The sequence below is a fragment of the Phyllobates terribilis genome, unplaced genomic scaffold (genome assembly GCF_046119375.1).
Source record: "Phyllobates terribilis strain yellow unplaced genomic scaffold, ASM4611937v1 Scaffold_13__5_contigs__length_258822181, whole genome shotgun sequence".
Lineage (NCBI taxonomy): Eukaryota > Metazoa > Chordata > Amphibia > Anura > Dendrobatidae > Phyllobates > Phyllobates terribilis.
In genome coordinates this window covers 91,193,779-91,482,136 of record NW_027362773.1, presented here as the reverse complement: position 1 = coordinate 91,482,136, position 288,358 = coordinate 91,193,779, and the positions used below count along the sequence as shown (strand labels likewise).

Sequence of the window (288,358 nt, the reverse complement as noted above, 5' to 3'; positions counted from 1 at the left end):
TAAAGATTGTTGAAGAATAAAAAGATTTTAAGAAAAATGCCGAAAAAAGGGTTCCTCCGCTGGACTTTATTTGTTTTGGTTCCAAGCGATTGCAGGAGGGTGTGCCTCCCTCATCTCCGTGCGGACCCCTGGCAGATGATCGGACCAAGGAGATACTACGATCTGAGTAAGCAGGCTACTATTGACTTTTTGCATATATAAAGTTGTATACTAGCACATTTTTACACAAATATAGCTAAAAAATTACTTAAGATTTTATTTTTAATCAGATACTTTTTATTAAAAGACTTTTTAAACATTACACATAAACAACATTGAGGCATCACCCAACTGGTAATGCCCTTCAAAACCCACCCTTTCCCCCTCCCCCCTGCCCATTACACCCCCAAAAACCATATGGCAAAGACAAATTTAATTACAGACCGCATATTATCATATAGCTTATCTAACTGTTAAAGCATTGATAATTTGATCCGTGGATACAGAGCATAATATCTAATAGTCATTGATTAGTTAAGTAGAACCTGAGAGACCTCAACATTTCAGACTCAATTGATATTTAAAATGGACATAATATGATAACCATGAAACGTGCTCCATCTACCCCAGATTTTATCAAATTTACGTATAGCCTTCCGCTTTTTGTACACTCCCTCTTCTAATCTTAATAAAAGACGCATTCTATCCAAGAATTCCTGGAACCTGAGAGGGGAGGGATCCAACCAATGTGCAGCTATAAGCTTTCTGATCTGATATAGAGTCCTCTTAACGGCTGTTATTTCATCCTCTTCACATCCTATTATTTCTACATGGCCCAGCACACACACTTTAGGATATAAGGGTAGATTACACTCAAACACATTATTAATGTACTGCACACACTCATTCCAGAATACCGCGACCCTCCTACACGTCCACATCATATGCATAAGATCTGCTCCTTCCTCTCCACATTTTGGACACACACTGTCATTCCTTGCTCCAATGCACTGTAGAAATTTGGGAGTTCTATATGCCCTATGCAATAAGTACAACTGTGAGAGTCTATGTGCCTCACATGTAGACAGTATCGGAACGCTCCCCACCACATCTTCCCATTCTTCCCAGGTTATAGTACCAATGTCACGCTCCCACCTCTCCTTAACATTTAAGGGTCTGTCCCACTGAAATTGCTGCATAAGTATCCAATAGATTCAGGAAATCAATCCCTTCCCACCTCTATGGCATAATAATGTGTTAAACAGTAGATGATGTTGGATTTTACTCAGCATATATCACGGCTGTACAAACCATGCATGCCTTATTTGGAGATAAAAGTAAAAACTAGTTTGTGGAATACAGTATTCTTCTTTCAGCTGATGGAACGATTTAAATATCTCCCCCTCTAATATTTGCGCCACATTAGTTATTCCCATTTTTACCATATTCCGAATCCTTTCAATTTATGGATCTCTGGAAGGCCTGCATTATGCCACAATGGGGTAAACAGGGTAAAACCCTCTATTCGCAACAAAAGTTTGATTTTCTGCTGCATTTTCACCGGAAAATTACTTATATTTAGTTGTAATTCAAAAATCAAATGATTAAAATTCCAATGAAGCGATTAAAAAATTGTAAATACAATCCCAGTATTGACGGGTAGAAGAAAATGGAGAGTACCAAAGACTGGCTTGCTACATGTGCGGCTAGATCCCAAACTGATTCATGGATAATACTGAGGAAATCATCCATGTCCATATATATCTACCAAGGACCTTGTCACCATAATGAGAATAGAATAGCAAATGTGCTCTGAATATTTGTTTCAACCATACCTAAAGAACAAGTCTATGATATCTTTTTTTGGTTTCTATTATCATATATTACTAAACTGTAGGTAAACTAGCACAATCTATTTTTTTATTATTCATTAAAATTAAATAAAATCAATAAAAAATGTGTGTGGTCTTCTGAACTATGTCTTTCTGATGGTATTACTGCCTGAGAAGCAGGCTACGCCTAGGGGCAGGTCACACTGACACATCAGCTGTATCCGAGATAAGAGAAAACCCAGCGCTTGAATACAGAGAACGAGGTGAAGTAACAGCACGGGGATCATTCAGCCAACCTGCAGTCCAGTGGAGAGAGGAGGGAGAACGCACTGTGTCTGGACCGTGGGGAGAACAAGGGTTCAAGATCGCTTCAGGAGCTGGAATACATATCAATTGTCATGTCACAAAGGAGTTTTGACCCAACAGGGGGCGAGACAGGAATCAGATAAGTGATGACACAGTGATTGTTCTTGAAATGAAAAAAAGGTACCCGGCCACGCGATTTTGTGGCTCAGTCTGGTTAAATGGAAAAGAAAGAAAAGAGAAAGTGCACGTTTCTAAAATATTTAATTTCACAATGCTTGTGGGTATACAATATTTTTTGTTGTTCCATTGTCTGTGTAGATATAGAGATTGTCTGGTTTGCCGACTCTAGAACACACAACATATAATTATCCATGTGAGAAGCAATCCATGTCTAGATTTAGACAGCACAATTCTAAAGATTGGCCCTGAGATTTGTTGATGGTGATTGCAAACGCCAATGGAATTACGAATTGTAATCTCTTAAATTGAAATGGCATATCCGTTGGAATATATAAACCGCCGCGACGTATCTCTTAAAATATAAACTTTAATAAATCTCTAAAAGGAGAGTATATAATAAATACCTCCAAAATCTGATACCAGTCCTTAATTATATCTTATTTATATCCAAATTGACAAATATTACCTCTAAAAATATACCAGACAAGAGGCAGAAGATGCCAATAAATAGCCAAAATTAATCTAAAACATATAATATCTGAACAGCCCTATTAGAATGCAAACATATGACCTACAAAAGGCCAATAATTTCCAACCAATCTTGGTCAGTTAATGAAAAAAACACAGTGTTATCAAATATTAGTGACATGTGTGGATCTCACCCATTTTTTTGCATGTGGGCATCGCTTGGGTTTCTTCATCCCCTTCAGTCCATTGGTTCCTCAGAAGAAAATCTACCCTGTCGTGCCCCTGGTGTTAGCTCCCGCCCTAACAAGGGCAGTACCCAAATATGTCCTAACACTGTCACCCGCAAAAAGATCCCTCCCGACGCGTTTCTTCCTCTTTATCAGGGATTCATCAGGTGAGTGTATTTGGTATTCTTTGGGGAGCACAGGCCATACAAAAGAGCAAAAAAGTGACTCTGTGCCATAAAGTGTAAAGTGGCTTAAAATTAAATTTTAGAAGGTGTGCAACTTGATAAAGATGTGTGGATAGCAAGTATTGACGTGGAGGCCTTATACTCATCGATACCACACGATAAAGGTATTGAGGCTGTAAAATTCTTCCTATGGTCCCGAGGGAATCAATTTCAAGCACATCAATTTACTCCCCCATTTTTCTGACATTACCTTGTCTGAAAAATAAAATAAAAAGTACAAAACATAACCAAAAATTCATATACTTGTATACCTATCAATATATTTCTATCTATATACCTTTCAACACAGAAAGGAAAAAAATTTTTTTGCATTTGTACTTTTTGTTTCTGAATTTTTGAGTAAGGGGGTCTAATTTATATCAAAAATCTCTTTTTCAGCACTTTATTATTAGGGAATGAGTGCAATAAAAATGGAGTAGAGTATCTTGACACGATTTATTAAAGGATACAGTCTACTATAATAATACAAGCTTGTAATTGAGATTTGACTTTATGATTTTTGAAAGTACCTGTTTTTAATATATATATATATATATATATATAAAATCTTTTTAACAAATTATTGAAATAAAAATGATTTAATTTTAATAATAATTGTATTCATATCTTCCTTGAAACTGGACTCATTCAGCTTGAGTTTGTTTGTTGATGTGTGACGCCCCTGAGGGTTCAGTCGCCACAGAGATACTACATCTGGTGGTGCCTCACTCTCTGGTAAGGAAAGGGTACAGCCCGGGACCCCAACACTTGCATCCAACACTACACTGCTCCAGGCTGGCTAGAAGGGCAAGATGCACTGTGTTCTGCTGAGCCCTGTCCCTGGCTGGAGTGGGGGGAACCAGAGTGAGGGGGAACCAAGTAGTGGGTGTGGGTGGAGGAAGGAGTTTAGGGGAGCATTTGTTAGGAGTATAAAAAGGGAAGCCATTCTTGGGAAAGAGGGGAGTTCAGTGTTCGGAGACTAGCGAGAGGAGCAGGGGCTCTGCAGGAGCTCGGCTCCAGAGTGGGCCTAGTAAATGAGGCCCAGCAGAGGAGAGAAGAAGAGGGGAGCAGAGGAGGAAGGCTCCGGTTACTGAAGGGTTCCCAGGGGTACGGAAGGAGCAGGAAACCACCCGTACACCCTAATCAGTCAAGTGTGGGAGGGATCAGGCCGCAAGAAGGGAACCGGTCCCTGGGCTAGTCGTGCTACTTCAAGTCTCGGCTAGGAAACCGGAGGCTTCTGACCTTTATGGTGCAGTTGCCATACTTGCATTCGAGTAGCCAAGAAAGGTAGAAGTGTAGGATCAAGGAATTCCAGGTTACCCTGAAGGATCCGAGGCGCCATCTTGGGACTCAGTTTGTGAGGCGCAGGGAAGGAAGGAGAGACCCAGCGCGAGAAGTCGGCTTAGGAAAGGGACATATAGAAGGGGGGTCCCGATAAGTACTCTCGAATTGCCAGAGGGACTTCTGAATCCCTGCTTGGTGAACGCAGCGCGACGTGGGTAACGGTAACCTGTGCAGTGTAACCTGAGGAACTTGTCAACTGTGAGTAAAATCAGAGGACTGCACTTCACTGTCTCTGTCGGTTATTGCCGCTGGCCCTTCATCCCTCCTACACTACAACGCCCTGCATCCCTTCCATCAACCCTGCCCCGGTGGCCATCTCCGCTTGTGGGGAGCAGAAACATCCCAGCTGCCATCCCATCACCCCCGGAGGTCTGTAGCAGCGCTGGTACCCATTACCAGAAGCCACAGGTGGCATCACGAGACAAACTGTTAACAAAAACACCCTTTTAAAGAGTGACCCCAGAGTACGGGCCCGGGAGCCGACTGCTGTGACATCCTACAAAGAAGGTAAAGGCCTGGGTACCGAGTTTCCCCCCATATCAACCCTGGGCGAGTCAGCTCTTCCTGGCGTCACATACAGGATTTCGTGCCCATTGCCACTGGGTACTGTGTGCCGTAATTGAACTGTGTTTAATACTGAATGCGGTGCCCGCCCCAGAAGAACCGGCGCCATTATGGGCGTGATCAAGGACAACAATACAGAGCCTCCCATCGTGGGCCGGGTCCCAGAGTGGCGCCAAAAGCGCAACTCGCCCCCTGCAACTGTGGCCATACACCTTGATGTGTCCATCAAGGTGGGGAAGACGCCCCCAGGTGTGACCGACAGCAAGCAGACATGAGACCACCCCAGAAGGGGGAGAGGAGAGAAGCAAACTGGAAGACAGGGTGTGGTCTCCACCAGTCTAGACCTAACACACCCGGCAGGCAACATGGAGGGAAGTGCACCAGGAGTCCCTGCCAGCGGCCTGCTGCGACATGAGGCATCCCTCACCCTGGAGGAGATGGTCTCCCAGCTGTGGCAGGAGGATTCGGAGTTCCTCTACGCCGGGATGGAGGACCTGAGCAGGAGGATGGAGAGGGTCCAACAAGACGTCATCGCCGGCTGGAAGAAGTAGATGATGGAGAGGTGGTCAGGTGGCAGCCCGCGCTGCAAGGTTCAGGCAGCGCCCAAGCCTTGGCGGAGCAGTACCAGCGCCAGGAGGCAGGAAGCAGCACAGGAGCAGCTGCGGGAGCAGTCTCCCTGTCTTGGGCGCTGAAGGCGCGAACCTACTCCTGGGCCCCCTGGCAGAACCATCAACCCTGGATGCTACTGACGCAGGCCCGCTCCTGGCATCCCTGCAAGGCCTTCCTCCCCCGGGCATGGAAGACCTGTACCCGTTCCGGGCCCTCCTTCTCAGTTACCCATCCCCGGGCGCGCACGCCCTAGATGCACTCCAGAGTCCCGAACCGTCAGCTCCGGGTGCCAGTAGCACTGGCCCGCTTCTGGGCCACTTGAAGGAGCCGCTTCCCCCGACACCCGAGTGGGTGTACGGTCGCCGACCATGGGATTGGTCCGCAGAGGTATAGGACCAAAGGCCCCCACTATTACCCGCTCCCGAACTCTCCGCCGTCTCATGAAGCGATGAAGACCAGATTGTGTGGGAAAACCCTGGGGGAGACCTCATGGGGTTCTCCCAGGAGACGAGAGCAGAAGCTGCACGCAGAGTGGAACACTGCAGTAGAGAGTTGGCACAGCCAGAGAAGGAGCGACACATCCGGCGGGTGCGCTGGGAGCGGCTAGAGGTTCGGAACATGGAGGAGAAAGCCTGGGCCCGCAAGGACAGGTGTGAGAGCTGATTGTAAGGATATTGAGAGGAAGAAGGCTGAGGCCAATGAGAATATAAAATGTGAATAAAAAGCAAAAATGTGAAGAAAATCAATTATCTCATGGCACACATTATATATCCTATATAGCTTGTGGAATATTTCCTTGAATCATTTATTTGAGACTTCTTTTTGAGTCCATTAGAGGCATACATTACAAATATTTCTCGATATACCCTATCTCTGAAGGATGCCACCGGGTAGAGAGCTTTCCCAACTTATACTTCAAGCAGCCACTGCAAAACAGAACACGTTAAAAGATGGCTGCCAAAATAGGAGCTGTTCTTTTGGTGTATTCAGACACTGGAGCAAATTGACTAGTTTGCTGTAAAATGTTAAAGTTTTGCAAATATTGGTGTTTTTATGATACCTCTACCCACTTTTCAAAAAGTTTACCAGGAGGGAGCATTGTTGAGCCCTGCCCCACAAATTCAGCATGATTTACTCCACAAAAGTGGTGAATGCTACAAAAAAATATGACAGAATGGACATTTTTACCTTTTAAAAAATAACATAAAAATTATCAAAAATGTATGTGTGTGTGTGTGTGTGTGTGTGCGTGTGTATATATACATATATATATATATAGGAAAAAAAGCAGCACAAGCAAACAAAATGTGAATGACTGGGTGCCTGTCCTCCAGGTAGATACCAAACCTTCTTACATATGGAAAATATAGTAGAGACAGCACTCCAAAAATAGATGATTTATTAGCTCAACAAGAGCTGTGGCAACGTTTCGGCTAGATATAGCCTTTTTCAAGCAAAGTACAGAGTATACAGGTGAGGTATATATCAGATCATCCATTTGTAGGACAATTATATTATAAAGTGTAAAAAGTGCAACGTGCAAATGTGGCACCCTGCTACAACCGGTACCACAGGACCCAAAAGGGTGCATGGATGGACTTCTCCACAAGAGGCCCTCATTACAAACAAACACCTCCACCCTTCCACCTCATACCACCAGAGGAAGCCGTTAGGGATATATATATGGAGGGTGGAGCCAGGCAGTTCAGTTTAGTCTGAGGAGAGCAGCCTGACGCTGAGAGCAGCGAAGACGCAGCACGTCTGCTGCTGAATTGAGGGCCCCGACTATGGCCGGAGGCAAAGAGGAGAGGAGAGAGAAGTTGAGGGGGCAGAGGAGCATCATAGGCTCACCCCAAGACACAAACCGGACACCGGGTCCTTTATACCCAGTAGGGATCACAGGCATACCAAGAGGACTACAAGTCCCAGGTCGACCTGAAGCTAAACCCTTGACAGGACTAGGAACCACGAAGGCCCCGGTGTCCAGGGATAGTGGTTGCCAAAGAAAGGTCCTACTACCAAGCGACAGGTAAAGGAACAACACAACACAGAAGCTAGACCCAGTTGGAGGCTGGCCAGGAGCTTAGAGAGAGGGAGACACAGACCAAGAGGCCCTATACCCGCTCACTGGGGAGAAGTCCTGAAGTGCATCCTTCCTACCGAGTACCCTGGACCGTGCCTGACATCCGCACCGGTAAAGGTATTGAAGGGAATCCCCTGTCTCTGTCAGTTACTCCTGCTGTCTCATCCTGACTGCACTACAAGCCCCAGCATCACCACCCACCATCAAACTCTACAATGCCCTGAGGCCCGCTCCACCTGTGGGGAGCTGTTCCATCCTAGCTGCCCTATCAACTGCCTCAGAGGTCTGCAGCAGTGCTGGTACAAATTACCAGAAACCACAGGTGGCATCACGATCAAACTATAAATCCCATATAAATTATCCCCTTTTTGTTGACCGACCTGGGCCACGGACCGGGCCAACCACTGTGACATATTCCCCCCCAGCATCCATAAGCCCGGACACCGAGTATATCACTGCCCTGGGGGCGCGTCACAAAGTGCATATAAACATACAATACATATATAGATCATAATGTATAAAGGTTTCTGTGATTGATAAAAATGCATACACATCATTTGTTTTCATAATATAACTCAATTCATAATAAATTACATAATAGATACAGGTGTCCAGAATCAAAGAGATCAAGATTGACCCACAGCATCAGCATGTGAACAACGCCGAAAAACGGCGTTCCCAGTGACAAACTGCATGTTAGGCGTCAGGCGTTTGCTGGATCTGAAATGGGTTCAGAATCATCAGCGAATTCTGTGGTCTCCCATTCCTGTCCAGCCAGGGCAGATGCTGCTCAGAATCACCATCGGTCCCAACGCCTAGCTGGTGCTCGAGATGTACAGTTTGTCTCTCGGGTCTTTGTTCCTAACAACACGAAGCATAGGTTGCAGAGGGAAACAGGGCTGCTACAGCCTAAGTCTAGGATGCACTGCACTGAGAATGCCCGTGATTGGTGGTTTGGGAGTCAGCTGATCTGGTGACCTGGCACCGTCTGATTGGCCGCGGGTGACGTCATCAATAATGCGACGGTGGGCAGGGTTTAATCTTTAAATAGCCCGCCCACAAACATGGCGGCGCGCTCTGATCATTGAGCTGACATGGTGTTACTTTGTGGACACTTGGTTGTTTGGCTCCACGTGTGCTCTTGCTGATATAGCTTCGGACAGGCAGGTTTAGCGGAGGGAGGCAGGTAGCTTCGTCTGACAGTCTGGCTCCGACAAGGGGGTCGCTATACACCCCGAGCAGACTGTGGACTCTGTATTCCCGGCATCGCCTGTTAGCCACGTGGAGAGATATTCCGCAGTCCGGTAGCACGCCGGCTGGGAGCACGTATACGCCGGCGTGAATCACACATGCATCCTAGCGCCTGCTGCGTAGTCCCTGTGCAGTTGACAGGGCTACGGCTACATTATTTGTCGCACATCTCTCGTGCAGTTAACGGAGATAGTGCGAATCCCTATTCCCGTTCCGGTGTGCTGTAACACGGAAGGGATTGATATCAGTTGGTTGTTTTACCTTCTCACCCGGAAGGTGTTCGGCCGCAGTCTTCCAGGCTGCATCGCGGACCCCAGGTTTGGTTGCTTTCCATTATTACTAAAGCTGTTTGCAACCGTCCCCTTAATACGCTTGGATCTTTTTTGGTATCTTACCCTCTCAGGTATAGCCTTTTGGCTCACCTTTGGCTTGGGCATATACTGCCCGGTCTCTATATTAAGGTTCCACTTCTTTAGCATTTTGGTCATTTTTGTCTAGGCATTTATGCCTTTGGTTTATTCCTTTGTGTCAGCAGCATATATTCTTTCATACAATCTATTACAGCTTATTTATGCTACCTCAATTTCCCTTAATTATTGATGATATTTTTAGGGTATTGCTGTCACAATTGATCTCTTAATTGTTTTCTTGACCTACAGTACAGACCAAAAGTTTGGACACACCTTCTCATTTAAAGATTTTTCAGTATTTTCATGACTATGAAAATTATATATTCACACTGAAGGCATCAAAATTATGAATTAACACATTTGGAATTATATACTTAACAAAAAAGTGTGAAACAACTGAAAATATGTCTTATATTCTAGGTTCTTCAAAGTAGCCACCTTTTGCTCTGATGACTGCTTTGCACACTCTTGGCATTGTCTTGATGAGCTTCAAGAGGTAGTCACCGGAAATGGTTTTCACTTCACAGGTGTGCCCTGTCAGGTTTAATAAGTGGGATTTCTTGCCTTATAAATGGTGTTGGGACTATCAGTTGTGCTGTGCAGAAGTCAGATGGATACACAGTTGATAGTCCTACTGAATAGACTGTTAGAATTTGTATTATGGAAGAAAAAAGCAGCTAAGTAAAGAAAAACAAGTGGCCATCATTACTTTAAGAAATGAAGGTCAGTCAGTCCAAAAAATTGGGCAAACTTTGAAAGTGTCCCCAAGTGCAGTTGCAAAAACCTTCAAGCGCTACAAAGAAACTGGCTTACATGAGGACCGCCCCAGGAAAGGAAGACCAAGAGTCACCTCTGCTTCTGAGGATAAGTTTATCCGAGTCACCAGCCTCAGAAATCGCAGGTTAACAGCAGCTCAGATTAGAGACCAGGTCAAAGCCACACAGAGTTCTAGCAGCAGACACATCTCTTTAACAACTGTTAAGAGGAGACTTTGTGCAGCAGGCCTTCATGGTAAAATAGCTGCTAGGAAACCACAGCTAAGGACAGGCAACAAGCAGAAGAGACTTGTTTGGGCTAAAGAAAACAAGGAATGGACATTAGACCAGTGGAAATCTGTGCTTTGGTCTGATGAGTCCAAATTTGAGATCTTTGGTTACAACCACCGTGTCTTTGTGCGATGCAGAAAAGGTGAATGGATGAACTCTACATGCCTGGTTCCTACCGTGAAGCATGGAGGAGGAGGTGTGATGGTGTGGGTGTGCTTTGTTGGTGACACTGTTGGGGATTTATTCACCTCCAGGCTGTGTAAGGGCTATTTGACCAAGATGGAGAGTGATGGGGTGCTACGCCAGATGACCTGGCCTCCACAGTCACCAGACCTGAACCCAATCGAGATGGTTTGGGGTGAGCTGGACCGGAGAGTGAAGTCAAAAGGGCCAACAAGTGCTAAGCATCTCTGGGATCTCCTTCAAGATTGTTGGAAGACCATTTCCGGTGACTACCTCTTGAAGCTCATCAAGAGAATGGCAACAATGTGCAAAGCAGTCATCAAAGCAAAAGGTAGCTACTTTGAAGAACCTAGAATATAAGACATATTTTCAATTGTTTTACACTTTTTTGTTAAGTATATAATTCCACATGTGTTAATTCATAATTTTGATGCCTTCAGTGTGAATGTACAGTTTTCATAGTCATGAAAATACAGAAAAATCTTTAAATGAGAACGTGTGTCCAAACTTTTGGCCTGTACTGTATATGCATGAGGGTAGACCATATTATAATCTGCTATGGTACTAATTTGTAAACATCTCTGTTTTAAAGGTTTTTAACTTATCTGTTGGTTTGTGTATGTGTCTTTTTGCCTAATAAATACTTGATTTTTATTGATCCCTACCTATGCATACAGTCTTTTTTCTCTTTCTGTGCAATTATCAAATTACTGTATGTGGTAGGTTGATCCTTATTGATATAGTGGTGCCCTCCTTTTGTGCAATATTATCTCATTTGACTGGTGGGTTGTCCCCCGTTTTTTCTGGAGTGAGGCACACTTATTAAATTTTGGGACATTGTATCCTGTATTCATAATGAACTTGGAGGCTAGGGAGAAGGTGTGGAGCCAAAAGGCTTCGGATGATTTTTGTAAGGGTGCTTTGGGTTTGGAGGAGGCATCCTCAAGTAATGATGATTTTTCCAAAATATCCATGGAAATAATCAGATTACATAAATCCCTCACCAAGACCTGGTGGAATATCAAAAGTCTGGAAGAATATAAAAAAACGGGCATTGTGCCAAGGGGTTTAAGAATACAAATCTTTCTAGTCTGGGAGGTTAATCAGAGCTTTAGATCTACATGGGAGACAGGATTGCTGAAGTGCTCTGGCATTATTTTGGATATGTTGATTGCCCATGACCGGGACTTATTGGAGCGTTTAAAAATGGACATTAGAGCCAAGGAGGTGACATTGAACACCTTTGATTTGGCTAAGGAGGTGGAACCTTTCTCTCAGAAACTTATGGGCATTATAGATCGGTTTGAGGAGGAAATTATCAAGAGAAAAAAATCCAAATTTTTGAGGGACCGGACAGACTTTGAAAATAATCGTGCATATAGATGGTCACATCATGGCAACATAAGGACCAGTGGAGCTGGTCGATCGAACAAGATACCGAAGGCAACAGCTGCTGTGGAGCTTTCGTCGAGTGATTTTTTTATCCTCCGAGCTCAGCGACGCCGATGGCGCAATCGGAGGGGTAGACGTTGAGCCACTAAATCTACGCAAAAGGAACAGGAAATTCGAGGAGTGGTCCCCCACGTACAAAAGGAACACGAGATTGGACAGGAACAAGAGGAGATAGCTGACACCAACAATGAATGTATTTTACAGGTCATAAATCTCTCCTCATATATACTTACTGAAGAGGAAGAGTCTTTGTTATCCAGGGGACTTTCATTTTCACCTACATGTCATTTGGATAAATTTACATTAATCAAGGATCTGTATTTGTTTTGTAGACAGCTCACATTCAAGCTTCTTTACTAACAACCAACGATTATTGATACCTTACCCGAGGATGAGAGAGGGGTATTCCAGGATTTAATAGATTTACTCACCGAAAATGAGAAACATTTGGGTGAAAGAACCCCTTTCCCTGGTAGGTTACTCTCACAAGCCACGCCTTCTTTTTCTCTTTTTCCGGCCATTCAAAACTTTTTTGATACATCTTTGAGGGATATACAGCGCCTCAAATTAGACACTTGTACACAGGGTAATTTATCGAAATCAGAACAGAGGGCACTCGCAAACCTGAAAAGCAATAATTCTTTCATCATTAAAGAGGCGGATAAAGGAGGGAATGTGGTGTTGTGGCCGGTAGATCAATATCTCAGAGAGGCAAGGAGGCAACTAACCAACATCTTTTATTATCAGAGCCTTCCTGAAGACCCGACTTTGGCCTTTAAAAAGAAATTGGATAAATTGTTTGCTACGGCTTTTCAACATGACATCATCACCAAAAAGGAACGGGACTTCTTGACTTGCCATCACCCAGTAGTCCCCACCTTCTACATGTTACCGAAGGTGCATAAGTCCCTCCATGAACCACCAGGTAGGCCAATTGTATCTGGAATAGGGGGTCTCTTTGAACGACCATGTATCTATCTTGATAATTACCTTCAATCTTTGGTCCTTTCTTTGGGCTCTTATGTCAGAGACTCTTCACATCTGCTTCAGATTCTACATGGAATTAATTTACCAACTAACGTTATAATGCTAACTTTAGATGTGGAGTCTTTATACTCTAACATCAGACATGACCTTGGGCAGATGGCTGCAGCTTATTTTTTGGACTTACGTACTTCTGGAACCAGGTAACATGATTCTTTTCTTCTTGATCTATTGTCTATGGTTTTGCGGAATAATTATTTCGTTTTTGACTGTACATATTACCGACAGGTATCTGGGACTGCAATGGGGGCTAGATGTGCTCCGGCTTATGCCAATCTTTTTTTGGGGTGGTGGGAGGAGACCAGGGTACGTGGGATGGACCTTTTTCGCAAATTTGTTATTGGGTAGTATCGTTATATTGGCGATATTCTAGTTTTTTGGTCGAGCTCCATGGACGAGTGTCGTCAATTTGTGACAATTCTAAACGACAATCCGTGGAACATAGCCTAAACAGCAAATTTCTCTTGTTCCTCTGTAGAGTTTTTGGACCTTAAAATATCTTCACATGGATCCTCAGTGACAACTACACTCTTTAGAAAACCAACAGCAACAAATAGTTTGCTACATTTCTCAAGTTTTCACCCGCCGCACGTGAGAAAAGGCATTCCCAAAGGTCAGTTCTTGCGGCTCAGAAGGAACTGCAGTACTAATGAAGATTTTAAAAAAAGAGGCCTTTGATCTAACTGATAGACTTGTCTCTAGGGGATACCCATGTAAAATTGTGTCTGATGCCTTCCAATTCTCCAAACGGATTAGTCGGGAACAGGCCTTTGTACCCAAGAAACGTGAGAATCCACGTACCATAAACTTAATTACCTCTTTCCATAATCAATGGGGAGACATGTATCGCATCTTAAACAAGAATTGGGATATTCTTTTAAGTGAGGCAAGACTACAAAAGTTCATCTCCCCACAAGCCAAGGGTGACAGCAAGAAGGGCACGCAACCTTAAAGACCAATTGGTTGTGAGTCACTTTAAAGGCCTACACAACGTCTTGGTAGGGGCTTTAGATTAAAGGGTACATACCGTTGTGGTACTTGCACAGTGTGCCCTCTGATGCTATCGGATAATAATATTGATTTCCCCCTCTGTCCCAAACAGACCCTTCTGCGTGACTATTGCAACTGCAAAACTAAAAACCTTGTTTATGCCCTAATCTGTGGGGGTCCCAAAATTTCCGTGGGACAAACTACGCAGGAGCTTAGACACAAGATTCAAAAGCACCTCTCTAGCATTAATACCGCCAGAAGGGACAAAGAAAAAGGTAAGACCCTCACCCCAGTAGCTAAGCACTTTTTGGACATACACAACAGTGATTGTACGGGGATATGCATAATAGGTCTGGAAAGGATCAAGGCAGACATTCGAAATAGGGATGTGGTTTCGGAACTCCTACGTCGGGAGTCTAGATGGATTTTTGTACTTGACAGCTGTTCACCTAGGGGTTTGAATGAGGATCTTCTTTTCACTGGTTTTTACAAAACCATCTAATTTTCTTTACTCATTTTTTATCATTGTTTCTGTCTATACAGGTCTGTATTTTTGGATATATTCCCCACAATTGCCCTTGGAAAGTCTGCAATCCGAGCTACATGTGGAGTGTCTGTTTCACATGGTCTGATCCACTGTGCTAACACATTGATGAGAAGAGTGCTCTTTTCCTGCTCCCCCTTCCCCTTCCTTGGTTTTTTCTTCCCCTATCCTTTCTTTATGCTGCTGACACAGTTGTCCTTCTTCGATTTCTTGTTACCAACAGGATTAGCATTCCTTTAATCCTTCACAACAATACCATCTTGTTTCTCATGTATATGAGAAATTCTTTATAACTTTGTCAAATGTATGTGAAATGAAGTTATCTCTTTATACACATTCCTTTCTGGATATACATGCTCTATGGGATTCAAGGATTTTCCACTTACCTGTATAGTGTGAACTAATCAATCATGTAATAAATAACGACAATAATCTATTCATTTACCTACAGGGCGCAGTATATTGTATATCTAATGTATTTTACGCGAAATGTATATTTATGGACTAATAAAGTATCTCTGTAATAATCTAGACTATAAATCTATGGTGTCTATCTGATTGTGCGCATGGAGCTTGACTGATGTGGCCGCATCAGTATGTGTGTTGGTATGTAATTTTTGGATGGGCCTACACACAGGGGAGAATACAGTTCTGATTGGGGAGGACGCATGGGGGGGAAGGGGTTAGCAGGAAGGATTCTTTATTATAAATTGATTTTTCATATTGCATCATCCCTTTATCTATTACAATTCTTTCATTCCTTCACACATAATGTGGTGCCACATTTTTTATAATCTCTAACTGATGCTGGATGCACCCTGAATCCAGGGTTGTATCCTCCATCTGTGGAGTTTTTGCAGCTGCATGTGCGCCTGCGCACTGTTTCCTGCTATACGTCCCATGGTGGAACGCATGTTGTCATTTTCAGCTAAGGGCGCTTTATTGTGCCGTGCGCATTGGTAATTATCTTAGTGCCACATGTGCGCTTGTGTACTGCTACTTCCGTGCGCTCCAGGTTGGAAAGCGAGAGGTTGTTTCTAACAGGATGTTCTCTCTGCGCGTGCGCACTGGGGATGATTTGATCGGCCATGCGCGCGCCTGCGCATCACTACTTTTGTGCGTTCCAGGGTGGAACGCACACGCTGTAGTGCACCACTTCCGCTTCAGGTGTAAGTTATTAAAATGAGTTTTCCTTTGGAACATTCACTCTGGATACATTTCCGGATTGCCGGCCCGTCACTTTCACACCAGGTAAATGAATATACGCCTCCCACAGCTGATAATGCTTAAGACCAATTTAGGATGTATAAAAGACCAGTTAGCAAACCATACCATAGTTACCTTCCCTGATGAAGCTGCTCATATAGTGGCGATACGCGTGGGTCTTTTTTGGTATCTTACCCTCTCAGGTATAGCCTTTTGGCTCACCTTTGGCTTGGGCATATACTGCCCAGGCTCTATATTAAGGTTCCACTTCTTTAACATTTTGGTCATTTTTCTCTTGGCATTTATGCCTTTGGTTTATTCCTTTGTGTCAGCAGCATATATTCTTTCATACAATCTATTACAGCTTATTTATGCTACCTCAATTTCCCTTGTTTATTGATGATATTTTTAGGGTATTGCTGTCTCAATTGATCTCTTAATTGTTGTTTTCTTGACCTATATGCATGAGGGTAGACCATATTATAATCTGCTATGGTACTGATTTGTAAACATCTCTGTTTTCTAATGTTTTTAACTTATCTGTTGGTTTGTGTATATGTGTCTTTTTGCCTAATAAATACTTGAGTTTTAGTGATTCCTACCTATGCATACAGTCTTTTTTCTCTTTCTGGGCAATTATCAAATTACTGTATGTGGTAGGTTGATCCTTATTGATATAGTGGTGCTCTCATTTTGTGCAATATCGTCCCCTTAACACTGCACATGTCAGAGTTGCTGTTGAGTATGTATATGTATAGTATGTTTATATGCACTATTTTTGGAGTGCTGTCTCTATTTTTTATATATGTATTTATATACATATATATATATATATATATACACACATATTTATGTATATAAATTTAGTGGGGAAAATAAGTATTTGATACACTGCCGAAACAGAATCTAAAAAAAATGCCAGAAAATCACATTGTATGATTTTTACATAATTAAGTTGCATTTTATTACATGAAATAAGTATTTGATCAACTACCAACCAGCAAGAATTCTGGCTCTCACAGACCTGATAGTTTTTCTTTAAGGAGCCCTCCTACTCTGCACTCATTACCTGTATTAATGGCCCCTGTTTGAACTCATTAACTGTATAAAAGACACCTGTGCACACACTCAATCAATGTGATTTTCTGGATTTTTTTAGATTCTGTCTCTCACAGTTGAAGTGTACCTACAATAAAAATTACAGACCTCTCCATTCTTTATAGGTGGGGAAACTTGCAAAATAGTCAGTGTATCAAATACTTATTTCCCCCACTGTATACCCAAAATAATACCAATAAAACTACAGCTCATCACATAAGAAAAGCTCTTATAAAGCTCTAATTTTTTGAAGAGTGACTTTCTTGTGCAAAAGTAGTTAAAAAAGTTATAAATTAAGCAACACTGTAATCCACACTATAAAACAGTATTTTTATTTATACAGTCATGTCACACGACTTGGGAATCATACAGTATTGTATTGTTGCTGTTACACTGCTATGCAATCAGGTTTGCTTTTGAAACCAATATATGGATTTTCTTTAATAGACAATGGAGATAGAGGAGCGCTACTCTGAGAGTAGTAAAAAATATAAAACAAATTGTAGAAAATGTTCTCACACAGCAAAAGTTGTGCTGTAGACACAACTTCATATGCACTAAAGTGGATTCCAGTGGGTGCAGCCAACCTGGTATGAAGTGGGAAAATCCTACATGGAGAGTTCCAGCAGAGCCAGATAAAATGGGAAAAAAAACACAACTAGAGGAAGCTTCCAAAGTGAGGAAAATATATATATAAGAATATATATAATGGTCTTTGAGAGATACAAATTGCCGCATTTTATGAATCGAAAAAGACTTCTCTTGAAAACCAAGACTCTGTCCTTCATATACAGTACAGACCAAAAGTTTGGACACACCTTCTCATTTAAAGATTTTTCTGTATTTTCATGATTTTGAAAATTGTACATTCACACTGAAGGCATCAAAACTATGAATTAACACATTTGGAATTATATACTTAACAAAAAAGTGTGAAACAACTGAAAATATGTCTTATATTCTAGGTTCTTCAAAGTAGCCACCTTTTGCTTTGATGACTGCTTTGCACACTCTTGGCATTCTCTTGATGAGCTTCAAGAGGTAGTCACCGGAGATGGTTTTCACTTCACAAGTGTGCTCTGTCAGGTTTAATAAGTGGGATTTCTTGCCTTATAAATGGGGTTGGGACCATCAGTTGTGTTGTGCAGAAGTCAGGTGGATACACGGCTGATAGTCCTACTGAATAGACTGTTAGAATTTGTATTATGGCAAGAAAAAAGCAGCTAAGTAAAGAAAAACGAGTGGCCATCATTACTTTAAGAAATGATGGTCAGGGGGGGGCGTGTCTAGCTTCAGAAGGAGACGGTCGCATCTCAGGGAGCTCCTGTGCCAGAATATAAATCTACCTCAATCCCCTTATTCCTCGGGGTGCTTTCTTCCTCCCTGACCCACTTATAACCTCTAGAAGTACCTGCTAACCCATCTGGCCCAGAAAAAAGACTTTAATCCGGCCAACTCTTGCACAGAGGATTGAGGCCTACTGGAAGGCCGGGACCGCGGCCCTCCCCACGTGCGCACGGCGGAACTGAGGAGCTTGCCTTGAAGCAGCAGGTTGGGGCGCTGCCTGACTCCCTCCCTGGTGCCCAGACGAGAGCCGGTGGTGATTCGCTGCTGCGGAGAGACCCGACTTCCACGTGTAGCCGAAAGCGCGGTGAGCGCAGCCGGGAGAGATGGCCCGGCACGTGTCTCGCGGCGGCCTGCAGCTTTCTCTGGACTGCGGCGGAGGCCGTATCGCTGGTTCCGGCGGTGACAAAGAAACCCTGGAGAAAACCGCGGCTCCGGTTTAAGGTACTGCAACCCCCGTTAGCGGCACCCATCGACATCCATAGAACGGAAAGGGAGGGCTTGCGGTACAGCCCTAGACTTTGCTGCTGGAAAGTCCCCCATCACGTTGCTGTAGCTGGTGCGGTGTCCCCCCTGGGATCTGGGACACATCGCTCCCTTGCCCCTGAGTCTGAGAGCACCTCGTGTGTGCCCCACCGTCACCGACCTAACTGAGTGGGTATTCCCCGCCGTGGCCACCGCCATCTTGCCTACGCTGCGCACTAACAACGAAATGACAGGCCCTGGAAATGAAGCTGGAGTCTAACACAGACACCCCCTCCTCCTTCTCTAAAACGTTGCAGAGCAGGATGATAAGAGAGTAAAGGATACCCTGCTATAGAACACAGACTCCCTTTTAACCAAAATCCGATTGCTGCTCAATCATATAATCTGCATAGCTTTAAATATATATATATAGCTACCTGCTCCTCATTGGACTGGACACAGCATCTCTTGTGAATTGACCAGGATTTTGCCTTTTTTTTTTTTTTCCCCTTTCTTCTCTCTCTCTCAAAAAAAAAAAAAGAGAGAGAAGAGCACTCTTTGCCAACTAGTAGATGAACAATAGCAGCATCTAGTTGCTGAAAATTAAAACAGCAACCACATTTCTACAATCATTTCTCAGCTGTAGATTGCACTCCAAAGGTTTTAGGATTGAAGCACCAAAACCGCCCACTCATTTAATTATTACATCCTCAGCAAATAATTTGTAAACTTTACAAGTAACTCAACACTGAACTCTAAATTTAAATCTATACCTAAGGAACTTTTGAAAAATGGTCAAAATAGGAGGCGGTCCTTCTAAAAATATAAGCTCACATCCAAAAAATCTGAAAGGGGAAATGGAGAAATTTATCAATAAAAATAACAACCCCCCTTCTCTTTCTATTCCTTCGAATAAAACATCACCGTCCTCAAAGGCCTCTAACCCTACCTCAAATACCCGCTTAAATGAAGAGCAAAACAGTGATACAGAAGATACTCTACAGGACACAAGACCGGTGTCTCGCTCATTCATCCATAAAGCGCTACAATCGGCACTTGACCCGCTTATTAAAGAATTAAAAGACTTAAAACAAGAAATTACACAAGTTGGATCTAGGGTTGACTCACTAGAAACAACACAAGAGTCACTATGCAAATTTTCTGTGGATACATCAGATAGCCTTAGGAAATGCCAACACTACCTAAACTCAGCTTTGGAGGCTCTCGAAGACCAAGAAAACCGCGGTCGCCGCAATAACCTTGGTATTAGAGGCCTGCCTGAAACTGTCCTACCGGAATCCATTCCCTCTACGATTAAAACCCTCTTTATCCAGATTTTGGGGGGAAAGTACCAGGATGAGATTACCATAGAAAGAGCTCATAGAGCCCTTAGGAAAAAACCTAGACCCTCTGAACCACCCAGAGATGTAATTTGTTGCCTTCTGAATTACAAAGTTAAAGAAGACATCCTTAAAAACTCCAGAAGCTCAGACGGTGTCTTTTTCGAAGAAATGCGTATCTTAATTTTTCAAGATATTTCGCCACAAACTCTTCAAAAGAGAAGGATACTGAAACCGCTCACAGACGCTCTAAGGCAAAAGAAAATTCTATACTCCTGGTTATTCCCTTTTGGTATAGCATTCTCCATCGAGGGAAAAAGACTGACCATTCACAACAGAACAGAACTAAATGAAGCTCTAATACTACTGGAACTCCCGGATATCCACATTGAGGACTGGAGTTTTGTACAAGACTTATCGACAATACAAGCTGTACCTCCTCCACCTTCATGGGAAGTAGCCCCGAACGTACGCCCAGGCAAACAAAGAAAGCGACAAGAAAAGTCAGCACCTAAACGCCTAATCACTGACTGACTCAACATGGGACCCACTTAGAACCTTTTAAACTTTATCCCAGTTTCTAGACAGTTTGACTAGAAATTCTCTTCGTGTGCAAACCACCCGGAGTCCCTGACACTACTCTCCTTTTTAGAGATAAAACTAGTGTCTAAACTCTAATGAGCCTTTTTTTTGGTTTCTCCCTTCAACCTCCTTGTCTAATTTGCAATAATCTCCTTTAACATAAATACTATTAGATTGAGTTCTAGTGTTGACAATGTTCTCATTGTATTCTTTCAAATGTTGTACAAAGTATTTTTGTGTGCATCTAACAACATAAAAATATGGTTTATTTGTTCTCTAGACATAACTGATGTTCCTGTTGAACATCTTAATGTTTCTCTTCCCCCCAACTATCAATCCTCCTATCTTCTTCTCTTCTTTCCCCCCCTTCCTCTTATTCCCCAAACAGAGCAGCCTGTCTACACAATCAGACTCCCAGGGCTTCCTCCAAGGACAGCGATCTCTCAAACAACCAGAATCTTCGCCATCTCTTGTTCTCCTCCGTCCTCTCCACCGTCGCCTAAAGTGTATATCCAGCTGATTAAAAAACCTACTGATCTATATATCTGTGAGTATGACTCGCGTTAAGATTTTGTCATATAATATTAGGGGAATTAACTCCCCTTCAAAAAGAGGTCAAGTCATCAAATTTCTCAAAAAGAGTAAGGTTGATTTCTGCCTGATACAAGAAACACATTTCAGGGACGGACATATACCCTCCTTCCCCAACTCACCCTTTTCTAAATGGTTACACAGCCCCTCTGACTCCGGAAAATCGAAAGGAGTTAGCATCGGTATAAGCAACCAAGTCCCAGTCACCCTCTCTGACCAATTGAGAGACAAAGAAGGCAGATATATCTTTTTAAAGGGCAAAATTGGCTCGACTCCCCTTACTATCGCTAATATATATGCACCAAACACCGACCAGATTAGTTGGCTAATTGAAACCATTGAAATCTTACAAGATTTTACAGCTGGGATCCTCGTTCTAGGAGGAGATCTAAACATCGCATTAGAACCAAACATAGACACCTCTTCAGGGAGATCCGCTTTCTTCCAGAGAGCACTAGCTAAACTTAAACACAAACTACAAAACTCACACTTAATAGACCTCTGGAGACTAGCCAACCCCACTGTGAAAGACTACACCCACTTCTCAGCCCCCCATAGCTCTTACCAAAGGTTGGATTACTTCCTAGTCCAATCACAATACCTAAACCAATTCATTAATCCAAAAACAGGATCTCACATATTCTCAGATCACTCCCCAATAGAAGTTAGTCTGAATATCCCTCACCTACCAAAGAAATAATTCAGCTGGAGGCTCAATGATCATATTCTCAGAGAAACAGATAATAGTAAAAAAAATTACCCAAAAACTTCACGAATTCTTTGAGATTAATGGTAATGGGGAAGTCCCGACACAAACAATATGGGAAGCCCACAAAGCATTCATCAGGGGAGAATTCATCTCATTAGCAGCCCATATTAAAAAAACAAAAAGAGAGAGAACAGCAAGATCTGCTAAATAAAATCAAACACATAGAAAAACAACATAAACAATCCGTGCTCCTTCCCCAACTCTCCCAACTTAATGAACTTAGATCCAAATTGAGCAACCTCCTAAACCTACAGTCTGCCAAGAATTATTTATTCTCCAAGTTTAAATACTACGCCCACGGTGACAAACCGACGAGATTTATGATGGCACAGATTAAACAGAGGAAAGCAAAATCATTTATATCACGACTGAAGTCAGATTCCGGATCTATTATCTATAAAATAGAAGAAATAGCATCTGAGTTCAGGAAATATTATGAGAAATTATACAATCTAGAAACCCCCACCCAGGATTCGTCAGAGGAAAAAAGAACTAAAATTCAAAAATTTCTTAAATAAATTTCACTCCCACAGATCTCTGAGTCCCACATAAATAACCTCTGCGCCCCAATCACAGAAAAAGAAGTCACAGACATAATAACCACAGCTCCAAAGAACAAATCCCCTGGACCAGATGGCCTTTCTTCCTACTATTATAATGAATTTGGCCAAATTCTTCGCCCTTATTTAATAAAACTATTCAATGAAGCCCTCAACGGTATCCCTTTCCATCCTCAAACGCTATCTGCTAAAATTTCTATAATCCCTAAAGATGGTAAAGATAGTACTTTGTGTAGTAGTTATAGGCCCATATCCCTATTAAACACAGATCTAAAACTATTCGCAAAAATCCTTGCCAATAGGCTAAGGGCCCTGCTCCCAGATATTATCAATATAGATCAAGTCGGCTTCGTTCCCGGCAGAGAGGGTAAGGATAACATTCACCGTGTAATCCAAATAATACATCTCTCCCAATCTACATTCTCACCGTTAATTCTACTGGGGACAGATGCAGAAAAAGCATTTGATCGTGTAGATTGGTTGTTTATGCGGGAAACGCTGGCAGCATTCAATATCCCCAATCAGTTTATCGAAGCAATCTTCTCGATGTACAGCAAGCCAAAAGCGAAGGTACTAGTCAACGATATTATGTCTACATCTTTTAATATTTCTAACGGTACCAGGCAGGGATGCCCGCTTTCCCCACTCCTTTTTATTCTCACACTAGAACCTTTGTTGCAAAAACTCAGAGAGGAGCGGAGGATCGTTGGCATCAAATCAGCAGGTACTGAACATAAAGTCGCAGCATACGCAGACGATCTACTTATCATGACCTCTAACCCGAGAATATCTGTCTCAGTTATCCTGACATTGCTCAATGAATACGGTGCTCTATCTAATTTTAAAGTGAATCTTAGCAAATCTCAAGTCTTAAATATTAATATCCCAGAATTACAGAAAACACAAATGGCAATTGAGTCCCCCTTTAATTGGTCCTCCCCATCAATACGTTTTCTGGGAGTTGAGATCTCCCCAAACCTACAAGAACTATATAAGCTAAACTTCCCTCCGCTACTGCAGAAAATCCAGAAACTTACCCCAAATTGGAACATCTCATACATCTCCTGGTTGGGTAGGAAAAATCTACTTAAATGTATGATATGGCCTAAAATAACTTATCTAGTACAAGCCCTACCAATCCATCTACCTAATACTTTTTTTACTGACATACGGAGACTCCTCAGTCGTTTTCTGTGGCACAACCAAAAACCTAGACTTCCATTACAAATATTATCCCTCCCACACTCTGAAGGAGGTATAGATCTGCCAGATCTAAAGATACTTCAACAAGCCACTCACCTCCAAAGAGTCGTGGATTGGATTAGGCTCCCACCACAGAAGCAATGGATTAAAGTAGAAGAAACAAACATTAAATTCCCCCTTAGACAACTCATCCTCTCGCCCCCAAATAGTATTAATTATACATTAATTAAAAACCCTTTCACCGCCACTACCTTTAAAATCTGGTCCAATCCCCATATAAGACAAATATGCTCCCCGTTTCCCTCCCCTCTTCTACAAGTTACAGACCTAGTTATTTCCAGCTCTCCAGCCCATAATGCCACAATACATAACTCAATTCGTAACCTGACAACACCACTCCAAAAAATTATAGACAATGAGATCATACCCTCCATGGCCGAACTCAATCAAATGCTAGATACAACCTTATTTCATTCCTTTATGTACCAGAAATTTATGTCCAACTTAAAATTAGTCTTTAAAACTCCAAATTATAATAGGGAAATGACTGATTTTGAAAAACTTATAGCAGCAAAAAAAAAAAAAGAACGTTATCTGTCCTACAAAAACAATTATGCTCAGCCAGAACCCCTAAGAAACTGCCATATGTAACGAAATGGGAACAGGATCTGAATAGATCCTTCACCTCTTCTGAAATTAAAAGAATACTACTAGCACCTAAGGCTTCCTCTAGATGTGTTAGAATACAAGAGAATGGCTATAAGGTTCTCTCCCGATGGTATATGACCCCATCAAAACTTCAGAAATTTTACAAAGGACTTGATCCTAACTGCTGGAGATGCTCTTCTGAAGTGGGCACAATGCTCCACATGTGGTGGAACTGATCAAGCCCTTCTGGACAAAAATAATTCAAACTATTAATAAAATTTTAAACTTACATCTCTCGACCTCACCGGAAATCTGCCTTCTGTTTCCAGATAACATCCCTAAATTAAAACTAACTCTTCTTAGACAGCTCCTAGCCTCGGCTAAGATTCTGGTGACATCTTTATGGAAATCTGTAAAGACTCCAAATATTTCACTCTGGGAAATTAAGGTAGAACAAATATACAGGCTAGAAGAACTAGCTAGTTGGGATGAAAAAAGGCATAAACAATTCTCAGTGATATGGCGTCCTTGGCTCAGATATATTACAGATCGTACAATACTAACCTAGAATACTTAGATCGCTAGCCCATCCATACCCAGCTCTCCTCCCATTCCCCCCCCCTTTTCTACTTTATCTTTGTAACCCCCCCACCATTCTTTTCCCCGCTTCTTACACCTCCCTCTCAATCTTTCCCCTCCTTCATGTTTTTGTCTCCTAAAGTTTATTCCTTGGTTATCACATTAAACTTTCTTGTAAATGTAAACATAATATGCAACCACAGTTTTGGACTTTGGCAGGTTCAAAAGAACCTAATCTTTCTTTCTTTTATATATTTTTCTTTCATGAAACTTGTCACGGATTGGCTGAAACTTGTGAAGTCCGTTTAATTATTTCTTATAATCTATGTGATAACCTTTTATTGAATTGTTTTATAAACAATGTGACAATTCTATATTCAATTGTAAACCTTCTTTATAAAATCCTAATAAAAAGATGTTTAAAAGAAAAATGCCGAAAAAAGGGTTCCTCCGCTGGACTTAATTTGTTTTGGTTCCAAGTGATTGCAGGAGGGTGTGCATCCCTCATCTCCGTGCGGACCCCTGACAGATGATCGGACCAAGGAGAAACTACGATCTGAGTAAGCTGGCTACTATTGACTTTTTGCATATATAAAGTTGTATACTAGCACATTTTTACACAACTATAGCTAAAAAATTACTTATATTTTTTTTTAAATCAGATACTTTTTATTAAAATACTTTTTTAACATTACGCATAAACAACATTGAGGCAACACCCAACTGGCAATGCCCTTCAAAACCCACCCGTTCCCCCTCCCCCCTGCCCATTACACCCCCAAAAACCATATGGCAAAGACAAATTTAATTACAGACCGCATATTATTATATAGCTTATCTAACTGTTAAAGCATTGATAATTTGATCCGTGGATACAGAGCATAATATCTAATAGTCAGTGATTAGTTAAGTAGAACCTGAGAGACCACAACATTTCAGACTCAATTGATATTTAAAATGGACATAATATGATAACCATGAAACGTGCTCCATCTACCCCAGATTTTATCAAATTTACGTATAGCCTTCCGCTTTTTGTACACTCCCTCTTCTAATCTTAATAAAAGACGCATTCTATCCAAGAATTCCTGGAACCTGAGAGGGGAGGGATCCAACCAATGTGCAGCTATAAGCTTTCTGATCTGATATAGAGTCCTCTTAACGGCTGTTATTTCATCCTCTTCACATCCTATTATTTCTACATGGCCCAGCACACACACTTTAGGATATAAGGGTAGATTACACTCAAACACATTATTAATGTACTGCACACACTCATTCCAGAATACCGCAACCCTCCTACACGTCCACATCATATGCATAAGATCTGCTCCTTCCTCTCCACATTTTGGACACACACTGTCATTCCTTGCTCCAATGCGCTGTAGAAATTTGGGAGTTCTATATACCCTATGCAATAAGTACAACTGTGAGAGTCTATGTGCCTCACATGTAGATAGTATCGGAACGCTCCCCACCACATCTTCCCATTCTTCCGAGGTTATAGTACCAATGTCACGCTCCCACCTCTCCTTAACATTTAAGGGTCTGTCCCACTGAAATTGCTGCATAAGTATCCCGCAGATTCTGGAAATCAATCCCTTCCCACCTCTATGGCATAATAATGTGTTAAACAGTAGATGATGTTGGATTTTACTCTGCATATATCACGGCTGTACAAACCATGCATGCCTTATTTGGAGATAAAAGTAAAAACTAGTTTGTGGAATACAGTATTCTTCTTTCAGCTGATGGAACGATTTAAATATCTCCCCCTCTAATATTTGCGCCACATTAGTTATTCCCATTTTTACCATATTCCGAATCCGTTCAATTTATGGATCTCTGGAAGGCCTGCATTATGCCACAACGGTGTAAACAGGGTAAAACCCTCTATTCCCAACAACAGTTTGATTTTCTGCCGCGTTTTCCCCGGAAAATTACTTATATTTAGTTGTAATTCAAAAATAAAATGATTAAAATTCCAATGAAGTGATTAACAAATTGTAAATACAATCCCAGTATTGACGGGAAGAAGAAAATGGAGAGTACCAAAGACTGGCTTGCTACATGTGCGGCTAGATCCCAAACTGATTCATGGATAATACTGAGGAAATCATCCATGTCCATATATATCTACCAAGGACCTTGTCACCATAATGAGAATAGAATAGCAAATGTGCTCTGAATATTTGTTTCAACCATACCCAAAGAACAAGTCTATGATATCTTTTTTTGGTTTCTATTATCATATATAACTAAACTGTAGGTAAACTAGCACAATCTATTTTTTTTTTATTATTCATTAAAATTAAATAAAATCAGTAAAAAATGTGTGTGGTCTTCTGAACTATGTCTTTCTGATGGTATTACTGCCTGAGAAGCGGGCTACGCATAGGGGCAGGTCACACTGACACATCAGCTGTATCCGAGATAAGAGAAAACCCAGGGCTTGAATACAGAGAACGAGGTGAACTAACAGCACGGGGATCATTCAGCCAACCTGCAGTCCAGTGGAGAGAGGAGGGAGAACGCACTGTGTCTGGACCGTGGGGAGAACAAAGGGTTCAAGATCGCTTCAGGAGCTGGAATACATATCAATTGTCATGTCACAGAGGAGTTTTGACCCAACAGGGGCGAGACAGGAATCAGATAAGTGATGACACAGTGATTGTTCTTGAAATGAAAAAAAGGTACCCGGCCACGCGTTTTTGTGGCTCAGTCTGGTTAAATGGAAAAGAAAGAAAAGAGAAAGTGCACGTTTCTAAAATATTTAATTTCACAATGCTTGTGGGTATACAATATTTTTTGTTGTTCCATTGTCTGTGTAGATATAGAGATTGTCTGGTTTGCCGACTCTAGAACACACAACATATAATTATCCATGTGAGAAGCAATCCATGTCTAGATTTAAACAGCACAATTCTAAAGATTGGCCCTGAGATTTGTTGATGGTGATTGCAAACGCCAATCGAATTAAGAATTGCAATCTCTTAAATTGAAATGGCATATCCGTTGGAATATATAAACAGCCACGAGGTATCTCTTAAAATATAACCTTTAATAAATCTCTAAAAGGAGAGTATATAATAAATACCTCCAAAATCTGATACCAGTCCTTAATTATATCTTATTTATATCCAAATTGACAAATATTACCTCTAAAAATATACCAGACAAGAGGCAGAAGATGCCAATAAATAGCCAAAATTAATCTAAAACATATAATAACTGAACAGCCCTATTAGAATGCAAACATATGACCTACAAAAGGCCAATAATTTCCAACCAATCTTGGTCAGTTAATGAAAAAAACATACAGTGTTATCAAATATTAGTGACGTGTGGATCGCACCCATTTTTTTGCATGTGGGCATCGTTCGGGTTTCTTCATCCCCTTCAGTCCATTGGTTTCTCAGAAGAAAATGTACCCTGTCGTGCCCCTGGTGTTAGCTTCCGCCCTAACAAGGGCAGTACCCAAATATGTCCTAACAATCCTAACACTGTCACCCACAAAAAAGATCCCTCCCGACGCGTTTCTTCCTCCTTATCGGGGATTCATCAGGTGAGTGTATTTGGTATTCTTTGGGGAGCACAGGCCATACAAAAGAGCAAAAAAGTGACTCTGTGCCATAAAGTGTAAAGTGGCTTAAAATTAAATTTTAGAAGGTGTGCAACTTGATAAAGATGTGTGGATAGCAAGTATTGACGTGGAGGCCTTATACTCATCGATACCACACGATAAAGGTATTGAGGCTGTAAAATTCTTCCTATGGTCCTGAGGGAATCAATTTCAAGCACATAAATTTACTCCCCCATTTTTCTGACATCTGGCGTTGCACCCCATCACTCTCCTACTTGGTCAAATAGCACTTACACAGCCTGGAGGTGTGTTTGGGGTCATTGTCCTGTTGAAAAATAAATGATGGTCCAACTAAACGCAAACCGGATGGAATAGCATGCCGCTGCAAGATGCTGTGGTAGCCATGCTGGTTCAGTATGCCTTCAATTTTGAATAAATCCACAACAGTGTCACCAGCAAAGCCCCCCCACACCATCACACCTCCTCCTCCATGCTTCACCGTGGGAACCAGGCATGTAGAGTCCATCTGTTCACCTTTTCTGCGTCGCACAAAGACACGGTGGTTGGAACCAAAGATCTCAAATTTGGACTCATCAGACCAAAGCACAGATTTCCATTGGTCTAATGTCCATTCCTTGTGTTTTTTAACCCAAACAAGTTTCTTCTGCTTGTTGCCTGCCCTTAGCAGTGGTTTCCTAGCAGCTATTTTACCATGAAGGCCTGCTGCACAAAGTCTCCTCTTAACAGTTGTTGTAGAGATGTTTCTGCGGCTAGAACTCTGTGTGGCATTGACCTGGTCTCTAATCTGTGCTGCTGTTAACCTGTGATTTCTGAGGCTGGTGACTTGGATAAACTTATCCTCAAAAGCAGAGGTGACTCTTGGTCTTCCTTTCCTGGGGCGGTCCTCATGTGAGCCAGTTTCTTTGTAGCGCTTGATGGTTTTTGCAACTGCACTTGGGGACACTTTCAAAGTCTGCCCAATTTTTAGGACTGACTGACCTTCATTTCTTAAAGTAATGATGGCCACTCGTTTTTCTTTACTTAGCTGCTTTTTTTCTTGCCATAATAGAAATTCTAACAGTCTATTCAGTAGGACTATCAGCTGTGTATCCACCAGACTTCTGCACAACACAACTGATGGTCCCAACCCCATTTATAAGGCAAGAAATCCCACTTATTAAACCTGACAGGGCACACTTGTGAAGTGAAAACCATTTCCGGTAACTACCTCTTGAAGCTCATCAAGAGAATGCCAAGAGAGTGCAAAGCAGTCATCAAAGCAAAAGGTGGCTACTTTGAAGAACCTAGAATATGACATATTTTCAGTTGTTTCACACTTTTTTGTTAAGTATATAATTCCACATGTGTTAATTCATAGTTCTGATGCCTGCAGTGTGAATGTACAATTTTCAAAGTCATGAAAATACAGAAAAATCTTTAAATGAGAAGGTGTGTCTAAACTTTTGGTCTGTACTGTAGGTAGAAGCAGTGGGTGCATGTAAATAAAATATAACTTTTAATATTGCTCATTAAAAGGCAAAAAAAATCACAAAACTTACAAGACCAACACATCGGTCGTAGACTACAAAAATCCAAACAACTAACTCTTATTACAAGAATAGCATGAGGACCAAAGAGTACAAACGTGTATTATAGCCAATGGAAGTAGTCCCTAAGTGTCAGGATGCCATGCCCAATATGGTACTTCACGGTCATATAGACAGCATATAGGACTGTAAGGTCCCTCTAGAAGTAGACACAAGACATAGAGTACATTTAATATGTGGCTCAACCACCATACATGTAGATAACTTAAGGCAAGCGGTTTGGTGCATACAAACACAGAGCCCAAGATTCAGCATATATACTAGTGCATAGATGTCGCATACACCCAATGCCCAGTCAATTAGTCTTAAATCTGTGGATACACAAACATGCAGCATGCACATCAATCAACATATAGCAATCTTAATGTGGACAGTTCGGTATATGCATAATCTAGAGACCCCTGTTAGGCCCAGGTAACAATGTATCAATGCCAACAAGGCTCACATATAAATGCAAAACCAATTAGAATTTAAACCAAAAGTAGGAAAACGGTCAAAACCTGCAGATTCACTCTTATGTGCAGGTATCTGACTGTAGTACACAAATTGGAACAGTCTCACCAGATCCTGGCGAAGTCTCACATCAATTCATATAGGTGTGGTATCCAGTTTGTGTGGTCCATCGCCTAATATCCAAACATAGTAGAGGTATAATGCTCCCTACGCGTTTCCTCCCATTAAAGATTCATCAGGGGAGACTTTGAAAGGCTGGGGAGGCTTTCCAGTACATCCAGACTCGACCTCATATTGCTGGTCACATCATCTGACCCAAGATGCTATGTCACCCCCTGCTCTATTGCTTCTATTTAAACTCTGCCACACTAAAGTCACGCCATTGCGTCAATTTCGGTCGCGTCTATGGCACCTCTGGCAAATGGAACGCATATGCCTGAAGATGGAACGCATTCGCCGCTACGTCACATCCAGTGATGTCACTACCCCTTCTGGTCGCTGGAACGCATGTGTGCGTCTCTGGAGCGAAGGTCACTTCATCTGTTCGCGCTATTACAGAGATCGTCATCCCCCACACTTCTCTAGGAGTATACTGGGGGAGGGCAACATAGCGAGGGCAGTACACAGACAAGCCCTTAAACACAGAAACTGCCCACAAAGCTTGCTGTAAATCAGCAATCATCAAGATCCTGCTCCCATGTCACGACTAGACTATTGGTGTCGTCATGAGGCATCTGGGTAACATAAAGACGGGGCTGACAGATACTGTCCTCATTCTTATGCGCCGTCTTAACCCCTTACGAACATGTCTATTTCCTGACCTCAGTCCAACCACATACACAGAGGGGCAACACTAAAGAAAATAGTCCGATCACACATTTTTTATATATAGCCACAAAACACAGATTGTACAGGGGGACCCATAGTCCTTAAAATATAGATAAAAAGGAGTCACTAAGACTGGCAAAAAATTGTGGAGATGGGACAAGATGAATATACACTGTGTTCCAAATTATTATGCAAATAATATTTTCTCAGATTTTCCCAAATTACCTATATGAATTGCAGTCATTGTAATTTTCCAGTCAAATAACTATTAGAGTACAATTGAAAGGTTTTTGTACAAACTGCCTATGATAACAGTATATTTTTAAAAAAATAAAAAACTCAAACTGCACTCAAAATGCATGTTCCAAATTATTATGCACAGCAGAGTTTTCAATCTTTTCATTTTAATAAAGAACAAAAAAATGGTCATTTGTGAAATTATAAGCATTAGCAGGTTATTACAAACTGAAATCAAACAGTTTTCAACTCAAAACTTTATTCTAGGTGATGTTACATTTGCACATAGGCCCCTTGTTCGAAAGGAGCTTCTGAACTCTCTCGTCCATTGAATTTGTCAGGTTTTGGATGGTTTCTGCTTTAATTGTTTTGCATGAGGACAGAATACCCTCCCAGAGCTGTTGCTTAGATGTGAACTGCCTCCCGCCATCATAGACACTCCTTTTGATGATGCTCCAGAGGTTCTCAATGGGGTTGAGGTCAGGGGAGCATGGGGGTCACACTATAAGTTTGTCCCCTTTTATGCCCATAGCAGCCAGAGATGCAGATGTGTTATGTGCAGCATGAGAAGGGGCATTATCATGCATGAAATGATCTCGATGGTCCAGATGGATGGAGTGGAGGATGGCTGGTTGATGGACACCCCATGCAAACACAGCTACGGCGCTAGCAAGGAGGAGGTGGAGTAATGTTTTGGGCTGGAATCATGGGGAGAGAGATTGTCGGCCCTTTTAGGATCCCTGAAGGGGTAAAGATGAACTCCAAAATGTATGCTGAGTTTCTCAAACAGCACTTCCTTCCATGGTTCAAGAAGAAGAACTGTGCATTCCACAGCAAGATCATTTTCATGCACATAACACATCTGCATCTCTGGCTGCTATGGGCATAAAAGGCGACAAACTTATGGTGTGGCACCCATGCTCCCCTGACCTCAACCCCATTGAGAACCTCTGGAGCATCATCAAAAGGAGTGTCTATGATGGCGGGAGGCAGTTCACATCTAAGCAACAGCTCTGGGAGGGTATTCTGTCCTCATGCAAAACAATTGAAGCAGAAACCATCCAAAACCTGACAAATTCAATGGACGAGAGAGTTCAGAAGCTCCTTTCGAACAAGCGGTCCTATGTGCAAATGTAACATCACCTAGAATAAAGTTTTGAGTTGAAAACTGTTTGATTTCAGTTTGTAATAACCTGCTAATGCTTAAAATTTCAAAAATGACCATTTTTTTGTTCTTTATTAAAATGAAAAGGTTGAAAACTCTGCTGTGCATAATAATTTGGAACATGCATTTTGAGTGCAGTTTGAGTTTTTTATTTTTTTAAATATACTGTTATCATAGGCAGTTTGTACAAAAACCTTTCAATTGTACTCTAATAGTTATTTGACTGAAAAATTACAATGACTGCAATTCATATAGGTAATTTGGGAAAATCTGGGAAAATATTATTTGCATAATAATTTGGAACACAGTGTATGTGTATGGACAGGAAAGTAGTGCAGGTTATTCTTTTTTCTATTACTATCGATAATTCTTACCCTGACAGTGGAGGTTGGCACCCTAATACCTGCGCAGTTGCCCCCCCACTCGGCGGTGGCTAGCCCTACACTCCTGTCCCTATGCTGACCCTCATACTAAAGAAAACATTTGAATGATAATTGTTCATTGAGTCCATAAGGTTTTGTAGTACGTAGATCATGGATCCATCTTGCCTCTATCCTCAGAATGTTTTTATCCCATTATCCACCCCTCATCCACGATTGGATGATTGCTGATTTACAGCAAGCTTTGTGGGCAGCTTCTGTGTTTAAGGGCTTGTCTGTGTACTGCCCTCGCTATGTTGCCCTGCCCCCAGTATACTCCTAGAGAAGTGTGGGGGGTGACGATCTCTGTAGTAGCACGAACAAATGAAGTGACCTGCGCTCCAGAGACGCACACATGCGTTCCAGCAAAAGGAAGGGGTAGTGACATAACTGGATGTGACGTAGCGGCGAATGCATTCTATCTTCAGGCATATGCGTTCCATTTGTTGGCGGTACCATAAACGCGACCGGAAGTGACACAATGGCGTGACTTCAATGCAGCAGTTTAAATAGAAGCAACAGAGCAGGGGGTGACATAGCGTCTCAAGTCAGATGATGTGACCAGTAATATGAGGTCGAGGCTGGATGTACCGAAAAGCTCCCCCAGCCTTTCAAAGTCTCCCCTGATGAATCTTTAATGGAAGGAAACGCGTAGGGAGCATTATACCTCTACTATGTTTGGATATTAGGTGATGGTTTTGCATTTATATGTGAGCCTTGATGGCATTGATACATTGTTACCTGGGCCTAACAGGGGTCTCTGATTATGCTTATACCGAACTGCCCACATTAAGATTGCTATATGTTGATTGATGTGCATGCTGCATGTTGGTGTATCCACAGATTTAAGACTAATTGGGCATTGGGTGTATGCGACATCTATGCACTAGTATATATGCTGAATCTTGGGCTCTGTGTTTGTATGCACCAAACCACTTACCTTAAGTTATCTACATGTATGGTGGTTGATCCACATATTAAATGTACTCTATGTCTTGTGTCTACTTCTAGAGGGACCTTACAGTCCTATATGCTGTCTATATGACCGTGAAGTACCATATTGGGCATGGCATCCTGAAACACAGGGACTACTTCCATCGGCTATAATACACATGTGTACTTTTTGGTCCTCGTGCTATTCTTGTAATAAGATTTAACTTTTAGGATTTTTTCAGTCTATGACCAGCGTATTAGTCTTTTAAATTTTGTGATTTTTTTTTGCCTTTCAATTAGCAATATTAAAAGTTATATTTTATTTACATGCACCCACTGCTTCTATATATCTAATAATAAGTAATTGATCTCCCCGATTGCTTATAAATAATGATGAGGCCTGTATACAATAGAATATATGCTTCAAAAATTTCAAACTGAGATGCTGCCTGCTGTATCGCGGTAGTAAAAACAGAATTTTTTGTTACTGTTGATGAGGCCTGTATAAAATAGAATATATGCTCAAAAAATGTCAACCTGAGATCTGGCCTGCTGTATCACGTTAGTAAGAGAAGAAATTATTTTTTTTTACTATGGATGAAGCCTGTATACAAGAGTATATATGCTCCAAAATATTTCAAACTGAGATGTTGCCTGCTCTATCACGTTACTAACAGAAGAACTTGTTTTTTTTTCAATATGGATGAGGCCTGAATTCAAGAGAATATATGTTCCAAAAAAATTCAAATGGAGATGTTGCCTGCTCTATCACATTAGTAACAGAAGAAATTAGATTTACTTCTGTGGGTGAGGCCTGAATACAATTAGAATATATACTCCAAAAATTTCAAACTGAGATGCTGCCTGCTGTATTCACGTTAGTAACAGAAGAAATTATTTTTTTTACTGTGGATGAGACCTGTATAAAATAGAATATATCCTCCGAAAAATTTCAAGCTGAGATCTGGCCTACTGTATCATGTTAGTAACAGAAGAAATTTGATTTTATGTGGATGAGGCCTGTATAAAATAGAATGCTCCAAAAAATTTCAAGCTGAGATCTGCCTGCTGTATTCACATTAGTAACAGAAGAAATTTTTTTTTTTATTGTGGATGAGGCCTGTATAAAATAGAATATATGCTCCAAAAAAATTCAAGCTGAGATCTGCCTGCAGTATTCACATTAGTAACAGAAGAAATTATTTTTTTCTGTGGATGAGGACTGTGTAAAATAGAATATATGCTAAAAAAAATTCAATGTGAGATCTGCACTGCTGTATCACATTAGTAACAGAAGAAATTATTTTTTTTTACTGTGGATGAGGCCTGTATTCAAGAGAATATATGCTACAAAAAAATTCAAACTGAGAAGTTGCCTTCTGTATTGCGCTAGTAACAGGAAAAAAATTATCTTTTTTTACTGTGAACGAGCTCTGCATACGGCTGAATTTCACCCGCCAGAAAATTACAAGCTGTGATGTGGCGTGCTGTATCACGTTAGTAACAGAAAAAAAAATAGATTTTTTTTTACTGTAAACGAGCTCTGCATACAGTAGCATATATGCTCCAAAAAATGTCAAGCTGAGATGTGACCTGCTGTATGTATCACAGTAATAACAGCAAAAATTAGATTTTTAAAGGTGTACTCGTGCATGGAGCACAATAGAAGCAGTGCACAACAGACTTTTAAGCTGAAATGTGCCCTGCTGTGTTTGTCTGGATTTTGCTGATATATTACCATCTGCACCACCTTGGGAGCTCGGATCTGGGGATCTGTTTGGTGTCTAATCATATAGGACTGTTGTATTTTTTCCCTAATGATCATGTTTTAATTGTCCTGGTCACCGATCCATGTTTATTTAGTATATTATTTTTTTTTATACATTCCCTCACTTTATTGGGCTTCTTATAGCTGTCCACATGGAGGAGACACAGCTAGACGAGGCTGCCTCTATATTTTAAGTCGCCCCTTTTCCTTTTTGGTTATGGCTGTCACGTGAGGTTTATTGTTCACGTTCTAGTGTTCTTGCTTATAGGTTAATACAAGCTTAGATGTGACCTGCAGTATTTATCACAGTAGTAGCAGCAAAAATTAGATTTTTAAAGGTGTACTCGTGCATGGAGCACAACAGACTTCTATGACATTGGGCCCTGCTGTCTTTGTCTGGATCTCACTAATACAAAAAAAAAAAAACATTTCTGCTGGAAGGTCGATGTTACGGCCACACAGGACGCTATCTATCTAAACTATCTGACTGAGAAGCAACCGCCTATCTATCTAGCTAAAACCTCTCAGTATTCAGGAGCAGCGTGAGGAGCAGCCTCTCTGACCTGTGATCATCACAAAATGGTGCTCAGACAACATGGCTGGTATTTATATAGAGAGGACATGTGATTTCCGCAGCCAATGGCACAAGCCCTTGCGTCTGGACAGTGTGGATGGCTCCTGAGCCCTGATTGGCTAGTCAGATAATGGACACATAAAGTTTTGAAAAAAAAAAAAAGATTACAAGCCGTGTGTTGGGGGCCGTGAATTTTGTAGAATTTCTTGGCCATATTGTAAGCTGTGAAAAACATAAAAGTGTAAAAAAATAAACCTTTTACAATTTTTGATATTTGTATTAAAAACTTGAGCAATTCCCCATAAAAAACGCATTAAAAGCCCCCAGTAGTCAGTGCAGGCAGCGCATTGTAGTCCGTCCACCAGTGAGCGTGTAGAGTGGAGCTGCTGGAGGAGCCTCACAGGAGCCTCCAGTCTAGACACAGCCTCACCCGTTATACAGCAGCCTGCAGCCAGGCTCACTGCTCTCCCCTCCCCTGTAGGCCGCAGCGCCGCGGTTGCCTGGTAACCGGCAACACCGGAAGTGAGCGCGCAGGGACTTCCGGACACGTTTTGTTGATAGTTGCATCAGAATCTGAGGATCTGAGATCGGGATGGCGGCGGCAGTCGGGGATCAGGGTGAGTGTGTGGGGCGCTGTCACCCCGGAATATGGAGGCTGCGGGAGTGCACTGCTGTGTATAATGGCGTATATACATGTATACTGTATGTGACAGCTCAGCTGCAGTCACTGAGCGCCCGTACACTGCACTGTGCCGGCTGTAGGAGGCGCCACCAGCACACACAGGCTGTATATAGTATAGTGCTACACTGCTCTACTTTATACATACCCCATAATGGCACTTCACCATACTTTACCTACCATCTGCTCTCACTGTCACCATTATATCTGCAGGGACAGCAGCCATAATGCTAATGTATTAGTGCCTTATTGTCTGTTATTAGGGGGACTGCACCCAAATATCAGGGGTATGTTATCATCTGCCACAAGCTGCTGATTGATGGGGGTCCGGATGCCTAGAACCAGGCGCAGATCCAGGTTTAAAGGGAATTTGTCACCACCTAGCACTTATCAGACCTCTAATATGGGCATACAGGTGATAGAAATGTGAATCCTTACTTACCTGTATGGTCCATATTGGAAGTGCCAGGGGATGACAGATTCCCTGTAAGGTGGGCAACAGATTCCCAGTGGGCCGCTTTTGTTGTTTTTTTATTCTTTCCCCCTCCCAGTGGTCTATAATCCCTGGGGAACCATAACTCCCAGCAGGGCAGGGTATGTTACATGCTGTCAGGCAGCAATGTGAGCAGCGGTTACTTTCATTTTCCTTTTTAGTATTTAAGATCGTTCAAAGATTGTAGCTTCCTGGGCAAAGTCTGTGCCAGACGGCGACACCAGCGCAGATCTGTCTCCTGTCCTGATAGTCTGCTACAGTCTGTCAGAGCAGGGAAGACGTAGGGACACCCCACAGTCCGGGCTGATTATTCCCACAGAGCTATATAGGGGATGAGTACAATATATCAGTGCAGGGATACCCCACAGTCCGGGCTGATTATTCCCACAGAGCTATATAGGGGATGAGTACTATATATCAGTGCAGGGATACACCACAGTCCGGGCTGATTATCACACAGAGCTATATAGGGGATGAGTACAATATATCAGTGCAGGGACACCCCACAGTCCGGGCTGATTATCACACAGATCGATTGTAGGGGATGAGTACAATATATCAGTGCAGGGATACCCCACAGTCCGGGCTGATTATCACACAGAGCTATATAGGGGATGAGTACAATATATCAGTGCAGGGACACCCCACAGTCCGGGCTGATTATCACACAGATCGATTGTAGGGGATGAGTACAATATATCAGTGCAGGGATACCCCACAGTCCGGGCTGATTATCACACAGATCGATTGTAGGGGATGAGTACTATATATCAGTGCAGGGATACCCCACAGTCCGGGCTGATTATTCACACAGAGCTATATAGGGGATGAGTACTATATATCAGTGCAGGGATACCCCACAGTCCGGGCTGATTATTCACACAGAGCTATATAGGGGATGAGTACTATATATCAGTGCAGGGATACCCCACAGTCCGGGCTGATTATCACACAGAGCTATATAGGGGATGAGTACTATATATCAGTGCAGGGATACCCCACAGTCTGGGCTGATTATTCACACAGAGCTATATAGGGGATGAGTACTATATATCAGTGCAGGGACACCCCACAGTCCGGGCTGATTATCACACAGAGCTATATAGGGGATGAGTACTATATATCAGTGCAGGGATACCCCACAGTCCGGGCTGATTATCACACAGAGCTATATAGGGGATGAGTACTATATATCAGTGCAGGGACACCCCACAGTCCGGGCTGATTATTCCCACAGAGCTATATAGGGGATGAGTACAATATATCAGTGCAGGGACACCCCACAGTCCGGGCTGATTATCACACAGATCGATTGTAGGGGATGAGTACTATATATCAGTGCAGGGATACCCCACAGTCCGGGCTGATTATCACACAGATCGATTGTAGGGGATGAGTACTATATATCAGTGCAGGGATACCCCACAGTCCGGGCTGATTATTCCCACAGAGCTATATAGGGGATGAGTACTATATATCAGTGCAGGGATACCCCACAGTCCGGGCTGATTATTCCCACAGAGCTATATAGGGGATGAGTACTATATATCTGTGCAGGGATACCCCACAGTCCTGGCTGATTATCCCACAGAGCTATATAGGGGATGAGTACTATATATCAGTGCAGGGACACCCCACAGTCCGGGCTGATTATTCCCACAGAGCTATATAGGGGATGAGTACAATATATCTGTGCAGGGATACCCCACAGTCCTGGCTGATTATCCCACAGAGCTATATAGGGGATGAGTACTATATATCAGTGCAGGGACACCCCACAGTCCGGGCTGATTATCACACAGATCGATTGTAGGGGATGAATACAATGTAACAAGATCTGAGCCGTTCACTATTAGGCTATGTGCCCACGATGCAGAAACACTCCGGATTTTTTCTGAGCGTTTCTGCGTCTTCCTGTCAGAAAAAATGCAGGCGGATTTTACATGCGTTTTTTCTGCCAAGTAGAAGCGTTTGTGAAGCGTTTTTAACATGCTATTTCGCATGCGGGTTGTCAAGCGCTCTTCCAAGCGATTTTAGCATCAATTGGAAAAGTGCTTGACAACTTGGTCACATTATATAAATCCATGCAACCGGCATGTATTTATGTTGTGTGACCAAGTTACTATGCTGCAAATGCAGCATTAATAGTAAAAAAAAAAAAAAAAACATACTCACCTTCCGATGGCCCCCAGTCTCCTCTACGGTGCGTCCGGTGTCTTCGGCTGCTCGCGGTGCTCTAAAAAGGACCTTCCATGACTTCATTTAGTCATGTGACAGGTCACGCAACCGCCGACGTCAGCGGTCGCATGACCTGTCTCATGACTAAGTGACGTCATGAAAGGTCCTTTTACACCACAGCGAGCAGCCGAAGAGCCAGCATCGCCGCCGGAAGCTGACAGGGGGCCATCAGAAGGTGAGTATAATGTGTTTTTTTTTTTTTTTTTTTTTTTCATTTTAATTCTTTTTTAACTTTTTTAATTCTACAACTCCAGACCTGGGTACCATCCATGCGCGCATTGAATCGCATAGTATCCGCATGTGTACATATAGTCATGCGGATGTTATGCGGTCCAATGCAAGTCAATGGCGGCGATTTTGCCGCGATTCCGCATAATTAATGGTAGTGCTGTGGATTTTTACGCATTGATAATCCGCAGCGGAAATTTCCGCATCATGTGCACAGCACATGCAGATTATCATTGGGAAACATGGCAGACAACTTAACAAGCTTTTTTAATGCGCTTCTGTGGCTGAAATGCATTAAATCCGCATTGTGGGCACATAGCTTAAGGGGATGTTTACGAGTCATATCTGCTATATGCGCATTCAATATCTAAAAGGGTCCACAGCAGATTTTCAGTCCTGACTCTCTGATTTCTGCTGCTTGTTTTCCTGAACGTGGGAATGAGCCCATAAGTGCATATTCATTTTAGCCCGTCTATATTATTGTTTCCATTTACTGACGGCGAGCAGAGATGTAGAAAAAGATTAGGACCTGTAAAGATGTTATAAAATACCAGAAGGTTGTAGATCGTACATTACAAGTGCTTGACTATTAAAAAAATAAAATGGCCTCTGCAGATGTGCAGTTTTGAGCGTCTTTTAACCGCTTCACGTCTCCAAAGATGCCAAGCAGTGAAAGGAAATGAACGGTCCATTCTTCAGGCGTTTTCTGCTCTGAAAACACTTTATGCTTTATAATAGTAGTTGAAAGGCTAAAAAGACACCCAGGGGTCTAAATGAACCTTTTGTCACTGTTTTTGCTTGGAAAAAAAAAACAACTGGCGTTTTGTTAATTGTTGAATTTAATTTAAAAAATAAAGAAATATCCGGAAAATGGCAGTAAAAAAGCTGCAAAAAAAAAACGCTGGAAAAATGCTCAAAAAGACGCTTGCGAAATGGCCAAAGTACTAAACCCCAGAATTCACTGGGCATCAATGGCCGCTGGCAGCTTCTCTCAGTGTAGAGATATCAGAGGTAATAGGTGGTTGGCACAGAGCGGCATCGCTGCCAGCTGGTAATGTATAGGTCGCTTTATGGCGCGGCTTCTATGACGGCCTCCTCCATGGACTCCGGGCGTTCTTTCCTTGCACTGTAACCCCTTCAGCATATTGCACCATCCCCGTGCCTTGTCTGTTATCTTACAGTGATAATAATATGGGTGGAGGTTACGGCGCGCAGAAAATATTCTTGTAAAATTGAAACGTGTGTTACCGTCTAAGAGAAAGAATCAGGAAAGACAGATCTGATCCCCCTACTACATCAGTACGGCAGATGCAATGTGACATGCCCCCTCCGCACCATGAAATAGGGAGGATGACTGTAAAATTAGCTTCTCTTATTAGGCTATGTGCCCACGATGCAGAAATGCTCAGGATTTTTTCCTGAGCATTTCTGCATCTCCCTGGCAGAAAAAACACGCATGCGGATTGTACATGTGTTTTTCCTGCCAGTGACATGCGGATGTGAAGCGTTCTTCACATGCATTTCCGCATGTGGATTGTACATGTGGATTGTGCATGCAGATTGTGCATGCGGATTGTACATGTGTTTTTCCTGCCAGGGACATGCGGATGTGAAGCGTTCTTCACATGCATTTCCGCATGCGGGTTGTCAAGTTCTTTCCAAGCGATTTTAGCATCACTTGGAAAGTGCTTTACAACTCGGTCACACTATATAAATCCATGCAAACGATGGATTTATATAGTGTGACCCGAGAGAATGTCAAAAAATAAATATATACTTACCCTCCGATGGCCCGCGCTGTTTTGCTTTGCTCAGTCCCGGCTGCCGGCAGCGGTAGAGTGAAGGACCTGCCGACGTCAGCGTCGCGTGACCCGTCACATGACTCTGACGTCATCGCAGGTCCTTCATTCCATCGCGAAGTGCCGGGAAGCAAGGAGGAGCGCATCGGGGGCCGTCAGAAGGTAAGTATACATTTATTTTTTATTTTATTCTATTTTTACAGCTGTTTTAATGGTACCTGGGTGTGGATGAGACTCTCCTCTACACCCGGGTACCATCCGCACATTAGAACGCACCAATTACACAAGTACAGATGCAGTCTTGCGGAATTGGCTGCGTTCTAATGCAAGTCAATCGCGGCGAAAACGCAGCACTTGCGGATTATCATTGGGGAACATGGCAGGCCTTCTACCATGCGTTTTTTAAGCATTTCTGCATCGTTTTTGCCGCTGCCGAAACTATTAAAAAACGCATCGTGGGCACACAGCCTTAAAGTGCTGCTGATTGTCCCTTTAAAGTGACATTAGTTCCTCTACCTATATGGCACGGATGGTGTATACGTGGGGCACTAATAACCTTGCTGTGCTGCAATGTCCTCGGCACCGATAAGGCAGGGATTTTTGCAGGACTTTATGGCTCTCGGTTGGTTAGGCTTGTGATAGGCTTCTTAGGAAGGAGCATTGGTGTGGGAGGCAGTGAATTATCTGCCATGGATACGGCCCCGGGAGCCACACTATTAATTGCTGTTTACAGATGGTGCGGAGTCCTACAGATGATAGGAATTCCCTAGAAGAACATATTCCGTCAGAGCAATTCTCGGTGCAGCTTTGGATGTGACTGGAGTGCAATAGATCATCATCATCAGAAAATGACCCATTGTTTAAATCATGTTTTTTTTTTATTATTATTATTATTATTTGGCAATATTTTTTTTATTTCATATCACGATCTTTATTAAAGTAAGCAAGTAATCTTTAACTTTTCACAACGGCGACTCAGACTTTTTTTTTTTTTTTAGACTCCTACTTCATGTCTGTTTAGGAAGAGTTTTCAGCAGTTTCCATATCATCAGAGGCAGGATTACAATGACAGGTAAAACCTCTATGCACAGCTGATCACACAGGAACCAAAAAATAGGCGATGTCTCAGCTACCCCTGCTCCCCTTCAGGTCCAGCGTCTGTTCATTAGTCTGTGGCTTAATACACGTGTGAATTTCCTGAAACAACAGAAATTTATCTAAAAAAAAAAAAAAAAAAAAACCTTAAGTGGCCGGTGACAAAATTGCAAGATTTCTATTTTTTTATTTTTAATACAAATTGTAATATGAAAAGGGAAAAAAATGACCAGATTTAAAAAAATAAATAAATACATTTAGCACAAAAAATTGGTTTAAACAATAGGTCATTTTCTGATTTCCTTTAAGATAAAATAAATATTCTGCAGAGTTCTTCATGTGTTTGGGATCCGTAAACTGATTATTTTTGGCTTGTCCCTTGGTGTATCTGACACTAGTCTGACCCCGTTGGTGGATTCTGATCTTACTCTCCCTGTATCCCACTGTTGCATGCTGCCCTTTGCATGCCCGCGCGGCTCCTCGCGCCCGTCTGAACCCTGTGTATGATCCTCTCTTGCAGCGGTGAGCTACCAGTCTGTCCTGAGCGTTAGTGATGAGAAGGCCCGGCTGTCCGCCTTACATGACTTCCTCAGCTCTCGGAGTTACATCCAGGGTTATGCTTTTTCTCAGGCCGATATAGAGGTGTACAGGCAGCTGGCGGCGCCCCCTCCTGATCAATACTTCCATGTGGTGCGGTGGTACCGGCACATAACGGCAATATCATGAGACCCTGCAATGCAAAGCGACTCACATACCGCCCAGCCATGTGAGAAGTCGTCCTGTGAGCATACTTGGAAATGATGTGTTTTTTGCATGAAATGCATCTATTGTTTAATGCACAAGTGACATCATCCACATTACAGCTTGTATTATACCCCAGAGCTGCATTCACAATTCAGGCAGGCTTCAGAGCTGAAATCTCCCTGCTTTCCCTGCTTGTTCATCACCTGTACAACATTTTCTCTGGGAATTCGTATTGAGAAGTGAAGTCTTTACTCCACTTGTTGTAGCGTATGGCCCAACAAAGGTTACTGTGCCTTTACATTGCCGTGGGTGCTTTATTCATCTGGGCGTAGTAACATTATATTTGGGCTTTTTCATTTAACATCCGTGAAGTCCTGAATGGGGTCCTACCAATAACAGAGGAAACTCTGATCAGCAAAGATATTACTAGCCAGTGAGACCCCCGCAGATCTCTGGGGGTCCTGCTTTACTGTACAGTAGAGATGAATGAATCGATTCACAGGACGTGGTTTGTGGACACCGCACGTGAGCCCTACGAATTGCCTCTTATACAGTGTTGTGAAAAAGTGTTTGTCCCCTTCCTGATTTCTTATTCTTTTGCTTGTTTGTCACACTTAAATGTTTCAGGTCACAAAACAAATTAAAATATTAGACAAAGATAACACAAGTAATCACAAAATGCAGTTTTTAAATTACAGTCTTTATTATTAGGGGAAGAAGAAGAAATCCAAACCTACAGGGCCCTGTGTGAAAAAGTGATTGCCCCCACCCTTAAAGCGTAAATTAACTGTGGTGTTAAATTTCCCTAGTCACACACAGGCCTGATTACTGGCACACCTGTTCTCAATCAAGAAATCACTTAAATAGGACCTGTCTGACAAAGTGAAGTAGACCAAAAGATCCTCAAAAGCTAAACATCATGCTGCGATCCTAAGAAATTCTGGAACAAATGAGAGAGTAATTGAGATCTTTCTATCAGTCTGGAAAAGGTTATAAAGCCATTTCTAAAGCTTTGGGGCTACAGCAAACCACAGTGAGAGCCATTATCCACAAATGTCGAAAACATGGAACAGTGGTGAATAGTGATGAGCGAGCGTGTATTGTTCACCCTTTCAGTGAGCACACTCAGGTGCTCGCCGAGTATTTACGGCGTGATCGGCATCTATGTTAGTGCCGCTATGGCTGCATGTGTCACTGCTGTTAGACAGCTGTGACACATGCAAGGGATTGCCTGTTTGTTAAGCAATTCCTACATGTGTCACAGCTGTCTAACAGCCAGGACACATGTAGTGGCAATAACATAGAAGCCGAGCACGCCACAAATACACGGCAAGCACCCGAGCGTGCTGACCAAAAGGGTTAACAATACACGCTCCCTCATCAATAGTCGTGAACCTTCTCAGGAGTGTCCAGCTGATCAAATTTACCCCAAGAGCGAAGCGACGACTCATCCAGGAGGTCACAAAAGACCCCACAACAACAATAAAAGAACTGCAGGCCTCGCATGCCTCAGTTAAGGTCGGTGTTCATGACTCCACCTTAAGGCCACAGCCCCACTATCAGTATTTGGTCAGTATTTTTTCTCAGGAGTGGGAGACAAAACCAGGAGTGGGTGATAAATGCAGAATTAGTGACTTGTTTCTATTATACTTTTTCTCTGATTTGTTCCTCACCTGGTTTTGGCTCCCACTCCTGAGAAAAAATACTGACCAAATACTGATAGTGGGGCCGTAGCCTAAGAAAGAGTCTTGGCAAAAATGGCATGCATGGCAGAGTTCCAAGACGAAAACCATTGCTGAGCAAAAAGAACATAAAGACTCATCTCAGTTTTGCCAGAAAACATCCTGATGATCGCCAAGACTTTTATGAGAATACTCTTATGGACTGACGAAACAAAAGTTGAACTTTTTGGACGGTGTCTGTCCCATTATATCTGGCGTAGAAGTAACACAGAATTTCAGAAAAGGAACATCATACCAACAGTAAAATATGGTGGTGGTAGTGTGATGGTCTGGGGCTGTTTTGCTGCTTCAGGACCTGGAATACTTGTGGTAAATGGAACCATGAATTCTGCTGTCTGCCAAAAAATCCTGAAGGAGAATGTTCGGTTATCTGTTCGTGACTTCAAGCTGAAGCGCATTTTGGTTATGCAGCAGGACAATGATCCAAAACACACCAGCAAGTCCATCTCTGAATGGCTTAAGAAAAAGAAATTAAGACTTTGGAGTGGCCTAGTCAAAGTCCTGACCTTAATCCGATTCAGATGCCGTGACATGACCTTAAAAAGGCGGTTCGTGCTCGGAAACCCTCCAATGTGGCTGAATTACAACAATTTTGCCAAGATGAGTGGCCAAAATTCCTCCAGAGCGTTGTAAAGACTCATTGCCAGTTATCGCAAACGCTTGATTGCAGTTGTTGCTGCTAAGGGCCCAACCAGTTATTAGGTTTAGGGCAGGGCTCGACAAACCCAGGCGCCTGGTCGCCAGTGGCGCCTAGAAAATGTTGTCTGGCGCCTAGAAAATGTTGCCTGGTGCTTGAGGAGTTGAGAAGAAAAAAAAATACTCTCAATCCAATCCCACCTCCTGCACGGAGTCATCCAATCGGAGGACTCAGGGACAGTATCGCTCAGGCCGCCTTCTCCACTTTGCTCCGCCCCCCTTATGCTCCGGGACTGGACAGGGAGAGTTGGGTTACGGGGGAAGGATCGCTGTGGCCGGGGGCCCGTTCTCATCTCCCGCTACCTGTGTAAGGCTATGTGCCCACGTTGCGGACCTGAAGCATATTTTTTACGCTTCTCCCTGGCGGGAAAATCGCATGCGGATATTACATGCGGTTTTCCCGCCAGGTAGAAGCGTTTGTGAGGCGTCTTTGCATGCATTTCCGCATGCGTGTTATCAAGCACTTCTCCAAGCATCACTTGGAAAAGTGCTTGACAACTTGTTCAGAATGGTAAAAAATAAAAAAATAAACTTTATACTCACCTTCTGATGCATTCTCTGCCCCGTCCGGAGGCTTGAGCGGCTCACGCTGTTGTGTGCAGGACCTGCGGTGACGTCATTGAGTCATGTGGTGGGTCACATGACTCAATGACGTGGCAGGTCCTTCAGACAACAGCGCGACGGAGGGAAAACATCAGAAGATAAGTATAAACTTTATTTTATTCTTTTTTTTACAGGTTCTTTGGTACCCAGGTCTGGATGAGAGTCTCCTCTCATCCAGACTTGGGTACCATCCGTACATTGATTCCGCTGCGCTTCCGCAAAATTAATGAACATGCTGCGGATTTTTGACCGCAGCATATACGCTGCGGAAAAATCCGCAGCATCGGCATTGACATTGCGGAATGCCATTGGGGACCATGGGGTGCGGATATACATGCGTTTTTCAAGCGTTTACGCTGCGGAAATTCCGCAGCATATACGCTTGAAAAACGCTACGTGGGCACACAGCCTCAGTACATACAAAGGCCGTGCTCCCCGGGGAGACGCCGTGTGTGAGGGGGTCTATATGTAGACAAGTTTGCTTAAAAAAAAATTCTGGCTCCTAAATTTTTTGGCTGGCTCCTAGATTCTGAACAACTTTGTCGACCCCTGGTTTAGGGGGCAATCACTTTTTCACACAGGGCCCTGTAAGTTTGGATTTCTTTTTCCCTTAATAATAAAGACCTTCATTTAAAAACTGCATCTTGTGTTATCTTTGTCTAATATTTAAATTAGTTTTGTGATCTGAAACATTTCAGTGCGACAAACATGCAAAAGAATAAGAAATCAGGCAGGGGGCAAACACTCTTTCACACCACTGAATGTTGGCGTTTCTTCTGATTTTGTAGACCCGGAACGAGATCATGAGTGCGTTACACCTCAATGAAGACGTCGCACCAGGCCTACAAATCAGAAGAGACCCCAGAAACTTCGACAGGAAGGTGTCGATTCACAGGGCTCTCGTCCGGCAGCCACAGACGAGGGTCCTGTGAATCAGTTCGCTCATCTCTAGTGCATGTTCATTTTTAAGTCGAATTCTCACTGATCATAAAGTAATGGCATTTCCCATCACTTTACAACTTGGGAATAACCCTTTAAAGGGGTTGTCGGCTTTCAGGCCATAGAATGGATGATGTTTTAAAATAGCTAAATAAGCTTTATTTACCTGTCGAAATCCACGGCTGAACCAACGCCTCTCCTCCGCGCCTGTGTTTATTTAAAGGGCTGCGGCGGGGACATAAAATCTACAACATGTGATCGCTATGGCCGGACACTGACCTTGGTGGTCTTCTGCCGTCTATCTTGGCATAACCACTCAGGCCAGGGGACGGTCACATAATTGGACGTGCCTCTGTGAAGGTCGTTCTGCTGATAGTGAGGAGTCTGGAATCGGACCCCCCAGCGGTCGCACATGGTTAGACCTTCAATTAAAACTAGAAAACCTGTTTAAAAAGTCTTAATCTATAGGGCAAAAGGTTCCCGTTAAATAAAGTGCATGTTACTTATGTAAATTATGTAATTTCCCGACCTTCTAACAACCTGCTTTGTTGTTACCAGGTAAGGGGAGACCCCCCCCAGAAGCAACAGAACAACCCCAACTGCGGCTGTACAACAGTCTGACACGCAACAAGGTGACGGCAAAAGAAACGTCGTAACGAAGCAAATTCCCCCGTCCCCCCTGATTCTGTTCTCTTATCGTTTCCTCTCTCACCCTTCATCTTTCCTGGATGTAATGTGCAATCTCAGCTCTCTCCATTTGTCCTATACAGAATGAATGCTCGACTGCCACTCCATTCACAGAACTGATTGATGGGGTCTCCGTGTTCGGACCCCCCCTAAACTAGTAGTTAGTTTCCCCTTTTATATCGGAGAGGTGAAAATCTGCTGCACTTCCACAATGTAACGAGCATGGGATAGCCTTAAAAATATATAGCACGCTTGTCTTTCACCCCTTCATGCCATGGCCATTTTCCTTTTTTTTGTTTTCCTACCCTGTTTCCAAGAGCAATAACTTTTTTTATTTTTCCGTCAATATGGCCGTATGAGGGCTTCTTTTTTGCAGGATGAGTTATACTTTTGAACGGCACCATTGATTTTATCATATAGTGAACTGGAAAACGGGAAAAAATAGTGCGGTGAAATTGCAAAAAAGGTGCAATTCCACGATTGTTTTTTTTACTTACCATGTCCATTATATGGTAAAAACTAACCTGGAAATATGATTCCCCAGGTCAATACGAGTACGCAGATACCAGATGTATCGGTTGGTTTTTTTTTTGGTTTTTTTAAGCGGTGAAAGAAAATTCCAAAATGTGTTTAGAGAAAGCTTTTGCATTTGTCGCCAATTTCCGAGACCAGTAACGTTTCCATTTTTCGGGATCTGGTGACGGGTGAGGGCTTTTTGTGCCCTGAGCTGACATTTTTATTAATACCATTTTGGGGTTGATAAAATGTTTTGATCGCCTGTTACTGCATTTTATTGCAAAGTTGCTTCGGCCAAAAAAATATAATTCGAACATTTAGATGGATTTTTTTTTTTTTTTCTCGTTACGCCATTTACCGATCGGATTAATTTATTTTATATTTTGATAGAGCGAACATTTCTGAACGCAGCGATACCAAATATGTGTTTGTTTTTTAACCGGTTCCCGACCGCCCACTGTAGATAAACGTCGGCGCTTGCTGGGCTCTGTGCAGCGCCGACGTTTAAAAACGGTGGGTGGTCTCGCAGTGCTCAGGACCCCCAGGGTCCTGCAAGCACTGCGATTCCGGTGCAGAGCGTTAGCTCTGACAGGGAACATCATCGGGACCTGATTAGATCAGGTCTCAGTGATGTTAACCCTTTGCTGTCTTCTATATGCTGCGTTCTATAGTGATCGCGGCATATAGGAGACAGCAGGAAGAGAGGGGGTCGTCTTACTTACCTCCGAAGACCTCCGTTTCGTTTGAGGACCTTAGGTTGCTATGGTAGCTGGAGGTCACATGACCGCCTCCAGCTCTGCCATATATGGTGTCCTTCCTGTCTGGCTTCAGCCTGTATGTAGCTGATGCCAGAGAGGAGACTGACTGAAACAGTCAGTGAAGATCTCATGTAATATAATATATGTCTATTACATTACATGAGATCAGTGATCAGAAAAATAAAAATTAATGTCCCATACAGGGACTAAGTAAAAATGTAAAAAAAAGTTTTTAAACTATTAAAAAAAAAAATCACAAAATAAATAAAAATAAATAAATAAAATATTAAACCAATAAATCCGTATATTATTACAAAACCAAAAAAAGTACACATATTTGGTATCGCCGCGTCCGAAACAACCCGAGCTATAAAACTGTCACACTAATTAACTCCTTCTGTGCACACCGTAATAAAAATAAATAAAAAACGGAGCAAAAAAATATGCTTTTTCATCATATCGCCAAACAAAAAGTGGAAAAAAATGCGATCAAAAAGCAGAATAGAAATAAAAATGGTACCACTGAAAACTTCATCTTGTTCCACAAAAAAAAGCCGCCATACAGCTCCATCAGCCGAAAAATAAAAGTTATAGCGCTCAGAATAAAGCAATGCAAAAAAAATATTTTTTTTTCTATAAAATTGTTTTATTGTGTAAAAGCGCCAAAACATAAAAAAATACAGTAAGTGTAGTATCACTGTAAACGTACTGACCCGAAGAATAACTCTGCCTGATCACTTTTACCACACGCAGAACGGCATAAAAAAAAACTCAAAACAATTCCTGAAGTGTTTGTTTTTGTTAACTTTACCTCCCAAAAAACGGAATAGAAAGCGATCAAAAAATGTCACGTACCCAAAAATGGTTCCAATAAAAATGTCAACTCGTCCCGCAAAAGACAAGCCATCACATGACTCTATCGGCCGAAATATGGAAAAATTATAGCTCTCAAAATATGGTGATGCAAAAACTAGATTTTGCAAAAAAAGCGTATTTTAGTGTGTGACAGCTGTCAGTCATAAAAACCCGATATAAATCTGGTATCTCTGTAATCGCACCGACCCGAAGAATAAAGTAATCTAATCAGTTATATCACACTAGGAACGGCATAAAAAATAAATAAAACAAATATTTTTCACCTGCTACTGATTTGTTTATTATGTCTCCCAAAGATCCCAGTAAGGCTCTGCTCACATTTATCCTGTGCTCTGCGCTGAGCACTTACACCAGAGTTTCCGTGTAAATCTCTGAAATACGTGATTCAGCCAGAACCCATGATGGAAGATTCCCTGTAATGAGGCAGATATAGGCCACTGTGGATGCCGTCTGGCCTGTGATCCCACGGTGTCATTTGTTTTAGGCGTGCATAAAAGTGCGGTTGGCCACAGTTTTGTGCACTTCTGAAAAAAAGGACACCACTAAACAGAGGCCAGACGGAGTCCAGAGTAACTCTGCTGCCTCATTATAGTGAATGGATCCCGCAGGGGTTTAATCTGAATTACATCACTTGGAAATTTAGATGGAAACCCCGATGTAAGTGCTCAGCCTAGAGCGCCGGATAAATGTTACGTAAAATGTTCCCAATAAAAGCTTCAACTCAGTCCTCAAAAAAAGCTAGTCCCCACTCAGGTCTGTCATCTGTTAAAAATATAAGGGACTTCCAAGTTACTGGTAGCAGAAAGGCTCTGGAAAAGCAAAATGGTCCTTGCCCCCCAAAAGAAATTCAGAAAATTTTGTGCTCCCAAATCCAAATGCCTATTCTACAATAATTTGTTCTCCAATTGTCAAATAGCACTCCTTCCCCCTCAAATCTCACCGTATGGCTAAGTGGTACGATACAGCCACATATGGGGTATTGCCACTTTTAGAAGAAATTGTGTGACACATTTCGGCACCATTTTTACCCATTGCCCTGTGTGAAAATGTAAAATCTGAGGGTAAAACATTTTTTTGTGGTAAAAATATAATTATGCTTTTTTCACTGCCCAATGGTATAAATTTAAAAATTAAAAAATACTCACTACTTCCCTAGATGAATTCCTTGAGAGGTGTAGTTTACAAAATGGGGTCACTTGTGGGGGTTTCTGCTGTTTCGGCATGTCAGCGACTCTTCAAATGTGACATGGTGTCTGCAACCTATCCCAGCCAACATAGCGCTCCTTTCTCTTCCGAACCCTGCCGTACACCAAAGCAGTGGTTTTCCCCCACATATGGGGTATCGGCGTGTTCAGGAGAAATTGTACAACACATTTCATGGTGCAATTTATCCTGTTACCCTTATGATAATGCAAAATTAAGGGATGAAAAACGGTTTTGTGGGAAAAATGTGAAAATTTTATTTTTACAGCTCAATATTATAAACTTCTGTGAAGCACCTTGGGGATCAAGGTGCTCACCACACATCTAGATAAGGTCCCTAAGGGGTCTAGTTTCCAAAATGGTGTCACTTGTGGGGGGTTTCCACTGTTTAGGCACATCAGGAGCTCTCCAAACGCAACATGGCGTCCGCTAATTATTCAGACAAATTTTACATTCAAAAAGTCTAATGGCGCTCCTTCCCTTCCGAACCCTGCCGTGCGCCCAAACAGTGGTTTTCCCTCACATATGGGGTATCAGCACGCTCAAGAGAAATTGCACAAAAAAATTTGGGGTCCATTTTTTCATGTTACCCCTGTGAAAATAAAAAAAATTGGGTCTAAAGTAACATTTTTGTGAATAAAGTTAAATGTTAATTTTTTTCTTCCACATTCCAAAAATTCCTGTGAAGCACCTGAAGGGTTAATAAAGTTCTTGAATGTGGTTTTGAGCACCTTGAGGGGTGCAGTTTTTAGAATGGTGTCACTTTTGGGTATTTTCTGTCATAAAGACCCCTCAAAGTGACTTCAAATATGATGTGGTCCCTAAAAAAATGTTTTTGTAAATTTTGTTGGAAAAATGAGAAATCGCTGGTCAACTTTTAACCCTTATAGCTCCCTAACAAAAAAAAAATTTGGTTCCAAAATTGTGCTGATGTAAAGTAGACATGTGGGAAATGTTATTTATTAACTATTTTGTGTGACATATCTCTCTGATTTAAGGGCATGAAAATTCAAAGTTTGAAAATTGCAAAATTTTCAAAATTTTCGCCAAATTTCCGATTTTTTCACAAATAAACGCAAGTGATATCGAAGAAATTTTACCACTATCATGAAGTACAATATGTCACGAAAAAACAATCTCAGAATCAGGGGAATACGTTGAAGCGTTCCAGAGTAATTACTTCATAAACTGGTAGTGGTCAGAATTGAAAAAATTGGCCTGGTCACGAAGGCAAAAACAGACTCTGGCGCGAAGTGGTTAATTGTTTCATTTTTAATAGGGCAAAAGGGTGATTTGAACTTTTGTGCTTTTTATTTTCATATTTTTAAAAACTTTCTTTTTTACTTTATTTAATAGTCCCTTGAGGAGACTTGTAACTGCAATTGTCCGATCACCTGTGCTGTACACAGCAGTAATCACGATCTATGAATTTCATCCACGAGCCGACGTTAACAGGAGTATCGTAATGACAAGCACGGAGGTCTTCTGCGGACCCCCTGCTGTGATGACAACCCATCGGCGGTCCCCTGATCACGTGACACAGGTGCCATTCAGCGGGATTTGTGATGCGCTTCCAGCTGGAACATGTTAAATACCGCTGTCAAAGATTGACGGTGGAATTTAACTGGTTAATAGCCATGGATGGAGCTCCAATCCATCCCCGGCTGTCAAAGGCACATGAAAACTGACTAAATCAGCTGTCATGTGCGGGGAAAGATGCAGGCTCAGCATCAGAGAGCGCACCAAAGTCGGGGAAACGAGATGTGACGTACATATACTTCATATGTCATGAATGGTTTAATGTACTGGTTCCATTCAGTCACAGCAAGCAGAGCACTTAGAAGGGTTTGGGTTTCTAAATCAATGTATGGTACAAAGTTTCTGAACTTTTCAGCAATTATCATCTCGTAATCTGACCGGGCAAGACTTTTCATTTGTCCACTTAAAAATTAACTTTTTTTTTTCTTTTGCCGTCTCGTTTTTTTTAGGAAGTGTTTGTACCGCAGAATGGTAAGAAAGTGACGTGGTATTGCTGTGGACCAACTGTGTACGATGCATCACACATGGGACATGCCAGGTGAGTATGGGGCAGGGGGTCAGCACATACGGTGCATTTTTCGCAAGGCTCAACAAAAAAATTTTTTCCCATGTCCGTGTTGCAGGTCTCACTTTACCCTTTCCTTTATGTTTCTTTTCAGATCCTATATATCCTTTGATATCCTCAGACGAGTCTTAAAGGACTATTTTAATTATGAGGTGTTTTACTGCATGAACATCACAGACATTGATGACAAGGTGCGCGGCCGCTGCTGTTCTGTATTTTGTGTTCCTGCAGCAGATAAATCAGTGTTGTTTCCTTATCATTTCTCCAGATCATAAAGCGGGCCAGACAGAACTACTTGTTTCACCAATACAAAGAGAGGCGACCTGCGGCCACGGCGGTGCTCGGCGATGTGAAGACGGCACTAACGGTATGTCCAGCACCGGCGACTGGGTGTTACATGGGTGTAGACAGACTTATTAGGAGGATAACTAAGTATATAAGCCAGTGTTATGGTTATCATTAATCCAACACATCTACAGGAAATGTAAACCTCATTACCTCAGATCACTTATCATGTAATAGCCCTGAGTTACATCCTGTATTATACTCCAGAGCTGCACTCACTATTCTGCTGGTGCAGTCACTGTGTACATACAATCCTGTGTTACATCCTGTATTATACTCCAGAGCTGGACTCACTATTCTGCTGGTGCAGTCACTGTGTACATACATTACATTACTGATCCTGAGTTACCTCCTGTATTATACTCCAGAGCTGCACTCACTATTCTGCTGGTGCAGTCACTGTGTACATACATTACATTACTGATCCTGAGTTACATCCTGTATTATACTCCAGAGCTGCACTCACTATTCTGCTGGTGCAGTCACTGTGTACATACATTACATTACTGATCCTGAGTTACATCCTGTATTATACTCCAGAGCTGCACTCACTATTCTTCTGGTGTAGTCACTGTGTACATACAATCCTGTTTTACATCCTGTATTATACTCCAGAGCTGGACTCACTATTCTGCTGGTGCAGTCACTGTGTACATACATTACATTACTGATCCTGAGTTACATTCTGTATTATACTCCAGAGCTGCACTCACTATTCTGCTGGTGCAGTCACTGTGTATATACATTACATTACTGATCCTGTGTTACATCCTGTATTATACTCCAGAGCTGCACTCACTATTCTGCTGGTGCAGTCACTGTGTACATACATTACATTACTGATCCTGAGTTACATCCTGTATTATACTCCAGAGCTGCACTCACTATTCTGCTGGTGCAGTCACTGTGTACATACATTACATTACTGATCCTGAGTTACATCCTGTATTATACTCCAGAGCTGCACTCACTATTCTTCTGGTGTAGTCACTGTGTACATACAATCCTGTTTTACATCCTGTATTATACTCCAGAGCTGGACTCACTATTCTGCTGGTGCAGTCACTGTGTACATACATTACATTACTGATCCTGAGTTACATTCTGTATTATACTCCAGAGCTGCACTCACTATTCTGCTGGTGCAGTCACTGTGTACATACAATCCTGTGTTACATCCTGTATTATACTCCAGAGCTGGACTCCCTATTCTGCTGGTGCAGTCACTGTGTACATACATTACATTACTGATCCTGAGTTAGCTCCTGTATTATACTCCAGAGCTGCGCTCTCTATTCAGCTGGTGCAGTCACTGTGTACATACATTACTTATCCTGTACTGATCCTCAGTTACATCCTATATTATACTCCAGAGCTGCACTCACTATTCTGCTGGTGGAGTCACTGTGTACATACATTACATTACTGATCCTCAGTTACATCCTATGTTATACTCCAGAGCTGCACTCACTATTCTGCTGGTGCAGTCACTGTGTACATACATTACATTACTGATCCTGAGTTACCTCCTGTATTATACTCCAGAGCTGCACTCACTATTCTGCTGGTGCAGTCACTGTGTACATACATTACATTACTGATCCTGAGTTACATCCTGTATTATACTCCAGAGCTGCACTCACTATTCTGCTGGTGCAGTCACTGTGTACATACAATCCTGTTTTACATCCTGTATTATACTCCAGAGCTGGACTCACTATTCTGCTGGTGCAGTCACTGTGTACATACATTACTGATCCTGAGTTACATTCTGTATTATACTCCAGAGCTGCACTCACTATTCTGCTGGTGCAGTCACTGTGTACATACAATCCTGTGTTACATCCTGTATTATACTCCAGAGCTGGACTCACTATTCTGCTGGTGCAGTCACTGTGTACATACATTACATTACTGATCCTGAGTTACCTCCTGTATTATACTCCAGAGCTGCGCTCTCTATTCAGCTGGTGCAGTCACTGTGTACATACATTACATTACTGATCCTCAGTTACATCCTATATTATACTCCAGAGCTGCACTCACTATTCTGCTGGTGGAGTCACTGTGTACATACATTACATTACTGATCCTCAGTTACATCCTATATTATACTCCAGAGCTTCACTCACTATTCTGCTGGTGCAGTCACTGTGTACATACATTACATTACTGATCTTGAGTTACATGCTGTATTATACTCCAGAGCTGCACTCAATATTCTGCTGGTGCAGTCACTGTGTACATACATTACATTACTGATCCCGAGTTACATCCTGTATTATACTCCAGAGCTGCACTCACTATTCTGCTGGTGCAGTCACTGTGTACATACATTACATTACTGATCTGTACTGATCCTGAGTTACATCCTGTATTATACCCCAGAGCTGCACTCTCTATTCTGCTGGTGCAGTCACTGTGTATATACATTACATTACTGAACCTGTACTGATCCTGGGTTACATCCTGTATTATACTCCAGAGCTGCACTCACTGTTCTACTGGTGCAGTCACTGTGTACATACATTACTGATCCTGAGTTACATCCTGCATTATACTCCAGAGCTGCACTCACTATTCTGCTGGTGCAATCACTGTGTACATACATTACATTACTGATCCTGAGTTATATCCTGTATTATACTCCAGAGCTGCACTCACTATTCTGCTGGTGCAGTCACTGTGTACATACATTACATTACTGATCCTGTACTGATCCTGGGTTACATCCTGTATTATACCCCAGAGCTGCACTCACTATTCTGCTGATGCAGTAACTGTGTATATACATTACTGATCCTGAATTACATCCTGTATTATACTCCAGAGCTGCACTCTCTATTCTGCTGGTGCAGTCACTATGAACATACATTACATTACTGATCCTGAGTTACATCCTGTATTATACTCCAGAGCTGCACTCACTATTCTGCTAGTGCAGTCACTGTGTACATGCATTACATTACTGATCCTGAGTTATATCCTGTATTATACTCCAGAGCTGCACTCACTATTCTGCTGGTGCAGTCACTGTGTACATACATTACATTACTGATCCTGAGTTACATTCTGTATTAGACTCCAGAGCTGCACTCACTTTTCTGCTGGTGCAGTCACTGTGTACATACATTACATTACTGATCCTGAGTTACATCCTGTATTATACTCCAGAGCTGCACTCACTATTCTGCTGGTGGAGTCACGGTGTACATACATTACATTACTAATCCTGTGTTACCAGACGGCGCTTGCTGCTGACGGACGGCACTTGCTGACGGACAAACCGCTCTTGTTGCTGACGGATGGCGCTTGCTGCTGACGGATGGCGCTTGCTGTTTACGGACAAACCGCTCTCGTTGCTGACGGATGGCGCTTGCTGTTTACGGACAAACCGCGCTCGCTGCTGACGGATGGCACTGACTGCTGATGGACAAACCGCGCTCACTGCTGATGGACAAACCGCGCTCGCTGCTGACGGACAAACCTCCTCGCTGCTGACGGACAAACCTCCTCGCTGCTGACGGACAAACCGCCTCGCTGCTGACGGACAAACCGCCCTCGCTGCTGACGGACAAACCGCCCTCGCTGCTGACGGACAAACCGCCCTCGCTGCTGACGGACAAATCGCTCTCGCTGCTGACGGACAAATCGCTCTCGCTGCTGACGGACAAATCGCTCTCGCTGCTGACGGACAAATCGCTCTCGCTGCTGACGGACAAATCGCTCTCGCTGCTGACGGACAAATCGCTCTCGCTGCTGACGGACAAACCGCCCTCGCTGCTGACGGACAAACCGCCCTCGCTGCTGACGGACAAACCGCCCTCGCTGCTGACGGACAAACCGCCCTCGCTGCTGACGGACAAACCGCCCTCGCTGCTGACGGACAAACCGCCCTCGCTGCTGACGGACAAACCGCCCTCGCTGCTGACGGACAAACCGCCCTCGCTGCTGACGGACAAACCGCCCTCGCTGCTGACGGACAAACCGCCCTCGCTGCTGACGGACAAACCGCCCTCGCTGCTGACGGACAAACCGCCCTCGCTGCTGACGGACAAACCGCCCTCGCTGCTGACGGATAGTGCTCGCTGCTGACGTATGGCGCTCGCTGCTGACAGACGAACCGCGCTCGCTGCTGACGGTAGCTATAGATGATGAAGTAGTGGTGGTGAAGGATGATGACTGTTGTTTCCTCTTCTTTTCCTTCTTCCAGGATTGATCCATCTGGTTCCGGATTCTACAACTTTGGCGAAGATCCAGCACCGGTCCGGGCTCCTCGGGCCCCTGAAGGACTCGTCCATGAGGAAGTTGTTCCAGAACAACCAAACGGTACGGCCCCCACATCCCGCCACTCTCTAGTGACCCTGACAACAGCCCCCAACTCCGCCATGAAGGAGAGATCAGAACTGATACACGGGGGCCCCACACTGCAGGGTGTTGGGGGCGCAGCTGGCCGGCTGCTAATGAGCATTGCCAGTAGGTAGAAGTAATAGTTTGGTAGTTGGGAAAACTCTGCACAGTGGGCGACAGATGGCTGGAATCAAATCGTGGGCACAGTCAGTGATGGATGGGCAGTGTCTGTATGTTATTAGGTGGGCACAGTCTGTATGTGGGAGTCTTGGTCTGAGCAGTCTGTAGTGGGTACAGCCAATAGTTGGGTACATCCAGCGGGTCAGTACAGCCGGTATTAGGTACATTCGGCAGGCGGCTACAGCCAGTAGTTGGATACATTCAGCATGCGGGTACAGCCGATAGTTGGGTACATCCAGCAGGTGGGTACAGCCGATAGTTGGGTACATCCAGCAGGCGGGTACATCCGATAGTTGGGTACATCCAGCAGGCGGGTACAGCCGATAGGTGGGTACATCCAGCAGGCGGGTACAGCCGATAGGTGGGTACATCCGGCAGGTGGGTACAGCCAATAGTTGGGTACATCCAGCAGGTGGGTACAGCCGATAGTTGGGTACATCCGTCAGGTGGGTACATTCAGCAGGCGGGTACAGCCGATAGTTGGGTACATCCGGCAGGTGGGTACATTCAGCAGGCGGGTACAGCCGATAGTTGGGTATATCCGGCAGGCGGGTACAGCCGGTAGTTGGGTGCATGCGGCAGGTGGGTACAAACGATAGTTGGGTACATCCAGCAGGTGGGTACAGCCGATAGTTGGGTAAATCATGCAGGAGGGTACAGCCGAAAAGCGGGTACAGCAGATAGTTGGGTACATCTGGCAGGCGGGTACAGCAGATAGTTGGGTACATCCAGGAGGAGGGTACAGCCGATAGTTGAGTACATCTGGCAGGTGGGTACAGCTGACAGGTGGGTACAGCCAATGGTTGGTTGCATTCGACAGGTGAGTACAGCCGTTGTCAGGGTAAGAAAGAATATATATTTTCTCCACTTTTATACGCTTTGCTTGTGTACTAACCACCATTTTGTGTCTTATAACAATAAGCTTTCCTTGCTACGTGTTACTTAGATCGAAATTTATGCTAAGATGGCGCCGGTATCAGCTAGCACCTGTTTCAGAGAAATGAAACCAAAACATCAACTGACGGTTCTCTGCCCAGAGACTGAGTTAAGGAGACGTGGACCAATCAGGAGTGGCCGGATACTAGACATTTATGGCTTACCCCGCCCCGAACACTCCCTTTCCCCTCCCCATTATGTACTGTATTTAAGTTTGTGCATGTGGAAATAAAGAAAGAACATTGCTGAGATCGTGGCTTGCCAGTAGCCTTCTGTGCATGCTCTGAGTTTGAACCAGCTTGTTGTCTGACTCATTCTTTGAATGGTTGACCCATGCTCATAGCCTTAATTTGGAGTGACTGGAGGACGAGTGGAATGTCGCTACGACCCCGACACCGTTAGTCGGGTACAGCCGATACTTGGGTACATCCAGTAGTCGGGTACATCCGGCAGGTGGGTACTGCCAGTAGTTGGGTACATCTGGCAGTTGGGTACAGCCGGCAGTTGGGTACACCCAGCAGATGGGTACAGCCGGTAGTTGGGTACAGCCGGTAGTTGGGTACACCTGGCAGATGGGTACAGCCGGTAGTTGGGTACACCCAGCAGATGGGTACAGCCGGTAGTTGGCAACATCTGGCAGGAGGGTACAGCCGATAGCTGGGTACATCCAGCAGGCGGTTACAGCCGATAGTTGGGTACATCCAGCAGGAGGGTACAGCCGACAAATGGGTACATCCGATAGGTGGGTACAGCAGATAGTTGAGTACATCTGGCAGGTGGGTACAGCCGATAGTTGGGTACATCCGGCAGGAGGGTACAGACGGTAGTTGGGTACAGCCGGTAGTTGTGTACATCTGGCAGGTGGGTACAGCCGACTGGTGGGTACAGCCAATGGTTGGTTGCATCCGACTGGTGGGTACAGCCGATAGTTGGGTACAGCCGGCAGGTGGGTACAGCCGGTAGGCGGGTACAGCCAGTAGTTGGGTGCATTCGGCTGGTGGGTACAACCAACAGTACATCTGGTAGGTTGGTAGAGCCGGCAGGTGGGTACAGCCGGCAGGTGGGTACAGCCGATACTTGGGTACATCCAGTAGTCGGGTACATCCGGCAGATGGGTACTGCCAGTAGTTGGGTACATCTGGCTGGTGGGTACAGCCGGTACTTGGGTACACGCAGCAGATGGGTACAGCCGGTAGTTGGGTACACCCGGCAGATGGGTACAGCTGGTAGTTGGGTACACCCGGCAGATAGGTACAGCCGATAGTTGGTAACATCTGGCAGGAGGGTACAGCCGATAGCTGGGTACATCCAGCAGGAGGGTACAGCCGACAAATGGGTACATCCGACAGGTGGGTACAGCAGATAGTTGGGTACATCCGGCAGGAGGGTACAGACGGTAGTTGGGTACATTCAGCAGGAGGGTACAGACGGTAGTTGGGTACACCCGGCAGGAGGGTACATCCGGCAGGAGGGTACAGCCGGTAGTTGGGTACATCTGGCAGGTGGGTAAACCCGGCAGATGGGTACAGCCGGTAGTTGGGTACACCCGGCAGACGGGTACAGCCGATAGTTGGGTAAATCCAGCAGGAGGGTACAGCCGATAGTTGGGTACATCCGGCAGGCGGGTACCGCCGATAGTTGGGTATATCCGGCAGGCGGGTACAGCCGATAGTTGGGTACATCCAGCAGGAGGGTACCTCAGATAGTTGGGTGCATCCGACAGGCGGGTACAGCAGATAGTTGGGTACATCTGGCAGGTGGGTACAGCCAATAGTTGGGTGCATTTGGCAGGTGGGTACAGCCGGTAGTTGGGTACATCTGGCAGGTTGGTACAGCCGGTAGTTGGGTACACCCGGCAGACGGGTACAGCCGATAGTTGGGTAAATCCTGCAGGAGGATACAGCCAATAGTTGGGTAAATCCGGCAGGCGGGTACAGCCGATAGTTTGGTACATCCAGGAAGAGGGTACAGCCCATAGTTGGGTACATCCGGCAGGCAGGTACAGCCGATAGTTGGGTACATCCGACAAGCGGGTACAGCTGATAGTTGGGTACATCTGGCAGGCGGGTACAGCAGATAGTTGAGTACATCCAGGAGGAGGGTACAGCCAATAGTTGGGTACATCTGGCAGGTGGGTACAGCCAATAGTTGAGTGCATTCGGCAGGTGGGTACAACCGACTGTTGGGTACATCTGGTAGGTTGGTACAGCCAATAGTTGGGTACAGCCGACTGGTGGGTACAGCCAGTAGTTGGGTGCATTCGACAGGTGGGTACAACCAACAGTTGGGTACATCTGGTAGGTTGGTATAGCCGATAGTTGGGTACAGCCAGCAGGCGAGTACAGCCGACTGGTGGGTACAGCCAGTAGTTGGGTGCATTCGGCAGGTGGGTACAACCAACAGTTGGTTACATCTTGTAGGTTGGTACAGCCGATACTTGGGTACATCCAGTAGTCGGGTACATCCGGCAGGTGGGTACAGCAAGTAGTTGGGTACAGCCGGTAGTTGGGTACACCCGGCAGATGGGTACAGCCGGTAGTTGGGTAAATCCTGCAGGAGGGTACAGCCGATAGTTGGGTACATCCGGCAGGCGGGTACAGCCGATAGTTTGGTACATCCAGGAAGAGCGTACAGCCGATAGATGGGTACATCCGGCAGGCAGGTACAGCCGATAGTTGGGTACATCCGACAAGCGGGTACAGCCGATAGTTGGGTACATCTGGCAGGCGGGTACAGCAGATAGTTGATTACATCCAGGAGGAGGGTACAGCCGATAGTTGGGTACATCTGGCAGGTGGGTACAGCCAATAGTTGGGTGCATTCGGCAGGTGGGTACAACCAACTGTTGGGTACATCTGGTAGGTTGGTACAGCCGATAGTTGGGTACAGCCAGCAGGCGGGTACAGCTGACTGGTGGGTACAGCCAGTAGTTGGGTGCATTCGGCAGGTGGGTACAACCAACAGATGGGTACATCTGGTAGGTTGGTAGAGCCGAAAATTGAGTACAGCCGATAGTCGGGTACAGACGATACTTGGGTACTTCCAGTAGTCGGGTACATCCGGCAGGTGGATACAGCCAGTAGTTGGGTACATCTGGCTGGTGGGTACAGCCGGTAGTTGGGTACACGCAGCAGATGGGTACAGTCGATAGTTGGGTACACGCAGCAGATGGGTACAGTCGATAGTTGGGTACACCCAGCAGATGGGTACAGCCGGTAGTTGGGTACACCCGGCAGATAGGTACAGCCGATAGTTGGTAACATCTGGCAGGTGGGTACAGCCGATAGCTGGGTACATCCAGCAGGCGGTTACAGCCCATAGTTGGGTACATCCAACAGGAGGGTACAGCCGACAAATGGGTACATCTGGCAGGTGGGTACAGCAGATAGTTGAGTACATCTGGCAGGCGGGTACAGCCGATAGTTTGGTACATCCATGAGGAGGGTACAGCCGATAGTTGGGTGCAACCGGTAGGTTGGTACAGCCAATAGTTGGGTACAGCTGGCAGGTGGGTACAGCCGGCAGGTGAGTACAGCCGATAGTCGGGTACAGCCGATACTTGGGTACATCCAGTAGTCGGGTACACCCGGCAGATGGGTACAGCCGTAGTTGGATACACCCGGCAGATGGGTACAGCTGTAGTTGGGTACACCCGGTGGATGGGTACAGCCGATAGTTGGGAACAGCTGATACTTGGGTACATCTGGTCGGTAGGTACAGCCGGTAGTTGGGTCAGCTGGTAGTTGGGTGCAGGTGAGTACAGCCGATAGTTGGGTACAGCCGGTAGTCAGGTACATCTGGCATGTGGGTACAGCTGGTAGTTGGGTACAGCCGGTAGTTGGGTACATATGGCTGGTGGTTACGGCCAATACTTGGGATCAGCCATTAGTTGGGTACATCCAGCAGGTGGGTACAGCCGATAGTTGGGCACATCTGGCAGGTGGGGACAGCCAATAGTTGGGTGCATTCGGCAGGTGGGTACAACCAACAGTTGGGTATATCTGGTAGGTTGGTGGAGCCAAAAGTTGGGTACAGCCGGCAGGTGGGTACAGCCGGCAGGTGAGTACAGCCAATACTTGGGTACATGCAGTAGTCGTGTTCATCCGGCAGGTGGGTACAGCCGGTAGTTGGGTACACCCGGCAGATGGGTACAGCCGGTAGTTGGGTGCAGACGGGTACAGCCGATAGTTGGTAACATCTGGCAGGTGGGTACAGCTGATAGTTCGGTACAGTCGGTACTTGGGTACAGCCTGTAGTTGGGTACATCTGGCAGGTAGGTACAACCGGTAGTTGGGTCAGCTGGTATTTGGGTACATCCGGCAGTTGGGTACAGCCAGCAGGTGAGTACAGCCTATAGTTGGGTACATCTGGGATGTGAGTACAGCTGGTAGTTGGGTACATCTGGCAGGTGGGTACGGCCAATACTTGGGTACAGCCATTAGTTGGGTACATCCAGCAGGTGGGTACAGCTGGTAGTCGAGTACACCCAGCAGGTGGGTACAGCCGATGGGTACATCTGGCAGTTGGGTACAGCAGATACTTGGGTACAGCTGATAGTTCGGTACAGCAGATACTTGTCTACAGCCGATAGTTGGGTACAGCCAGTAGTCAGGTACCATCAGTAGTTGGGTACAGCCGGTAGTTAGGTCAGCTGGTAGTTGGATACAGCCGATAGTTGGGTACAGCCAATAGTTGGGTACACACTCTCAGGCGGGTACAGCCGGTAGTTGGGTACAGACGATAGCTGGGTACAGACGCTAGTTGGGTACATCTGGCAGGCGGGTACAGCCGGTAGTTGGGTACAGCGGATAGTTGGGTACAGCTGGTAGTGGGTACAGCCGGTAGTGGGTACACCCAGCAGGCATGACAGCAAGTTCCCGTGTTTTGCACATGCTCAGTCTGGTTAGGCTCTGTGTCTTGCTCCTCAGGCTTCTGACAACTTCCTGTGCTCCTGCGCCGGTTGGTGCGTTGTCACGTTCCTCCTTGGGGTCTGTGACCGGCACAATGACAACATCATGCTCACCAGCTCCGGCCACATGTTTCACATCGATTTTGCGAAGTTTTTGGGCCACGCTCAGATGTTTGGAAAAATTAAAAGGTGAGAAGTGGAGTAACGAACAGGCGGAGCAGGACTGAGAAGCTCCGAGACCACCGACTGATCTACCCCTAGAAGTCAGTGGCTCCAGGGTGTGAAGGCAGTCTGCTGTACAGGGGACAATACAAGTCTGTGCAGCATGCAGAGGCAGTCTGCTGTACAGGGGACAATACAAGTCTGTGCAGCATGGAGAGGCAGTCTGCTGTACAGGGGCAATACACGTCTGTGCAGCATGGAGAGGCAGTCTACTGTACAGAGGGCAATACAGGTCTGTGCAGCATGGAGAGGCAGTCTACTGTACAGGGGACAATACAAGTCTGTGCAGCATGGAGAGGCAGTCTACTATACAGCAGGTAATACAAGTCTGTGCAGCATGGAGAGGCAGTCTGCTGTACAGGGGACAATACACGTCTGTGCAGCATGGAGAGGCAGTCTACTGTACAGAGGGCAATACAAGTCTGTGCAGCATGGAGAGGCAGTCTACTGTACAGAGGGCAATACAAGTCTGTGCAGCATGGAGAGGCAGTCTACTGTACAGGGGACAATACAAGTCTGTGCAGCATGGAGAGGCAGTCTACTGTACAGCAGATAATACAATAATGTGCAGCATGAAGAGGCTGTCTACTGTACAGAGGACAATACAAGTCTGTGCAGCATGGAGAGGCAGTCTACTGTACAGCAGATAATACAATAATGTGCAGCCTTGAGAGACAGTCTACTGTACAGGGGACAATACAAGTCTGTGCAGCATGGAGAGGCAGTCTACTGTACAGCAGATAATACAAGTCTGTGCAGCATGGAGAGGCAGTCTACTGTACAGTAGATAATACAAGTCTGCAGCATGGAGAGGCAGTGTACTGTACAGCAGATAATACAAGTCTGTGCAGCATGGAGAGGCAGTGTACTGTACAGCAGATAATACAAGTCTGTGCAGCATCGAGAGGCAGTCTACTGTACAGCAGATCATACATTACTATGGGGAGAGGGTGGAGTGTGCCATCCTGTAATGTGCACACACAGTTCTTCCCCTGCAGAGGCAGGTCTGCTTATTCCTCTGTGCTGCTGTGCTGGTTTATTTCTCTCACTTATTGAGCGATTCTCATTACCCACAATTCCCGGCGGCCTCCAGGGATCAGGCCCCGTTCATATTCACCACAGAGATGGAGTCGTTCATCACGCAGGAGGGCCAGTGCCCGCAGCGTGCCCAGGACTTTGTGGAGCTCTGCTGCTGCGCCTACAACATGATCCGCTGGCACAGCCGCCTGATCCTCGCCCTCCTGGAGCTGGTGAGCTACATGTGACCCGCCTCTGACTACATCTCTGACCCGCCTCTGACTACCCTGCCATCTCTGACTACATCTCTGACTACCCTACCATCTCTGACCCGCCTCTGACTACCCTGCCATCTCTGAGCCGCCTCTGACTACATCTCTGACCCGCCTCTGACTACCCTGCCATCTCTGACCCGCCTCTGACTACCCTGCCATCTCTAACCCGCCTCTGACTACCCTGCCATCTCTGACCCGCCTGACTACCCTGCCATCTCTGACCCGCCTCTGACTACCCTGCCATCTCTGACCCGCCTCTGACTACATCTCTGACCAGCCTCTGACTACCCTGCCATCTCTGACCCGCCTCTGACTACATCTCTGACCCGCCTTTGACTACCCTGCCATCTCTGACCCGCCTCTGACTACATCTCTGACCCGCCTCTGACTACCCTGCCATCTCTGACCCGCCTCTGACTACATCTCTGACCCGCCTCTGACTACCCTGCCATCTCTGACCCGCCTCTGACTACATCTCTGACCCGCCTCTGACTACTCTGCCATCTCTGACCTGCCTCTGACTACATCTCTGACCCGCCTCTGACTACATCTCTGACCAGCCTCTTACTACCCTGCCATCTCTGACCCGCCTCTGACTACATCTCTGACCCGCCTCTGACTACCCTGCCATCTCTGACCCGCCTCTGACTACATCTCTGACCCGCCTCTGACTGCCCTGCCTTGTCTGACCTGCCTCTGACTACCCTGCCATCTCTGACCCGCCTCTGACTACCCTGCCATCTCTGACCCGCTTCTGACTACCCTGCCATCTCTGACGCACCACTGACTACCATGCCATCTCTGACCCGCCTCTGACTACATCTCTGACCCGCCTCTGACTGCCCTGCCATCTCTGACCCGCCTCTGACTACATCTCTGACCCGCCTCTGACTACTCTGCCATCTCTGACCCGCCTCTGACTACCCTGCCATCTCTGACAGCCGCATTTGACTACCCTGCCATCTCTGACTACATCTCTGACCCACCTCTGACTACCCTGCCATCTCTGACCCGCCTCTGACTACATCTCTGACCCGCCTCTGACTACTCTGCCATCTCTGAATCGCCTCTGACTGCCCTACCATCTCTGACCCGCCTCTCATTGCCCTGCCATCTCTGACCCGACTCTGACTACCCTGCCATCTCTGACCCGCCTCTGACTGCCCTGCCATCTCTGACCCGCCTCTGACTGCCCTGCCATCTCTGACCCGCCTCTGACTGCCCTGCCATCTCTGACCCACCTCTGACTACCCTGCCATCTCTGACCCACCTCTGACTACCCTGCCATCTCTGACCAGCCTCTGACTACCCGGCCATCTCTGACCCGCCTCTGACTACATCTCTGGCCCACCTGACTACCCTGCCATCTCTGACCTGCCTCTGACTACATCTCTGACCCGCCTCTGACTACTCTGCCATCTCTGAATCGCCTCTGACTGCCCTGCCATCTCTGACTCGCCTCTGACTGCCCTGCCATCTCTGACCCGCCTCTGACTGCCCTGCCATCTCTGACCCGCTTCTGACTGCCCTGCCATCTCTGACCCGCCTCTGACTGCCCTGCCATCTCTGACTACCCTGCCATCTCTGACCGGCCTCTGACTACCCTGCCATCTCTGACCGGCCTCTGACTGCCCTGCCATCTCTGACCTGCCTCTGACTACCCTGCCATCTCTGACCCACCTCTGACTACCCTGCCATTTCTGACCCGCCTCTGACTACCCTGCCATCTCTGACCCGCCTCTGACTACCCAGCCATCTCTGACCAGCCTCTGACTGCCCTGCCATCTCTGACCCGCCTCTGACTGCCCTGCCATTTCTGACCCGCCTCTGACTACTCTGCCATCTCTGACCCGCCTCTGACTACCCTGCCATCTCTGACCCGCCTCTGACTGCCCTGCCATCTCTGACCCGCCTCTGACTGCCCTGCCATCTCTGACCCGCCTCTGACTACCCTGCCATCTTTGACCCGCCTCTGACTACATCTCTGACCCACCTCTGACTACCCTGCCATCTCTGACCCGCCTCTGACTACATCTCTGACCCGCCTCTGACTACTCTGCCATCTCTGAATCGCCTCTGACTGCCCTACCATCTCTGACCCGCCTCTGACTGCTCTGCCATCTCTGACCCGCCTCTGACTGCCCTGCCATCTCTGACCCGCCTCTGACTGCCCTGCCATCTCTGACCCGCCTCTGACTGGCCTGCCATCTCTGACCCGCCTCTGACTACCCTGCCATCTCTGACCAGCCTCTGACTACATCTCTGACCCACCTCTGACTACCCTGCCATCTCTGACCCGCCTATGACTACCCTGCCATCTCTGACCCGCCTCTGACTACATCTCTGACCCGCCTCTGACTACCCTGCCATCTCTGACCCGCCTCTGACTACATCTCTGACCCGCCTCTGCCTACTCTGCCATCTCTGAATTGCCTCTGACTGCCCTGCCATCTCTGACCCGCCTCTGACTGCCCTGCCATCTCTGACCCGCCTCTGACTGCCCTGCCATCTCTGACCCGCCTCTGACTACCCTGCCATCTCTGACCAGCCTCTGACTGCCCTGCCATCTCTGACCCGCCTCTGACTACCCTGCCATCTCTGACCTGCCTCTGACTGCCCTGCCATCTGACCCACCTCTGACTGTCCTGCCATCTCTGACTGCCCTGCCATCTCTGACCCGCCTCTGACTGCCCTGCCATCTCTGACCCGCCTCTGACTGCCCTGCCATCTCTGACCCTCCTCTGACTGCCCTGCCATCTGACCCGCCTCTGACTGCCCTGCCATCTCTGACCCGCCTCTGACTGCCCTGCCATCTGACCCGCCTCTGACTGCCCTGCCATCTGACTACCCTGCCATCTCTGACCCGCCTCTGACTGCCCTGCCATCTCTGACTACCCTGCCATCTCTGACCCGCCTCTGACTGCCCTGCCATCTCTGACCCGCCTCTGACTGCCCTGCCATCTCTGACCCGCCTCTGACTGCCCTGCCATCTCTGACCCGCCTCTGACTGCCCTGCCATCTCTGACCAGCCTCTAATTACATCTCTGACTACCCTGCCATCTCTGACCCGCCTCTGACTACATCTCTGACCCACCTCTGACTACCCTGCCATCTCTGACCCGCCTCTGACTACATCTCTGATTCGCCTCTGACTGCCCTGCCATCTCTGACTACCCTACCATCTCTGACCCGCCTCTGACTACCCTGCCATCTCTGACTACCATGCCATCTCTGACCAGCCTCTGACTGCCCTGCCATCTCTGACCCGCCTCTGACTACATCTCTGACCCGCCTCTGACTACTCTGCCATCTCTGACCTGCCTCTGACTGCCCTGCCATCTCTGACCCGCCTCTGACTTCCCTGCCATCTCTGACCGGCCTCTGACTGCCTTGCCATCTCTGACTACCCTGCCATCTCTGACCAGACTCTGACTACCCTGCCATCTCTGACCGGCCTCTGACTACCCTGCCATCTCTGACCAGCCTCTGACTGCCCTGCCATCTCTGACCTGCCACTGACTGCCCTGCCATCTCTGACCCGCCTCTGACTACCCTGCCATCTCTGACCCGCCTCTGATTGCCCTGCCATCTCTGACCCGCCTCTGACTGCCCTGCCATCTCTGACCCGCCTCTGACTGCCCTGCCATCTCTGACCCGCCTCTGACTGTCCTGCCATCTCTGACTGCCCTGCCATCTCTGACCCGCCTCTGACTGCCCTGCCATCTCTGACCCGCCTCTGACTGCCCTGCCATCTCTGACCCGCCTCTGACTGCCCTGCCATCTGACCCGCCTCTGACTGCCCTGCCATCTGACTACCCTGCCATCTCTGACCCGCCTCTGACTGCCCTGCCATCTCTGACCCGCCTCTGACTGCCCTGCCATCTCTGACCCGCCTCTGACTGCCCTGCCATCTCTGACCCGCCTCTGACTGTCCTGCCATCTCTGACTGCCCTGCCATCTCTGACCCGCCTCTGACTGCCCTGCCATCTCTGACCCGCCTCTGACTGCCCTGCCATCTCTGACCCGCCTCTGACTACCCTGCCATCTCTGACCCGCCTCTGACTACCCTGCCATCTCTGACCCGCCTCTGACTACATCTCTGACCCGCCTCTGACTACCCTGCCATCTCTGACCCGCCTCTGACTACATCTCTGACCCGCCTCTGACTACTCTGCCATCTCTGACCTGCCTCTGACTACATCTCTGACACGCCTCTGACTACATCTCTGACCAGCCTCTTACTACCCTGCCATCTCTGACCCGCCTCTGACTACATCTCTGACCCGCCTCTGACTACCCTGCCATCTCTGACCCGCCTGAGTGCCCTGCCATCTCTGACCTGCCTCTGACTGCCCTGCCATCTCTGACCCGCCTCTGACTGCCCTGCCATCTCTGACCCGCCTCTGACTACCCTGCCATCTCTGACCCGCCTCTGATTGCCCTGCCATCTCTGACCCGCCTCTGACTGCCCTGCCATCTCTGACCCGCCTCTGACTGCCCTGCCATCTCTGACCCGCCTCTGACTGTCCTGCCATCTCTGACTGCCCTGCCATCTCTGACTCGCCTCTGACTGCCCTGCCATCTCTGACCCGCCTCTGACTGCCCTGCCATCTCTGACTGCCCTGCCATCTGACCCGCCTCTGACTGCCCTGCCATCTGACTACCCTGTCATCTCTGACCCACCTCTGACTGCCCTGCCATCTCTGACCCGCCTCTGACTGCCCTGCCATCTCTGACCCGCCTCTGACTGCCCTGCCATCTCTGACCCGCCTCTGACTGCCCTGCCATCTCTGACTGCCCTGCCATCTCTGACCCGCCTCTGACTGCCCTGCCATCTCTGACCCGCCTCTGACTGCCCTGCCATCTCTGACCCGCCTCTGACTACCCTGCCATCTCTGACCCGCCTCTGACTACCCTGCCATCTCTGACCCGCCTCTGACTACATCTCTGACCCACCTCTCACTACCCTGCCATCTCTGACCCGCCTCTGACTACATCTCTGACCCGCCTCTGACTTCCCTGCCATCTCTGACCCGCCTCTGACTGCCCTGCCATCTCTGACCTGCCTCTGACTGCCCTGCCATCTCTGACCCGCCTCTGACTGCCCTGCCATCTCTGACCCGCCTCTGACTACCCTGCCATCTCTGACCCGCCTCTGATTACCCTGCCATCTCTGACCCGCCTCTGACTACCCTGCCATCTCTGACCCGCCTCTGACTGCCCTGCCATCTCTGACCCGCCTCTGACTGTCCTGCCATCTCTGACTGCCCTGCCATCTCTGACCCGCCTCTGACTGCCCTGCCATCTCTGACCCGCCTCTGACTGCCCTGCCATCTCTGACCTGCCTCTGACTGCCCTGCCATCTGACCCGCCTCTGACTGCCCTGCCATCTGACTACCCTGCCATCTCTGACCCGCCTCTGACTGCCCTGCCATCTCTGACCCGCCTCTGACTTCCCTGCCATCTCTGACCGGCCTCTGACTGCCTTGCCATCTCTGACTACCCTGCCATCTCTGACCAGACTCTGACTACCCTGCCATCTCTGACCGGCCTCTGACTACCCTGCCATCTCTGACCAGCCTCTGACTGCCCTGCCATCTCTGACCTGCCTCTGACTACCCTGCCATCTCTGACCCGCCTCTGATTGCCCTGCCATCTCTGACCCGCCTCTGACTTCCCTGCCATCTCTGACCGGCCTCTGACTGCCTTGCCATCTCTGACTACCCTGCCATCTCTGACCAGACTCTGACTACCCTGCCATCTCTGACCGGCCTCTGACTACCCTGCCATCTCTGACCCGCCTCTGACTGCCCTGCCATCTCTGACCCGCCTCTGACTACCCTGCCATCTCTGACCCGCCTCTGATTGCCCTGCCATCTCTGACCCGCCTCTGACTGCCCTGCCATCTCTGACCCGCCTCTGACTGCCCTGCCATCTCTGACCCGCCTCTGACTGTCCTGCCATCTCTGACTGCCCTGCCATCTCTGACCCGCCTCTGACTGCCCTGCCATCTCTGACCCTCCTCTGACTGCCCTGCCATCTCTGACTGCCCTGCCATCTGACCCGCCTCTGACTGCCCTGCCATCTGACTACCCTGCCATCTCTGACCCGCCTCTGACTGCCCTGCCATCTCTGACCCGCCTCTGACTGCCCTGCCATCTCTGACCCGCCTTTGACTGCCCTGCCATCTCTGACCCGCCTCTGACTGCCCTGCCATCTCTGACTGCCCTGCCATCTCTGACCCGCCTCTGACTGCCCTGCCATCTCTGACCCGCCTCTGACTACCCTGCCATCTCTGACCCGCCTCTGACTACCCTGCCATCTCTGACCAGCCTCTGACTACATCTTTGACCCGCCTCTGACTACCCTGCCATCTCTGACCCGCCTCTGACTACATCTCTGACCCGCCTCTGACTTTCCTGCCATCTCTGACCCGCCTCTGACTGCCCTGTCATCTCTGACCTGCCTCTGACTGCCCTGCCATCTCTGACCCGCCTCTGACTGCCCTGCCATCTCTGACCCGCCTCTGACTACCCTGCCATCTCTGACCCGCCTCTGATTGCCCTGCCATCTCTGACCCGCCTCTGACTACCCTGCCATCTCTGACCCGCCTCTGACTGCCCTGCCATCTCTGACCCGCCTCTGACTGTCCTGCCATCTCTGACTGCCCTGCCATCTCTGACCCGCCTCTGACTGCCCTGCCATCTCTGACCCGCCTCTGACTGCCCTGCCATCTCTGACCTGCCTCTGACTGCCCTGCCATCTGACCCGCCTCTGACTGCCCTGCCATCTGACTACCCTGCCATCTCTGACCCGCCTCTGACTGCCCTGCCATCTCTGACCCGCCTCTGACTGCCCTGCCATCTCTGACCCGCCTCTGACTGCCCTGCCATCTCTGACCCGCCTCTGACTGCCCTGCCATCTCTGACTGCCCTGCCATCTCTGACCCGCCTCTGACTGCCCTGCCATCTCTTACCCGCCTCTGACTGCCCTGCCATCTCTGACCCGCCTCTGACTACCCTGCCATCTCTGACCCGCCTCTGACTACCCTGCCATCTCTGACCCGCCTCTGACTGCCCTGCCATCTCTGACCCGCCTCTGACTGCCCTGCCATCTCTGACTGCCCTGCCATCTCTGACCCGCCTCTGACTGCCCTGCCATCTCTGACCCGCCTCTGACTGCCCTGCCATCTCTGACCGGCCTCTGACTGCCTTGCCATCTCTGACCCGCCTCTGACTACCCTGCCATCTCTGACCCGCCTCTGATTGCCCTGCCATCTCTTACCCGCCTCTGACTGCCCTGCCATCTCTGACCCGCCTCTGACTACCCTGCCATCTCTGACCCGCCTCTGATTGCCCTGCCATCTCTTACCCGCCTCTGACTGCCCTGCCATCTCTGACCCGCCTCTGACTGCCCTGCCATCTCTGACCCGCCTCTGACTGCCCTGCCATCTCTGACCCGCCTCTGACTGCCCTGCCATCTCTGACTGCCCTGCCATCTCTGACCCGCCTCTGACTGCCCTGCCATCTCTGACCCGCCTCTGACTGCCCTGCCATCTCTGACCCGCCTCTGACTACCCTGCCATCTCTGACCCGCCTCTGACTACCCTGCCATCTCTGACCCGCCTCTGACTACATCTCTGACCCACCTCTGACTACCCTGCCATCTCTGACCCGCCTCTGACTACATCTCTGACCCGCCTCTGACTTCCCTGCCATCTCTGACCCGCCTCTGACTGCCCTGCCATCTCTGACCCGCCTCTGACTGCCCTGCCATCTCTGACCCGCCTCTGACTGCCCTGCCATCTCTGACCCGCCTCTGACTACCCTGCCATCTCTGACCCGCCTCTGATTGCCCTGCCATCTCTGACCCGCCTCTGACTACCCTGCCATCTCTGACCCGCCTCTGACTGCCCTGCCATCTCTGACCCGCCTCTGACTGTCCTGCCATCTCTGACTGCCCTGCCATCTCTGACCCGCCTCTGACTGCCCTGCCATCTCTGACCCGCCTCTGACTGCCCTGCCATCTCTGACCTGCCTCTGACTGCCCTGCCATCTGACCCGCCTCTGACTGCCCTGCCATCTGACTACCCTGCCATCTCTGACCCGCCTCTGACTGCCCTGCCATCTCTGACACGCCTCTGACTGCCCTGCCATCTCTGACCCGCCTCTGACTGCCCTGCCATCTCTGACCCGCCTCTGACTGCCCTGCCATCTGACTGCCCTGCCATCTCTGACCCGCCTCTGACTGCCCTGCCATCTCTGACCCGCCTCTGACTGCCCTGCCATCTCTGACCCGCCTCTGACTGCCCTGCCATCTCTGACCCGCCTCTGACTACCCTGCCATCTCTGACCCGCCTCTCACTACCCTGCCATCTCTGACCCGCCTCTGACTACATCTCTGACCCACCTCTGACTACCCTGCCATCTCTGACCCGCCTCTGACTACATCTCTGACCCGCCTCTGACTACTCTGCCATCTCTGACCCGACTCTGACTGCCCTGCCATCTCTGACCCGCCTCTGACGACCCTGCCATCTCTGACCCGCCTCTGACTGCCCTGCCATCTCTAACTCGCCTCTGACAACCCTGCCATCTCTGACTACCCTGCCATCTCTGACCAGCCTCTGACTACATCTCTGACCCGCCTCTGACTACTCTGCCATCTCTGACCCGCCTCTGACTGCCCTGCCATCTCTGACCCGCCTCTGACTACCCTGCCATCTCTGACCGGCCTCTGACTGCCTTGCCATCTCTGACTACCCTGCCTTCTCTGACCAGACTCTGACTACCCTGCCATCTCTGACCGGCCTCTGACTACCCTGCCATCTCTGACCGGCCTCTGACTGCCCTGCCATCTCTGACCAGCCTCTGACTGCCCTGCCATCTCTGACCCGCCTCTGACTACCCTGCCATCTCTGACCCGCCTCTGACTACCCTGCCATCTCTGACCCGCCTCTGACTGCCCTGCCATCTCTGACCCGCCTCTGACTGCCCTGCCATCTCTGTCCCGCCTCTGACTGCCCTGCCATCTCTGACCCGCCTCTGACTACCCGGCCATCTCTGACACCCGCCTCTGACTGCCCTGCCATCTCTGACACCCGCCTCTGACTACCCTGCCATCTGACACCCGCCTCTGACTACCCTGCCATCTCTGACACCCGCCTCTGACTACCCTGCCATCTCTGACCCGCCTCTGACTGCCCTGCCATCTCTGACCCACTTCTGACTGCCCTGCCATCTCTGACCCACTTCTGACTACCCCACCATCTCTGACCCGCCTCTGACTACCCCGCCATCTCTGACACCCGCCTCTGACTGCCCTGCCATCTCTGACCCGCCTCTGACTACCCTGCCATCTCTGACACCCATCTCTGACTACCCTGCCATCTCTGACCCGCCTCTGACTGCCCTGCCATCTCTGACCCGCCTCTGACTGCCCTGCCATCTCTGACTACCCTGCTATCTCTGACCCTCCTCTGACTGCCCTGCCATCTCTGACTACCCTGCCATCTCTGACCAGCCTCTGACTGCCCTGCCATCTCTGACCCGCCTCTGACTGCCCTGCCATCTCTGACCCGCCTCTGACTGCCCTGCCATCTCTGACCCGCCTCTGACTGCCCTGCCATCTCTGACCCGCCTCTGACTGCCCTGCCATCTCTGACTGCCCTGCCATCTGACCCGCCACTGACTGCCCTGCCATCTGACTACCCTGCCATCTCTGACCCACCTCTGACTGCCCTGCCATCTCTGACCCGCCTCTGACTGCCCTGCCATCTCTGACCCGCCTCTGACTGCCCTGCCATCTCTGACCCGCCTCTGACTGCCCTGCCATCTCTGACTGCCCTGCCATCTCTGACCCGCCTCTGACTGCCCTGCCATCTCTGACCCGCCTCTGACTGCCCTGCCATCTCTGACCCGCCTCTGACTACCCTGCCATCTCTGACCCGCCTCTGACTACCCTGCCATCTCTGACCCGCCTCTGACTACATCTCTGACCCACCTCTCACTACCCTGCCATCTCTGACCCGCCTCTGACTACATCTCTGACCCGCCTCTGACTTCCCTGCCATCTCTGACCCGCCTCTGACTGCCCTGCCATCTCTGACCTGCCTCTGACTGCCCTGCCATCTCTGACCCGCCTCTGACTGCCCTGCCATCTCTGACCCGCCTCTGACTACCCTGCCATCTCTGACCCGCCTCTGATTACCCTGCCATCTCTGACCCGCCTCTGACTACCCTGCCATCTCTGACCCGCCTCTGACTGCCCTGCCATCTCTGACCCGCCTCTGACTGTCCTGCCATCTCTGACTGCCCTGCCATCTCTGACCCGCCTCTGACTGCCCTGCCATCTCTGACCCGCCTCTGACTGCCCTGCCATCTCTGACCTGCCTCTGACTGCCCTGCCATCTGACCCGCCTCTGACTGCCCTGCCATCTGACTACCCTGCCATCTCTGACCCGCCTCTGACTGCCCTGCCATCTCTGACCCGCCTCTGACTTCCCTGCCATCTCTGACCGGCCTCTGACTGCCTTGCCATCTCTGACTACCCTGCCATCTCTGACCAGACTCTGACTACCCTGCCATCTCTGACCGGCCTCTGACTACCCTGCCATCTCTGACCAGCCTCTGACTGCCCTGCCATCTCTGACCTGCCTCTGACTGCCCTGCCATCTCTGACCCGCCTCTGACTGCCCTGCCATCTCTGACCCGCCTCTGACTACCCTGCCATCTCTGACCCGCCTCTGATTGCCCTGCCATCTCTGACCCGCCTCTGACTGCCCTGCCATCTCTGACCCGCCTCTGACTGCCCTGCCATCTCTGACCCGCCTCTGACTGTCCTGCCATCTCTGACTGCCCTGCCATCTCTGACCCGCCTCTGACTGCCCTGCCATCTCTGACCCGCCTCTGACTGCCCTGCCATCTCTGACTGCCCTGCCATCTGACCCGCCTCTGACTGCCCTGCCATCTGACTACCCTGCCATCTCTGACCCGCCTCTGACTGCCCTGCCATCTCTGACCCGCCTCTGACTGCCCTGCCATCTCTGACCCGCCTCTGACTGCCCTGCCATCTCTGACCCGCCTCTGACTGCCCTGCCATCTCTGACTGCCCTGCCATCTCTGACCCGCCTCTGACTGCCCTGCCATCTCTGACCCGCCTCTGACTACCCTGCCATCTCTGACCCGCCTCTGACTACCCTGCCATCTCTGACCAGCCTCTGACTACATCTTTGACCCACCTCTGACTACCCTGCCATCTCTGACCCGCCTCTGACTACATCTCTGACCCGCCTCTGACTTCCCTGCCATCTCTGACCCGCCTCTGACTGCCCTGTCATCTCTGACCTGCCTCTGACTGCCCTGCCATCTCTGACCCGCCTCTGACTGCCCTGCCATCTCTGACCCGCCTCTGACTACCCTGCCATCTCTGACCCGCCTCTGATTGCCCTGCCATCTCTGACCCGCCTCTGACTACCCTGCCATCTCTGACCCGCCTCTGACTGCCCTGCCATCTCTGACCCGCCTCTGACTGTCCTGCCATCTCTGACTGCCCTGCCATCTCTGACCCGCCTCTGACTGCCCTGCCATCTCTGACCCGCCTCTGACTGCCCTGCCATCTCTGACCCGCCTCTGACTGCCCTGCCATCTCTGACCCGCCTCTGACTGCCCTGCCATCTCTGACTGCCCTGCCATCTCTGACCCGCCTCTGACTGCCCTGCCATCTCTGACCCGCCTCTGACTGCCCTGCCATCTCTGACCCGCCTCTGACTACCCTGCCATCTCTGACCCGCCTCTGACTACCCTGCCATCTCTGACCCGCCTCTGACTGCCCTGCCATCTCTGACCCGCCTCTGACTGCCCTGCCATCTCTGACTGCCCTGCCATCTCTGACCCGCCTCTGACTGCCCTGCCATCTCTGACCCGCCTCTGACTGCCCTGCCATCTCTGACCGGCCTCTGACTGCCTTGCCATCTCTGACCCGCCTCTGACTACCCTGCCATCTCTGACCCGCCTCTGATTGCCCTGCCATCTCTTACCCGCCTCTGACTGCCCTGCCATCTCTGACCCGCCTCTGACTGCCCTGCCATCTCTGACCCGCCTCTGACTACCCTGCCATCTCTGACCCGCCTCTGATTGCCCTGCCATCTCTTACCCGCCTCTGACTGCCCTGCCATCTCTTACCCGCCTCTGACTGCCCTGCCATCTCTGACCCGCCTCTGACTGCCCTGCCATCTCTGACCCGCCTCTGACTGCCCTGCCATCTCTGACTGCCCTGCCATCTCTGACCCGCCTCTGACTGCCCTGCCATCTCTGACCCGCCTCTGACTGCCCTGCCATCTCTGACCCGCCTCTGACTACCCTGCCATCTCTGACCCGCCTCTGACTACCCTGCCATCTCTGACCCGCCTCTGACTACATCTCTGACCCACCTCTGACTACCCTGCCATCTCTGACCCGCCTCTGACTACATCTCTGACCCGCCTCTGACTTCCCTGCCATCTCTGACCCGCCTCTGACTGCCCTGCCATCTCTGACCCGCCTCTGACTGCCCTGCCATCTCTGACCCGCCTCTGACTGCCCTGCCATCTCTGACCCGCCTCTGACTACCCTGCCATCTCTGACCCGCCTCTGATTGCCCTGCCATCTCTGACCCGCCTCTGACTACCCTGCCATCTCTGACCCGCCTCTGACTGCCCTGCCATCTCTGACCCGCCTCTGACTGTCCTGCCATCTCTGACTGCCCTGCCATCTCTGACCCGCCTCTGACTACCCTGCCATCTCTGACCAGCCTCTGACTGCCCTGCCATCTCTGACCCGCCTCTGACTACATCTCTGACCCGCCTCTGACTGCCCTGCCATCTCTGACCCGCCTCTGACTGCCCTGCCATCTCTGACCCGCCTCTGACTACCCTGCCATCTCTGACCCGCCTCTGACTACCCTGCCATCTCTGACCCGCCTCTGACTACCCTGCCATCTCTGACCCGCCTCTGACTACCCTGCCATCTCTGACCAGCCTCTGACTGCCCTGCTATCTCTGACCCGCCTCTGACTACATCTCTGACCCGCCTCTGACTGCCCTGCCATCTCTGACCCGCCTCTGACTACCCTGCTATCTCTGACCCGCCTCTGACTACCCTGCCATCTCTGACCGGCCTCTGACTGCCTTGCCATCTCTGACCGGCCTCTGACTACCCTGCCATCTCTGACCAGCCTCTGACTCCCCTGCCATCTCTGACCTGCCTCTGACTACCCTGCCATCTCTGACCCGCCTCTGACTGCCCTGCCATCTCTGACCCGCCTCTGACTGCCCTGCCATCTCTGACCCGCCTCTGACTGCCCTGCCATCTCTGACCCGCCTCTGACTACCCTACCATCTCTGACACCCGCCTCTGACTACCCTGCCATCTCTGACACCCGCCTCTGACTACCCTACCATCTCTGACACCCGCCTCTGACTACCCTGCCATCTCTGACACCCGCCTCTGACTACCCTGCCATCTCTGACCCGCCTCTGACTACCCCGCCATCTCTGACTTCCACCTCTGACTGCCTTGCCATCTCTGACCCGCCTCTGACTACCCTGCCATCTCTGACCCGCCTCTGACTACCCTGCCATCTCTGACCAGCTTCTGACTACCCTGCCATCTCTGACACCCGCCTCTGACTACCCTGCCATCTCTGACCCGCCTCTGACTGCCCTGCCATCTCTGACCCGCCTCTGACTACCCCGCCATCTCTGACACCCACCTCTGACTGCCCTGCCATCTCTGACCCGCCTCTGACTACCCTGCCATCTCTGACACCCGCCTCTGACTACCCTGCCATCTCTGACACCCGCCTCTGACCGCCCTGCCATCTGACACCCGCCTCTGACTGCCCTGCCATCTCTGACCCGCCTCTGACTACCCTGCCATCTCTGACTACCCTGCCATCTCTGACCCGCCTCTGACTACTCTGCCATCTCTGACCCGCCTCTGACTACCCTGCCATCTCTGACCCGCCTCTGACTACTCTGCCATCTCTGACCCGCCTCTGACTGCCCTGCCATCGCTGTGCTCGTGTGGTTGTCAGGACCTCTGTTTCCCGCAGATGCTGCAGGCCGGGCTCCCGGAGCTCTGCACGGTGGAGGATGTGAAATACGTCCACGAGAAGCTGTGCCCGTCTGACTCCGACCTGGACGCCGCCCATTACTTCACCAGGTACGGGCTAGCAGTATGGCGGCTGGCAGCCTGCGCCGCACCGTGCCGCGAGTGACCTGACCTGACCTTAAGTGTTTCCTTCTGCAGCAAAATCAAGGAAAGTCTGGAGAGTCCGTCCGAAAAGCTGAACTTCCTGATCCACGCCTTCGCCAACATGACGCCGTCCGACCTGAGCGGAAAGAGCGAAGCCGTCACCCCGTCCCTCACCAAATTCATCCGGAGAGCGACGGCAAAGAGCGTGCAGAAAGTACAGAGGGACTGCGACTGCTGTGAGGGCTGCTAAGGACCTGGTGGCGGCTCAAGGACTCGGTTACTGCGCCATGCCTTCATTAGTGGTGGAGCGGGGTGACCAGTCATTAGTCGTGGAGCGAGGTGACCAGTCATTAGTGGCGGAGCGAGGTGACCAGTCATTAGTCGTGGAGCGAGGTGACCAGTCATTAGTCGTGGAGCGAGGTGACCAGTCATTAGTCGTGGAGCGAGGTGACCAGTCATTAGTCGTGGAGCGAGGTGACCAGTCATTAGTGGCGAAGCGGGATGACAATTCCTCGGTGGTGGAGCGAGGTGACCAGTCATTAGTGGCGGAACGAGGTGACCAGTCATTAGTGGTGGAGCGAGGTGACCAGTCATTAGTGGTGGAGCGAGGTGACCCGTCATTAGTGGCGGAGCGAGGTGACCCGTCATTAGTGGCGGAGCGAGGTGACCAGTCATTAGCGGCGGAGCGAGGTGACCAGACATTAGCGGCGAAGCGAGGTGACCAGTCATTAGCGGCGAAGCGGGATGACAAGTCCTCAGTGGTGGAGCGAGGTGACCAGTCATTAGTGGCGAAGCGAGGTGACCAGTCATTAGTGGTGGAGCGGGATGACAAGTCCTCGGTGGTGGAGCGAGGTGACCAGTCATTAGTGGCGGAGCGAGGTGACCAGTCAGTGGCGGAGCGAGGTGACCAGTCATTAGTCGTGGAGCGAGGTGACCAGTCATTAGTCGTGGAGCGAGGTGACCAGTCATTAGTGACGGAGCGAGGTGACCAGTCATTAGTGACGGAGCGAGGTGACCAGTCATTAGTCGTGGAGCGAGGTGACCAGTCATTAGTGGCGTAGCGAGGTGACCAGTCATTAGTGGCGTAGCGAGGTGACCAGTCATTAGTGGCGTAGCGAGGTGACCAGTCATTAGTGGCGGAGCGAGGTGACCAGTCATTAGTCGTGGAGCGAGGTGACCAGTCATTAGTCGTGGAGCGAGGTGACCAGTCATTAGTCGTGGAGCGAGGTGACCAGTCATCAGTCGTGGAGCGAGGTGACCAGTCATTAGTGGCGAAGCGGGATGACAAGTCCTCGGTGGTGGAGCGAGGTGACCAGTCATTAGTGGCGGAGCGAGGTGACCAGTCATTAGCGGCGAAGCGAGGTGACCAGTCATTAGCGGCGAAGCGGGATGACAAGTCCTCAGTGGTGGAGCGAGGTGACCAGTCATTAGTGGCGAAGCGAGGTGACCAGTCATTAGTGGTGGAGCGGGATGACAAGTCCTCGGTGGTGGAGCGAGGTGACCAGTCATTAGTGGCGGAGCGAGGTGACCAGTCATTAGTGGCGGAGCGAGGTGACCAGTCATTAGTGGCGGAGCGAGGTGACCAGTCATTAGTCGTGGAGCGAGGTGACCAGTCATTAGTCGTGGAGCGAGGTGACCAGTCATTAGTGACGGAGCGAGGTGACCAGTCATTAGTGATGGAGCGAGGTGACCAGTCATTAGTCGTGGAGCGAGGTGACCAGTCATTAGTGGCGTAGCGAGGTGACCAGTCATTAGTGGCGGAGCGAGGTGACCAGTCATTAGTCGTGGAGCGAGGTGACCAGTCATTAGTCGTGGAGCGAGGTGACCAGTCATTAGTCGTGGAGCGAGGTGACCAGTCATCAGTCGTGGAGCGAGGTGACCAGTCATTAGTGGCGAAGCGGGATGACAAGTCCTCGGTGGTGGAGCGAGGTGACCAGTCATTAGTGGCGGAGCGAGGTGACCAGTCATTAGTGGCAAAGCGAGGTGACCAGTCATTAGTGGCGGAGCGAGGTGACCCGTCATTAGTGGCGGAGCGAGGTGACCAGTCATTAGCGGCGAAGCGAGGTGACCAGTCATTAGCGGTGAAGCGAGGTGACCAGTCATTAGCGGCGAAGCAGGATGACAAGTCCTCAGTGGTGGAGCGAGGTGACCAGTCATTAGTGGCGGAGCGAGGTGACCAGTCATTAGTGGTGGAGCGAGGTGACCAGTCATTAGCGGTGGAGCAAGGTGACCAGTCATTAGTGGCGAAGCGGGATGACAAGTCCTCGGTGGTGGAGCGAGGTGACCAGTCATTAGTGGCGGAGCGAGGTGACCAGTCATTAGTGGTGGAGCGAGGTGACCAGTCATTAGTGGGGGAGCGAGGTGACCAGTCATTAGTGGCGGAGCGAGGTGACCAGTCATTAGTGGCGGAGCGGGATGACAAGTCCCTCGGTGGTGGAGCAGAGTGATGAGCCCTAGGTGGACGTGTGGTTTTCAAGTTCAACTGAGGCACGATGCCCGCGGTGGAGCACGATGCCCGCGGTGGAGCACGATGATTGCTGTGGAGCACGATGATTGCTGTGGAGCAAGATGATTGCGGTGGAGCACGATGATTGCGGTGGAGCACAATGATTGCAGTGGAGCACGATAATTGCGGTGGAGCACGATGATTGAGGTGGAGCACGATGCCCGCGGTAGAGCACGATGCCCGCGGTGGAGCACGATGCCTGCGGTGGAGCACGATGCCCGCGGTGGAGCACGATGCCGGCGGTGGAGCACGATGATTGCTGTGGAGCACGATGATTGCTGTGGAGCACGATGCCGGCGGTGGAGCACGATGATTGCTGTGAAGCACGATGCCCGCGGTGGAGCAGAATGATTGCGGTGGAGCACGATGCCGGCGGTGGAGCACGATGATTGCGGTGGAGCACGATGATTGCGGTGGAGCACGATGCCGGCAGTGGAGCACGATGCCGGCAGTGGAGCACGATGCCCGCGGTAGAGCACGATGCCCGCGGTGGAGCACGATGCCTGCGGTGGAGCACGATGCCCGCGGTGGAGCACGATGATTGCTGTGGAGCACGATGATTGCTGTGGAGCACGATGCCGGCGGTGGAGCATGATGATTGCTGTGGAGCACGATGCCAGCGGTGGAGCACGATGATTGCTGTGAAGCACGATGCCCGCGGTGGAGCAGAATGATTGCGGTGGAGCACGATGCCGGCGGTGGAGCACGATGATTGCGGTGGAGCACGATGATTGCGGTGGAGCACGATGCCGGCAGTGGAGCACGATGCCGGCGGTGGAGCACGATGCCGGCGGTGGAGCACGATGCCCGCGGTGGAGCACAATGATTGCGGTTTGCGGTGGAGCATTATGATTGCGGTGGAGCACGATGTCCGTGGTGGAGCACGATGCTGGCGGTGCAGCACGATGCCCGCGGTGGAGCACGATGCCCGCGGTGGAGCGCAATGATTGCGGTTTGCGGTGGAGCATTATGATTGCGGTGGAGCACGATGTCCGTGGTGGAGCACGATGCTGGCGGTGGAGCACGATGATTGCTGTTTGCCATGGAGCAAGATGATTGTGGTGGAGCACGATGATTGCGGTGGAGCACGATGCTGGCGGTGGAGCACGACGCTTGCTGTGGAGCACGATGCTTGCTGTGGAGCACGATGATTGCGGTGGAGCACGATGATTGCGGTGGAGCACGATGATTGCAGTGGAGCACGATGCCGGCGGTGGAGCACGATGCCGGTGGTGGAGCACGATGCCCGAGGTGGAGCACGATGCCCGCGGTGGAGCACAATGATTGCGGTTTGCGGTGATGCTGGCCGTGGAGCACGATGATTGCGGTGGAGCACGATGATTGCGGTGGAGCACGATGATTGCGGTGGAGCACGATGATTGCAGTGGAGCAGGATGCCCGTGGTGGAGCACGATGCCCGCGGTGGAGCAGAATGATTGCGGTGGAGCACGATGCCGGCGGTGGAGCACGATGCCGGCGGTGGAGCACGATGATTGCGGTGGAGCACGATGATTGCGGTGGAGCACAATGATTGCGGTGGAGCACTATGCCCGCGGTGGAGCACGATGCCCGCGGTGGAGCAGGATGATTGCGGTGGAGCAGGATGATTGCGGTGAAGCACGATGCCGGCGGTGGAGCACGATGCCGGCGGTGGAGCACAATGCCCGTGGTGGAGCACGATGATTGCAGTGGAGCAGGATGCCCGTGGTGGAGTACGATGCCCGCGGTGGAGCAGAATGATTGCGGTGGAGCACGATGCCGGCGGTGGAGCACGATGCCCGCGGTGGAGCACAATGATTGCGGTTTGCGGTGGAGCATGATGTCCGTGGTGGAGCACGATGCTGTCGGTGGAGCACGATGATTGCTGTTTGCGGTGGAGCAAGATGATTGCGGTGGAGCGCGATGATTGCGGTGGAGCGCGATGCTGGCGGTGGAGCGCGATGATTGCGGTGGAGCGCGATGATTGCGGTGGAGCACGATGATTGCGGTGGAGCACGATGATTGCGGTGGAGCACGATGCCCGCGGTGGAGCACGATGCCCGTGATGGAGCACAATGATTGCGGTTTGCGGTGGAGCATTATGATTGCGGTGGAGCACGATGATTGCGGTGGAGCACGATGCCGGCGGTGGAGCACGATGCCGGTGGTGGAGCACGATGCCCGAGGTGGAGCACGATGCCCGCGGTGGAGCACAATGATTGCGGTTTGCGGTGATGCTGGCCGTGGAGCACGATGATTGCGGTGGAGCACGATGATTGCGGTGGAGCACGATGATTGCTGTGGAGCACGATGATTGCGGTGGAGCACGATGATTGCAGTGGAGCAGGATGCCCGTGGTGGAGCACGATGCCCGCGGTGGAGCAGAATGATTGCGGTGGAGCACGATGCCGGCGGTGGAGCACGATGCCGGCGGTGGAGCACGATGATTGCGGTGGAGCACGATGATTGCGGTGGAGCACAATGATTGCGGTGGAGCACTATGCCCGCGGTGGAGCACGATGCTCGCGGTGGAGCAGGATGATTGCGGTGGAGCAGGATGATTGCGGTGAAGCACGATGCCGGCGGTGGAGCACGATGCCGGCGGTGGAGCACAATGCCCGTGGTGGAGCACGATGATTGCAGTGGAGCAGGATGCCCGTGGTGGAGTACGATGCCCGCGGTGGAGCAGAATGATTGCGGTGGAGCACGATGCCGGCGGTGGAGCACGATGCCCGCGGTGGAGCACAATGATTGCGGTTTGCGGTGGAGCATGATGTCCGTGGTGGAGCACGATGCTGTCGGTGGAGCACGATGATTGCTGTTTGCGGTGGAGCAAGATGATTGCGGTGGAGCGTGATGATTGCGGTGGAGCGCGATGCTGGCGGTGGAGCGCGATGATTGCGGTGGAGCGCGATGATTGCGGTGGAGCACGATGATTGCGGTGGAGCACGATGATTGCGGTGGAGCACGATGATTGCGGTGGAGCACGATGCCCGCGGTGGAGCACGATGCCCGTGATGGAGCACAATGATTGCGGTTTGCGGTGGAGCATTATGATTGCGGTGGAGCATTATGATTGCGGTGGAGCACGATGTCCGTGGTGGAGCACGATGATTGCTGTGGAGCACGATGATTGCTGTGGAGCACGATGATTGCGGTGGAGCACGATGATTGCGGTGGAGCACGATGCCCGCGGTGGAGCACGATGATTGCAGTGGAGCAGGATGCCCGTGGTGGAGCACGATGATTGCAGTGGAGCACGATGCCAGCGGTGGAGCACGATGGCGGCGGTGGAGCACAATGATTGTGGTTTGCGGTGGAGCATTATGATTGCGGTGGAGCACGATGTCCGTGGTGGAGCACAATGCTGGCGATGGAGCATAATGATTGCGGTGGAGCCCGATGATTGCGGTGGAGCCCGATGATTGCGGTGGAGCACGATGCCCGCGGTGGAGCACGATGCCCGCGGTGGAGCAGAATGATTGCTGTTTGCGGTTGAGCACGATGATTGTGGTGGAGCACGATGACTGTGGTGGAGCACGATGCTGGCGGTGGAGCACGATGCTGGCGGTGGAGCACGATGCCGGCGGTGGAGCCCGATGCCCGCGGTGGAGCCCGATGCCCGCGGTGGAGCACGATGCCGGCGGTGGAGCACGATGCCCGCGGTGGAGCACGATGCTGGCGGTGGAGCACGATGCCCGCAGTGGAGCAGAATGATTGCTGTTTGCGGTTGAGCACGATGCTGGCGGTGGAGCACGATGCTGGCGGTGGAGCACGATGCTGGCGGTGGAGCACGATGCCCGCGGTGGAGCACGATGCCCGCGGTGGAGCACAATGATTGCTGATTGCGGTGGAGCACGATGCTGGCGGTGGAGCACGATGATTGCGGTGGAGCACGATGATTGCGGTGGAGCACGATGCCGGCGGTGGAGCACGATGATTGCGGTGGAGCACGATGATTGCGGTGGAGCATGATGATTGCGGTGGAGCACGATGCCCGCGGTGGAGCACGATGATTGCAGTGGAGCAGGATGCCCGCAGTGGAGCACGATGTTCAGTGACTACACAGATGTGACTGATACATTACACCTCATAATCCGCCGCCCCTCGGGGAGTACACCACATAATCAGCCGCCCCTCGGGGATTACACCACATAGTCGGCCACTCTCTGGAGATTACACCACATAATTGGCCGCTTTCTGGAGATTACACCACATAGTCGGTCGCTCTCCGGAGATTACACCACTTAATTGGCCGCTCTCTGGGGATTACACCACATAGTCGGCCGCTCTCTGGAGATTACACCACATAATTGGCCGCTTTCTGGAGATTACACCACATAGTCGGCCGCTCTCTGGGGATTACCCACATAGTCGGCCGCTCTCCGGGGATTACACCACATAGTCGGCCGCTCTCCGGGGATTACACCACATAGTCGGCCGCTCTCCGGGGATTACACCACATAGTCGGCCGCTCTCCGGGGATTACACCACATAGTCGGCCGCTCTCCGGGGATTACACCACATAGTCGGTCGCTCTCCGGAGATTACACCACTTAATTGGCCGCTCTCTGGGGATTACACCACATAGTCGGCCGCTCTCTGGAGATTACACCACATAATTGGTCGCTCTCTGGAGATTACACCACATAATTGGTCGCTCTCTGGAGATTACACCACATAATTGGCCACTTTCTGGAGATTACACCACATAGTCGGCCGCTCTCTGGGGATTACCCACATAGTCTGCCGCTCTCCGGGGATTACACCACATAGTCGGCCGCTATCCGGGGATTACACCACATAGTCGGCTGCTCTCCGGAGATTACACCACTTAATTGGCCGCTCTCTGGAGATTACACCACATAGTCGGAGGCTCTCTGGAGATTACACCACATAATTGGTCGCTCTCTGGAGATTACACCACATAATTGGTCGCTCTCTGGAGATTACACCACATAATTGGTTTCTCTCTGGAGATTACACCACATAGTCGGCCGCTCTCTGGAGATTACACCACATAATTGGTCGCTCTCTGGAGATTACACCACATAATTGGTCGCTCTCTGGAGATTACACCACATAGTCGGCCGCTCTCCGGGGATTTCACCACATAGTCGGTCGCTCTCTGGAGATTACACCACATAGTCGGTCGCTCTCTGGAGATTACACCACATAGTCGGTCGCTCTCTGGAGATTACACCATATAGTCGGCCGCTCTCTGGAGATTACACTACATAGTCGGCCGCTCTCTGGGGATTACACCACATAGTCGGTCGCTCTCTGAAGATTACACCACTTAATTGGCCGCTCTCTGGGGATTACACCACATAGTCGGCCGCTCTCCGAGGATTACACCACATAGTCGGTCGCTCTCTGGGAATTGCACCACATAGTTGGTCGATCTTTGGAGATTACACCACTTAATTGGCCGCTCTCTTGGGATTACACCACATAGTTGGTCGATCTCTGGAGATTACACCACTTAATTGGCCGCTCTCTGGGGATTACACCACATAGTCGGTCGCTCTCTGGGGATTATACCACATAGTCGGCCGCTCTCCGGGGATTACACCACATAGTCGGCCGCTCTCTGGAGATTACACCACATAGTCGGCCGCTCTCTGGAGATTACACCACATAATTGCCCGCTCTCTGGGATTACGTATCTTCTGACTTTACATTTGAGGTTTATTATGGACAGGGAATAATTTGGATTTTTACATTTCTCCATTTAAGTCGACATGCCCGAGCCGGTACGTCACTCTCCACAAGGAGAAACGTTACCCCTTAGATCTATTTAAGTCTTAATTAAAATCTATACATTTCGTGTTTTTTGTGTTTTCTTCAGTCAGATCCAGAGCTGCATTCACAATTCTGCAGGTTGCTGCAGGATCTCTCATGCAGAGATGGAGGGGTTAAATTAATGGCACACACACCTGGATGGTAAAGCTATATGGCTTGTTTTATTGCAGAGCGGTGCAATCGCAGCGGTTACTGATAAAAGATGTGAACAAACAGGGCGGCGGGCGACAGTGATTGGCCGTACTTGTTCAGCAGAGGAATGATACGATATCCTGCGAAGAAAGAGCGAAACGTGAGCTGATCATTGATGGTGGCGGTATTAATGTGCGCAGGTGATGGCGGCTGAACCGCTCCCTTCTGGCATCAGATGAGCGTGGCGTGATCCGTGGATTTGCAGCACAAATCGGTACGTGGAGGCCGTGCCCGGGTAGACACTGTCCAGTCATTAGGCCAAGTGGTGGACAGCAGATAATGACAACCATGTACAGCAACCATGGCGGCATCATTACAGAAAAACAGCGCCATCTTACCCTGCGACTGCTGGCAGGGGTGTGGCCACAAGTCATGCCATGTGACCCAGCTCATTAGCATAACACCATGTTTCCAATGACTCCTGTGAGGGGTGTGGCCAGGAGTGGTTACCCTGTGGAGAAGTATGTGACCCCCCACACACACACACACACACATACACGGGCTCACCGGGCCAGTGTCCGTTACAGGGGAAAGTTAGGCTAGTGATGTGATATGATCAGACTGTCTGAAGAGAGGGGTCTATAAAGCAAATATGGGGGCTACATATTAACTGGATCTTCCGGAGTGGTGCATTCCAGAAAACTGATGCAGCACGAGAAAAGTCATGGAGACAGAAATGGGAGGATTGTACAGGATGTGAGTCTCAGATCAGGTGCAGAATGAAGGTAGGGTGGAGAGGACGGGTAGGTGGTAGACAGAGGAGATGTAGGGTGGTGCAGCACTGTGGAGAGGAAGGGTAGGTGGTAGACAGGTGAGGAGGAGATGTAGGGCGGTGCAGCACTGTGGAGAGGACGGGTAGGTGGTAGACAGGTGAGGAGGAGATATAGGGCAGTGCAGCACTGTGGAGAGGACGGGTAGGTGATCGAGAGAGATGAGGAGGAGATGTAGGGTGGTGCAGCACTGTGGAGAGGATGGGTAGGTGATAGAGAGAGATGAGGAGGAGATGTAGGGTGGTGCAGCACTGTGGAGAGGATGGGTAGGTGATAAAGAGAGATGAGGAGATGCAGGGTGGTGCGGCACTGTGGAGAGGATGGGTTGGGGGATAGAGAGAGATGAGGAAGAGATGTAGGGCCGTGCAGCACTGTGGAGAGGACATGTAGGTTGGTTGATAGAGATGAGGAGGAGATGTAGGGCAGTGCAGCACTGTAGAGAGAATGGGTAGGGGGATAGAGAGAGATGAGGAAGAGATGTAGGGCCGTGCAGCACTGTGGAGAGGATGGGTAGGTGATAGAGAGAGATGAGGAGGAGATGCAGGGTGGTGCAGCACTGTGGAGAGGATGGGTTGGGGGATAGAGAGAGATGAGGAGGAGATGTAGGGCCGTGCAGCACTGTGTAGAGGACATGTAGGGTGGTAGATAGAGATGAGGAGGAGATGTAGGGCGGTGCAGCACTGTGGAGAGAATGGGTAGGGGGATAGAGAGAGATGAGGAGGAGATGTAGGGCCGTGCAGCACTGTGGAGAGGACATGTAGGGTGATAAATAGAGATAAGGAGGAGATGTAGGGTGGTGCAGCACTGTGGAGAGTACGAGTAGAGTGGTAGACAGAGATGAGAAGGAGATGTAGCGCTGTGCAGCACTGTGGAGAGGACGGGTAGCATGGTAGACTGAGATGAGGAGATGTAGGGCAGTGCAGCACTGTGGAGAGGACGGGTAGGTGGTAGACAGAGATGAGGAGTTGTAGGGGGAGCAGAACTGTGGAGAGGACGGGCAGGTGGTAGACAGAGATGAGGAGGAGATGTAGGGGGAGCAGAATTGTGCAGAGCTTTGTGAGCAATGAGTTTATAATGTATTTTGTAGTGGGTGAGTAACCAGTGCAATGACTGGCACAGGGTGGAGGCATCGTTGTACCTCCACGGACCAGTGTCCGTCGCAGAGAAGTATGTGGCTCACCCTCCCCCCTGACACACCTTACCTCTGCTCATACTGGTCAGTGGCAGCGTATATTGGCCTAAGAATTCACTGGATAGGATGGAGATCTGGTCTTCCAGGGAGACTCGCAGCAATGCCAGCTCTGGGAGCTGCACGGAGAAAGTCAGAGACTGGTTCCAGAAAGGGTTCAGTGCTGAAACGATCAAGAAAGAGGTAGATAAAAAACTCTTCACATCCTGAGACAGGGAAAGGTGGTGATCAGTATGGGGGGACTGTAGACAGCTGTGGCCCCTGTGCATGACCAGTGTCTGGTGCTCCCTGAGACTGTGAAAGGTGGTGATCAGTATGAAGGGACTGCAGACAGCTGTGGCCCCTGTGCATGACCAGTGTCTGGTGCCCCCTGAGACTGGGAAAGGTGGTGATCAGTATGGAGGGACTGTAGACAGCTGTGGCCCCTGTGCATGACCAGTGTCTGGTGCCCCCTGAGACTGGGAAAGGTGGAGAGCAGTATGAAGGGACTGTAGACAGCTGTGGCCCCTGTGCATGACCAGTGTCTGGTGCTCCCTGAGACTGTGAAAGGTGGTGATCAGTATGGGAGGACTGTAGACAGCTGTGGCCCCTGTACATGACCAGTGTCTGGTGCTCCCTGAGACTGTGAAAGGTGGTGATCAGTATGGAGGGAGTGTAGACAGCTGTGGCCCCTGTGCATGACCAGTGTCTGGTGCTCCCTGAGACTGTGAAAGGTGGTGATCAGTATGGAGGGGCTGTAGACAGCTGTGGCCCCTGTGCATGACCAGTGTCTGGTGCTCCCTGAGACTGTGAAAGGTGGTGATCAGTATGGAGGGGCTGTAGACAGCTGTGGCCCCTGTGCATGACCAGTGTCTGGTGCTCCCTGAGACTGAAAAAGGTGGTGATCAGTATGGAGGGACTGTAGACAGATGTGGCCCCTGTGCATGACCAGTGTCTGGTGCCCCCTGAGACTGAAAAAGGTGGTGATCAGTATAGAGGGGCTGTAGACAGATGTGGCCCCTGTGCATGACCAGTGTCTGGTTCCCGCGATGACTGCTTCGCTCGACATTCCATTCCTTCTGAATCCATCATGGCCGTCGCAGTTGCGGAGGAGCAGTGCGCAGCAAAGGATGCAGTGTTCAGTGCTACCAGCGGGAGCCACCAGAGGGCGACATTACCAGTGCTACCAGTGGGAGCCAACAGAGGGCGACATTACCAGTGCTACCAGTGGGAGCCAACAGAGGGCGACATTGCCAGTGCTACCAGTGGGAGCCAACAGAGGGCGACATTACCAGTGCTACCAGCAGAGGGCGACATTACCAGTGCTACCAGCAGAGGGCGACATTACCAGTGCTACCAGCGGGAGCCACCAGAGGGCGACATTACCAGTGCTACCAGCGGGATCCAGCAGAGGGCGACATTACCAGTGCTACCAGCGGGAACCAGCAGAGGGCTACATTACCAGTGCTACAAGCTGGAGCCACCAGCGGGGGACATTACCAGTGCTACCAGCGGGATCCAGCAGAGGGCGACATTGCCAGTGCTACCAGCAGAGGGCAACATTACCAGTGCTAACAGCGGGAGCCACCAGAGGGCGACATTACCAGTGCTACCAGCAGAGGGCGACATTACCAGTGCTACCAGCGGGAACCAGCAGAGGGCGACATTACCAGTGTTACCAGCAGAGGGCGACATTACCAGTGCTAATAGCGAGAGCCACCAGAGGGCGACATTACCAGTGCTACCAGCGGGAACCAGCAGAGGGCGACATTGCCAGTGCTACCAGCGGGATCCAGCAGTGGGCGACATTGCCAGTGCTACCAGCAGAGGGCGACATTACCAGTGCTACCAGCTGGAGCCACCAGAGGGTGACATTACCAGTGCTACCAGCAGAGGGCGACATTACCAGTGCTAATAGCGGGAGCCACCAGAGGGCGACATTACCAGTGCTACCAGCGGGAGCCACCAGAGGGCGACATTACCAGTGCTACCAGCGGGAACCAGCAGAGGACGACATTACCAGTGCTACCAGCGGGAGCCACCAGAGGGCGACATTACCAGTGCTACCAGCGGGAACCAGCAGAGGACGACATTACCAGTGCTACCAGCGGGAGCCACCAGAGGGCGACATTACCAGTGCTACCAACGGGAGCCACCAGAGGGCGACATTACCAGTGCTACCAGCGGTAACCAGCAGAGGACGACATTACCAGTGCTACCAGCGGGAGCCACCAGAGGGCGACATTACCAGTGCTACCAACGGGAGCCACCAGAGGGCGACATTACAAGTGCTACCAGCGGGAACCAGCAGAGGGTGACATAACCAGTGCTACCAGCGGGAACCAGCAGAGGGCGACATTACCAGTGCTACCAATGGGAGCCACCAGAGCGCGACATAACCAGTGCTACCAGAGGGAACCAGCAGAGGACGACATTACCAGTGCTACCAGCAGAGGGCGCCATTACCAGTGGTACAAGCGGGAGCCACCAGAGGGCGACATTACCAGTGCTACCACCAGAGGGCAACATTAGCAGTGCTACCAGCGGGAGCCAGCAGAGGGCGACATTACCAGTGCTACCAGCGGGAACCAGCAGAGGGCGGCATTACCAGTGCTACCAGCGGGAACCAGCAGAGGGCGACATTACCAGTGCTACCAGCGGGAACCAGCAGAGGGCAACATTACCAGTGCTACCAGCGGGAGCCACCAGAGGGCAACATTACCAGTGCTACCAGCAGGAGCCACCAGAGGGCGACATAACCAGTGCTACCAGCAGAGGGCGACATTACCAGTGCTACCAGCAGGAGGCAGCAGAGGGCGACATTACCAGTGCTACCAGCGGGATCCAGCAGAGGACGACATTACCAGTGCTACCAGCGGGAACCAGCAGAGGGCGACATTACCAGTGCTACCAGCAGGAGCCACCAGAGGGCGACATTACTAGTACTACCAGCAGGAGGCAGCAGAGGACGACATTACCAGTGCTACCAGCGGGAGCCACCAGAGGGCGACATTACCAGTGCTACCAGCGGGATCCAGCAGAGGATGACATTACCAGTGCTACCAGCGGGAACCAGCAGAGGGCGACATTACCAGTGCTACCAGCAGGAGCCACCAGAGGGCGACATTACCAGAGCTACCAGCAGGAACCAGCAGAGGGCGACATTACCAGTGCTACCAGAGGGCGACATTACCAGTGCTACCAGCAGGAACCAGCAGAGGGCGACATTACCAGTGCTACCAGAGGGCGACATTACCAGTGCTACCAGCGGAAACCAGCAGAGGGCGACATTACCAGTGCTACCAGCAGGAACCAGCAGAGGGGACATTAACAGTGCTACCAGCGGGAACCAGCAGAGGGTGACATTACCAGTGCTACCAGCGGGAACCACCAGAGGGCAACATTACCAGTGCTATCAGCGGGAACCACCAGAGGGCAACATTACCAGTGCTACCAGCAGGAGACAGCAGAGGGTGACATTACCAGTGCTACCAGCAGGATCCAGCAGAGGGCGACATTACCAGTGCTACCAGCGGGAACCACCAGAGGGCGACATTACCAGTGCTACCAGCAGGAGACAGCAGAGGGCGACATTACCAGTGCTACCAGCGGGAACCAGCGGAGGGTGACCTTACCAGTGCTACCAGCGGGAACCAGCAGAGGGTGACATTACCAGTGCTACCAGCAGAGGGCGACATTACAAGTGCTACCAGCGGGAACCAGCAGAGGGTGACATTACCAGTGCTACCAGCAGGAGGCAGCAGAGGGCGACATTACCAGCGGGAACCAGCAGAGGGCGACATTACCAGTGCTACCAGCGGGAACCACCAGAGGGCATCATTACCAGTGCTACAAGTGGGAACCAGGCACGAGTTGGCAGCACACCGTGGCCCCTGTGTGACGGTGTCAGGGCACGGGTTGGCAGTACACTATGGCCCCTGTGTGGCGGTGTCAGGGCACGGGTTGGCAGTACACTGTGGCCCGTGTGGCGGTGTCAGGGCACGGGTTGGCAGTACACTGTGGCCCCTGTGTGGAGGTGTCAGGGCACGGGTTGGCAGTACACTGTGGCCCCTGTGTGGCGGTTTTAGGGCACGGGATGGCAGTACACTGTGGCCCCTGTGTGGCGGTTTTAGGGCACGGGTTTGCAGTACACTGTGGCCCCTGTGTGGAGGTGTCAGGGCACGGGTTGGCAGTACACTGTGGCCCCTGTGTGGCGGTGTCAGGGCACAGGTTGGCAGTACACTGTGGCCCCTGTGTGGCGGTTTTAGGGCATGGGATGGCAGTACACTGTGGCCCCTGTGTGGCGGTGTCAGGGCAGGGTTTGGCAGTACACTGTGGCCCCTGTGGGGTCCTCCAGCAGCTGTGCCATTGTCCGGCCTTTGTAGCCGTCACTTACAGTTGTTCTTCACCACCCTCGTCTTCCTCTGCTGCCCATCGTCCGGACTCCCGTAGATCTCTGCCGTCACTATCAGGCTGGTGGTGTTGGTCTTGGACAGACTTCCATGTGGCAGGAAGAAGCCGCTGATCACCTGGAAAACATGGAGACCAGGGGTGCTCAGGAGGGGCCACAGAGGAGCGAGGGGCCACAGAGGAGATAGGGGCCACAGAGGAGCGAGGGGCCACAGAGGAGCGAGGGGCCCCACTGCACAGAGCATTTACAGCATAGTATTCACATTATTCCCGGGGGCTGCAGCCTCCACCCCCCATACTCTGTACAGGTGGAGGGGGACTGAGTGATACCTTAATGATGAAGAACAGGGGCCGTGTTTTGTGCTTGTCCCCGCAGGGGTGAAGGCCGCTCTCCTCTCTCCGCAGATATTCCGGCTTCAGGACGTACCCGCAGCCCCCGTTATCCAGGAACTTCCCGTCCTGCAGATCCATGGGAATCCCCGGAGTCTGGAAATTCAGCGTGGCTGCGGAGACGCAGAGGAGGAGAGAGGAGCACAGGGTAACAATGCGGGGAGAGAGGAGCACAGGGTAACAATGCGGGGAGAGAGGAGCACAGGGTAACAATGCGGGGAGAGAGGAGCACAGGGTAACAATGAGGGGAGAGAGGAGCACAGGGTAACAATGAGGGGAGAGAGGAGCACAGGGTAACAATGCGGGGAGAGAGGAGCACAGGGTAACAATGCGGGGAGAGAGGAGCACAGGGTAACAATGCGGGGAGAGAGGAGCACAGGGTAACAATGCGGGGAGGGCGTCACAATGTATCAGTGCGGCAGCAGCGAGGTCAATACCCACCCATCTGACAGCCCACGTTCCAGAACTCTGGGGGGCAGAAGTTGGAGGAACTGATCCGGGATCCTTTAGGGTAAATCCGGGTTAGGAACTTGCTGGTGTGATGGATGAACTCCGGGGCTGGGGGCAAAGAGGAGACGTCTGGTCATTGTACGTCACCTTCCATGTGACCCAGTGACCCGACACCCAGCAATGTACCCAGACCTCCAATCATCACCCCCGACCCCCAAGCCATCACCCTCCCGACCTCCAGCCATCACACTCCGACCCCCAGCCATCATCCGACAGCCAGCAATGTCTCCCGACCTCCCAGCCATTACCCCCGACCCCCAAGCCATCACCTTCCCGACCTCCAATCATCACCCCTGACCCCCAGCCATCATCCCCCCCGACCTCCAGCCATCACACTCTGACCCCCAGCCCGACATCCTGTCATCACCCCTGACCCCCAGCCATCATCCCCCCTGACCTCCAGCCATCACCCCTGACCCCCAGCCCGACATCCTGTCATCACCCCTGACCCCCAGCCATCATCCCCCCCGGCCTCCAGCCATCACACTCTGACCCCCAGCCATCAATCGACACCCAGCAATGTCTCCCGACCCCAAATCATCACCCCCAACCTCCAGCCATCACCCGACACCCAACAATGTCTCCCGATCCCAAATCATCATCCCCAACCTCCAGCCATCGCACGACACTCAGTAATGTCTCCCAACCCCCAGCCATTACCCACGACCCCCAAGCCATCACCCTCCCGACCTCCAATCATCACCCCTAACCCCCAGCCATCATCCCCCCGATCCCCAAGCCATCACCCTCCCGACCTTCAGTCATCACCCCTGATCCCCTAGCCATCACTCCCCCCACCCCGACATCCAGTCATCACCCCTGACCTCCCAGCCATCATTCCCCCGACCTCCAGCCATCACACTCCGACCCCCTGCCATCACCCGACACCCAACAATGTCTCCCGACCCCAAACCATCACCCCCAACCCCCCCAGCCATCACCCCCGACCCCCAAGCCATCACCCTCACGACCTTCAGTCATCACCCCTGATCCCCCAGCCATCACCCCTGACCCCCCAGCCATCACCTCCCCCACCCCGACATCCAGTCATCACCCCTGACCCTCCAGCCATCATCCCCCCCGACCTCCAGCCATCACCCGACACCCAATAATGTCTCCCGACCCCAAATCATCACCCCCAACCTCCAGCCATCGCTCGACACCCAGCAATGTTTCCCGACCCTAAATCATCACCCTGACCCAAAGCCATCACCCCCAACCGCCCAGCCATCACCCCCGACCCCCAAGCCATCACCCTCCCGACCTCCAATCATCCCCCCTAATGCCCCAGCCATCACCCCTGACCCCCCAGCCATCACCCTCCCCCCACCCCGACATCCAGTCATCACCCCTGACCCCCCAGCCATCATCCCCCCGACCCCCAAGCCATCACCCTCCCGACCTCCAGTCATCACCCCTGACTCCCCAGCCATCATCCCCAACCTCCAGCCATCGCACGACACTCAGTAATGTATCCCAACCATTACCCCCGACCCCCAAGCCATCACCCTCCCGACCTCCAATCATCACCCCTGACCCCCAGCCATCATCCCCCCGATCCCCAAGCCATCACCCTCCCGACCTTCAGTCATCACCCCTGATCCCCCAGGCATCACTCCCCCCACCCCGACATCCAGTCATCACCCCTGACCCCCCAGCCATCATTCCCCCGACCTCCAGCCATCACACTGCGACCCCCAGCCATCACCCGACACCCAGCAATGTCTCCCGACCCCAGCCATTACCCCCGACCCCAAGCCATCACCCTCCCGACCTCCAGTCATCACAACTGACCCCTAGCCCAATATCCAGTCATCACCCCTGACCCCCCAGCCATCATCCCCCCGACCCCCAAGCTATCACCCTCCCGACCTCCAGTCATCACCCCTGACTCCCCAGCCATCATCCCCCCGACCCCCAAGCCATCACCCTCCCGACCTCCAGTCATCACCCCTGACTCCCCAGCCATCATCCCCCCGACCTCCAGCCATCACACTCCGACCCCCAGCCATCACCCGACACCCAACAATGTCTCCCGACCCCAAATCATCACCCCCAACCTTCAGCCATGGCTAGACACCCAGCAATGTCTCCTGACCCCCCAGCCATTACCTCCGACCCCAAGCCATCACCCTCCCAACCTCCAGTCATCACCCCTGATCCCCCAGCCATCACTCCCCCCACCCCGACATCCAGTCATCACCCCTGACCCCCCAGCCATCATTCCCCCGACCTCCAGCCATCACACTGCGACCCCCAGCCATCACCCGACACCCAGCAATGTCTCCCGACCCCAGCCATTACCCCCGACCCCAAGCCATCACCCTCCCGACCTTCAGTCATCACCCCTGACACCTAGTCCAATATCCAGTCATCACCCCTGACCCCCCAGCCATCATCCCCCGACCCCCAAGTCATCACCCTCCCGACCTCCAGTCATCACCCCTGACTCCCCAGCCATCATCCCCCCGACCTCCAGCCATCACACTCCGACCCCCAGCCGTCACCCGACACCCAACAATGTCTCCCGACCCCAAATCATCACCCCCAACCTTCAGCGATGGCTAAACACCCAGCAATGTCACCCGACCCCCCAGCCATTACCCAAACCCGCAGTCATCATCCCGCAACCCTCAGCAATCACTCAAACCTCGATGATCACCCACGGACCCTTAGATATTGCACCAACCTCAGCAATCATCCCCGGCGTCAAAGACTATAAAAACCAATGGAAAAGAGGATTGTACAGACAGATGATGAGATTATCGGACCACCTGTACATGCAGAGCAAGTAAATCCCACCGGCGACATCACAGAAAGTGACCGCAGTGCAAATAGCTCAAACACGATACTGCAAGACTAGACAAGAATTATAATGCAAAAGTCCCCGATCACCATGTGATGAGACCAGTGCAACAACCGAGGTGATCCCCATTCAGTACTCTCCTCCCAGCCCAGACCACCCTGATCACCATACAGTGCTCTCCTCCCAGCCCAGACCACCCTGATCACCGTACAGTACTCTCCTCCCAGCCCAGACCACCCTGATCACCATACAGTGCTCTCCTCCCAGCCCAGACCACCCTGATCACCGTACAGTGCTCTACTCCCAGCATGGACTGTCCTGATCACCATACAGTGCTCTCCTCCCAGCCCAGACCACCCTGATCACCGTACAGTGCTCTACTCCGAGCATGGACTGTCCTGATCACCATACAGTGCTCTCCTCCCAGCCCAGACCACCCTGATCACCATACAGTGCTCTCCTCCCAGCCCAGACTACCCTGATCACTGTACAGTGCTCTACTCCCAGCATGGACTGTCCTGATCACCATACAGTGCTCTCCTCCTAGCCCAGACCACCCTGATCACCGTACAGTGCTCTCCTCCCAGCCCAGACAACCCTGATCACCATACAGTGCTCTCCTCTCAGCCCAGACCACCCTGATCACCGTACAGTGCTCTACTCCCAGCATGGACTGTCCTGATCACCATACAGTGCTCTCCTCCCAGCCCAGACCACCCTGATCACCGTACAGTGCTCTCCTCCCAGCCCAGACAACCCTGATCACCATACAGTGCTCTCCTCTCAGCCCAGACCACCCTGATCACCGTACAGTGCTCTACTCCCAGCATGGACTGTCCTGATCACCATACAGTGCTCTCCTCCCAGCCCAGACCACCCTGATCACCGTACAGTGCTCTCCTCCCAGCCCAGACCACCCTGATCACCATACAGTGCTCTCCTCCCAGCCCAGACCACCCTGATCACCGTACAGTGCTCTACTCCCAGCATGGACTGTCCTGATCACCATACCGTGCTCTCCTCCCAGCCCAGACCACCCTGATCACCATACAGTGCTCTCCTCCCAGCCCAGACCACCCTGATCACCATACAGTGCTCTACTCCCAGCATGGACTGTCCTGATCACCGTACAGTGCTCTCCTCCCAGCCCAGACCACCCTGATCACCGTACAGTGCTCTATTCCCAGCATGGACTGTCCTGATCACCGTACAGTGCTCTACTCCCAGCATGGACTGTCCTGATCCCCATACAGTACTCTCCTCCCAGCCCAGACCACCCTGATCACCATACAGTGCTCTCCTCCCATCCAAGACCACCCTGATCACCGTACAGTGCTCTCCTCCCAGACTGGACTGTCCTGATCACCGTACAGTGCTCTCCTCCCAGCCTGGACTGTCCTGATCACTGTACAATACTATAGTCCCAGCATGGACTGTCCTGATCACCATATAGTACTCTCCTCCCAGCACAGACCACCCTGATCCCTATACAGTACTCCCCTCCCAGTCCAGACCACCCTGATGAACATACAGTGCTCTCCTCCCAGCCAGGACTGTCCTGATCACCATACAATACTCTACTCTCAGCATGGACCATCTTGATGTAGTACTCTCCCCCAGCACAGACTGTCGTGATCACCATACAGTACTCTCCTCCCAGCATGGACCGTCCTGATCACCATACAGTACTCTCCTCCCAGCACAGACCACCCTGATCCCCATAAAATACTCTCCTCCCAGCCCAGACCACCCTGATCCCCATACAGTACTCTCCTCCCAGCATGGACCATCCTGATCACCATATAGTACTCTCCTCCCAGCACAGACAGTCCTGATCACCATACAGTACTCCCCTCCCAGCGCAGACTACCCTGATGACCATACAGTGCTCTCCTCCCAGCCTGGACTGTCCTGATCACCATACAGTACTCTCCTCCCAGCACAGACAGTCCTGATCACCATACAGTACTCCCCTCCCAGCCCAGACCACCCTGATGACCATACAGTGCTCTCCTCCCAGCCTGGACTGTCCTGATCACCGTACAATACTCTACTCTCAGTATGGACCGTCCTGATCACCATACAGTACTCTCCTCCCAGCACAGACAGTCCTGATCACCATACGGTACTCTCCTCCCAGCCTAGACAACCCTGATCACCATACAGTACTTTCCTCCCAGCTCAGACCGTCGTGATCACCATACAGTACTCTCCTCCCAGCATGGACCATCCTAATCACCATACAATACTCTCCTCCTAGCTCAGACCGTCGTGATCATCATACAGTACTCACCTCCCAGCCCAGACCACACTGATCACCATACAGTACTCTACTCCCAGCACAGACCACCCTGATCACCATACAGTACTCTCCTTCCAGCTCAGACCGTCATGATCACCATACAGTACTCTCGTTCCAGCCTGGACCGTCCTGATCACCGTACAACATTCTCCTCCCAGCCCTGACCACCCTGATAACCATACAGTACTCTCCTCCCAACTCAGACCGTCATGACATCCATACAGTACTCTCGTCCCAGCCTGGACCGTCCTGATCACCGTACAACATTCTCCTCCCAGCACGGACTGTCCTGATCACTGTACAACATTCTCCTCCCAGCCCTGACCACCCTAATCACCATACAGTACTCTCCTCCCAACTCAGACCGTCGTGACATCCATACAGTACTCTCCTCCCAGCCTGGACCGTCCTGATCACCATACAGTACTCCCCTCCCAGCACGGACTGTTCTGATCACCGTACAACATTCTCCTCCCAGCCCTGACCACCCTGATCACCATACAGTACTCTCCTCCCAGTTCAGACCGTCGTGATCACCACACAGTACTCTCCTCCCAGCCTGGACTGTCCTGATCACCGTACAACATTCTCCTCCCAGCACTGACCATCCTGATCCTGGAAAAATCTCTCCTCCCAACCTGGACCGTCATGATCACCATACAGTACTTTCCTCCCAGCCTGGACAGTCCTGATCACCGTACAGTACTATACATCCAGCATGGACCGTCCTTAATCCTCCCAGCACGTACCGTCCTGATCACCTCACAATACTCTCCTCTCAGCATGGTCAGCCCTGATCACATACATTACTTTCCTCCCAGCCCAGACTGGACTGATCACCGTATAATAGTCTTCTCCCAGCATGGACTGTCATGATCACCATACAGTACTCTCCTCCCAGCCCAGACCACCCTGATCAACAAACAGTGCTATCCTCTCAGCCCAGACCACCCTGATCACCATACAGTACTCTACTCTCAGCATGGACCATCCTGATCACCACATAGTCCTGATCACCATACAGTACTCTCCTCCCAGCCTGGACAGTCCTGATCACCGTACAGTACTCTACTCCCATCCCAGACCGTCCTGCTCACCGTACAAAACTATCCTGCCAACCCAGACCATCCTGATCACCATACAGTACTCTACTCCCAGCCTGGACCATCCTGATCACCATACAGTACTCTACTCCCAGCCTGGACCATCCTGATCACCATACAGTACTCTACTCCCAGCCTGGACCATCCTGATCACCATACAGTACTCTCCTCCCTGCCCAGACTGGACTGATCACCGTATAATACTCAGGGTAACAGCACAACGATGACGTACCTGAGCTCTGCGCCAGTTTCTGTGCTTCCTGTTCTGACAGTGAATTAGTCTCATAAAACTTCTGGTTTTCTCTGGAATATTGGAAACTGATGAACTTCTTAGATTTGGTGTAAATGACGAGATCTGAGAGCTGCATGGACATCATCGTTTTCTGCTGCAGAGAGAAAGACAAGGAAGTCGCAGTGCTCAATCTGATATCAATGATCTGAGTCGGTTATAATACAGATTACAGTCCCGTGCTGACCCTAATCTAATCCTTAAACTGAATCTGCCTGGTGGCTGATTATAGTCATGAAGCAGGCGCCTCAGGATGAGCAGATATGATTCTCTCACATCTCTAGATTACGGATGTTTCCCAATATTAGTCACACTTTTTTCCAAGTTGTGCGCCGGCGAGTTCCCAACAGACAGGATTAAGCTGTAGAATCAGCAGGTCGCGGCACCGCTGATTATTATCAATGGAAATGTCACTAATGTGATAATGTATTTAATTAGCGGATTATCCTGCACGAGGGGATGGGACACAGAAGGGATCCCGAGTGGAAATCCTGGCACAAAACAGATTTTTCTGCCCTGTATGTGATACATTTGGGATTGACTATCAGCGAGAGCGGTAATTATAGTCACCAACCCATCATATATTCAATAAAAATCAGGGACATCCTGAGAACGAAGAGACGGGAGCAGAGGGGTACAGGAAAGGTGGAGGGGAGCAGGTGCGAGAAGCAGAGGTACAGGATGAGGAGCAGAGAAGGTGTAGTGGACGAGAAGCAGAGGTACAGGATGAGGAGCAGAGAAGGTGTAGTGGACGAGAAGCAGAGGTACAGGACGAGGAGCAGAGAAGGTGTAGTGGACAAGAAGCAGAGGTACAGGATGAGGAACAGAGAAGGTGTAGTGAACAAGAAGCAGAGGTACAGGACGAGGAGCAGGGAAGGTGTAGTGGAGGAGAAGCAGAGGTACAGGATGAGGAGCAGGGAAGGTGTAGTGAACAAGAAGCAGAGGTACAGGACGAGGAGCAGAGAAGGTGTAGTGGACGAGAAGCAGCGGTACAGGACGAGGAGCAGGGAAGGTGTAGTGGAGGAGAAGCAGAGGTACAGGATGAGGAGCAGGGAAGGTGTAGTGGACGAGAAGCAGAGGTACAGGATGAGGAGCAGGGAAGGTGTAGTGGAGGAGAAGCAGAGGAGCAGGATGAGGAGCAGGGAAGGTGTAGTGGACGAGAAGCAGAGGTACAGGATGAGGAGCAGGGAAGGTGTAGTGGAGGAGAAGCAGAGGAGCAGGATGAGGAACAGAGAAGGTGTAGTGAACAAGAAGCAGAGGTACAGGACGAGGAGCAGAGAAGGTGTAGTGGACGAGAAGCAGCGGTACAGGACGAGGAGCAGGGAAGGTGTAGTGGAGGAGAAGCAGAGGTACAGGATGAGGAGCAGGGAAGGTGTAGTGGACGAGAAGCAGAGGTACAGGATGAGGAGCAGGGAAGGTGTAGTGGAGGAGAAGCAGAGGAGCAGGATGAGGAGCAGAGAAGGTGTAGTGGACGAGAAGGAGAGGAACAGGATGAGGAGCAGAGAAGGTGTAGTGGACGAGAAGCAGAGGAGCAGGATGAGGAGCAGAGAAGGTGTAGTGGACGAGAAGCAGAGGTACAGGATGAGGAGCAGAGAAGATGTAGTGGATGAGAAGTGTAGCACCCCGAGGGCTCGGCTGCTACAGGGGTATTGCACCTCGAACCAGAGGTGTGGTATTCCACTCCCGGGTAAGGATGGAGTGTGGAACGGGGCTCAGTTAGCTGCATGCACCACACTCACCCCATTTCCGGGGGACAGATCAACAGTACTCCCACCAGATAGATGTGCAGGTACGACAGCGTCTGTCCCTGGCTGGAGTGGGGAGGGGGGAGGAACATCCCAGTGGTGTAGGAGCAGAGAGGGGAGGGACTCTGGGCATAGGTAGGAGCCCATTGGGTGCTGGTCACCTGGGCTCGGGTGTCAGAAGGGAGTATATAAGGTGGGCACCATCTTAGATCAGGGTTCAGTTCAGGCAGGAGGAGAAGAGGAGAGGAGCTCAGCCAGAGAGGGCTGACAGGGAGCTGTGGCTCAGTCCGGGCCCAGCTCCAGAGCCAGGCCTGAAGTGGAGGCCTGAGGCAGAGAGAGAGAGAAGGAAGAAGAAGAAGGAACAGAAAGGAGCAGGAACACAAGGAAAGGCCCAGAGACGCAAGAAAAGAGGGAACCCTGAGATCCCACGAGTTAACGGGTGAAGGGTTGGTAGAGCAGGGTACCGGATCCCAAACTGGTGGAGGCCAATTATCCTTAGCCAGGAACCGGAGGTCGTGGTCAAGTCTTGGCGCCACCCCTCACCATATCCACCAGGAAGGCATACCATATAGGGTCAGGGAAACCGGGAAAGGTTTCACCACCAGAAGGCCCGAAGGAGCCGGACAAAGGTGGGTCCCTGGTGGGGACGGCCAGTAGGAAGGAAGAGAGGGGAGCTCTGGACCACGCTCTGGACTTGCCTGGGAGTTGGCCGAGTTCCGTACCTGGTGGACGCAGCACGGCTTGGGTGGTCACTGCTGGCCGGAGTGACCAGAGCAACAACTGTGAGTAAAGCTTTAAACCTGCACCACAAGTCTCTGTGATTCCTTGCCACTCCAGCACCACTAGCACTGGGACCCTCACAACATCACTCCCATCAATTTCCACACTAGCTGCCCTGAGGCAATACTCCTCCCGTGGGGAGTCATCCCATACTGAGCTGCACAACCAACATCAGCCTCAGCGGTCTGCAGTGCAGCGGCGGTCCCCACTGACCGCAATCCACGGGTGGCGTAGTCGAACTTTACAACATCTTATGCCAAGCACCGCCACTTAGTTTGACACCCTGGGCACGGACCGGGTCACCGCCACGAGGACTACTACCCCTATCAGATCCGGCTCCGGGTATCCCCCGCATGCGCAACGCTACACAACATGGCCCAGGGGGCGCGTCAACTTTGGCGTAGTCGGCAGGATCTCGTGCCCGCAACCACCGGGTACTGCGTGCCTGAAGAAAAGTTCACATGTACCTCAAAAAGAAGTATCCCGCCAATTCCGGAGGATTCCCGCCATCTTGGACGGTTTCCCGCCCTGGCAGAGCGGACGCCATTGTGGGCGTGCCAGAGGGTGGCAAGAGACCACCTCCCATCGTGGGCATGGTCCCGGAGTGGCGCCAAAGGAGGGGACCGCCCCCACCAGCCGAGACTACAATAATGGAGATGTCCATCAGAGTGGGGGGTCTGCCCCTGAAACTGACTGTCACTAAGTAGACCCGGGACCACTCCCAATGGGGGCGGATAGGGAACAAAACGGAGAGGATGGGTGCGGCCTGGAGGAGTCTGGACAGACCGCACCCGGGAATGGAGGAAGCGTCCAGCAGTGCCAGCACCGTGGTCCGGAGCCTGCTGCAGGCCGCACCGCCAGACGGCCTAGTGGAGATCCTGGCACAGCTCCCCAGAGATCCGGAGCGTGCACAGGCTGCGCTGGAGGACTTGGACCGGAGGATGGCCCGGGCACAGCAGGATGCGCTGGCCGAGTGGAGAAGGGAGATGGCCCGGCAGGCTGGAATCCGCCAGCAGGAGGCGCCACCCGCAACGAGGAGCATGTCCGCCTCTGAGGATGGTGCAGGAGGGACGAAGGCCGGAGACGACGCCGCGGAGGGAGCTGCAAGGATGGAAGCAGGTAATGGGGACGTCATTACCCCGAGCCCAGTAGCCGTAAGCCTGCCCCAGCTCCCCGTCGCAGAGCCCGAAGTCCTACTCACCGCGCCCGTTGCCGCACCGCCACTGCTCCCAACTAGGCCTCAAGCGGCAGGAGCCGCGGTCACGCCCCCTTCCGCGCCACGCCCCTTGACCCTGAGCGCGGCGAAACAGGAAGTGCCACCGGCCTGGTCGCAAGGCCTGATGAACCCGGGCGCCGCTGCCCCTCCAGCGCCCTCTTCCTCAACGGTGCCATTCGTAGACCCAAATAGAATTCCCCCGGCCTGGTCGCAAGGCCGAGTACCCCCGGGCGCCGCTGCCCCCACAGCGCCCTCTGCCTCCACAGTGCCACCCCTGGGCGCAGATCTCTTCGCGCAACATACCAGCCCGGACGGGCTGCCCTTCGTGTGGCCACCGGAGTACGTCAACCCCCGACTCCGGAGGGAACGGCCCCTGTGTGAGCCTCTGATCCCGGCTCCGGTGCCCGCCAAAATTGCTCCGATCCCATTAGAGGACGCCCAATTTGAATGGGATCCGACCGGTGAGAACCTCATAGGGTTCACCCAGGAAACCCGGGCGGACGCAGCCCGGCGTGAGGAGTGCTGCCGCCAACAGCTGGAGGTCTTTGGAAGAGAGCGGCGAGAGAGGCGGATCCGCGAGGAACAGCTGCAGGCCCGGAGCGCGGAGCAGAAGCGCAGGGCCCGACAAGACCCCCGAACAGCCCACGGTCCCCGCACCGACGGGACCGTAATAAAGTTCCAGCTAGAGCATGGCTGGGGCTTTATCCGAGACCACCGAACTCCCGGCGACGTCTTTGTTACCCGCAGGGATGTCGAGAGCCACCTTCCTGAAGGACACCGTGGACGTGATCTCTACTCGGGTGACGTGGTCACCTTCACCCGGCATGAGTGTGCCAAAGGACCGTACGCCCTTCACGTACACTGGCTAACTGAGGAGGAGTTGCAGTATGAGGAAAGCCAAGAGGACCCGGACGGGTCTGAAGACTACCCTCAGGAGGGAGCACGGAGAGGACATAGCTACTGAAGGGAAGTAGCGTGAACAAAGAATTGTATATAGTTACCCGTTAGGGTACCTAAACTGCTGCTGATTGAAGTGTGGTCCCCGTTGGGACTAGTGTGGAGTTATTAAAAGAACTGTTACCTGTGTGCCCCTAATCCCTAACCAGGCTGAGGACTGTGAGCAGCCACTCCCTTATCCCCACTGGCCGAGGACTGAGAGCGGCCACCCTGTAAATAGTTGCGCTTCTTAAAGCGCCCCCTACTGGTTTTATAAGAACTGTTTTTCTACCGTGGAATTGGTGACTGTCGCACTTTACCTGGTCACAAGTTGCACCGTGGCCAGAGGTCAAGAATGTGTTTGTGAAGAACGTTTTATATGAGAATGTTTTACTTGAAAAAGTTTTATATTGAAAGTTTATATGCTGCTAGAATAATAATGTAAAAGTTACCTGTGATGTTTTATAATGGTTATATGCTAAAAGAGTTCCGGTAGTTTTGACCAGTAACGTTAAAGAGAAAAGTACCTCCCATAAAGGGATGATTGAAAAGTTGAGATATCTTACATGCAAGTGTACACTTTAAAATTTTGTATGTCTAAATTGTTTTATTCTTTTCCAGCCCGAGGACGTGCTGTGGTTTACCAGGGGGGAATGTAGCACCCCGAGGGCTCGGCTGCTACAGGGGTATTGCACCTCGAACCAGAGGTGTGGTATTCCACTCCCGGGTAAGGATGGAGCGTGGAACGGGGCTCAGTTAGCTGCATGCACCACACTCACCCCATTTCCGGGGGACAGATCAACGGTACTCCCACCAGATAGATGTGCAGGTACGACAGCGTCTGTCCCTGGCTGGAGTGGGGAGGGGGGAGGAACATCCCAGTGGTGTAGGAGCAGAGAGGGGAGGGACTCTGGGCATAGGTAGGAGCCCATTGGGTGCTGGTCACCTGGGCTCGGGTGTCAGAAGGGAGTATATAAGGTGGGCACCATCTTAGATCAGGGTTCAGTTCAGGCAGGAGGAGAAGAGGAGAGGAGCTCAGCCAGAGAGGGCTGACAGAGAGCTGTGGCTCAGTCCGGGCCCAGCTCCAGAGCCAGGCCTGAAGTGGAGTCCTGAGGCAGAGAGAGAGAGAAGGAAGAAGAAGAAGGAACAGAAAGGAGCAGGAACACAAGGAAAGGCCCAGAGACGCAAGAAAAGAGGGAACCCTGAGATCCCACGAGTTAACGGGTGAAGGGTTGGTAGAGCAGGGTACCGGATCCCAAACTGGTGGAGGCCAATTATCCTTAGCCAGGAACCGGAGGTCGTGGTCAAGTCTTGGCGCGACCCCTCACCATATCCACCAGGAAGGCATACCATATAGGGTCAGGGAAACCGGGAAAGGTTTCACCACCAGAAGGCCCGAGGGAGCCAGACAAAGGTGGGTCCCTGGTGGGGACGGCCAGTAGGAAGGAAGAGAGGGGAGCTCTGGACCACGCTCTGGACTTGCCTGGGAGTTGGCCGAGTCCCGTACCTGGTGGACGCAGCACGGCTTGGGTGGTCACTGCTGGCCGTAGTGACCGGAGCAACAACTGTGAGTAAAGCTTTAAACCTGCACCACAAGTCTCTGTGATTCCTTGCCACTCCAGCACCACTAGCACTGGGACCCTCACAACATCACTCCCATCAATTTCCACACTAGCTGCCCTGAGGCAATACTCCTCCCGTGGGGAGTCATCCCATACTGAGCTGCACAACCAACATCAGCCTCAGCGGTCTGCAGTGCAGCGGCGGTCCCCACTGACCGCAATCCACGGGTGGCGTAGTCGAACTTTACAACATCTTATGCCAAGCACCGCCACTTAGTTTGACACCCTGGGCACGGACCGGGTCACCGCCACGAGGACTACTACCCCTATCAGATCCGGCTCCGGGTATCCCCCGCATGCGCAACGCTACACAACATGGCCCAGGGGGCGCGTCAGAAGCAGAGGAGCAGGATGAGGAGCAGAGAAGGTGTAGTGGACGAGAAGCAGAGGAGCAGGATAAAGAGCAGAGAAGGTGTAGTGGACGAGAAGCAGAGGTACAGGACGAGGAGCAGAGAAGGTGTAGTGGACGAGAAGCAGAGGTACAGGATGAGGAGCAGAGAAGGTGTAGTGGACGAGAAGCAGAGGAGCAGGATGAGGAGCAGAGAAGATGTAGTGGACGAGAAGCAGAGGTACAGGATGAGGAGCAGAGAAGGTGTAGTGGACGAGAAGCAGAGGTACAGGATGAGGAGCAGAGAAGGTGTAGTGGACATGAAGCAGAGGTACAGGACGAGGAGCAGAAAAGGTGTAGTGGACGAGAAGCAGAGGTACAGGATGAGGAGCAGGGAAGGTGTAGTGGACGAGAAGCAGAGGTACAGGATGAGGAGCAGGGAAGGTGTAGTGGACGAGAAGCAGAGGAGCAGGATGAGGAGCAGAGAAGGTGTAGTGGACGAGAAGCAGAGGAACAGCATGAGGGGCAGAGAAGGTGTAGTGGACGAGAAGCAGAGGAGCAGGATGAGGAGCAGAGAAGGTGTAGTGGACGAGAAGCAGAGGTACAGGATGAGGAGCAGAGAAGGTGTAGTGGACGAGAAGCAGAGGAGCAGTATGAGGAGCAGAGAAGGTGTAGTGGACGAGAAGCAGAGGAGCAGGATGAGGAGCAGAGAAGGTGTAGTGGACGAGAAGCAGAGGTACAGGACGAGGAGCAGAGAAGGTGTAGTGGACGAGAAGCAGAGGTACAGGATGAGGAGCAGAGAAGGTGTAGTGGACGAGAAGCAGAGGAGCAGGAGGAGGAGCAGAGAAGGTGTTGTGGACGAGAAGCAGAGGTACAGGATGAGAAGCAGAGAAGGTGTAGTGGACGAGAAGCAGAGGTACAGGATGAGGAGCAGAGAAGGTGTAGTGGACGAGAAGCAGAGGAGCAGGATGAGGAGCAGAGAAGGTGTAGTGGACGAGAAGCAGAGGTACAGGATGAGGAGCAGAGAAGGTGTAGTGGACGAGAAGCAGAGGTACAGGATGAGGAGCAGAGAAGGTGTAGTGGACATGAAGCAGAGGTACAGGACGAGGAGCAGAAAAGGTGTAGTGGACGAGAAGCAGAGGTACAGGATGAGGAGCAGGGAAGGTGTAGTGGACGAGAAGCAGAGGTACAGGATGAGGAGCAGAGAAGGTGTAGTGGACGAGAAGCAGAGGAGCAGGATGAGGAGCAGAGAAGATGTAGTGGACGAGAAGCAGAGGAACAGCATGAGGAGCAGAGAAGGTGTAGTGGACGAGAAGCAGAGGAGCAGGATGAGGAGCAGAGAAGGTGTAGTGGACGAGAAGCAGAGGTACAGGATGAGGAGCAGAGAAGGTGTAGTGGACGAGAAGCAGAGGTACAGGATGAGGAGCAGAGAAGGTGTAGTGGACGAGAAGCAGAGGTACAGCATGAGGAGCAGAGAAGGTGTAGTGGACATGAAGCAGAGGTACAGGACGAGGATCAGAAAAGGTGTAGTGGACGAGAAGGAGAGGTACAGGATGAGGAGCAGGGAAGGTGTAGTGGACAAGAAGCAGAGGTACAGGATCAGGAGCAGGGAAGATGTAGTGGACGAGAAGCAGAGGAGCAGGATGAGGAGCAGAGAAGGTGTAGTGGACGAGAGGCAGAGGAACAGCATGAGGAGCAGAGAAGGTGTAGTGGACGAGAAGCAGAGGAGCAGGATGAGGAGCAGAGAAGGTGTAGTGGACGAGAAGCAGAGGTACAGGATGAGGAGCAGAGAAGGTGTAGTGGACGAGAAGCAGAGGAGCAGGATGAGGAGCAGAGAAGGTGTAGTGGACGAGAAGCAGAGGAGGAGGATGAGGAGCAGAGAAGGTGTAGTGGACGAGAAGCAGAGGTACAGGACGAGGAGCAGAGAAGGTGTAGTGGACGAGAAGCAGAGGTACAGGATGAGGAGCAGAGAAGGTGTAGTGGACGAGAAGCAGAGGTACAGGATGAGGACCAGAGAAGGTGTAGTGGACGAGAAGCAGAGGAGCAGGATGAGGAGCAGAGAAGGTGTAGTGGACGAGAAGCAGAGGTACAGGATTAGAAGCAGAGAAGGTGTAGTGGACGAGAAGCAGAGGTACAGGATGAGGAGCAGAGAAGGTGTAGTGGACGAGAAGCAGAGGTACAGGATGAGGAGCAGGGAAGGTGTAGTGGACGAGAAGCAGAGGTACAGGATGAGGAGCAGGGAAGGTGTAGTGGACGAGAAGCAGAGGAGCAGGATGAGGAGCAGAGAAGGTGTAGTGGACGAGAAGCAGAGGAACAGCATGAGGAGCAGAGAAGGTGTAGTGGACGAGAAGCAGAGGTACAGGATGAGGAGCAGAGAAGGTGTAGTGGACATGAAGCAGAGGTACAGGACGAGGAGCAGAAAAGGTGTAGTGGACGAGAAGCAGAGGTACAGGATGAGGAGCAGGGAAGGTGTAGTGGACGAGAAGCAGAGGTACAGGATGAGGAGCAGAGAAGGTGTAGTGGACGAGAAGCAGAGGAGCAGGATGAGGAGCAGAGAAGATGTAGTGGACGAGAAGCAGAGGAACAGCATGAGGAGCAGAGAAGGTGTAGTGGACGAGAAGCAGAGGAGCAGGATGAGGAGAAGAGAAGGTGTAGTGGACGAGAAGCAGAGGTACAGGATGAGGAGCAGAGAAGGTGTAGTGGACGAGAAGCAGAGGTACAGGATGAGGAGCAGAGAAGGTGTAGTGGACGAGAAGCAGAGGTACAGCATGAGGAGCAGAGAAGGTGTAGTGGACATGAAGCAGAGGTACAGGACGAGGATCAGAAAAGGTGTAGTGGACGAGAAGGAGAGGTACAGGATGAGGAGCAGGGAAGGTGTAGTGGACAAGAAGCAGAGGTACAGGATCAGGAGCAGGGAAGATGTAGTGGACGAGAAGCAGAGGAGCAGGATGAGGAGCAGAGAAGGTGTAGTGGACGAGAGGCAGAGGAACAGCATGAGGAGCAGAGAAGGTGTAGTGGACGAGAAGCAGAGGAGCAGGATGAGGAGCAGAGAAGGTGTAGTGGACGAGAAGCAGAGGTACAGGATGAGGAGCAGAGAAGGTGTAGTGGACGAGAAGCAGAGGAGCAGGATGAGGAGCAGAGAAGGTGTAGTGGACGAGAAGCAGAGGAGGAGGATGAGGAGCAGAGAAGGTGTAGTGGACGAGAAGCAGAGGTACAGGACGAGGAGCAGAGAAGGTGTAGTGGACGAGAAGCAGAGGTACAGGATGAGGAGCAGAGAAGGTGTAGTGGACGAGAAGCAGAGGTACAGGATGAGGACCAGAGAAGGTGTAGTGGACGAGAAGCAGAGGAGCAGGATGAGGAGCAGAGAAGGTGTAGTGGACGAGAAGCAGAGGTACAGGATTAGAAGCAGAGAAGGTGTAGTGGACGAGAAGCAGAGGTACAGGATGAGGAGCAGAGAAGGTGTAGTGGACGAGAAGCAGAGGTACAGGATGAGGAGCAGGGAAGGTGTAGTGGACGAGAAGCAGAGGTACAGGATGAGGAGCAGGGAAGGTGTAGTGGACGAGAAGCAGAGGAGCAGGATGAGGAGCAGAGAAGGTGTAGTGGACGAGAAGCAGAGGAACAGCATGAGGAGCAGAGAAGGTGTAGTGGACGAGAAGCAGAGGAGCAGGATGAGGAGCAGAGAAGGTGTAGTGGACGAGAAGCAGAGGTACAGGATGAGGAGCAGAGAAGGTGTAGTGGACGAGAAGCAGAGGAGCAGGATGAGGAGCAGAGAAGGTGTAGTGGACGAGAAGCAGAGGAGCAGGATGAGGAGCAGAGAAGGTGTAGTGGACGAGAAGCAGAGGTACAGGATGAGGAGCAGAGAAGGTGTAGTGGATGAGAAGCAGAGGTACAAGATGAGGAGCAGAGAAGGTGTAGTGGACGAGAAGCAGAGTTACAGGATGAGGAGCAGAGAAGGTGTAGTGGACGAGAAGCAGAGGAGCAGGATGAGGAGCAAAGAAGGTGTAGTGGACGAGAAGCATAGGTACAGGATGAGAAGCAGAGAAGGTGTAGTGGACGAGAAGCAGAGGTACAGGATGAGGAGCAGAGAAGGTGTAGTGGACGAGAAGCAGAGGAGCAGGATGAGGAGCAGAGAAGGTGTAGTGGACGAGAAGCAGAGGAGCAGTATGAGGAGCAGAGAAGGTGTAGTGGACGAGAAGCAGAGGTACAGGATTAGAAGCAGAGAAGGTGTAGTGGAGGAGAAGCAGAGGTACAGGATGAGGAGCAGAGAAGGAGTAGTGGAGGAGAAGCAGAGGTACAGGATGAGGAGCAGGGAAGGTGTAGTGGACGAGAAGCAGAGGTACAGGATGAGGAGCAGGGAAGGTGTAGTGGTCGAGAAGCAGAGGAGCAGAATGAGGAGCAGAGAAGGTGTAGTGGACGAGAAGCAGAGGAACAGCATGAGGAGCAGAGAAGGTGTAGTGGACGAGAAGCAGAGGAGCAGGATGAGGAGCAGAGAAGGTGTAGTGGACGAGAAGCAGAGGTACAGGATGAGGAGCAGAGAAGGTGTAGTGGACGAGAAGCAGAGGAGCAGGATGAGGAGCAGAGAAGGTGTAGTGGACGAGAAGCAGAGGAGCAGGATGAGGAGCAGAGAAGGTGTAGTGGGCGAGAAGCAGAGGTACAGGACGAGGAGCAGAGAAGGTGTAGTGGATGAGAAGCAGAGGTACAAGATGAGGAGCAGAGAAGGTGTAGTGGACGAGAAGCAGAGGTACAGGATGAGGAGCAGAGAAGGTGTAGTGGACGAGAAGCAGAGGAGCAGGATGAGGAGCAGAGAAGGTGTAGTGGACGAGAAGCAGAGGAGCAGGATGAGGAGCAGAGAAGGTGTAGTGGACGAGAAGCAGAGGAGCAGGATGAGGAGCAGAGAAGGTGTAGTGGACGAGAAGCAGAGGTACAGGACGAGGAGCAGAGAAGGTGTAGTGGACGAGAAGCAGAGGTACAGGATGAGGAGCAGAGAAGGTGTAGTGGACGAGAAGCAGAGGTACAGGATGAGGAGCAGAGAAGGTGTAGTGGACGAGAAGCAGAGGAGCAGGATGAGGAGCAGAGAAGGTGTAGTGGACGAGAAGCAGAGGTACAGGATGAGAAGCAGAGAAGGTGTAGTGGACGAGAAGCAGAGGTACAGGATGAGGAGCAGAGAAGGTGTAGTGGACGAGAAGCAGAGGTACAGGATGAGGAGCAGGGAAGGTGTAGTGGACGAGAAGCAGAGGTACAGGATGAGGAGCAGGGAAGGTGTAGTGGACGAGAAGCAGAGGAGCAGGATGAGGAGCAGAGAAGGTGTAGTGGACGAGAAGCAGAGGAACAGCATGAAGAGCAGAGAAGGTGCAGTGGACGAGAAGCAGAGGAGCAGGATGAGGAGCAGAGAAGGTGTAGTGGACGAGAAGCAGAGGTACAGGATGAGGACCAGAGAAGGTGTAGTGGACGAGAAGCAGAGGAGCAGGATGAGGAGCAGAGAAGGTGTAGTTGACGAGAAGCAGAGGAGCAGGATGAGGAGCAGAGAAGGTGTAGTGGACGAGAAGCAGAGGTACAGGACGAGGAGCAGAGAAGGTGTAGTGGACGAGAAGCAGAGGTACAAGATGAGGAGCAGAGAAGGTGTAGTGGACGAGAAGCAGAGGTACAAGATGAGGAGCAGAGAAGGTGTAGTGGACGAGAAGCAGAGGTACAGGATGAGGAGCAGAGAAGGTGTAGTGGACGAGAAGCAGAGGAGCAGGATGAGCAGCAGAGAAGGTGTAGTGGACGAGAAGCAGAGGTACAGGATGAGGAGCAGAGAAGGTGTAGTGGACATGAAGCAGAGGTACAGGACGAGGAGCAGAAAAGGTGTAGTGGACGAGAAGCAGAGGTACAGGACGAGGAGCAGGGAAGGTGTAGTGGATGAAAAGCAGAGGTACAGGATGAGGAGCAGAGAAGGTGTAGTGGACAAGAAGCAGAGGAGCAGGATGAGGAGCAGAGAAGGTGTAGTGGACGAGAAGCAGAGGAACAGCATGAGGAGCAGAGAAGGTGTAGTGGACGAGAAGCAGAGGAGCAGGATGAGGAGCAGAGAAGGTGTAGTGGACGAGAAGCAGAGGTACAGGATGAGGAGCAGAGAAGGTGTAGTGGACGAGAAGCAGAGGAGCAGGATGAGGAGCAGAGAAGTTGTAGTGGACGAGAAGGAGAGGAGCAGGATGAGGAGCAGAGAAGGTGTAGTGGACGAGAAGCAGAGGTACAGGACGAGGAGCAGAGAAGGTGTAGTGGACGAGAAGCAGAGGTACAGGATGAGGAGCAGAGAAGGTGTAGTGGACGAGAAGCAGAGGTACAGGATGAGGACCAGAGAAGGTGTAGTGGACGAGAAGCAGAGGAGCAGGATGAGGAGCAGAGAAGGTGTAGTGGACGAGAAGCAGAGGTAGAGGATGAGAAGCAGAGAAGGTGTAGTGGACGAGAAGCAGAGGTACAGGATGAGGAGCAGAGAAGGTGTAGTGGACAAGAAGCAGAGGTACAGGACGAGGAGCTGAAAAGGTGTAGTGGACGAGAAGCAGAGGTACAGGACGAGGAGCAGAGAAGGTGTAGTGGACGAGAAGCAGACGTACAGGATGAGGAGCAGAGAAGTTGTAGTGGACAAGAAGCAGAGGTACAGGAGAGGAGCAGAGAAGGTGTAGTGGACGAGAAGCAGCGGTACAGGACAAGGAGCAGAGAAGGTGTAGAGGACGAGAAGCAGAGGTACAGGATGAGGAGCAGAGAAGGTGTAGTGGACGAAAAGCAGAGGTACAGGATGAGGAGCAGAGAAGGTGTAGTGGACGAGAAGCAGAGGTACAGGATGAGGAGAAGAGAAGGTGCAGTGGACGAGAAGCAGAGGTACAGGATGAGGAGCAGAGAAGGTGCAGTGGACGAGAAGCAGAGGTACAGGATGAGGAGCAGAGAAGGTGTAGTGGACGAGAAGCAGAGGTACAGGATAGGGAGCAGAGAAGGTGCAGTGGACGAGAAGCAGAGGAACAGGATGAGGAGCAGAGAAGGTGTAGTGGACGAGAAGCAGAGGAGCAGGATGAGGAGCAGAGAAGGTGTACTGGACGAGAAACAGAGGAGCAGAGAAGGTGTAGTTGACAAGAAGCAGCGGTACAGGACGAGGAGCAGAGAAGGTGTAGTGGACGAGAAGGAGAGGAGCAGAGAAGGTGTAGTTGACAAGAAGCAGCGGTACAGGACGAGGAGCAGAGAAGGTGTAGTGAACGAGAAGGAGAGGATCAGAGAAGGTGTAGTTGACAAGAAGCAGCGGTACAGGACGAGGAGCAGAGAAGGTGTAGTGGAAGAGAAGGAGAGGAGCAGAGAAGGTGTAGTTGACAAGAAGCAGCGGTACAGGACGAGGAGCAGAGAAGGTGTAGTGGACGAGAAGCAGAGGTACAGGATGAGGAGCAGAGAAGGTGCAGTGGACAAGAAGCAGAGGTACAGGATGAGGAGCAGAGAAGGTGTAGTGGACGAGAAGCAGAGGAGCAGGATGAGGAGCAGAGAAGGTGTAGTGGACGAGAAGCAGAGGAGCAGGATGAGGAGCAGAGAAGGTGTAGTGGACGAGAAGCAGAGGAGCAGAGAAGGTGTAGTTGACAAGAAGCAGCGGTACAGGACGAGGAGCAGAGAAGGTGTAGTGGACGAGAAGCAGAGGTACAGGATGAGGAGCAGAGAAGGTGTAGTGGACGAGAAGCAGAGGAGCAGGATGAGGAGAAGAGAAGGTGTAGTGGACGAGAAGCAGAGGTACAGAACGAGGAGCAAAGAAGGTGCAGTGGATGAGAAGCAGAAGTACAGAATGAGGAGCAGAGAAGGTGTAGAGGACGAGAAGCAGAGGTACAGGATGAGGAGCAGGGAAGGTGCAGTGGACGAGAAGCAGAGGTACAGGATGAGGAGTAGAGAAGGTGTAGTGGACGAGAAGCAGAGGTACAGGATGAGGAGTAGAGAAGTTGTAGTGGACGAGAAGCAGAGGTACAGAATGAGGAGCAGAGAAGGTGTAGCGGACGAGAAGCAGAGGTACAGAATGAGGAGCAGAGAAGGTGTAGTGGACGAGAAGCAGAGGTACAGAATGAGGAGCAGAGAAGGTGTAGTGGACAAGAAGCAGAGGTACAGGATGAGGAGCTGAGAAGGTGTAGTGGACGAGAAGCAGAGGTACAGGATGAGGAGCAGAGAAGGTGTAGTGGACGAGAAGTAGAGGTACAGGATGAGGAGCAGAGAAGGTGTAGTGGACGAAAAGCAGAGGTACAGGATGAGGAGCAGAGAAGGTGCAGTGGATGAGAAGCAGAGGTACAGAATGAGGAGCAGAGAAGGTGTAGTGGACAAGAAGCAGAGGTACAGGATGAGGAACAGAGAAGGTGTAGTGAACAAGAAGCAGAGGTACAGGACAAAGAGCAGAGAAGGTGTAGTGGACGAGAAGCAGAGGTACAGAATGAGGAGCAGAGAAGGTGTAGTTGACAAGAAGCAGCGGTACAGGACGAGGAGCAGAGAAGGTGTAGTGGACGAGAAGCAGAGGTACAGGATGAGGAGCAGAGAAGGTGTAGTGGACGAGAAGCAGAGGAGCAGGATGAGAAGAGAAGGTGTAGTGGACGAGAAGCAGAGGTACAGAACGAGGAGCAAAGAAGGTGCAGTGGATGAGAAGCAGAAGTACAGAATGAGGAGCAGAGAAGGTGTAGAGGACGAGAAGCAGAGGTACAGGATGAGGAGCAGAGAAGGTGCAGTGGACGAGAAGCAGAGGTACAGGATGAGGAGTAGAGAAGGTGTAGTGGACGAGAAGCAGAGGTACAGGATGAGGAGTAGAGAAGTTGTAGTGGACGAGAAGCAGAGGTACAGAATGAGGAGCAGAGAAGGTGTAGCGGACGAGAAGCAGAGGTACAGAATGAGGAGCAGAGAAGGTGTAGAGGACGAGAAGCAGAGGTACAGAATGAGGAGCAGAGAAGGTGTAGTGGACAAGAAGCAGAGGTACAGGATGACGAGCTGAGAAGGTGTAGTGGACGAGAAGCAGAGGTACAGGATGAGGAGCAGAGAAGGTGTAGTGGACGAGAAGTAGAGGTACAGGATGAGGAGCAGAGAAGGTGTAGTGGACGAAAAGCAGAGGTACAGGATGAGGAGCAGAGAAGGTGCAGTGGATGAGAAGCAGAGGTACAGAATGAGGAGCAGAGAAGGTGTAGTGGACAAGAAGCAGAGGTACAGGATGAGGAACAGAGAAGGTGTAGTGAACAAGAAGCAGAGGTACAGGACAAAGAGCAGAGAAGGGGTAGTGGACGAGAAGCAGAGGTACAGAATGAGGAGCAGAGAAGGTGTAGTGAACAAGAAGCAGAGGTACATGACGAGGGGCAGAGAAGGTGTAGTGAACGAGATGCAGAGGTACAGGATGAGAAGCAGGGAAGGTGTAGTGGACAAGAAGCAGAGGTACAGGATGAGGAGCAGAGAAGGTGTAGTGGACGAGAAGCAGAGGTACAGGATAAGGAGCAGAGAAGATGCAGTGGACGAGAAGCAGAGGTACAGAATGAGGAGCAGAGAAGGTGTAGCGGACGAGAAGCAGAGGTACAGGACGAGGAGAAGAGAAGGTGTAGTGGATGAGAAGCAGAGGTATAGAACGAGGAGCAGAGAAGGTGCAGTGGATGAGAATCAGAGGTACAGGATGAGGAGCAGGAAAGGTGTAGTGGACAAGAAGCAGAGATATAGGATAAGGAGCAGAGAAGGTGCAGTGGACGAGAAGCAGAGGTACAGGACGAGGAGCAGAGAAGGTGTAGTGGATGAGAAGCAGAGGTACAGGATGAGGAGCAGGGAAGGTGTAGTGGACGAGAAGCAGAGGTACAGGATGAGGAGCAGAGAAGGTGTAGTGGACGAGAAGCAGAGGAGCAGGATGAGGAGCAGAGAAGGTGTAGTGGACGAGAAGCAGAGATACAGGATGAGGAGCAGAGAAGGTGTAGTGGACGAGAAGCAGAGGAGCAGGATGAGGAGCAGAGAAGGTGTAGTGGACGAGAAGCAGAGGTACAGGATGAGGAGCAGAGAAGGTGTAGTGTACGAGAAGCAGAGGTACAGGATGAGGAGCAGAGAAGGTGTAGTGGACATGAAGCAGAGGTACAGGACGAGGAGCAGAAAAGGTGTAGTGGACGAGAAGCAGAGGTACAGGATGAGGAGCAGGGAAGGTGTAGTGGACGAGAAGCAGAGGTACAGGATGAGGAGCAGAGAAGGTGTAGTGGACGAGAAGCAGAGGAGCAGGATGAGGAGCAGAGAAGGTGTAGTGGACGAGAAGCAGAGGAGCAGGATGAGGAGCAGAGAAGGTGTAGTGGACGAGAAGCAGAGGTACAGGACGAGGAGCAGAGAAGGTGTAGTGGAAGAGAAGCAGAGGTACAAGATGAGGAGCAGAGAAGGTGTAGTGGACGAGAAGCAGAGGAGCAGGATGAGGAGCAGAGAAGGTGTAGTGGACGAGAAGCAGATGAGCAGGATGAGGAGCAGAGAAGGTGTAGTGGACGAGAAGCAGAGGAGCAGGATGAGGAGCAGAGAAGGTGTAGTGGACGAGAAGCAGAGGAGCAGGATGAGGAGCAGAGAAGGTGTAGTGGACGAGAAGCAGAGGAGCAGGATGAGGAGCAGAGAAGGTGTAGTGGACGAGAAGCAGAGGTACAGGATTAGAAGCAGAGAAGGTGTAGTGGAGGAGAAGCAGAGGTACAGGATGAGGAGCAGAGAAGGAGTAGTGGACGAGAAGCAGAGGTACAGGATGAGGAGCAGGGAAGGTGTAGTGGACGAGAAGCAGAGGTACAGGATGAGGAGCAGGGAAGATGTAGTGGTCGAGAAGCAGAGGAGCAGAATGAGGAGCAGAGAAGGTGTAGTGGACGAGAAGCAGAGTAACAGCATGAGGAGCAGAGAAGGTGTAGTGGACGAGAAGCAGAGGAGCAGGATGAGGAGCAGAGAAGGTGTAGTGGACGAGAAACAGAGGTACAGGATGAGGAGCAGAGAAGGTGTAGTGGACGAGAAGCAGAGGAGCAGGATGAGGAGCAGAGAAGGTGTAGTGGACGAGAAGCAGAGGAGCAGGATGAGGAGCAGAGAAGGTGTAGTGGACGAGAAGCAGAGGAGCAGGATGAGGAGCAGAGAAGGTGTAGTTGACAAGAAGCAGCGGTACAGGACGAGGAGCAGAGAAGGTGTAGTGGAAGAGAAGGAGAGGAGCAGAGAAGGTGTAGTTGACAAGAAGCAGCGGTACAGGACGAGGAGCAGAGAAGGTGTAGTGGACGAGAAGCAGAGGTACAGGATGAGGAGCAGAGAAGGTGCAGTGGACAAGAAGCAGAGGTACAGGATGAGGAGCAGAGAAGGTGTAGTGGACGAGAAGCAGAGGAGCAGGATGAGGAGCAGAGAAGGTGTTATGGACGAGAAGCAGAGGAGCAGAGAAGGTGTAGTTGACAAGAAGCAGCGGTACAGGACGAGGAGCAGAGAAGGTGTAGTGGACGAGAAGCAGAGGAGCAGGATGAGGAGAAGAGAAGGTGTAGTGGACGAGAAGCAGAGGTACAGAACGAGGAGCAAAGAAGGTGCAGTGGATGAGAAGCAGAAGTACAGAATGAGGAGCAGAGAAGGTGTAGAGGACGAGAAGCAGAGGTACAGGATGAGGAGCAGAGAAGGTGCAGTGGACGAGAAGCAGAGGTACAGGATGAGGAGTAGAGAAGGTGTAGTGGACGAGAAGCAGAGGTACAGGATGAGGAGTAGAGAAGGTGTAGTGGACGAGAAGCAGAGGTACAGAATGAGGAGCAGAGAAGGTGTAGCGGACGAGAAGCAGAGGTACAGAATGAGGAGCAGAGAAGGTGTAGTGGACGAGAAGCAGAGGTACAGAATGAGGAGCAGAGAAGGTGTAGTGGACAATAAGCAGAGGTACAGGATGAGGAGCTGAGAAGGTGTAGTGGACGAGAAGCAGAGGTACAGGATGAGGAGCAGAGAAGGTGTAGTGGACGAGAAGTAGAGGTACAGGATGAGGAGCAGAGAAGGTGTAGTGGACGAAAAGCAGAGGTACAGGATGAGGAGCAGAGAAGGTGCAGTGGATGAGAAGCAGAGGTACAGAATGAGGAGCAGAGAAGGTGTAGTGGACAAGAAGCAGAGGTACAGGATGAGGAACAGAGAAGGTGTAGTAAACAAGAAGCAGAGGTACAGGACAAAGAGCAGAGAAGGTGTAGTGGACGAGAAGCAGAGGTACAGAATGAGGAGCAGAGAAGGTGTAGTGAAAAAGAAGCAGAGGTACATGACGAGGGGCAGAGAAGGTGTAGTGAACGAGATGCAGAGGTACAGGATGAGAAGCAGGGAAGGTGTAGTGGACAAGAAGCAGAGGTACAGGATGAGGAGCAGAGAAGGTGTAGTGGACGAGAAGCAGAGGTACAGGATAAGGAGCAGAGAAGATGCAGTGGACGAGAAGCAGAGGTACAGAATGAGGAGTAGAGAAGGTGTAGCGGACGAGAAGCAGAGGTACATGACGAGGAGAAGAGAAGGTGTAGTGGATGAGAAGCAGAGGTATAGAACGAGGAGCAGAGAAGGTGCAGTGGATGAGAATCAGAGGTACAGGATGAGGAGCAGGAAAGGTGTAGTGGACAAGAAGCAGAGGTACAGGATAAGGAGCAGAGAAGGTGCAGTGGACGAGAAGCAGAGGTACAGGACGAGGAGCAGAGAAGGTGTAGTGGATGAGAAGCAGAGGTACAGGATGAGGAGCAGGGAAGGTGTAGTGGACGAGAAGCAGAGGTACAGGATGAGGAGCAGAGAAGGTGTAGTGGACGAGAAGCAGAGGAGCAGGATGAGGAGCAGAGAAGGTGTAGTGGACGAGAAGCAGAGGAGCAGGATGAGGAGCAGAGAAGGTGTAGTGGACGAGAAGCAGAGGTACAGGACGAGGAGCAGAGAAGGTGTAGTGGAAGAGAAGCAGAGGTACAAGATGAGGAGCAGAGAAGGTGTAGTGGACGAGAAGCAGAGGAGCAGGATGAGGAGCAGAGAAGGTGTAGTGGACGAGAAGCAGATGAGCAGGATGAGGAGCAGAGAAGGTGTAGTGGACGAGAAGCAGAGGAGCAGGATGAGGAGCAGAGAAGGTGTAGTGGACGAGAAGCAGAGGAGCAGGATGAGGAGCAGAGAAGGTGTAGTGGACGAGAAGCAGAGGTACAGGATTAGAAGCAGAGAAGGTGTAGTGGAGGAGAAGCAGAGGTACAGGATGAGGAGCAGAGAAGGAGTAGTGGACGAGAAGCAGAGGTACAGGATGAGGAGCAGGGAAGGTGTAGTGGACGAGAAGCAGAGGTACAGGATGAGGAGCAGGGAAGGTGTAGTGGTCGAGAAGCAGAGGAGCAGAATGAGGAGCAGAGAAGGTGTAGTGGACGAGAAGCAGAGTAACAGCATGAGGAGCAGAGAAGGTGTAGTGGACGAGAAGCAGAGGAGCAGGATGAGGAGCAGAGAAGGTGTAGTGGACGAGAAACAGAGGTACAGGATGAGGAGCAGAGAAGGTGTAGTGGACGAGAAGCAGAGGAGCAGGATGAGGAGCAGAGAAGGTGTAGTGGACGAGAAGCAGAGGAGCAGGATGAGGAGCAGAGAAGGTGTAGTGGACGAGAAGCAGGGGAGCAGGATGAGGAGCAGAGAAGGTGTAGTTGACAAGAAGCAGCGGTACAGGACGAGGAGCAGAGAAGGTGTAGTGGAAGAGAAGGAGAGGAGCAGAGAAGGTGTAGTTGACAAGAAGCAGCGGTACAGGACGAGGAGCAGAGAAGGTGTAGTGGACGAGAAGCAGAGGTACAGGATGAGCAGCAGAGAAGGTGCAGTGGACAAGAAGCAGAGGTACAGGATGAGGAGCAGAGAAGGTGTAGTGGACGAGAAGCAGAGGAGCAGGATGAGGAGCAGAGAAGGTGTAGTGGACGAGAAGCAGAGGAGCAGGATGAGGAGCAGAGAAGGTGTTATGGATGAGAAGCAGAGGAGCAGAGAAGGTGTAGTTGACAAGAAGCAGCGGTACAGGACGAGGAGCAGAGAAGGTGTAGTGGACGAGAAGCAGAGGTACAGGATGAGGAGCAGAGAAGGTGTAGTGGACGAGAAGCAGAGGAGCAGGATGAGGAGAAGTGAAGGTGTAGTGGACGAGAAGCAGAGGTACAGAACGAGGAGCAAAGAAGGTGCAGTGGATGAGAAGCAGAAGTACAGAATGAGGAGCAGAGAAGGTGTAGAGGACGAGAAGCAGAGGTACAGGATGAGGAGCAGAGAAGGTGCAGTGGACGAGAAGCAGAGGTACAGGATGAGGAGTAGAGAAGGTGTAGTGGACGAGAAGCAGAGGTACAGGATGAGGAGTAGAGAAGGTGTAGTGGACGAGAAGCAGAGGTACAGAATGAGGAGCAGAGAAGGTGTAGCGGACGAGAAGCAGAGGTACAGAATGAGGAGCAGAGAAGGTGTAGTGGACGAGAAGCAGAGGTACAGAATGAGGAGCAGAGAAGGTGTAGTGGACAAGAAGCAGAGGTACAGGATGAGGAGCTGAGAAGGTGTAGTGGACGAGAAGCAGAGGTACAGGATGAGGAGCAGAGAAGGTGTAGTGGACGAGAAGTAGAGGTACAGGATGAGGAGCAGAGAAGGTGTAGTGGACGAAAAGCAGAGGTACAGGATGAGGAGCAGAGAAGGTGCAGTGGATGAGAAGCAGAGGTACAGAATGAGGAGCAGAGAAGGTGTAGTGGACAAGAAGCAGAGGTACAGGATGAGGAACAGAGAAGGTGTAGTAAACAAGAAGCAGAGGTACAGGACAAAGAGCAGAGAAGGTGTAGTGGACGAGAAGCAGAGGTACAGAATGAGGAGCAGAGAAGGTGTAGTGAACAAGAAGCAGAGGTACATGACGAGGGGCAGAGAAGGTGTAGTGAACGAGATGCAGAGGTACAGGATGAGAAGCAGGGAAGGTGTAGTGGACAAGAAGCAGAGGTACAGGATGAGGAGCAGAGAAGGTGTAGTGGACGAGAAGCAGAGGTACAGGATAAGGAGCAGAGAAGATGCAGTGGACGAGAAGCAGAGGTACAGAATGAGGAGCAGAGAAGGTGTAGCGGACGAGAAGCAGAGGTACATGACGAGGAGAAGAGAAGGTGTAGTGGATGAGAAGCAGAGGTATAGAACGAGGAGCAGAGAAGGTGCAGTGGATGAGAATCAGAGGTACAGGATGAGGAGCAGGAAAGGTGTAGTGGACAAGAAGCAGAGGTACAGGATAAGGAGCAGAGAAGGTGCAGTGGACGAGAAGCAGAGGTACAGGACGAGGAGCAGAGAAGGTGTAGTGGATGAGAAGCAGAGGTACAGGATGAGGAGCAGGGAAGGTGTAGTGGACGAGAAGCAGAGGTACAGGATGAGGAGCAGAGAAGGTGTAGTGGACGAGAAGCAGAGGAGCAGGATGAGGAGCAGAGAAGGTGTAGTGGACGAGAAGCAGAGGAGCAGGATGAGGAGCAGAGAAGGTGTAGTGGACGAGAAGCAGAGGTACAGGACGAGGAGCAGAGAAGGTGTAGTGGAAGAGAAGCAGAGGTACAAGATGAGGAGCAGAGAAGGTGTAGTGGACGAGAAGCAGAGGAGCAGGATGAGGAGCAGAGAAGGTGTAGTGGACGAGAAGCAGATGAGCAGGATGAGGAGCAGAGAAGGTGTAGTGGACGAGAAGCAGAGGAGCAGGATGAGGAGCAGAGAAGGTGTAGTGGACGAGAAGCAGAGGAGCAGGATGAGGAGCAGAGAAGGTGTAGTGGACGAGAAGCAGAGGTACAGGATTAGAAGCAGAGAAGGTGTAGTGGAGGAGAAGCAGAGGTACAGGATGAGGAGCAGAGAAGGAGTAGTGGACGAGAAGCAGAGGTACAGGATGAGGAGCAGGGAAGGTGTAGTGGACGAGAAGCAGAGGTACAGGATGAGAAGGAGGGAAGGTGTAGTGGTCGAGAAGCAGAGGAGCAGAATGAGGAGCAGAGAAGGTGTAGTGGACGAGAAGCAGAGTAACAGCATGAGGAGCAGAGAAGGTGTAGTGGACGAGAAGCAGAGGAGCAGGATGAGGAGCAGAGAAGGTGTAGTGGACGAGAAACAGAGGTACAGGATGAGGAGCAGAGAAGGTGTAGTGGACGAGAAGCAGAGGAGCAGGATGAGGAGCAGAGAAGGTGTAGTGGACGAGAAGCAGAGGAGCAGGATGAGGAGCAGAGAAGGTGTAGTGGACGAGAAGCAGAGGAGCAGGATGAGGAGCAGAGAAGGTGTAGTTGACAAGAAGCAGCGGTACAGGACGAGGAGCAGAGAAGGTGTAGTGGAAGAGAAGGAGAGGAGCAGAGAAGGTGTAGTTGACAAGAAGCAGCGGTACAGGACGAGGAGCAGAGAAGGTGTAGTGGACGAGAAGCAGAGGTACAGGATGAGGAGCAGAGAAGGTGTAGTGGACGAGAAGCAGAGGAGCAGGATGAGGAGCAGAGAAGGTGTAGTGGACGAGAAGCAGAGGTACAGGATGAGGAGCAGAGAAGGTGTAGTGGACGAGAAGCAGAGGTACAGGATGAGGAGCAGAGAAGGTGTAGTGGACATGAAGCAGAGGTACAGGACGAGGAGCAGAAAAGGTGTAGTGGACGAGAAGCAGAGGAGCAGGATGAGGAGCAGAGAAGGTGTAGTGGACGAGAAGCAGAGGAACAGCATGAGGAGCAGAGAAGGTGTAGTGGACGAGAAGCAGAGGAGCAGGATGAGGAGCAGAGAAGGTGTAGTGGACGAGAAGCAGAGGAACAGCATGAGGAGCAGAGAAGGTGTAGTGGACGAGAAGCAGAGGAGCAGGATGAGGAGCAGAGAAGGTGTAGTGGACGAGAAGCAGAGGTACAGGATGAGGAGCAGAGAAGGTGTAGTGGACGAGAAGCAGAGGAGCAGGATGAGGAGCAGAGAAGGTGTAGTGGACGAGAAGCAGAGGAGCAGGATGAGGAGCAGAGAAGGTGTAGTGGACGAGAAGCAGAGGTACAGGACGAGGAGCAGAGAAGGTGTAGTGGACGAGGAGCAGAGGTACAGGATGAGGAGCAGAGAAGGTGTAGTGGACGAGAAGCAGAGGTACAGGATGAGGACCAGAGAAGGTGTAGTGGACGAGAAGCAGAGGAGCAGGATGAGGATCAGAGAAGGTGTAGTGGACGAGAAGCAGAGGTACAGGGTTAGAAGCAGAGAAGGTGTAGTGGACGAGAAGCAGAGGTACAGGATGAGGAGCAGAGAAGGTGTAGTGGACGAGAAGCAGAGGTACAGGATGAGGAGCAGGGAAGGTGTAGTGGACGAGAAGCAGAGGTACAGGATGAGGAGCAGGGAAGGTGTAGTGGACGAGAAGCAGAGGAGCAGGATGAGGAGCACAGAAGGTGTAGTGGACGAGAAGCAGAGGAACAGCATGAGGAGCAGAGAAGGTGTAGTGGACGAGAAGCAGAGGAGCAGGATGAGGAGCAGAGAAGGTGTAGTGGACGAGAAGCAGAGGTACAGGATGAGGAGCAGAGAAGGTGTAGTGGACGAGAAGCAGAGGAGCAGGATGAGGAGCAGAGAAGGTGTAGTGGACGAGAAGCAGAGGAGCAGGATGAGGAGCAGAGAAGGTGTAGTGGACGAGAAGCAGAGGTACAGGACGAGGAGCAGAGAAGGTGTAGTGGATGAGAAGCAGAGGTACAAGATGAGGAGCAGAGAAGGTGTAGTGGACGAGAAGCAGAGGTACAGGATGAGGAGCAGAGAAGGTGTAGTGGACGAGAAGCAGAGGAGCAGGATGAGGAGCAGAGAAGGTGTAGTGGACAAGAAGCAGAGGTACAGGATGAGAAGCAGAGAAGGTGTAGTGGACGAGAAGCAGAGGTACAGGATGAGGAGCAGAGAAGGTGTAGTGGGCGAGAAGCAGAGGAGCAGGATGAGGAGCAGAGAAGGTGTAGTGGACGAGAAGCAGAGGAGCAGGATGAGGAGCAGAGAAGGTGTAGTGGACGAGAAGCAGAGGTACAGGATTAGAAGCAGAGAAGGTGTAGTGGACGAGAAGCAGAGGTACAGGATGAGGAGCAGAGAAGGTGTAGTGGACGAGAAGCAGAGGTACAGGATGAGGAGCAGGGAAGGTGTAGTGGACGAGAAGCAGAGGTACAGGATGAGGAGCAGGGAAGGTGTAGTGGACGAGAAGCAGAGGAGCACGATGAGGAGCAGGGAAGGTGTAGTGGACGAGAAGCAGAGGAGCAGCATGAGGAGCAGAGAAGGTGTAGTGGACGAGAAGCAGAGGAGCAGGATGAGGAGCAGAGAAGGTGTAGTGGACGAGAAGCAGAGGTACAGGATGAGGAGCAGAGAAGGTGTAGTGGACGAGAAGCAGAGGAGCAGGATGAGGAGCAGAGAAGGTGTAGTGGACGAGAAGCAGAGGAGCAGGATGAGGAGCAGAGAAGGTGTAGTGGACGAGAAGCAGAGGTACAGGACGAGGAGCAGAGAAGGTGTAGTGGAAGAGAAGCAGAGGTACAAGATGAGGAGCAGAGAAGGTGTAGTGGACGAGAAGCAGAGGAGCAGGATGAGGAGCAGAGAAGGTGTAGTGGACGAGAAGCAGATGAGCAGGATGAGGAGCAGAGAAGGTGTAGTGGACGAGAAGCAGAGGAGCAGGATGAGGAGCAGAGAAGGTGTAGTGGACGAGAAGCAGAGGAGCAGGATGAGGAGCAGAGAAGGTGTAGTGGACGAGAAGCAGAGGAGCAGGATGAGGAGCAGAGAAGGTGTAGTGGACGAGAAGCAGAGGTACAGGATTAGAAGCAGAGAAGGTGTAGTGGAGGAGAAGCAGAGGTACAGGATGAGGAGCAGAGAAGGAGTAGTGGACGAGAAGCAGAGGTACAGGATGAGGAGCAGGGAAGGTGTAGTGGACGAGAAGCAGAGGTACAGGATGAGGAGCAGGGAAGGTGTAGTGGTCGAGAAGCAGAGGAGCAGAATGAGGAGCAGAGAAGTTGTAGTGGACGAGAAGCAGAGGAACAGCATGAGGAGCAGAGAAGGTGTAGTGGACGAGAAGCAGAGGAGCAGGATGAGGAGCAGAGAAGGTGTAGTGGACGAGAAACAGAGGTACAGGATGAGGAGCAGAGAAGGTGTAGTGGACGAGAAGCAAAGGAGCAGGATGAGGAGCAGAGAAGGTGTAGTGGACGAGAAGCAGAGGAGCAGGATGAGGAGCAGAGAAGGTGTAGTGGACGAGAAGCAGAGGAGCAGGATGAGGAGCAGAGAAGGTGTAGTTGACAAGAAGCAGCGGTACAGGACGAGGAGCAGAGAAGGTGTAGTGGAAGAGAAGGAGAGGAGCAGAGAAGGTGTAGTTGACAAGAAGCAGCGGTACAGGACGAGGAGCAGAGAAGGTGTAGTGGACGAGAAGCAGAGGTACAGGATGAGGAGCAGAGAAGGTGCAGTGGACAAGAAGCAGAGGTACAGGATGAGGAGCAGAGAAGGTGTAGTGGACGAGAAGCAGAGGAGCAGGATGAGGAGCAGAGAAGGTGTAGTGGACGAGAAGCAGAGGAGCAGGATGAGGAGCAGAGAAGGTGTTATGGACGAGAAGCAGAGGAGCAGAGAAGGTGTAGTTGACAAGAAGCAGCGGTACAGGACGAGGAGCAGAGAAGGTGTAGTGGACGAGAAGCAGAGGTACAGGATGAGGAGCAGAGAAGGTGTAGTGGACGAGAAGCAGAGGAGCAGGATGAGGAGAAGAGAAGGTGTAGTGGACGAGAAGCAGAGGTACAGAACGAGGAGCAAAGAAGGTGCAGTGGATGAGAAGCAGAAGTACAGAATGAGGAGCAGAGAAGGTGTAGAGGACGAGAAGCAGAGGTACAGGATGAGGAGCAGAGAAGGTGCAGTGGACGAGAAGCAGAGGTACAGGACGAGGAGCAGAGAAGGTGTAGTGGACGAGAAGCAGAGGTACAGGATGAGGAGTAGAGAAGGTGTAGTGGACGAGAAGCAGAGGTACAGAATGAGGAGCAGAGAAGGTGTAGCGGACGAAAAGCAGAGGTACAGAATGAGGAGCAGAGAAGGTGTAGTGGACGAGAAGCAGAGGTACAGAATGAGGAGCAGAGAAGGTGTAGTGGACAAGAAGCAGAGGTACAGGATGAGGAGCTGAGAAGGTGTAGTGGACGAGAAGCAGAGGTACAGGATGAGGAGCAGAGAAGGTGTAGTGGACGAGAAGTAGAGGTACAGGATGAGGAGCAGAGAAGGTGTAGTGGACGAAAAGCAGAGGTACAGGATGAGGAGCAGAGAAGGTGCAGTGGATGAGAAGCAGAGGTACAGAATGAGGAGCAGAGAAGGTGTAGCGGACGAGAAGCAGAGGTACATGACGAGGAGAAGAGAAGGTGTAGTGGATGAGAAGCAGAGGTATAGAACGAGGAGCAGAGAAGGTGCAGTGGATGAGAATCAGAGGTACAGGATGAGGAGCAGGAAAGGTGTAGTGGACAAGAAGCAGAGGTACAGGATAAGTAGCAGAGAAGGTGCAGTGGACGAGAAGCAGAGGTACAGGACGAGGAGCAGAGAAGGTGTAGTGGATGAGAAGCAGAGGTACAGGATGAGGAGCAGGGAAGGTGTAGTGGACGAGAAGCAGAGGTACAGGATGAGGAGCAGAGAAGGTGTAGTGGACGAGAAGCAGAGGAGCAGGATGAGGAGCAGAGAAGGTGTAGTGGACGAGAAGCAGAGGTACAGGATGAGGAGCAGAGAAGGTGTAGTGGACGAGAAGCAGAGGAGCAGGATGAGGAGCAGAGAAGGTGTAGTGGACGAGAAGCAGAGGTACAGGATGAGGAGCAGAGAAGGTGTAGTGGACGAGAAGCAGAGGTACAGGATGAGGAGCAGAGAAGGTGTAGTGGACATGAAGCAGAGGTACAGGACGAGGAGCAGAAAAGGTGTAGTGGACGAGAAGCAGAGGTACAGGATGAGGAGCAGGGAAGGTGTAGTGGACGAGAAGCAGAGGTACAGCATGAGGAGCAGAGAAGGTGTAGTGGACGAGAAGCAGAGGAGCAGGATGAGGAGCAGAGAAGGTGTAGTGGACGAGAAGCAGAGGAACAGCATGAGGAGCAGAGAAGGTGTAGTGGACGAGAAGCAGAGGAGCAGGATGAGGAGCAGAGAAGGTGTAGTGGACGAGAAGCAGAGGTACAGGATGAGGAGCAGAGAAGGTGTAGTGGACGAGAAGCAGAGGAGCAGGATGAGGAGCAGAGAAGGTGTAGTGGACGAGAAGCAGAGGAGCAGGATGAGGAGCAGAGAAGGTGTAGTGGACGAGAAGCAGAGGTACAGGACGAGGAGCAGAGAAGGTGTAGTGGACGAGGAGCAGAGGTACAGGATGAGGAGCAGAGAAGGTGTAGTGGACGAGAAGCAGAGGTACAGGATGAGGAGCAGAGAAGGTGTAGTGGACGAGAAGCAGAGGAGCAGGATGAGGATCAGAGAAGGTGTAGTGGACGAGAAGCAGAGGTACAGGATTAGAAGCAGAGAAGGTGTAGTGGACGAGAAGCAGAGGTACAGGATGAGGAGCAGAGAAGGTGTAGTGGACGAGAAGCAGAGGTACAGGATGAGGAGCAGGGAAGGTGTAGTGGACGAGAAGCAGAGGTACAGGATGAGGAGCAGGGAAGGTGTAGTGGACGAGAAGCAGAGGAGCAGGATGAGGAGCACAGAAGGTGTAGTGGACGAGAAGCAGAGGAACAGCATGAGGAGCAGAGAAGGTGTAGTGGACGAGAAGCAGAGGAGCAGGATGAGGAGCAGAGAAGGTGTAGTGGATGAGAAGCAGAGGTACAGGATGAGGAGCAGAGAAGGTGTAGTGGACGAGAAGCAGAGGAGCAGGATGAGGAGCAGAGAAGGTGTAGTGGACGAGAAGCAGAGGAGCAGGATGAGGAGCAGAGAAGGTGTAGTGGACGAGAAGCAGAGGTACAGGACGAGGAGCAGAGAAGGTGTAGTGGATGAGAAGCAGAGGTACAAGATGAGGAGCAGAGAAGGTGTAGTGGACGAGAAGCAGAGGTACAGGATGAGGAGCAGAGAAGGTGTAGTGGACGAGAAGCAGAGGTACAGGATGAGAAGCAGAGAAGGTGTAGTGGACGAGAAGCAGAGGTACAGGATGAGGAGCAGAGAAGGTGTAGTGGACGAGAAGCAGAGGAGCAGGATGAGGAGCAGAGAAGGTGTAGTGGACGAGAAGCAGAGGAGCAGGATGAGGAGCAGAGAAGGTGTAGTGGACGAGAAGCAGAGGTACAGGATTAGAAGCAGAGAAGGTGTAGTGGACGAGAAGCAGAGGTACAGGATGAGGAGCAGAGAAGGTGTAGTGGACGAGAAGCAGAGGTACAGGATGAGGAGCAGGGAAGGTGTAGTGGACGAGAAGCAGAGGTACAGGATGAGAAGCAGGGAAGGTGTAGTGGACGAGAAGCAGAGGAGCAGGATGAGGAGCAGGGAAGGTGTAGTGGACGAGAAGCAGAGGAACAGCATGAGGAGCAGAGAAGGTGTAGTGGACGAGAAGCAGAGGAGCAGGATGAGGAGCAGAGAAGGTGTAGTGGACGAGAAGCAGAGGTACAGGATGAGGAGCAGAGAAGGTGTAGTGGACGAGAAGCAGAGGAGCAGGATGAGGAGCAGAGAAGGTGTAGTGGACGAGAAGCAGAGGAGCAGGATGAGGAGCAGAGAAGGTGTAGTGGACGAGAAGCAGAGGTACAGGATGAGAAGCAGAGAAGGTGTAGTGGACGAGAAGCAGAGGTACAGGATGAGGAGCAGAGAAGGTGTAGTGGACGAGAAGCAGAGGTACAGGATGAGAAGCAGAGAAGGTGTAGTGGACGAGAAGCAGAGGTACAGGATGAGGAGCAGAGAAGGTGTAGTGGACGAGAAGCAGAGGAGCAGGATGAGGAGCAGAGAAGGTGTAGTGGACGAGAAGCAGAGGAGCAGGATGAGGAGCAGAGAAGGTGTAGTGGACGAGAAGCAGAGGTACAGGATTAGAAGCAGAGAAGGTGTAGTGGACGAGAAGCAGAGGTACAGGATGAGGAGCAGAGAAGGTGTAGTGGACGAGAAGCAGAGGTACAGGATGAGGAGCAGGGAAGGTGTAGTGGACGAGAAGCAGAGGTACAGGATGAGGAGCAGGGAAGGTGTAGTGGACGAGAAGCAGAGGAGCAGGATGAGGAGCAGGGAAGGTGTAGTGGACGAGAAGCAGAGGAACAGCATGAGGAGCAGAGAAGGTGTAGTGGACGAGAAGCAGAGGAGCAGGATGAGGAGCAGAGAAGGTGTAGTGGACGAGAAGCAGAGGTACAGGATGAGGAGCAGAGAAGGTGTAGTTGCCGAGAAGCAGAGGAGCAGGATGAGGAGCAAAGAAGGTGTCGTGGACGAGAAGCAGAGGAGCAGGATGAGGAGCAGAGAAGGTGTAGTGGACGAGAAGCAGAGGTACAGGACGAGGAGCAGAGAAGGTGTAGTGGATGAGAAGCAGAGGTACAAGATGAGAAGCAGAGAAGGTGTAGTGGACGAGAAGCAGAGGTACAGGATGAGGAGCAGAGAAGGTGTAGTGGACGAGAAGCAGAGGAGCAGGATGAGGAGCAGAGAAGGTGTAGTAGACGAGAAGCAGAGGTACAGGATGAGAAGCAGAGAAGGTGTAGTGGACGAGAATCAGAGGTACAGGATGAGGAGCAGAGAAGGTGTAGTGGACGAGAAGCAGAGGAGCAGGATGAGGAGCAGAGAAGGTGTAGTGGACGAGAAGCAGAGGAGCAGGATGAGGAGCAGAGAAGGTGTAGTGGACGAGAAGCAGAGGAGCAGGATGAGGAGCAGAGAAGGTGTAGTGGACGAGAAGCAGAGGTACAGGACGAGGAGCAGAGAAGGTGTAGTGGACGAGAAGCAGAGGTACAGGATGAGGAGCAGAGAAGGTGTAGTGGACGAGAAGCAGAGGTACAGGATGAGGAGCAGAGAAGGTGTAGTGGACGAGAAGCAGAGGAGCAGGAAGAGGAGCAGAGAAGGTGTAGTGGACGAGAAGCAGAGGTACAGGATGAGAAGCAGAGAAGGTGTAGTGGACGAGAAGCAGAGGTACAGGATGAGGAGCAGAGAAGGTGTAGTGGACGAGAAGCAGAGGTACAGGATGAGGAGCAGGGAAGGTGTAGTGGACGAGAAGCAGAGGTACAGGATGAGGAGCAGGGAACGTGTAGTGGACGAGAAGCAGAGGAGCAGGATGAGGAGCAGAGAAGGTGTAGTGGACGAGAAGCAGAGGTACAGGATGAGGAGCAGAGAAGGTGTAGTGGACGAGAAGCAGAGGAGCAGGATGAGGAGCAGAGAAGGTGTAGTGGACGAGAAGCAGAGGAGCAGGATGAGGAGCAGAGAAGGTGTAGTGGACGAGAAGCAGAGGTACAGGACGAGGAGCAGAGAAGGTGTAGTGGACGAGAAGCAGAGGTACAAGATGAGGAGCAGAGAAGGTGTAGTGGACGAGAAGCAGAGGTACAGGATGAGGAGCAGAGAAGGTGTAGTGGACGAGAAGCAGAGGTACAGGATGAGAAGCAGAGAAGGTGCAGTGGACGAGAAGCAGAGGTACAGGATGAGGAGCAGAGAAGGTGTAGTGGATGAGAAGCAGAGGAGCAGGATGAGGAGCAGAGAAGGTGTAGTGGACGAGAAGCAGAGGTACAGGATGAGGAGCAGAGAAGGTGTAGTAGATGAGAAGCAGAGGTACAGGATGAGGAGCAGAGAAGGTGTAGTGGACATGAAGCAGAGGTACAGGACGAGGAGCAGAAAAGGTGTAGTGGACGAGAAGCAGAGGTACAGGATGAGGAGCAGGGAAGGTGTAGTGGACGAGAAGCAGAGGTACAGGATGAGGAGCAGAGAAGGTGTAGTGGACGAGAAGCAGAGGAGCAGAGGAGCAGGATGAGGAGCAGAGAAGGTGTAGTGGACGAGAAGCAGAGGAACAGCATGAGGAGCTGAGAAGGTGTAGTGGACGAGAAGTAGAGGAGCAGGATGAGGAGCAGAGAAGGTGTAGTGGACGAGAAGCAGAGGTACAGGATGAGGAGCAGAGAAGGTGTAGTGGACGAGAAGCAGAGGAGCAGGATGAGGAGCAGAGAAGCTGTAGTGCACGAGAAGGAGAGGAGCAGGATGAGGAGCAGAGAAGGTGTAGTGGACGAGAAGCAGAGGTACAGGACGAGGAGCAGAGAAGGTGTAGTGGACGAGAAGCAGAGGTACAGGATGAGGAGCAGAGAAGGTGTAGTGGACGAGAAGCAGAGGTACAGGATGAGGACCAGAGAAGGTGTAGTGGACGAGAAGCAGAGGAGCAGGATGAGGAGCAAAGAAGGTGTAGTGGACGAGAAGCAGAGGTAGAGGATGAGAAGTAGAGAAGGAGTAGTGGACGAGAAGCAGAGGTACAGGATGAGGAGCAGAGAAGGTGTAGTGGACAAGAAGCAGAGGTACAGGACGAGGAGCAGAAAAGGTGTAGTGGACGAAAAGCAGAGGTACAGGACGAGGAGCAGAGAAGGTGTAGTGGACGAGAAGCAGAGGTACAGGATGAGGAGCAGAGAAGTTGTAGTGGACAAGAAGCAGAGGTACAGGAGAGGAGCAGAGAAGGTGTAGTGGACGAGAAGCAGCGGTACAGGACGAGGAGCAGAGAAGGTGTAGAGGACGAGAAGCAGAGGTACAGGATGAGGAGCAGAGAAGGTGTAGTGTACGAAAAGCAGAGGTACAGGATGAGGAGCAGAGAAGATGTATTGGACGAGAAGCAGAGGTATAGGATGAGGAGAAGAGAAGGTGCAGTGGACGAGAAGCAGAGGTACAGGATGAGGAGCAGAGAAGGTGTAGTGGACAAGAAGCAGAGGAGCAGGATGAGGAGCAGAGAAGGTGTAGTGGACGAGAAGCAGAGGAGCAGGATGAGGAGCAGAGAAGGTGTAGTGGACGAGAAGCAGAGGTACAGGATGAGAAGCAGAGAAGGTGTAGTGGACGAGAAGCAGAGGTACAGGATGAGGAGCAGAGAAGGTGTAGTGGACGAGAAGCAGAGGTACAGGATGAGAAGCAGAGAAGGTGTAGTGGACGAGAAGCAGAGGTACAGGATGAGGAGCAGAGAAGGTGTAGTGGACGAGAAGCAGAGGAGCAGGATGAGGAGCAGAGAAGGTGTAGTGGACGAGAAGCAGAGGAGCAGGATGAGGAGCAGAGAAGGTGTAGTGGACGAGAAGCAGAGGTACAGGATTAGAAGCAGAGAAGGTGTAGTGGACGAGAAGCAGAGGTACAGGATGAGGAGCAGAGAAGGTGTAGTGGACGAGAAGCAGAGGTACAGCATGAGGAGCAGGGAAGGTGTAGTGGACGAGAAGCAGAGGTACAGGATGAGGAGCAGGGAAGGTGTAGTGGACGAGAAGCAGAGGAGCAGGGAAGGTGTAGTGGACGAGAAGCAGAGGAACAGCATGAGGAGCAGAGAAGGTGTAGTGGACGAGAAGCAGAGGAGCAGGATGAGGAGCAGAGAAGGTGTAGTGGACGAGAAGCAGAGGTACAGGATGAGGAGCAGAGAAGGTGTAGTTGCCGAGAAGCAGAGGAGCAGGATGAGGAGCAAAGAAGGTGTCGTGGACGAGAAGCAGAGGAGCAGGATGAGGAGCAGAGAAGGTGTAGTGGACGAGAAGCAGAGGTACAGGACGAGGAGCAGAGAAGGTGTAGTGGATGAGAAGCAGAGGTACAAGATGAGAAGCAGAGAAGGTGTAGTGGACGAGAAGCAGAGGTACAGGATGAGGAGCAGAGAAGGTGTAGTGGACGAGAAGCAGAGGAGCAGGATGAGGAGCAGAGAAGGTGTAGTAGACGAGAAGCAGAGGTACAGGATGAGAAGCAGAGAAGGTGTAGTGGACGAGAATCAGAGGTACAGGATGAGGAGCAGAGAAGGTGTAGTGGACGAGAAGCAGAGGAGCAGGATGAGGAGCAGAGAAGGTGTAGTGGACGAGAAGCAGAGGTACAGGATGAGGAGCAGAGAAGTTGTAGTGGACAAGAAGCAGAGGTACAGGAGAGGAGCAGAGAAGGTGTAGTGGACGAGAAGCAGCGGTACAGGACGAGGAGCAGAGAAGGTGTAGAGGACGAGAAGCAGAGGTACAGGATGAGGAGCAGAGAAGGTGTAGTGTACGAAAAGCAGAGGTACAGGATGAGGAGCAGAGAAGATGTATTGGACGAGAAGCAGAGGTACAGGATGAGGAGAAGAGAAGGTGCAGTGGACGAGAAGCAGAGGTACAGGATGAGGAGCAGAGAAGGTGCAGTGGACGAGAAGCAGAGGTACAGGATGAGGAGCAGAGAAGGTGTAGTGGACGAGAAGCAGAGGTACAGGATAGGGAGCAGAGAAGGTGCAGTGGACGAGAAGCAGAGGTACAGGATGAGGAGCAGAGAAGGTGTAGTGGACGAGAAGCAGAGGTACAGGATGAGGAGCAGAGAAGGTGTAGTGGACAAGAAGCAGAGGTACAGGATGAGGAGCAGAGAAGGTGAAGTGAACGAGAAGCAGAGGTACAGGATGAGGAGCAGAGAAGGTGTAGTGGAGGAGAAGCAGAGGAACAGGATGAGGAGCAGAGAAGGTGTACTGGACGAGAAACAGAGGAGCAGAGAAGGTGTAGTGGACAAGAAGCAGCGGTACAGGACGAGGAGCAGAGAAGGTGTAGTGGACGAGAAGGAGAGGAGCAGAGATGGTGTAGTTGACAAGAAGCAGCGGTACAGGACGAGGAGCAGAGAAGGTGTAGTGGACAAGAAGGAGAGGAGCAGAGAAGGTGTAGTTGACAAGAAGCAGCGGTACAGGACGAGGAGCAGAGAAGGTGTAGTGGAAGAGAAGGAGAGGAGCAGAGAAGGTGTAGTTGACAAGAAGCAGCGGTACAGGACGAGGAGCAGAGAAGGTGTAGTGGATGAGAAGGAGAGGAGCAGAGAAGGTGTAGTTGACAAGAAGCAGCGGTACAGGACGAGGAGCAGAGAAGGTGTAGTGGACGAGAAGCAGAGGTACAGGATGAGGAGCAGAGAAGGTGCAGTGGACAAGAAGCAGAGGTACAGGATGAGGAGCAGAGAAGGTGTAGTGGACGAGAAGCAGAGGAGCAGGATGAGGAGCAGAGAAGGTGTAGTGGACGAGAAGCAGAGAAGCAGGATGAGGAGCAGAGAAGGTGTAGTGGACGAGAAGCAGAGGAGCAGAGAAGGTGTAGTTGACAAGAAGCAGCGGTACAGGACGAGGAGCAGAGAAGGTGTAGTGGACGAGAAGCAGAGGTACAGGATGAGGAGCAGAGAAGATGTAGTGGACGAGAAGCAGAGGAGCAGGATGAGGAGAAGAGAAGGTGTAGTGGACGAGAAGCAGAGGTACAGAACGAGGAGCAAAGAAGGTGCAGTGGATGAGAAGCAGAAGTACAGAATGAGGAGCAGAGAAGGTGTAGAGGACGAGAAGCAGAGGTACAGGATGAGGAGCAGATAAGGTGCAGTGGACGAGAAGCAGAGGTACAGGATGAGGAGTAGAGAAGGTGTAGTGGACGAGAAGCAGAGGTACAGGATGATGAGCAGAGAAGGTGCAGTGGACGAGAAGCAGAGGTACAGAATGAGGAGCAGAGAAGGTGTAGTGGACGAGAAGCAGAGGTACAGAATGAGGAGCAGAGAAGGTGTAGTGGACAAGAAGCAGAGGTACAGGATGAGGAGCAGAGATGGTGTAGTGAACGAGAAGCAGAGGTACAGGATGAGGAGCAGAGAAGGTGTAGAGGACGAGAAGCAGAGGTACAGGATGAGGAGCAGAGAAAGTGTAGTGGATGAGAAGCAGAGGAGCAGGATGAAGAGCAGAGAAGGTGTAGTGGACAAGAAGCAGAGGTACAGGATGAGGAGCAGAGAAGGTGTAGTGGACGAGAAGCAGAGGTACAGAATGAGGAGCAGAGAAGGTGTAGCGGACGAGAAGCAGAGGTACAGAATGAGGAGCAGAGAAGGTGTAGTGGACGAGAAGCAGAGGTACAGAATGAGGAGCAGAGAAGGTGTAGTGGACAAGAAGCAGAGGTACAGGATGAGGAGGTGAGAAGGTGTAGTGGACGAGAAGCAGAGGTACAGGATGAGGAGCAGAGAAGGTGTAGTGGACGAGAAGTAGAGGTACAGGATGAGGAGCAGAGAAGGTGTAGTGGACGAAAAGCAGAGGTACAGGATGAGGAGCAGAGAAGGTGCAGTGGATGAGAAGCAGAGGTACAGAATGAGGAGCAGAGAAGGTGTAGTGGACAAGAAGCAGAGGTACAGGATGAGGAACAGAGAAGGTGTAGTGAACAAGAAGCAGAGGTACAGGACAAAGAGCAGAGAAGGTGTAGTGGACGAGAAGCAGAGGTACAGAATGAGGAGCAGAGAAGGTGTAGTGAACAAGAAGCAGAGGTACATGACGAGGGGCAGAGAAGGTGTAGTGAACGAGATGCAGAGGTACAGGATGAGAAGCAGGGAAGGTGTAGGGGACAAGAAGCAGAGGTACAGGATGAGGAGCAGAGAAGGTGTAGTGGACGAGAAGCAGAGGTACAGGATAAGGAGCAGAGAAGGTGCAGTGGACGAGAAGCAGAGGTACAGAATGAGGAGCAGAGAAGGTGTAGCGGACGAGAAGCAGAGGTACAGGACGAGGAGAAGAGAAGGTGTAGTGGATGAGAAGCAGAGGTACAGAACGAGGAGCAGAGAAGGTGCAGTGGATGAGAATCAGAGGTACAGGATGAGGAGCAGGAAAGGTGTAGTGGACAAGAAGCAGAGGTACAGGATAAGGAGCAGAGGAGGTGCAGTGGACGAGAAGCAGAGGTACAGGACGAGGAGCAGAGAAGGTGTAGTGGATGAGAAGCAGAGGTACAGGATGAGGAGCAGGGAAAGTGTAGTGGACGAGAAGCAGAGGTACAGGTTGAGGAGCAGGGAAGGTGTAGTGGACTAGAAGCAGAGGAGCAGGATGAGGAGCAGAGAAGGTGCAGTGGACGAGAAGCAGAGGTACAGGACGAGGAGCAGAGAAGGTGTAGTGGACGAAAAGCAGAGGCACAGGATGAGGAGCAGAGAAGGTGTAGTGGATGAGAAGCAGAGGTACAGGATGAGGAGCAGAGAAGGTGTAGTGGACGAGAAGCAGAGGAGCAGGATGAGGAGCAGAGAAGGTGTAGTGGACGAGAAGCAGAGGTACAGGATGAGGAGCAGAGAAGGTGTAGTGGACGAGAAGCAGAGGTACAGGATGAGGAGCAGCGAAGGTGTAGTGGACAAGAAGCAGAGGAACAGGATGAGGAGCAGAGAAGGTGTAGTGGACGAGAAGCAGAGGAGCAGGATGACGATCAGAGAAGGTGTAGTGGACGAGAAGCAGAGGTACAGGATGAGGAGCAGAGAAGGTGTAGTGGACGAGAAGCAGAGGAGCAGGATGACGAGCAGAGAAGGTGTAGTGGACGAGAAGCAGAGGAGCAGGATGAGGAGCAGAGAAGGTGTAGTGGACGAGAAGCAGAGGTACAGGACGAGGAGCAGAGAAGGTGTAGTGGACGAGAAACAGAGGTACAGGATGAGGAGCAGAGAAGGTGTAGTGGACGAGAAGCAGAGGTACAGGACGAGGAGAAGAGAAGGTGTAGTGGGCGAGAAGCAGAAGAGCAGGATGATGAGCAGAGAAGGTGTAGTGGACGAGAAGCAGAGGTACAGGATGAGGAGCAGAGAAGGTGTAGTGGACGAGAAGCAGAGGTACAGGATGAGGAGCAGAGAAGGTGTAGTGGACAAGAAGAAGAGGTACAGGATGAGGAGCAGAAAAGGTGTAGTGGACGAGAAGCAGAGGTGCAGGACGAGGAGCAGAGAAGGTGTAGTGGACGAGAAGCAGAGGTACAGGATGAGGAGCAGAGAAGGTGTAGTGGACAAGAAGCAGAGGTACAGGAGAGGAGCAGAAAAGGTGTAGTGGACGAGAAGCAGCGGTACTGGACGAGGAGCAGAGAAGGTGTAGAGGACGAGAAGCAGAGGTACAGGATGAGGAGCAGAGAAGGTGTAGTGGACGAGAAGCAGAGGTATAGGATGAGGAGCAGAGAAGGAGCAGTGGACGAGAAGCAGAGGTACAGGATGAGGAGCAGAGAAGGTGCAGTGGACGAGAAGCAGAGGTACAGGATGAGGAGCAGAGAAGGTGCAGTGGACGAGAAGCAGAGGTACAGGATGAGGAGCAGAGAAGGTGTAGTGGACGAGAAGCAGAGGATCAGGATGAGGAGCAGAAAAGGTGTAGTGGACGAGAAGCAGAGAGCAGAGAAGGTGTAGTTGACAAGAAGCAGCGGTACAGGACGAGGAGCAGAGAAGGTGTAGTGGACGAGAAGGAGAGGAGCAGAGAAGGTGTAGTTGACAAGAAGCAGCGGTACAGGACGAGGAGCAGAGAAGGTGTAGTGGACGAGAAGCAGAGGTACAGGATGAGGAGCAGAGAAGGTGTAGTGGACGAGAAGCAGAGGAGCATGATGACGAGCAGAGAAGGTGTAGTGGACGAGAAGCAGAGGAGCAGGATGAGGAGCAGAGAAGGTGTAGTGAACGAGAAGCAGAGGATCAGGATGAGGAGCAGAGAAGGTGTAGTGGACGAGAAGCACAGGAGCAGGATGAGGAGCAGAGAAGGTGTAGTGGACGAGAAGCAGAGGTACAGGATGAGCAGCAGAGAAGGTGTAGTGGACGAGAAGCAGAGGAGCAGGATGACGAGCGGAGAAGGTGTAGTGGACGAGAAGCAGAGGAGCAGGATGAGGAGCAGAGAAGGTGTAGTGGATGAGAAGCAGAGATACAGGACGAGGAGCAGAGAAGTTGTAGTGGACGAGAAGCAGAGGTACAGGATGAGGAGCAGAGAAGGTGTAGTGGACGAGAAGCAGGGGTACAGGATGAGGAGCAGAGAAGGTGTAGTGGACGACAAGCAGAGGAGCAGGATGAGGAGCAGAGAAGGTGTAGTGGACGAGAAGCAGAGGTACAGGATGAGGAGCAGAGAAGGTGTAGTGGACGAGAAGCAGAGGTACAGGATGAGGAGCAGAGAAGGTGTAGTGGACAAGAAGCAGAGGTACAGGACGAGGAGCAGAAAAGGTGTAGTGGACGAGAAGCAGAGGTACAAGACGAGGAGCAGAGAAGGTGTAGTGGACGAGAAGCAGAGGTACAGGATGAGGAGCAGAGAAGGTGTAGTGGACAAGAAGCAGAGGTACAGGAGAGGAGCTGAAAAGGTGTAGTGGACGAGAAGCAGCGGTACAGGACGAGGAGCAGAGAAGGTGTAGAGGACGAGAAGCAGAGGTACAGGATGAGGAGCAGAGAAGGTGTAGTGGACGAGAAGCAGAGGTATAGGATGAGGAGCAGAGAAGGAGCAGTGGACGAGAAGCAGAGGTACAGGATGAGGAGCAGAGAAGGTGCAGTGGACGAGAAGCAGAGGTACAGGATGAGGAGCAGAGAAGGTGCAGTGGACGAGAAGCAGAGGTACAGGATGAGGAGCAGAGAAGGTGTTGTGGACGAGAAGCAGAGGAGCAGGATGAGGAGCAGAAAAGGTGTAGTGGACGAGAAACAGAGGAACAGAGAAGGTGTAGTTGACAATAAGCAGCGGTACAGGACGAGAAGCAGAGAAGGTGTAGTGGACGAGAAGGAGAGGAGCAGAGAAGGTGTAGTTGACAAGAAGCAGCGGTACAGGACGAGGAGCAGAGAAGGTGTAGTGGACGAGAAGGAGAGGAGCAGAGAAGGTGTCGTTGACAAGAAGCAGCGGTACAGGACGAGGAGCAGAGAAGGTGTAGTGGACGAGAAGGAGAGGAGCAGAGAAAGTGTAGTTGACAAGAAGCAGCGGTACAGGACGAGGAGCAGAGAAGGTGTAGTGGACGAGAAGCAGAGGTACAGGATGAGGAGCAGAGAAGGTGTAGTGGATGAGAAGCAGAGGTACAGGATGAGGAGCAGAGAAGGTGTAGTGAACAAGAAGCAGAGGTACAGGACAAAGAGCAGAGAAGGTGTAGTGGACGAGAAGCAGAGGAAGAGAATGAGGAGCAGAGAAGGTGCAGTGGACGAGAAGCAGAGGTACAGAATGAGGAGCAGAGAAGGTGTAGCGGACGAGAAGCAGAGGTACAGGACGAGGAGAAGACAAGGTGTAGTAGATGAGAAGCAGAGGTACAGAACGAGGAGCAGAGAAGGTGCAGTGGATGAGAAGCAGAGGTACAGGATGAGGAGCAGGAAAGGTGTAGTGGACAAGAAGCAGAGGTACAGGATAAGGAGCAGAGAAGGTGCAGTGGACGAGAAGCAGAGGTACAGGACGAGGAGCAGAGAAGGTGTAGTGGATGAGAAGCAGAGGTACAGGAAGAGGAGCAGGGAAGGTGTAGTGGACGAGAAGCAGAGGTACAGGATGAGGAGCAGGGAAGGTGTAGTGGACGAGAAGCAGAGGAGCAGGATGAGGAGCAGAGAAGGTGTAGTGGACGAGAAGCAGAGGAACAGGATGAGGAGCAGAGAAGGTGTAGTGGACGAGAAGCAGAGAAGCAAGATGAGGAGCAGAGAAGGTGTAGTGGACGAGAAGCAGAGGTACAGGATGAGGAGCAGAGAAGGTGTAGTGGACGAGAAGCAGAGGTACAGGATGAGGAGCAGAGAAGGTGCAGTGGACAAGAAGCAGAGGTACAGGACGAGGAGCAGAAAAGGTGTAGTGGACGAGAAGCAGAGGTACAGAACGAGGAGCAGAGAAGGTGTAGTGGACGAGAAGCAGAGGTACAGGATGAGGAGCAGAGAAGGTGTAGTGGACAAGAAGCAGAGGTACAGGAGAAGAGCAGAAAAGGTGTAGTGGACGAGAAGCAGCGGTACAGGACGAGGAGCAGAGAAGGTGTAGAGGACGAGAAACAGAGGTACAGGATGAGGAGCAGAGAAGGTGCAGTCGATGAGAAGCAGAGGTACAGGATGAGGAGCAGAGAAGGTGCAGTGGACGAAAAGCAGAGGTACAGGATGAGGAGCAGAGAAGGTGCAGTGGACGAGAAGCAGAGGTACAGGATGAGGAGCAGAGAAGGTGTAGTGGACGAGAAGCAGAGGAGCAGGATGAGGAGCAGAAAAGGTGTAGTGGACGAGAAGCAGAGGAGCAGAGAAGGTGTAGTTGACAAGAAGCAGCGGTACAGGACGAGGAGCAGAGAAGGTGTAGTGGACGAGAAGGAGAGGAGCAGAGAAGGTGTAGTTGACAAGAAGCAGCGGTACAGGACGAGGAGAAGAGAAGGTGTAGTGGACGAGAAGGAGAGGAGCAGAGAAGGTGTAGTTGACAAGAAGCAGCGGTACAGGACGAGGAGCAGAGAAGGTGTAGTGGACGAGAAGGAGAGGAGCAGAGAAGGTGTAGTTGACAAGAAGCAGCGGTACAGGACGAGGAGCAGAGAAGGTGTAGTGGACGAGAAGCAGAGGTACAGGATGAGGAGCAGAGAAGGTGTAGTGGATGAGAAGCAGAGGTACGGGATGAGGAGCAGAGAAGGTGTAGTGGACAAGAAGCAGAGGTACAGGATGAGGAGCAGAGAATGTGCAGTGAACAAGAAGCAGAGGTACAGGAAAAAGAGCAGAGAAGGTGTAGTGGACGAGAAGCAGAGGAAGAGAATGAGGAGCAGAGAAGGTGCAGTGGACGAGAAGCAGAGGTACAGGATGAGGAGCAGAGAAGGTGCAGTGGACGAGAAGCAGAGGTACAGGATGAGGAGCAGAGAAGGTGCAGTGGACGAGAAGCAGAGGTACAGGATGAGGAGCAGAGAAGGTGTATTGGACGAGAAGCAGAGGAGCAGGATGAGGAGCAGAGAAGGTGTTGTGGACGAGAAGCAGAGGAGCAGGATGAGGAGCAGAGAAGGTGTAGTGGACGAGAAGCAGAGGAGCAGAGAAGGTGTAGTTGACAATAAGCAGCGGTACAGGACGAGGAGCAGAAAAGGTGTAGTGGACGAGAAGCAGAGGTACAGGATGAGGAGCAGAGAAGGTGTAGTGGACGAGAAGCAGAGGAGCAGGATGAGGAGCAGAGAAGGTGTAGTAGACGAGAAGCAGAGGAGCAGGATGAGGAGCAGAGAAGGTGTAGTGGACGAGAAGCAGAGGTACAGGACGAGGAGCAGAGAAGGTGCAGGGGACGAGAAGCAGAGGTACAGGATGAGGAGCAGAGAAGGTGTAGTGGATGAGAAGCAGAGGTACAGGATGAGGAGCAGAGAAGGTGTAGTGGACAAGAAGCAGAGGTACACGATGAGGAGCAGAGAAGGTGTAGTGAACAAGAAGCAGAGGTACAGGACAAAGAGCAGAGAAGGTGTAGTGGACGAGAAGCAGAGGAAGAGAATGAGGAGCAGAGAAGGTGCAGTGGACGAGAAGCAGAGGTACAGGATGAGGAGCAGAGAAGGTGCAGTGGACGAGAAGCAGAGGTACAGGATGAGGAGCAGAGAAGGTGCAGTGGACGAGAAGCAGAGGTACAGGATGAGGAGCAGAGAAGGTGTAGTGGACGAGAAGCAGAGGAGCAGGATGAGGAGCAGAGAAGGTGTAGTGGACGAGAAGCAGAGGAGCAGGATGAGGAGCAGAGAAGGTGTAGTGGACGAGAAGCAAAGGAGCAGAGAAGGTGTAGTTGACAATAAGCAGCGGTACAGGACGAGGAGCAAAGAAGGTGTAGTGGACGAGAAGCAGAGGTACAGGATGAAGAGCAGAGAAGGTGTAGTGGACGAGAAGCAGAGGAGCAGGATGAGGAGCAGAGAAGGTGTAGTGGACGAGAAGCAGAGGTACAGGACGAGGAGCAAAGAAGGTGCAGTGGATGAGAAGCAGAGGTACAGGATGAGGAGCAGAGAAGGTGCAGGGGACGAGAAGCAGAGGTACAGGATGAGGAGTAGAGAAGGTGTAGTGGATGAGAAGCAGAGGTACAGGATGAGGAGTAGAGAAGGTGTAGTGGACGAGAAGCAGAGGTACAAGACGAGGAGCAGAGAAGGTGCAGTGGACGAGAAGCAGAGGCACAGAATGAGGAGCAGAGAAGGTGTAGTGGACGAGAAGCAGAGGAGCAGGATGAGGAGCAGAGAAGGTGCAGTGGACAAGAAGCAGAGGTACAGGATGAGGAGCAGAGAAGGTGTAGTGGACGAGAAGCAGAGGTACAGAATGAGGAGCAGAGAAGGTGTAGTGGACGAGAAGCAGAGGTACAGAATGAGGAGCAGAGAAGGTGTAGTGGACGAGAAGCAGAGGTACAGAATGAGGAGCAGAGAAGGTGCAGTGGACGAGAAGCAGAGGTACAGAATGAGGAGCAGAGAAGGTGTAGTGGACAAGAAGCAGAAGTACAGGATGAGGAGCAGGGAAGGTGTAGTGGACAAGAAGCAGAGGTACAGGATGAGGAGCAGAGAAGTTGTAGTGGACAAAAAGCAGAGGTACAGGATGAGGAGCAGAAAAGGTGTAGTGGACGAAAAGCAGAGGAGCAGCATGAGGAGCAGAGAAGGTGTAGTGGACAAGAAGCAGAGGTACAGGATGAGGAGCAGAGAAGGTGTAGTGGACGAGAAGCAGAGGTACAGAATGAGGAGCAGAGAAGGTGTAGTGGACGAGAAGCAGAGGTACAGAATGAGGAGCAGAGAAGGTGTAGTGGACGAGAAGCAGAGGTACAGAATGAGGAGCAGAGAAGGTGCAGTGGACGAGAAGCAGAGGTACAGAATGAGGAGCAGAGATGGTGTAGTGGACAAGAAGCAGAGGTACAGGATGAGGAGCAGGGATGGTGTAGTGGACAAGAAGCAGAGGTACAGGATGAGGTGCAGAGAAGGTGTAGTGGACGACAAGCAGAGGTACAGGATGAGGAGCAGAGAAGGTGTAGTGGACAAAAAGCAGAGGTACAGGATGAGGAGCAGAGAAGATGTAGTGGACGAGAAGCAGAGGTACAGGATGAGGAGCAGAGAAGGTGCAGTGGATGAGAAGCAGAGGTACAGAATGAGGAGCAGAGAAGGTGTAGTGGACAAGAAGCAGAGGTACAGGATCAGGAACAGAGAAGGTGTAGTGAACAAGAAGCAGAGGTACAGGACAAAGACCAGAGAAGGTGTAGTGGACGAGAAGCAGAGGTACAGGATGAGGAGCAGAGAAGGTGTAGTGGACGAGAAGCAGAGGTACAAGATAAGGAGCAGAGAAGGTGCAGTGGACGAGAAGCAGAGGTACAGAATGAGGAGCAGAGAAGGTGTAGCGGACGAGAAGCAGAGGTACAGGACGAGGAGAAGAGAAGGTGTAGTGGATGAGAAGCAGAGGTACAGAACGAGGAGCAGAGAAGGTGCAGTGTATGAGAAGCAGAGGTACAGGATGAGGAGCAGGAAAGGTGTAGTGGACAAGAAGCAGAGGTACAGGATAAGGGGCAGAGAACGTGCAGTGGACGAGAAGCAGAGGTACAGGACGAGGAGCAGAGAAGGTGTAGTGGATGAGAAGCAGAGGTACAGGACGAGGAGCAGAGAAGGTGTAGTGGAAGAGAAGCAGAGGAGCAGGATGAGGAGCAGAGAAGGTGTAGTGGACAAGAAGCAGAGGTACAGGATGAGGAGCAGAGAAGGTGTAGTGGACGAGAAGCAGAGGTACAGAATGAGGAGCAGAGAAGGTGTAGTGGACGAGAAGCAGAGGTACAGAATGAGGAGCAGAGAAGGTGTAGTGGACAAGAAGCAGAGGTACAGAATGAGGAGCAGAGAAGGTGTAGTGGACAAGAAGCAGAGGTACAGGATGAGGAGCAGGGAAGGTGTAGTGGACAAGAAGCAGAGGTACAGGATGAGGAGAAGAGAAGGTGTAGTGGACGAGAAGCAGAGGTACAGGATGAGGAGCAGAGAAGGTGTAGTGGACAAGAAGCAGAGGTACAGGATGAGGAGCAGAGAAGGTGTAGTGGACGAGAAGCAGAGGTACAGGATGAGGAGCAGAGAAGGTGTAGTGGACGAGAAGCAGAGGAGCAGGATGAGGAGCAGAGAAGGTGTAGTGGACAAGAAGCAGAGGTACAGGATGAGGAGCAGAGAAGGTGTAGTGGACGAGAAGCAGAGGTACAGAATGAGGAGCAGAGAAGGTGTAGTGGACGAGAAGCAGAGGTACAGAATGAGGAGCAGAGAAGGTGTAGTGGACGAGAAGCAGAGGTACAGAATGAGGAGCAGAGAAGGTGCAGTGGACGAGAAGCAGAGGTACAGAATGAGGAGCAGAGATGGTGTAGTGGACAAGAAGCAGAGGTACAGGATGAGGAGCAGGGAAGGTGTAGTGGACAAGAAGCAGAGGTACAGGATGAGGTGCAGAGAAGGTGTAGTGGACGACAAGCAGAGGTACAGGATGAGGAGCAGAGAAGGTGTAGTGGACAAAAAGCAGAGGTACAGGATGAGGAGCAGAGAAGGTGTAGTGGACGAGAAGCAGAGGTACAGGATGAGGAGCAGAGAAGGTGCAGTGGATGAGAAGCAGAGGTACAGAATGAGGAGTAGAGAAGGTGTAGTGGACGAGAAGCAGCGGTACAAGATAAGGAGCAGAGAAGGTGCAGTGGACGAGAAGCAGAGGTACAGAATGAGGAGCAGAGAAGGTGTAGCGGACGAGAAGCAGAGGTACAGGACGAGGAGAAGAGAAGGTGTAGTGGATGAGAAGCAGAGGTACAGAACGAGGAGCAGAGAAGGTGCAGTGGATGAGAAGCAGAGGTACAGGATGAGGAGCAGGAAAGGTGTAGTGGACAAGAAGCAGAGGTACAGGATAAGGGGCAGAGAAGGTGCAGTGGACGAGAAGCAGAGGTACAGGACGAGGAGCAGAGAAGGTGTAGTGGATGAGAAACAGAGGTACAGGACGAGGAGCAGAGAAGGTGTAGTGGACGAGAAGCAGAGGAGCAGGATGAGGAGCAGAGAAGGTGTAGTGGACAAGAAGCAGAGGTACAGGATGAGGAGCAGAGAAGGTGTAGTGGACGAGAAGCAGAGGTACAGAATGAGGAGCAGAGAAGGTGTAGTGGACGAGAAGCAGAGGTACAGAATGAGGAGCAGAGAAGGTGTAGTGGACGAGAAGCAGAGGTACAGAATGAGGAGCAGAGAAGGTGTAGTGGACAAGAAGCAAAGGTACAGAATGAGGAGCAGAGAAGGTGTAGTGGACAAGAAGCAGAGGTACAGGATGAGGAGCAGGGAAGGTGTAGTGGACAAGAAGCAGAGGTACAGGATGAGGAGCAGAGAAGGTGTAGTGGACGAGAAGCAGAGGTACAGGATGAGAAGCAGAGAAGGTGTAGTGGACGAGAAGCAGAGGTACAGGATGAGGAGCAGAGAAGGTGTAGTGGACGAGAAGCAGAGGTACAGGATGAGGAGCAGAGAAGGTGTAGTGGACAAAAAGCAGAGGTACAGGATGAGGAGCAGAGAAGGTGTAGTGGACGAGAAGCAGAGGAGCAGGATGAGGAGCAGAGAAGGTGTAGTGGACAAGAAGCAGAGGTAAAGGATGAGGAGCAGAAAAGGTGTAGTGGACGAGAAGCAGAGGTACAGAATGAGAAGCAGAGAAGGTGTAGTGGACGAGAAGCAGAGGTACAGAATGAGGAGCAGAGAAGGTGTAGTGGACAAGAAGCAGAGGTACAGAATGAGGAGCAGAGAAGGTGCAGTGGAAGAGAAGCAGAGGTACAGAATGAGGAGCAGAGAAAGTGTAGTGGACAAGAAGCAGAGGTACAGGATGAGGAGCAGGGAAGGTGTAGTTGACAAGAAGCAGAGGTACAGGATGAGGAGCAAAGAAGGTGTAGTGGACGAGAAGCAGAGGTACAGGATGAGGAGCAGAGAAGGTGTAGTGGACAAAACGCAGAGGTACAGGATGAGGAGCAGAGAAGGTGTAGTGGACGAGAAGCAGAGGTACAGGATGAGGAGCAGAGAAGGTGCAGTGGATGAGAAGCAGAGGTACAGAATGAGGAGCAGAGAAGGTGTAGTGGACAAGAAGCAGAGGTACAGGATCAGGAACAGAGAAGGTGTAGTGAACAAGAAGCAGCGGTACAGGACAAAGACCAGAGAAGGTGTAGTGGACGAGAAGCAGAGGTACAGGATGAGGAGCAGAGAAGGTGTAGTGGACGAGAAGCAGAGGTACAAGATAAGGAGCAGAGAAGGTGCTGTGGACGAGAAGCAGAGGTACAGAATGAGGAGCAGAGAAGGTGTAGCGGACGAGAAGCAGAGGTACAGGACGAGGAGAAGAGAAGGTGTCGTGGATGAGAAGCAGAGGTACAGAACGAGGAGCAGAGAAGGTGCAGTGGATGAGAAGCAGAGGTACAGGATGAGGAGCAGGAAAGGTGTAGTGGACAAGAAGCAGAGGTACAGGATAAGGGGCAGAGAAGGTGCAGTGGACGAGAAGCAGAGGTACAGGACGAGGAGCAGAGAAGGTGTAGTGGATGAGAAGCAGAGGTACAGGACGAGGAGCAGAGAAGGTGCAGTGGACGAGAAGCAGAGGTACAGAATGAGGAGCAGAGAAGGTGCAGTGGACGAGAAGCAGAGGTACAGGATGACGAGCAGAGAATGTGTAGTGGACGAGAAGCAGAGGTACAGGATGAGGAGCAGAGAAGGTGTAGTGGACGAGAAGCAGAGGTAGAGAATGAGGAGCAGAGAAGGTGTAGTGGACAAGAAGCAGAGGTACAGGATGAGGAGCAGAGAAGGTGTAGTGGACAAGAAGCAGAGGTACAGGATGAGGAGCAGGGAAGGTGTAGTGGACAAGAAGCAGAGGTACAGGATGAGGAGCAGAGAAGGTATAGTGGACGAGAAGCAGAGGTACAGGATGAGGAGCAGAGAAGGTGCAGTGGATAAGAAGCAGAGGTACAGGATGAGGAGCAGGGAAGGTGTAGTGGACAAGAAGCAGAGGTACAGGATGAGGAGCAGAGAAGGTGTAGTGGACGAGAAGCAGAGGTACAGGATGAGGAGCAGAGAAGGTGTAGTGGACAAAAAGCAGAGGTACAGGATGAGGAGCAGAGAAGGTGTAGTGGACGAGAAGCAGAGGAGCAGGATGAGGAGCAGAGAATGTGTAGTGGACAAGAAGCAGAGGTACAGGATGAGGAGCAGAGAAGGTGTAGTGGACGAGAAGCAGAGGTACAGAATGAGGAGCAGAGAAGGTGTAGTGGACGAGAAGCAGAAGTACAGAATGAGGAGCAGAGAAGGTGTAGTGGACGAGAAGCAGAGGAGCAGGATGGGGAGCAGAGAAGGTGTAGTGGACAAGAAGCAGAGGTACAGGATGAGGAGCAGAGAAGGTGTAGTGGACGAGAAGCAGAGGTACAGAATGAGGAGCAGAGAACGTGTAGTGGACGAGAAGCAGAGGTACAGAATGAGGAGCAGAGAAGGTGTAGTGGACGAGAAGCAGAGGTACAGAATGAGGAGCAGAGAAGGTGCAGTGGACGAGAAGCAGAGGTACAGAATGAGGAGCAGAGAAGGTGTGGACAAGAAGCAGAGGTACAGGATGAGGAGCAGGGAAGGTGTAGTGGACAAGAAGCAGAGGTACAGGATGAGGAGCAGAGAAGGTGTAGTGGACGAGAAGCAGAGGTACAGGATGAGGAGCAGAGAAGGTGTAGTGGACAAGAAGCAGAGGTACAGGATGAGGAGCAGAGAAGGTGTAGTGGACGAGAAGCAGAGGTACAGGATGAGGAGCAGAGAAGGTGTAGTGGACGAGAAGCAGAGGAGCAGGATGAGGAGCAGAGAAGGTGTAGTGGACAAGAAGCAGAGGTACAGGATGAGGAGCAGAGAAGGTGTAGTGGACGAGAAGCAGAGGTACAGAATGAGGAGCAGAGAAGGTGTAGTGGACGAGAAGCAGAGGTACAGAATGAGGAGCAGAGAAGGTGTAGTGGACGAGAAGTAGAGGTACAGAATGAGGAGCAGAGAAGGTGCAGTGGACGAGAAGCAGAGGTACAGAATGAGGAGCAGAGATGGTGTAGTGGACAAGAAGCAGAGGTACAGGATGAGGAGCAGGGAAGGTGTAGTGGACAAGAAGCAGAGGTACAGGATGAGGTGCAGAGAAGGTGTAGTGGACGACAAGCAGAGGTACAGGATGAGGAGCAGAGAAGGTGTAGTGGACAAAAAGCAGAGGTACAGGATGAGGAGCAGAGAAGGTGTAGTGGACGAGAAGCAGAGGTACAGGATGAGGAGCAGAGAAGGTGCAGTGGATGAGAAGCAGAGGTACAGAATGAGGAGCAGAGAAGGTGTAGTGGACAAGAAGCAGAGGTACAGGATCAGGAACAGAGAAGGTGTAGTGAACAAGAAGCAGAGGTACAGGACAAAGACCAGAGAAGGTGTAGTGGACGAGAAGCAGAGGTACAGGATGAGGAGCAGAGAAGGTGTAGTGGACGAGAAGCAGAGGTACAAGATAAGGAGCAGAGAAGGTGCAGTGGACGAGAAGCAGAGGTACAGAATGAGGAGCAGAGAAGGTGTAGCGGACGAGAAGCAGAGGTACAGGACGAGGAGAAGAGAAGGTGTAGTGGATGAGAAGCAGAGGTACAGAACGAGGAGCAGAGAAGGTGCAGTGGATGAGAAGCAGAGGTACAGGATGAGGAGCAGGAAAAGTGTAGTGGACAAGAAGCAGAGGTACAGGATAAGGGGCAGAGAAGGTGCAGTGGACGAGAAGCAGAGGTACAGGACGAGGAGCAGAGAAGGTGTAGTGGATGAGAAACAGAGGTACAGGACGAGGAGCAGAGAAGGTGTAGTGGACGAGAAGCAGAGGAGCAGGATGAGGAGCAGAGAAGGTGTAGTGGACAAGAAGCAGAGGTACAGGATGAGGAGCAGAGAAGGTGTAGTGGACGAGAAGCAGAGGTACAGAATGAGGAGCAGAGAAGGTGTAGTGGACGAGAAGCAGAGGTACAGAATGAGGAGCAGAGAAGGTGTAGTGGACGAGAAGCAGAGGTACAGAATGAGGAGCAGAGAAGGTGTAGTGGACAAGAAGCAGAGGTACAGAATGAGGAGCAGAGAAGGTGTAGTGGACAAGAAGCAGAGGTACAGGATGAGGAGCAGGGAAGGTGTAGTGGACAAGAAGCAGAGGTACAGGATGAGGAGCAGAGAAGGTGTAGTGGACGAGAAGCAGAGGTACAGGATGAGAAGCAGAGAAGGTGTAGTGGACAAGAAGCAGAGGTACAGGATGAGGAGCAGAGAAGGTGTAGTGGACGAGAAGCAGAGGTACAGGATGAGGAGCAGAGAAGGTGTAGTGGACAAAAAGCAGAGGTACAGGATGAGGAGCAGAGAAGGTGTAGTGGACGAGAAGCAGAGGAGCAGGATGAGAAGCAGAGAAGGTGTAGTGGACAAGAAGCAGAGGTAAAGGATGAGGAGCAGAGAAGGTGTAGTGGACGAGAAGCAGAGGTACAGAATGAGGAGCAGAGAAGGTGTAGTGGACGAGAAGCAGAGGTACAGAATGAGGAGCAGAGAAGGTCTAGTGGACGAGAAGCAGAGGTACAGAATGAGGAGCAGAGAAGGTGCAGTGGAAGAGAAGCAGAGGTACAGAATGAGGAGCAGAGAAAGTGTAGTGGACAAGAAGCAGAGGTACAGGATGAGGAGCAGGGAAGGTGTAGTGGACAAGAAGCAGAGGTACAGGATGAGGAGCAGAGAAGGTGTAGTGGACGAGAAGCAGAGGTACAGGATGAGGAGCAGAGAAGGTGTAGTGGACAAAACGCAGAGGTACAGAATGAGGAGCAGAGAAGGTGTAGTGGACGAGAAGCAGAGGTACAGGACGAGGAGCAGAGAAGGTGCAGTGGACGAGAAGCAGAGGTACAGAATGAGGAGCAGAGAAGGTGCAGTGGACGAGAAGCAGAGGTACAGGATGACGAGCAGAGAATGTGTAGTGGACGAGAAGCAGAGGTCAGAGAAGATGTAGTGGACGAGAAGCAGAGGTAGAGAATGAGGAGCAGAGAAGGTGTAGTGGACAAGAAGCAGAGGTACAGGATGAGGAGCAGAGAAGGTGTAATGGACAAGAAGCAGAGGTACAGGATGAGGAGCAGGGAAGGTGTAGTGGACAAGAAGCAGAGGTACAGGATGAGGAGCAGAGAAGGTAAAGTGGACGAGAAGCAGAGGTACAGGATGAGGAGCAGAGAAGGTGTAGTGGACAAAAAGCAGAGGTACAGGATGAGGAGCAGAGAAGGTGTAGTGGACGAGAAGCAGAGGTACAGGATGAGGAGCAGAGAAGGTGCAGTGGACAAGAAGTAGAGGTACAGGATGAGGAGCAGAGAAGGTGTAGTGGACAAAAAGCAGAGGTACAGGATGAGGAGCAGAGAAGGTGTAGTGGACGAGAAGCAGAGGAGCAGGATGAGGAGCAGAGAATGTGTAGTGGACAAGAAGCAGAGGTACAGGATGAGGAGCAGAGAAGGTGTAGTGGACGAGAAGCAGAGGTACAGAATGAGGAGCAGAGAAGGTGTAGTGGACGAGAAGCAGAAGTACAGAATGAGGAGCAGAGAAGGTGTAGTGGACGAGAAGCAGAGGAGCAGGATGAGGAGCAGAGAAGGTGTAGTGGACAAGAAGCAGAGGTACAGGATGAGGAGCAGAGAAGGTGTAGTGGACGAGAAGCAGAGGTACAGAATGAGGAGCAGAGAACGTGTAGTGGACGAGAAGCAGAGGTACAGAATGAGGAGCAGAGAAGGTGTAGTGGACGAGAAGCAGAGGTACAGAATGAGGAGCAGAGAAGGTGCAGTGGACGAGAAGCAGAGGTACAGAATGAGGAGCAGAGAAGGTGTGGACAAGAAGCAGAGGTACAGGATGAGGAGCAGGGAAGGTGTAGTGGACGAGAAGCAGAGGAGCAGGATGAGGAGCAGAGAAGGTGTAGTAGACAAGAAGCAGAGGTACAGGATGAGGAGCAGAGAAGGTGTAGTGGACGAGAAGCAGAGGTACAGAATGAGGAGCAGAGAAGGTGTAGTGGACGAGAAGCAGAGGTACAGAATGAGGAGCAGAGAAGGTGTAGTGGACGAGAAGCAGAGGTACAGAATGAGGAGCAGAGAAGGTGCAGTGGACGAGAAGCAGAGGTACAGAATGAGGAGCAGAGAAGGTGTAGTGGACAAGAAGCAGAGGTACAGGATGAGGAGCAGGGAAGGTGTAGTGGACAAGAAGCAGAGGTACAGGATGAGGAGCAGAGAAGGTGTAGTGGACGAGAAGCAGAGGTACAGGATGAGGAGCAGAGAAGGTGTAGTGGACGAAAAGCAGAGGTACAGGATGAGGAGCAGAGAAGGTGTAGTGGACGAGAAGCAGAGGTACAGGATGAGGAGCAGAGAAGGCGCAGTGGAGAAGAAGCAGAGGTACAGGATGAGGAGCAGGGAAGGTGTAGTGGACAAGAAGCAGAGGTACAGGATGAGGAGCAGAGAAGGTGTAGTGGACGAGAAGCAGAGGTACAGGATGAGTTGCAGAGAAGGTGTAGTGGACAAAAAGAAGAGGTACAGGATGAGGAGCAGAGAAGGTGTAGTGGACGAGAAGCAGAGGTACAGGATGAGGAGCAGAGAAGGTGTAGTGGACGAGAAGCAGAGGTACAGGATGAGGAGCAGAGAAGGTGTAGTGGACGAGAAGCAGAGGTACAGAATGAGGGGCAGAGAAGGTGTAGTGGACGAGAAGCAGAGGTACAGAATGAGGAGCAGAGAAGGTGTAGTGGACGAGAAGCAGAGGTACAGAATGAGGAGCAGAGAAGGTGCAGTGGACGAGAAGCAGAGGTACAGAATGAGGAGCAGAGAAGGTGTAGTGGACAAGAAGCAGAGGTACAGGATGAGGAGCAGGGAAGGTGTAGTGGACAAGAAGCAGAGGTACAGGATGAGGAGCAGAGAAGGTGTAGTGGACGAGAAGCAGAGGTACAGGATGAGGAGCAGAGAAGGTGTAGTGGACAAAAAGCAGAGGTACAGGATGAGGAGCAGAGAAGGTGTAGTGGACGAGAAGCAGAGGTACAGGATGAGGAGCAGAGAAGGTGCAGTGGATGAGAAGCAGAGGTACAGAATGAGGAGCAGAGAAGGTGTAGTGGACAAGAAGCAGAGGAACAGGAGCAGGAACAGAGAAGATGTAGTGAACAAGAAGCAGAGGTACAGGACAAAGACCAGAGAAGGTGTAGTGGACGAGAAGCAGAGGTACAGGATGAGGAGCAGAGAAGGTGTAGTGGACGAGAAGCAGAGGTACAAGATAAGGAGCAGAGAAGTTGCAGTGGACGAGAAGCAGAGGCACAGAATGAGGAGCAGAGAAGGTGTAGCGGACGAGAAGCAGAGGTACAGGACGAGGAGAAGAGAAGGTGTAGTGGATGAGAAGCAGAGGTACAGAACGAGGAGCAGAGAAGGTGCAGTGGATGAGAAGCAGAGGTACAGGATGAGGAGCAGGAAAGGTGTAGTGGACAAAAAGCAGAGGTACAGGATAAGGGGCAGAGAAGGTGCAGTGGACGAGCAGCAGAGGTACAGGACGAGGAGCAGAGAAGGTGTAGTGGATGAGAAGCAGAGGTACAGGACGAGGAGCAGAGAAGGTATAGTGGACGAGAAGCAGAGGAGCAGGATGAGGAGCAGAGAAGGTGTAGTGGACAAGAAGCAGAGGTACAGGATGAGGAGCAGAGAAGGTGTAGTGGACGAGAAGCAGAGGTACAGAATGAGGAGCAGAGAAGGTGTAGTGGACGAGAAGCAGAGGTACAGAATGAGGAGCAGAGAAGGTGTAGTGGACGAGAAGCAGAGGTACAGAATGAGGAGCAGAGAAGGTGCAGTGGACGAGAAGCAGAGGTACAGAATGAGGAGCAGAGAAGGTGTAGTGGACAAGAAGCAGAGGTACAGGATGAGGAGCAGAGAAGGTGTAGTGGACAAGAAGCAGAGGTACAGGATGAGGAGCAGAGAAGGTGTAGTGGACGAGAAGCAGAGGTACAGGATGAGGAGCAGAGAAGGTGTAGTGGACAAAAAGCAGAGGTACAGGATGAGGAGCAGAGAAGGTGTAGTGGACGAGAAGCAGAGGTACAGGATGAGGAGCAGAGAAGGTGCAGTGGACAAGAAGCAGAGGTACAGGATGAGGAGCAGGGAAGGTGTAGTGGACAAGAAGCAGAGGTACAGGATGAGGAGCAGAGAAGTTGTAGTGGACGAGAAGCAGAGGTACAGGATGAGGAGCAGAGAAGGTGTAGTGGACAAAAAGCAGAGGTACAGGATGAGGAGCAGAGAAGGTGTAGTGGACGAGAAGCAGAGGAGCAGGATGAGGAGCAGAGAAGGTGTAGTGGACAAGAAGCAGAGGTACAGGATGAGGAGCAGAGAAGGTATAGTGGACGAGAAGCAGAGGTACAGGATGAGGAGCAGAGAAGGTGTAGTGGACGAGAACCAGAGGCACAGAATGAGGAGCAGAGAAGGTGTAGTGGACAAGAAGCAGAGGTACAGGATGAGGAGCAGGGAAGGTGTAGTGGACAAGATGCAGAGGTACAGGATGAGGAGCAGAGAGGGTGTAGTGGACGAGAAGCAGAGGTACAGAATGAGGAGCAGAGAAGGTGTAGTGGACGAGAAGCAGAGGTACAGAATGAGGAGCAGAGAAGGTGTAGTGGACGAGAAGCAGAGGTACAGAATGAGGAGCAGAGAAGGTGCAGTGGACGAGAAGCAGAGGTACAGAATGAGGAGCAGAGATGGTGTAGTGGACAAGAAGCAGAGGTACAGGATGAGGAGCAGGGAAGGTGTAGTGGACAAGAAGCAGAGGTACAGGATGAGGTGCAGAGAAGGTGTAGTGGACGACAAGCAGAGGTACAGGATGAGGAGCAGAGAATATGTAGTGGACAAAAAGCAGAGGTACAGAATGAGGAGCAGAGAAGGCAGAGGTACAGAATGAGGAGCAGAGAAAGTGTAGTGGACAAGAAGCAGAGGTACAGGATGAGGAGCAGGGAAGGTGTAGTGGACAAGAAGCAGAGGTACAGGATGAGGAGCAGAGAAGGTGTAGTGGACGAGAAGCAGAGGTACAGGATGAGGAGCAGAGAAGGTGTAGTGGACAAAAAGCAGAGGTACAGGATGAGGAGCAGAGAAGGTGTAGTGGACGAGAAGCAGAGGTACAGGATGAGGAGCAGAGAAGGTGCAGTGGATGAAAAGCAGAGGTACAGAATGAGGAGCAGAGAAGGTGTAGTGGACAAGAAGCAGAGGTACAGGATCAGGAACAGAGAAGGTGTAGTGAACAAGAAGCAGAGGTACAGGATAAAGACCAGAGAAGTTGTAGTGGACGAGAAGCAGAGGTACAAGATAAGGAGCAGAGAAGGTGCAGTGGACGAGAAGCAGAGGTACAGAGTGAGGAGCAGAGAAGGTGTAGCGGACGAGAAGCAGAGGTACAGGACGAGGAGAAGAGAAGGTGTAGTGGATGAGAAGCAGAGGTACAGAACGAGGAGCAGAGAAGGTGCAGTGGATGAGAAGCAGAGGTACAGGATGAGGAGCAGGAAAAGTGTAGTGGACAAGAAGCAGAGGTACAGGATAAGGGGCAGAGAAGGTGCAGTGGACGAGAAGCAGAGGTACAGGACGAGGAGCAGAGAAGGTGTAGTGGATGAGAAGCAGAGGTACAGGACGAGGAGCAGAGAAGGTGCAGTGGACGAGAAGCAGAGGTACAGAATGAGGAGCAGAGAAGGTGCAGTGGACGAGAAGCAGAGGTACAGGATGAGGAGCAGAGAATGTGTAGTGGACGAGAAGCAGAGGTACAGGATGAGGAGCAGAGAAGGTGTAGTGGACGAGAAGCAGAGGTACACAATGAGGAGCAGAGAAGGTGTAGTGGACAAGAAGCAGAGGTACAGGATGAGGAGCAGAGAAGGTGTAGTGGACAAGAAGCAGAGGTACAGGATGAGGAGCAGAGAAGGTATAGTGGACAAAAAGCAGAGGTACAGGATGAGGAGCAGAGAAGGTGTAGTGGACGAGAAGCAGTGGTACAGGATGAAGAGCAGAGAAGGTGCAGTGGATGAGAAGCAGAGGTACAGAATGAGGAGCAGAGAAGGTGTAGTGGACAAGAAGCAGAGGTACAGGATCAGGAACAGAGAAGGTGTAGTGAACAAGAAGCAAGGGTACAGGACAAAGACCAGAGAAGGTGTAGTGGACGAGAAGCAGAGGTACAGGATGAGGAGCAGAGAAGGTGTAGTGGACGAGAAACAGAGGTACAAGATAAGGAGCAGAGAAGGTGCAGTGGACGAGAAGCAGAGGTACAGATTGAGGAGCAGAGAAGGTGTAGCGGACGAGAAGCAGAGGTACAGGACGAGGAGAAGAGAAGGTGTAGTGGATGAGAAGCAGAGGTACAGAACGAGGAGCAGAGAAGGTGCAGTGGATAAGAAGCAGAGGTACAGGATGAGGAGCAGAGAAGGTGCAGTGGACGAGAAGCAGAGGTACAGGACGAGGAGCAGTGAAGGTGTAGTGGATGAGAAGCAGAGGTACAGGACGAGGAGCAGAGAAGGTGCAGTGGACGAGAAGCAGAGGTACAGAATGAGGAGCAGAGAAGGTGCAGTGGACAAGAAGCAGAGGTACAGGATGAGGAGCAGAGAATGTGTAGTGGACGAGAAGCAGAGGTACAGGATGAGGAGCAGAGAAGGTGTAGTGGACAAGAAGCAGAGGTACAGGATGAGGAGCAGAGAAGGTGTAGTGGACAAGAAGCAGAGGTACAGGATGAGGAGCAGGGAAGGTGTAGTGGACAAGAAGCAGATATACAGGATGAGGAGCAGAGAAGGTGTAGTGGACGAGAAGCAGAGGTACAGGATGAGGAGCAGAGAAGGTGTAGTGGACAAAAAGCAGAGGTACAGGATGAGGAGCAGAGAAGGTGTAGTGGACGAGAAGCAGAGGTACAGGATGAGGAGCAGAGAAGGTGCAGTGGACAAGAAGCAGAGGTACAGGATGAGGAGCAGGGAAGGTGTAGTGGACAAGAAGCAGAGGTACAGGATGAGGAGCAGAGAAGGTGTAGTGGATGAGAAGCAGAGGTACAGGATGAGGAGCAGAGAAGGTGTAGTGGACAAAAAGCAGAGGTACAGGATGAGGAGCAGAGAAGGTGTAGTGGACGAGAAGCTGAGGAGCAGGATGAGGAGCAGAGAAGGTGTAGTGGACAAGAAGCAGAGGTACAGGATGAGGAGCAGAGAAGGTGTAGTGGACGAGAAGCAGAGGTACAGAATGAGGAGCAGAGAAGGTGTAGTGGACGAGAAGCAGAGGTACAGAATGAGGAGCAGAGAAGGTGTAGTGGACGAGAAGCAGAGGTACAGAATGAGGAGCAGAGAAGGAGCAGTGGACGAGAAGCAGAGATACAGAATGAGGAGCAGAGAAGGTGTAGTGGACAAGAAGCAGAGGTACAGGATGAGGAGCAGGGAAGGTGTAGTGGACAAGAAGCAGAGGTACAGGATGAGGAGCAGAGAAGGTGTAGTGGACGAGAAGCAGAGGTACAGGATGAGGAGCAGAGAAGGTGTAGTGGACAAAAATCAGAGGTACAGGATGAGGTGCAGAGAAGGTGTAGTGGACGAGAAGCAGAGGTACAGGATGAGGAGCAGAGAAGGTGCAGTGGATGAGAAGCAGAGGTACAGAATGAGGAGCAGAGAAGGTGCAGTGGACGAGAAGCAGAGGTACAGGATGAGGAGCAGAGAATGTGTAGTGGACGAGAAGCAGAGGTACAGCATGAGGAGCAGAGAAGGTGTAGTGGACGAGAAGCAGAGGTACAGAATGAGGAGCAGAGAAGGTGTAGTGGACAAGAAGCAGAGGTACAGGATGAGGAGCAGAGAAGGTGTAGTGGACAAGAAGCAGAGGTACAGGATGAGGAGCAGAGAAGGTATAGTGGACAAAAAGCAGAGGTACAGGATGAGGAGCAGAGAAGGTGTAGTGGACGAGAAGCAGAGGTACAGGATGAAGAGCAGAGAAGGTGCAGTGGATGAGAAGCAGAGGTACAGAATGAGGAGCAGAGAAGGTGTAGTGGACAAGAAGCAGAGGTACAGGATCAGGAACAGAGAAGGTGTAGTGAACAAGAAGCAGAGGTACAGGACAAAGACCAGAGAAGGTGTAGTGGACGAGAAGCAGAGGTACAGGATGAGGAGCAGAGAAGGTGTAGTGGACGAGAAGCAGAGGTACAGAATGAGGAGCAGAGAAGGTGCAGTGGACGAGAAGCAGAGGTACAGGATGAGGAGCAGAGAATGTGTAGTCGACGAGAAGCAGAGGTACAGGATGAGGAGCAGAGAAGGTGTAGTGGACGAAAAGCAGAGGTACAGAATGAGGAGCAGAGAAGGTGTAGTGGACAAGAAGCAGAGGTACAGGATGAGGAGCAGAGAAGGTGTAGTGGACAAGAAGCAGAGGTACAGGATGAGGAGCAGGGAAGGTGTAGTGGACAAGAAGCAGATGTACAGGATGAGGAGCAGAGAAGGTGTAGTGGACGAGAAGCAGAGGTACAGGATGAGGAGCAGAGAAGGTGTAGTGGACAAAAAGCAGAGGTACAGGATGAGGAGCAGAGAAGGTGTAGTGGACGAGAAGCAGAGGTACAGGATGAGGAGCAGAGAAGGTGCAGTGGACAAGAAGCAGAGGTACAGGATGAGGAGCAGGGAAGGTGTAGTGGACAAGAAGCAGAGGTACAGGATGAGGAGCAGAGAAGGTGTAGTGGACGAGAAGCAGAGGTACAGGATGAGGAGCAGAGAAGGTGTAGTGGACAAAAAGCAGAGGTACAGGATGAGGAGCAGAGAAGGTGTAGTGGACGAGAAGCTGAGGAGCAGGATGAGGAGCAGAGAAGGTGTAGTGGACAAGAAGCAGAGGTACAGGATGAGGAGCAGAGAAGGTGTACTGGACGAGAAGCAGAGGTACAGAATGAGGAGCAGAGAAGGTGTAGTGGACGAGAAGCAGAGGTACAGAATGAGGAGCAGAGAAGGAGCAGTGGACGAGAAGCAGAGATACAGAATGAGGAGCAGAGAAGGTGTAGTGGACAAGAAGCAGAGGTACAGGATGAGGAGCAGGGAAGGTGTAGTGGACAAGAAGCAGAGGTACAGGATGAGGAGCAGAGAAGGTGTAGTGGACGAGAAGCAGAGGTACAGGATGAGGAGCAGAGAAGGTGTAGTGGACAAAAATCAGAGGTACAGGATGAGGTGCAGAGAAGGTGTAGTGGACGAGAAGCAGAGGTACAGGATGAGGAGCAGAGAAGGTGCAGTGGATGAGAAGCAGAGGTACAGAATGAGGAGCAGAGAAGGTGCAGTGGACGAGAAGCAGAGGTACAGGATGAGGAGGAGAGAATGTGTAGTGGACGAGAAGCAGAGGTACAGGATGAGGAGCAGAGAAGGTGTAGTGGACGAGAAGCAGAGGTACAGAATGAGGAGCAGAGAAGGTGTAGTGGACAAGAAGCAGAGGTACAGGATGAGGAGCAGAGAAGGTGTAGTGGACAAGAAGCAGAGGTACAGGATGAGGAGCAGAGAAGGTATAGTGGACAAAAAGCAGAGGTACAGGATGAGGAGCAGAGAAGGTGTAGTGGACGAGAAGCAGAGGTACAGGATGAAGAGCAGAGAAGGTGCAGTGGATGAGAAGCAGAGGTACAGAATGAGGAGCAGAGAAGGTGTAGTGGACAAGAAGCAGAGGTACAGGATCAGGAACAGAGAAGGTGTAGTGAAAAAGAAGCAGAGGTACAGGACAAAGACCAGAGAAGGTGTAGTGGACGAGAAGCAGAGGTACAGGATGAGGAGCAGAGAAGGTGTAGTGGACGAGAAGCAGAGGTACAAGATAAGGAGCAGAGAAGGTGCAGTGGACGAGAAGCAGAGGTACAGATTGAGGAGCAGAGAAGGTGTAGCGGACGAGAAGCAGAGGTACAGGACGAGGAGAAGAGAAGGTGTAGTGGATGAGAAGCAGAGGTACAGAACGAGGAGCAGAGAAGGTGCAGTGGATAAGAAGCAGAGGTACAGGATGAGGAGCAGGAAAGGTGTAGTGGACAAGAAGCAGAGGTACAGGATAAGGGGCAGAGAAGGTGCAGTGGACGAGAAGCAGAGGTACAGGACGAGGAGCAGTGAAGGTGTAGTGGATGAGAAGCAGAGGTACAGGACGAGGAGCAGAGAAGGTGCAGTGGACGAGAAGCAGAGGTACAGAATGAGGAGCAGAGAAGGTGCAGTGGACGAGAAGCAGAGGTACAGGATGAGGAGCAGAGAATGTGTAGTCGACGAGAAGCAGAGGTACAGGATGAGGAGCAGAGAAGGTGTAGTGGACGAGAAGCAGAGGTACAGAATGAGGAGCAGAGAAGGTGTAGTGGACAAGAAGCAGAGGTACAGGATGAGGAGCAGGGAAGGTGTAGTGGACAAGAAGCAGATGTACAGGATGAGGAGCAGAGAAGGTGTAGTGGACGAGAAGCAGAGGTACAGGATGAGGAGCAGAGAAGGTGTAGTGGACAAAAAGCAAAGGTACAGGATGAGGAGCAGAGAAGGTGTAGTGGACGAGAAGCAGAGGTACAGGATGAGGAGCAGAGAAGGTGCAGTGGACAAGAAGCAGAGGTACAGGATGAGGAGCAGGGAAGGTGTAGTGGACAAGAAGCAGAGGTACAGGATGAGGAGCAGAGAAGGTGTAGTGGACGAGAAGCAGAGGTACAGGATGAGGAGCAGAGAAGGTGTAGTGGACAAAAAGCAGAGGTACAGGATGAGGAGCAGAGAAGGTGTAGTGGACGAGAAGCTGAGGAGCAGGATGAGGAGCAGAGAAGGTGTAGTGGACAAGAAGCAGAGGTACAGGATGAGGAGCAGAGAAGGTGTAGTGAACGAGAAGCAGAGGTACAGAATGAGGAGCAGAGAAGGTGTAGTGGACGAGAAGCAGAGGTACAGAATGAGGAGCAGAGAAGGTGTAGTGGACGAGAAGCAGAGGTACAGAATGAGGAGCAGAGAAGGAGCAGTGGACGAGAAGCAGAGATACAGAATGAGGAGAAGAGAAGGTGTAGTGGACAAGAAGCAGAGGTACAGGATGAGGAGCAGGGAAGGTGTAGTGGACAAGAAGCAGAGGTACAGGATGAGGAGCAGAGAAGGTGTAGTGGACGAGAAGCAGAGGTACAGGATGAGGAGCAGAGAAGGTGTAGTGGACAAAAATCAGAGGTACAGGATGAGGTGCAGAGAAGGTGTAGTGGACGAGAAGCAGAGGTACAGGATGAGGAGCAGAGAAGGTGCAGTGGATGAGAAGCAGAGGTACAGAATGAGGAGCAGAGAAGGTGTAGTGTACAAGAAGCAGAGGTACAGGATCAGGAACAGAGAAGGTGTAGTGAACAAGAAGCAGAGGTACAGGACAAAGACCAGAGAAGGTGTAGTGGACGAGAAGCAGAGGTACAGGATGAGGAGCAGAGAAGGTGTAGTGGACGAGAAGCAGAGGTACAAGATAAGGAGCAGAGAAGGTGCAGTGGACGAGAAGCAGAGGTACAGAATGAGGAGCAGAGAAGGTGTAGCGGACGAGAAGCAGAGGTACAGGACGAGGAGAAGAGAAGGTGTAGTGGATGAGAAGCAGAGGTACAGAACGAGGAGCAGAGAAGGTGCAGTGGATGAGAAGCAGAGGTACAGGATGAGGAGCAGGAAATGTGTAGTGGACAAGAAGCAGAGGTACAGGATAAGGGGCAGAGAAGGTGCAGTGGACGAGAAGCAGAGGTACAGGACGAGGAGCAGAGAAGGTGTAGTGGATGAGAAGCAGAGGTACAGGACGAGGAGCAGAGAAGGTGCAGTGGACGAGAAGCAGAGGTACAGAATGAGGAGCAGAGAAGGTGCAGTGGACGAGAAGCAGAGGTACAGGATGAGGAGCAGAGAATGTGTAGTGGACGAGAAGCAGAGGTACAGGATGAGGAGCAGAGAAGGTGTAGTGGACGAGAAGCAGAGGTACAGAATGAGGAGCAGAGAAGGTGTAGTGGACAAGAAGCAGAGGTACAGGATGAGGAGCAGAGAAGGTGTAGTGGACAAGAAGCAGAGGTACAGGATGAGGAGCAGAGAAGGTATAGTGGACAAGAAGCAGAGGTACAGGATGAGGAGCAGAGAAGGTGTAGTGGACAAGAAGCAGAGGTACAGGATGAGGAGCAGGGAAGGTGTAGTGGACGAGAAGCAGAGGTACAGGACGAGGAGCAGAGAAGGTGTAGTGGATGAGAAGCAGAGGTACAGGATGAGGAGCAGAGAAGGTGTAGTGGACAAGAAGCAGAGGTACAGAATGAGGAGCAGAGAAGGTGTAGTGGACAAGAAGCAGAGGTACAGAATGAGGAGCAGAGAAGGTGTAGTGGACGAGAAGCAGAGGTACAGGATGAGGAGCAGAGAAGGTGTAGTGGACAAGAAGCAGAGGTACAGGATGAGGAGCAGAGAAGGTGTAGTGGACGAGAAACAGAGGTACAGGATGAGGAGCAGGGAAGGTGTAGTGGACGAGAAGCAGAGGTACAGAATGAGGAGCAGAGAAGTTGTAGTGGATGAGAAGCAGAGGTACAGAATGAGGAGCAGAGAAGGTGTAGTGGACAAGAAGCAGAGGTACAGGATGAGGAGCAGGGAAGGTGCAGTGGACGAGAAGCAGAGGTACAGGATGAGGAGCAGAGAAGGTGTAGTGGACAAGAAGCAGAGGTACAGGATGAGGAGCAGAGAAGGTGTAGTGGACGAGAAGCAGAGGTACAGAATGAGGAGCAGAGAAGGTGTAGTGGATGAGAAGCAGAGGTACAGAATGAGGAGCAGAGAAGGTGTAGTGGACAAGAAGCAGAGGTACAGGATGAGGAGCAGGGAAGGTGCAGTGGGCGAGAAGCAGAGGTACAGGATGAGGAGCAGAGAAGGTGTAGTGGACAAGAAGCAGAGGTACAGGATGAGGAGCAGAGAAGGGGTAATGGACGAGAAGCAGAGGTACAGGATAAGGAGCAGAGAATGTGCAGTGGACGAGAAGCAGAGGTACAGGACGAGGAGCAGAGAAGGTGCAGTGAGCGAGAAGCAGAGGTACAGGATGAGGAGTAGAGAAGATGTAGTGGACGAGAAGCAGAGGAGCAGAGAAGCTGTAGTGGACAAGAAGCAGAGGTACAGGATGAGGAGCAGAGAAGGTGTAGTGGACGAGAAGCAGAGGTACAGGACGAGGAGCAGAGAAGGTGTAGTGGATGAGAAGCAGAGGTACAGAATGAGGAGAAGAGAAGGTGTAGTGGACGAGAAGCAGAGGTACAGGATGAGAAGCAGAGAAGGTGTAGTGGATGAGAAGCAGAGGTACAGGACGAGGAGCAGAGAAGGTGCAGTGGTCGAGAAGCAGAGGTACAGGACGAGGAGCAGAGAAAGTGCAGTGGGCGAGAAGCAGAGGTACAGGACGAGGAGCAGAGAAGGTGTAGTGGACGAGAAGCAGAGGGCAAAGCAGATGGTGAGGATCAGAAGTGGGCAGAGAGCGAGGAACACAGGGGGGTAGCAGAGGCCGCGCAGAAGAAGGGTTAAAGGGGGTTAGTAGCCAGTAGACAAGGAGCATAGGAGATCAAAGGTTGTAGAGCAGATCGCAAGGACCTGAGGGCCAGAGCACGAGGAGCAGAGGGTGAGGAGCGGAGGGGAGCACAGGGTGAGGAGCAGAGGGAAGCACGGGGCGAGGAGCGGAGGGGAGCACAGGGTGAGGAGAGGAGGGGAGCACAGGGCGAGGAGAGGAGGGGAGCACAGGGCGAGGAGAGGAGGGGAACACAGGGCGAGGAGAGGACGGGAGCACAGGGCGAGGAGAGGACGGGAGCACAGGGCGAGGAGAGGACGGGAGCACAGGGCGTGGAGAGGACGGGGGCACAGGGCGAGGAGAGGACGGGAGCACAGGGCGAGGAGAGGACGGGAGCACAGGGCGAGGAGAGGACGGGAGCACAGGGCGAGGAGAGGACGGGAGCACAGGGCGAGGAGAGGTCGGGAGCACAGGGCGAGGAGAGGACGGGAGCACAGGATGAGGAGAGGAAAGGAGCACAGGACGTGGAGAGGAAAGAAGCACAGGACGAGTAGAGGAGGGGAGCAGAGGGCGAGGAGCGGAGGCAAGCGCAGAGTGAGGAGAGGAGGGAAGCACAGAGCGAGGAGGGAAGCACAGAGCGAGGAGGGAAGCACAGAGCGAGGAGGGAAGCACAGAGCGAGCAGAGGAAATGAGCACAGGGTGAGGAGAGAAGGGGAGCACAGGGTGAGGAGAGAAGGGGAGCACAGGGTGAGGAGAGAAGCGGAGCACAGGGTGAGGAGAGAAAGGGAGCACAGGGTGAGGAGAGAAGGGGAGCACAGGGTGAGGAGAGAAAGGGAGCACAAAGTGAGAAGAGAAAGGGAGCACAGTGCAAGGAGTGGAGGGGAGCCAAGGACAAGGAGTGGAGGGGAGCCAAGGGCGAGTAACGCAGGAAAGAACTGGTCGAGGAGAGGAGGACAGCAGGGTGAGGAGCGGAGGGGAGCACAGGACGAGAAGTGGAGGGGAGCCAAGGGTGAGGAGTGGAGGTGAGTACATGGCAAGGAGTGAAGGTGAGCACAGGGCGAGAAGCAAAGGGGAGCATAGGGCAAGGAGCGGAGGGGAGCACAGGCGAGTAGCGGAGGGGAGCACAGGGTGAGGAGCAGAGGGAAGCACAGGGTGACGAGCAGAGGAAACCACTGGGCGAGGAGAGCACAGGGCGAGGACCAGAGGGAATCACAGGACGAGAAGTAGAGGGGAGCACAGGACGAGGAGCAGAGGGAAGCATAGGGTGAGGAGAGGAGGGGAGCACAAGGAGAGAAGGGAAGAACAGGTCGAGGAGAGGAGGGAAGCACAGGGCGAGGAGAGGAGGGAAGCACAGGGCGAGGAGGGAAGCACAGGGTGAGCAGAAGAAAGGAGCACAGGGCGAGTAGAGCAGGGGAGCCCTGGGCGAGGAGAGGGGGGGAGCACGGGGCGAGGAGAAGGGGGGAGCACGGGGCGAGGAGAGGGGGGGGGCACGGGGCGAGGAGAGGGGGGGGGAGCACAGGGCGAGGAGAGGGGGGGAGCACGGGGCGAGGAGAGGGGGGAGCACGGGGCGAGGAGAGGAGGGGAGCACTGGGCGAGGAGAGGAGGGGAGCACAGGGCGAGGAGAGGAGGGGAGCACAGGGCGAGGAGAGGAGGGGAGCACCAGGCAAGGAGAGGGCGGGAGCACAGGGCGAGGAGTGGAAGGGAGCACAGGGAGAGGAGAGGAAAGAAGCACAGGACGTCGAGACGGAAGAAGCACAGGATGAAGAGCGGAGGCAAGCACAGTGAGGAGAGGAGGGAAGCACAGAGCAAGGAGGGAAGCACAGGGCGAGCAGAAGAAACGAGCACAGGGCGAGGAGAGGAGGGGAGGGGAGCACAGGGCGAGGAGAGGAGGGGTGCACAGGGCGAGGAGAGGAGGGGAGCACTGGGCGAGGAGAGGAGGGGAGCACTGGGCGAGGAGAGGAGGGGAGCACTGGGCGAGGAGAGGAGGGGAGCACTGGGCGAGGAGAGGGGGGGAGCACTGGGCGAGGAGAGGGGGGGAGCACAGGGCGAGGAAAGGGGGGGAGCACAGGGCGAGGAGAGGAGGGGAGCACAGGGCCAGGAGAGGAGGGGAGCACAGAGCGAGGAGAGGAGGGGAGCACAGGGCGAGGAGAGGAGGGGAGCACAGGGCGAGTAGAGGAGGGGAGCACAGGGCGAGGAGAGGAGGGGAGCACTGGGCGAGGAGAGGAGGGAGCACAGGGCGAGGAGAGGAGGGGAGCACGGGGTGAGGAGAGGACGGAAGCACAGGGTGAGGAGAGGAGGGGAGCACAGGGTGAGGAGAGGAGGGGAGCACAGGGCGAGGAGAGGAGGGGAGCCAAGGGCGAGGAGAGGAGGGGAGCCAAGGGCGAGGAGAGGAGGGTAGCACTGGGCTACGAGAGGAGAGGAGCCAAGGGCGAGGAGAAAAGGGGAGCACAGGGCAAGGAGTGGAGGGGAGCCAAGGGCAAGGAGAAAAGGAAAGCACAGGGCAAGGAGTGGAGGGGAGCACAGGGCAAGGAGTGAAGGGGAGCACAGGGCAAGGAGTGGAGGGGGAGCACAGGGCAAGGAGTGGAGGGGGAGCCAAGGGCGAGGAGTGGAGGGGAGTCAAGGGCAAGGAGTGGAGAGGAGTCAAGGTCAAGGAGTGGAGGGGAGTCAAGGGCGAGTAGCGGAGGAAAGCACTGGTCGAGTAGAGGAGGAGAGCAGGGTGAGGAGTGAAGGGGAGCACAGGACGAGGAGTGGAGGGGAGCCAAGGGTGAGGAGTGGAGGTGAGTACAGGGCAAGGAGTGGAGGTGAGTACAGGGCAAGGAGCGAAGGTGAGCACAGGAAAAGGAGCGGAGAAGAGCACAGGGCGGGAAGCAAAGGGGAGCACAGAGCAAGGAGCGGAGGGGAGCACAGAGCAAGGAGCGGAGGGGAGCAGAGGCGAGGAGCGGAGGGGAGCAGAGGCGAGGAGCGGAGGGGAGCACAGGGTGAGGAGCAGAGGGAAGCACAGGGTGAGTAGCAGAGGGAAGCACAGGGTGAGGAGCAGAGGGAAGCACAGGGTGAGGAGCAGAGGGAAGCAAAGGGTGAGGAGCAGAGGAAACCACAGGGCGAGGAGAGCACAAGGCGAGGAGCGGAGGGAAGCACAGGATGAGAAGTGGAGGGGAGCACAGGACGAGGAGCGGAGGAAACCACTGGGCGAGGAGAGCACAGGGCGAGGACCAGAGGGAATCACAGGACGAGAAGTAGAGGGGAGCACAGGACGAGGAGCAGAGGGAAGCATAGGGTGAGGAGAGGAGGGGAGCACAAGGAGAGAAGGGAAGAACAGGTCGAGGAGAGGAGGGAAGCACAGGGCGAGGAGAGGAGGGAAGCACAGGGCGAGGAGGGAAGCACAGGGTGAGCAGAAGAAAGGAGCACAGGGCGAGTAGAGCAGGGGAGCCCTGGGCGAGGAGAGGGGGGGAGCACGGGGCGAGGAGAAGGGGGGAGCACGGGGCGAGGAGAGGGGGGGGGGGCACGGGGCGAGGAGAGGGGGGGGGAGCACAGGGCGAGGAGAGGGGGGGAGCACGGGGCGAGGAGAGGGGGGAGCACGGGGCGAGGAGAGGAGGGGAGCACTGGGCGAGGAGAGGAGGGGAGCACAGGGCGAGGAGAGGAGGGGAGCACAGGGCGAGGAGAGGAGGGGAGCACCAGGCAAGGAGAGGGCGGGAGCACAGGGCGAGGAGTGGAAGGGAGCACAGGGAGAGGAGAGGAAAGAAGCACAGGACGTCGAGACGGAAGAAGCACAGGATGAAGAGCGGAGGCAAGCACAGTGAGGAGAGGAGGGAAGCACAGAGCAAGGAGGGAAGCACAGGGCGAGCAGAAGAAACGAGCACAGGGCGAGGAGAGGAGGGGAGGGGAGCACAGGGCGAGGAGAGGAGGGGTGCACAGGGCGAGGAGAGGAGGGGAGCACTGGGCGAGGAGAGGAGGGGAGCACTGGGCGAGGAGAGGAGGGGAGCACTGGGCGAGGAGAGGAGGGGAGCACTGGGCGAGGAGAGGGGGGGAGCACTGGGCGAGGAGAGGGGGGGAGCACAGGGCGAGGAAAGGGGGGGAGCACAGGGCGAGGAGAGGAGGGGAGCACAGGGCCAGGAGAGGAGGGGAGCACAGAGCGAGGAGAGGAGGGGAGCACAGGGCGAGGAGAGGAGGGGAGCACAGGGCGAGTAGAGGAGGGGAGCACAGGGCGAGGAGAGGAGGGGAGCACTGGGCGAGGAGAGGAGGGAGCACAGGGCGAGGAGAGGAGGGGAGCACGGGGTGAGGAGAGGACGGAAGCACAGGGTGAGGAGAGGAGGGGAGCACAGGGTGAGGAGAGGAGGGGAGCACAGGGCGAGGAGAGGAGGGGAGCCAAGGGCGAGGAGAGGAGGGGAGCCAAGGGCGAGGAGAGGAGGGTAGCACTGGGCTACGAGAGGAGAGGAGCCAAGGGCGAGGAGAAAAGGGGAGCACAGGGCAAGGAGTGGAGGGGAGCCAAGGGCAAGGAGAAAAGGAAAGCACAGGGCAAGGAGTGGAGGGGAGCACAGGGCAAGGAGTGAAGGGGAGCACAGGGCAAGGAGTGGAGGGGGAGCACAGGGCAAGGAGTGGAGGGGGAGCCAAGGGCGAGGAGTGGAGGGGAGTCAAGGGCAAGGAGTGGAGAGGAGTCAAGGTCAAGGAGTGGAGGGGAGTCAAGGGCGAGTAGCGGAGGAAAGCACTGGTCGAGTAGAGGAGGAGAGCAGGGTGAGGAGTGAAGGGGAGCACAGGACGAGGAGTGGAGGGGAGCCAAGGGTGAGGAGTGGAGGTGAGTACAGGGCAAGGAGTGGAGGTGAGTACAGGGCAAGGAGCGAAGGTGAGCACAGAAAAGGAGCGGAGAAGAGCACAGGGCGGGAAGCAAAGGGGAGCACAGAGCAAGGAGCGGAGGGAGCACAGAGCAAGGAGCGGAGGGGAGCAGAGGCGAGGAGCGGAGGGGAGCAGAGGCGAGGAGCGGAGGGGAGCACAGGGTGAGGAGCAGAGGGAAGCACAGAGTGAGTAGTAGCAGAGGGAAGCACAGGGTGAGGAGCAGAGGGAAGCACAGGGTGAGGAGCAGAGGGAAGCAAAGGGTGAGGAGCAGAGGAAACCACAGGGCGAGGAGAGCACAAGGCGAGGAGCGGAGGGAAGCACAGGATGAGAAGTGGAGGGGAGCACAGGACGAGGAGCGGAGGAAAGCACTGGGAGAGGACAGCACAGGGAAAGGAGCAGAGGGAAGCAGACAGGGAAAGGAGCAGAGAGAAGCACAGGACGAGGAGCAGAGGAAAGCACGGAGAGGACAGCACAGGGAGAGAAGCCGAGGGGAGCACAGGATGAGGAGTGGAGGTGAGCACAGGGCAAGTAGCGGAGAGAGCTCAGGGCAAGGAGCGGAGAGAGCACAGGGCGAGAAGCGAAGGGGAGCACAGGCGAGAAGCGAAGGGGAGCACAGGGCGAGAAGCGAAGGGGAGCACATGGCGAGAAGCGAAGGGAAGCACAGGGCGAGAAGCGGAGGTGAGCACAAGCAAGGAGCAGAGGGAAGCACAGGGCGAGTAATGAAGGGAAGCACAGGGTGAGGAATGGAGGGAAGCACAGGGCGAGAAGTGGTTGTTGAGCACAGGGCGAGGGAGCGGAGGGAAGCACAGGCGAGAAGCGGAGGGAAGCACAGGGCGAGAAGCGGAGAAGAACACAGGGCGATGAGTGGAGGGGAGCACAGAGCTAGGAGCGGAGGAACGCACAGGGCTAGGAGAGTAGTGAAGCACAGGACGAAGTGCGGAGGGGAGCACAGGGCAAGGAGCGGAGGTGAGCACAGGGCAAGGAGCGGAGGGGAGCACAGGGTGAGGAGCGGAGGGAGCACAGGGCGAGGAGCGGAGGGAGCACAGGGCGAGGAGCGAGGGAGGCACAGGGCGAGGAGCGGAGGGGAGCACAGGGCGAGGAGCGGAGGGGAGCACAGGGCGAGGAGCGGAGGGGAGCACAGGACGAGGAGCAGAGGGAAGCACAGGGCGAAGAGCGGGGACAGATGACTAGAAGCAGAATGGGGGAAGAGGGAGAGGAGTGGAAAAGGGTTAGGAGCACATGGGCCAGATTTAAGCTCCTGGGGTCACCTGTTGGGTTTTGGACACCTGGCTTCGTCGTTGCAGCAGTTTTGCGAAGAATCTCCTCTTCTTTGATTCCTCTTTTCCATCATCTTCGACCTGCTCCTTGATACTCTGCAACCCGGCCGTTGGCCGCTGGAGAAGGGCTTCAGGATTGTGTCCTTCAAAGCCCCACCTTCTTGTCTTTTATTAGGATTTTACCTTTCAGGGCCTGTAATTAGAGACAACTTGAATCATGATGTATGAACAGAGATTACTATGGGGTGTAAGACACCCGGCATCATATACACCCCCCATTATATGAATAACCCGAGGATGTAATACACATGATGGGCCGGGATCCCTGGTGACCAATGGCCTCTGCTGACATCTCCTCTCCTCGCTCAACACTCACCTCTCCTCTCTCCCCCTAGTTCATCTCTCACCTCTCCTTCCCTCTCTCAACCTCTCACCTCTCCTCTCCTCTCCTCCCCTCACTTCTCAACTGTCCTCTCCTCCCCTTGCTCATCTCTCACCTCTCCCTCTCCTCCCCTTGCTCATCTCTCCCTCTCCCCTCCTCGCTCATCTTATCTCTCCCCTCTTCTCTCCTCCCCTTGCTCATCTCTCACCTCTCCCCTCCTCGCTCATCTTATCTCTCCCCTCTTCTCTCCTCCCCTTGCTCACCTCTTACCTCTCCTCGCTCATCTCTCACCTCTCCTCTCATCTCCTCGCTCATATCCCACCGCTTCCTCTTCTCGCTCATCTCTCACCTCTCCGCTCATCTCTCTCCTCTCCTCCCCTCACTCATCTCTCACCTCTCCTCTCCTCGCTCATATTATCACTCCCCGTCCTCCTCTTACTCACCTCTCCTCTCCTTGCTCACCTCTCCTCGCTCACCTCTCCTCCCCTCGCTCATCTCTCACCTCTCCCTCACATCTCCTCGCTCATCTCTCACCTCTCCTCTCATCGCTCATCTCTCACCTCTCCTTCCCTCGCTCATCTCTTACCTCACTCATCTCTCACCTCTCCTCCCCTCGCTCAACTCTCACCTCTCCTCCCTCGCTCATCTCTCATCTCTCCCCTCGCTCACCTCTCACCTCCTCCCCTTGCTCACCCTCCTCTCATACCCTCGCTCATCTCTCACCTCTCCTCTGCTTGCTCATCTCTCACCTCTCCTCTCCTCGCTCATTTCTCTTCTCTCCTCCCCTCGCTCATCTCTCACAGCTCCTCCTCGCTCATCTCTCTCCTCTCCTCACTCATCTCTCTCCTCGCTCATCTCCTCGCTCATCTCTCACATCTCTCACCTCTCCTCGCTCATCTCTCACCCCACCCCTCACTCATCTCTCTCCTCGCTTATCTCTCACCTCTCCTCGCTCATCTTCTCGCTCATCTCTCACATCTCTCCTCCCCTCGCTCATCTCTCACCTCTCCTCCCTTCGCTAATCTCTCCCTCTCCCTCCCCTCGCTCACCTCACCTCTCCTCCCCTTGCTCATCTCTCACCTCTCCTCTGCTTGCTCATCTCTCACCTCTCCGCCTCATCTCCTCGCTCATCTCTCACACCTCTCCTCTGCTTGCTCATCTATCACCTCTCCTCGCTCATCTCTCACCTCTCCTCGCCTCGCTCATCTCTCACCTCTCGTCCCCTCGCTCATCTCTCACCTCTCCTCCCTTCGCTAATCTCTCCCTCTCCTCCCCTCGCTCATCTCTCACCTCTCCTCTCTCATCTCTCACCTCTCCTCTCCTCCCTTCGCTAATCTCTCCCCTCTCATCCCCTCGCTCATCTTTCACTCTCCTGTGCTTGCTCATCTCTCACCTCTCCTCTGCTTGCTCATCTCTCTCCTCTCCTCTGCTTGCTCATCTCTCACCTCTCTTCGCTCATCTCTCCTCTCCTCTCATCTCCTCGCTCATCTCTCACCTCTCCTCCTTCACTAATCTCTCCCCTCTCCTCCCCCGCTCATCTCTCACCTCTCCTCACTCATCTCTCACCTCTCCTCTCATCTCCTCTCTCACCTCTCCTCGCTCATCTCTCACCTCTCCTCGCTCATCTCTCACCTCTCTCTCTCACCTCTCCTCTCATCTCCTCTCTCACCTCTCCTCGCTCATCTCTCACCTCTCTTCGCCCATCTCTCACCTCTCCTCTCATCTTCTCTCTCACCTCTCCTCGCTCATCTCTCACCTCTCCTCTCATCTCCTCTTTCACCTCTCCTCGCTCATCTCCTCTCTCTCCACTCCTCGCTCATCTCTCGCCTCTCACCTCAGGGGAAGGCAGGACTCTGGAGAATGCATTGCCGAGGGTCATGGAGAGCAGCTTCTCGCCCAGGATGGTCTTCAGGTGTTGGGCCATCACCTCCTGCTGCCGGGGGGAGCAGTGATTCTCCAGGGACAGGATGAGTGGATATGCGGAGGCCTGGAGGCAAAGAATAGGAAAGAAAGGGGTGAGCGGTCCATGCGGTCACTCAGGGAGCATCATCCACCCTACTATATGGCGGCACTGCATGAGCACTATATGGGGGTATTATACGGAAAGGTCGGGACATAACAGCTGTATACGGGATTGAGTCCATGGATCAACGGAATCGGCAGTGATCACTGGAAAGGGGCTAGAAGGGCGTCTGTTCCCACAGTCCTGACCCCACCATGGCGTACACATCTGTCCTGACCCCATCATGACGCACACATCTGTCCTGACCCCACCATGACGCACACATCTGTTCTGTCCCCACCATGACGCACACATCTGTCCTGACCCCATCATGACGCACACATCTGTCCTGACCCCACCATGACGCACACATCTGTTCTGTCCCCACCATGACGCACACATCTGTCCTGACCCCATCATGGAGCACACATCTGTCCTGACCCCATCATGGAGCACACATCTGTCCTGACCCCACCATGGAGCACACATCTGTCCTGACCTCACCATGGAGCACACATCTGTCCTGACCCCACCATGGAGCACACATCTGTCCTGACCCCACCATGGAGCACACATCTGTCCTGACCCCACCATGACGCATACATCTGTCCTGACCCCACCATGGAGCACACATCTGTCCTGACAGCACCATGGAGCACACATCTGTCCTGACCCCACCATGGAGCACACATCTGTCCTCCTGACCCCACCATGGAGCACACATCTGTCCTGACCCCACCATGGAGCACACATTTGTCCTCCTGACCCCACCGTGGAGCACAAATCTGTCCTCCTGACCCCACCGTGGAGCACACATCTGTCCTCCTGACCCCACCGTGGAGCACACATCTGTCCTCCTGACCCCACCGTGGAACACACATTTGTCCTCCTGACCCCACCGTGGAGCACACATCTGTCCTGACCCCACCATGGCGCACACATCTGTCCTGACCCCACCATGGCGCACACATCTGTCCTGACCCCACCATGACGCATACATCTGTCCTGACCCCACCATGGAGCACACATCTGTCCTGACAGCACCATGGAGCACACATCTGTCCTGACCCCACCATGGAGCACACATCTGTCCTGACTCCACCATGGAGCACTCATCTGTCCTGACCGCAGCATGGCGCACACATCTGTCCTGACCCCACCATAGAGCACACATCTGTCCTGACCCCACCATGGAGCACACATCTGTCCTGACTCCACCATGGAGCACTCATCTGTCCTGACCCCACCATGGAGCACACATCTGTCCTGACCCCACCATGGAGCACACACCTGTCCTGACCCCACCATGGCGCACACATCTGTCCTGACCCCACCATGGAGCACACATCTGTCCTGACCCCACCATGGAGCACACATTTGTCCTGACTCCACCATGGAGCACACATTTGTCCTGACTCCACCATGGAGCACACATCTGTCCTGACCCCACCATGGAGCACACATCTGTCCTGACCTCACCATGGAGCACACATCTGTCCTGACCCCACCATGGAGCACACATCTGTCCTGACCCCACCATGGAGCACACATCTGTCCTGACCCCACCATGGAGCACACATCTGTCCTGACCCCACCATGGAGCACACATCTGTCCTGACCCCACCATGGAGCACACATCTGTCCTGACCCCACCATGGAGCACACATCTCTCCTGACCCCACCATGGAGCACACATCTGTCCTATAGTGTGTAGGTAGAATACCGCTATACGGTGCTCGTGTATTCAGTGATTGTAGAGTGCGGCTGCACGGTGTTTGTATGCCCATTTATTGGCCATGGTGAACATGCATCTGTCTTTAATTAAAGGGGTTTTCCTATTTTTTCCCAAGAACAAAGTATATTTTAATCATTAGATCTTGGAATGGACATTGGATGTGTTAATATATAATATATTATTAATTATAATGTGCCCCCCCCCCCCACTGTGTACTGGTGTAATGGGTTCGTCAGACCGTGCAGGTGCCTGGACGTCACGTACCACAGCTCCAGAGCAGGTAAGGGAAGAAGAGAGGTTGCAGACCGGACAGCAGGGCACTGCAGCTAATTCTTTCTATGAAGTAACACATTTCCCTGCTTGTTTCATCACAGGAGCGAGTGTCCCTGCACTCTAATCTCATCATAAATCAAGTCAGTGACATCTGAACTCAGCAGCAGCCGGAGCTTCACCGCACTGACCTCATTTATAGTGATCCCGGGAAGGAGAATCACTTGCTCCTGTGATAAAACAGGCAGGGAAATGTGTTACTTGAGAAAGTAGCAACTTCAAGTCACTGCTATGCTGTCTTTATAATCACTCATTATAATTTCCCCCCAGCCAGGTTCTGTGGTATGTGCCATCCAGGTCCTTCATGGTCAGACGCAGCCATTACACAGGACACAGCGGGGGGCACATTATACGATGATTTCAGCACTTATTTTTATTCCATGCTCTATTGATTACAATGTACATTGTTCGTGTGACAACCCCTTTAGCACTATATGAGCATAGGCAGGTGGTGAGCGCGGTAAGTCGTTATGACATGAGAACAGTATAACGCTATTACTGTATAACGCACGGCGGCACTGACCTGAAAGGCGAACTGCTCGATGACAGAGATGACGGCCTTGAAGAGCAGCCTGCTAGTCAATGTGTATCCGTGATAGACAACAGGCTCATCCGCCTCTCCATCCCAGCAGTCAATCTCCAGACAGCGGCAGCCACGCAGGAGAGCGCTACATGTGGAGAGGAGGAAAGTATGTGACCCATGCAGGAGAGCACGACATGTGGAGAGGAGGAAAGTATGTGACCCATGCAGGAGAGCACGACATGTGGAGAGGAGGAAAGTATGTGACCCATGCAGGAGAGCACGACATGTGGGGCGGAGGAAAGTATGTGACCCATGCAGGAGAGCACGATGTGTGGAGAGGAGGAAAGTATGTGACCCATGCAGGAGAAGATGACATGTGGAGAGGAGGAAAGTATGTGACCCATGCAGGAGAGCACGACGTGTGGAGAGGAGGAAAGTATGTGACCCATGCAGGAGAATACGACATGTGGAGAGGAGGAAAGTATGTGACCCATGCAGGAGAGCGCTCCATGTGGAGAAGAGGATAGTATGGGACCCAAGCAGGAGAGCACGACATGTGGAGAGGAGGAAAGTATGTGACCCATGCAGGAGAGTATGACATGTGGAGAGGAGGAAAGTTTGTGACCCATGCAGGAGAGCATGACATGTGGAGATGAGGAAAATATGTGACTCCCTACAGGAGAGCACGACATGTGAGGAGGAGGAAAGTATGTGACCCCCACATGAGAACACGACATGTGGGGAGGACGAAAGTATGTGACCCCAGCAGGAGAGCACGACATGTGAGGAGGAGGAAAGTATGTGACACTGTAAGGTGGCTGCAGGACACATAGTAGATGGGAGATATGTATCACAGAGGTGCATGTCCTCTGTGATGTAAACCTGGATTAATGCTCTAGTACACATTGTACTAAGAGGGGTTAATCAGCCATGCCAGGATCAGGTTTATTGTGAACAGCTAAAGAGTTGGGTGGGATGCCTGCTTACAATATCTCCATCCCTGGGTTTGTCTCACACGTGGTTCTATGTATGGAGGTGTGCAGACCTCCTGGATTGTGTGGCTTTGCTAAAGGACTAAGAAGCTGGGACTCTAAGCCAAGCAGGTGACCCCGCACTATTGTATGGACTCGTTACTTTGTTTCACCTTGTGGCGGTACAAGCGCTGTGTGTAGGTTCCCTGTGATGCGGTTTATGAGGAGTGGAATAAACCAGCCGGACTTTAAATAGAAAGGGTTCCTGTGATACCTCAGACTGCTCCCAAGAGAGTAGCCTTGTTACAGACCGCCACAGGAGAGCGCTACATGTGGGGAGGAGGAAAGTAAGTGACCCCAGCAGGAGAGCACGACATGTGGGGGGGGGGAAAGTATGTGACCTCTGCAGGAGAGCACGACATGTGGAGAGGAGGAAAGTATGTGACCCCCGCAGGAGAGCACGACATGTGGGGAGGAGGAAAGTATGTGACCCCCGCAGGAGAGCACGACATGTGGAGAGGAGGAAAGTATGTGACCCCCACAGGAGAGCACGACATGTGGGGAGGAGGAAAGTATGTGACCCCCGCAGGAGAGCATGACATGTGGAGAGGATGACAGTATGTGAACCCCACAGGAGAGCACGACATGTGGAGAGGAGGAAAGTATGTGACCCCAGCAGGAGAAGACAACATGTGGGGAGGAGGAAAGTATGTGACCTCCACAGGAGAGCACGACATGTGGAGAGGAGGAAAGTATGTGACCTCCGCAGGAGAGCACGACATGTGGGGAGGAGGAAAGCATGTGACCCCAGCAGGAAAGCACAACATGTGGGGAGGAGGAAAGTATGTGACCTCCGCAGGAGAGCGCTACATGTGGGGAGGAGGAAAGTATGTGACCCCAGCAGGACAGCACGACATGTGGGGAGGAGGAAAGTATGTGACCTCCGCAGGAGAGCACGACATGTGGAGAGGAGGAAAGTATGTGACCCCTGCAGGAGAGCACGACATGTGGGGAGGAGGAAAGTATGTGACCCCCGCAGGAGAGCACGACATGTGGGGAGGAGGAAAGTATGTGACCCCCGCAGGAGAGCACGACATGTGGAGAGGAGGACAGTATGTGACCCCCACAGGAGAGCACGACATGTGGAGAGGGGGAAAGTATGTGACCCCAGCAGGAGAAGACAACATGTGGGGAGGAGGAAAGTATGTGACCTCCGCAGGAGAGCATGACATGTGGGGAGGAGGAAAGCATGTGACCCCAGCAGGAAAGCACAACATGTGGGGAGGAGGAAAGCATGTGACCTCCGCAGGAGAGCGCTACATGTGGGGAGGAGGAAAGTATGTGACCCCAGCAGGAGAGCACGACATGTGGGGGGGAGGAAAGTATGTGACCTCCGCAGGAGAGCACGACATGTGGAGAGGAGGAAAGTATGTGACCCCGGCAGGAGAGCACGACATGTGGGGAGGAGGAAAGTATGTGACCTCCGCACGAGAGTACGACATATGGGGAGGAGGAAAGTATGTGACCCCAGCAGGAGAGCACGACATGTGGGGAGGAGGAAAGTATGTGACCTTCGCAGGAGAGCGCTACATGTGGGGAGGAGGAAAGTATGTGACCTTCGCAGGAGAGTGCTACATGTGGGGAGGAGGAAAGTATGTGACCCCCGAAGGAGAGCACGACATGTGGGGAGGAGGAATGTATGTGACCCCAGCAGGAGAGCACAACATGTGGGGAGGAGGAAAGTATGTGACCTCCGCAGGAGAGCGCTACATGTGGGGATGAGGAAAGTATGTGACCTCCGCAGGAAAGAACGACATGTGGGGAGGAGGAATGTATGTGACCCCCACAGGAGAGCACGACATGTGGGGAGGAGGAAAGTATGTGACCTCCGCAGGAGAGCACAACATGTGGGGAGAAGGAAAGTATGTGACCTCCGCAGAAGAGCGCTACATGTGGGGAGGAGGAAAGTATGTGACCCCCACAGGAGAGCACAACATGTGGGGAGGAGGAAAGAATGTGACCCCCACAGGAGAGCACGAAATGTGGGGAGGAGGAAAGTATGTGACCCCCACAGGAAAGAACGACATGTGGGGAGGATGAATGTATGTGACCCCCACAGGAGAGCACAACATGTGGGGAGGAGGAAAGTATGTGACCTCCGCAGGAGAGCACGACATGTGGGGAGGAGGAAAGTATGTGACCGCCGCAGGAGAGCGCTACATGTGGGGAGGAGGAAAGTATGTGACCCCCACAGGAGAGCACAACATGTGGGGAGGAGGAAAGTATGCGACCCCCACAGGAGAGCATAGCATGTGGGGAGGAGGAAAGTATGTGACCCACACAGGAGAACATAGCATGTGGGGAGGAGGAAAGTATGTGACCCCCACAGGAGAGCACGACATGTGGGGAGGAGGAAAGTATGTGACCCCCACAGGAGAAAATTAGATGTGGGGAGGAGGAAAGTTTGTGATCCCAGAAGAAGAGCAGGACATGTAGAGAGACCTCCCTGTATAGTCTCAGGTGGCCGCTATTCCCGCGGACCCCGTGGTAGACGGTGGGTCACAGTGGGTACCTGCTGTAGGCGTACAGGTGGCTCTGGCCCACGATCTGGTTGGACAGCAGGTAGGTGTTGTGGGAGGAGGAGATGTAGTAGTTGGTCAGCGGTTGGGTCATGTCCTGATAGACATGGCGGTGCTCCTTCCGCAGGATGTGGACGTCCTCTGAGGTCATCAATCTGCTGAAGCCTTCTATGGTCAGATAGCTCTCCCTGCGGGCTGAAAGAGGCCGGAGTCATCCACAGGAAGGGGCCGAGGCCGGAGGCCGCAGGGACCCCAAGACCGGAGGCTCAGCAGCCACTATACTGCTGTAACATGGTGTCCTTAACTCCAGTCACCCCAGACCTGCAGCCACTATACTGCTGTAACATGGTGTCCTATCCTCCAGTCACCTCCAGAGCTGCAGCCACTATACTGCTGGTACATGGTGTCCTATCCTCCAGTCACCCCCAGAGCTGCAGCCACTATACTGCTGTAACATGGTGTCCTATCCTCCAGTCACCCCCAGAGCTGCACCCACTATACTGCTGTAACATGGTGTCCTATCCTCCAGTCACCCCCAGAGCTGCAGCCACTATACTGCTGTAACATGGTGTCCTATCCTCCAGTCACCTCCAGAGCTGCAGCCACTATACTGCTGTAACATGGTGTCCTATCCTCTAGTCACCTCCAGAGCTGCAGCCACTATACTGCTGTAACATGGTGTCCTATCCTCCAGTCACCCCCAGAGCTGCACCCACGATACTGCTGTAACATGGTGTCCTATCCTACCGTCACCCCCAGAGCTGCACTCACTATACTGCTGTTACATGGTGTCCTATCCTCCAGAGCTGAAGGCCACTATACTGCTGAAACATGATACCCTATCCTCCAGTCATCTCCAGAGCTAGTCACTATACTGCTGTAACATGGTGTCCTATCCTCCAGTCACCTCCAGAGCTGCACTCACTATTCTGCTGTTACATGGAGTCCTATCCTCCAGTCACCTCCAGAGCTGCAGCCACTATACTGCTGTAACATCGTGTCCTATCCTCCAGTCACCCCCAGAGCTGCACTCACTATACTGCTGTTACAGGTTGTCCTATCCTCCAGAGCTGCAGCCACTATACTGCTGTAACATGGTGTCCTATCCTCCAGTCACCTCCAGAGCTGCAGTCACTATACTGCTGTAACATGGTGTCCTATCCTCCAGTCACCTCCAGAGCTGCAGTCACTATTCTGCTGTTACATCGTGTCTTATCCTCCAGTGCTGCAGTCACTATTCTGCTGTAACATAGTGTCCTATCCTCCAGTCACCTCCAGAGCTGCAGTCACTATTCTGCTGCTAAATCGTGTCTTATCCTCCAGTCACCTCCAGAACTGCAGTCACTATACTGCTGTTACATCATGTCTTATCCTCCAGTCACCTCTAGTGCTGCAGTCACTATTCTGCTGTAACATGGTGTCCTATCCTCCAGTCACCTCCAGACCTGCAGTAACTATTCTGCTGATAAATCGTGTCTTATCCTCCAGTCACACCCAGAGCTGCAGCCATTATACTGCTGTAACATGGTGTCCTATCCTCCAGTCACCGCCAGAGCTGCAGCCACTATAGTGCTGTAACATGGTGTCTTATCCTCCAGTCACCTCCAGAGCTGCAGTCACAATACTGCTGTTACATGGTGTCCTATCCTCCAGTTACCCCCAGAGCTGCAGCCACTATACTGCTGTTACATGGTGTCTTATCCTCCAGTCACCCCCAGAGCTGCAGTCACTATACTGCTGTTACATGGTGTCCTATCCTCCAGTCACCCCCAGAGCTGCAGCCACTATACTGCTGTTACATGGTGTCTTATGCTCCAGTCACCTCCAGAGCTGCAGCCACTATTCTGCTGTTACATGGTGTCTTATCCTCCAGTCACCTCCAGAGCTGCAGCCACTATACTGCTGTTACATGGTGTCCTATCCTCCAGTCACCCCCAGAGCTGCAGCCACTATACTGCTGTTACATGGTGTCCTATCCTCCAGTCACCCCAGAGCTGCAGCCACTAAACTGCTGTTACATGGTGTCCTATCCTCCAGTCACCCCCAGAGCTGCAGCCACTATACTGCTGGTACATGGTGTCCTTTCCTCCAGACACCCCCAGAGCTGCAACAACTATACTGCTGTAACATGGTGTCCTATCCTCCAGTAACCTCCAAAGCTGCAGCCACTATACTGCTGGTACATGGTGTCCTATCCTCCAGTCACCCCCAGAGCTGCAGCCACTATACTGCTGTAACATGGTGTCCTATCCTCCAGTCACCCCCAGAGCTGCAGCCACTATACTGCTGTAACATCGTGTCTTATCCTCCAGTCACCTCCAGAGCTACAGCCACTATACTGCTGGTACATGGTGTCCTATTCTCCAGTCACCTCCAGAGCTGCAGCCACTATAATGCTGTAATATCGTGTCCTATCCTCCAGTCACCCCCAGAGCTGCACTCACTATACTGCTGTTACATGGTGTTCTATCCTCCAGAGCTGAAGGCCACTATACTGCTGTAACATAATGTCCTATCCTCCAGTCACCTCCAGAGCTGCAGTCACTATACTGCTGTAACATGGTGTCCTATCCTCCAGTCACCTCCAGAGCTGCACTCACTATTCTGCTGTTACATGGAGTCCTATCCTCCAGTCACCTCCAGAGCTGCAGCCACTGTACTGCTGTAACATCGTGTCCTATCCTCCAGTCACCCCCAGAGCTGCACTCACTATATTGCTGTTACATGGTGTCCTATCCTCCAGAGCTGCAGCCACTATACTGCTGTAACATTGTGTCCTATCCTCCAGTCACCTCTAGAGCTGCAGTCACTATACTGCTGTAACATGGTGTCCTATCCTCCAGTCACCTCCAGAGCTGCAGTCACTATTCTGCTGCTAAATCGTGTCTTATCCTCCAGTCACCTCCAGAGCTGCAGTAACTATACTGCTGTAACATGGTGTCCTATCCTCCAGTCACCTCCAGAACTGCAGTCACTATACTGCTGTTACATCATGTCTTATCCTCCAGTCACCTCCAGAGCTGCAGTCACTATTCTGCTGTTACATCGTGTCTTATCCTCCAGTCACCTCTAGTGCTGCAGTCACTATTCTGCTGTAACATGGTGTCCTATCCTCCAGTCACCTCCAGAGCTGCAGTAACTATTCTGCTGATAAATCGTGTCTTATCCTCCAGTCACACCCAGAGCTGCAGCCACTATACTGCTGTAACATGGAGTCCTATCCTCAAGTCACCCCAGAGCTGCAGCCACTATAGTGCTGTAACATGGTGTCTTATCCTCCAGTCACCTCCAGAGCTGCAGTCACAATACTGCTGTTACATGGTGTCCTATCCTCCAGTTACCCCCAGAGCTGCAGCCACTATACTGCTGTTACATGGTGTCTTATCCTCCAGTCACCCCCAGAGCTGCAGTCACTATACTGCTGTTACATGGTGTCCTATCCTCCAGTCACCCCCAGAGCTGCAGACACTATACTGCTGTTACATGGTGTCTTATGCTCCAGTCACCTCCAGAGCTGCAGCCACTATTCTGCTGTTACATGGTGTCCTATCCTCCAGTCACCTCCAGAGCTGCAGCCACTATACTGCTGTTACATGGTGTCTTATCCTCCAGTCACCCCCAGAGCTGCAGCCACTATACTGCTGGTACATGGTGTCCTATCCTCCAGTCACCTCCAGAGCTGCAGCCACTATACTGCTGTTACATGGTGTCTTATCCTCCAATCACCCCCAGAGCTGCACCCACTATACTACTGGTACATGGTGTCCTATCCTCCAGTCACCTCCAGAGCTGCAGCCACTAAACTGCTGTTACATGGTGTCTTATCCTCCAGTCACCTCCAGAGCTGCAGCCACTATACTGCTGTTACATGGTGTCCTATCCTCCAGTCACCCCCAGAGCTGCACCCACTATACTGCTGTTACATGATGTCCTATCCTCCAGTCACCTCCAGAGCTGCAGCCATTATACTGCTCTTACATGGTGTCTTATCCTCCAGTCACCCCCAGAGCTGCAGCCACTATACTACAGTTACATGGTGTCCTATCCTCCAGTCACCTCCAGAGCTGCAGCCACTATACTGCTGTTACATGGAGTCTTAATCTCCAGTCACCTCCAGAGCTGCAGCCACTAAAATGCTGTTACATGGTGTCCTATCCTCCAGTCACCCCCAGAGGTGCAGCCACTATACTGCTGTAACATGGTGTCCTATCCTCCAGTCACCCCCAGAGCTGCAGTCACTATACTGCTGTTACATGGTGTCTTATCCTCCAGTCACCTCCAGAGCTGCAGCCACTATACTGCTGTTACATGGTGTCTTATCCTCCAATCACCCCCAGAGCTGCACCCACTATACTGCTGGTACATGGTGTCCTATCCTCTAGTCACCTCCAGAGCTGCAGCCACTATACTGTTGTTACAAGGTGTCTTATCCACCAATCACCCACAGAGCTGCACCCAATATACTGCTGGTACATGGTGTCCTATCCTCCAGTCACCTCCAGAGCTGCAGCCACTAAACTGCTGTTACATGGTGTCTTATCCTCCAGTCACCTCCAGAGCTGCAGCCACTATACTGCTGTTACATGGTGTCCTATCCTCCAGTCACACCCAGAGCTGCAGCCACTATACTGCTGTTACATGGTGTCCTATCCTCCAGTCACCTCCAGAGCTGCAGCCACTATACTGCTGGTACATGGTGTCCTATCCTCCAGTCACCCCCAGAGCTGCACTCACTATACTGCTATTACATGGTGTCCTATCCTCCAGAGCTGCAGCCACTATACTGCTGTAACATGGTGTCCTATCCTCCAGTCACCCCCAGAGCTGCAGCCACTATACTGCTGTAACATGGTGTCCTATCCTCCAGTCACCCGAAGAGCTGCAGCCACTATACTGCTGTAACATGGTGTCCAATCCTCCAGTCACCCCCAGAGCTGCACTCACTATACTGCTGTTACATGGTGTACTAACCTCCAGTTACCTCCAGAGCTGCAGCCACTATACTGCTGTAACATGGTGTTATATTCTCCAGTCAACCCCAGAGCTACAGCCACTATACTGCTGTAACATGGTGTTCTATCCTCCAGTCACCCTCAGAGCTGCAGCCACTATAGTGCTGTAACATGGTGTCTTATCCTCCAGAGCTGCAGCCACTATACTGCTGTTACATGGTGTCCTATCCTCCAGTCACCCCCAGAGCTGCAGCCACTATACTGCTGTTACATGGTGTCCTATCCTCCAGTCACCTCCAGAGCTGCAGCCACTATACTGATGTTACATGGTGTCTTATCCTCCAGTCACCCCCAGAGCTGCAGCCACTATACTGCTGTTACATGGTGTCCTATCCTCCAGTCACCTCCAGAGCTGCAGCCACTATACTGCAGTTACATAGTGTCTTAATCTCCAGTCACCTCCAGAGCTGCAGCCACTAAACTGCTGTTACATAGTGTCCTATCCTCCAGTCACCCCCAGAGCTGCAGCCACTATACTGCTGTAACATCGTGTCCTATCCTCCAGTCACCCCCAGAGCTGCAGTCACTATACTGCTGTTACATGGTGACTTATCCTCCAGTCACCTCCAGAGCTGCAGCCACTATACTGCTGTTACATGGTGTCTTATCCTCCAATCACCCCGAGAGCTGCACCCACTATACTGCTGTTACATGGTGTCTTATCCTCCAATCACCCCGAGAGCTGCACCCACTATACTGCTGGTACATGGTGTCCTATCCTCCAGTCACCCCCAGAGCTGCAGTCACAATACTGCTGTTACATGGTGTCCTATCCTCCAGTTACCCCCAGAGCTGCAGCCACTATACTGCTGTTACATGGTGTCTTATCCTCCAGTCACCCCCAGAGCTGCAGTCACTATACTGCTCTTACATGGTGTCCTATCCTCCAGTCACCCCCAGAGCTGCAGCCACTATACTGCTGTTACATGGTGTCTTATGCTCCAGTCACCTCCAGAGCTGCAGCCACTATTCTGCTGTTACATGATGTCTTATCCTCCAGTCACCTCCAGAGCTGCAGCCACTATACTGCTGTTACATGGTGTCCTATCCTCCAGTCACCCCCAGAGCTGCAGCCACTATACTGCTGTTACATGGTGTCCTATCCTCCAGTCACCCCAGAGCTGCAGCCACTAAACTGCTGTTACATGGTGTCCTATCCTCCAGTCACCCCCAGAGCTGCAGCCACTATACTGCTGGTACATGGTGTCCTTTCCTCCAGACACCCCCAGAGCTGCAACAACTATACTGCTGTAACATGGTGTCCTATCCTCCAGTAACCTCCAAAGCTGCAGCCACTATACTGCTGGTACATGGTGTCCTATCCTCCAGTCACCCCCAGAGCTGCAGCCACTATACTGCTGTAACATGGTGTCCTATCCTCCAGTCACCCCCAGAGCTGCAGCCACTATACTGCTGTAACATCGTGTCCTATCCTCCAGTCACCTCCAGAGCTGCAGCCACTATACTGCTGGTACATGGTGTCCTATTCTCCAGTCACCTCCAGAGCTGCAGCCACTATAATGCTGTAATATCGTGTCCTATCCTCCAGTCACCCCCAGAGCTGCACTCACTATACTGCTGTTACATGGTGTTCTATCCTCCAGAGCTGAAGGCCACTATACTGCTGTAACATGATGTCCTATCCTTCAGTCACCTCCAGAGCTGCAGTCACTATACTGCTGTAACATGGTGTCCTATCCTCCAGTCACCTCCAGAGCTGCACTCACTATTCTGCTGTTACATGGAGTCCTATCCTCCAGTCACCTCCAGAGCTGCAGCCACTGTACTGCTGTAACATCGTGTCCTATCCTCCAGTCACCCCCAGAGCTGCACTCACTATACTGCTGTTACATGGTGTCCTATCCTCCAGAGCTGCAGCCACTATACTGCTGTAACATTGTGTCCTATCCTCCAGTCACCTCCAGAGCTGCAGTCACTATACTGCTGTAACATGGTGTCCTATCCTCCAGTCACCTCCAGAGCTGCAGTCACTATTCTGCTGCTAAATCGTGTCTTATCCTCCAGTCACCTCCAGAGCTGCAGTAACTATACTGCTGTAACATGGTGTCCTATCCTCCAGTCACCTCCAGAACTGCAGTCACTATACTGCTGTTACATCATGTCTTATCCTCCAGTCACCTCCAGAGCTGCAGTCACTATTCTACTGTTACATCGTGTCTTATCCTCCAGTCATCTCTAGTGCTGCAGTCACTATTCTGCTGTTACATCGTGTCTTATCCTCCAGTCACCTCCAGAGCTGCAGTAACTATTCTGCTGATAAATCGTGTCTTATCCTCCAGTCACCCCCAGAGCTGCAGCCACTATACTGCTGTAACATCGTGTCCTATCCTCCAGTCACCCCCAGAGCTGCAGTCACTATACTGCTGTTACATGGTGACTTATCCTCCAGTCACCTCCAGAGCTGCAGCCACTATACTGCTGTTACATGGTGTCTTATCCTCCAATCACCCCGAGAGCTGCACCCACTATACTGCTGGTACATGGTGTCCTATCCTCCAGTCACCTCCAGAGCTGCAGCCTCTACACTGCTGTTACATGGTGTCTTATCCTCCAATCACCCCCAGAGCTGCAATCACTATACTGCTGTTACATGGTGTCCTATCCTCCAGTCACCCCCAGAGCTGCAGCCACTATACTGCTGTTACATGGTGTCTTATCCACCAGTCACCTTCAAAGCTGCAGCCACTATTCTGCTGTTACATGGTGTCCTATCCTCCAGTCACCTCCAGAGCTGCAGCCACTATACTGCTGTAACATGGTGTCTTATCCTCCAGTCACCTCCAGAGCTGCAGCCACTATACTGCTGTTATATGGTGTCCTATCCTCCAGTCACCCATAGAGCTGCAGTCACTATACTGCTGTAACATGGTGTCCTATCCTCCAGTCACCTCCAGAGCTGCTGCCACTATACTGCTGTAACATCGTGTCCTATCCTCCAGTCACCCCCAGAGCTGCACCCACTATACTGCTGTAACATGGTGTCCTATCCTCCAGTCACCTCCAGAGCTGCAGCCACTATACTGCTGTAACATGGTGTCCTATCCTCCAGTCACCTCCAGAGCTGCAGCCACTATACTGCTGTTACATGGTGTCCTATCCACCAGTCATCTCCAGAGCTGCAGCCACTATACTGCTGGTAAATGGTGTCTTATCCTCCAGTCACCTCCAGAGCTGCAGCCACTATACTGCTGTTACATGGTGTCCTATCCTCCAGTCACCTCCAGAGCTGCAGCCACTATACTGATGTTACATGGTGTCCTATCCTCCAGTCACCTCCAGAGCTGCAGTCACTATACTGCTGTTACATGGTGTCCTATCCTCCAGTCACCTCCAGAGCTGCAGCCACTATACTGCTGTAACATGGTGTCCTATCCTCCAGTCACCTCCAGAGCTGCAGCCACTATACTGCTGTAACATGGTGTCCTATCCTCCAGTCACCCCCAGAGCTGCAGTCACTGTTCTGCTGTTACATGGTGTCCTATCCTCCAGTCACCTCCAGAGCTGCCGTCACTATACTGCTGTTACATCATGTCTTATCCTCCAGTCACCTCCAGAGCTGCAGCCACTATACTGCTGTTACATCATATCTTATCCTCCAGTCACCTCCAGAGCTGCAGTCACTATACTGCTGTTACATCATGTCTTATCCTCCAGTCACCTCCAGACCTGCAGTCACTATTCTGCTGTTACATCATGTCTTATCCTATAGTCACCTCCAGAGCTGCAGCCACTATACTGCTGGTACATGGTGTCTTATCCTCCAGTCACCTCCAGAGCTGCAGCCACTATACTGCTGTTACATCATGTCTTATCCTCCAGTCACCTCCAGAGGTGCAGCCACTATACTGCTGTTACATCATGTCTTATCCTATAGTCACCTCCAGAGCTGCAGCCACTATACTGCTGGTACATGGTGTCGTATCCTCCAGTCACCCCTAGAACTGCAGCCACTATACTGCTGGTACATGGTGAACTATCCTCCAGTCACCCCCAGAGCTGCAGCTACTATAGTGCTGTAACATGGTGTCTTATCCTCCAGTCACCTCTAGAGCTGCAGTCACTATAGTGCTGTTACATGGTGTCCTATCCTCAAGTCACCCCCAGAGCTGCAGCCACTATACTGCTGTTACATGGTGTCTTATCCTCCAGTCACCCCCAGAGCTGCAGTCACTATACTGCTGTTACATGGTGTCCTATCCTCCAGTCACCCCTAGAGCTGCAGCCACTATACTGCTGTTACATGGTGTCTTATCCTCCAGTCGCCTCCAAAGCTGCAGCCACTATTCTGCTGTTACATGGTGTCCTATCCTCCAGTCATCTCCAGAGCTGCAGCCACTATACTGCTGTTACATGGTGTCTTATCCTCCAGTCACCCGCAGAGCTGCAGCCACTATACTGCTGTTACATGGTGTCCTATCCTCCAGTCACCTCCAGAGCTGCAGCCACTACACTGCTGTTACATGGTGTCTTATCCTCCAGTCACCTCCAGAGCTACAGCCACTAAACTACTTTTAAATGGTGTCCTATCCTCCAGTCACCCCCAGAGCTGCAGCCACTATACTGCTGTAACATGGTGTCATATCCTCCAGTCACCCCCAGAGCTGCAGTCACTATACTGCTGTTACATGGTGTCTTATCCTCCAGTCACCTCCAGAGATGCAGCCACTATATTGCTGTTACATGGTGTCCTATCCTCCAATCACCCCCAGAGCTGCACCCACTATACTGCTGGTACATGGTGTCCTATCCTCCAGTCACCTCCAGAGCTGCAGCCACTATACTGCTGTTACATGGTGACTTATCCTCCAGTCACCCCCACAGCTGCACCCACTATACTGCTGGTACATGGTGTGCTATCCTCCAGTCACCTCCAGAGCTGCAGCCACTATACTGCTGTTACATGGTGTCTTATCCTCCAGTCACCTCCAGAGCTGCAGCCACTATACTGCTGTTACATGGTGTCCTATCCTCCAGTCACCCCCAGAGCTGCAGCCACTATACTGCTGTTACATGGTGTCCTATCCTCCAGTCAACTCTAGAGCTGCAGCCACTATACTGCTGTTACATGGTGTCCTATCCTCCAGAGCTGCAGCTACTATACTGCTGTAACATGGTGTACTATCCTCCAGTCACCCCCAGAGCTGCAGCCACTATACTGCTGTAACATGGTGTCCTATCCTCCAGTCACCCATAGAGCTGCAGTCACTATACTGCTGTAACATGGTGTCCTATCCTTCAGTCACCCCCAGAGCTGCAGTCACTGTTCTGCTGTTACATGGTGTCCTATCCTCCAGTCACCTCCAGAGCTGCAGTCACTATACTGCTGTTACATCATGTCTTATCCTCCAGTCACCTCCAGAGCTGCAGCCACTATACTGCTATTACATCATGTCTTATCCTCCAGTCACCTCCAGAGCTGCAGTCTCTATACTGCTGTTACATCATGTCTTATCATCCAGTCACCTCCAGAGCTGCAGTCACTATTCTGCTGTTACATCATGTCTTATCCTATAGTCACCTCCAGAGCTGCAGCCACTATACTGCTGGTACATGGTGTCTTATCCTCCAGTAACCTCCAGAGCTGCAGCCACTATACTGCTGTTACATCATGTATTATCCTCCAGTCACCTCCAGAGCTGCAGCCACTATACTGCTATTACATCATGTCTTATCCTCCAGTCACCTCCAGAGCTGCAGTCTCTATACTGCTGTTACATCATGTATTATCCTCCAGTCACCTCCAGAGGTGCAGCCACTATACTGCTGTTACATGGTGTCTTATCCTATAGTCACCTCCAGAGCTGCAGCCACTAAACTGCTGGTACATGGTGTCTTATCCTCCAGTCACCTCCAGAGCTGGACCCACTATACTGCTGGTACATGGTGTCCTATCCTCCAGTCACCCCCAGAGCTGCAGCCACTATACTGCTTGTACATGGTGTCTTATCCTCCAGTCACCTCCAGTGCTGCAGCCACTATACTGCTGGTACATGGTGTCTTATCCTCCAGTCAACTGCAGTGCTGCAGCCACTATACTGCTGTTACATGGTGTCCTATCCTCCAGTCACCCCCAGAGCTGCAGCCACTATTCTGCTGTTACATGTTGTCCTATCCTCCAGTCACCTCCAGTGCTGCAGCCACTATACTGCTGTTACATGGTGTCCTATCCTCCAGTCACATCCAGAGCTGCAGCCACTATACTGCTGGTACATGGTGTCTTATCCTCCAGTCACCTCCAGTGCTGCAACCACTATACTGCTGGTACATGGTGTCCTATACTCCAGTCACCCCCAGATCTGCAGCCACTATACTGCTGGTACATGGTGTCTTATCCTCCAGTCACCTCCAGAGCTGCAGTCACTGTTCTGCTGGTACATGGTGTCTTATCCTCCAGTCACCTCCAGAGCTGCACCCACTATACTGCTGGTACATGGTGTCCTATCCTCCAGTCACCTACAGAGCTGCAGCCACTAAACTGCTGTTACATGGTGTCTTATCCTCCAGTCACCTCCAGAGCTTCAGCCACTATACTGCTGTTACATGGTGTCCTATCCTCCAGTCACCCCCAGAGCTGCAGCCACTATACTGCTGTTACATGATGTCCTATCCTCCAGTCACCTCCAGAGCTGCAGCCACTATACTGCTGGTACATGGTGTCCTATCCTCCAGTCACCCCCAGAGCTGCACTCACTATACTGCTGTTACATGGTGTCCTATCCTCCAGAGCTGCAGCCACTATACTGCTGTAACATGGTGTCCTATCCTCCAGTCACCACCAGAGCTGCACTCACTCTACTGCTGTCACATGGTGTACTATCCTCCAGTCACTTCCAGAGCTGCAGCCACTATACTGCTGGTATATGGTGTCTTATCCTCCAGTCACCTCCAAAGCTGCAGCCACTATACTGCTGTTACATGGTGTCCTATCCTCCAGTCACCCCCAGAGCTGCAGCCACTATACTGCTGGTACATGGTGTACTATCCTCCAGTCACTTCCAGAGCTGCAGCCACTATACTGCTGGTACATGGTGTCTTATCCTCCAGTCACCTCCAGAGCTGCAGTCACTATACTGCTGTTACATGGTGTCCTATCCTCCAGTCACCCATAGAGCTGCAGTCACTATACTGCTGTAACATGGTGTCCTCTCCTCCAGTCACCTCCAGAGCTGCAGCCACTATACTGCTGTAACATGGTGTCCTATCCTCCAGTCACCTCCAGAGCTGCAGCCCCTATACTGCTGTTACATGGTGTCCTATCCTCCAGTCACCTCCAGAGCTGCAGCCACAATACTGCTGTTACATGGTGTCTTATCCTCCAGTCACCTCCAGAGATGCAGCCACTATATTGCTGTTACATGGTGTCCTATCCTCCAATCACCCCCAGAGCTGCACCCACTATACTGCTGGTACATGGTGTCCTATCCTCCAGTCACCTCCAGAGCTGCAGCCACTATACTGCTGTTACATGGTGACTTATCCTCCAGTCACCCCCACAGCTGCACCCACTATACTGCTGGTACATGGTGTGCTATCCTCCAGTCACCTCCAGAGCTGCAGCCACTATACTGCTGTTACATGGTGTCTTATCCTCCAGTCACCTCCAGAGCTGCAGCCACTATACTGCTGTTACATGGTGTCCTATCCTCCAGTCACCCCCAGAGCTGCAGCCACTATACTGCTGTTACATGGTGTCCTATCCTCCAGTCAACTCTAGAGCTGCAGCCACTATACTGCTGTTACATGGTGTCCTATCCTCCAGAGCTGCAGCTACTATACTGCTGTAACATGGTGTACTATCCTCCAGTCACCCCCAGAGCTGCAGCCACTATACTGCTGTAACATGGTGTCCTATCCTCCAGTCACCCATAGAGCTGCAGTCACTATACTGCTGTAACATGGTGTCCTATCCTTCAGTCACCCCCAGAGCTGCAGTCACTGTTCTGCTGTTACATGGTGTCCTATCCTCCAGTCACCTCCAGAGCTGCAGTCACTATACTGCTGTTACATCATGTCTTATCCTCCAGTCACCTCCAGAGCTGCAGCCACTATACTGCTATTACATCATGTCTTATCCTCCAGTCACCTCCAGAGCTGCAGTCTCTATACTGCTGTTACATCATGTCTTATCATCCAGTCACCTCCAGAGCTGCAGTCACTATTCTGCTGTTACATCATGTCTTATCCTATAGTCACCTCCAGAGCTGCAGCCACTATACTGCTGGTACATGGTGTCTTATCCTCCAGTAACCTCCAGAGCTGCAGCCACTATACTGCTGTTACATCATGTATTATCCTCCAGTCACCTCCAGAGCTGCAGCCACTATACTGCTATTACATCATGTCTTATCCTCCAGTCACCTCCAGAGCTGCAGTCTCTATACTGCTGTTACATCATGTATTATCCTCCAGTCACCTCCAGAGGTGCAGCCACTATACTGCTGTTACATGGTGTCTTATCCTATAGTCACCTCCAGAGCTGCAGCCACTAAACTGCTGGTACATGGTGTCTTATCCTCCAGTCACCTCCAGAGCTGGACCCACTATACTGCTGGTACATGGTGTCCTATCCTCCAGTCACCCCCAGAGCTGCAGCCACTATACTGCTTGTACATGGTGTCTTATCCTCCAGTCACCTCCAGTGCTGCAGCCACTATACTGCTGGTACATGGTGTCTTATCCTCCAGTCACCTCCAGTGCTGCAGCCACTATACTGCTGTTACATGGTGTCCTATCCTCCAGTCACCCCCAGAGCTGCAGCCACTATTCTGCTGTTACATGTTGTCCTATCCTCCAGTCACCTCCAGTGCTGCAGCCACTATACTGCTGTTACATGGTGTCCTATCCTCCAGTCACATCCAGAGCTGCAGCCACTATACTGCTGGTACATGGTGTCTTATCCTCCAGTCACCTCCAGTGCTGCAACCACTATACTGCTGGTACATGGTGTCCTATACTCCAGTCACCCCCAGATCTGCAGCCACTATACTGCTGGTACATGGTGTCTTATCCTCCAGTCACCTCCAGAGCTGCAGTCACTGTTCTGCTGGTACATGGTGTCTTATCCTCCAGTCACCTCCAGAGCTGCACCCACTATACTGCTGGTACATGGTGTCCTATCCTCCAGTCACCTACAGAGCTGCAGCCACTAAACTGCTGTTACATGGTGTCTTATCCTCCAGTCACCTCCAGAGCTTCAGCCACTATACTGCTGTTACATGGTGTCCTATCCTCCAGTCACCCCCAGAGCTGCAGCCACTATACTGCTGTTACATGATGTCCTATCCTCCAGTCACCTCCAGAGCTGCAGCCACTATACTGCTGGTACATGGTGTCCTATCCTCCAGTCACCCCCAGAGCTGCACTCACTATACTGCTGTTACATGGTGTCCTATCCTCCAGAGCTGCAGCCACTATACTGCTGTAACATGGTGTCCTATCCTCCAGTCACCACCAGAGCTGCACTCACTCTACTGCTGTCACATGGTGTACTATCCTCCAGTCACTTCCAGAGCTGCAGCCACTATACTGCTGGTATATGGTGTCTTATCCTCCAGTCACCTCCAAAGCTGCAGCCACTATACTGCTGTTACATGGTGTCCTATCCTCCAGTCACCCCCAGAGCTGCAGCCACTATACTGCTGGTACATGGTGTACTATCCTCCAGTCACTTCCAGAGCTGCAGCCACTATACTGCTGGTACATGGTGTCTTATCCTCCAGTCACCTCCAGAGCTGCAGTCACTATACTGCTGTTACATGGTGTCCTATCCTCCAGTCACCCATAGAGCTGCAGTCACTATACTGCTGTAACATGGTGTCCTCTCCTCCAGTCACCTCCAGAGCTGCAGCCACTATACTGCTGTAACATGGTGTCCTATCCTCCAGTCACCTCCAGAGCTGCAGCCCCTATACTGCTGTTACATGGTGTCCTATCCTCCAGTCACCTCCAGAGCTGCAGCCACAATACTGCTGGTACATGGTGTCTTATCCTCCAGTCACCTCCAGAGCTGCAGCCACTATACTGCTGTTACATGGTGTCCTATCCTCCAGTCACCTCCAGAACTGCAGCCACTATACTGCTGTTACATGGTGTCCTATCCTCCAGTCACCTCCAGAGCTGCAGCCACTATACTGCTGTTACATGGTGTCCTATCCTCCAGTCACCCCCAGAGCTGCAGTCACTATTCTGCTGGTACATGGTGTTCTATCCTCCAGTCACTTTCAGAGCTGCAGCCACTATACTGCTGTAACATCGTGTCCTATCCTTCAGTCACCCCCAGAGCTGCACTCACTATACTGCTGTTACATGGTGTCCTATCCTCCAGAGCTGCAGCCACTATACTGCTGTAACATGGTGTCCTATCCTCCAGTCACCTCCAAAGCTGCAGTCACTATGCTGCTGTAACATGGTGTCCTATCCTCCAGTCACCTCCAGAGCTGCAGTCACTATTCTGCTGTTACTTCGTGTCTTATCCTCCAGTCACCCCCAGAGCTGTACTCACAATTCTGCTGTTACATGGTGTCCTATCCTCCAGTCACCTCCAGAGCTGCAGCCACTATACTGCAGTAACATCGTGTCCTATCCTCCAGTCACCCCCAGAGCTGCAGTCACTATACTGCTGTTACATGGTGTCCTATCCTCCAGAGCTGCAGCCACTATACTACTGTAACATGGTGTCCTATCCTCCAGTCACCTCCAAAGCTGCAGTCACTATACTGCTGTAACATGGTGTCCTATCCTCCAGTCACCTCGAGAGCTGCAGTCACTATTCTGCTGTTACATCGTGTCTTATCCTCCAGTCACCTCCAGTGCTGCAGTCACTATTCTGCTGTAACATGGTGTCCTATCCTCCAGTCACCTCCAGAGCTGCTGTCATTATTCTGCTGTTACATCGTGTCTTATCCTCCAGTGACCTCCAGAGTTGCAGTCACTATACTGCTGTAACATGGTGTCCTATCCTCCAGTCACCTCCAAAGCTGCAGTCACTATACTGCTTTAACATGGTGTCCTATCCTCCAGTCATCCCCAGAGCTGCAGTCACTATACTGCTGTTACATCATGTCTTATCCTCCAGTCACCTCCAGAGCTGCAGTCACTATTCTGCTGTTACATCATGTCTTATCCTCCAGTCACCTCCAGAGCTGCTGTCACTATTCTGCTGTTAAATCGTGTCTTATCCTCCAGTCACCTCTAGTGCTGCAGTCACTATTCTGCTGTAACATGTTGTCCTATCCTCCAGTCACCTCCAGAGCTGCAGTCACTATTCTGCTGTTACATCGTGTCTTATCCTCCAGACACCTCCAGAGTTGCAGTCACAATACTGCTGTAACATGGTGTCCTATCCTCCAGTCACCTCCAGAGCTGCAGTCACTATACTGCTGTTACATGGAGTCCTATCCTCCAGTCACCTCCAGAGCTGCAGTCACTATACTGCTGTTACATGGAGTCCTTTCCTCCAGTCACCTCCAGAGCTGCAGCCACTATACTGCTGTAACATGGTGTCTTATCCTCCAGTCACCTGCAGAGCTGCAGCCACTACACTGCTGTAACATGGTGTCATATCCTCCAGTCACCCCCAGAACTGCAGCCACTATACTGCTGTAACATGGTGTCCTATCCTCCAGTCACCCCCAGAGCTGCAGCCACTATAGTGCTGTAACATGGTGTCCTATCCTCCAGTCACCCCCAGAGCTGTAGACACAATACTGCTGTTACATGGTGTCTTATCCTCCAGTCACCTCCAGAGCTGCAGCCACTATACTACTGTTACATGGTGTCTTATCCTCCAATCACCCCCAGAGCTGCACCCACTAAACTGCTGGTACATGATGTCCTATCCTCCAGTCACCTCCAGAGCTGCAGCCACTATAGTGCTGTTACATGGTGTCTTATCCTCCAATCACCCCCAGAGCTGCACCCACTATACTGCTGGTACATGGTGTCCTATCCTCTAGTCACCTCCAGAGCTGCAGCCACTATACTGCTGTTACATGGTGTCCTATCCTCCAGTCACCTCCAGAGCTGCAGCCACTATACTGCTGGTACATGGTGTCTTATCCTCCAGTCACCTCCAGAGCTGCAGCCACTATACTGCTGTTACATGGTGTCCTATCCTCCAGTCACCTCCAGAGATGCAGCCACTATACTGCTGTTACATGGTGTCCTATCCTCCAGTCACCTCCAGAGCTGCAGCCACTATACTGTTGTTACATGGTGTCCTATCCTCCAGTTACCCCCAGAGCTGCAGCCACTATACTGCTGTAACATGGTGTCCTATCCTCCAGTTACCCCCAGAGCTGCAGCCACTATACTGCTGTAACATGGTGTCCTATCCTCCAGTCACCCCCAGAGCTGTAGACACAATACTGCTGTTACATGGTGTCTTATCCTCCAGTCACCTCCAGAGCTGCAGCCACTATACTACTGTTACATGGTGTTTTATCCTCCAATCACCCCCAGAGCTGCACCCACTAAACTGCTGGTACATGATGTCCTATCCTCCAGTCACCTCCAGAGCTGCAGCCACTATAGTGCTGTTACATGGTGTCTTATCCTCCAATCACCCCCAGAGCTGCACCCACTATACTGCTGGTACATGGTGTCCTATCCTCTAGTCACCTCCAGAGCTGCAGCCACTATACTGCTGTTACATGGTGTCCTATCCTCCAGTCACCTCCAGAGCTGCAGCCACTATACTGCTGGTACATGGTGTCTTATCCTCCAGTCACCTCCAGAGCTGCAGCCACTATACTGCTGTTACATGGTGTCCTATCCTCCAGTCACCTCCAGAGATGCAGCCACTATACTGCTGTTACATGGTGTCCTATCCTCCAGTCACCTCCAGAGCTGCAGTCACTATACTGTTGTTACATGGTGTCCTATCCTCCAGTCACCTCCAGAGCTGCAGCCACTATACTGCTTTAACATGGTGTCCTATCCTCCAGTCACCTCCAGAGCTGCAGCCACTATACTGCTGTAATATGGTGTCCTATCTTCCAGTCACCTCCAGAGCTGCAGTCACTATACTGCTGTTACATCATGACTTATCCTCCAGTCACCTCCAGAGCTGCAGTGACTATACTGCTGTTACATCATGTCTTATCCTCCAGTCACCTCCAGAGCTGCAGTCACTATTCTGCTGTTACATGATGTCTTATCCTATAGTCACCACCAGAGCTGCAGCCACTATACTGCTGGTACATGGTGTCTTATCCTCCAGTCACCTCCAGAGCTGCAGCCACTATACTGCTGTTACATCATGTCTTATCCTCCAGTCACCTCCAGAGGTGCAGCCACTATACTGCTGTTACATGATGTCTTATCCCATAGTCACCTCCAGAGCTGCAGCCACTATACTGCTGGTACATGGTGTCTTATCCTCCAGTCACCTCCAGAGCTGGACCCACTATACTGCTGGTACATGGTGTCCTATCCTCCAGTCACCCCCAGAGCTGCAGCCACTATACTGCTGGTACATGGTGTCTTATCCTCCAGTCACCTCCAGTGCTGCAGCCACTATACTGCTGTTACATGGTGTCTTATCCTCCAGTCACCTCCAGTGCTGCAGCCACTATACTGCTGTTACATGGTGTCCTATCCTCCAGTCACCCCCAGACCTGCAGCCACTATTCTGCTGTTACATGTTGTCCTATCCTCCAGTCACCTCCAGTGCTGCAGCCACTATACGGCTGTTACATGGTGTCCTATCCTCCAGTCACATCCAGAGCTGCAGGCACTATACTGCTGTTACATGGTGTCTTATCCTCCAGTCACCTCCAGTGCTGCAACCACTATACCGCTGGTACATGGTGTCCTATACTCCAGTCATCCCCAGATCTGCAGCCACTATACTGCTGGTACATGGTGTCTTATCCTCCAGTCACCTCCAGAGCTGCAGTCACTATTCTGCTGGTACATGGTGTCTTATCCTCCAGTCACCTTCAGAGCTGCACCCACTATACTGCTGGTACATGGTGTCCTATCCTCCAGTCACCTCCAGAGCTGCAGCCACTAAACTGCTGGTACATGGTGTCTTATCCTCCAGTCACCTCCAGAGCTGCATCCACTATACTGCTGTTACATGGTGTCCTATCATCCAGTCACCCCCAGAGCTGCAGCCACTATACTGCTGTTACATGGTGTCCTATCCTCCAGTCACCTCCAGAGCTGCAGCCACTATACTGCTGGTACATGGTGTCCTATCCTCCAGTCACCCCCAGAGCTGCACTCACTATACTGCTGTTACATGGTGTAATATCCTCCAGAGCTGCAGCCAATATACTGCTGTAACATGGTGTCCTATGCTCCAGTCACCCCCAGAGCTGCACTCATTCTACTGCTGTTACATGGTGTACTATCCTCCAGTCACTTCCAGAGCTGCAGTCACTATACTGCTGTAACATGGTGTCCTATCCTCCAGTCACCTCCAGAGCTGCAGTCACTATACTGCTGTTACATGGTGTATTATCCTCCAGTCACCTCCAGAGCTGCAGCCCCTATACTGCTGTTACATGGTGTCCTATCCTCCAGTCACCTCCCGAGCTGCAGCCACAATACTGCTGGTACATGGCGTCTTATCCTCCAGTCACCTCCAGAGCTGCAGCCACTATACTGCTGTTACATGGTGTCCTATCCTCCAGTCACCTCCAGAGCTGCAGCCACTATACTGCTGTTACATGGTGTCCTATCCTCCAGTCACCTCTAGAGCTGCAGTCACTATACTGCTGTTACATGGTGTCCTATCCTCCAGTCACCTCCAGAGCTGCAGCCACTATACTGCTGTTACATATTGTCCTATCCTCCAGTCACCTCCAGAGCTGCAGCCACTATACTGCTGTTACATGGTGTCCTATCCTCCAGTCACCTCTAGAGCTGCAGTCACTATACTGCTGTTACATGGTGTCCTATCCTCCAGTCACCTCCAGAGCTGCAGCCACTATACTGCTGTTACATGGTGTCCTATCCTCCAGTCACCCCCAGAGCTGCAGTCACTATTCTGCTGGTACATGGTGTCCTATCCTCCAGTCACTTTCAGAGCTGCAGCCGCTATACTGCTGTAACATCGTGTCCTATCCTCCAGTCACCCCCAGAGCTGCACTCACTATACTGCTGTTACATGGTGTCCTATCCTCCAGAGCTGCAGCCACTATACTGCTGTAACATGGTGTCCTATCCTCCAGTCACCTCCAAAGCTGCAGTCACTATGCTGCTGTAACATGGTGTCCTATCCTCCAGTCACCTCCAGAGCTGCAGTCACTATTCTGCTGTTACTTCGTGTCTTATCCTCCAGTCACCCCCAGAGCTGTACTCACAATTCTGCTGTTACATGGTGTCCTATCCTCCAGTCACCTCCAGAGCTGCAGCCACTATACTGCAGTAACAGCGTGTCCTATCCTCCAGTCACCCCCAGAGCTGCAGTCACTATACTGCTGTTACATGGTGTCCTATCCTCCAGAGCTGCAGCCACTATACTGCTGTAACATGGTGTCCTATCCTCCAGTCACCTCCAAAGCTGCAGTCACTATACTGCTGTAACATGGTGTCCTATCCTCCAGTCACCTCGAGAGCTGCAGTCACTATTCTGCTGTTACATCGTGTCTTATCCTCCAGTCACCTAGAGTGCTGCAGTCACTATTCTGCTGTAACATGGTGTCCTATCCTCCAGAGCTGCAGCCACTATACTGCTGTAACATGGTGTCCTATCCTCCAGTCACCTCCAAAGCTGCAGTCACTATACTGCTGTAACATGGTGTCCTATCCTCCAGTCACCTCCAGAGCTGCAGTCATTATTCTGCTGTTACATCGTGTCTTATCCTCCAGTGAGCTCCACAGCTGCAGTCACTATACTGCTTTAACATGGTGTCCTATCCTCCAGTCACCCCCAGAGCTGCAGTCACTATACTGCTGTTACATCATGTCTTATCCTCCAGTCACCTCCAGAGCTGCAGTCACTATTCTGCTGTTACATCATGTCTTATCCTCCAGTCACCTCCAGAGCTGCTGTCCCTATTCTGCTGTTAAATCGTGTCTTATCCTCCAGTCACCTCTAGTGCTGCAGTCACTATTCTGCTGTAACATGTTGTCCTATCCTCCAGTCACCTCCAGAGCTGCAGTCACTATTCTGCTGTTACATCGTGTCTTATCCTCCAGTCACCTCCAGAGTTGCAGTCACAATACTGCTGTAACATGGTGTCCTATCCTCCAGTCACCTTCAGAGCTGCAGTCACTATACTGCTGTTACATGGAGTCCTTTCCTCCAGTCACCTCCAGAGCTGCAGCCACTATACTGCTGTAACATGGTGTCTTATCCTCCAGTCACCTCCAGAGCTGCAGCCACTACACTGCTGTAACATGGTGTCATATCCTCCAGTCACCCCCAGAACTGCAGCCACTATACTGCTGTAACATGGTGTCCTATCCTCCAGTCACCCCCAGAGCTGCAGCCACTATAGTGCTGTAACATGGTGTCTTATCCTCCAGAGCTGCAGTCACTATACTGCTGTTACATGATGTCCTATCCTCCAGTCACCCCCAGAGCTGCAGCCACTATACTGCTGTAACATGGTGTCCTATCCTCCAGTCACCCCCAGAGCTGTAGTCACTATACTGCTGTTACATGGTGTCTTATCCTCCAGTCACCTCCAGAGCTGCAGCCACTATACTACTGTTACATGGTGTCTTATCCTCCAATCACCCCCAGAGCTGCACCCACTAAACTGCTGGTACATGATGTCCTATCCTCCAGTCACCTCCAGAGCTGCAGCTACTATAGTGCTGTTACATGGTGTCTTATCCTCCAATCACCCCCAGAGCTGCACCCACTATACTGCTGGTACATGGTGTGCTATCCTCTAGTCACCTCCAGAGCTGCAGCCACTAAACTGCTGTTACATGGTGTCTTATCCTCCAGTCACCTCCAGAGCTGCAGCCACTATACTGCTGTTACATGGTGTCCTATCCTCCAGTCACCCCCAGAGCTGCAGCCACTATACTGCTGTTACATGGTGTCCTATCCTCCAGTCACCTCCAGATCTGCAGCCACTGTACTGCTGGTACATGGTGTCCTATCCTTCAGTCACCCCCAGAGCTGCACTCACTATACTACTGTTACATGGTGTCCTATCCTCCAGAGCTGCAGCCACTATACTGCTGTAACATGGTATCCTATCCTCCAGTCACCTCCAGAGCTGCAGCCACTATACTGCTGTAACATCGTGTCCTATCCTCCAGTCACCCCCAAAGCTGCACTCACTATACTGCTGATACATGGTGTACTATCCTCCAGTCACCTCCAGAGCTGCAGCCACTATACTGCTGGTACATGGTGTCTTATCCTCCAGTCACCTCCAGAGCTGCAGCCACTATACTGCTCTTACATGGTGTCCTATCCTCCAGTCACCCACAGAGCTGCAGTCTTTATACTGCTGTAACATGGTGTCCTATCCTCCAGTCACCTCCAGAGCTGCAGCCACAATACTGCTGTAACATCGTGTCCTATCCCCCAGTCACCCCCAGAGCTGCACCCACTTTACTGCTGTAACATGGTGTCCTATCCTCCAATCACCTCCAGAGCTGCATCCACTATACTGCTGTTACATGGTGTCCTATCCTCCAGTCACCTCCAGAGCTGCAGCCACTATACTGCTGTTACATGGTGTCCTATCCTCCAGTCACCTCCAGAGCTGCAGCCACTATACTGCTGGTACATGGTATCTTATCCTCCAGTCACCTCCAGAGCTGCAGCCACTATACTGCTGTTACATGGTGTCCTATCCTCCAGTCACCCCCAGAGCTGCAGCCACTATACTGCTGTTACATGGTGTCCTATCCTCCAGTCACCTATAGAGCTGCAGCCACTATACTGCTGCTACATGGTGTCCTATCCTCCAGTCACCCCCAGAGCTGCAGCCACTATACTGCTGTTACATGGTGTCTTATCCTCTAGTCACCTCCAAAGCTGCAGCCACTATTCTGCTGTTACATGGTGTCCTATCCTCCAGTCACCTCCAGAGCTGCAGCCACTATACTGCTGTTACATGGTGTCTTATCCTCCAGTCACCCCCAGAGCTGCAGCCACTATACTGCTGTTACATGGTGTCCTATCCTCCAGTCACCTCCAAAGCTGCAGTCACTATACTGCTGTAACATGGTATCCTATCCTCCAGTCACCTCGAGAGCTGCAGTCACTATTCTGCTGTTACATCGTGTCTTATCCTCCAATCACCTCCAGTGCTGCAGTCACTATTCTGCTGTAACATGGTGTCCTATCCTCCAGTCACCTCCAGAGCTGCAGTCATTATTCTGCTGTTACATCGTGTCTTATCCTCCAGTCACCTCCAGAGCTGCAGTCACTATACTGCTTTAACATGGTGTCCTATCCTCCAGGCAACCCCAGAGCTGCAGTCACTATACTGCTGTGACATCATGTCTTATCCTCCAGTCACCTCCAGAGATGCAGTCACTATTCTGCTGTTACATCATGTCTTATCCTCCAGTCACCTCCAGAGCTGCTGTCACTATTCTGCTGTTAAATCGTGTCTTATCCTCCAGTCACCTCTAGTGCTGCAGTCACTATTCTGCTGTAACATGTTGTCCTATCCTCCAGTCACCCCCAGAGCTGCAGTCACTATTCTGCTGTTACATCGTGTCTTATCCTCCAGTCACCTCCAGAGCTGCAGTCACTATATTGCTGTAACATGGTGTCCTATCCTCCAGTCACCTCCAGAGCTGCAGTCACTATACTGCTGTTACATGGTGTCCTTTCCTCCAGTCACCTCCATAGCTGCAGCCACTATACTGCTGTAACATGGTGTCTTATCCTCCAGTCACCTCCAGAGCTGCAGCCACTACACTGCTGTAACATGGTGTCATATCCTCCAGTCACCCCCAGAGCTGCACTCACTATACTGCTGTTACATGGAGTCCTATCCTCCAGTCACCTCCAGAGCTGCAGCCACTAAACTGCTGTTACATGGTGTCCTATCCTCTAGTCACCCCCAGAGCTGCAGCCACTATACTGCTGTTACATGGAGTCCCATCCTCCAGTCACCTCCAGAGCTGCAGCCACTAAACTGCTGTTACATGGTGTCCTATCCTCCAGTCACCCCCAGAGCTGCAGCCACTATACTCCTGTAACATGGTGTCCTATCCTCCAGTCACCTCCAGAGCTGCAGTCACTATACTGCTGTTACATGGTGTCCTTTCCTCCAGTCACCTCCATAGCTGCAGCCACTATACTGCTGTAACATGGTGTCTTATCCTCCAGTCACCTCCAGAGCTGCAGCCACTACACTGCTGTAACATGGTGTCATATCCTCCAGTCACCCCCAGAGCTGCAGCCACTATACTGCTGTTACATGGAGTCCTATCCTCCAGTCACCTCCAGAGCTGCAGCCACTAAACTGCTGTTACATGGTGTCCTATCCTCCAGTCACCCCCAGAGCTGCAGCCACTATACTGCTGTTACATGGAGTCCTATCCTCCAGTCACCTCCAGAGCTGCAGCCACTAAACTGCTGTTACATGGTGTCCTATCCTCCAGTCACCCCCAGAGCTGCAGCCACTATACTCCTGTAACATGGTGTCCTATCCTCCAGTCACCCCCAGAGCTGCAGTCACTATACTGCTGTTACATGGTGTCTTATCCTCCAGTCACCTCCAGAGCTGCAGCCACTATACTACTGTTACATGGCGTCTTATCCTCCAATCACCCCCAGAGCTGCACCCACTAAACTGCTGGTACATGGTGTCCTATCCTCCAGTCACCTCCAGAGCTGGAGCCACTATAGTGCTGTTACATGGTGTCTTATCCTCCAATCACCCCCAGAGCTGCACCCACTATACTGCTGGTACATGGTGTCCTATCCTCTAGTCACATCCAGAGCTGCAGCCACTAAACTGCTGTTACATGGTGTCTTATCCTCCAGTCACCTCCAGAGCTGCAGCCACTATACTGCTGTTACATGGTGTCCTATCCTCCAGTCACCTCCAGAGCTGCAGCCACTATACTGCTGGTACATGGTGTCCTATCCTCCAGTCACCCCCAGAGCTGCACTCACTATACTGCTGTTACATGGTGTCCTATCCTCCAGAGCTGCAGCCACTATACTGCTGTTACATGGTGTCCTATCCTCCAGTCACCCCCAGAGCTGCAGCCACTATACTGCTGTAACATCGTGTCCTATCCTCCAGTCACCCCCAAAGCTGCACTCACTATACTGCTGTTACATGGTGTACTATCCTCCAGTGACCTCCAGAGCCGCAGCCACTATACTGCTGGTACATGGTGTCTTATCCTCCAGTCACCTCCAGAGCTGCAGCCACTATACTGCTCTTACATGGTGTCCTATCCTCCAGTCACCCACAGAGCTGCAGTCACTATACTGCTGTAACATGGTGTCCTATCCTCCAGTCACCTCCAGAGCTGCAGCCACTATAGTGCTGTAACATCGTGTCCTATCCCCCAGTCACCCCCAGAGCTGCACCCACTATACTGCTGTAACATGGTGTCCTATCCTCCAGTCACCTCCAGAGCTGCAGCCACTATACTGCAGTTACATGGTGTCCTATCCTCCAGTCACCTCCAGAGCTGCAGCCACTATACTACTGTTACATGGTGTCCTATCCTCCAGTCACCTCTAGAGCTGCAGTCACTATACTGCTGTAACATGGTGTCCTATCCTCCAGTCACCTCCAGAGCTGCAGCCACTATACTGCTATAACATGGTGTCCTATTCTCCAGTCACCCCCTGAGCTGCAGCCACTATAGTGCTGTAACATGGTGTCTTACCCTCCAGTCACCTCCAGAGCTGCAGTCACTATACTGCTGTTACATGGTGTGCTATCCTCCAGTCACCCCCAGAGCTGCAGCCACTATACTGCTGTTACATGGTGTCTTATCCTCCAGTCACTCCCAGAGCTGCAGTCACTATACTGCTGTTACATGGTGTCCTATCCTTCAGTCACCCCCATAGCTGCAGCCACTATACTGCTGTTACATGGTGTCTTATCCTCCAGTCACCTCCAAAGCTGCAGCCATTATTCTGCTGTTACATGGTGTCCTATCCTCCAGTCACCTCCAAAGCTGCAGCCACTATACTGCTGTTACATGGTGTCTTATCCTCCAGTCACCCCCAGAGCTGCAGCCACTATACTGCTGTTACATGGTGTCCTATCCTCCAGTCACCTCCAGAGCTGCAGCCACTATACTGCTGTTACATGGTGTCTTGTCCTCCAGTCACCTCCAGAGCTGCAGCCACTAAACTGCTGTTACATGGTGTCCTATCCTCCAGTCACCCCCAGAGCTGCAGTCACTATAGTGCTGTTACATGGTGTCTTATCCTCCAGTCACCTCCAGAGCTGCAGCCACTATACTGCTGTTACATGGTGTCCTATCCTCCAGTCACCCCCAGAGCTGCAGCCACTATACTGCTGTTACATGGTGTCTTATCCTCCAATCACCCCCAGAGCTGCACCCACTATACTGCTGGTACATGGTGTCCTATCCTCCAGTCACATCCAGAGCTGCAGCCACTATAGTGCTGTTACATGGTGTCTTATCCTCCAATCACCCCCAGAGCTGCACCCACTATACTGCTGGTACATGGTGTCCTATCCTCCAGTCACCCCCAGTGCTGCACTCACTATACTGCTGTAACATGGTGTCCTATCCTCCAGAGCTGCAGCCACTATAGTGCTGTAACATGGTGTCCTATTCTCCAGTCACCCCCAGAGCTGCAGCCACTATACTGCTGTAACATGGTGTCCTATCCTCCAGTCACCCCCAGAGCTGCACTCACTATACTGCTGTTACATGGTGTACTATCCTCCAGTCACCTCCAGAGCTGCAGCCACTATACTCCTGGTACATGGTGTGTTATCCTCCAGTCACCTCCAGAGCTGCAGCCACTATACTGCTCTTACATGGTGTCCTATCCTCCAGTCACCCACAGAGCTGCAGCCACTATACTGCTGTAATATGGTGTCCTATCCTCCAGTCACCTCCAGAGCTGCAGCCACTATACTGCTGTAACATCGTGTCCTATCCTCCAGTCAACCCCAGAGCTGCACCCACGATACTGCTGTAACATGGTGTCCTATCCTCCAGTCACCTCCAGAGCTGCATCCACTATACTGCTGTTACATGGTGTCCTATCCTCCAGTCACCTCCAGAGCTGCAGCCACTATACTGCTGTTACATGGTGTCCTATCCTCCAGTCACCTCCAGAGCTGCAGCCACTATACTGCTGGTACATGGTGTCTTATCCTCCAGTCACCTCCAGAGCTGCAGCCACTATAATGCTGTTACATGGTGTCCTATCCTCCAGTCACCTCCAGAGCTGCAGCCACTATACTGCTGTTACATGGTGTCCTATCCTCCAGTCACCTCTAGAGCTGCAGTCACTATACTGCTGTTACATGGTGTCCTATCCTCCAGTCACCTTCAGAGCTGCAGCCACTATACTGCTGTTACATGGTGTCCTATCCTCCAGTCACCTCCAGAGCTGCAGCCACTATACTGCTTGTACATGGTGTCTTATCCTCCAGTCACTTCCAGAGCTGCAGCCACTATACTGCTGTTACATTGTGTCCTATCCTCCAGTCACCTCCAGAGCTGCAGCCACTATACTGCTGGTACATGGTGTCTTAACCTCCAGTCACCTCCAGAGCTGCAGCCACTATACTGCTGTTACATGGTGTCCTATCCTCCAGTCACCTCCAGAGCTGCAGCCACTATACTGCTGTTACATGGTGTCCTATCCTCCAGTCACCTCTAGAGCTGCAGTCACTATAGTGCTGTAACATGGTGTCCTTTCCTCCAGTCACCTCCAGAGCTGCAGCCACTATACTGCTGTAACATGGTGTCCTATCCTCCAGTCACCCCCAGAGCTGCAGCCACTATAGTGCTGTAACATGGTGTCTTACCCTCCAATCACCCCCAGAGCTGCACCCACTATACTGCTGTTACATGGTGTCCTATCCTCAAGTCACCCCCAGAGCTGCAGCCACTATACTGCTGTTACATGGTGTCTTATCCTCCAGTCACCTCCAGAGCTGCAGCCACTATACTGCTGTTACATGGTGTCCTATCCTCCAGTCACCCCCAGAGCTGCAGTCACTATACTGCTGTTACATGGTGTCTTATCCTCCAATCACCCCCAGAGCTGCACCCACTATACTGCTGGTACATGGTGTCCTATCCTCCAGTCACCTCCAGAGCTGCAGCCACTATAGTGCTGTTACATGGTGTCTTATCTTCCAATCACCCCCAGAGCTGCACCCACTATACTGCTGGTACATGGTGTCCTATCCTCTAGTCACCTCCAGAGCTGCAGCCACTAAACTGCTGTTACATGGTGTCTTATCCTCCAGTCACCTCCAGAGCTGCAGCCACTATACTGCTGCTACATGGTGTCCTATCCTCCAGTCACTTCCAGAGCTGCAGCCACTATACTGCTGTTACATTGTGTCCTATCCTCCAGTCACCTCCAGAGCTGCAGCCACTATACTGCTGGTACATGGTGTCTTAACCTCCAGTCACCTCCAGAGCTGCAGCCACTATACTGCTGTTACATGGTGTCCTATCCTCCAGTCACCTCCAGAGCTGCAGCCACTATACTGCTGTTACATGGTGTCCTATCCTCCAGTCACCTCTAGAGCTGCAGTCACTATACTGCTGTAACATGGTGTCCTTTCCTCCAGTCACCTCCAGAGCTGCAGCCACTACACTGCTGTAACATGGTGTCCTATCCTCCAGTCACCCCCAGAGCTGCAGCCACTATAGTGCTGTAACATGGTGTCTTACCCTCCAATCACCCCCAGAGCTGCACCCACTATACTGCTGTTACATGGTGTCCTATCCTCAAGTCACCCCCAGAGCTGCAGCCACTATACTGCTGTTACATGGTGTCTTATCCTCCAGTCACCTCCAGAGCTGCAGCCACTATACTGCTGTTACATGGTGTCCTATCCTCCAGTCACCCCCAGAGCTGCAGTCACTATACTGCTGTTACATGGTGTCTTATCCTCCAATCACCCCCAGAGCTGCACCCACTATACTGCTGGTACATGGTGTCCTATCCTCCAGTCACCTCCAGAGCTGCAGCCACTATAGTGCTGTTACATGGTGTCTTATCTTCCAATCACCCCCAGAGCTGCACCCACTATACTGCTGGTACATGGTGTCCTATCCTCTAGTCACCTCCAGAGCTGCAGCCACTAAACTGCTGTTACATGGTGTCTTATCCTCCAGTCACCTCCAGAGCTGCAGCCACTATACTGCTGCTACATGGTGTCCTATCCTCCAGTCACCCCCAGAGCTGCAGCCACTATACTGCTGTTACATGGTGTCCTATCCTACAGTCACCCCCAGAGCTGCACTCACTATACTGCTATTACATGGTGTCCTATCCTCCAGAGCTGCAGCCACTATACTGCTGTTACATGGTGTCTTATCCTCCAGTCACCTCCAGAGCTGCAGCCACTATACTGCTGTAACATGGTGTCCTATCCTCCAGTCACCCCCAGAGCTGCAGCCACTATACTGCTGTAACATGGTGTACTATCCTCCAGTCACCCCCAGAGCTGCACTCACTATACTGCTGTTACATGGTGTACTATCCTCCAGTCACGTCCAGAGCTGCAGCCACTATACTGCTGGTACATGGTGTCTTATCCTCTAGTCACCTCCAGAGCTGCAGCCACTATACTGCTCTTACATGGTGTCCAATTCTCCAGTCACTCACAGAGCTGCAGTCACTATACTGCTGTAACATGGTCTCCTATCCTCCAGTCACCTCCAGAGCTGCAGCCACTATACTGCTGTAACATCGTGTCCTATCCTCCAGTCACCCCCAGAGCTGCACCCACTATACTGCTGTAACATGGTGTCCTATCCTCCAGTCACCTCCAGAGCTGCATCCACTATACTGCTGTTACATGGTGTCCTATCCTCCAGTCACCTCCAGAGCTGCAGCCACTATACTGCTGTTACATGGTGTCCTATCCTCCAGTCACCTCCAGAGCTGCAGCCACTATACTGCTGGTACATGGTGTCTTATCCTCCAGTCACCTCCAGAGCTGCAGCCACTATACTGCTGTTACATGGTGTCCTATCCTCCAGTCACCTCCAGAGCTGCAGCCACTATACTGCTGTTACATGGTGTCCTATCCTCCAGTCACCTCTAGAGCTGCAGTCACTATACTGCTGTAACATGGTGTCCTATCCTCCAGTCACCTCCAGAGCTGCAGCCACTATACTACTGTAACATGGTGTCCTATCCTCCAGTCACCCCCAGAGCTGCAGCCACTATAGTGCTGTAACATGGTGTCTTACCCTCCACTCACCTCCAGAGCTGCAGTCACTATACTGCTGTTACATGGTGTCCTATCCTCCAGTCACGTCCAGTGCTGCAGCCACTATACTGCTGTTACATGGTGTCTTATCCTCCAGTCACCCCCAGAGCTGCACACTATACTGCTGTTACATGGTGTCCTATCCTCCAGTCACCCCCAGAGCTGCAGTCACTATACTGCTGTAACATGGTGTCCTATCCTCCAGTCACCCCCAGAGCTGCAGTCACTATAGTGCTGTTACATGGTGTCTTATCCTCCAGTCACCTCCAGAGCTGCAGCCACTATACTGCTGTTACATGGTGTCCTATACTCCAGTCACCTCCAAAGCTGCAGCCACTATACTGCTGTTACATGGTGTCTTATCCTCCAGTCACCTCCAGAGCTGCAGCCACTAAACTGCTGTTACATGGTGTTCTATCCTCCAGTCACCCCCAGAGCTGCAGCCACTATACTGCTGTAACATGGTGTCCTATCCTTCAGTCACCCCCAGAGCTGCAGTAACTATAGTGCTGTTACATGGTGTCTTATCCTACAGTTACCTCCAGAGCTGCAGCCACTATACTGCTGGTACATGGTGTCTTATCCTCCAGTCACCCCCAGAGCTGCAGCCACTATACTGCTGTTACATGGTGTCCTATCCTCCAGTCACCTCCAGAGCTTCAGCCACTATACTGCTGTTACATGGTGTCTTATCCTCCAGTCACCTCCAGAGCTGTAGCCACTAAACTGCTGTTACATGGTGTCCTATCCTCCAGTCACCCCCAGAGCTGCAGCCACTATACTGCTGTAACATGGTGTCCTATCCTCCAGTCACCCCCAGAGCTGCAGTCACTATAGTGCTGTTACATGGTGTCTTATCCTCCAGTTACCTCCAGAGGTGCAGCCACTATACTGCTGTAACATGGTGTCCTATCCTCCAGTTACCCCCAGAGCTGCAGCCACTATACTGCTGTTACATGGTGTCTCATCCTCCAATCACCCCCAGAGCTGCACCCACTATACTGCTGGTACATGGTGTCCTATCCTCCAGTCACCTCCAGAGCTGCAGCCACTATAGTGCTGTTACATGGTGTCTTATCTTCCAATCACCCCCAGAGCTGCACCCACTATACTGCTGGTACATGGTGTCCTATCCTCTAGTCACCTCCAGAGCTGCAGCCACTAAACTGCTGTTACATGGTGTCTTATCCTCCAGTCACCTCCAGAGCTGCAGCCACTATACTGCTGCTACATGGTGTCCTATCCTCCAGTCACCCCCAGAGCTGCAGCCACTATACTGCTGTTACATGGTGTCCTATCCTACAGTCACCCCCAGAGCTGCACTCACTATACTGCTATTACATGGTGTCCTATCCTCCAGAGCTGCAGCCACTATACTGCTGTTACATGGTGTCTTATCCTCCAGTCACCTCCAGAGCTGCAGCCACTATACTGCTGTAACATGGTGTCCTATCCTCCAGTCACCCCCAGAGCTGCAGCCACTATACTGCTGTAACATGGTGTACTATCCTCCAGTCACCCCCAGAGCTGCACTCACTATACTGCTGTTACATGGTGTACTATCCTCCAGTCACGTCCAGAGCTGCAGCCACTATACTGCTGGTACATGGTGTCTTATCCTCTAGTCACCTCCAGAGCTGCAGCCACTATACTGCTCTTACATGGTGTCCAATTCTCCAGTCACTCACAGAGCTGCAGTCACTATACTGCTGTAACATGGTGTCCTATCCTCCAGTCACCTCCAGAGCTGCAGCCACTATACTGCTGTAACATCGTGTCCTATCCTCCAGTCACCCCCAGAGCTGCACCCACTATACTGCTGTAACATGGTGTCCTATCCTCCAGTCACCTCCAGAGCTGCATCCACTATACTGCTGTTACATGGTGTCCTATCCTCCAGTCACCTCCAGAGCTGCAGCCACTATACTGCTGTTACATGGTGTCCTATCCTCCAGTCACCTCCAGAGCTGCAGCCACTATACTGCTGGTACATGGTGTCTTATCCTCCAGTCACCTCCAGAGCTGCAGCCACTATACTGCTGTTACATGGTGTCCTATCCTCCAGTCACCTCCAGAGCTGCAGCCACTATACTGCTGTTACATGGTGTCCTATCCTCCAGTCACCTCTAGAGCTGCAGTCACTATACTGCTGTAACATGGTGTCCTATCCTCCAGTCACCTCCAGAGCTGCAGCCACTATACTATTGTAACATGGTGTCCTATCCTCCAGTCACCCCCAGAGCTGCAGCCACTATAGTGCTGTAACATGGTGTCTTACCCTCCACTCACCTCCAGAGCTGCAGTCACTATACTGCTGTTACATGGTGTCCTATCCTCCAGTCACGTCCAGTGCTGCAGCCACTATACTGCTGTTACATGGTGTCTTATCCTCCAGTCACCCCCAGAGCTGCACACTATACTGCTGTTACATGGTGTCCTATCCTCCAGTCACCCCCAGAGCTGCAGCCACTATACTGCTGTAACATGGTGTCCTATCCTCCAGTCACCCCCAGAGCTGCAGTCACTATAGTGCTGTTACATGGTGTCTTATCCTCCAGTCACCTCCAGAGCTGCAGCCACTATACTGCTGTTACATGGTGTCCTATACTCCAGTCACCTCCAAAGCTGCAGCCACTATACTGCTGTTACATGGTGTCTTATCCTCCAGTCACCTCCAGAGCTGCAGCCACTAAACTGCTGTTACATGGTGTTCTATCCTCCAGTCACCCCCAGAGCTGCAGCCACTATACTGCTGTAACATGGTGTCCTATCCTTCAGTCACCCCCAGAGCTGCAGTAACTATAGTGCTGTTACATGGTGTCTTATCCTACAGTTACCTCCAGAGCTGCAGCCACTATACTGCTGGTACATGGTGTCTTATCCTCCAGTCACCCCCAGAGCTGCAGCCACTATACTGCTGTTACATGGTGTCCTATCCTCCAGTCACCTCCAGAGCTTCAGCCACTATACTGCTGTTACATGGTGTCTTATCCTCCAGTCACCTCCAGAGCTGTAGCCACTAAACTGCTGTTACATGGTGTCCTATCCTCCAGTCACCCCCAGAGCTGCAGCCACTATACTGCTGTAACATGGTGTCCTATCCTCCAGTCACCCCCAGAGCTGCAGTCACTATAGTGTTGTTACATGGTGTCATATCCTCCAGTTACCTCCAGAGGTGCAGCCACTATACTGCTGTAACATGGTGTCCTATCCTCCAGTTACCCCCAGAGCTGCAGCCACTATACTGCTGTTACATGGTGTCTCATCCTCCAATCACCCCCAGAGAGGCACCCACTATACTGCTGGTACATGTTGTCCTATCCTCTAGTCACCTCCAGAGCTGCAGCCACTAAACTGCTGTTACATGGTGTCTTATCCTCCAGTCACCTCCAGAGCTGCAGCCACTATACTGCTGTTACATGGTGTCCTATCCTCCAGTCACCCCCAGAGCTGCAGCCTCTATACTGCTGTTACATGGTGTCTTATCCTCCAATCACCCCCAGAGCTGCACCCACTATACTGCTGGTACATGGTGTCCTATCCTCCAGTCACCTCCAGAGCTGCAGCCACTATAGTGCTGTTACATGGTGTCTTATCCTCCAATCACCCCCAGAGCTGCATCCACTATACTGCTGGTACATGGTGTCCTATCCTCTAGTCACCTCCAGAGCTGCAGCCACTAAACTGCTGTTACATGGTGTCTTATCCTCCCGTCACCTCCAGAGCTGCAGCCACTATACTGCTGTTACATGGTGTCCTATCCTCCAGTCACTTCCAGAGCTGCAGCCACTATACTGCTGTTACATGGTGTCCTATCCTCCAGTCACCTCTAGAGCTGCAGTCACTATACTGCTGTAACATGGTGTCCTATCCTCCAGTCACCTCCAGAGCTGCAGCCACTATACTGCTGTAACATGGTGTCCTATCCTCCAGTCACCCCCAGAGCTGCAGCCACTATAGTGCTCTAACATGGTGTCTTACCCTCCAGTCACCTCCAGAGCTGCAGTCACTATACTGCTGTTACATGGTGTCCTATCCTCCAGTCACCCCCAGAGCTGCAGCCACTATACTGCTGTTATATGGTGTCTTATCCTGCAGTCACCCCCAGAGCTGCAGTCACTATACTGCTGTTACATGGTGTCCTATACTCCAGTCACCCCCAGAGCTGCAGCCACTATACTCCTGTTACATGGTGTCTTTTCCTCCAGTCACCTCCAATGCTGCAGCCACTATTCTGCTGTCACATGGTGTCCTATCCTCCAGTCACCTCCAGAGCTGCAGCCACAATACTGCTGTTACATGGTGTCTTATCCTCCAGTCACTCCCAGAGCTGCAGCCACTATACTGCTGTTACATGGTGTCCTATCCTCCAGTCACCTCCAGAGCTGCAGCCACTATACTGCTGTTACATGGTGTCATATCCTCCAGTCACCTCCAGAGCTGCAGCCACTAAACTGCTGTTACATGGTGTCCTATCCTCCAGTCACCCCCAGAGCTGCAGCCACTATACTGCTGTAACATGGTGTCCTATCCTCCAGTCACCCCCAGAGCTGCAGTCACTATAGTGCTGTTACATGGTGTCTTATCCTACAGTTACCTTCAGAGCTGCAGCCACTATACTGCTGTTACATGGTGTCTTATCCTCCAATCACCCCCAGAGCTGCACCCACTATACTGCTGGTACATGGTGTCCTATCCTCTAGTCACCTCCAGAGCTGCAGCCACTAAACTGCTGTTACATGGTGTCTTATCCTCCAGTCACCTCCAGAGCTGCAGCTACTATACTGCTGTTACATAGTGTCCTATCCTCCAGTCACCCCCAGAGCTGTAGCCACTATACTGCTGTTACATGGTGTCCTATCCTCCAGTCACCTCCAGAGCTGCAGCCACTATAATGCTGTTACATGGTGTACTATCCTCCAGTCACCTCCAGAGCTGCAGCCACTATACTGCTGTAACATCGTGTCCAATCCTCCAGTCACCCCCAGAGCTGCAGCCACTATACTGCTGTAACATCGTGTCCTATCCTCCAGTCACCCCCAGAGCTGCAGCCACTATACTGCTGTAACATGGTGTCCTATCCTCCAGTCACCTCCAGAGCTGCAGCCACTATACTGCTGTAACATGGTGTCCTATCCTCCAGTCACCCCCAGAGCTGCAGCCATTATAGTGCTGTAACATGGTGTCTTACCCTCCAGTTACCTCCAGAGCTGCAGTCACTATATTGCTGTTACATGGTGTCCTATCCTCCAGTCACCCCCAGAGCTGCAGCCACTATACTGCTGTTACATGGTGTCTTATCCTCCAGTCACCCCCAGAGCTGCAGTCACTATACTGCTGTTACATGGTGTCCTATCCTCCAGTCACCCCCAGAGCTGCACCCACTATACTGCTGGTACATGGTGTCCTATCCTCCAGTCACCTCCAGAGCTGCACCCACTATACTGCTGTTACATGGTGTCTTATCCTCCGGTCACCTCCAAAGCTGCAGCCACTATTCTGCTGTTACATGGTGTCCTATCCTCCAGTCACCTCGAGAGCTGCAGCCACTATACTGCTGTTACATGGTGTCTTATCCTCCAATCACCCCCAGAGCTGCACCCACTATACAGCTGGTACATGGTGTCCTATCCTCCAGTTACCTCCAGAGCTGCAGCCACTAAACTGCTGTTACATGGTGTCTTATCCTCCAGTCACCTCCAGAGCTGCAGCCACGATACTGCTGTTACATGGTGTCCTATCCTCCAGTCACCCCCAGAGCTGCACCCACTATACTGCTGTTACATGGTGTCTTATCCTCCGGTCACCTCCAAAGCTGCAGCCACTATTCTGCTCTTACATGGTGTCCTATCCTCCAGTCACCTCGAGAGCTGCAGCCACTATACTGCTGTTACATGGTGTCTTATCCTCCAATCACCCCCAGAGCTGCACCCACTATACAGCTGGTACATGGTGTCCTATCCTCCAGTTACCTCCAGAGCTGCAGCCACTAAACTGCTGTTACATGGTGTCTTATCCTCCAGTCACCTCCAGAGCTGCAGCCACGATACTGCTGTTACATGGTGTCCTATCCTCCAGTCACCCCCAGAGCTGCAGCCACTATACTGCTGTAACATCGTGTCCTATCCTCCAGTCACCCCCAGAGCTGCACTCACTATACTGCTGTTACATGGTGTCCTATCCTACAGAGCTGCAGCCACTATACTGCTGTAACATGGTGTCCTATCCTCCAGTCACCCCCAACGCTGCAGCCACTATACTGCTGTAACATGGTGTCCTATCCTCCAGTCACCCCCAGAGCTGCACTCACTCTACTGCTGTTACATGGTGTACTATCCTCCAGTCACCTCCAGAGCTGCAGCCACTATACTGCTGTTACATGGTGTCCTATCCTCCAGTCACCCATAGAGCTGCCGTCACTATACTGCTGTAACATGGTGTCCTATCCTTCAGTCACCTACAGAGCTGCAGCCACTATACTGCTGTAACATCGTGTCCTATCCTCCAGTCACCCCCAGAGCTGCACCCACTATACTGCTGTAACATGGTGTCCTATCCTCCAGTCACCTCCAGAGCTGCAGCCACTATACTGCTGTAACATGGTGTCCTATCCTCCAGTCACCTCCAGAGCTGCAGTCACTATACTTCTGTTACATGGTGTCCTATCCTCCAGTCACCTCCAGAGCTGCAGCCACTATACTGCTGTAACATGGTGTCCTATCCCCCAGTCACCTCCAGAGCTGCAGCCACTATACTGCTGTAACATGGTGTCCTATCCTCCAGTCACCTCCAGAGCTGCAGTCACTATACTTCTGTTACATGGTGTCCTATCCTCCAGTCACCTCCAGAGCTGCAGCCACTATACTGCTGTAACATGGTGTCCTATCCCCCAGTCACCTCCAGAGCTGCAGCCACTATACTGCTGGTACATGGTGTACTATCCTCCAGTCACCTCCAGAGCTGCAGCCACTATACTGCTGGCACATGGTGTCTTATCCTCCAGTCACCTTCAGAGCTGCAGCCACTATACTGCTGTTACATGGTGTCCTATCCTCCAGTCACCCATAGAGCTGCCGTCACTATACTGCTGTAACATGGTGTCCTATCCTCCAGTCACCTCCAGAGCTGCAGCCACTATACTGCTGTAACATCGTGTCCTATCCTCCAGTCACCCCAGAGCTGTACCCACTATACTGCTGTAACATGGTGTCCTATCCTCCAGTCACCTCCAGAGCTGCAGCCACTATACTGCTGTTACATGGTGTCCTATCCTCCAGTCACCTCCAGAGCTGCAGTCACTATACTTCTGTTACATGGTGTCCTATCCTCCAGTCACCTCCAGAGCTGCAGCCACTATACTGCTGTAACATGGTGCCCTATCCTCCAGTCACCCCCAGAGCTGCAGTCACTATTCTGCTGGTACATGGTGTCCTATCCTCCAGTCACCTCCAGAGCTGCAGCCGCTATACTGCTGTAGCATGGTGTCCTATCCTCCAGTCACCTCCAGAGCTGCAGTCACTATACTGCTGTTACATCATGTCTTATCCTCCAGTTACCTCCAGAGCTGCAGCCACTATACTGCTGTTACATCATGTCTTATCCTCCAGTCACCTCCAGAGCTGCAGTCACTATACTGCTGTTACATCATGTCTTATCCTCCAGTCACCTCCAGAGCTGCAGTCACTATTCTGCTGTTACATCATGTCTTATCCTATAGCCACCTCCAGAGCTGCAGCCACTATACTGCTGGTACATGGTGTCCTATCCTCCAGTCACCCCCAGAGCTGCAGCCACTATACTGCTGGTACATGGTGTCTTATCCTCCAGTCACCTCCAGTGCTGCATCCACTATACTGCTGTTACATGGTGTCCTATCCTCCAGTCACCCCCAGAACTGCAGCCACTATTCTGCTGTTACATGTTGTCCTATCCTCCAGTCACCTCCAGTGCTGCAGCCACTATACTGCTGTTACATGGTGTCCTATCCTCCAGTCACCCCCAGAGCTGCAGCTACTATTCTGCTGTTACATGGTGTCCTATCCTCCAGTCACATCCAGAGCTGCAGCCACTATACTGCTGTTACATGGTGTCTTATCCTCCAGTCACCTCCAGTGCTGCAACCACTATACTGCTGGTATATGGTGTCCTATCCTCCAGTCACCCCCAGAGCTGCAGCCACTATACTGCTGGTACATGGTGTCATCCTCCAGTCACCTCCAGAGCTGCAGTCACTATTCTGCTGGTACATGGTGTCTTATCCTCCAGTCACCTCCAGAGCTGCAGCCACTATATTGCTCTTATATGGTGTCCTATCCTCCAGTCACCTCCAGAGCTGCAGCCACTATGCTGCTGTTACATGGTGTCTAATCCTCCAGTCACCTCCAGTGCTGCAGCCACTATACTGCTGGAACATGGTGTCTTATCCTCCAGTCACCTCCAGAGCTGCAGCCACTATACTGCTGTTACATGGTGTCTTATCCTCCAGTCACCCCCAGAGCTGGACCCGCTATACTGCTGGTACATGGTGTCTTATCCTCCAGTCACTCCCAGAGCTGCAGCCATTATTCTGCTGTTACATGGTGTCTTATCCTCCAGTCACCCCCAGAGCTGCAGCCACTATTCTGCTGTTACATCATGTCTTATCCTCCAGTCACCTCCAGAGCTGCAGCCACTATTCTGCTGTTACATGGTGTCTTATCCTCCAGTCACCCCCAGAGCTGCAGCCACTATACTGCTGGTACATGGTGTCTTATCCTCCAGTCACCTCCAGAGCTGCAGTCACTATTCTGCTGTTACATTGTGTCTTATCCTCCAGTCACCCCCAGAGCTGCAGCCACTATTCTGCTGTTACATGGTGTCTTATCCTCCAGTCACCCCCAGAGCTGCAGCCACTATACTGCAGGTACATGGTGTCTTATCCTCCAGTCACCTCCAGAGCTGCACTCACTATTCTGCTGTTACATCGTATCTTATCCTCCAGTCACCTCCAGAGCTGCAGTCACTATTCTACTGTTACATGGTGTCTCATTCTCCAGTCACCTCCAGAGCTTCAGCCACTATTCTGCTGTTACATCATGTCTTATCCTCCAATCACCTCCAGAGCTGCAGCCACTATTCTGCTGTTACATTATGTCTTATCCTCCAGTCACCTCCAGAGCTGCAGCCACTATTCTGCTGTTACATCATGTCTTGTCCTCCAGTCACCTCCAGAGCTGCACTCACTATTCTGCTGTTACATCATGTCTTATCCTCCAGTCAGCCCCAGAGCTGCAGTCACTATTCTGCTGTTACATGGTGTCTTATTCTCTAGTCACCTCCAGAGCTGCGGTCACTATTCTGCTGTTACATCATCTCTTATCCTCAAGTCACCTCTAGAGCTGCACTCACTATTCTGCTGTTACATCATGTCTTATCCTCCAGTCACCCCCAGAGCTGCAGTCACTATTCTGCTGTTGCATCATGTCTTATCCTCCAGTCACCTCCAGAACTGCGCTCACTATTCTGCTGTTACATCATGTCTTATCCTCCAGTCACCCCCAGAGCTGCAGTCACTATTCTGCTGTTACAACATGTCTTATCCTCCAGTCACCTCCAGAGCTGCACTCACTATTCTGCTGTTACATCATGTCTTATCCTCCAGTCACCCCCAGAGCTGCAGTCACTATTCTGCTGTTACATCATGTCTTATTCTCTAGTCACCTCCAGAGCTGCGGTCACTATTCTGCTGTTACATCATGTCTTATCCTCCAATCACCTCCAGATCTGCAGTCACTATTCTGCTGTTACATGGTGTCTTATCCTCCAGTCACCTCCAGAGCTGCAGTCACTATTCTGCTGTTACATGGTGTCTTATCCTCCAGTCACCTTCAGAGCTGCAGTCTCCTGCGGTCGTGCTCTTACCTTCCGCCATCAGCTCGTGTTTGTGGATCAGTCGCTCTGCAGCGTCCTCTGTGGCGTCCGCCTGGTACTGCTGGTACTGGAGGAACTCTCGCAGCCTCTCTGAGGAAAGGGCGGTGCGCTCCTGGGTCAGCTGGTGGAAGAGCTGCAGCAGCTCTGGCCGGTGGACCAGCTTCTTGTAGATGGACTTGAAGCCGCTGACGGTGATGAGGCCAGATCTGTCGGGATCCTCGTGCTGTAGGAAGACGGGAAATAGAGCGGAAGAAAACTGGGATCTAAATATCCCCAGGAGCAGAGAGCGACCGATAGTCATCAGTGCGGGTGATAGGAGACAGGCGGGGGCCGTCACATGCTATATAGCCATGTACGAGTGGAGGAAACCACCACCATCATCATCACCACTACCGCCATCATCACCATCATCATTACCATCATCATCATCACCGTCATCATCACCACTGCCATCATCACCATCATCATTACCACCATCATCACCACTGCCGCCATCATCACCGTCACCATCATCATCATCACCACTGCCATCACCGTCCTCCGAGATGATGACCGTTTCTCACCTTCATCAGGGATTTCAGATGTTGGGTTTCGGTGGTGACATTTAACCCTTTCAGCGTGTCCACCACGTCCTGATGCGTCATTAGCCCGGTGCTGGAGCTCAGACCTCTGCACATTGTATTAAGAGACCAACAAGAGTCCACGGCCACAAGAGCTGTGACATCATCATCAATGTCAACAATAAGTGTCCCCTAACCCACACACACCCTCCCCTCTGGAGCGTCCCCCCCCACACCCTCCCCTCTGGAGCGTCCCCCCCACACCCTCCCCTCAGGAGCGGCCCCCCACACACACCCTCCCCTCAGGAGCGGCCCCCCCACACACACCCTCTCCTCCAGAGCGCCCCCCCTCACACCCTCCTCTCCGGAGCGGCCCCCACATACACCCTCCCCTCAGGAGTGCCCCCCCCACACCCTCCCCTCCAGGAGCTTCCCCCCACACACACCCTCCCCTCCGGAGCAGCCCCCACATACACCCTCCCCTCCGGAGCGGCCCCCACACACACCCTCCCCTCCATAGCGGCCCCCCACACACACTTGTGTCCCCCAGAGATGATCAGCTCTATGGAACGCTCGCTCTGTCTGCAATAAACTTTCCTACATTCACGATCTCTTCATCACTAACAAGCTTTCCTTCCTCGGCATCACTGAAACCTGGCTCACCCCCTCCGACACAGCCTCTCCTGCTGCACTTTCGTATGGCAGATTCCACCTCTCCCATACCCCCCGCCCAACCGGCAAGCACGGTGTAGGAATAGGTTTCCTCCTCTCAGAAAACTGCTCCATCACCCATATGCCACTGCCGCCCGCAATTACTCTCCCGTCTTTTGAAGTGCACTGCGTGCTCATCTACTCCCCATCCAACCTCCGACTGGCTGTTATCTAGTGCCCCCCAGGATCAACCACCACTTTCTTTGACCACTTCACCACCTGGCTACTTCATTTCCTCTCCGTTGACATCCCCACTATCCTCATGGGTGACTTTAACATCCCCATTGACACTTCCCTCCCAGCTGCCTCTAAGCTTCTATCCCTCACTTCCTCCTTTGGTCTTACTCAGTGGTCTTCCACACCCACCCACAAAGACGACCACACACTGGACCTCATCTTCACCCGCCTCTGTTCCCTATCTAACCTCTCTAACTCACCTCTCCCTCTTTCTGACCACAACCTACTCACATTCTCTTCTCTCTCCTCCCCGGGGCAACAATCCCCACTCCACAAACTTGCATACCCTCATAGAAATCTCAAACACCTTGACCTACACTCTCTCTCTGAATCCCTCCTCCCTCTTACAGACATTAGTTCCTTACATGATGCAGATGCTGCTGCCACTTTATACAACACCACAACAGCTGCTGTTCTCGATTCGGTCGCCCGCCTCACGCATACCAAGGCTCGCACAATCAACAGACAACCCTGGCACACCAGCCTAACTAAAGAACTGCGACGGGCCTCCAGGGTTGCTGAACGTAGATGGAAAAGGTCCCACTCCCATGAGCACTTCATCGCATTCAAACAGTTCCTCACTACCTTCAAGTCCACACTCACTGCAGCAAAACAAACATACTTTGCATCTCTCATATCCTCCCTGTCTCACAACCCTAAACAACTGTTCAACACCTTCAATTCTCTCCTCCGTCCCCCAGTGCCTCCTCCCTTTCCTCTTATTTCAGCCGAAGACTTTGCCTCATTCTTCAAGCAGAAGATTGACACCATCAGACAAAGCTTTTGCCTAAAGCCCCCACCGCCCCTCCCCACACCTACTCAACCCTCCTCCTCCAAAACTACATTCTCCACCATTTCTGAAGATCAACTTTCCTCCTTACTCTCCAAATCACACCTCACCACCTGTAAACTTGACCCAATCCCGTCCTACCTCATCCCAAACCTTACCACTATCTTCATCCCAGCCCTAGCCCGTCAACAAGGATTTGGATTTCTGGATCACGGAATGAATTACCTATACGATGGACTACTTGCTAGAGATGGGGTGCACCTTACAAAGACTGGAAAACATGTATTTGGAAGTCGCCTTGCTACACTCATCAGGAGAGCTTTAAACTAGAACAATGTGGGAAGGGAAGCAAAAGGCCAGAAAAAGCCATACAGCTGACAAATACTATTGAGATCTCTGCTACTGGAAGTGGAAAGGAAGAACAAAGACAAAACAATTTAAATAATAAAAATATGGGAGGAAGAGAAACCAATCACAAACTAAAATGTTTTTATACAAATGCACAAAGCATGGGCAACAAACAAGGAGAATTGGAACTACTAATGCAGGAAAAGAAATATGATGTCATTGGAATCACTGAAACTTGGTGGGACGATACACATGATTGGAATAAAAGGCTAAAAGGATACAACTTATTTGCAAGAAACAGACTTGATAAACGAGGAGGAGGTGTTGCATTGTATGTTAGAAAAGCGTATATCTGCACAGAGATTGAAGCTTCAGAGACTGGGAGTTCTGTGGAAACTGTTTGGGTAAGAATACAAGGAGAGAACAACGGAAAGGACACCATTGTAGGCATTTACTACAGGCCACCTGGGCAAGCTGAAGACATGGATGAACTCTTTATGTATCAAATGACCAAGTTCTCAAAAAAATATGACGTAGTGGTCATGGGAGATTTCAACTATCCAGACATTTGTTGGGAATCTCTCTCAAGTAACACTAACAGGTCAAGCAAATTCTTATCCTCTCTTGCTGACAACTTTATCTTCCAAAAGGTAGGGGAGAAAACAAGGGGATCTGCTACTTTGGATCTAATCCTTATAAACAGGGAGGAAATGGTTGAGGAGGTAAAGGTGGCTGGAACCCTAGGAGGCAGCGATCATGCTATTATAGAATTTTCGATAACTAGAGGAGGAAGACATGTGAAGACTCAAACTTCAAGGTTAGATTTTAGAAAGGCAGATTTTAAGAGACTCAGAAAGAGAATAGGAGGGATCCAATGGCTGGATGTCCTTAAGGACAAAAATGTCCAGGAAGGATGGGAAATTTTTAAAAATGAGATTCTCAAAGCACAATCGTTAACAATCCCGAAAAGTAGGAAGAATGGGAAGCATTTAAGGAAACCAGGATGGATGAACACAGAACTTAAACACATGCTAAAAAGAAAGAAAGAAATGTTTATTAAATGGAAAGAGGGAGGCATATCTAAAGAAGATTATAATGCAGTCTGCAGATCCTGTAGGGCACGTATCAGATTAGCTAAAGCTGACAATGAATTAAGGCTTGCAAGAGATGTCAAAAGCAACAAAAAAGGATTTTGGGGGTATGTCAAAAGTAAAAGAAAAGTCAAAGATGCTATAGGATTTTTACAGGATGAAAATGGAGAAATGGTAAGAGAGGATGTTGAGAAGGCCGAACTTTTTAATTCCTATTTTGCATCTGTTTTCTCTCAGAAAGAAAATGTATCATCAACTGATCTTCACTGTCGTTTTAAAGGAATAGAAGAATCCAAGTTATCTGTAAACAGAAAGATTGTGAGGGAATATTTAGCTAACATAAATGAGTTCAAGTCTCCAGGTCCAGATGAATTACACCCCAGAGTACTGAAGGAGATCGTAGAAGAAATTTTAGAACCACTCTCCATAATCTTTGAAAATTCTTGGAGAACAGGAGAAGTCCCAGAAGACTGGAGAAGAGCAAATGTTGTTCCTATCTTCAAAAAGGGGAAGAAGGTGGACCCAGGGAACTATAGGCCGGTGAGTCTGACTTCTATACCAGGAAAGATCTTTGAACAAATTATTAAACAACATGTAGGTAAGTACATGGATAAGAATGAAGTGATTAACCAGAGTCAGCATGGGTTTGTAACTAACAAGTCATGTCAGACTAACTTAATTTCCTTCTATGACAGAATCACTGACTGGGTGGATCAGGGAAATGCTGTAGATATAGTATATCTTGACTTCAGCAAAGCATTTGACAAAGTATCTCACACCATCCTTATTGAAAAAATGACCAAGTATGCAATGGACCAGGCAACTGTTAGGTGGATTCATAACTGGCTTAGTGATCGGACTCAAAGGGTGGTTGTAAATGGCTTCACATCCAGCTGGATGAATGTCTCAAGTGGGGTACCACAGGGCTCCGTCCTGGGACCTGTATTGTTCAACATCTTTATCAATGATTTAGATGAAGGAATTGAGGGTAAACTGATTAAATTTGCTGATGACACAAAGCTAGGAGGGATAGCTAATACTAGAGAAGAGAGAGAGAGGATTCAAAAAGACCTAAATAAACTGGAGCAGTGGGCAGCAACCAACAGAATGGTTTTTAACAGGGAAAAATGCAAAGTACTACATCTGGGCAATAAAAATGAAAAAAGCATATACAGAATGGGAGGAATAGAGCTAAGCAACAGTACATGTGAAAAAGACTTAGGTATACTAATAGATCATAGACTGAACATGAGTCAACAGTGTGATGCAGCAGCAAAAAAGGCAAATACAATTCTGGGATGTATTAACAGAAGCATACAGTCTAGATCACGTGAAGTCATTATCGGACTTTACTCCTCTTTGGTCAGACCTCATCTGGAATACTGTGTACAGTTTTGGGCACCACATTTTAAAAAAGACATAGACAAACTGGAGCAAGTTCAGAGAAGAGCGACCAGAATGATGACTGGTCTGCAAACCATGTCCTATGAGGAACGGTTGCAGGATTTGGGAATGTTTAGCTTGCAAAAAAGAAGACTGAGAGGAGACTTAATAGCTGTCTACAAATATGTCAAGGGCTGTCACATTGTAGAAGGATCATCTTTATTCTCATTTGCACAAGGAAAGACTAGAAGCAATGGGATGAAACTAAATGGGAGGAGACACAGATTAGATATTAGAAAAAACTTTTTGACAGTGAGGGTGATCAATGAGTGGAACAGGCTGCCACGAGAGGTGGTGAGTTCCCCTTCAATGGACGTCTTCAAACAGAGGCTGGACAGACATCTGTTTGAGATGATTTAGTGAATCCTGCTTTGAGCAGGGGGTTGGACCAGATGACCCAGGAGGTCCCTTCCAACTCTACATTCTATGATTCTATGATTCTATGATTCTTCAACCTGTCACTAACAACTGGTGTCTTCCCCTCATGCTTTAAACATGCCTCAATCACACCCATCCTCAAAAAGCCCTCCCTTGACCCATCCTCTCTGACTAGCTATCGCCCCATATCACTTCTCCCCTATGCCTCAAAACTACTGGAACAACATGTCCATTCTGAACTGTCCTCCCACCTCTCCTCCTGCTCCCTCTTTGACCGCCTACAATCTGGTTTCCGACCGCACCATTCTACTGAAACTGCACTGACTAAAGTCACAAACGACCTACTAACCACCAAATCTAAGCGACACTACTCTGTCCTCCTCCTCCTAGACCTGTCATCTGCCTTTGACACAGTGGACCATTCCCTCTTACTCCAGACTCTCTCATCTCTCGGCATCACAGACTTGGCCCTATCCTGGATTTCCTCATACCTAACAGACCGGACATTCAGTGTCTCCCACTCACACACCACCTCTTCATCTCGCCCCCTATCTGTCGGTGTCCCCCAAGGTTCAGTTCTAGGACCCCTGCTCTTCTCCATCTACACCTTAGGCCTGGGACAGCTCATAGAGTCTCATGGCTTTCATTATCACCTCTATGCTGATGACACACAGATCTACCTCTCTGGACCCGATATCACCTCCTTATTAACCAAAATCCCACAATGTCTGTCTGCTATTTCATCCTTCTTCTCTGCCAGATTTCTAAAACTTAACATGGACAAAACAGAATTCATCATCTTTCCGCCATCTCATTCAACCCTCCCAACTGACCTATCTATCAACGTCAATGGCTGCCCACTCTCCCCAGTCCCTCAAGCTCGCTGCCTTGGTGTAACCCTGGACTCGGAACTCTCCTTCAAACCACATATCCAAGCCCTTTCCACTTCCTGCCGACTCCAACTCAAAAATATCTCCCGGATCCGCACATTCCTAAACCATGAATCTGCAAAAACACTAGTGCACGCCCTCATCATCTCCCGCCTTGACTACTGCAACCTCCTGCTCTGTGACCTCCCCTCTAACACTCTCGCACCCCTCCAATCTATCATAAACTCTGCTGCTCGACTAATCAACCTGTCCCCCTGCTATTCCCCGGCCTCTCCTCTCTGTCAATCTCTTCACTGGCTCCCCATTGCTCAGAGACTCCAGTTCAAAACCCTAACCATGACATACAAAGCCATTCACAACCTGTCTCCTCCATATATCTCCGACCTAGTCTCCCGTTACATACCTGCACGCAACCTCCGATCCTCACAAGATCTCCTGCTCTACTCCCCTCTTATCTCCTCCTCCCACAACGGTATACAAGATTTCTCCCGTGCTTCCGCCCTACTCTGGAACTCTCTACCCCAACGTATCAGACTCTCGCCTACCGTGGAAACCTTCAAAAGGAACCTGAAGACCCACCTCTTCCGACAAGCCTACAACCTGCAGCAACCACCGCTCCACCATACCGCTGCACGACCAGCTCTACCCTCACCTAATGTATCCTCACCCATTCCTCGTAGATTGTGAGCCCTCGCGGGCAGAGTCCTCGCTCCTCCTGTACCAGTCGCTGTCACATTGTGTTGAAGATTATTGTAATTGTTCTTTTATTATACCCCTTTTTCACATGTAAAGCTCCATGGAATAAATGGCGCTATAATAATAAATAATAATAATAATCAGTAAAAGAAGGATACTGGTGGTCCATGCTTGCTGCTCTGTGTGTGTCCTGCTGGAGATTTACTGCAGGTGGAATCTGATGACATCACACAAGTGGGCGATGATGTCACAGTAGAAGCTGCCGCACATTCTGTGTCTGAAACACTCTGTTCTGCTGATGTAGCTGCGCCATTGCTCCATCCCCTACAAGAAGGGTCTGCTAAGAGCAGAACAAAGAAGATCCCCCCCCCCAGTAGATGCTGCTGTGGCCCCTGAGGGCCCAATATGAGCATCTACAGTCAGGACACCGCTATGTCACACTGATCACAGGCAGGGGACGCCGCTATGTCACACTGATGGCAGGCAGGGGACTCCGCTATGCCACACTGATGACAGGCAGGGGGCTCCGCTATGTCACACTGATGGCAGGCAGGGGGCTCCGCTATGTCACACTGATGACAGGCAGGGGGCTCCGCTATGTCACACTGATGACAGGCAGGGCGCTCCGCTATGTCACACTGATGACAGGCAGGGGGCGCCGCTATGTCACACTGATGACAGGCAGGGGGCGCCGCTATGTCACACTGATGACAGACAGGGGGCGCCGCTATGTCACACTGATGACAGGCAGGGGGCGCCGCTATGTCACACTGATGACAGGCAGGGGGCTCCGCTATGTCACACTGATGACAGGCAGGGGGCCCCGCTATGTCACACTGATGACAGGCAGGGGGCTCCGCTATGTCACACTGATGACAGGCAGGGGGAGCCGCTATGTCACACTGATGACAGGCAGGGGGCTCCGCTATGTCACACTGATGACAGGCAGGGGGCTCCGCTATGTCACACTGATGACAGGCAGGGGGCTCCGCTATGTCACACTGATGACAGGCAGGGGGCTCCGCTATGTCACACTGATGATGTTACACTAAGCAACCAATAACAGCACAGCGGTCATTGCCCATAGCAACCAGAGAACAGCTGTCATTGCCCATAGTAACCAGAGCACATCTGTCATTGCCCATAGCAACCAGAGCACAGCTGTCATTGCCCATAGTAACCAGAGCACAGCTGTCATTGCCCATAGTAACCAGAGCGCAGCTGTCATTGCCCATAGTAACCAGAGCACAGCTGTCATTGCCCATAGTAACCAGAGCAAAGCTGTCATTGCCCATAATAACCAGAGAACAGCTGTCATTGCCCATAGTAACCAGAGCACAGCTGTCATTGCCCATAGTAACCAGGGAACAGCTGTCATTGCCCATAGTAACCAGGGAACAGCTGTCATTACCCATAGTAACCAGAGAACAGCTGTCATTGCCCATAATAACAAGAGCAAAGCTGTCGTTGTCCATAGTAACCAAAGCACAGCCGTCGTTGCCCATAGTAAACAGAGCACAGCCGTCATTGCCCATAGTAACCAGTGAACAGCCGTCATTGCCCATAGTAACCAGAGCACAGCTGTCATTGCCCATAGTAACCACAGCACAGCTGTCATTGCCCATAGTAACCACAGCACAGCTGTCATTGCCCATAGTAACCACAGCACAGCTGTCATTACTCATAGTAACCAGAGCGCAGTTGTCATTGCCCATAGTAACCAGAGCATAGCTGTCATTGCCCATAGTAACCAGAGCACAGCTGTCATTTCCCATAGTAACCAGAGCAAAGCTGTCATTGCTCATAGTAACCAGAGCACAGCTGTCATTACACATAGTGACCGCTCTTACAGTAGATACCGCCTCCACATGATGGACGGGCCGCTCCTCCCTTCAATCACCGTAAACATTTTCTAGGTTCCTCTATATACAATAAGCAGCATGTTTTGGGGCCAGTGTGGCCCCTTATATCTTGTTTGCCCCTCAATAATGCTCTCCGCCTGCTGATTAGGGCCACACAGTGCAAACTCCCTGTGAGTGGAGGCATTAATAATGGGAAGCTCAGCGCCTCATATCGGAGCCATAGGAGGAACAGCGTCACCAGCGGCAAAAACACATTCATCTACGACATAATTATAGACAACATCTGAACACAAGCGACCAGACCCTCATAAAACACGAGGAGCGACGCACCCGGCCCCACCTCACCCAAACACAGCCATAAAGGAGCAAAACAGACCGAGGGCCAGAAAGCTCTCGCTGCCGACATTCTGCTCCCTGGTCCTTAGTATGGTCCTTGTCATCCTGCTCCTGAAAATCAGCCAAAGACAAGAACTACAAGTGTGACCCCAACAGCTCCAAAACAACCACCCCTAATAATAGAACTGCTATAATACTGCCCCTATGTACAAGAATATAACTACTATATTACTGCCCCCCTGTGTACAAGAATATAACGACTATAATACTGCTCCTATGTACAAGAATATAACTGCTATAATACTGCTCCTATGTACAAGAATATAACTACTATAATACTGCTCCGATGTACAAGAATATAACTACTATAATACTGCCTCCTATGTACAAGAATATAACTACTATAATACTGCCCCCTATGTACAAGAATATAACTACTATAATACTGCTCCTATGTACAAGAATATAACTACTATAATACTGCCCCTATGTACAAGAATATAACTACTATAATACTGCTCCTCATCACCGACAAGGACGCACAGTGGGAAATCCTCCATCTGAGACTTCGTCGGGGTTTCTTCTTCAAGGACCTGGCTTTTCCCCATGCTACTTAGTCCAGTTCCCTTCCCCCACAAGTCCCAGAATAAGGAAAAATCACGGCCCAATATGACGGGATGTATCAGGTCCTTTACTACCCCGACTTCATGGGACTGGGCACCACAGTCTGTCCCCACTGTTACTGTGGCCACGGGATAGTCCTTGGCGTCACCATGGATGCACCAAACGCCCAGGGTTTTGGAAGGGATCAACTGGTGGGGAAGGGATGCTCTGATTAAGGTCACCAGACTCCCGGAGTCCAACAGCCCAAGCACTTTTATTCCATTCATGGACACTGCACACGCCTGCGGCCCCTCGCCGGGTCAACAGTCCACGCTACAGGCTGGATATGCATAATAGGAGACCCGTCTGCCTAGGCTGCAGTCCATGGGCTCAGGGGATATTTGACACCTGGCGGCTACATGTCTAGGGTTGTGACACCGCCAGCAAACTATATCTTTACCAACTGTTCTAATGGCACCTTCAGTAGGAGTGGGACGTCCCCCAGTGTTGGTTCTAGACCCCTTCCGTGGTGAACCCGCCCCCTTTTGGGTATCCCAGTAGGGAGAAGTGACTGCATCCGGTTTCCCAAGAGATCTCTCGACTACCTGGTACCTCTCTACCAGGCCGATGAAGTCATCTGCGTTCTGGGGATCACCCTGGGCAACCCAGGTCTGTACTGGCTTGGGAAGGGAATGCATGAACCTGTCAATCACCACCCGCTCAACCATCTGGGCTGGAGTGGAGGACTCCAGTTGTAGCCACTTCTGAACAAGATGCAGGAGGTCAAACATCTGCGAACGAGGGGGTTTGTTGCTAGCATACGCCCAGTGATGAACTCACTGGGCTTTCACCGCCATGTTTACTCCCAGACGTGCTAAGATCTCTGTCTTTAGTTTGGGATACTCCTTAGCATCTTGCAGCGCCAAGTCAAAATACACCTTGTGGGGTTCACCCGATAAATATGGCGCCAGAACCTCTGCCCACTGTGCTGGTGGAAGTCTCTCCCGATCAGCCACCCTCTCAAAAACAGAAATGCTTCTACATCATCCCCAGGGGTCATCTTCTGCATGGCCCGCCTTACCGCCTTCCTGACGTGAGAATCATCAGTCGTCCCTGAGGGTGGGGCGGCCGCCCTGCTCTGGATGGTGTCCGCCAAAAGCTGTATCTGCTGTTGTGCCTCCTGCTGTTGCTGCTGTTGCGACTTTTGCTGCAACTGGATCTGCTGAAGCAACAGTTTGGTCGTCTCCTGGTGCTGCTGCTGCATACTCTGCTAGGCCTGCTGCATACTCTGCTGGGCCTGTAGGTGTTGCTGCTGCATGCTCTGCTGGGCCTGGACCAGGTGCTTAACGAGCTCCTCCATGCTGCTGGACTTCTCTGTCTGGCTGGCAGCCTTCACCCAGGACATCCACCGGTCTATGTGGCAGGTACACGTGTTCCTGGAATCCTGCACGCATTCTCACACCACCTGTGGCAAGACGACTCGCTCGGCTCTCCTGGAGGCAGACTCAGGACACACGTTCCCAGGTTTCCTTTCTGCTGGTTTATTATCAACCATAAACTCATGCAGGTTTCGCAGGAAAAACAAACATGACCCCTCTGGGTTAAACGGAAAAAACAAAACAAAGTATAACTCAGTCCATAGATGAGCGGGTTCCGCCCGCTCTCGGTAGCATAAACTGCACTGCTAAAGTCCTTGTGAAAAGCTCTGCAGCTTCCACAATACTAAATTTCACATAGATAGTCCGGGTATATAAAGAAATGAGAGTACTCCCAATATCACAATATATACAAATTTTTACAAAGGTGTACGGTGATCACCAAGTAAAGAAAGGAGTAACAATAAGAATATTAAAATAAATATTTTATTTGAAACATATATAAAAAAAGGTGAAAAAATAAAAAGGAGAGGTACCAATCAAAGGAAGATACAATAGGAGCTATTCAGTACTAAGGAGGATATTCAAATGAGAAAATTACTATAAACAAAACTGAAGTTGTCCATAATCAAAATTTCATGATAAAAGGTATATGTATATATCTGTTTAGTGTCGTTCTTTGTGAATACAATTCATGTGATTCAAAATTGATTTAATTAGTCAAATGAAAAACACAGACAACACACAGAATTGATCTATATGTTCCACATAGCGGGGAAAATCACCGACAGCGGCACGTCAGGTGAGGGAAACAACAATGCTGTCATGCCTGAATCACATAATATGATACGGCCACATAATACAAAGCTCTCCTCTAGCTGACTTGTCAATTGCCAAAGCGAGTCCTCCGATAGAGCATAGAATATCATGTACAAGTATCAATATCAAAAAAATAGTTTGCAATAAAGTTGTCAAAGAAATATCCCATACCTATGTAAACGCTCCTGCTTCCTGCCCCGACGCGCACGTTTCGCATTAGCTTCTTCTGGAGGCGTGCCAAAGTGGGGGGCGTGTGTGTTCTTTATATAACTGAGGGCCAATCAGATTTAAATGGGCAGGGAGAAGAGTAGAGTGACGCAGCCATATGGATCCAATGGCGCATGAGCGGGTGGAGGCTATTGCTAATGAATGAGTCCCGGCACCAGCGGTCACGTGCTGAATGACGCACTAAACTCCAGCTGACAAGCAGAAGAGAGGCGTGGACAGCACTAACAAACCACGGTATACAGGACTTAGCATTGCGACAACCTGCGCATGCGCGCCGATCACATAGAAAGGAGAAACAGCCGATACTGTAATAGTGACCACTTGATTAAAGAGGTAGGCAGATCAAAAGAAAAGGGGGTAAATAAAGAAATGAAAACAAAAAAACGTAAAGGAAAGGAATGATAAAGCGGATACAAAGTGCCAAAAAGAAATGAAAAAATAAAAATGATAAAAATAACTGATCAATAATTGGCAATATTATTCTAATTTATATCTGAATGGTTAAAAAGCGGAACTATTAGATCAAAAAATATTGCAGATCGTAAACATCATGAATGTTAATATAAAGTGACAGTGCAGTGACAATATTATTCTAGTTTATGTCTACGTGGTTAAAAAACAGGACAATTCTGCTGGATCAAAAAATATTACAGATCAAAAAAATTCGTAAATATTAATAAAAAGTGACGGTGCAGTGCAAAGATTTAATACCCCTATAAGGAGTAACATGGTAAAATCCAAAAATAGATAAAAGGTAAGTAAACATCATATCATGGTATAAAATATATATACACCAATCACAGACATAATGAATGCTGATAAAAGTGACAGTGCATTGCAAAGGAATAGTGACCATATAAGAAATACCTATGTGATATCCTATGATGAGAGGTAAATAAATACCTTATCATGGTATAAAGTGACAATATTGCACCTGTACACACATCCATCATGCCAGCAATATATATAAAGAACAAATAAACAATAAATATCAAAGGAGGGGGAAACAAAAGAAAAATAGAAACAGTCCTTTGTCTTGAAATGAAGATCGTACAGAGGGCAAAGTTCCAAGAGTTCTCATGGGCAATTGTAGACTATTATCTTAAGCCTCTTGTCTCGGAATTGCCATCTTTTGTTAAGGACACCACTATGGTCTTATGCCGCCTTGACAACATACATTTAAATGACAGCATGCTAATTGTGACGGCAGATGTGGAGGCATTATATACCTCTATAAGGCACAGGGATGGCCTCATGGCGGTTTCCTGGTTTCTTCGATCTAGCAATATTGACCCCCCTTTGGTTAAATTGATCTTGATTTTGTTGGAATTTATATTGACACATAATGTGTTTACTTTTAATAAAAAAACTTATTTGCAATTACAGGGGACCGCCATGGGGGCATCTTGTGCCCCCTCTTATGCCAATCTTTTCATGGGCTTTTGGGAACGTCAATTATTGCAGGAAGGAACAAGACCTGGCATCGACAAAATCCACAATTTGCTTCGCTACATTGATGACCTTATGTTTATTTGGGAGGGTTCCAGTGAAGAGCTGAAAGTGTTTATGGACAACTTGAATCATAATGAATATAACATAAAACTTACCTACAAAGCTGGCAGAACTGCAGAATTTATGGACCTCCTAATCTCTACAAATCCAGATGGCTATCTATCTACCACGTTGTTCCGTAAACCTACGGCAACAAATTCTTTGCTCCATGCCTCATCATCACATTTACAATCTACTATTAATGGCATTCCGATTGGACAATTTTTACGCATTAAAAGGATTTGTTCAAGTGATCAACAGTTTGAAAAACAATCACATGAACTGTCAGAACGATTTAGGGTTAGAGGTTATAGTCATCGTATGATCAAAAGAGGATATCAACGAGCCAAGGCTGCCTCCAGGAATTCCTTGCTATATAAAAATCAACTTAGCAAGAAATCAACCAGGGAAGATAGTCAAGTACGGCTTATTACTAACTACCATACCCAATGGACAAAGTTTAAAGCTATCATTATGACACATTGGAATGTCCTCTCGACTGACCCTATTCTTAAGCGAATTTTACCTAATTCTCCCTCAATTGTGGCCAAACGGTCTCGTAATTTGAATGACATTTTAGTCCACAGCCATTATGAGCCCAGGGTTCATACGATATCTAAAGACAATTGTGGATTTTTTCCATGCGGCCTTTGTAAGGCATGTGGTAATTTAATTAAAACCAAGAACTTCAGAAATCATGATGGATCGCAGATTTTTGAAATTCGACATCACATTACGTGTGCAACCAAGGGAGTCATCTATGTAGCAGAGTGCCCCTGCAACAAAATCTACGTGGGTCTAACCAGTAGGGAATTAAAGGTAAGGACACGTGAGCATTATCTGGACATTGAGAGAGCCAAAACTAATGTCAATGACTCTCTCCTCAAAACTATACCCAAACATTTTAAGAGGTATCACAATTGCAACCCCCATTTATTGAAAATTAGGGGTATTGATGTTGTCACCATGGGCATCAGGGGGGAGATTTACATAAGAAATTAGCTAAATGTGAAAGCAGATGGATTTATCGTTTGGGTTCTTTGGCTCCCCGAGGTCTCAATGAAAGCTTTGGGTTTGGGGTTTTTCTGTGATTGTATGAGACTTGAAACAGTATTAATTTTATGGGTTGGGCGTCTTGTGTTTTGTATGTTTTGGTTTTAACATTTTATTTTTTCAGTTTTAGTATATGGTACCGGGATTTGACGAATATTGATGGAGATGGAGCTGTGACGCATCTGGGCAAATTGGAGACGCCCATGCCCATCTAATTGCCCATGAGAACTCTTGGAACTTTGCCCTCTGTATGATCTTCATTTCAAGACAAAGGACTGTTTCTATTTTTCTTTTGTTTCCCCCTCCTTTGATATTTATTGTTTATTTGTTCTTTATATATATTGCTGGCATGATGGATGTGTGTACAGGTGCAATATTGTCACTTTATACCATGATAAGGTATTTATTTACCTCTCATCATAGGATATCACATAGGTATTTCTTATATGGTCACTATTCCTTTGCAATGCACTGTCACTTTTATCAGCATTCATCATGTCTGTGATTGGTGTATATATATTTTATACCATGATATGATGTTTACTTACCTTTTATCTATTTTTGGATTTTACCATGTTACTCCTTATAGGGGTATTAAATCTTTGCACTGCACCGTCACTTTTTATTAATATTTACGAATTTTTTTGATCTGTAATATTTTTTGATCCAGCAGAATTGTCCTGTTTTTTAACCACGTAGACATAAACTAGAATAATATTGTCACTGCACTGTCACTTTATATTAACATTCATGATGTTTACGATCTGCAATATTTTTTGATCTAATAGTTCCGCTTTTTAACCATTCAGATATAAATTAGAATAATATTGCCAATTATTGATCAGTTATTTTTATCATTTTTATTTTTTCATTTCTTTTTGGCACTTTGTATCCGCTTTATCATTCCTTTCCTTTGCGTTTTTTTGTTTTCATTTCTTTATTTACCCCCTTTTCTTTTGATCTGCCTACCTCTTTAATCAAGTGGTCACTATTACAGTACACAATTGAAAAAAGCCTTGGACAGGCTGAAACGTCTTGTGTGAGTTGTGGAATAAATCAACTGATTATCAACACGTGAGTGCCGGGATTTTCTTTTCCTACAGACATTGTTTTCCACGTGCACCACTCTAGCTATACGGAGTGCCGACTATTCCTTTTTGATACTATTACAGTATCGGCTGTTTCTACTTTCTATGTGATCGGCGCGCATGCGCAGGTTGTCGCAATGCTAAGTCCTGTATACCGTGGTTTGTTAGTGCTGTCCACGCCTCTCTTCTGCTTGTCAGCTGGAGTTTAGTGCGTCATTCAGCACGTGACCGCTGGTGCCGGGACTCATTCATTAGCAATAGCCTCCACCCGCTCATGCGCCATTGGATCCATAGGGCTGCGTCACTCTACTCTTCTCCCCGCCCATTTAAATCTGATTGGCCCTCAGTTATATAAAGAACACACACGCCCCCCACTTTGGCACGCCTCCAGAAGAAGCTAATGCGAAACGTGCGCGTCGGGGCAGGAAGCAGGAGCGTTTACATAGGTATGGGATATTTCTTTGACAACTTTATTGCAAACTATTTTTTTGATATTGATACTTGTACATGATATTCTATGCTCTATCGGAGGACTCGCTTTGGCAATTGACAAGTCAGCTAGAGGAGAGCTTTGTATTATGTGGCCGTATCATATTATGTGATTCAGGCATGACAGCATTGTTGTTTCCCTCACCTGACGTGTCGCTGTCGGTGATTTTCCCCGATATGTGGAACATATAGATCAATTCTGTGTGTTGTCTGTGTTTTTCATTTGACTAATTAAATCAATTTTGAATCACATGAATTGTATTCACAAAGAACGACACTAAACAGATATATACATATACCTTTTATCATGAAATTTTGATTATGGACAACTTCAGTTTTGTTTATAGTAATTTTCTCATTTGAATATCCTCCTTAGTACTGAATAGCTCCTATTGTATCTTCCTTTGATTGGTACCTCTCCTTTTTATTTTTTCACCTTTTTTTATATATGTTTCAAATAAAATATTTATTTTAATATTCTTATTGTTACTCCTTTCTTTACTTGGTGATCACCGTACACCTTTGTAAAAATTTGTATATATAGCTTTCACAATACTGTCTGGAGATTTCCCTCTCCAGACCACACTCCACAGGAAAAAAAACAGGACTGAGCTTTTACACATTGCTCAGCCACACCCTGAGGGGAGGTACGGGGAATGGCGTCCCGCCCTCTTTGCCATTCCCATAAAACCACACACCCTTTAACAGAGTAAATCTACCAGCATATAACATGCTGGCAGAAAAATAAAGTAGGTCTTAGCAGGGCCGGCTCCAGGTTTTTCTGGGCCCCGGGCGAAAGAGTCTCAGTGGGCCCCTTTAATACATACCACGATTCATGATGCACAGATACCGCAGAGAAATATATATATATAGTACAATGCAAAGATTTCACTTCTTACATTACATGAGCGATATCTATTGTAAATTCCACAATAGCTCAGAAACCAGCGAATCGCTCCACACAGAATACTGGCCCCCATATAAGGCCCCATACGGAATACTGGCCCACATATAAGGCCCCATATGGAATACTGGCCCCCATATAAGGCCCCATACGGAATACTGGCCCCCATATAAGGCCCCATACGGAATACTGGCCCCCCATATGAGGCCCCATACGGAATACTGGCCCCAATATAAGGCCCCATACGGAATACTGGGCCCCATATAAGGCCCCATACGGAATACTGGCCCCCATATAAGGCCCCATACGGAATACTGGCCCCCATATAAGGCCCCATACGGAATACTTGGCCCCCATATAAGGCTCCATACGGAATACTGGCTTCCATATAAGGCTCCATACGGAATACTGGCCTCCATATAAGGCTCCATACGGAATACTGGCCCCCATATAAGTCCCCATACGGAATACTGGCCCCCATATAAGGCCCCATACGGAATACTGGCCCCCATATAAGGCGCCATACAGAATACTGGCCCCCATATAACGCTCCATACAGGATACTGGTCCCCATATAATGCTCCATACAGGATACTGGTCCCCTTATAACGCTCCATACAGGATACTGGCCCCCATATAATGCTGCATGCAGGCTGTTACCCCCCACATAATGCCCCATACAGGCTGTCCCCCCTTATAATGATCCATGCAGGCTGTTACCCCTCACATAATGCTCCATACAGGCTGTCCCCCCCTTATAATGCTCCATGCAGGCTGTTCCCCCCACATAATGCACTATGCAGGCCGTCCCCCCCCCTTATAATGCCCCATGCAGGCTGTTCCCCACCTTATAATGCCCCATGCAGGCTGTCACCCCTCCTCTTTATAATGCCCCATGCAGGATGTCACCCCCCTCTCTTTATAATGCCCCATGCAGGATGTCACCCCCCCTCTTTATAATGCCCCATGCAGGATGTCACCCCCTCTCTTTATAATGCCCCATGCAGGATGTCACCCCCCCTCTCTTTATAATGCCCCATGCAGGATATCACCCCCCCTCTCTTTATAATGCCCCATGCAGGATGTCACCCCCCCTCTCTTTATAATGCCCCATGCAGTCTGTCACCCCCCTCTCTTTATAATGCCCCATGCAAGATGTCACCCCCCCATATTATGCCCCATGCCACCCCCCTTCTCTTTATAATGCCCCATGCAGGATGACACCCCGCTCTCTTTATAATGCCCCATGCAGGATGTCACCCCCCCTCTTTATAATGCCCCATGCAGGATGTCACCCCCTCTCTTTATAATGCCCCATGCAGGATGTCACCCCCTCTCTTTATAATGCCCCATGCAGGATGTCACCCCCCCTCTCTTTATAATGCCCCATGCAGGATGTCACCCCCCCTCTCTTTATAATGCCCCATGCAGTCTGTCACCCCCCTCTCTTTATAATGCCCCATGCAAGATGTCACCCCCCCCCGTATTATGCCCCATGCCACCCCCCCTCTCTTTATAATGCCCCATGCAGGATGTCACCCCCCCTCTCTTTATAATGCCCCATGCAGTCTGTCACCCCCCTCCCCCTCTCTTTATAATGCCCCATGCAAGATGTCACCCCCCCCCATATTATGCCCCGTGCCTCCATACATTAAAAAATAAAAAATCAAATACCTCCCTCCTCCTCACCTGCTGCCCGCTGCTCTGGTCCCGACACCAGCGTTGCCGGCGTTGTCCCGCTCTGTGCTCCTTGTGACAGCTCAGGGGAGGGCGTGGTGGAAAGACGTCACCGCACCCTCTGACCTGAGACGTCACAGGGAGTGCGCACCAGGAAGACAGCGCATCTGCGGAGGCACGGGGAGAGGTAAGTATCCGGCTGCCGGGACCCTGAGCAAGCGGCGGAGAAGGGCGGGCGCTGACACCGCTCTCCTCCGCCCATAGCTCAGCGGGGTGCGCGACAGCCAGTTGGCCCCTCTGCCTGCTCAGGGCCCCGGCACTTGCCCGAGTGCGCCGGGTGCTGACGCCGGCCCTGGCTGAGGGAACCAGAACAGTAAAGTTCAGCGTCCATACCAAACATCTACTGTTTGGTGCCGGACCCCGAATACGGACTTTCTCTAGATGTCCGTGTTACTGTTCGGGTTCGGGTGTTGTCCTATGGATGTGCCATTTCTGGGGCGGTTGAGGGCTCCTGTTTCTAGCCTCGGAGGGGGACAATATTCATGGCCCCTTCCTAGGCTATTGTAGCGTCGGCGTCCCTGCCCTCTGCTAGGCAGGGACGCTGTTCCCCTCACCTCTCTGCTCCGAGCCCGGCGTCCTCCTCCCGCTCTGCTGGCAGCGCGCGCTCCTTCCCGGCCACTGTGCTTAGGGCGCGCGCGCGCGCGCTCCCTCCCTCTTAAAGGGGCCGCACGCGCCGTCCTAAGGAGTCCCCGGCCAATGGCCGGAGGACTTCACCATATATAAGGCACCTCCTCCAAAATGGAGGTGCCCGAGCAATGTTGTTGCACTGTTCACTACTCTGCTTCAGCCCTCAGGTCCCGTTGCCAGTTACCTGTCAGTTACCTGCCTGATTCCTGCCAGAGTCCTGCCAGTTTGCTGTCTGTTTCCTGCCTGATATTCCTGCTACCTGCTTGCTAGCCTGAGGTCCGACGGTCTGCCTTCCTACTCCTGTCAGTCTGTCTATGGACCAGCTTGGCCGCTCACCTGGGAGCGCACATCTGCTACCTGCCTGCTAGCCTACCTGGAGGCTCCGCCGTCACGTACTGTGACCACCTGCCATTCCAGAGACTCTTGCCCGCTCACCTGGGAGCGCTCCTCCGCTACCTGCCTGCTTGCCTACCTGGAGGCTCCGCCGTCACGTGCTGTGACCACCTGCTATTCCAGAGACTCCTGCCCGCTCACCTGGGAGCGCTCCTCCGCTACCTGCCTGTTTGCCTACCTGGAGGATCCGCCGTCACATGCTGTGACCACCCGTTCATCCAGAGACTCTCGCTTGCTCACCTGGGAGCACACATCTTCCATCTGCCTGCTAGCCTACCTGGAGGTTCAGCCATCACAGGTCGTACCTACCCTTTACCCAGAGACTGCCCCGGTCACTTGCCGTGACCTCCAGCCCGTTCATCCAGAGACTGCCCCGGTCACTTGCCGTGACCTCCAGCCCGTTTATCCAGAGACTGCCCCGGTCACTTGCCGTGACCTCCTGCCCGTTCACCCAGAGACTGTCCCGGTCACCTGCTGTGACTGCCTGCCCGTCTTCCCTGGTCGCCACCCGCTCCCTTACAAGGACCGCCCCCTTGTATAGTAGCTCAGAGGTTCCGCCTCCCAGACCCGTTACAGTTTGCTCGGGCCATGGAACCCGGCGGCACCCAAGCTCCCTCGCTCTCGGACCTCTGTCATGAACTGTCCCGTCAGAGGTCCCAACAGGAGTCCATCCTGGGTCACCTGCGGAATGTCAATTCTCGCCTGGACACTATGACTGCTCCAACAGCAACCACCGCCAGTGCCTTGACTTGTAACCCGGCAGCTCCGCTGCCCACCAATACCATGGTATCCTACCCCGGCTTTCTGCACCTCCTCGCTTCGGAGGCGACTCCGCTCAGGCTCAGGGCTTCATAAATCAGTGCACCCTGCACTTTGAACTCCTGTCCCACCAGTTTAACTCCGACCGGGCCAAAATTGCCTTCATCATGTCCCATCTCACCGGGGAGGCCCTGGCCTGGCTAAATCCTCTATGGGAGAGAGGAGACCCCCTGGTGTCCGACTTGCCTGCCTTTCTCACGGCTTTCCGGAAAGTCTTCGACGAACCCGGACGGAAGACCTCATCCGCATCATCTCTGCTACGCCTCCACCAGGGAGATCTCACCGTGGGCCAATATGCCATACGGTTCCGTACCCTTGCCTCGGAGCTGGCTTGGGATAACGACGCTCTGGTATCTGGCTTCTGGGAGGGTCTGTCCGGCCGTATTAAAGATGAACTCGCCGGTCGGGACATTCCTACCACTCTCGATGACTTAATAACTCTTGCCACCCGGATTGACCTACGGTTCCAGGAGCGTGCCAAAGAGGTCACCCGTGAGAGGAGGTTTCCACGTCTAGCTCCTACTTTTCAGAAACCCGTCACTCCCTCCGTTTCTCCCCAGGTACACTCTCCTGAGCCTATGCAGGTCGACCAGACCAAGATGGTCAAAACCCGTCAGGACTTACGCCGTGCCGAAGGGAGCTGCTTCTACTGTGGCAGTAAGGAGCACCGGATCCGTACCTGCCCGGAGAGGTCGGGAAACGCCTGTGTCTAGGTTCGCTCAGAGAGGTCAACCTAGACAAGAATAAATCCTCTCCATCTCTGCTACTGTCAGTCTCTATTATCTGCGGGGAGAATCGTTATTTCGAACTAGCCCAACTTGACTCTGGAGCGGCCGGGAATCTTATTTCACAGTCCCTGGTAGAAAAATACCGCATTCCCACCAAACCTCTGGCTGTACCATTATCTGTCGCTGCTGTGGATGGGGGCCTCTTACCACGTCCCATCCAACTCATCACCGAATCCATAACTCTGCAGGTGGGAATGCTGCATTCTGAGAGCATCTCTTTTCATGTTCTGCCTGGACTCTCTCACGCCCTCTTACTAGGTCTACCTTGGCTCCAGAGACATGCACCCGTGCTTGACTGGCAGACCGGAGAAGTCCTTCGCTGGGGACAGGACTGTCATAAGACTTGTTTGGTTCCTGTTCATCCCGTCCGTCCTTCTCCTACCCCAACTAATCTACCTGGACTTCCGATTCCCTATTGGTCATTTGCTGATGTCTTTAATAAAAAGGAGGCAGAGACATTACCCCCTCATAGACCATACGACAGTCCTATCGACCTGTTACCCGGTACTACTCCTCCCCGTGGGCGTATTTACCCATTGTCCGCTGCTGAGACCCGGTCGATGTCCGAATATATTGAGGAGAATTTGGCCAGGGGATTCATCCAGAAATCTACCTCCCCGGCGGGAGCAGGCTTCTTCTTCGTAAAAAAGAAGGACGGCTCTCTCCGTCCCTGTATAGACTATAGAGGCCTTAACCAGATCACGGTGAAGAATAAGTACCCCCTTCCGCTCATTCCAGAATTATTTGATCGCCTGAGGGGGGCTAGAGTCTTCACCAAACTGGACCTCCGTGGGGCGTACAACCTGGTCCGTATCCGTCAAGGGGATGAATGGAAGACTGCATTCAACACCCGGGACGGCCACTATGAATATCTGGTAATGCCCTTTGGTCTCTGTAATGCTCCTGCCGTCTTTCAAGAGTTGGTCAATGACATCTTCCGGGACCTTCTCTACTCCTGCGTTGTGGTGTACCTGGACGACATCTTGGTCTTCTCTCCGGATCTCCAGACTCACCGGAGGGACGTTCGTCAGGTCCTGCTCAGGCTCAGGCAGAATCACCTCTTCGCTAAATATGAGAAGTGCCTCTTTGAGCAGACCTCGCTTCCGTTTTTGGGCTACATTATTTCTCAGACCGGCCTACAAATGGATCCAGAGAAACTGTCTGCCATCGAGAAATGGCCCCGACCGGAGGGGTTGAAGGCCATTCAGCGGTTCCTGGGCTTCGCCAACTACTACCGCCTCTTCATACCACACCTCTCTTCCCGGACTGCCCCAATTTCCGCGCTCACCCGTAAGGGTACTAATCCCAAGGAGTGGCCGTCCGAAGCAGAGGAGGCCTTTCTTTCCTTAAAACAGGCCTTCTCTTCCGCCCCGGTGCTGCATCGTCCGGATGGCAACAAGCAGTTCTTCCTGGAGGTTGACGCCTCCTCCTCTGGAGCCGGAGCTGTACTTACTCAAAAATCATCTTCCGGGAGGATGGTAACTTGCGGCTTCTTCTCCAAACTCTTCTCCTCTTCTGAGCGCAATTATTCCATAGGAGACCGAGAGTTATTGGCCATCAAGCTGGCATTGGAGGAGTGGCGTTACTAGAGATGAGCGTTGTTCTACTCGAACTGTTCGCCAATCTCAAATTCGAGCTGTTTTGGGCGGTGTTCGAGCCGGTCGGCGAACACGAACAATTTGAGAAAAATTCGGCTGTTCGAGGTTATGTTCGATAACTGTTCGTGCACCAAAATCATAACTGGATTTTTTCTCAGTAATGATGAAAATTAATGTTAATACGCAGTTTGAGTGTACAGCGGGGCGGGGGGAGGGGCAGGGGATGGATCTCTGCAGGAACAATGAAGATCTCCATTTTTTTTTCTCTTTCCCGCATTTGCAGTGGGGAGGTGCAATCTGTCAGCCTATCAGCAGCGCACACACGGAGCGAAGTGCTTTTTTTCACACAAGCAAGGGCATGTGTGATTGGCAGTGTATGTCACATGTCCTTGCCCTATAAGACCAAGCCATTTTCCCCGTCGCCACCATTTTCTCACTGCTGCAGCTGCGTGTTAGACGGCACCGCTGTTGCTGTGTGCGCTATACCTTGTTAATTTCAAGCCAATTTTCGCACAAATATACAGATAGCTTGGGAGTAGGGAATAGTTGTGATTGCAGTCCTTTTAAGGACTAGGTTACAGCATTTCCTACGACTTTTATCAGGCAGGTCTGTGCTCTTAAATAGATAGATTGTGGGAGTAAAGACTAATTGTAATTGGAGTCCTTTTCAGGACTAGGTTACATCAGTTCCTATCAGTTTTTGCCAGGCAGGTCTGTGCCAGTGCTGTGCAAGTTTTTTTCACAGCATTTGGCTGAATCTAGCAAAGCTAATCCTTTTGGGCCTATTGCAGAGTGTGTTAGTCAGTGGAGTAGCCTATCTGTGTTGCAAGATATACCACCTGTGTATAGAATACCAATTTTTTTACTGCACCTAGTGAAGTAAAATCTTTTGGGCATAGCATCATTCTATTAGTCCATCTATACTGACCTCCATCAGGTTGCAAACTGAATATAATTTTTTTCTGCATCTAGCTCTGAAAAAATATTTGGGCTTCTAGCAGTGTGTGGGACTTGGTCTATTAGTCCATCTATACTGACCTCCATCAGGTTGCAAATTAAAAATAATTTTTTTCTTCATTTAGCTCTGAAAAAATATTTGGGCTTCTAGCAGTGTGTGGGACTTGTTCTATTAGTCCTTCTATACTGACCTCCAGCAGGTTGCAAATTGAATATAATTTTTTTCTGCATCTAGCTCTGAAAAAATATTTGGGCTTCTAGCGGTGTGTGGGACTTGGTCTATTAGTCCATCTATACTGACCTCCATCAGGTTGCAAATTAAAAATAATTTTTTTCTGCATCTAGCTCTGAAAAAATATTTGGGCTTCTAGCAGTGTGTGGGACTTGGTCTATTAGTCCATCTATACTGACCTCCATCAGGTTGCAAATTAAAAATAATTTTTTTCTTCATTTATCTCTGAAAAAATATTTGGGCTTCTAGCAGCGTGTGGGACTTGTTCTATTAGTCCATCTATACTGACCTCCATCAGGTTGCAAATTAAAAATATTTTTTTTCTGCATCTAGCTCTGAAAAAATATTTGGGCTTCTAGCAGTGTGTGGGACTTGGTCTATTAGTCCATCTATACTGACCTCCATCAGGTTGCAAATTAAAAATAATTTTTTTCTGCATCTAGCTCTGAAAAAATATTTGGGCTTCTAGCAGTGTGTGGGACTTGGTCTATTAGTCCATCTATACTGACCTCCATCAGGTTGCAAATTAAAAATAATTTTTTTCTTCATTTAGCTCTGAAAAAATATTTGGGCTTCTAGCAGTGTGTGGGACTTGTTCTATTAGTCCTTCTATACTGACCTCCAGCAGGTTGCAAATTGAATATAATTTTTTTCTGCATCTAGCTCTGAAAAAATATTTGGGCTTCTAGCGGTGTGTGGGACTTGGTCTATTAGTCCATCTATACTGACCTCCATCAGGTTGCAAATTAAAAATAATTTTTTTCTGCATCTAGCTCTGAAAAAATATTTGGGCTTCTAGTGGTGTGTGGGACTTGGTCTATTAGTCCATCTATACTGACCTCCATCAGGTTGCAAATTAAAAATAATTTTTTTCTGCATCTAACCCAGCCAATAGTTTTGGCCTAATACCACAGTTTGGCCACTCAGCTCTGCTCGGTTACCATCCATTGTTTTTTTGTGCAAACAACTCCAGAGTTGTGAATTAGTTAACCACCAAAATGAGTGGAAAAAGGCCTGCTGCTGGTGGAAAGGGGAATAGGCGTGTTGGGAAGGGGAAAAAAGGTTGTGTCCGTGGGGTAGGTGCAGAAGAAAGACCATCTTCCAGCCAAACTAAAATGTCTACTTCTTTTAGCGGACAATGTGATAAGATCCCTTTCTTACGGCCACGCCAATCGCTACAAATTCCAGATGAGGCACAAAAACAGCAGGTGCTTCAACGGATATCAAGTGCTCCTTTAAGTGGGCTCTCCTCCACATCAACTTCAACATCACAAATACTCCAGTCCTCAAAGGTGTCACCCAAATCGCACTTGCTTCCTCACAGCTCCCAAATCTCCAGCTGCCCGTCTGAGTATGAGGTAGAACAGATGGTTGAGTCTGCAGAGCTGTTTACTCATACTATAGCCTGGGAATCAGAGGTCGACTCCAGCGCTTCTGTGAATCCAGACGAGGAAATGATCTGCACTGATGCCCAGAATCTTTATGAGTCGGATCCAGGACCAGACGCAGAAGGTTCTGACCATAATGTAGACCCTCATTCCCAAACTGTAACTCCTGTTGGTGGAGACAATGAGGAAGACGATGATAAGACTCAAATACCTGATTGGAGCGACAACTTTAGTTTTTTGTCAGGGCAGGAACAGGTTGGCTCTGAGGACGACGGGTGTGATAACGCACAGGGTGATGATGATGAGGTCGGAGATCCCACTTACTGTCAACCCACAGTCAGCCAAGAGATGAGGTCAGCAGAGGAGGTGGAGGAAGATGCTAGTGACGACGAGGTCAGGTTGCGCCTTCCTGGACAGAGACGTAGTACTGGAAGCACGTCAACAACTGCATCCTCAAACACAACTCTGCCTCTCACCACAAGTCGTGGTGGCTCTTCAGGTCGCATGGGTGCTAAGCCTTGCATAGCCTGGGCATTTTTTCAGATCGATAAAGATGACCCAACTCGTGTTATCTGTAACATTTGTCAGCAAAAGCTAAGTAGAGGCCAAAAAATACATAGTTTGAGTACTTCATGCATGAACCGGCACATGGACATGAAGCATAAGTTGCAGTGGGAAGCTCAGTGTGCTACAATGCGGTCTAGCCGGCCGGGCCAACCACCGTCTGCCATATCTTGTGCATCCGCGGCCTCTTCATCCTCTGTGACTGGGGGGACAGCAGTCACACCTGTTTTGGGGCGCAGACCTGCCACCTCTTTACCCGCAACAGCCAGCGTGATTGGCAGGTCATCATTTTCTTTGGAGGTGGTAACACCAGCTGGTCTTGAGCGCTGTCCGACATCGATAGCACCACCTTTGGATCAAGGCAACCTAACATGTCCGCCTGCATCTTCCTCACAGACCGGCAGTTTGCCGGGGACACCCTTATCAACCCCGTCTAAGCACAATAGCCAGCCCTCGGTCCCTCAGATGTGGACAAGTAAAAGACCATTTCCTCCTAGCCATGAGAAAGCTAAGAGGTTGAATTTCACCATCTGCAAGCTCTTGGCTACAGAAATGCTGCCTTTCCGCCTGGTGGACACAGAGGATTTTCGAGACCTTATGTCCGTCGCAGTGCCCCAGTACCAGATGCCCAGTCGGCACTACTTCTCAAAGAAAGGTGTGCCTGCGCTCCACCAGCATGTCGCACACAACATCACCGCTTCTTTGAGAAACTCTGTGTGTGACAGGGTGCATTTCACCACAGACACTTGAACGAGTAGGCATGGACAGGGGCGTTACATGTCGCTGACTGGGCACTGGGTAACTATGGTGACAGCAGGACAAGGGGCTGCTGTCCAAGTCTTGCCGTCCCCACGAGTTGTGCGTCAATCCTCTTTATGTCATTTTTCCTCCACTGCTTCTGCCTCCTCAACCTCCTCTCGGTCTTCCACCTGCACCCAAAGCCTGTCTGGTCATGCCACAAGCTTTCTAACTGCGCAGAAGGGATCCTGCACACCTCCTTACTATGCTGGCAGTAGGGCTCAACGTCATCAGGCGGTTTTTACATTGAAATGTCTGGGAAATGTGAGTCACACAGCTGAGGAGTTGTGGTCAGCTCTGGAGAACCAATTTCATGAATGGTTGTCTCCACTGGACCTGAAACCAGGGAAGGCCGTGTGCGACAATGCTGCAAACCTGGGTGCGGCCCTTCGCCGGGGCAATGTCACACACGTGCCTTGTATGGCTCACGTGTTGAACCTGGTTGTCCAGCAATTTTTAGCCCACTATCCCAGACTAGATGGCCTTCTGCAGAGGGCACGGTCGCTGTGTGCTCACTTCCGCCGTTCGCATCCCGCAGCTCAGCGACTTACATCTCTACAGAAGTCGTTGGGCCTGCCACTTCACCGGCTAAAATGCGATGTGCCTACCCGGTGGAATTCAACTCTGCACATGTTGCAGCGACTGTGGCAGCACCGACAAGCCCTGGTGCAATACGTTCTGACGTATAGCCTGGGCCAACGAGATTCAGAGGTGGGGCAAATCACGCTGGAGGAGTGGTCTCAGATCAGGGACCTATGCACCCTTCTGCACAGTTTTGAAATGGCGACGAAGATGTTTAGTGCTGACGCTGCCATTATCAGCATGACTATTCCGGTGATTTACATGCTGGAGCACATGTTAAACAGAATTCGGAGTCAGGTGGTGGCACAAGAGGAGGTGGAGGAAGTAGAGGAGGAGGAGTTGTATGCGGAAGGGCTTACATCTGCAAGGTCCAGACGGTCGGCAGCACCAGGGCGGCAGGCATGTGAGGGTGGGGGAGATGATTTTACCAGGGCGCATGGTAGCAGCCAAACTAGTGAGGAAGGTGCAGGAGCCCAGGAAGAAGTGGAGGACGAACTGATGGAAGACTCATCAGATGAGGGAGACCTTGATCACATTTCTGTTGTGCGAGGTTGGGGGGAGAGGACAGAGGAAGGAAGCATGATTGTTACCTCGCCACCAACACAACAGGGACTTGGTGCTCCTGGATGCGCAACACACATGAGTGCCTTCTTGCTGCACTACCTGCAGCATGACCCTCATATTGTCAGAATTCGAAGTAATCATGACTACTGGGTTGCCACACTCTTAGATCCCCCAAACTTTTCGATCAACCTTTTCATTTTAATAAAGACCAAAAAAATGGTCATTTTTGAAATTATAAGCATTAGCAGGTTGTTAGAAACTGAAATCAAACAGTTTTCAACTCAAAACTTTATTCTAGGTGATGTTACATTTTCACATAGGACCCCTTGTTCGAAAGGAGCTTCTGAACTCTCTCGTCCATTGAATTTGTCAGGTTTTGGATGGTTTCTGCTTCAATTGTTTTGCATGAGGACAGAATACCCTCCCAGAGCTGTTGCTTAGATGTGAACTGCCTCCCGCCATCATAGACACTCCTTTTAATGATGCTCCAAAGGTTCTGAATGGGGTAGAGGTCAGGGGAGCATGGGGGTCACACCATAAGTTTGTCCCCTTTTATGCCCATATCAGCCAGAGATGCAGATGTTTTATGTGCAGCATGAGATGGTGCATTATCATGCAGAAAAATGATCTTGCTGTGAAATACACGGTTCTTCTTCTTGAACCATGGCAGGAAGTGCTGTTTGAGAAAATCCACATACATTATGGAGTTCATCTTTAGCGCCTTCAGGGATCCTAAAGGGGCCGACAATCTCTCTCCCCATGATTCCAGCCCAAAACATTACTCCACCTCCTCCTTGTTGGCGCTGTAGCCGTGTTTGCGTGGGGTGTCCATCAACCAGCCATCCTCCACTCCATTCATCTGGACCATCGAGCGCTGCACGGCACTCATCCGTGAACAAAACAGTTTTGAAATCAGTCTTCATGTAATGTTTGGCCCACTGGAGCCGTTTCTGCTTGTGTGAAGTGGATAGAGGAGGTCGACAGGATGGCGTATGCACAGCTGGAAACCTCTGAAGGACCCTGCATCTTGTTGTTCGGGGGACGTTGGAGGCACAAGCAGCTTCAAAAACTTGTCTGCTGCTATGACAAGGCTTTTTTGCCGCTGCTCTTTCAACCTGACGTAATTGCCTGTAGGAAAGAGTCCTCAATTTGCCCTTATCAGCACGCACACGTGTGTACTGTGAATCAGCTACATACTTCTTGATTGCCAAGACACTTCATCCTGATCATCGCACAATGTTGATTGTAGTCATGCCTTGACCTAAACACTCCACAATTTGTTGCTTCTCAGCAGCCGACACATCCTTTTTCTTTCCCATTTTGGCAGAAAATGTAGGCTGCTTAATAATGTGAGAGAGCCTTCTTAAGTAGTCTTGCCTTTCATTGGACACACCTGCCAAACTAATTAGCACAGGTGTCTGCAATTGCTTACAGTGATATAAAGAGCCCTGACACACATCACCATCAATGAGTTTAACTGACAAACAAACAAATTCTTCCCTTATCACTCCTAAACACTTTTTGCATAATAATTTGGAACGCGGTGTACATGTGCTTTTCCACAAAACACCAGTGGTTCACGTAGTGAATCTTACAGTTCTAACTTGCCAACCGTGGTCTGTATGGAATTGTTCAATAAAGGGCCCAAAATTAAGATAACATAGATGGGAGAGGTCTCTATGAATAGGAATTCCTAAGTATTTGATACCCTGTGAGGGCCAGGCAAAGGGAAAGTTGGACTGGATGGAATCCTATATGGATTTAGGGAGGGAGACATCGAGGGCCTCAGACTTCGCTGCATTGATTTTAAAATTTTACCATGTAACAAAGTGATCTATTTCAGCCATAACAGCAGGGATGGATATATGTGATTGAGTGATATATACTAGGACATCATCAGCAAATAGAGAGCACTTGTACTCGGTGCCTCCCACCTCAATCCACCTAATATTGGGGTTATGGCGAATTGATGAGAGCAGGTGCTCCGTCAGTAGGATGTATAAGAGAGGGGACAGAGGACATCCCTGCCTTGTCCCATTGGTGATTGTGAAAGGTGATGAAAATGTTCTGACGCACCCCCTGGGCCTTGGGACACCCGGAGCCGGACCCTTTTTGGTGGATGCTGGTGGTTGTAGTCTTCGTGGCGGCGATCCGGTTCCGTGGCTCAGGGCGGTCAAACCAGTGGCGGAACTATTTATGTGGTTTTGATGTTTAAATGTCCGACTACGCCACCCGTGGATTGCGGTCAGAGTGAACCGCCGCTACAGGGCAGACCGCTAAGGCTGGTGTTGTGGGTGCAGCAGAGCGTAGCATAACTCCCCACGGGAGGAGTATAGCCTCAGGGCAGTGTATGCGGAGGATGGGGGTGATGGTGCAGGGCAGCAGCAGTAACGACACGGAGTCAGTGATGCAGTTCAGGGCCTTTACTCACAGTTCTGATTATCCAGACCACGTCTGCAGGTAACGGCTGCCCACGTCGTACTGTGCTCACCAGGTGAGGGGCTCAGACAACTCCCAGATAACTTTGGAGCGCTTCACAGGACCCCCTTTGTGTGTCCTTTGTCTGGCCTTTCTTACCAACACTTCTGTCCGGCTGCCTCGGGCCTCCTCTTGGTAAACTTGGCGCCAGTTTCCCTGACCCTATGTGGTGCCTTCCTAGCGGGTGGAGCAAGGGGCTGCGCCACATAAAATGTCAGAGCCTCCGGTTTCTAGCTGAGGGTCGTTTCCTGCCTCCACTAGTTCGGGGACCGGTCTCCCCCTTTGGCCTGACCCCTCCACGCAGGTGGATTCGGGCGTGCGGTGGCGACTCGCCCGTCCGCACCCCTGGGATCCCTTCATTCCTCGTTCCTGGAGCCTTCTCCGCTCCTCTTCCTTCCTTCTCCCTCTTGCAGGCCTGGGCCTCTGTTACTAGGCCCGCCTCCGGAGCAGAGCTCATGCAGAGCCCCTGCTCCCTGCCACTTCTGCTCAGACTTCTCTGCACTGAACTAAGATGGTGCCCACCTTTTATACTCCCTTCTCAATGCACCCAGGAACTGCTTCCTCCCTGCTCCTGCACTGCAGGGTTCCCCTTCCTCAGTGTTCCCTCCCCCCACTCCAGCCAGGGACAGGGACTGTCGTGCCCATCTCAGGGGCATATTGGTCGCCCTGCCCCACGGCAATGTGGTGTAATGCATGCAGGTGTCGGGTCCTGATCCACACTCCATCCTTATCTGAGAGTGAGATATCACACCTCTGGGTGAGGTGCAATACGTCTGTAGCAACCGAGCCCTCGGTGCTACAGTTCCATTTATCTTCAGCCTAGGTGACGTATTGTGATACAGGGCCGTGATTTTGGCTATAAAAGGGTCCCCTAGACCCCTACCCCAAGCTTTTTAAGAGAATCATATATGGCGTGCCAGGAGACTCTATGGAATGCTTTCTCAGCATCCAACGAGAGTATCTACTTACAAATTTTTAACTGCATCTAGCCCAGGAAATACTTTGTGCCTAGTAGCAGTGTCTGCTAGTCAGCGGATTATCCCGGCTGTTAAGCAAGCTACACCACCTGTAGTTTGGACACTTAATTTTTTCAAAGGAAATGCTTCGGGACCACGGGATACTTAGTGAAGAGCATCAGGAGGCACCCCAAGGCATAGGGGCTGGGACTGGCACTAGGATGCCTTGCGGTGGACAGCCGAGCTCGATCCTTATAAAAGCTTTTTAACTGCAGCAGCTTTAGTGGACGCTACTGGAGCTGGAATTACGCGGCTGCTGGCATGAGACTTGCCCTCCAATAGATCCTTGTAAATGGATTTAAAGTGTATTCATTCAAATTAGAGGGACAATTTAAATTAAAAAGCTTAGAGCTGCCTCCACCACAGGGGGGCTCTCTCGACCCACCAGCGGACAGGCACCAGTATTGGGAGAGGGGGGCTGGCCGTCAGGGTTCACCGCGGCTCTGGCACAAACCCGGCGACACGGAGGTGGCACGGGCAGGAGCGGACTGGCCGTCTCGGCTTCTCACTTTTTGGATTTTAGAAGGGCATGACATGCCTATATCTGTGTCTCCCCCTCCTTTTACTCCTCCACCTCTTTTCTTTTCGCATGACTATATGTACTTGTCACTTTTCCATGTGTTAGTTGTGTCTTCTGAGCAGTTTGTCAGCTTTTGGACACCTTTGAAGGTGTTTTCTATGTGTTTCTATGTGTTTTTGTTTACCTGCCATTGGTTTTAACGGTGTTCGAAGGTGTTCGACGACCAGTTCGACGAACAGTTCGGCGAACACACGGGTGTTCGACGAACCGAACCGAACTCGAACACTACGGGGGTGGCTCAACACTACCTGCTCGAGGGGGCTCTTCATCCGGTAATAATTTACACTGACCACAAGAACTTGGCTTATCTCCAGCATGCCCAGAGACTTAACCCGCGCCAAGCCCGGTGGTCCTTGTTTTTTGCTCGCTTTGATTTTGTTCTACATTTTCGCCCGGCTGACAAGAACATCAAAGCGGACACCTTGTCCCGATCCTTTCTGGTATCTGACCTCGAGGAAGAACCTAAACATATCATCGATCCCGCCAGAGTAATGCAGGTGGCTCCCGTGAGTCTAAATCGTCTCTCTCCCGGTAAGACGTTCGTATCGGTACCTGATCGGGAGAAGATCCTACACTGGGATCATTCGTCTAAACTAGCTGGCCACGCCGGTCAGAAAAAGACCCTCCAGCTTATTACCCGGCACTACTGGTGGCCTAACCTGCACAAGGATGTAATAGACTTTGTTTCTGCCTGTGTGTCCTGCGCCCGCAACAAAGTTCCGAGACACCTGCCAGCCGGTCGCCTCCTTCCTCTTCCAGTACCTGCTGCCCCCTGGCAGCATATAGCGTTGGACTTCATAACTGATCTTCCCGTCTCTGCCGGTTGTACGGTCATTTGGGTGGTCGCTGACCGCTTTTCCAAGATGGCTCACTTCATTCCCCTGCCAGGCCTCCCGTCTGCACCCGAGCTGGCTAAAGACTTTATCCGACACATCTTCCGTCTTCATGGCCTGCCCCGTCACATTGTGTCGGATCGTGGGGTACAGTTCACTTCTCGTTTCTGGAGAGCCACTTGTAAATTGCTAGACGTCACCCTGGACTTCTCCTCCGCTTACCACCCACAGTCTAATGGTCAAGTGGAGCGGATCAATCAGATCCTGACCAGTTACCTCCGGCACTTCGTTAATGCCCACCATTCTGACTGGGTGGATCTCCTGCCATGGGCCGAATTCTCGTACAACAATCACGAGAGCGAATCTTCCTCCAAATCCCCGTTTTTTGTAGTCTTCGGTCAGCATCCTCGGATCCCGTTTCCCATCTCCACCTCGGTGGACAATCCGGCTGCGGAATCTCTTGTTAACAAATTTTCCTCCATATGGGAGAGTACCCGGTCCGCACTCCTTCTGTCATCCGAGCGTATGAAAAGACATGCTGACAAAAAACGTCTGTATCCTCCTCAATTCCGTCCTGGGGATAAGGTCTGGCTCTCGTCCAAGTATGTCCGGCTCAAGATTCCTTCCTATAAGTTAGGGCCTCGGTTCATTGGTCCTCTGGAGGTCATCAGTCAGATCAACCCGGTGGCCTATAAATTGAAACTCCCGGCCAGCTTGCGGATCCCTAACTCCTTCCATGTATCTCTCCTCAAACCCGTGGTACTTAACTCTTTTTCCAAGTCTACAGGCACGCCTCCTGCTCCGGTTTCCGCTGAAAACGAATTTGAGGTAGAGAACATTCTGGCCACCAAAAGGGTAAGAGGGAAGACCTTTTTTCTAGTAGATTGGAGGGGGTTTGGTCCTGAAGAGAGAACGTGGGAGCCCCGGGAGAACATCCATGCCCCTCTCATCCTTGCTAAATTTCTGTCTGGCCTAAAAAAGGGGGGGCCTAAAGGGGGGGGTACTGTAGCGTCGGCGTCCCTGCCCTCTGCTAGGCAGGGACGCTGTTCCCCTCACCTCTCTGCTCCGAGCCTGGCGTCCTCCTCCCGCTCTGCTGGCAGCGCGCGCTCCTTCCCGGCCACTGTGCTGTGACCACCTGCTATTCCAGAGACTCCTGCCCGCTCACCTGGGAGCGCTCCTCCGCTACCTGCCTGTTTGCCTACCTGGAGGATCCGCCGTCACATGCTGTGACCACCCGTTCATCCAGAGACTCTCGCTTGCTCACCTGGGAGCACACATCTTCCATCTGCCTGCTAGCCTACCTGGAGGTTCAGCCATCACAGGTCGTACCTACCCTTTACCCAGAGACTGCCCCGGTCACTTGCCGTGACCTCCAGCCCGTTCATCCAGAGACTGCCCCGGTCACTTGCCGTGACCTCCAGCCCGTTCATCCAGAGACTGCCCCGGTCACTTGCCGTGACCTCCTGCCCGTTCACCCAGAGACTGTCCCGGTCACCTGCTGTGACTGCCTGCCCGTCTTCCCTGGTCGCCACCCGCTCCCTTACAAGGACCGCCCCCTTGTATAGTAGCTCAGAGGTTCCGCCTCCCAGACCCGTTACAGCTATTAATATCAGCCCCCATCTGTCTGCATCTGTCTGCATAGCCTTTGCTAGCTCTTAAAACAGGGGGACCCCACGCTATTTTTTTGGGGGGTCCCCATTTTAATAGCCAGTAAAGGCTATGTATACAACTGGGGGTTGATATTAGTTGCCTGGGAAGCTCCATGGGTATTACCCCCTTCCCAGGCTAAAAACATCCACTCCAGCTGTCTGCTTTCCCTCTGCTGGTTAAGAAAATTACGTGAGGACCCCACTCCATTTTCTTTCAAGAAATTTACTCATTTATTAATAAATTACATGAACAGTAAGGTACATACGCTAAGTACGGATTATATATATCCATCTGTATAACTATCTATATATCTAGCTATCCATATATCTATCGATCTATTATCTACTTATTTATCTATCTATATATCCATATATCTTTTTATTATCTGTTGACCTATCTAATTATCTATCTAAGATAGATAATAGATAGATATATGGATATTTAGATATATTGATAGATAATAGATATATGGATAGATAAATAGATTAATATATATACGGATAGATAGATAGATAACAGATAGATCATAGATATATGGATAGATAAATAGATGGATATATGGATAGATAAATCGATTTATAGATAGATAATAGTTAAATATATGGATATATAGATATATTGATAGACAATAGATGTATGGATAGATAAATAGATTAATAGATATGTGGTTAGATATATAGATAATAGATATATGGATAGATAGATAATACAGGGTGGGTAATTTATATGGATACACCTAAATTAAATGGGAATGGTTGGTGATATCAACTTCCTGTTTGTAGCACATTAGTATATGGGAGGGGGAAAACTTTTCCAGATGGGTGGTGACCATGGCGGCCATTTTGCAGCATCTAAAACAACGGATACTGGAAGCCTGTGCTAGCATTTCTTCTGCGGTGTTGCTATCAGTGTGTCAAGAGTGGGAGAAGAGGGTTGCATTAACAATCCAACACAATGGGCAGCACTTTGAACACATTTAATAAGTGGTCATAAACTTGTAAAAAAAATAATGAAAGAATAAAGTTACATTAAAACCAAGCACACCATTGTTTTTCTTATGAAATTTTCAATAAGTTTGATGTGACACATGACCTTCTTCCCATTGAAAAAAATAAAGTTGTACCCAAAGTGGCCGACTTCAAAATGGCCGCCATGGTCACCACCCATCTGGAAAAGTTACTTTAGTAGATAATCTTTTTTGTTGGGGTCTGGGATGTTGGGGTTTATAACATAGACTTTTTCTTTAACATACATAATATAAGTGGTAGTAATGTCAGGCAGAAATGCTATTTAATATTAGAACTGTAAGTATTTATATTTCCTTACGCACAGTAGCTATCCATTCTACTTATCTGCACAAATCTGTAGAATGCAACAGCGATGATGAGATTGAGACTAAATTGGCTGAAGTCTAGAAAATGTAGACAGATGTTGCTTGAAAAGGCATTGCCATTGGTTGCTATGATGTCTCTAAGTTGTTGTATGCTGTGATATTATAGAAAATAACTAAATATTGACATTTTTATAGATTTATTAAATATTATTAGTAAACATGTCTGAAGTTCTCGCAATAATTGTATGTGGTAAAACTTTATTAAAATCTATTATCTATTCTATTCAGAATTACCCCAGGACATCAGCAAAAGTAAGAGAAAGCTAAAGAATAGACTAACAGCTGTGGAGAAAAAATATACAAAATATACCAGTAAAAGACAAGGAACACCGGAAGAAAAAAATACATTGATCAAGAAATTGACTTTCAAAATGCAAATGGACCAAGCAAAAATGACTTGTTTTTTATTGGGGTTTGAAATGCTGAATCGCTGATCGTGCAGCAGTCTGTCAACCAGTCAATTATCCCCATTCTGACGAAGGGCGTAATAATACGTACCTGCTCCCTGGGCCTTATTGGTCAGGTATGTCTGCACTGCTTGCAGCACATTAACCCCCGAAGTCGATCGCAGCATTTTCGGGGCAAGCAGCGGTAAGAGTGCCCCTCTTACCTTGGATCGGAGACCCCGGTGCTTTCAGCACGTGGTCCCGATCGTTGCCATGGAGACCCGATGTCGTCATGATGACTTCCGGGTCACCAGGCATCAGTAAGTTAGATAGATCGCGCGCAGTGCACGTTCTATCCAACTTGTGTCTGCAGGGCTGACAGCCTGCAAAGCACAGAGATCAGCCTGAAAAACATGAAAGTCCCATAGTGGGACAAAGTGTAAAAGTGAAAAAACTGTGAAAAAAGTGAAGAAAAAAAATTGTAAAAAAAATGAAAAAATAATCCAAAAAAAATATATATATACTGTACCCATAAATAAATATTATGACAAAAAACAATAGAAGAACACAATTAGTATCGCCACGTCCAGAACAACCTGACCTATAATACTGTCCCACTAGTTAACCCCTTTAGTGAACACGGTAAAAAAAAACAACAAGGCAAAAAACAAAGCAAAAAACTGTTGGGCGAAATATGGAAAAATGGCAGTCTTTGCAAAAAAAAGCGTCTTTTAGTGTGTGACAGCTGCAAACATAAAAACCAGATATGATTCTGGTATCGCTGTAATCGCACCGACCCGAAGAATAAAGTCATCTAATCACTTATACCGCACGAGGAACGGCATAAAAAAAATGTGGGGGTTAGGGTGGTTCTAGGATTGGGGTTAAGGTTGTGCTAGGGTTTGGGTTGTGTTGGGGTTGGGATTTTTTCAAAAGTAAAGAAAAAAAAATGATGATATGGTGACTAGTGTGGAGTGCAAGTGCTCGCTACTTGAGTTTGCATCGGGTATGCACCATGTATCGCGGGTGCTGGAGTGACATGCTCGAGTCTTCACCCCAAATGTTTCGCAGCTGTTATACAGCCAAAGAAACCTCGTGGGGATTGCCTGCCATGCACGAGCGATCCCCACTTGTTTTTTTTGGGTGTCTAACAACAGCAAAACATGCGGGGCCTCGAGCATGTCACTCGAGCACGCGCGATACATGGTGCATACCTGAGTACCCGATGCAAACTCAAGTAGTGAGCACTTGCTCAAGACTAATGACAACTTATTCAATATGATAACCTAATTTTATTAAATTCCGTGTCGTACCTCTGGGTTCAAAATGTTCACTATACCATTTGATAAAATCATTGAGGGGTCTAGTTTCCAAAATGGGGTCACTTGTGGGGGATTTCCACTGTTTAGACGCATTAGGGGGTCTCCAAATGTGACATGGCGTCCGCTCTCAATTCCAGCCAATTTTGCATTCAAAAAGTCACACAGTGCTCCTTCCCTTCTGAACCCTGCCGTGTGCCCAAACAGTTGTTTTCCCCCACATACTGTATAAGGTATCGGTGTGCTCAGAAGAAACTGTACAACAATTTTGTGGTCCATTTTTTCCTGTTACCCTAGCTAAAATAAAAAAATTGGGTCTAAAGTAACATTTTTGTGAAAAAAAGTCAAATATTCATTGTTTTCTTCCACATTCTGAAGGGTTAATAAACTTCTTGGACGTGGTTTTGAGCACCTTATAGGGTGCCACTTTTGGGTATTTTCTGTCATAAAGGCCCCTCAAAGTCACTTCTAATGTGATGTGGTACCTAAAAAAATGGTTTTGTAAATTTTGTTGGAAAAATGAGAAATCTCTGCTCAACTTTTAGGCTATGTGCGCACGATCAGGAATTGCTTGCAGGTATTTCTGCAGTGTTTCTACAAGGTTCTGCACCTCTTGGCAGCAAAAACGCTGTAGAAAATCCGCAGAGTTTTCATGCGTTGTTTGTGGGGTTTTGCCTGTGGATTTGACATGTGTTTTATCCAATGCATTGTACTGGAAAAACGCAGGCCAAAAGGCACAAAGAATGGACATGCTGCTTCATTGTCTGCACATGAAATTCAGTCAGGAAAAATCCTGATCATGTGCACAGATCTTACAAAATATCATAGGAATAATAACTCCAACAGAATAGCTTTACACAAAAGGCCAAAATTGAATAAAAAATAAATATTATTAAGGAAATAAAATAAAACCATATAAAAAAAGAGAGACAATTAACAAACACACAAAACCATGGTGGGTACACCCGGAAATGGTAAAAATAAGAAAGTGACAATCAATATAGTATTCACAGTTGTTGCTGTATACAAATATGGTTCAACAGTAATATGTCTTATTGTGCCAATAGATGTATTCATGTATACACAAACTGTAATTAGAATATGACTACAGTAGTATCATGCCATAGAGCAAGTTTATGCCTATACAGGCTATACTCAAATACAGCTAGAGAATATTAAACTGCATATAATAAAGTGCAAAGGCAGTCCGTGCAGTAGTATTCCTAGTATAAGGCTAAAAATATAAGTCACAGTACACACCTACTATATATATATATATGCATATAAACAGATTCCCATATGTTACCTTAGTAATAATCCGGCGACCCACCACACCCGACGTGCGTTTCGCAGTGAAATGCTTCATCCAGGGGTGGTGGGATGCTGGCCAGGTAAGTAATTAAGCTATATTAAAAATATATATTAATCATATGCAGCAATTCACCCAGTCTGTAATCTTTGAAAAAATTCCAAACAGCCTTGATGAAGACATTTGGACCAAGCAAAAATGACTTTTGTTTTTATTGGGGTTTGACATCCTGAACTGCTGATTGTGCAGCAGTCTGTCACTATAATCAAGCAGGCAATTAACATAGCGATGTCTTCTCAGACACACAAACCCTGGTACAGGCCCCAGCCAGAGGCCTCGGCCCTCAAAACGGTTTTCTGTGCCCACGTCCATTATTTGTTACTTTCAAAAGCCGTGAAGCAGATAAAAGTAGTATCTTGTTCATTCTTTGATTCTTAAAAAAACAAACTAAGGCTGAGTTCACACGATGCGTATTTCATGCGTTTCCGCGGCGTTTTTGCAGTTGCGTAAACGCCGCGGAAACGCATGAAAAACGCATGGTAGAAGGGAAGCAATGTTCCCCAATGGAAATTCGCATGTGCTGTGTCAATTAATTTTGCGGAAACGCGGCGATTTCGCCGCCATTGACTTGCATTAGAACGCGCCAATTTCGCAAGACTGCATTTGTACTTGCGTTATTGGCGCGTTCTAATGTGCGGATGGTACCCGAGTGTGGAGGAGAGGAGAGTCTCATCCACACCCAGGTACCATTAAAAAAGCTGTAAAACAAGAATAAAATAAAAAATATATATATACTTACCATCTGTCAGCCCGCGCAGCGCTCCCGCTTGGTTCCCGGCACTTGCAGTGACTTGTAGGACCTGCGGTGACGTCAGAGTCATGTGACGGGTCACGTGACGCTGACGTCGGCAGGTCTTTCAATTCAAAGTTGCCGGCAGCCGGGAGAACGGAGTGAGCAGGACAGCGCGGGCCATCGGAGGTAAGTATATACACTCTCTCGGGTCACACTATATAAATCCATGCTGTTTGCATGGATTTATATAGTGTGACCTAGTTGTCAAGCACTTTCCAGGTGATGCTAAAATCGCCTGGAAAGCGCTTGTCAATCTGCATGCGGAAACGCATGTGAATCTGCATGTGGATCCGCATGTATTCTGCAGGAAAAACGCATGCACAATCTGCATGCGTTTTTTCTGCCAGGGAGATGCAGAAATGATGCAGAAATTTTCTGCTTCATTTCTGCATCGTGTGCACATACCCTAAAAAGACACATGAGAAGACCGCTGACGTTTTACTAAAGAGTCTTTACCTTGAATAACTTGTCAGGTCCACTTGTGTCTTAAAGACGCTGTGTGCACATACCGTTTGTCAAGTGCTTTTGGAGAGTTTTCTTTTACATGAGGTATTTTTTGCTGCATTTTCATTGGACCGTGTCTAGATTGGAGCATTTTCCGAAAGGAGACAGTTCAACTGCTTAAAGGACAGAACATATGACATGAGCAAGTCGTTTTACAATAGAAATGAATAGGTCACTGTGTACATACATTACATTACTGATCCTGAGTTACATCCTGTATTATACTCCGGAGCTGCACTCACTATTCTGCTGGTGTAGTCACTGTGTACATACATTACAGTACTGATCCTGCGTTACATCCTGTATTATACTCCAGAGCTGCACTCACTATTCTGCTGGTGCAGTCACTGTGTGCAAACATTACATTACTGATCCTGTACTGATCCTGAGTTACATCCTGTATTATACTCCAGAGCTGCACTCATTATTCTGCTGGTGCAGTCACTGTGTACATACATTACATTACTGATCCTGAGTTACCGCCTGTATTATACCCCAGAGCTGCACTCACTATTCTGCTGGTGCAGTCACTGTGTACATACATTACATTACTGATCCTGAGTTACATCCTGTATTATACTCCAGAGCTGCACTCACTATTCGGCTGGTGCAGTCACTGTGTCCATACATTACATTACTGATCCTGAGTTACATCCTGTATTATACTCCGGAGCTGGACTCAGTATTCTGCTGTGCAGTCACTGTGTACATACATTACATTACTGATCCTGAGTTACATCCTGTATTATACTCCGGAGCTGCACTCACTATTCTGCTGGTGCAGTCACTGTGTCCATACATTACATTACTGATCCTGAGTTACATCCTGTATTATACTCCGGAGCTGCACTCACTATTCTGCTGGCACAGTCACTGTGTACATACATTACTGATCCTGTACTGATCCTGAGTTACATCCTGTATTATACCCCAGAGCTGCACTCACTATTCTGCTGGTGCAGTCACTGTGTACATACATTACATTACTGATCCTGAGTTACATCCTGTATTATACTCCGGAGCTGCACTCACTATTCTGCTGGTGCAGTCACTGTGTACACACATGACATTACTGATCCTGAGTTACATCCTGTTTTATACCCCAGAGCTGCTCTCACTATTCTGCTGTTGCAGTCACTGTGTACATACAATACATTACTGATCCTGAGTTACATCCTGTATTATACTCCAGAGCTGCACTCACTATTCTGCTGGTGCAGTCACTGTGTACATACATTACATTACCTATCCTGTACTGATCCTGAGTTACATCCTGTATTATACTCCAGAGCTGCACTCACTATTCTGCTGGTGCAGTCACTGTGTCCATACATTACATTACTGATCCTGAGTTACATCCTGTATTATACTCCGGAGCTGCACTCACTATTCTGCTGGTGCAGTCACTGTGTCCATACATTACATTACTGATCCTGAGTTACATCCTGTATTATACTCCAGAGCTGCACTCACTATTCTGCTAGTGCAGTCACTGTGTCCATACATTACATTACTGATCCTGAGTTACATCCTGTATTATACTCCGGAGCTGCACTCACTATTCTCCTGGCGTAGTCACTGTGTGCATACATTGCTGATCCTGAGTTACATCCTGTATTATACCCCAGAGCTGCACTCACTATTCTGCTGGTGCAGTCACTGTGTACATACATTACATTACTGATCCTGAGTAGTGTTGAGCCACCCCCGTAGTGTTCGAGTTCGGTTCGGTTCGTCGAACACCCGTGTGTTCGCCGAACTGTTCGTCGAACTGTTCGTCGAACACCTTCGAACACCGTTAAAACCAATGGCAGGCAAACAAAAACACATAGAAACACATAGAAAACACCTTCAAAGGTGTCCAAAAGCTGACAAACTGCTCAGAAGACATAACTAACACATGGAAAAGTGACAAGTACATATAGTCATGCGAAAATAAAAGAGGTGGAGGAGTAAAAGGAGGGGGAGACACAGATATAGGCATGTCATGCCCTTCTAAAATCCAAAAAGTGAGAAGCCGACACGGCCAGTCCGCTCCTGCCCGTGCCACCTCCGTGTCGCCGGGTTTGTGCCAGAGCCGCGGTGAACCCTGACGGCCAGCCCCCCTCTCCCAATACTGGTGCCTGTCCGCTGGTGGGTCGAGCGAGCCCCCCTGTGGTGGAGGCAGCTCTAAGCTTTTTAATTTAAATTGTCTCTCTAATTTGAATGAATACACTTTAAATCCATTTACAAGGATCTATTGGAGGGCAAGTCTCATGCCAGCAGCCGCGGTAATTCCAGCTCCAGTAGCGTCCACTAAAGCTGCTGCAGTTAAAAAGCTTTTATAAGGATCGAGCTCGGCTGTCCACCGCAAGGCATCCTACTGCCAGTCCCAGCCCCTATGCCTTGGGGTGCCTCCTGATGCTCTTCACTAAGTATCCCATGGTCCCGAAGCATTTCCTTTGAAAAAATTAAGTGTCTAAACTACAGGTGGTGCAGCTTGCTTAACAGCCGGGATAATCCGCTTACTAGCAGACACTGCTACTAGGCACAAAGTATTTCCTGGGCTAGATGCAGTTAAAAATTTGTAATTAGATACTCTCGTTGGATGCTGAGAAAGCATTCCATAGAGTCTCCTGGCACGCCATATATGATTCTCTTAAAAAGCTTGGGGTAGGGGTCTAGGGGACCCTTTTATAGCCAAAATCATGGCCCTGTATCGCAATACGTCACCTAGGCTGAAGATAAATGGAACTGTAGCACCCTGAGGGCTCGGTTGCTAAAGACGTATTGCACCTCACCCAGAGGTGTGATATCTCACTCTCAGGTAAGGATGGAGTGTGGATCAGGACCCGACACCTGCATGCATTACACCACATTGCCGTGGGGCAGGGCGACCAATATGCCCCTGAGATGGGCACGACAGTCCCTGTCCCTGGCTGGAGTGGGGGGAGGGAACACTGAGGAAGGGGAACCCTGTAGTGCAGGAGCAGGGAGGAAGCAGTTCCTGGGTGCATTGAGAAGGGAGTATAAAAGGTGGGCACCATCTTAGTTCAGTGCAGAGAAGTCTGAGCAGAAGTGGCAGGGAGCAGGGGCTCTGCATGAGCTCTGCTCCGGAGGCGGGCCTAGTAACAGAGGCCCAGGCCTGGAAGAGGGAGAAGGAAGGAAGAGGAGCGGAGAAGGCTCCAGGAACGAGGAATGAAGGGATCCCAGGGGTGCGGACGGGCGAGTCGCCACCGCACGCCCGAATCCACCTGCTTGGAGGGGTCAGGCCAAAGGGGGAGACCGGTCCCCGAACTAGTGGAGGCAGGAAACGACCCTCAGCTAGAAACCGGAGGCTCTGACATTTTATGTGGCGCAGCCCCTCGCTACACCCGCTAGGAAGGCACCACATAGGGTCAGGGAAACTGGCGCCAAGTTTACCAAGAGGAGGCCCGAGGCAGCCGGACAGAAGTGTTGGTAAGAAAGGCCAGACAAAGGACACACAAAGGGGGTCCTGTGAAGTGCTCCAAAGTTATCTGGGAGTTGTCTGAGCCCCTCACCTGGTGAGCACAGTACGACGTGGGCAGCCGTTACCTGCAGACGTCGTCTGGATAATAAGAACTGTGAGTAAAGGCCCTGAACTGCATCACTGACTCCGTGTCGTTACTGCTGCTGCCCTGCACCATCACCCCCATCCTCCGCATACACTGCCCTGAGGCTATACTCCTCCCGTGGGGAGTTATGCTACGCTCTGCTGCACCCACAACACCAGCCTCAGTGGTCTGCCCTGTAGCGGCGGTTCACTCTGACCGCAATCCACGGGTGGCGTAGTCGGACATTTAAACATGAAAACCACATAAATAGTTCCGCCACTGGTTTGACCGCCCTGAGCCACGGAACTGGGTCGCCGCCACGAAGACTACAACCACCAGCATCCACCAAAAAGGGTCCGGCTCCGGGTGTCCCAAGGCCCAGGGGGTGCGTCAGAACATTTTCATCACCTTTCACAATCACCAATGGGACAAGGCAGTGATGTCCTCTGTCCCCTCTCTTATACATCCTAGTGACGGAGCACCTGCTCTCATCAATTCGCCATAACCCCAATATTAGGTGGATTGAGGTGGGAGGCACCGAGTACAAGTGCTCTCTATTTGCTGATGATGTCCTAGTATATATCACTCAATCACATATATCCATCCATGCTGTTATGGCTGAAATAGATCACTTAGTTACATGGTAAAATTTTAAAATCAATGCAGCGAAGTCTGAGGCCCTCGATGTCTCCCTCCCCAAATCCATATAGGATTCCATCCAGTCCAACTTTCCCTTTGCCTGGCCCTCACAGGGTATCAAATACTTAGGAATTCCTATTCATAGAGACCTCTCCCATCTATGTTATCTTAATTTTGGGCCCTTTATTGAACAACTCCATACAGACCACGGTTGGCAAGTTAGAACTGTAAGATTCACTACGTGAACCACTGGTGTTTTGTGGAAAAGCACATGTACACTGCGTTCCAAATTATTATACAAAAAGTGTTTAGGAGTGATAAGGGAAGAATTTGTTTGTTTGTCAGTTAAACTCATTGATGGTGATGTGTGTCAGGGCTCTTTATATCACTGTAAGCAATTGCAGACACCTGTGCTAATTAGTTTGGCAGGTGTGTCCAATGAAAGGCAAGACTACTTAAGAAGGCTCTCTCACATTATTAAGCAGCCTACATTTTCTGCCAAAATGGGAAAGAAAAAGGATGTGTCGGCTGCTGAGAAGCAACAAATTGTGGAGTGTTTAGGTCAAGGCATGACTACAATCAACATTGTGCGATGATCAGGATGAAGTGTCTTGGCAATCAAGAAGTATGTAGCTGATTCACAGTACACACGTGTGCGTGCTGATAAGGGCAAATTGAGGACTCTTTCCTACAGGCAATTACGTCAGGTTGAAAGAGCAGCGGCAAAAAAGCCTTGTCATAGCAGCAGACAAGTTTTTGAAGCTGCTTGTGCCTCCAACGTCCCCCGAACAACAAGATGCAGGGTCCTTCAGAGGTTTGCAGCTGTGCATGCGCCATCCTGTCGACCTCCTCTATCCACTTCACACAAGCAGAAACGGCTCCAGTGGGCCAAACATTACATGAAGACTGATTTCAAAACTGTTTTGTTCACGGATGAGTGCCGTGCAGCGCTCGATGGTCCAGATGGATGGAGTGGAGGATGGCTGGTTGATGGACACCCCACGCAAACACGGCTACAGCGCCAACAAGGAGGAGGTGGAGTAATGTTTTGGGCTGGAATCATGGGGAGAGAGATTGTCGGCCCCTTTAGGATCCCTGAAGGCGCTAAAGATGAACTCCATAATGTATGTGGATTTTCTCTCTCAAACAGCACTTCCTGCCATGGTTCAAGAAGAAGAACCGTGTATTTCACAGCAAGATCATTTTTCTGCATGATAATGCACCATCTCATGCTGCACATAAAACATCTGCATCTCTGGCTGATATGGGCATAAAAGGGGACAAACTTATGGTGTGACCCCCATGCTCCCCTGACCTCTACCCCATTCAGAACCTTTGGAGCATCATTAAAAGGAGTGTCTATGATGGCGGGAGGCAGTTCACATCTAAGCAACAGCTCTGGGAGGGTATTCTGTCCTCATGCAAAACAATTGAAGCAGAAACCATCCAAAACCTGATAAATTCAATGGACGAGAGAGTTCAGAAGCTCCTTTCGAACAAGGGGTCCTATGTGAAAATGTAACATCACCTAGAATAAAGTTTTGAGTTGAAAACTGTTTGATTTCAGTTTCTAACAACCTGCTAATGCTTATAATTTCAAAAATGACCATTTTTTTGGTCTTTATTAAAATGAAAAGGTTGATCGAAAAGTTTGGGGGATCTAAGAGTGTGGCAACCCAGTAGTCATGATTACTTCGAATTCTGACAATATGAGGGTCATGCTGCAGGTAGTGCAGCAAGAAGGCACTTATGTGCCTTGCGCATCTCGGAGCCCCAAAATTATTTTCCGGGCTAGATGCAGCTAAAAATTATTTTTAATTTTAAATCTGGTGAAGCTTTAGTATAGATGGCCTAATAGGATCAGTGCTGCACACTGCTACAAAGCCCAAATTATTTTCCAGTCAAGATACAGATAAACATGATTAGTAATTTGAAAGCTTAAAACGGTTGGTAGGGTGATTTTAACCAATCATCAAGCTTTTACTCTCCCCAGGATGACACAGGGGTAGAAAAGTCGTTTCGGATCCATGATTTGTTCATCTTTATGAACGTGAGTCTGTCTACATTATCAGTGGAGAGCCGCGTGCGCTTATCTGTCAGCACACCACCAGCAGCGCTGAACACACGTTCAGACAGAACGCTGGCTGCGGGGCATGACAAGATCTCCAAGGCGTAAGTGGCTAGCTCCGGCCATTTATCCAGATTGGAAGCCCAAAAAGAGCAAGGGTCCAGTGACACAGTCGTGGCTTCAATGTTTACTTGGAGATACTCCTGTACCATCGTCTCTAGGCGTTGACTATGTGTCAGACTTCTTGTCTCCTGTGGCCTTGCAAAGGATGGGCTAAAAAAGTGGTGAAATGATTCCGCAAAATTGATGTTACCAGCAGATACTGTGGTTCTGTCACGGTTTGAGTGCTGAACACTTGACGGTCCCACGGTTGGCAAGTTGGAACTGTGAGATTCACTACGTGCACCACTGGTATTTTGTGGAAAAGCACATGTAAGATTCTGCAACAGTCTCTGCTGATACTCCTGCATGCGTGCATCCCTTTCTATGGCAGGAATAATTTCTGCAAATTTACTTTTGTACCGGGGATCTAACAGTGTGGCAACCCAGTAGTCAGGATTATTTCTAATTCTCACAATTCGAGGGTCATGTTGCAGGTAGTGCAGCAAGAAGGCACTCATGTGTGTTGCGCATCCAGGAGCACCAAGTCCCTGTTGTGTTGGTGGCGAGGTAACAATCATGCTTCCTTCCTCTGTCCTCTCCCCCCAACCTCGCACAACAGAAATGTGATCAAGGTCTCCCTCATCTGATGAGTCTTCCATCAGTTCGTCCTCCACTTCTTCCTGGGCTCCTGCACCTTCCTCACTAGTTTGGCTGCTACCATGCGCCCTGGTAAAACCATCTCCCCCACCCTCACATGCCTGCCGCCTTGGTGCTGCCGACCGTCTGGACCTTGCAGATGTTAGCCCTTCCGCATACAACTCCTCCTCCTCTACTTCCTCCACCTCCTCTTGTGCCACCACCTGACTCCGAATTCTGTTTAACATGTGCTCCAGCATGTAAATCACCGGAATAGTCATGCTGATAATGGCATCGTCAGCACTAAACATCTTCGTCGCCATTTCAAAACTGTGCAGAAGGGTGCATAGGTCCCTGATCTGAGACCACTCCTCCAGCGTGATTTGCCCCACCTCTGAATCTCGTTGGCCCAGGCTATACGTCAGAACGTATTGCACCAGGGCTTGTCGGTGCTGCCACAGTCGCTGCAACATGTGCAGAGTTGAATTCCACCGGGTAGGCACATCGCATTTTAGCCGGTGAAGTGGCAGGCCCAACGACTTCTGTAGAGATGTAAGTCGCTGAGCTGCGGGATGCGAACGGCGGAAGTGAGCACACAGCGACCGTGCCCTCTGCAGAAGGCCATCTAGTCTGGGATAGTGGGCTAAAAATTGCTGGACAACCAGGTTCAACACGTGAGCCATACAAGGCACGTGTGTGACATTGCCCCGGCGAAGGGCCGCACCCAGGTTTGCAGCATTGTCGCACACGGCCTTCCCTGGTTTCAGGTCCAGTGGAGACAACCATTCATGAAATTGGTTCTCCAGAGCTGACCACAACTCCTCAGCTGTGTGACTCACATTTCCCAGACATTTCAATGTAAAAACCGCCTGATGACGTTGAGCCCTACTGCCAGCATAGTAAGGAGGTGTGCAGGATCCCTTCTGCGCAGTTAGAAAGCTTGTGGCATGACCAGACAGGCTTTGGGTGCAGGTGGAAGACCGAGAGGAGGTTGAGGAGGCAGAAGCAGTGGTGGAACTTTGACATAAAGAGGATTGACGCACAACTCGTGGGGGCGGCAAGACTTGGACAGCAGCCCCTTGTCCTGCTGTCACCATAGTTACCCAGTGCCCAGTCAGCGACATGTAACGCCCCTGTCCATGCCTACTCGTCCAAGTGTCTGTGGTGAAATGCACCCTGTCACACACAGAGTTTCTCAAAGAAGCGGTGATGTTGTGTGCGACATGCTGGTGGAGCGCAGGCACACCTTTCTTTGAGAAGTAGTGCCGACTGGGCATCTGGTACTGGGGCACTGCGACGGACATAAGGTCTCGAAAATCCTCTGTGTCCACCAGGCGGAAAGGCAGCATTTCTGTAGCCAAGAGCTTGCAGATGGTGAAATTCAACCTCTTAGCTTTCTCATGGCTAGGAGGAAATGGTCTTTTACTTGTCCACATCTGAGGGACCGAGGGCTGGCTATTGTGCTTAGACGGGGTTGATAAGGGTGTCCCCGGCAAACTGCCGGTCTGTGAGGAAGATGCAGGCGGACATGTTAGGTTGCCTTGATCCAAAGGTGGTGCTATCGATGTCGGACAGCGCTCAAGACCAGCTGGTGTTACCACCTCCAAAGAAAATGATGACCTGCCAATCACGCTGGCTGTTGCGGGTAAAGAGGTGGCAGGTCTGCGCCCCAAAACAGGTGTGACTGCTGTCCCCCCAGTCACAGAGGATGAAGAGGCCGCGGATGCACAAGATATGGCAGACGGTGGTTGGCCCGGCCGGCTAGACCGCATTGTAGCACACTGAGCTTCCCACTGCAACTTATGCTTCATGTCCATGTGCCGGTTCATGCATGAAGTACTCAAACTATGTATTTTTTGGCCTCTACTTAGCTTTTGCTGACAAATGTTACAGATAACACGAGTTGGGTCATCTTTATCGATCTGAAAAAATGCCCAGGCTATGCAAGGCTTAGCACCCATGCGACCTGAAGAGCCACCACGACTTGTGGTGAGAAGCAGAGTTGTGTTTGAGGATGCAGTTGTTGACGTGCTTCCAGTACTACGTCTCTGTCCAGGAAGGCGCAACCTGACCTCGTCGTCACTAGCATCTTCCTCCACCTCCTCTGCTGACCTCATCTCTTGGCTGACTGTGGGTTGACAGTAAGTGGGATCTCCGACCTCATCATCATCACCCTGTGCGTTATCACACCCGTCGTCCTCAGAGCCAACCTGTTCCTGCCCTGACAAAAAACTAAAGTTGTCGCTCCAATCAGGTATTTGAGTCTTATCATCGTCTTCCTCATTGTCTCCACCAACAGGAGTTACAGTTTGGGAATGAGGGTCTACATTATGGTCAGAACCTTCTGCGTCTGGTCCTGGATCCGACTCATAAAGATTCTGGGCATCAGTGCAGATCATTTCCTCGTCTGGATTCACAGAAGCGCTGGAGTCGACCTCTGATTCCCAGGCTATAGTATGAGTAAACAGCTCTGCAGACTCAACCATCTGTTCTACCTCATACTCAGACGGGCAGCTGGAGATTTGGGAGCTGTGAGGAAGCAAGTGCGATTTGGGTGACACCTTTGAGGACTGGAGTATTTGTGATGTTGAAGTTGATGTGGAGGAGAGCCCACTTAAAGGAGCACTTGATATCCGTTGAAGCACCTGCTGTTTTTGTGCCTCATCTGGAATTTGTAGCGATTGGCGTGGCCGTAAGAAAGGGATCTTATCACATTGTCCGCTAAAAGAAGTAGACATTTTAGTTTGGCTGGAAGATGGTCTTTCTTCTGCACCTACCCCACGGACACAACCTTTTTTCCCCTTCCCAACACGCCTATTCCCCTTTCCACCAGCAGCAGGCCTTTTTCCACTCATTTTGGTGGTTAACTAATTCACAACTCTGGAGTTGTTTGCACAAAAAAACAATGGATGGTAACCGAGCAGAGCTGAGTGGCCAAACTGTGGTATTAGGCCAAAACTATTGGCTGGGTTAGATGCAGAAAAAAATTATTTTTAATTTGCAACCTGATGGAGGTCAGTATAGATGGACTAATAGACCAAGTCCCACACACTGCTAGAAGCCCAAATATTTTTTCAGAGCTAGATGCAGAAAAAAAATATTTTTAATTTGCAACCTGATGGAGGTCAGTATAGATGGACTAATAGACCAAGTCCCACACACTGCTAGAAGCCCAAATATTTTTTCAGAGCTAGATGCAGAAAAAAATTATTTTTAATTTGCAACCTGATGGAGGTCAGTATAGATGGACTAATAGAACAAGTCCCACACGCTGCTAGAAGCCCAAATATTTTTTCAGAGATAAATGAAGAAAAAAATTATTTTTAATTTGCAACCTGATGGAGGTCAGTATAGATGGACTAATAGACCAAGTCCCACACACTGCTAGAAGCCCAAATATTTTTTCAGAGCTAGATGCAGAAAAAAATTATTTTTAATTTGCAACCTGATGGAGGTCAGTATAGATGGACTAATAGACCAAGTCCCACACACCGCTAGAAGCCCAAATATTTTTTCAGAGCTAGATGCAGAAAAAAATTATATTCAATTTGCAACCTGCTGGAGGTCAGTATAGAAGGACTAATAGAACAAGTCCCACACACTGCTAGAAGCCCAAATATTTTTTCAGAGCTAAATGAAGAAAAAAATTATTTTTAATTTGCAACCTGATGGAGGTCAGTATAGATGGACTAATAGACCAAGTCCCACACACCGTTAGAAGCCCAAATATTTTTTCAGAGCTAGATGCAGAAAATTTTTTTATTCAATTTGCAACCTGATGGAGGTCAGTATAGATGGACTAATAGACCAAGTCCCACACACTGCTAGAAGCCCAAATATTTTTTCAGAGCTAGATGCAGAAAAAAAATATTTTTAATTTGCAACCTGATGGAGGTCAGTATAGATGGACTAATAGACCAAGTCCCACACACTGCTAGAAGCCCAAATATTTTTTCAGAGCTAGATGCAGAAAAAAATTATTTTTAATTTGCAACCTGATGGAGGTCAGTATAGATGGACTAATAGAACAAGTCCCACACGCTGCTAGAAGCCCAAATATTTTTTCAGAGATAAATGAAGAAAAAAATTATTTTTAATTTGCAACCTGATGGAGGTCAGTATAGATGGACTAATAGACCAAGTCCCACACACTGCTAGAAGCCCAAATATTTTTTCAGAGCTAGATGCAGAAAAAAATTATTTTTAATTTGCAACCTGATGGAGGTCAGTATAGATGGACTAATAGACCAAGTCCCACACACCGCTAGAAGCCCAAATATTTTTTCAGAGCTAGATGCAGAAAAAAATTATATTCAATTTGCAACCTGCTGGAGGTCAGTATAGAAGGACTAATAGAACAAGTCCCACACACTGCTAGAAGCCCAAATATTTTTTCAGAGCTAAATGAAGAAAAAAATTCTTTTTAATTTGCAACCTGATGGAGGTCAGTATAGATGGACTAATAGACCAAGTCCCACACACTGCTAGAAGCCCAAATATTTTTTCAGAGCTAGATGCAGAAAAAAATTATATTCAGTTTGCAACCTGATGGAGGTCAGTATAGATGGGATAATAGAATGATGCTATGCCCAAAAGATTTTACTTCACTAGGTGCAGTAAAAAAATTGGTATTCTATACACAGGTGGTATATCTTGCAACACAGATAGGCTACTCCACTGACTAACACACTCTGCAATAGGCCAAAAAGGATTAGCTTTGCTAGATTCAGCCAAATGCTGTGAAAAAAACTTGCACAGCACTGGCACAGACCTGCCTGGCAAAAACTGATAGGAACTCATGTAACCTAGTCCTGAAAAGGACTCCAATTACAATTAGTCTTTACTCCCACAATCTATCTATTTAAGAGCACAGACCTGCCTGATAAAAGTCGTAGGAAATGCTGTAACCTAGTCCTTAAAAGGACTGCAATCACAACTATTCCCTACTCCCAAGCTATCTGTATATTTGTGCGAAAATTGGCTTGAAATTAACAAGGTATAGCACACACAGCAACAGCGGTGCCGTCTAACACGCAGCTGCAGCAGTGAGAAAATGGTGGCGACGGGGAAAATGGCTTGGTCTTATAGGGCAAGGACATGTGACATACACTGCCAATCACACACGCCCTTGCTTGTGTGAAAAAAAGCACTTCGCTCCGTGTGTGCGCTGCTGATAGGCTGACAGATTGCACCTCCCCACTGCAAATGCGGGAAAGAGAAAAAAAAATGGAGATCTTCATTGTTCCTGCAGAGATCCATCCCCTGCCCCTCCCCCCGCCCCGCTGTACACTCAAACTGCGTATTAACATTAATTTTCATCATTACTGAGAAAAAATCCAGTTATGATTTTGGTGCACGAACAGTTATCGAACATAACCTCGAACAGCCGAATTTTTCTCAAATTGTTCGTGTTCGCCGACCGGCTCGAACACCGCCCAAAACAGCTCGAATTTGAGATTGGCGAACAGTTCGAGTAGAACAACGCTCATCTCTAATCCTGAGTTACATCCTGTATTATACTCCGGAGCTGCACTCACTATTCTGCTGGTGCAGTCACTGTGTACACACATGACATTACTGATCCTGAGTTACATCCTGTTTTATACCCCAGAGCTGCACTCACTATTCTGCTGTTGCAGTCACTGTGTACATACAATACATTACTGATCCTGAGTTACATCCTGTATTATACTCCAGAGCTGCACTCACTATTCTGCTGGTGCAGTCACTGTGTACATACATTACATTACCTATCCTGTACTGATCCTGAGTTACATCCTGTATTATACTCCAGAGCTTCACTCACTATTCTGCTGGTGCAGTCACTGTGTACATACATTACATTACTGATCCTGTACTCATCCTGAGTTACATCCTGTATTATACTCCAGAGCTGCACTCACTATTCTGCTGGTGCAGTCACTGTGTACATACATTACATTACTGATCCTGTACTGATCCTGAGTTACATCCTGTATTATACTCCAGAGCTGCACTCACTATTCTGCTGGTGCAGTCACTGTGTACATACATTGCATTGCTGATCCTGTACTGATCCTGAGTTACATCCTGTATTATACTCCAGAGCTGCACTCACTATTCTGCTGGTGCAGTCACTGTGTACATATATTACATTACTGATCCTGTACTGATCCTGAGTTACATCCTGTATTATACTCCAGAGCTGCACTCACTATTCTGCTGGTGCAGTCACTGTGTACATACATTACATTACTGATCCTGTACTCATCCTGAGTTACATCCTGTATTATACTCCAGAGCTGCACTCACTATTCTGCTGGTGCAGTCACTGTGTACATACATTACATTACTGATCCTGTACTGATCCTGAGTTACATCCTGTATTATACTCCAGAGCTGCACTCACTATTCTGCTGGTGCAGTCACTGTGTACATACATTGCATTGCTGATCCTGTACTGATCCTGAGTTACATCCTGTATTATACTCCAGAGCTGCACTCACTATTCTGCTGGTGCAGTCACTGTGTACATATATTACATTACTGATCCTGTACTGATCCTGAGTTACATCCTGTATTATACTCCAGAGCTGCACTCACTATTCTGCTGGTGCAGTCACTGTGTACATACATTACATTACTGATCCTGAGTTATATCCTGTAGATCAGAGGTCCCCAACCTTTTTTGCACCAGGGACCGGCTTTAAGCAAGACCAGTTTTCCATGGCCCGGTGGGGGTGGGGGCGGGGCTTTGGTCATATGGGGGTGGGGTTATGGAGGGGTGGAGCTGTATGGGGAGGATGCTGGCGGGACCTCGGTGTACAGCGCTGCTAAGTAGCAGCATTGTACATTGAGCGTCAGTGTATACAGCGCTACACACTGAACACTGGTACCGGGAGCCGCGTCACTGAAGCCAGTCTGCTGCCCCAGCACGCCCCACATAACATGTTCTGCCGGGGGCGTGTCAGTGAGGAGAGCCTGCCGCCCCACCCCGTCAGGAACACACCATGCTGTGCAGGAGGGCCGCGTCACTAAGACCCGCCCGACGCCCCACCCCGTCCTGCATAATGTTCTCTGCTGTCAGCGGCGTCGCGGACCGGCTGAAAAACCCCAACGGCCCGGTCCTGGTCCGCGGACCGGCGGTTGGGGACCTCTGCTGTAGATCTTTTATTATAAAAATGAAAAACATAACAATAATAATAACAGAAACATAACAAAATTAATAACCAGAAAATAAACAATGTAATGAACTGGTCCAGCCGCTCTCTCTCTCCTCTCACACATATTATACATATATACACAATAATAACTACCTACACCATGACATCTGGTCCGGTTACCAAACAAAAAAAAAAATAACAATATAATAAACAATAACCGACAAATTATATACAAACTAATATATACATTCTTTTTTTTTTTTTTTAAATAAATAAAATAAATACTAACTATACAAATATATACAAGACAAAACAAAACCCCCCACACTGGAGCCCACCAGTCCCTCCCCGGCACTGACCTGAGAGCTGGTCCTGCGTCTCATGCCTCAGTCCATGTCCAACGTCCATAGGCCAGATCAGGCAGTGCCAGTTTTTCACCCAAATAACCAGTGTCCCACAAGATGAACCCACCTCCCCCCTTTTCCCTCCACCCAACCTAATCCCTACACCCAAACCCATATATACAATATATACAGAAACAAACAATACAATAACCACAATTGACAAAGCCCAAGTTCGGCGCCTGCAGCCCTACATCACTGTCTACTGATCAATAAAACAAAAATCTATGGTGTCAGCAGCAGCCCACCACCAGGAGAGGAGATGACCAGACTAGGGCACACTAAAAGAAAAGCCCCTCCAGAGGAGAGCGGCCCTCCGTGTACCCAGTCTCTCATACTCCAGAGAACGCACCTTCACCAGGTCACCGAGTATGGTCCTAAACACATCGTCCACTGGGAGGATTTTCCGCTGCGTCGATACTAAGCACCGTGCATTCCACGTGTGATACCTAACCACTGCGCTAACTAGAAATAAGGTGCAGCGGTCCCGACCACCCAGGTCCCCGAATGCTCCATAGGCCCATTCCGCATAAGAGAGACCGGCCAGCCGGGGCCAGCCAATGGAGGCGCCCACCCTGTTGTACACCTCTGTGTTAAAGGGACAACGAAGCAGGAAGTGGTCCATGCTTTCAAGCATGGTACCACAATGCTCCCGAGGACAGTTCCTGTCCTCAGAGCTCCTACACTTCAGATTGTCCCTCACACACAGTTTCCCATGGAAGCAGCGCCAAGCCAAGTCCCAAACCTTCGAGGGGATCCTGATAGAATTCAAAAGATGCAGACCCACCCCAAGATCCCGACTTGGGCAATCCCTGAGCGCCAGAGGCCTCTGAAAATGGGTCAACAGAACCCTTTTGTCAAGGAGCTTCCTTGGCAGAGTCCTGACCTCCCACATTCCCAGACCCCACCGGCGAATTACCTTCAGAACCACGGTAGCGTAAGCCGGGAGATGTCCATGCGGTGTGCGGAGATCCTTCACTTGCCCTCCTGTCTCCCATTCCTGGAAGAAAGGCTGAAACCATCCCTTACAGGAGAATACCCACGGAGGAGCCCTCTCTTTCCAGAGGTTTGCAATATTGATCTTAATGAAGGTATTCACAAGGAATACCACAGGGTTGACCATACCCAACCCTCCTAGTCTCCTCGTACGGTAAGTAACCTCCCTCTTGACCAGGTTCAGTCTATTACCCCATAACAGTTGAAAGAACAAACTGTAGACCCGAGTCCAGAGAGGCTCTGGCAAGATGCACACACTGCCCAGATAGATCAGCAAAGGGAGCAGGTAAGTTTTGATCAGGTTTACCCTTTCCCTTAGGGTCAAAGACCAACCCTTCCATTGGTTCACCTTCTGAGTGGCGATCTCTAGCCTGCTGTCCCAATTTTGTTTGGGGTAATCCCCCTGGCCAAATTCGATGCCAAGAACTTTTGCAGAGACTTTGGGTTCTGGAAGGGTGTCCGGGAGATCAAAACCAGGATCTCCTCCTCCCAGCCAGAGACTCTCACACTTATCCCGGTTGATCTTAGACCCGGATGCCTTCGAGTAGCGATTTACCTCTGACATCAGCCATTCTGCCTCCCCATCAGAGGAAACAAAAACGGTGACGTCATCGGCATACGCCACCACTCTCAGAGTGGCTTCCGGTGCTGCCCGGTCCATCCCGATCCCAGCTAACGGTCCACGCTCCACCCTCCTAAGAAGTGGGTCAATCGAAAACGCGTACAGTAGCGGGCTCAAGGGACAACCCTGGCGAACACCACACCCAACCTCAAAAGAGCTGCCAATCCAACCATTCACAAGCGGGAAACTCTCTGCCCCAGCGTACAAGGTCTTAAGCCAATCAACGAACCCCCCCGGCAGGCCATACCTCAGAAGGACAGACCAGAGGTACTCATGATTAACCCGATCAAACGCTTTTGCCTGGTCCAATGACAGCATGTACCCCTTCCAGTGGCCAGCCCTACCCTACTCCACCGCCTCTCGGACACAGAGTACAGCACTAATTGTACTGCGGCCCGGAACAGAGCAATGCTGGGCCCCCGAAAGGAGCTGGGGTGCAAATTTCACCAGCCGATTAAACAGCACCTTTGCCAAAACCTTCCTGTCTGCATTGAGAAGCGCTATGGGACGCCAATTCTCAATGCAAGATGGGTCCTTACCCTTTGACAAGATGATCAGGGCAGACCTCCTCATTGACTTTGGCAGAGTGCCCGAGGAAAGACACTCATTGAATACCTCAGTCAAGAGGGGAACCAAGGCGTCCTTAAAGGTCTTATAGAATTCAGATGTTAAGCCATCCGGACCGGGAGATTTCTTCAGGGCAAGCCCTTCAATCGCCAACTTAACTTCCTCTTCCCTGATCATCTCTGTCAAAACGCCAAGAGAGGGGTCTACCCCTGGTTCGGGGACGGCTTCAGCCAGAAAAGCCGACATCTCATCCCAATCCAGATCCCTCTTCCCCAAGAGGTGCGAGTAGAAGGATCTGACGACCTCCAGGATCCCCGATCTGGATCTTTTCAGGGACCCCGCAGTGTCAACCAGTCCTGTAACAACTTTACTATTCACTGACATCTTGCAGTTTCTGTAAGGGTCGGGCGAGCGGTACTTCCCGTAATCCCTCTCAAAAACCAAAGATGCATGTCTATCATACTGACACCTCATTAGCAAAGATTTCACTCTGGAGATCTCCTCGCGGCTACCTCCAGTTGAGACAAGATGCTCGAGTTTCCTCCTCAGGCCCTGATACAGGCGATACCTGTCCAGGCTCCTGAGGCTCGAGAGCTGGCGGAAGAATCTCGCCACCCTTTTCTTGAACATCTCCCACCACTCTGACTTACTACTACAAAGATCCAGTAAGGGTACCTGGCTCTGAAGAAAATCCTCAAAGGACTGTCTTATCTCCGCTTCTTCCAAGAGAGACGAATTGAGCCTCCAAAAGCCTCTTCCCATCCGGGGGGTCTCTGTAACATTCAGGGAAAACAAAATCATACAGTGATCGGAGAACTCCACCTCAACAACAGATACTGCTGAAGAGACGGCTTCCTCCTTTAAATAAAACCTGTCTATCCTGGACCTACAGTTACCTCTATGATAGGTGAACCCCTCGTGGCCTGGGGTGTGCCGGATGTGGACATCCACCAGGCGAGCCTCACTAGCTATACTATTAAGGGCGACGCTATCATAAGTCAGCTTGTCTCTGGAACCTCCTCTATCCCGGGGCCTCGTGACAGTGTTGAAGTCCCCTCCAAAGACGACCTGCCGACTCGTAAAAAGGTAGGGCTTGATCCTCGTAAAGAGACACTTCCGGTCCCACTTAGATTGGGGACCATAAATGTTAATGAGCCGAAGCTCCTGTCCCTTCATGAGGACATCTAATATCAGGCACCTCCCCATTTCTAACTCAATAACCCGTCGGCATTCTACCGGTGCGGTAAAAAGGACCGCCACTCCGCTATACGGCTCGGCCGCAAGAGACCAATAGGAGGGCCCGAGTCTCCACTCCCTCTTAGCTATAAACACCTCTGCCATATTTGGCAGCCTGGTCTCTTGCAAAAAGAAAATGTCAGCTTCAACCCGGCTGAGAAAATCAAAGGCCGCAAATCTAGCCATATTTGACTTAATGCTGGCGACATTAATGGACGCCAGCGTCAACGGAGTGGGTACCGCCATCATTGGTGATTGAGTTAGATGGCTTTCTTCTTCCCACTCCCCTTACCCTCTGCCTCAGAGGAGGAATCCTTCCCCCTCTTTAATGACACAGAGGTGTCCATTCCCACATTTTTCCTTCTTTTCTCGTCCTCGCCTCCGGACTCTGGGCCATTCCCTCCCCCCAAGGACCCTGCATCCCCAGGAGAAGGAGACTCGGTGCCCCCTGTAAGCTCCGCTGAAGCCGGAACCTCACCCTCGGCCTCCTCCTCAGAGGAAGAGATGTTATCAAGGGCTTGGAACCGGTTAGAAAGACCAACCAGAGGGGAGTCAGTTTTACCTTCCTTAGGTACCTTGGTCAGAGCGGGAGAAGATGTTTTATCTCCCTTCTTTTTCTTCTTTTTGGTGCCGAGCTTACGCTTGTTCTCTAGCCACCGCTTATTATCCTCATCCATACTTTCATAATGGGAGGATTCTGAGGCAGAGGCGGTTTCCTCCCTGTGGATCCTCCTGACCTCCTCATCCAACTCATCATCCCTCGGGGCCTCAGCAGCAAGACTGGCATCCAGGACAGGGGCTGCCCCGGTAGTCTGGGGCTCGCCCCGCTCCCTCTCCTGTCTGCGCTTGTCTAGACGCCTCAGCTGGGCAGGCGTCTTTTTATTGCTTTTCTTCCCTGGCCCCTCGGCTCCCCCACCCCTGCTAGTCCCCTCCCCAGCAGAATCGGCCTCACGGCTTACTCCCACCGGGGTCTCGACTGCATTAGCGAAGGAGCGAGGACAACGGCTGAATGGGTGACCTAACTCACCACACAGGTGGCACCTAATCTCCACACAAGAGGCGGCAAGATGGCCGACACCCCCACACAACGCACATTTCTGCACGGTGCAGTTTGCACTGAAGTGTGTGGGGTTGCCGCACCTGTGACAGAGCTTCAGTTGCCCCTGGTAGAAGACCAGGATACGATCCCTACCCAGGAAGGCAGACGATGGAATGTGGGCAACCGTACCACCTGAACGCTTAAGTTTTACCATAAACGTCCATGCCCCTGACCAGATACCAAACTCGTCGCGGTTTTTCTTTGGCATCTCCACCACCTCTCCATACCGACCAAGCCACGTCATGATGTCATAGCAAGAAAGCGACTCGTTACGAGTCATCACGGTCACTTTCTTGATCTGGTTTTGGCGAGACACTGCCTGAACGGCAAAGTCTCGCCAGCCGGGCTCATTTTTTGCCAGCTCATAATTCGCCCAGAAGAGCTCAAGCCCCTCCGGTCGAACAAAGCTGATATCAAACTCAGGCGTGGAATAGGGATGTATCAAGGCGTAGATGTCAATCGCCTTGAAGCCCATCCTCAGCAGGAGCTCCACAACTTTAGACCTTGGAGGACATGCATCACTGCCCCTCCACCGAAGACGGACCACATTCCTACGCACACTGCCTGGCCCGGCTGTTGGGAGGGACCACACTGTATCCCCCCCTTTTTGCTCTCGGAAGGCCCCGAGGCCATGCCTCTCTATCCAGAAGGATAGATCAACCTCTCGACCCTCTACCATTAGTGATCTCTCCCCCTTCTTTAGAGCCTCCAGAAGGCGCCGTTGCAACATGCCGTCCCCAAAGCCCGGAGACAAGGAGGATGCCCTATTTGCCCCGGAGGTGACACTGGCATAACTCTGGACAGGTGTTGCCACCCCCGGGGGGGCAACCAGACCAGTGACCACATCAGCCCGAACAGCAACACCATTACCCACCTCCATCTCACCCTCCACCAAACCAGCAACCACACCACTAGACAATGAATTAGCCTCATTCACCCCCACCACCACATTCATTCCTGCTGGACCAGTAACAATGGCGGATGACATTTTGACCTCTGCATCAGGCACAAGGGGCTCAGTCACCTCCATAGAACTGGAGGCGACCTCACCCCCGGTCTTATGTGTGCCCTCCACACCATTGGTCGGTAATTTCCACTGTTTGGCATTCGGAATAATGTGCCGCTGATCTTTAGATGCTGTTAGGCGCCGCTGATCTTTAGCATCTGGATCTTCCGGACCAGCAACGCCAACACAAAATAGCACTTTCGTGGGAGGACCGAAACGCTCAGCCCCGACAGCCCCCTCACACTGCCGTCGCTTCTCAACTAAGTGATCAGCGGCAACAGCATTCAGAGGTGCCGAGGCTACCGGAGCTGCCCCCGACACCGGGCTACTCCCCTCTCCCACTGAGGAGCGCACCACAGCATCGTGGCCTGACGGAACGCCCGCCGCCGGGCCGCCCTCACTGTCCAGCCTCTCGGCTGATGCACCTCCTGCTGCGTCCCCGCTACTACAAGCAGAGACGGAGCTCTGCGCCTCACTACCGCGCTCTGTAATCTCCCCGCGCCTTTGCACCGGATCCACAGCAGAACCCGGGCTGGGCTGGGCAACGGGGCTTATACAGCGAGCTGAGCCTGCCGCCGACTCAGGGGGTACAGGGAGGGGGGCATATACGTATCTTACCGCCTCCTGCAGCTTTGGCTTGGTCTTCTTTGCCTTTTTGTGGCCCCCAGGTGCCTCTTCTGGTAGATCGTCACCAAGATGGAAGTTTTGGAGGCACACTGGGGACTCCAGGAGCTTAATCTCCGCCATTAGCGCCCCTCCCTGGCCGCTGCTGTCACTGTCCTCCCCAGAGCCGGCAGAACTGCGACCGGATGTCACTGTCGCCTGTCCTGCAGGGAGCTCGCTGCACGTGGCCTGCGGGTGACTTTGCAGGCTGCCAGGTGGGGCTTCCTGCTGGTCATCATCACTCTCATCATCCACCTGGCTCTCAGGCTGCAGCCCCATCTGCCTTTGCTCTCTGGTATCAGCCATTTCTCTAAAGCGGTCTTCATTTATTAGTTTTTCTTTGAAATGACCACTCTGCTCCCTGATGTCAGCTTTCCTCAGTTCCAGCAGGTGAATCTCGCTGGTCAGTCGCTTTACCTCAGCCTGGAGTTTAGCCTTGCTCTGTTTGGAGGCCCCCGCAGCTTTGGCGCTTGTGCAGCGCAGCTCCTCCCGGAGCCTCCTGATGAGCTTACTGGCATCTTCATACTCACGGAGGCGGATCATGACCCGGGAGGCATAGGTGGACACAGACTCCCGGGGTCCCTGCAGCGCCCAACCCCCCTCAGGGAGGTCGGCCTCACCTCCGTGAGCACTCCGCTTTCCTCCGGAAGGAGCACCATCTTGCACGCCGCTGTCAGGCTTTACTTCCATGCTGGAAGCCTTGCGGCTTCTAGGGGTCTCCACAATCCCGGGAGGAGTAGGAGCCACATTGCTGCGACTCCTGGTGCAGCGTCTCACCCCCGAGTCCTCTGATGTGCAGGCCGGTTGCTGGTTTCTTCTGCCCCCCGCCGGCCTGGTTCGGGAAGCAGAAGCCTGGGGCTTGGCTCCTTCACTCATCCCAGAAACGAGCTCTCCCTCCGGGAAAGAGAGAGAGCAGGTCCCCAGGTGGAGAGGTGTTGGTTCTCAGAGATCAGGAGCTCACAGCAGGATCTGCAGCCACCACACCCGCAATCAGCACACTGACTAGCAGCTGATCAGAGCTGCACCCAGTATGCTGCTGGTGCAGTCACTGTGTACATACATTACATTACTGATCCTGTACTGATCCTGAGTTACCTCCTGTATTATACTCCAGAGCTGCACTCACTATTCTGCTGGTGCAGTCACTGTGTACATACATTACATTACTGATCCTGTACTGATCCTGAGTTACCTCCTGTATTATACTCCAGAGCTGCACTCACTATTCTGCTGGTGCAGTCACTGTGTACATATGTGTCACCCTGACCTGGATGCCACAAGTGTAATTAAAGCTGTGTCTGAGAGCAAGGGGGAGGTTCTCTGGTCAGGGGAACATTAGCATGCAATGCCTCCTGTCTCGGGCCAGTAGGGCAGTAGGGGGAGCTGGCTGCCCCTATAAAAGCTGGTACTGAGGGCAGGGTTAGAGAGAAATGGATTGCCTGTCTCAGCACTGAGACGTGTCCCAGAGTGGAGCAGGGACAGAAAGTTGATTGCACCTAAGAGGAAGTGTGGCAGTAGGAGAGCCACAAGCCAGAGACAAGAGGCGAAGAGAGCCTGTCTTGGCAGAGAAAAGACTTAACTTTACCAGACTTTGGTGTCTGAGGCTGTGAGGATTCCACATCCCCCAGCAGAGAACCAGTCCGCAAGGGACTGTATATTCCTTGGCCTAAGAAGCCTGGAGGCCCTGCCACAACAGAAGGGACCAGTAAAGCCGTACAAGGCTGGGAGCAGAAAGGAACCCACGTCGCAGGTCATACAGGCGAGAATACACGGAAAGCTCGGAAACGTGGGCTGTTACCATATAAGGAGGAGATAGCCAGAAGGAGCGCAGAAAGCACGGTAGGCCTACACCCTCACCCTGACCAGGGCCAATTTTCCCGTTGCTCTCAGACATCCAGGTCCCCTCCTAGCTGGGACTGTTTGTGGGTCAGTTTTCCTGTTTAGTAAAGACCCTGGACTGCAACCTGTTGTCTGTGTGTTCCTTGCTCCTCCAGCACTACCGGCACTGGAACTCTCACTACCATCACTCCCACCATCCACTATACTGCCCTGGGGCCGCACTCTTCCCGTGGGGAGTCACACTACCATAGCTGCACACCTCATCAGCTCCAGCGGTCTGCATGCAGCGGCGGTTCCTAATAACCGCAAATCCACGGTGGCGTAGTCGGACATAATTAATAACACATAACGGACTACCACTGGCCTGACCACCCTGAGCCACGGAACCGGGTTGCCACTACTACTCCCATCGTTCCCCCTATTGCCCGGATCCGAGTGCCCCACGGCCCAGGGGGCGAGTCAGCTTTGGCGTAGTCGGCAGGATTTCGTGCCCGCAACCACCGGGTACTGCGTGCCTGAAAAAGACTTTTGTAACTTACCTGTGGAGTCATTTCCCGCCATCCGGAGCCGATTCCCGCCATCAGACGCCATCTTGGACCGTTTCCCGCCGTCTTCTGCCTTCTTCCCGCCATACGCAGCTGCTTCCCGCCATCGGACGCCATCTTCAGGACGCCGCGCGGGAAGAAGAGGGGCGTGGACGTCAAAACCGCGCGAGATCCGAAGCTCCGCCCCACGCTCCGACGCTGCGCAAGGTCCTGGAAGGGAGAGAGAGCGACGCTGACGTCATCAGGACGCGACGCCAGGTCCTCGTCCCTAGCAGCAGCAGCGGAGCCGCGGCCTACAGAAGAGGATCGCCGGAAGGTAGGCCACGCTTAACTAGGGGGGAGGAAGATGTCGGACACAGAGGCGCCCACTACCACCAACGCAGCTGCAGCAGCGGTGATGCCCTTTTTCCTGCCCTACATCCCTGGAGCGGCCTGGCTGCCCAAATACTCAGGGGAGCCCCATGCCCTAACTGACTTTAAAGAAAGGCTGTACTGTTTGTTCCAGGTTTACCCCCTGACAGAGGAGCAGAAGGTCAGCATATTGACAGGGCAGTTAACTGGCGCAGCCCAGAGGGAGGTAAAATCATGGCCGACTGAGGAGAAAAGGACTGTGAAGGGTATTCTGGCCCGGCTGCGGGGTACCTTTGATACACGTACCTCCGCTGAGATTAAAATGAGGTTCTATGGATGTAAGCAGCGGGCACAGGACAGCATCAGAGACTATGCCCTAAATCTGCAGGAAGCCTTGAGGGCTATTCAACAAACTGACCCTGGCAGTGTGCAGGAAACCGATAACCTGCTAACAGAACAATTCATAGAGGGTCTGCTGTCTAGCGCCCACAGGGCCCAACTGCGCCTCATGTACTTTCAGAACCCCGACCTGACCTTTGCCCAATTTAAGGACAGGGCCATAAGGGTGCTCCGTGAATCAGCAACCAGTGGCGCTATAAACCCCCGGCGCCCTGCTATCACCTACCACCAGGAGGCGGCGCCCTCCTCTATGGACTCCGTGGAGGCTGATGCACAGGCCCTGAACCAAGCCCCGTCGAAAGGCCTGCACCACCAAGTCCAGGAGCTGACCAGGAGCGTCGCGGCGTTGACCAGGACCCATCGAGCTGGCTTCAAGTCCGGAGGATGTCCCGTGGCGTCGACAGAGGAGGATCCCGTCGTTCCGAGGGAGGCCCACAGACCGCTACGCAGAGGATGGACAGCCCATTTGCCGTCGTTGCAACCAGCCCGGACACATTTCCAGGTACTGTAATTTAAACGGGTCCAACCTGGGGCAGAGGGCCGACCCCCAGGCATAAGATCACCAGGCCCTTATAATTGGCGTGATAAGTACGTTGGGGGGTGCCCGGTTTTACCCGTGGTGCTGGACGGTATCCCCATGAGCGCCTTGCTGGATACTGGGTCGCAAGTAACCACAATCCCTTATGTACTTTTTAAGCAGTATTGGACTGATGCTGATATCACACGGTATCCAGACAGTAACTTGAGCATCATCGCCAGTAATGGCTTACCCGTGCCGCAGATGAGGTTCAAGGAGATGACCATTAAAATTGGTAAAGTTGAACTGCCGGCACAGGGAGTGATTATTGTGGACATTGACCGTCATGAAAGTCACCCTAAAATAACTGTGGGTATTAACATAATTGAAAATTGTCTTTCAGAGGTAATTGTAATTCTACAACAGGTGGAGGTGAATGCTAGTTCCAGCCAACAGAGAGTCCTCAACAAGGAGATAAAAGCCCTGATGAGACAGCAGCAGGTAGAACTGTCTGGTGGTGAGATCGGTAGCGTAAGACTCAGTGATCCATTCCCCATTTCCATGCCTCCCAAAAGTGAAATGATGATCTGGTGTCGGACTGCAATCGGGTTGAGAGGTAGAGACTACCAAGCCATGGTAGAACCCGTGTACTCAGACAGCAGGCCCACCATTTTGACAGCCCGGGGGGAGGTTGATGTCCGTCATGGGAGGGTGCCCGTCCGGATCCTCAACATTGGGGAGAGGGAAGTACACTTACCCAGGTACGCTACACTCGCCAAACTGTTTGTTGTCGAACACCAAGCTATCAGGGCCGTGGAACCCTTGCCTCCATCTCCTCAGGCGGAGGGTAATGGCTCCCAGAAACAAAAGGAGGACTGGTGCCAGAAACTCCACGTGGGTGCTGACTCCACTCCCCTGCACCAAAAACAAGGAGTCTACCGGGTGGTACAGGAGTACGAGAGAGTCTTTAGTAAGCACCCGCTAGACTTCGGCAGAGTAAAAGGGATAGAACACCACATCCCCACAGGGAGCCACCCACCGATAAAAGAAAGACACCGACCTGTACCCCCTGCACATTATCAGAACGCCAAGGGCATGCTAAGAGAGATGAAAGAAGCTGGGGTCATTAGAGACAGCTGTAGCCCTTGGGCAGCCCCCTTGGTTCTGGTCAAAAAGAAAGACGGCACCATGAGAATGTGCGTGGACTAAAGACAAATCAACCGTATCACCCACAAAGACGCATATCCGCTGCCTAGAATAGAAGAGTCTTTAGCCGCACTAAAATCAGCTAACTTCTTTTCTACTTTGGACCTTACTAGCGGGTACTGGCAGGTTCCTGTGTCAGAGGCTGACAAGGAGAAGACCGCCTTCACCACCCCGATGGGACTGAGTGAGTTCAACTGTATGCCTTTCGGGCTCTGCAACGCACCAGGGACCTTCCAGCGGCTGATGGAATGCTGTCTAGGGCACCGAAACTTCGAGACGGTCCTCCTTTACCTGGACGACGTGATCGTTTATTCGAAGACCTACGAGGACCATCTAAAGCACCTGGCCGAGGTGTTCGAAGCCCTGGCAGGCTATGGCCTGAAGGTGAAACCATCGAAGTGCCACCTGCTGAAACCAAAGGTTCAGTACCTAGGGCACGTGGTAAGTGCGGAAGGAGTAGCCCCCGACCCTGACAAAGTCACGGCAATCAAGAGCTGGCCAAGCCCCTCGAACATCAAAGAGGTGAGACAGTTTCTCGGGTTGGTAGGCTACTACCGAAGGTTCATCCCCGGGTTCACTAAGATGGCAGCTCCTATGCAGGACCTCCTGATCGGACAGTCTAAGTCCCGAAGTCAAAAGCCACCCTTCAAGTGGGATAAACCGGAAGAGGAGTCCTTCCGCCAGCTAAAGATGGCCCTCACGGGGGATGAGATCCTGGCCTACCCTGATTACGGCCAGCCTTTCATTCTCCACACAGATGCCAGTAATGTGGGACTGGGAGCCGTACTGTCCCAAAACCAACAGGGCAGAGAACGGGTGATCGCATACGCCAGCCGGAAGCTGAGGCCCACCGAGAGGAACCCGGAGAATTACAGCTCCTTCAAGCTAGAATTCTTGGCGGGGGTGTGGGCCGTGACGGAATGCTTCAAGCATTACCTGGCCTCCGCAAAGTTCACCGTGTACACGGACAACAACCCGTTGACACACCTGGACAATGCAAGACTGGGTGCCCTGGAACAGCGGTGGATGGCCCGTCTCTCCAACTATGACTTCGTGATCAAGTACCGGGCAGGCAAAACCAACGCCAACGCGGACGCCCTATCAAGGATGCCTCACTTACCTGAAGGTGACGAAGACCCAGAAGAGCTGGAGGAGGTAGAACTCCCCGAGTTTCACCGGTATGGAGCCGCTCAACACTCTCACCGCGTGAAGGAGGAGGATCTAACAACTGTGATGATGAATCCCCTACCTCACCACAGCTGGGCCGAGACCCAAGATAGTGACCCTGCAGTCCGCCTGGTGAAAGATCTGCTGACCCGGGAAGACGCCCGCCTAGATCCAGATGCCCCAGAGGAAGCCAAGCAGCTATGGAAGGAGAAGAGCAAGCTGTTCCTCTACGAAGGCAAGTTGTGCAGAAGGATTGATAACCACCGGACGCACGAGCTGACCTGGCAAGTCGTGGTCCCAAGGGGAGATGCAGCTATGGTCCTGGGGGCTTACCATGACAGAGCAGGACACTTCGGTTGGAAGAAACTGGAGTTCCTACTAAGAGGAAGATTCTTTTGGGTCGGCATGAGAGGAGCTGTAGAAAAATGGTGCAGAGACTGTGGCCCTTGTCACCTAAAGAGGAAGGACCGCACCAGCCAGAAGACACCCTTGAGGCCCATCGTCACCACGCAGCCTCTTGAGCTGGTAGCTCTGGACCAC

At 50.7% G+C, this 288,358-nt stretch overlaps 1 protein-coding gene and 1 pseudogene across 2 annotated transcripts; one reads left to right on the top strand and one right to left on the bottom strand.

Annotated features, from left to right (window-relative positions):
* The first annotated feature begins 37,186 nt into the window (after positions 1 to 37,186).
* Positions 37,187 to 60,196, top strand: LOC141173775 (cysteine--tRNA ligase, cytoplasmic-like). Of its 2 annotated transcripts, XM_073658186.1 has the most exons (8): positions 37,194 to 37,305; positions 43,124 to 43,197; positions 48,503 to 48,576; positions 53,973 to 54,061; positions 54,183 to 54,279; positions 54,357 to 54,455; positions 58,647 to 58,762; positions 59,910 to 60,196. In XM_073658186.1, exons 2-7 carry the CDS (start codon positions 43,191 to 43,193, stop codon positions 58,650 to 58,652), a joined length of 372 nt encoding a protein of 123 aa, XP_073514287.1. In that variant the 5' UTR covers positions 37,194 to 37,305; positions 43,124 to 43,190; the 3' UTR covers positions 58,653 to 58,762; positions 59,910 to 60,196. The 2 variants fall into 2 exon arrangements, with proteins under 2 accessions (XP_073514286.1, XP_073514287.1); XM_073658185.1 differs by lacking the exon at positions 43,124 to 43,197 and having other exon boundaries at positions 37,187 to 37,305.
* A 28,792-nt stretch (positions 60,197 to 88,988) lies between these two features.
* On the bottom strand, positions 88,989 to 221,025 carry LOC141173774 (1-phosphatidylinositol 4,5-bisphosphate phosphodiesterase zeta-1-like; annotated as a pseudogene).
* Positions 221,026 to 288,358: the final 67,333 nt, after the last annotated feature.

Excerpts from the sequence above, each read along its gene's own strand:
- LOC141173775 (XM_073658185.1), top strand. The coding sequence starts at position 37,281 with ATGGCGGCGGCAGTCGGGGATCAGG. Across the intron at positions 37,306-48,502 it reads GGCGGCAGTCGGGGATCAGG|GTAAGGGGAGACCCCCCCCA; the intron begins GTGAGTGTGTGG and ends TGTTGTTACCAG. Across the intron at positions 48,577-53,972 it reads ACAGTCTGACACGCAACAAG|GAAGTGTTTGTACCGCAGAA; the intron begins GTGACGGCAAAA and ends CGTTTTTTTTAG.